This window comes from Heterodontus francisci, chromosome 19 (assembly GCF_036365525.1).
Source record: "Heterodontus francisci isolate sHetFra1 chromosome 19, sHetFra1.hap1, whole genome shotgun sequence".
Classification (NCBI taxonomy): domain Eukaryota; kingdom Metazoa; phylum Chordata; class Chondrichthyes; order Heterodontiformes; family Heterodontidae; genus Heterodontus; species Heterodontus francisci.
The window spans coordinates 65,148,759-65,364,207 of NC_090389.1; the positions used below are offsets into that span (position 1 = coordinate 65,148,759).

Sequence of the window (215,449 nt, forward strand, 5' to 3'; positions counted from 1 at the left end):
CTCCTATCGTTAATAAGACAGTTTTACTTATTGGTCCTACTTTTGGTAGCATTTGGATTCTGAGTGCATATAAATGCACAGGATGTTCTCCATAGTTGATGCATAATGATAGCTTCCCTACAGTAACAACTGTTGTAATCATTGCAATATATGTTGCATCATTAAAACAGAAATACTCTGCAGGTCAGGCAGCATCTGTGAAGAGAGAAACAGAGTTAACATTTCATGTCGATGACCCTTCATCAGAACTGGGAAAAGTTAGAAATGTAATAGGTTTTCAGCAAGTGAGAGGGAAGAGGGTGGAAAAAGAATAGAAGGCAAGGTATGTGGTAGGGTGGAAGGCAGGAGAGGTTAAATGACAAAAGAGTTGGTGGTACAAGGCCAAAGGGAATGGTAATAGGATATTTTGCTTTAATATTTGACAGCAGGTGACTACCAGTAATTAGCAGAGCATATATTACATATAAAGAAAGAACTTGCATTGAAAAAGCACCTTTAATGACTTCAGGATGTCCCAAAGTTTTTTACAACAATGTGGAAGTATTTTTGAAGCGTAGTCACTATTGTAATGTAGGAAATGCAGCAGTTAATTTGCACACAGCAAACTCCCACAAACAGCAAGGTGATAATAACTAGATACTGGGCTGAATTTAATTAGTGCACCACACTTTGCGGTGGCGCGCTTTGAAGTCGGTGACCTGCTCACACTGAGCGGCCGCTGCCGAGCCACCGCGAAATTTCTGAATTACACAACTTGCGTGGGGGCTCATTAGCATCAGTTCGGTGCACCGCCCCTCCCCCCCCCCCCCCCCCCCACCACAATATTACATGGGGAGAGGCGGGACATCTGGCACAGTGAGGGATCTTTTGTCAGCTGTACAGCAGGTGCTGAGGCCCTATTTAAAGCACCCCAGCACCTGCTTCCTGACAGCCGCCAAATAAATACTTACCTCACTGTTGAAGAGTGCGGCTGCTGTCAATCTGGCAGCAAAACAGAAAGTGCTGGAGAAACTCAGCAGGTCAGGCAGCATCTGTGGAGAGAGAAGCGGAGTTAACCTGACCAAGTTCACAGACCTGAAAGTTCACTCTGCTTCTCTCTCCACAGATGCTGCCAGACCTGCTGAATTACTCCAGCACTTTCTGCTTTGCTGCCACATACTTACCCTGATGTGTCCTAGTGTCCTGTGAAGTTGTGATCCTCTTCTTCCACTCAAGTGTAGGCATGCTGCATCTGGGTGAATAATCTTAATTTTGCACATACCAGGACGTGAGACTTAAATGTACCATAAAAGGCAAATACACAACAGAAATAAACCATAATTGAAGAACATAAGAACATAAGAAATAGGAGCAGGAGTAGGCCAATCAGCCCCTCAAGCCTGCCCCACCATTCAATAAGATCGTGGCTGATCTGTCCCAGGCCTCAACTTCTCTTTCAGGCCTGCTCCGCATAACCCTTGACGCCCCGAGATTTCAAAAATCTATCTACCTCCTCCTTAAATACATTCAGTGACCTAGCCTTCACAACTCTCTGAGGTAGAGAATTCCAGAGATTCACCACTCTCTGAGAGAAGAAATTGCTTCGCATCTCAGTTTTAAATGTGTGCCCCCTTATTCTGTAACTATGTCCCCTAGTTCGAGATTCCCCCACCAGTGGAAACATGCACCAAGGCTCCTTAGACTGCACCTTCCAAACCCGCAACCTCTACCAACTAGAAGGACAAGGGCAGCAAATACATGGGAACACCACCACCTGCAAGTTCCCCTCCAAGTCACACACCATCCTGACTTGGAACTATATCGCCGTTCCTTCACTGTCGCTGGGTCAAAATCATGGAACTCCCTTCCTAACAGCACTATGGGTATACCTACCCCAAATGGACTGCAGCAGTTCAAGAAGGCAGCTCACCACCACCTTCTCAAGGGCAATTAGGGATGGGCAATAAATGCTGGCCTGGGCAGTGAAGCTCACATCCCATGAATGAATAAAAAAATATATATTCTCAACATCTACCCTGTCAAGCCCCCTTAGGACATTATGTTTCAATAAGATCACCTCTCATTCTTCTAAACTCCAATGAATAAAGGCCTAACCTGTTTAGCCGTTCTTGATAAGACAACCCCTTCATCTCAGGAATCAGCCTAGTGAACCTTTTCTGAACTACCTCCAATGCTAGTATATCTTTCTTAAATACGGGGACCAAAACTGTACTCCAGGTGTGGCCTAACCAACACCCTGTACAGTTGTAACAAGACTTCCCTATTTTTAAACTCTAACCCCCTAGCAATAAAGGCCAAAATTCCATTTGCCTGCCTAATTACTTGCTGCATATCTACATACCAATCATCTTGACTGTGAAAAGCCACAGACCAATATGCATTTGGAATCTGTATTCATTTCTCTGCTAACTGTTATGTGAAAAGACAAGTAACTGCAATTAAATGATCTTTGTAAAGAAGCAGGAAAATATGTTAATATTCTAGCTGCATTGCCAACTAGAAATATTACATCAATAATTATGATCAGCTGCTGCAGAAGCAAAGTGTACGTGAACATGTGTCGATGTGTGATAGATGAAAAACCATGACAACAGCACAGATTTCCTCACGAGTCCTGCATTGGTTTTCAAACATGTGCAAGAAAAACCTTGCAGCCAGAATTAGAGCAGTTAAACTGTGGAATCACCTTTACATTTGAAGGACCACACCAAAAACCGAGGATGCCAGAGGGGTAGTCCAGGGTGGCCCCACAGTTCAGCAATGCCTCCCTGCTCACTCTCCTCCAGGCTGTGCAGGCAAATCAGGAGGTCTTTTCCCCAGCGAAGGTAAGAAGAGGCCCTCCCGCCTGACCAAGGCAGCCTGGCTGGAGGCGGCAGGGGAGGTGAGTAGCCGTGGGGCTATCTGGCGTCAGAGGGTCCAATGTTGGAAGAGGATGAACGATCATTCCCCCAGCCAGCCAGGGCCCTCCAGGCCTCATGCACGCAGAGGACGACCCCCAAAGTCATCCACAGCCAAAGGGCAATCAGATCAGCAGCCTTCCTCCAGTCAGGCTGCTAGCTCAGAGGTTGCACAAAGAAGGGGCACTCACAAGCGTTTAAAGAGAACACATTGACACAATGGAAATACACGGGTGTCACAGCAATGTAAATACGTCTTTCACTAAATGTTCTTCACCAACATGTGTGCCCTTTTCTCTGTGTGAATGATGTGTGCCAGCATGTAGCGCCAATGTCACACCCCTTTGCACTGTTGGCCTTTCAGGAAAGCCAACATATGCAAAAACATCATTGCCATGCCACCATTACTCATGAGTGTCTACACGGATGCAGTGACATGGACATTGGCTCAATCAGCTGCTGCCTCTAATGGTTTACACAGGGATGCTGCAGATGTGGACTGGTGCACAGCAGGTGAGCGAGGGTAATATGTGGCTTGCAGAGCTCATGTCGGTTTCTATGGAGCAGACAGCCTTTGTCTGATAAGCCACTGCCATATATCCCTAGCTCACTGCTCACCCTACATTCAGAGCCTGGGTGCCATCTGCCCTCCCATGCACCTTTCCTGTTGTAGGTCCTCAGCATCCTCATAGATCAAGGAGGAATCCTGTTGACGTCTCTCCTCATCATGCCAGGCCTGCCCCCTATTGGGTGCGTAGTTGTGCAGAGCATAGCGAGCAGAAAAGAAAACAGCTGGCCTTTTTGGCCTGTAGTACAGGGCATCACCCTATCTCTCCAGGCATAGGAAGTGTGTTTCCAGCATGCTGATCACCTGCTCAATGGTGGCTCTTGTAGATCAGTGGCTGGCATTGTATCTCTCCTCTGCAGCAGTGGTGGAGTCTCTCACTGGTGTCAGGAACCATGTCTGCAAGAGATAGCCCTTGTCTTCAAGAAGCCATCCCTCCATCTGAGCCAGTTCAGTGAACAGCAGTGACAGCTGGCATTGGCGTAGAACCCTGGTGTCATGGCAGCTGACTGAGAAGCGGGCACAGATTAGCAGAAAGCATCTGTGGTGATCATATACCAGCTGCACCTGGATTGAGAGGATTCCTTTAATGATGATGTCTGCAGGTGATAGCCTGGCAGGAGGCCTGATGGACACATGAATGCAGTATGTGAACCCTAAAACCTTTGGTTATCCGGTAATGGTGCCGAAACCAATGGCCCTCTGGGCCTGGCTGTGAGGGTCCATCCTGAAGTGGACATACTCACTAGCCCTCCGGTGCAAGACATCGGTGACCTCCCTGATGCAGCGGTGCTTTGCTGACTGTGTGATCAGGTGGGCCCCTGAAATGCTGTATAGGCATCAAGTTTAAGAACCCCTGCCACTATGAGGACCGCAGGCATAGGATGTCCAGCGCAGCCCATGGGCTGCAGGTCATTGTCGAGCAGGGCAGTGAGACATGTTACCACCCTCTCTAAATGCACAATCGCGTCTGACACTGGTGCTCTGACATCCAATGGCATGTCTGTGGGGCCTGCGGATGCGCGGCAACCTGTAATGGCGAACTGTCCTTGGGGGCTGCTGCTCACGACCGGGGGCCTCTAAGTGGATCGCACCTGCCTATTGATTTTGCCTCCGGCGCATACGGATCCTCAAGAGAAGCAGATCACACAATGTAGGATGAGTCATACCCCTTTCCATGTGATAACGTTGTATCCTTCATTTATTCAAAGGTTCCTAACAGAGCATGGTTTGGTGTTGACGGGTACATCAGCTTTCATGGATCAATTATGTGGCATGGCATGGCCCATCTTGGCTCACACTCAGAGTGGCACAGCATGACCACATAAAGATCCTATCAGCTGCATAGATTGCTCCTACAATCCTTAATGCTCCTACCCTTTTGGCACCCTCCCCACACACAGGGTGACTAGAGTGCCATTTCTCCTTCACACACACAAACAAACGCAGAGTGTACACTGTTTATGGAGGGAGGGTACACAGTACCTCCCTTCATGCCTGCAGAGCTTTTCCTCCAGTAATCCCAGATCCCCTCCCACCTCCCTTTAAGAATGCAGAGCTGAGACCCCGATCATCCCAGACACCCTCCCACCTCCCTTTCAGAGTGCAGAGATGAGTCCCCGATCATCCCAGACTTGCCTGCACTGTTGTCCCGTCTGGGTTTCATATTTGTGAACGGGGCAACACGTGACAGCCGCCCGTTCAGTGAAAAATGCAGAAGTGTGGAGTGGCAGGCGGCGGGATGCAGTATCGGGAAAGGTAAGTGACACTTTATATATGGTAATTGGGGTTCTGCAGCCGAGCGGAAAAATGTGGCGGGGCCTTCTCAATGTTGGGGGTCGAGGCGAGCCTCATCCAGCAGAATTTTACAGGCCCCCCCCCCCCACCCCGCCATGACCCCTGACATTGAGGGGCTGGTAAAATTCAGCCCATTCTGTTTTTAGTGATGTTGGTTGAGGGATAAATCTTGGCCCAGGACACTGGAGAAAATGCCACTGCTCTTCTTCGAATAATGCTGTGGAATATTTTACAACTGTCTGGGCAGACTGGGCCTCAGTTTAATGTCACATCCAAAAGGCAGCACCTAAGTGTTAGCCTAGTTTTGTGCTCAGTTCTCTGGATTGGCACTTTGACCCACAACCTTTTGACTCAGAGGTTACAGTGTTACCCACTGAGCCATGGTTGCCACTAGAGGGAGTTTTGCTGTGTGCCTTACTGATTCTATAAGGTATGAGGTGGTTGTGTGCAATCCTGAGGCTTTGACTTTTGAGGCTGATCCACATTTGATGATATAACTGTATTTTAATACCTGGGGTTCCAACAATGATGTGGACATATGTTTAAGACTTGTCCCACAATCCAAGGTGCTCTGTGTGGAGAGGTACTGAGTGTGGGGATGGGGAATGAGGGCAGGGAGTGGTGGGCCTTTTCTTTTAGCTACTTAACTGGTTAATACAACTGAATGCCCATTTCAGTGGGAAGTTAAGAGTCAACCACATTGGTGAGGAACTAGAGTCACATGTAGGCCCAGACTGGGTAAGGATGGTAGTTTTCCTTCCCTAAAAGACATTTGTGAACCAATTGGGTTTTTACGACAATTCAAAAGATTCCATGATCACTTTCACTGATAAGAGCTTTTCATTATGTTTAAGTTGAATTCAAATTCTCAAACTGCTGGGTTGCATTTGAACTTCTGTTCTCTGGATTATTAGTCCAAGAATCCAGAGATGAGTCCTGACTCTACCCTTTTGCAGTGCCGGCTTGTAGGGTCAAAGTGAAAAAAATCAGAGATTTGCAGCTCAAACAGCAGAGAGCAGTGGGATTCGGGGTCTCTGGGAGGGACAAAGCCAAATGGAAAAAAATCTGTTAAGTGCTGGAATCCTAGGAAAAATTGGATAATGTGTAGACTGCTGATTGACTCTTTTTCTCTCCGGTGTGTGATATTAGGTTCTTCTGCTGTCTCTCAAATGCTCACAAGACTCCATACAGAGCAGATGGGGATGGTGATTGGAGGCTGCCAATCTCTCCCAGTGAAAGCTACATCCAATTTACGGTGGCGCAGTGATTAGCACCGCAGCCTCACAGCTCCAGCAACCCGGGTTCAAATCTGGGTACTGCCTGTGCGGAGTTTGCAAGTTCTCCCTGTGTCTGTGTGGGTTTCTGCCGGGTGCTCCGGTTTCCTCCCACAGCCAAAGACTTGCAGGTTGATAGGTAAATTGGCCATTATAAATTGCCCCTAGTATAGGTAGGTGGTAGGGGAATTGAGGGAAGATGGGGATGTGTTAGGAATATGGGATTAATGAAGGATTAGTATAAATGGGTGGTTGATGGCCGGCACAGACTTGGTGGGCTGAAGGGCCTGTTTCAGTGCTGTATCTCTAAATAAATATATATTATACTCTTCATGCCTGTGTATTCCATGCTGTATGATGCCGTGCCGTGTTATGGGGATTTGGGTGTGGGTGGGGGTTTGTTATTGACTGATTAGGAGCAAATTATATTAGATAGGACATAGGTTGATGTAGAAGAACCTGAAAGAAAGGAGAAAATAACGATAGAAGATCATGGATATTGATCAGAGTGCTAATGTCAGGTTTGGGGTATGGGGGTTGGGGAAGGAGTACTGAATGAGGTGCCCTAGGACTCAGTGTTGGGACTATTATTGTTTATCATTATCATAATGGCTTGGATTCAAAAATCCAATGCATATTGGTTAAACTTGCCAAGTGAAAACTCTTAATGTGTGTGCCTAGGCAATGGGTATTAGCAGACTATTCAGTTTTTTTTAATTCATTCATGGGATATGGGCATCGCTGGCTAGGCCAGCATTTATTGTCCATCCCTAATTGCCCTTGAGAAGGTGGTGGTGAGCTGCCTTCTTGAACTGCTGCAGTCCATGTGAGGTAGGTACACCCACAGTGCTGTTAGGAAGGGAGTTCCAGGATTTTGACCCAGCAACGGTGAAGGAATGGCAATATAGTTCCAAGTCAGGATGGTGTGTGGCTTGAAGGGAAACTTGCAGGTGGTGGTCACTCCTACCAATACTGTCATGGACAGATGCATCTGCAGCAGGCAGATTGGTGAGGACAAGGTCAAGTATGTTTTTCCCTCTTGTTGGTTCCCTCAAGTGCACTTAGCCAATCTCTGTCTTAGCCTTACCCAACATCCATATATGTTTACCTTGTTTGAGGGATAACTGTTGGCCAGAACAGCAGGAAAATGTTTCTGCTCTTCTTCAAGTGCCATGGGATCTCTGACAGGCAGATGGGTCCTTGATTTGACATCTCATTAATAGATAGAACTTCTGCTGATGCAGCACTCCCTCAGTACTGCACTGAAGTGAATTTCCACAGTGATTTTTATGCAAATCTGCCACAGCTTCCATGAAAGAGCCATGGAAATTCCAGAAAAATCAGCATAAATACTCTTTACCAAAATTACAGCTGACAAGCGAGGCCACTTCCACAGACAGGTACCCGCCATGTGTTTAAATCCTGGAGCTGGGGTTGACCTAACAATCTTTAGACTCAATGTGCTACTATTGAGTTAAACTGATTTATTTTATTTTTATTTTATTTAGAGATACAGCACTGAAACAGGCCCTTCGGCCCACCGAGTCTGTGCTGACCACCAACCACCCATTTATACAAATCCTACATTAATCCCACATTCCTACCACATCCCCATCTTCCCTCAATTGCCCTACCACCTACCTATACTAGGGGCAATTTACAATGGCCAATTTACCTATCAACCTGCAAGCCTATGGCTGTGGGAGGAAACCGGAGCACCCGGAGGAAACCCACGCGGTCACAGGGAGAACACTTGATATCTAAAGCTTCTCTAGATAGCAATCAGGAGTTGGACCTTGATTGATTACTTCACATACACTTGGAATACTGATCTTAACTACCTCATCTTACTCTAACTCAGATCAGTCCATAGAAACTTACAGCACAGAAGGAGACCATTCAGCCATCCTGTCCATACTGGCTTTTTAAAGAACTATCCAATTAGTTCACTCACCTGTTCTTTCCCCATAACCCAGCAAATGTATCCATTTCAAGTACATATCCAATTCCATATTTGAAAGTTACTAATGAATCTGCTTCCACCAACCTTTCAGGCAGTGCATATAAGATCACAACAACTCGTTACATAACCCAACAAAAACAGAGATCAAACCCAGGACCTTCCTGGTTTGTAGTTCTCAGTGGAACATTATGGCGTATTTCCCTCTGTGCCATCAGGGAACATTAGCATGAATTTCTTTAACTCAAAGGAAAATCCTGACAAATTTAGGGGCATTTTCTCCTGTTAGTTTTAGCAAACAAAAAGTGGTTACAGTAGAAGTATAAAGTGGGAACATCACTCTAAACTCACATTTATTTTTCCACCAAAAACAGTAGCAGAAAATATATCTTAGTCAATTAATTAATTGTGTTAACGTGACATATGTAAACACTTATTTGAATTAAAATATTCCTGCAAACACTCATTTGAAATATAAATAATGTTAACCTCACTTTAAATAGACATGGTTCTCACATGTAAATGCAGTAGCTATTGATAAAAGTAATTCTGTAAATGCAATGAAACAACTATTTAGGACAATGCACACATGCAGGCTGTAGTCCCAGATTTACAGGGTTAGTATATTTTACAGGTGAATAAGAAAATTAATGATCAAAATTATAGATAGAGAGCTAAGAAGAAACAGAAAGAAACACTGGAAGAGCTGAAGGAATAAACAAAGAGAAAACAAAGCAAATGTAGAGAGAAACAAAACTACAAAAGAATTGGGGGGTTCGAGAAAGAAGAAAAACAAAGCGATGTAAAAAGTAATAACAAAGTGAAAAAAGGTCAGAGTACTGAAAAATACTATGGCCTGTACATTCTTCTCTTCAGCTTGCTCGTCTCTGCAATTAAACATTCGCTATTTGGGCAAATCAAATACAGAAACTAAGATTTTCCTTATAAGTCTAAATAAAATCAAGTGATCAATGATTTAGACATCACAATGATTAGTTGAGTAGAATGATATAAAACTTGACATACTTAAAATTTTGTTTTTAAATCAATATCAGTTTCTCTATCTCATGTTCAGATAATTATGACATAACTTTATCTTAAAATATCTCTTGCAGTTTATTATATTCATGATGTTCTTGGTGTATTTCTACCCATCTGTGTATGAGAATATATATAGGAAACTGATTAGAGGACTATGCACAAAATACAGGGAAAATGTGTAATTTGCAGGATAGGTCTGTAATAGGAATGGACCTTATTGTGGACAAATTTAAATAAGTGTTTCTATAGCTCTAAAGAATTCATGTTGGGCAGTCTAATGCAATTGCTAAAAGTTTTCAAATTATTTTATATGCCCTTGCCTTCTCCTTTGAGATGTTCAAAAATACAAAAGAAGCTTTTTGAAAAGTTTTGTTGCTGAGCTCTATCCAATAAATAGCAAATATTAGCTTACTTTCTTTTGTTGTTTAGTTTTAGTATAAAGTTAGTTTCCATTTGCATTTTGTATCACAATATAATCTACAAAGCATGTGTACCCATAGATGCTTCATTTGTTCTTCATCTCCCACAACACGGAAATGATACCAATCAAAGTCACTAATGACATTCTCTGTGACTATGACCATTGTTCAACATTGCTCCTAGTTCTTTCTGTAGCCTTTGACATGGTTGATCATGCTACCCTTCTCCAGCACTTCTTCTCTACTGTCCAGCTTTGTGGGACAGTCCTCATTTTGTTTGACTCTTGCCTATCCAGTCAAGGCCAGAGAATCTCTAGCAATGGCTTCGCTTCTCATCACAGTTCTGTCACCTTGGGATCTCCCAAGAATCCATCCTCGGTACCCACCCCCCCCCCCCCCCCCCCCATCCATATGCTGAAAATTAGTAACATCATGTGAAAATCTGGGGCAGTATTCATATGTACACTGATGATACTTAGCTCGACCTCTCCAGCACTTCTCATCAGACTACTGGTCCCATAATTTGTCTTGGGTAATTTTGCCTTCCATCTAAGCACTGGGAAGATTGAAACCATGTGACGAGAAAAAGATTAGTGAACACAAATGTAGGTCCATTACAGTCAGAAACAGGGGGAAATTATAATGGGGAACAAAGAAATGGCAGAACAATTAAACACATACTTTGGTTCTGTCTTCACAAAGGAGGATACAAATAACCTCCCAGAAATGTCTGGTAACCAAGGGTATAATGAGAGGGAGAAACTGAAGGAAATCAGTATAAGTAAAAAAAAAAGTGCTTGGGAAATTAATGGAGTTAAAGGCTGACAAATCCCCAGGGCCTGATAATCTACAACCCAGAGTACTAAAGGAAATGGCCCTGGAAATAGTGGATGCATTGGTGGTCATCTTCCAATATTCTATAGACTCTGGAGCAGTTCCTACAGATTGCAGGGTGGCAAATGTAACCCCACTACTTAAAAAAGGAGGGAGAGAAAAAGTAGGGAATTACAGACCAGTTAGCCTTACATCAGTAATGGGGAAAATGCTAGAGTCTACTTTAAAGGATGCAGATGACACAAAATGGGAGGGGATGTGAGCTGTGAGGAGGATGCAAAGAGGCTCCAATGTGATTTGGACAAGTTGGGTGAGTGGGTAAATGCATGGCAGATACAGTATAATGTGGATAAATGTGAGGTTATCCACTTTGGTTGTAAAAACAAAAAAGGCAGATTATTATCTGAATGGTGATAGATTGGGAAAGGGGGGAGGTGCAACTAGACCTGGGCGTCCTTGTACACCAGTCGCTGAAAGCAAGCATTCAGGTGCAGCAAACAATTAAGAAGGTGAATGGTATGTTGGCCTTCATTGCAAGAGGATTTGACTGCAGTTATACAGGGCCTTGGTGAGACCACATCTGGAGTATTGTGTGCAGGTTTGGTCTCCTTATCTGAGGAAGGATGTTCTTGCCATGGAGGGGGTGCAACCATTTACTAGGCTGATTCCTGGGATGGCAGGATTGACGTATGAGGAGAGATTGGGTCGACGAGGTCTATATTCACTAGAGCTTAGAAGAATGAGAGGGGATCTCATAGAAACCTATAAAATTCTAACAGGACTAGACAGGCTAGATGCAGGGAGGATGTTCCCGATGGCTGGGGAGTCCAGAACCAGGGGTCACAGTCTCAGGATACGGGTTATGCCATTTAGAACTGAGATGAGGAGAAATTTCTTCACTCAGAGGGTGGTGAACCTATGGAAGGCAGTGGAGGCCAAATCATTAAATATATTCAAGAGGAGATAGATATATTTCTTAATGCCAAAGGGATCGAGGGATATGGGGAGAAAGCGGGAGCAGGGTACTGAATTAGATGATCAGTCATGATCTTTTTTGAATGGTGGATTAGGCCTGAAGGGCCGAATGGCCTACTCCTGCTCTTATTTTCTATGTTTCTATGTTTCAGTCCCCAGCACAAACTCTGTATTCTGACTCAAACCTACTCCCTAACCACTGTTTTAGGCTGAACTAGTTGGTTCACAATCTTTGCATTATGGTTAACTCCAAACTGAGTTTCTGATCCCCTCTCCACCACCATAACATTTCCAACCTCTGCCCTACCTTAATCTTCCCAATACTTCAGTGGCAGGAATTACCAAAATTATCCAAGACAAATTATGGGACAAGTAACCTGATGAGAGGTAGAGCTGAGTATTATTAGTGTATATGTGGGTGCTGCCCCGGCTTTTCAGATGATGGCCCCAATGTTCAGCATATAGATGAGGGAGCTGAGGATGGAATCTTGGGAGATTCCCAAGGTGACAGAGCTGAAAGGCCCCTTCTTGCCTTTTTTCACCTCCAAACTTGATTACTTCAATATTCTCTTGGCTGGACTTCCATTCTCCAACTTTTAACTTCAGGTCATCCAAAACTCAACTGTCATGTCCTATCCTACACCAATTCTCAATTGCCTATTATTCCTATCATCACTGGCCTACCATGCCTCAACACCTCTAATTTAAAATTATCTTCCTTGTATTAAAATCATTCCAAAGCTTTGCCCTTCCCTATCTTTATAACTTCCCGTAGCGCTATATACTACGTGTAAAACTGACTCCGGTCTCATGTGCATTACCAATTCATTCTCCCTGCTATTGGCAGTCATGCCTTCAACTGCCTAGATCCCTGCTCTTGGTTCCCTCCTTAAACCATCTACCTCTCCATCTCCCTCCCTCGCCTCCTTTAAGATTCTTCTTAAAATCCACGTTTTGACTAAGCCTTGGTCATCTGCGAAAAATGTTCAACATGTTATATAAATGCAGGCTCTGTAGTAATGTGATTTCTTAATCCCAGTGAGTCAGATCATGTGGAATGCAGGGCAGATTACAGTTACCATTGCTAAGAACTTTTTAGGAAAAAAAATCAATCTAACCAAAATCTAACTTTTAAAGTGTTAAAAAGTAAGGCTGAAATAAAACCAGAAAATGCTGGAAATATACAGCAGAGCAGTCAGCATCTGTAAAGTGAAGCCAGGTGAAGGTCGATGTTCTGAGTGCATGCACAGCAACCCAGAATTTACTGCGCAGGCTGCTCGCAAGTCGTCCCTTTTACAAAACCACGTGTGCGAGACAGCGCGAGACACGCTGCTATCAACAGGCCACGCACAACAAAAAAATTCAGAGAGGACGGTGGTTATAATATTTTGAGTTCGTACCTTCTTCAGAACAAAAAGGAAAACATAAGAAATAGGAGCAAAACTGGGGTTAAAGATAATGAAATGCAGTGTAATTGTACTAGAAATTGCCTATACAGTTGCACTATATCTTACTATCATTATTCTTAGCATATTAGAAATGTATTAAATGTGACATCCTGGTAGGTCCATTGTTAGATGTACCGACTCAGTGTGGGGCCTACTATTTTAATCCCAATCTTTACTGATACCAAATTTTACTACGTGTGTGTGAGGGTAGTGGTGGGGGGGGGGGGGGGGCGGAGAATGTTCAGAGCTCTTAGCGTTCCTGTAGTAGCAGAATATACAATTTCTGAAGGAAAAGTTCATTTTTCTGTTTAACGTTGAATAGGGCAGCTCCCATAACTGTGAATGAAGCTCCCATGAAGGTGATAGTAAAACATCACATAAAGACTACCACAACCTTTTAAATTGTCTTGAACCTGCTTACCATCAATGCCTACCTCTCATTTCAGCATTGCTGCAGTGGACACAGCTGATTGCCCTACTCAGCACCTCAAGATCAGTGATACACTTAACATTACTGTTTGGAAACTTCTGTTATAAATAAACCCATATATACTGATGCAGTGTGTCTCAGTGATATGACAGCAAATTTGCTATGGAAGTCTTCAAAGGGCATCAATTGGTTCTACAATAAACGTACACTTATTAAATGCAAAACAACCAACAACAATTTGCATTATATAGTGCCCTTAAAGTAGTAAAACACCAGATGTGACTTCACTGGAGCGTTATCAAATAGAATTTGACACTGAGCCACATAAAGAGATATTAGGACAGATGATAGGTTTTAAGGAGTGTCTTAGAGGAGAGAGAGGCAGGGAGGGAATTCCAGAGCTTAGGGGCTGGGCAGTTGAAGACATGGATGCTAGTGGTGGAGTGATTAAAATCAGGGATGCACAGGCCAGAATTGGAGGAGCGCAGAGATCTCAGAGGGTTGAAGGGTGTAAGAAGTTAGAGGTAGGGAGGAATAAGGCATGGAGGGATTTGAAACCCAAATCTGAAATGTATATTTTTCTTATATTAGTGTTAAGGAGTGGCATTTTTGAAGGATTTACAGTTTATGCCTCAAAGCATGTTAGTTGCTACTTTATTGGAAATCAGCAGGAGTAACAGGAATATGGAGAAGGTAACACTGGCTGCTGGCAAGCAAGAACATGATTTGAACAACTAAGTATTGAGCATAGGTAAAGGGAGAGGAAGGCTGGACAAAAACTTTGAAACAGCTGTTCAGGGAGAACAGGCTGCTTATTTGGTGTGGGGGCAGGTGGACATGCTTCTCAGTGATGGAAAGGTCCTGGATAAACTGCTCCAGGTGGCCAGAGATTCTGGACATGCGGCTCAGTGGGGGCTTGCATAAATAACATTCGATCGGCGGGGGGCCTAGCTAGAACTATTTAATTCTGCAATCAGGAGCTTGGGATTCAAATGACTAATTTGTATCTTTTCTCCACTGGTGGGAATTGGACTGCTAATACCCAGGAGTTAAAAAGCTCCAAATATAACTTGAAAAGGGGCTGAGTGCCTGGCATTGGACACTGGAGGGGTCGACAATAAGAGGGCAACTAGCGATTGGGAATGGGATAAAATTCTCATTACAAAAAAATATCTTACCTGACTGTCATTTCCAATATAGATCTTAGCAGCTGATGCAAAGACCACCAAATCGAGTTTTGTTGGCTCAGCATTTGGGAGAAGAGACCATTCTATATGATAAAACTTGAGGGGGCTTGATGTTTCCATTATCCTCATTGATTTAGACATTCTGCGAACATTCCTTCTGTCACCCTCATTCACTAGGAAATACATGTTCCATAATTAATAAAATAAAGTCTTTAGTCTACCAAAAGCAAATACTACCACAAAACACTTTGCACCACAAATACCTCAAGTCAAATAACATAAACCTTAATATAGCTTAGCATTAAATACATGAACTATATAGTTGCTACCAGTTATCATATCTATATAGCTGTTAGTTAACGAAATTCTAGATGCACTGATCATGAACACAGGACAAATCCGTTAATAAGTGTTCACTGTTGCAGGATTTATTCTAGACATTTTCAATGGACACAAATGTCACTGTCTGAACAGAAAGGTAAATTTAAATATTACCAGTAATGGCTTTGGAGGATGTGTGGGGAAATATCTGCATTCCAAGCCTTATGTTGTTGCATTTCCCCCAATTCTATATGTTCAAAATATAAAATATTAGTTTCAAGTTAGTGTGGATTTTGGCCCTTTCATTTTTTAAGTCTTGGCATAACTGAAGGCTCTCCATTTGTTGCACATTAAATTGTGGCATATATCTGTATAATTGTGTGCCCTTTCATTTACTCTTTATTTTGCACTTGAGAAAAAAAATTGTTGACATCATTAGCAAATTCTCTCTGCTATTACAATGAGGCACGAAACCATGTGGGGTTCATGCCTCCATTAAAACAGCAGAAAGAGGATTTTTAAATGAATAAGTTAAATGTTTGTTTGCTAATATCAACAATGGTAATTTTTGTTTTTTTTAAAATCCTTTCAGTAATATTGCCCAGAGGGTTCCCTGTTAAGGATGAAAAGATTCAACTGGGTAAGGGGGTACTGGCATTTAGAAGAAGGATGTGTGAGAGGGCTATGAATCACAGTAACATCACATTCAAGGCATAATGTTTTTGCAGTGATATTTTCAGAAAACAATATATAAATGAATTAAGTGATCGCGTCATGTGTTTATTAATAGGACTAAAATCCTTCCAGGCAATTTAACAATAAAATATTAAAACAATTTGCTTTAAGACATACATCAGAAACTGTGATAACTAGGAAGGGAATAAAAAGTCATAGCGGTTATAACTTGAAGTACTTGTGCAATCAAAAAACTCAACCTTTTCAATTTCAGAAGTCCTGAACTGCTGAAACCATATGCATCAAAAATTTAATAAGTAACCCACGGTTTTTGACCTTTTACGCTGAGATGTGCGTGCGCATTTTAAAGCAGAGCCAGATATTCACATTTTGTAATATTTTGGGATTTCCACCCCCCCCCCCCCCCCCCTACAGCTGTGTGGACTGTGTTAAATCACGCACCGTTCGGAACCGCCAGTGTTACAGTCATGGTGAATTTGACAAGGCGAGAGGGGGATGCAGTGTAGTTCTTGTCTTGGGAACTGACTTGAATCTCTGGCAGGACCGCACTCAGCTCTGGGCTGCTTGGCTGGGGCTGATCGGGGACTGGTGTCCTTTCTCCTGTGTCACTGACGACTGTTCGCGAATCTACGTCGCCATCATCTGTAGGGGGGCCACTGTCAAGCTCGACTCTGACATTATTGTCCGCACCTTCGGCAGAAGCCGAATCATCCTGTGGAAGAATAACTGAAATAGTAATTATTACTAATATCAGAGGCAGAATAATTCTGCTGTAAAAGTTCAGTTCGTACAGGCTTTCTTTACCGTGCTTACACTCTGTGTTCCGTCCATACTCAGCCTATCCATTCTGAAAATTGGATTATAACCGTGACCTTTGATTTTTTTTTTAATAAATGAAGGTCGCACACAGAGTTGTTACAGTTTAAATAGGGGTCAAATAAGCAAAGACTGCAAGAGCATCAACACAAATCAATCTGACACAAATAGCAGTGGCGATGCGATGCATTTGCAGCCCATGTTTTGGCCCTTCCCGGGCGGCTGCCGGTGGAGGTGCTCCGTTCCCTGACCCCGGGCTCCGCTCAATTCCTCTCCCTTCGTCTTTCAGAAAGTTTCACTGTAACTTCCCGTCGCATAGCAACAGACCGCAACACCCTACGCCACGTACACCACCGAGCGCCGCGCCGGGTATCCCTCCGCAACCAGAAAAATTACTATTATCAAAGGTGCAATGTCTCTGAGAATAATTCTGTTCAAACAGACTTACGTTGCAGTGCTTACAATGGTTTACTGCAGGCCGAATACAAGCTGAAAGAATGTGACAGAACACACCAGGGTAAAACAATGTGCCACTTTGTGATGTATCTCACTGGCCCAACAAGTTTCGTGTTACTCAAATACCTTTTGGCCATTCTGATTTATAACTTTTAAGCAGCCGTGCAGGTGACTGGGGGGATTCTCTACATTTTCCTCTGCCTGATCACAGACCATTCTTTTTTTTTTCTCCCTGAACCCCGCCTACCCCTCTGCTTCTATTCTTCATTATAAAGTATTTATCTGTAACACATCCCAGCTCTGACCAAAGGTCATCGACCTGAAACCTTTGGCATGCAATTCGGATTGGTAGTACCAATGTTTGGGTGTTGCTGATGCCCTTAGAGCTCCAAATCTACTGGCCCAATTTTGGGGCAAGTCACAAACTTGCAACACTAATTTGTTGCCAATGGCGGCATTTTGGAGCTCAGCACTCCAGCTAATTCCCTCTCTTAACCTCACATAGCTGTAGACATTTTCAACAGTAGGACGGACCTCCCCCACCCCACAATAGATACTATTTAAAGGTAAGATCAACTGCCTATAATCAACATTCCCTCTTTTTGGAGTGCACAAATGATTCTTTTTTAAGTGCACAGCCCCTTTAATTTTTTTGTGCGGCTGCATGCATGTGGTAACAAAAGGGCTGACTTGTATGCAGCCAGCTTGGGGACTTTTGGGTTGCTGCATGGTCATGCAGCGGCGCAGTTTACAGGGAATATTGCTCATAGGTTACTTGCTGGTTGATTTCCTTTGGCTGTTGCTTCAATTCTGCAAGTGCATTCAATAGTTGTTTAAAGTTGTAAAAGCCTACAGGGATTGGCATGGTAGGTGATCAAAGAGTTTTTGCTGACTTCTGGGCGACTTCACACACCAGTTGCTCCCAGACATGGGTGCACTAGTAGCCAGTCCCCTTGGAATACAGCATGACCTGGAGAATGAACAGAGGCCACGCAGAGGAGGACAAGCTGTTGGAAGAGGGAGGAGGCAGGGAGAAGCCATATCTATCAAGGGTATTCAGGAAGCAATTCTCATCTGAACTTCAGCGTGGAACAATGTGGGAAATTCTGCTTCAGTAAGGATGTCTTTACTGAAATCTGCCACCTGCTGCAGCCACATCAGCAGCTGCAGAGAAGGGCAAGGACCGTATTGCCAGATGGCTGTGAAGATGACTGTGGCGATGAACTTTTATGCGTCTGGCTCCTTCCAGGTTGAAACTGGAGATATTGGCAACATCTCGCAGTTTGTTTCTTGCCAGGGCCACTCTGCTTCTGACCTCTTTACAGCCTTAGTCCAAACATGGACGAAAGAGCTGAACTTAAGAGATGAGGTGAGAATGATTGCCCTGGATATCAAGGCAGCATTTGACTGAGTGTGGCATCAAGGAGCTCTAGCCAAGCTGACGTCAGTGGGAATCAGGGGGAAAATGCTCCACTGGTTAGAGTCATACCCACCACCGAAGAAGATGATTGTGGTTATTGGAGGCCAATCATCTCAACCCCAGGACATTGCTGCAGGATTTCCTCAGGGTGGTGTCCTAGGCCCGACCATCTTCAGCTGCTTCCTCAATGACCTCCCCCCCCCCCACCCCCCCATCATAAGGTCAGAAGTGGGAATGATTCGACAATGTTCAGTACCATTCGCAACACCTCGGATACTGAAGTAGTCCATGTCCATATGCAGCAAGACCTGGACAACATTCAGGCTAGGACTGATAAGTGGCAATAACATTTGTGCCACGCAAGTGCCAGGCAATAATGAGATCCAACAAGAGAGAATCTAACCATCTCCCCTTGACATTCAAAAGCATAACGATTGCTGAATCCCCCACTATCAACATCTTGTGGGGTCATCATTGACCAGAAACAAACTGGACTGGCCACATAAATACTGTGGCTTCAAGAGCAGGTCAGAGACTGGGAATTCTGCGATGAGTAACCCACCTCCTGACTCCCTAAAGCCTGTCCTCCATCTACAAAACACAAGTCAGGAGTGTGATGGAATACTTTCCGCTTGCCTGGATGAGTGCATCTCCAATAACACTGAGGAAGCTCGACACCATCCAGGACAAAGCAGTCTGTTTGATCGGCACCCCATCCACCACCTTAACCATTCACTCCCTCCACCACCGATGCACAGTGGCAGCAGTGTTTATCATATACAAAATGCACTGCCGCAACTCACCACTCCTCTTTTGACATCACCTTTTAAACCTATGACCTCTTACACTAGAAGGACAAGGAAAGCAAATGCATGGGAACATCACCATCTGCAAGTTCCTCTCCAAGTCATACACCATCCTGACTTAGAAATATATTGCCATCCCTTCACTGTCACTAGATCAAAATCTTGGAACTCCCTAACAGCACTGGGGGTATACCCGCACCAGATAGTCTGCAGCAGTTCAAGAAGGCAGCTCACCACCACCCTCTCAAGGGCAACTGGGGATAGGTAACAAATGCTGGCCTTGCCAGTGCTGCTCACGAAGGAATTAAAAAAAACTGTTGAGTGAGGGAGCTAACTACATTTCATTCTATCTTGCTAGGGACAAGCAGGCAGAGCTAGCACACAGCTTTGCTCGGATTGCAGGCTTCCCCATGATGCAGGGTGCCATTGACTGCAGGTAGATCACTTTACGGGTGTCACGTGTCAACTCTGCCTATACAACAGGGGATTGCACGCTCCAAACATCCAATTGGCATGTGACCACAGGCAGTGAATTATGCAGGTTAATGCCTGGAATCCTGGCAGCAGTCATGATGATACAGTATACTGTGCCAGCTGCATTTGAGCCACCAAAGCATACCAAATGGTAGCTACTTGGTGACGATGGCTATCCACTGACCATATGGCTGATCACTCCGATGTGCAACCCACACACACATGCACAACATGATTTCAATGAAAGCCATGCTGCCACACAAAATATGATGGAGCAGACCATTAGCATGCTGACAAATACTTCCACTGCCTGGTGAATCCCTGCAGTACTCAGCAGAGCAGGTGTCAAGATTCATTGTGCTCTGCTGTATGCTGCATAGCCTCGCCATCAGTATGGGCAACCCTTGCCACCAGCTATATGACAAGCAGGTCAGAAGCAAGAGGAAATAGAGGAAAAGAGGAAGCAACCTAGACAGTCTTCTTCTGCCTGAGTTGCCCATGAAGTTCCCCAACCGCAAACTCAATTCCCTATTCCTCATTCACAGCACACTTATGGACCCAACCATGGTGCAGTGTCTGATGGGCAATGTCTTAGCTTCCACTGCAGCACAAGCAGGTTCCACCAGAAGTCTGGGTGCTGCAGTGGAAGCTCAACTGAAGTCCTGCAAGGCCAGCTTGCTGCCATGCAAGCTCAGACTGCTGCCAGCATGGCTGTGGAGTAGAGTGCATAAAGCAGCTTGCATGATGTCACAGCAGCTTCAACAGATTACTAGGATTGCTGAGGTGCTGCCCCAGGGGAATGGCAGTGGCTCCATAAAGCATAAATCTGCTGTCCTCCCTCAGGAAGACAGCATTCGTTCTTCCACCTCTGCCATTCTGCCAGTGTCCATGCTGTTGCCTGTCAGCCAGCCAGCCCAGACTTCTGCTGCCCATTATGAGATGGTGCAATCCACGGCTAAGCCTGCTCGAGATCATCCTGCAAGGCCGTCTGCAGTGTCTTCCACTGAAAGCGGACACTGTGGATGTTCAGTGACCGAGGGAAGTTAAGGTGTGGAACATGCCTTAACTTCCATCTGTCACTGACCATCACAGTGTCTGCTTCGCCAGAAAGAAAAATAGAAGCCACCACTAAATAAACGCTCCAAGCTAAATTTATAAATCAAATAATTCCATACGACATACAAAAGTCAACCAATCGCCCTTTTGCATTCCCTTAGTGCCTGTCTTGCGGGTGCCTTTGCCTGTCTTCGATCTGCTGCCCAACGCTGACCCAATGGCTGCAGTATAGCTGTGGAAGGCTGCTGACTTTCAGTGGAGGACACTGCATATGTCCAGCACCAGCTTTACCTGCCATTTCCAGCATTGAAAATCAATTTAGGTTGGATGCAGTCAAAGTGCACTTCCCTCTTAGAGATGCGGACTGCCTTTAAATGCATCAGGGATGCCCAATTTCCAGCTTTCCCATTCAGTGAACAGCTCAAGCAATGCTGGCAGCTCGCCTATTTGGCTTGTGCCCTTTGTCCACATGACTGGCACTGGCGAGCAAAGTGATCGCTCTGACCATTTCCTGACAAACCAAGGCCTGAATTTTAATCGGGTACCACGCTTCGTGATAGCGCCTTTTGAAAGCAACAGCATGCCCGCATTCAGCGGCCACCACCGAGCCCCTGTGATATTTCGCACAGGGGCTTATTTAAATAGAGAGGGCGGATCGGCCGCCTCCGATGGCTTAAGGGGGCGGCCTCCGTGTCCCCAGAAATGCCGTCTGGCGCCTCCGCGCAGGCACCAGCGTCATTTTTAAAGTGCTGCAAGACCTTAGGAGAAATTTACATTTTTAAAGGAACATTTTGAAGGATTATTTAATAAAAATTACATACAATATGGAGGCCCTTTCCCATCCTCCCCCCCCCGATGTTTTTTAACTGGACATTAGCAGAAAATGAAACTTTATTACGAACCCGCACTTCCACCACCCCCCCCCCCCCCAACCTCTTTATATTTGCCCTTCAACCCCTTACCACCATCCCCACATCCAACCAAAATTGTTTTCCCCGCTCTGCCACCCCTCCCGACCTGAAAATTTTTTTCCTCCCCCCTCCCCATCAGGTTCTCGCCGCATAACTCTGTGCGGAGTTCTGAAGGCGTGCAAAGGCCGAACGGAGGCTGTAAAATCGGCGTGGAACAGCAGGTAAGTTAATTTGAACATCATTAATGTCAATTTACATACAGAGATGAAGGGCCCGCCTCTAGGCAGCGGTGGAGGGGGGGGCCACACAGAAGTCCCCCCCGCCGCCAGTAATATGCAGCAGGCCCTTCTCGATGTCACAGGTCGAGGCAGGCCTCTTCCCGCAGAATTTTACTGGCACCTGCGCCGCGACCCGCAGCATCGAACGGCCGGTAAAATTCAGCCCCAAGTGTCAATTTTAGATTTTGGGCACTTGACCTGTAGAGTGAGCTGGCAAAAAAGGTCATTTTGAGACCCAGAATTAATTTAAATAGAATGGCACTAAACAGACAGCCCAATACAGTTCGCCTGCTTGTGGAAGTGCAGTATTAGGTGACCAAGAAGCCGCCTGGCTGGCAGCAAGGTAGGTCAGTAGAGGGTTTGTGATAGCCAAGTGGAGAAGACCAGACATCAGTAGCCCAGGTTATTTTTGTAGGCCCGAGCCTAGCCCCACAAAATAATTGAAAACTTCTGTTTTGGGAGCCTTGTCAGCTCAATTATTAGTAAAACTAGTCAGAAAATGCAGAGCACATGTGTGGCCCAGGTCTGTTTTAAAGTAGCAAAAGAGTCCAATGTACATTCCAGGACCCAATTTACATATTAAAAGGGGCCTTCATCCAGTGATGAGCTCCTGTTGAGGTGACAGCAGGCAGAGTGTTAACATTAACGGAGTGGCAAGTCTACTGAATCCATAAGGAGGCCGCTGCTCTATTAACACGGCTGTAAGCAAGTTAAAATCGATCCCTAGCGGCCTCAACCAACTTCTCTTCCCTATAAGTCTCCATTTAGTGCAGTTTATACACAAATTTGGTTTTGGGTCTTATAGTGCTCCCCGCTGATGGATGCATTGCACCATTTATTTAACTTAATGTTTAAAAACAAACAGATGGATAGTGAAGCAGCTCTACAAAGGGCCAAATGTTCTTTAAGATGCCTTGCTGCTTTTATTGCCATGCAACTTCAGTGGAAATTGCAGGTGCTACTGAGACATTTATGCTGACGTGTTTATTGTGGAGTGAGGGAGGGGCCTGAACCACTTGACTCTATCCTGCTCCATGTGGGGGAACCCCCCCCCCCCCCCCCCACAAGTATTGGAGCTCACTTTTCCTGCTGCTGTGCTGACTAATGATGTTTTTACAAATCTGCATTAAAATATTCTCTTCGATGAAGAGAATGAATTTCAGAAAGAAATCTATTCGAATCCTTATGAAATACTGTATTCTTACTAATTTCTAGTTATTGCAAGATTTTTTTCTTTCAAATTTCAAACTCAGCTGGGGCCTGCCGAACATTGTGGGTTTGCATGTTTCCTGGGAGTATTTTAAAACTAGCTGATGAATGAAAGTTGCAATGTTTACCATCTGTGAAAGGCTTTAGAGTGCAGGCTACACAACTTACAATTAATGCTAGAAAAATCATCGAGTACAGAATTTGAGAGCGATCAAATTGATCTTAAGTATTCGTGGTTGGTCTTTCCGTGTGGTGTTTAGATCTTATTATTCTCTATATTGTCTCTTTACAAAAAATGCATTTACAATTGAATTACAGAAATGAATCTATCAAGCTGTACGTTGTGCCCGATCTGTGGGAGACGAGTTTGCTATTCACAATGTGCTCATGGAGGGCCAGGTGCAGAACTTTCTCTCAAATGATTTTCATTTAAATCGAAGAATTGACAAAGCTGCAGTGACTGAGGCATGAACAGATGTTGGATTTACTTGTGTTATTGCTATTCACATGCTGTGCTTTAGATTAAACTGTCAGTTTTTTCATCTTAATTTATTTCTAGAAAAATACATTATTTCCATCCTTTGTTTCAACTAGAACAGGTCAGAGGTTGGGTATTCTGCAGCCATTGGCTCGCCTCATCACTTCCCAAAGTCTCCCGACCACCTACAAGGCACAAGTCAGGAGTGTGCTGGAAAACTCTCCACTTGGTTGGATGGATGTAGCTCCAGCAACACTCAGGAAGCTCAATACTATTCAGGACCATCCCATCCCAGCAGCTTAAACATCCATCCCCTCCATCGTGGCTGCAGCGTGTACTATCTACAGGATGCATGCACTGTAGCAACTCATCAAGGCTTCTTAGACAGCACCTCCCAAACCTGTGAAATCCACCACCTAGAAGGACAATGGCAAAGTGTATGGGAACATCATCACCTCTAAGTTCCCCTTCAAGTCACGCATCATCCTGACTAGCACATTTTTGTCATTCTCCCTGGGTAAAAATCCCCTAACAGTAGTCTGGGAGCACCCCATTCAAGAAGAAGGTCCACCATTTTCTTAGTGATGGGAAATACATGCTGGCCTTGCCAGCGATGCCCACAACCCCAGAATGAATAAAAAATAGGAATGCAACATTGAAAAAAGGACAAGACGACATTGCAACAAATCCTGGAGTTTGCAGAAAAGAACGAAATCTAACCACTAGAGTACACTAACATTATTATATAATTCTTAAATGTATAGCACATTAGATGTGGTGTGATTTTACAGTACTTTTTTCCACCCAAATTCTTCTTCATACTGGTGCTGGAATCCCTTCCCCCACCCCTGACAAGCATACAGTACAGACAGTCAAGGTTTTAACCTCGCTGATGGAATAATTAAATAGAGGAATAAAATTGAGCTGGGAAGGACCAAAACCCCAGTCTTACACTTTCCAGAGCTGCTCAGTTTCAGAATTGAGATTATTAAATAGGCTGCAACTAACCGCCCTCTCCTGACCCTGGAACTTCTCTCGTATGTTGAGTTAAAATCGGTATTTTTTCTGTAAGGGACAATTATAGCAGAATTTCACTCCCTTTTATAATTGGCATGAACATAAGCTTACAGATCCAACCCCAAAATGTGGCATAATTTGTACATTTAATAAAGTGTCATATTTTGGACATCTTAAATTAGATCCTGAGAACAGTCCTTGAATACCCAGACTTGTCAAAAATCGACTCGACTCGTCAAAAATCGATTCGAGGCATCATCTCTGTCAGAGTAGTTTTATTCGAAATGCACGTCACAATGTGGCTGGCTGTTTCTGTGTCAAAAGATAATTTCCGTCATCTGTATTCGCAGTACAGTATAATAAGCAGGTAGTTACACTGAAGGGATAGACTAAGTCAATGCTATATCTTGGAGCGGGTCTGTTTCTGATAGCTGTAAACTATCGTCTGCCTACCCCACAACCACCCCCACCCACTCAAAAAAAACTTTATTCAAATTGGTAACAATGCTCAAGCGGATCTTTTAAAGTCAATCAGAGACAGGTTTGGACGCAGTTCATCTGCAACTCGTGTCACTGCACTGACATTTAAAATGCAATTGGGATAAAACTATTGGAGGTTCATCAGACCCGGCACTGCAAAGAAATGCAAAGTCTTTTTGGTACCGAGAAACATCTTGAATCGTTTCGGGAAGTTCTGGGCCATCCCATCCCTCCCTCGCTCCCTCCCCCGGTGGCGTCACATACGTGTGTACTTTTATTTTGATAATCGCTTCCAAGTCTAGCAGAGCCTGCTGAAATTCCCAGCATCAGGCGAGGCGGACTTCATCCGAGCTAAGTGACAAACTGGGCAAGAGCCCCCGCACTCACTGCAAAGCATCATGCAAGATGGGAGAGCGGCTTTAAAGTACAACTCGGCCCAAATCTGGAGAAATGGTCAGAGCTTGTGATTTTTTGGGGAGGGGGGAGTGAAAGAGATGGATAGATCCGACACTTGCGATCCCTACAGGTGTCCCGCTCGGCGAACGCAATGGATCGTCAGTGCTTTGGCTTATCACTACGGGCTGGACCGGGGAGTTGAAAACGAGATCATCGTCCTGGCCACAGGTCTGGATCAGTACCTCCAGGAAATCTTCCACCACTTGGATTGCCAGGGAGAAGGCAGGATCCCGGGGGAGGATTTCCAGACCCTGTGCGAGATCCTGGGGCTGGATGGGAACTCAGAGGCAGAAGAGTGTGCGGGAATCCTGGAGAAGGTGCCAAAGGAGCTCAGCTTCAGGCAGTTTCACGCCAAACTGTGCGGTCATTTCAGTACCAGAGCCGGCTGCCAGTACGAGACAGGGCGGTTGCTGGTCGGCAAGGAGAGCCAGCACATTGAGACTCAGATCCGATTGAGGAGTCCGCTCAGGCGGAGAAAGAAAACCATTTGCATCGGCCAGTCCGTTTCATCGTTATCTCCTCCAGAGGAGAAGCGCAACAGAGCATCTTCAGTAGACAGGCAGCGGAGAGGGCTGGCGTGCAGACAGCACCATTCCTGCAGCAAGGAATGTTATGAGGACATCGTAGCCTTGGAAGAAGCGGAAGACAAGATCGCCAAGCTAGAACTGGAGAATGAAAGCCTTCGAGAACTGGTGGAGGACATGAGAGCCGCTTTACAGAGCAGCGATGCTCGTTCACTAGCCCTCCAGGTCGGGCTGTGGAAGAGTCACGCCAAGCATGAATCCCAGAACTGCTTCCTCGCCTGGACAAGGTTGGCCACTTCCCGAAATCGCCAAAGCACCGCCAACCAGAGCAAGGGCCTGCAGAGCGTACTGAAGGAGATGGAGCTGATCCGCAGCTCCAGGGATGGGCAGATCGAAGAGGCAATCAGGTTCAACCAGGAGCTGGAGAGGGAGTTGAGCAGATCGCAGGATGCTCTGCTGAAGCTGGAAGAGTGCAACAGGAAGCTGAAGAAGGAGCAATTGCAGATGAGGAAAAGAGTGGAAGAAGCGCGCCAAGCTTTGTTGGGAAGCCTAGAGAAAGTGAAAGAACTGGAAACGAGAGCGAAACAAGTTCCATTCTTACAGAGGAGTGTAGCACAACTGGAATCGGAACTGCAATATTACAGGTAGGACGCGCAGTAAAGAGTATCATACAATAGTCATTTTCATTTGTCAAGTAAGGATTGTTTGCACAAAGCAAGCACTCCAACACTCATTAGAGACCAATTTGATCCAATCTGTAATTGAAGGGCAAGTTTAAATGTTCTAGAACAATAATACATTACAATCGGTTCGGAAATGTTCTAATTTGTGTTTTAAGTTGAAACTCATTGAAACTTTTCGAGACATTGAAAATAAAATAAAAATCCTATTATGCAATCTCCCTCAGGCAAATACACTTCCTACTTTTTAAACATCCGCGATATTACAGGTTGTGTTGTTTTCAAGCTTTAATGTAAGTCCTATCATCTTTTTCCCACTACCAGCCATCTCCTTCCAACCATCCTGCCCCCTTCAACATCACCTCAATGACAAGCATGGAACTCATGGATTTCTTTGGCACTAAGATTGAAACCATCTATTCAGCTGCCTCTGCTACATCCCTTCCATCCTATTGCCCACCAAGCCAAACTTCACCCTACCTTAGCCCTGAACTCATATCTTTCTCTCGGTTCTCTCCTATCTTCATGCCCTCTCTATGCTCATCTCATCCATGATGAACCCACCTCCTGCTCACTCGACCCTATTCCTACTAAATCACTCACCAGTCAACCTACCTTCCTGGCTCTCATGCTAGATAATATAATAAATAGGTCCCTCTCCTCAGGTATGGTTTCCCTCCCTTTCAAATCTCCACCCTCCTCATAAACACGCTTCTGTCCTAGAAAACTACCACTCCATCCCAAGCCTCCCTTTCTTGTCCAACGTTCTTGAATGTGTTGTTGCATCCCAAATCCATGCCCATCTTTCCTGTAATTTCATGTTTGAACCCCTGTAATTAGATTTCTGCCCTGCTGCAGCACTGAAATGGCCCTAATCAAAGTCCTCTATGACTGTGTTTAGGTGCACGTTCCCTCCTGATCCTTTTCATGCTCTGCAGCCTTTGAACCACTCCATCCTCCTCCCACACCCCTCCTCCATTGTACATCTAAGTGGGACTGGCCTTGCCTGGTTCCAGACTTACCTATTCAGTCATAGTCAGAGAATTCCCTGCAATGGCTTCTCTTTCTACCCTGCACTGTTATCTCTGGCATCTCCAAAGATCTATCTTTGGCCCCCTCCTATTTTGCATGTAAATGCTATAAGTAGAACTTCTGTGGGGGTTCTCCTGATATTTTGCCTTAATTTTGACTGAAGGTCAGTGAAAACCCTAGAGAAATGATGATAATAGCTTTTATGCTATTTTGCTGGGATTTCCACCAACCTTTCACCAAAACTACACCGGGAGGTCTGGTCTACACCTGTACAATCAGATCAGCCATGATCTTATTGAATGGTGGAGTAGGCTCGAGGGGCCGAGTGGCCTACTCCTGCTCCTAAATCTCACTACACAGTGAGATTTTGTCAACAAGCATTGATGTTCAATAGGATTTTGTTCCTTCCAGTAGTTTCTGTTGCTGTGAGGGTACCATTTCTACATTTGACCATTTTGTCCCAGGATGTTAATTGTTGCTGCAATTGAAGTGGCTGCAAAAAAAAAATGCCAAGGGTTTGTGTTCTCCTAATGTTCCATGGTTTACAACAACAACACCAAATTGTATTTATATAGTGCCTCTAATGTAATAAAATGTTGCAAAGCATTTCACAGGGCATTATCAAACAAAATGGAATATAGAACCACATAATGAGATATTAGGTCAGATGACCAAAAGCTTGGTGAAAGAGGTAGGTTTCAAGGAATGTCTGAAAGGTGGAAAAAGAGGTAGAGAGGCAGAGAGGTGTAGGGAGGGAATTCCAGAGTTTAGGGCCTGGACACCTGAGAGCATGGCCATCACTAATTAAAATCAGGGATGCTCAAGGGCCCAGAGTTGGGGGAGCACAGCTATCTCGGACAGTTGTAAAGCTGGAGGGAGTTTCAGAGATAGGGAGAGACAAGGCCATGGAGGGATTTGAAAACAAGAATGAGAATTTTAAAATTGAGGCATTGCTTAACTGGGAGCCAGTGTAGGTCAGCAAGCACCAGGGTGGTGGCAATGGTTCCACTAAGTTACGTGGCCATGCAGCAACCCGAATGTTACTGTTCAGGTCGTGCTACCACATGTGCACAGCTGTGCAAAAACTTTAAAGGGCCCAAGCACTCAAACAAATTGCCCACGTGCATTGGTGATGGGTTATTGGGACTTGGTGCGAGTTAGCTCATGGGCAGCAGTTTTAAAAATGGAAGGCAAATTTGTGAGTTGAAATCAAATGCAGATGTGGCAACACCTGATGCATTATGTTGACATCTGTCAGTCATTTATAGGCCTTGGCATGTTAGAGGACACCTGTCTTCACTGCCTCTGCTTCAGTATGGAATCACTGTCATCCTTTACATCAGACATCTGGACTTCTACCACTGTAGGTATGAAGTTTACTAAAGCTCTAACCTTTGATACCAGTGGATCCTTGCAAGCCACTGCAGGGAAAATCTACCACATCAGCCATTCTGTAATCTATAGATGCATCAAATAACTGATAGATGTGATGTCTACAAGACACAGCACTTTAATCACTTTCTCTGTGGACTGGAGTTATCAGTTGAACTGGGATAGAACTTTCAATGGGTGGCAGCATTTCCAAGATTTCAACATGTACTAGAATATAGTTACCATCATCAGCGCTCCTCACATCGACCCCACTGCCTACATGAACAAAACAGTTTGCAACATTCTGCAGCCAATCTGCACCTGCATTATGGGCACCATCATAAATTGTTAAAGGTGTCTTTTTAGGTATCCAGGTGTCTGAATTAAACAGTCGTTAGGCCCCTTGAATATGCTAATAAGGGGCTAGGGTTCAAAGGAAAAGAAAGTCGCTCGAAATGTAAAACGGGATGTTGATTTGCTATTACCCACTGTTTGCCTGGTGACAAAAGTTAAAATTCTTCCCTCTGCATCCAGTTCATGCCAACCTAGTGGCACTAATGAATTTCTTCCCCTAACTGGTCTATAAAACCCACCATAGAAATGACTTGAGAATCCTTAAGACCAAAGACGTATCTGTTCATTTTTAAGTCAATGGCCTATTGTTTCTTGCTGCTTTTGCTTCCCATTTTGACTGCTACTGTTGCTGTGAAAATCCAGTGCTAATAGCCCCAAACAGATATGTCAAGCTATACTTTACAGCTGTTTTTATAAATTGTCCTAAATTGAGATTTGAAATCTGAAGTAACAATTTGGTTTCCCTTTCACCTGGTTCACTCATGTGAAGAAATACCAGTAGATGCAACAAACATATTTCCACTGTCAATGTCACAACAAAGTGTCATCACCACCAATTTCCTCTTCCATGTATGAAAAACTACAAAAAAATTTAAACATTTTCCCTGCACACTATGAGTGTTATAAATAATCTAGGTCTGCAGTACCAGTAAAATATGAGAAAAACCTCCCTACACAGACTTACAATGGTAATGGCTGATCTGTTAAAATTCTGCTGCTCCCTTCTTTCTTCTCCAAGTCATCTTTCCATAATGGTAGCCAGGAAAACGGTGAGGTCTTCAGTGACTCAGTTTGGCCACTGAGGGTTGGGAAAAAGGACAGCATCACTCAATGCCACAAGAAGTATTATGGTGTATTTTGGAAAGAAGGATAAAGTGATATCATTAACCTATGTGGTATGTATAGAAAATACCAGTAAGGAATGGAAAAAATCACCCAATATATTCTAGTTAAAAAAGTAACTTTGTGACTCATTCCTCATACATGTTATAAATTGGCAGTCCACCGTGTCTTAATCTACAATATTAAGAAAACTGATTATACGCAACAGGTGAAAAATAATTAATCAGACAAAGCTTATCCATTGCTTCTTTGTACAGTATATTTAGATTAAGACTATTTTTTTCTTCAAGGCCAGTGTTTGTGGTGTTCGGAAGGCCTAAGATAATATCTTATTAAATGACTGTCTTTCTCCTGCCTGGATGCATTCACTGCATTCAGGGTAAATCACAGGAACACAATAGCTGTGGCACATTGCAGGATCTTTCCATTCAGTGCAGAGGACCAGATTCTATACAGAATGAGAAATACCATCAATCACCAGACACTTCCTTTATCTGTAATTATATGTGTGTCCACTAGATAAGAACTTCTCTGCTGTCTCATGGCAACCTGCATTCAAAATAAGTCATTGTATATTTCCATTTACTTTACATGACTATAAACTATGCTAATTGAACAATTCTCAACCTAACATTAATAAAAGCCTTTTATATATTGCTTCTATATATTAGATTTCCCATGCTGATTTTAATTAGCTTCAAGGTCTGGTTGCTGAAAAGTTATCTTTGAATATTGCCTTTTAAACTGTTGGGATAGGGCATGAGGTGAATGTTAACTTGCAAGGGGGAGCACGTGTAAGTGCATGCGAGGGCTTAAAGAAGGAAAGAAATGCCAGTGTTTTAGGAACCTGCCATGATTTGGTCAAATTCCGCATTTAAGCTGTGCATGGTTCAAAGCACATAGGCAACCCCATGGGACAGGCGGGACGGTGATTTAAATATGCAGAAAGCCAATTGTCTGAAAAAGTAACCCTGCATTCTGGCTGTAACTGCCAGCGCTCACATTTCCTGGGCTATGTAAAGGTTGCCAGGGTCAACAAGGCATTGCCAGTGGTGGTCAACATTACCACAGCCCTGAATTTCTTCGCCTTTGGTTCCTTCCAGAGATCTGCTGGTGACATCTGCAGGATTTCACTTTCTGCTGCACACAAGTACATCTCACAAGTGGCTGATGCTATGTTTGTCAAGGCCGCCACTTATGTCTACTTGGCCACTGATGAGGCCAGTCAGAACAAGAAGGCCCTTGTATTTGCTGCAATGGCTGGATTCCCACAAGTGCAAGAAGTCATAGATTGCACCCATGTGGCAAACAAGACGCCTTCAGATCAGCCAGGAGTTTTTTTTTATTCATTCATGGGATGTGGGCGTCGCTGGCCAGGCCAGCATTTATTGCCCATCCCTAATTGCCCTTGAGAAGGTGGTGGTGAGCTGCCTTCTTGAACCGCTGCAGTCCATGTGGGGTAGGTATACCCACAGTGCTTTTAGGAAGGGAGTTCCAGGATTTTGACCCAGCGACAGTGAAGGAACGGCGATATAGTTCCAAGTCAGGATGGTGTGTGATTTGGAGGGGAACTTGCAGGTAGTGGTGTTCCCATGTATTTGCTGCCCTTGTCCTTCTAGTTGGTAGCGGTCGCAGGTTTGGAAGGTGCTGTCTAAGGAGCCTTGGTGCATTGGAGTATTCAACAATCGAAAGGGAATCCACTCCCTTAATGTTCAGCTGGTAAATAACCACTGGAAGATAATCATGCATGTCTGTGCAAGATCCCCAGGAAGCTGCCATGATGCCTTCATTCTGCAGTTGTCAAGTGTCCCACAGATCTTTTGAACTCCAAGCAGACTCAGCAGATGGCTGCTTGGAGACAAGGAATATCCTCTAAGGACATGGCTGATGCCACCTGTGATGAGTCACTGATGCACAGGAAAGGTACAACAGAAGCCACATCAGCACAAGAGTGGTCATTGAGCAAGTCATTCAGCTGCATGGACAGATCTGGGGGTGCCCCTGACTATGCACCAACAAGGGTGTTCTGAATGATAGTGGTGAGCTGTGCCTTGCATTGCACAGCAGGGTGGACTGCAGCTGCAGGAGGAGGAAGGTGATGACTCTTCAGAGGTGGAAGAGGAAGAGAAGGAGAAACAGGAGGATGTGGAGGATGAGGAGGAGTCTGTTGTGGCCGAGGTCCCTGCAGTTGCACATCTAGCTGCCAGAGATGCCCAGGATGGACTCATACAGGCACGATTCAGCTAACCTGAGGCTGCGCAGGCCATGTGGCTCACCAATGCTGAACCCACTGCCCCGCGTCCCCCCCAAACACAAAATGTTCCCACAGTCCATTTCACTCACACCACTACTTGTCTTTGACTCCTGTCATACCATTTACCGAAAGGTAAGAGCTGGAGAGCATTTGCTGCACTTCAGTGAGGTGCTGAGCGACCAAGGCAAGGCTTTCCTATATCCTATTTAAACTGATAGACTGAGTGTGCATGCCTTTGCTGAGGGCTCGCATGTTCTCAGTTGCCTGCTGCATCTGATGCTCTATGGCCAGTGTTTCTGTGGAGGTGGACATCAGCGCAAAGGTCGTGACATCATGCCACTCATGTTAGAGATGGATTCCTCCAATCTCTCTCCAATGATCTGCAGTGTCTCTGGAAAGGCTGATTGGCCTCACAGATTTTCTGTTGCTGCTCTGGAATAGTGCTGTTGGTTGATGATTCTTGAGGCTCAGCAATTGTGTCTAGTTGAGCAGAGCTTGAAGGATTCTGTGGCCTCTGATGGGGACTGTCAACTGTTGTCTGTGTCTCCAACACCTGCTTCTGCTCACTTGTGATGTATGGCTGACCGTGTGACAACCCAGCTACCTGCCTTGAAGCTCCCCCCCCCATCCCGCCCCCCCCGCAACTGAGGTGTGTGTATCTGAACTGGTGGAGGATGTGCATGAGTGGTGTGACTGTGTTTCCTCAGAGTCCATACCCTCCTCTAAGGACTTTTCAGCCCTCTGCTACACCACCTCGAGCATCACACTTGAATGACCTGTGGGAGATGAAAGACATGCATTGAAACTGACAAGGGGAAATAGTTCAAAGTCATCATTGTGTAGATGGTCATATTTTAGTTACAGGTGACACCACATCAACATGAGTGATTGTTGTGTGATATTTGACTGTGTGGTATCTAATTTTGGTGGTGATTTGGAGGGCCAAGCCCGGATCTCTGCCTCTCCCAGGAGGTCTGCACTCTCTTCTCCTGCAGCAAGAGAAAGCAGACAGTTCTGAGTGTGAAAAATGGATTGTGATAAGATGATGGAGGGGCAACATTTGTGGAGGGTGACTTTGAGGGATAGGTGTGAGATGGCAAGAGATGAGGCTGAGTGTCAGTGGTGGCTGCTCAGATGAGGATATGAGTAAGTGCCTCAAGAGAAAGGAGTGGATGGAGTTGCAAGGTGTTTTGGTCTGAGGAGTGCTGGTGAAGTCAGAGTGAGGGGGTTAGCACTTGAATATGATATGCCACTCACCTTTCCTGCCCTGACGAGGTTGTGGAACCTCTTCTGGCACTGTATTCACGAGTGAGGCCCCACACTCCTGCTGCCCACCATCTCAGCCACTTCCAGCCACACTTGCTTCATTTCTGAGATTGGCCTCTTCCTCCTGTCCGCTGGGAAGAGTATGGGTGGAATTTTACAAGCCCTCCAACGTCGGAGGTTGTGGCAGGGGGGGGGGGGGGGTCTGGAAAACTCTTCCGGGAGAGGCCCGCCAAGACCCCTGATGACGGGAAGGTCCCGCCGCATTTTACTGGCAGCTGTGAGGCCTCAGTGCGGCCTCCACCACCACTCACCCCAACCCCGCCGCTTGGCGGTGAGGCCTTCATTTTAATATTCAAATAAATTACAATACATGTAAATTAACTCACCTGGACCCAGCGGCCGTCCCATGCTGATATTCTGGCCAGTGGCCGGAACTCCCGTGCCTTCGGATCTCCATTTAGAAATCCGAGGCGAGACACTGGTGGGGAGCGGGGGGGAGTGAAATTCTCAGGGCTGGGGGGTGGAGTGGAGAGAACTTTTCTTATTGGTTGTGGGGATGGTGGGAAGGGGTTGAGGGTTAAAGGTGCTGAAGTTCGGGGGGGGAAAGTTTGTAATAGCAAAAGGTGTTTTTTGGGGGGAATAAGTCAATTTCTTTATTGAGTACTCAATGGGGGTGTGGAGAGGGGATTCAAAGTTAAATTAAAATTTCATTGACATTTTTATAGGAGTGGGACCTTTAAAAATTTTAATTTAACTGAAGTGCTTGAATCCCTTTAAAAATGGCACCAGCACCTGTGCGGTGGCACTGGACGCCGTTGTCGGGGACAATGCAGCCGCCCCCTCCATGTCATCAGGGGTGGCCATTCCACCCCCTCCATTTAAATGATCCCCAACACGTAATATAGCAGGGGCTCAGCGATGGCTAGCCTCAAAGCGCGCTGCTGTGATCAGCGGTGCGCGCGTAAAAATCGGGCCTATGTCTCTGCAGGCCCTTATAACCCATGGCATGACCTCCGGGGATGCCTTAGAGAACCGGGTAGGGGGCAATCTTCCAAAGTTGAGGCTCCATCATTGAAGTTGCTGTCTGTGTCCTGACAGTAGTAGCATGCATCCATTCTAATCCCTGCCAGGGTCCCTTCAAGTAGTGAGGCTTGAACAGTCAGGTGTTGGTCGTCATCACACCCGTGACTCCGATTGGCTAGGAAACCTGGAAGTGGGATACTAATGCTGCGGGTGATGTTAAAAAGCCACAGCAAAGCTGGCTCCACTAACTTTTCGGTTCCCAACTGCTGCAGGCCTCCTTCGTTGCATAGGTCCATCAGCTCTGTCCTTAGTGCCTGAATAACACGTCACAATTTTTCTAAAACATGTCTCTAGTTAGATTTGCTTTGTATCAACTTCATCACAGAAAGTCATCGAAGTGTTATTGTGTAGAGTCTAAAGAAAGTTAACAGTACAAAGGGATCTTGTTGGAATCTAGAATGCAGTTCCTGCAAACCTAAGTCTGTTATAAGATAAAGCAAACCAGCAAAGGGGTGAAGGATTGGACAATTAGAAACACTTCTACAAAGAGTTGCAGAGTAGAACAGAGTAGAAAGGTGGGGGATGTCCAAAATCCAGACAGGCTGACATTGATCTAGGATCCTGATAGGGAGATGCATTATGACCAGAAGCCAAAAATAAATATAAACATAAAATCATGTCATTATCAAGTGGCATGTTTGAGTACTAAAAATAATAAGTTGTAGTTGTCGCCGTAAACTGTGAAAATTATAATTATCATCTGACCCCAAGATTAGATTACAGTTTTAAGATTATTCCTCACTATCATTTTCATAGCATACTATTTAGTTTTATGTGGAGGCCTTAGTCACTTTTAGGCATGTTTTTGGCTGGCAGGAGGCATGAGTGCAGGTATGGGGTGGAAATTTTCTGATGTCAGGACCAAAAACAGGTTGCAAGCTCACTGGTGATGCCTGGCCACCAACCTTTTTTTCATTTGTTCGTGGGATGTGGGCATTGCTGGCTAGGCCAACATGTATTGCCGTTGAAGTGTTAGGCCATTTCAGTGGGCATTTAATAGTCAACCACATTGTTGTGGGTCTGGAGTCACATGTAGACCAGGAAAGGACAGCAGGTTTCCTCCCTAAGGGTGAATTAGTGAACCAGATGAGTTTTTACAACAATCGACATTGGTTTCATGGTCACAATTAAACCAGCTTTTTTAATTCCAGATTTATGAATTGAATTTAAATCTCACCATCTGCCATGATGGGATTCGAACCCATGTCCCCAGAACATTAGCCTGGGTTTCTGGATTACTAGTCCAGTGACATTATCACTATACCACCACCTCCCCTACAAAATGTTAACAGAGGTGGCCAATTACGAAGCTGCCTCCAGAAGCAACAAGCACCCAGTTTTCCCAATCGGAGGGCCTGCAGCCATGTCCTGCCGGCAACCCCACCAGGAAAGGTGGGTGCTGCTTTGGCAGGCAGCAGAATGCAAGGGCGCCTCAAGATGGAGATACCTCGGAAGATGTGTGAAATTTTAAAAATAATTTGTGGTAACACCCGCCAGGCGAACATTGTGGAGGGGGTTCCCCTCCAAAGGATGGCTTGTGGCCGCAGCTGTAGCCCTGTGGCAGAAGTGGCTCCGATGGGTGGGCAGGGGGAGGGAGAATAAATAAAGGAGGCCTTGCTGGCCCTCGGCCTACCACGGGGAGGCCACTATGGGGACCTGCCAGGCTTTTCCCGCAGCGTAGAGCTTGTCCACTGCCGGTAAATCCTGGTGACGTCCCCAATCTGGCCCCAGGGGGCCAGGTACCTGCCACTGATTGGCTACTTACCATTGCTGGGCGGGTAGCTGTTTCCATTTCTCACCCACATCCGGTAAGAACACCCCAAGGCTGGAACACTATTCTGCAGATTTTCCCTCTGCCCGCCTCCAAAGTCACCTCTACTTGGCTGGTAAGATCCCACCAAGTAAATCCAGCACCCACCGTGTTTATGAGACATGCGAGCTTTTACACTAAATATGGCAATAAATAACATTATTACTGTTAACTTGTTGAGAAATAGCTTATACTGAATACTAGGAAATTCTGTGGCTTGTCCATATTTTAATTGCACGAATGATTCCTTTTTAAATTTATTTTTCTCCATACTGCAGTCTTTTGGTAAATTTTCTCTCCCAGGTGGCTGATATCCAATGACACACAGTGGGAAACCTTTTAGACCCATGTTTTATTTTGCTCATTAATAATTTTGGTTGTTTGTTGATGTTTGGTTTCTTGTTGCCCTAAATGGGCTGTTTTGTCTGCTGTCATGAGGCTTCAATTGTTTACCGTCAGCAATGCTGTAAGTATTTTCTCAACATCTTTACACTTGAATGACTAATTTAAATAGACTATTTTTCAACCTGGGATGAAGGAACAGTGTTATGTTACTCAGCAGCATTAAAGGGCAATGATAGCTTTATATCACTTATTAGACTTATGCTTATTTTCATTAAAACTTGCTTGAAATCTCTTCCTGCTAAGACCACTTCCCAGAAAATAACAAAAAAAAAGTTGAATGAGCAGTTTATCTGCTTTGACATAAGCAGGGAACATGACACCTTCACAAGACAGTCTGCTAGGAACTCTCCCAACAGCTACCAATGCCCTTTAAGAGAATATTTTCACTTGACTGACCGGATGATGGAATTCAGCACTACTATAAACACTAACTATAAACTATCTTGGCTATAATCTGCTATCAGTAACTGCATAGTTAATGTTGTGTATGATAATTAATTCCAATAAGCCACAGTAGCACTATCACCCTCTTATCAGCATTGACTGCAAAAGTCTAATAGTTCATGTAAAATCAATGACTACAATGTCAATTCAGATGTTTTAAACAAGGTACCAAACTGTTGACTGTGTAACTTTGGTAGGAAAGATTTCATGAAAGCTAGAAAAACAAATAGATTGTCCATTAAAATCAATGGAATGAAAATTAGGCAGGTGCTGTAAAAGACAGATGATCTGTTCTCCTAAATTAATGATCAGTTGGTGAAGGCAAATATCTATCCCAATATTTAGTTAACTGCGATATTATTCAGGCTATGGCTGGGTTTGAGAAGTGGCAACTGATTTTGATCCCCTCCACTAGATGGGAATGGAGTGGTAGCATGATTAAAATAACAGTACAGTACTTGCTACCCCATTCCTGCAATATCTAGGTTGCCACCATTTTAGTTGGAGCCTTGAAATGGGCAGTCCATGCCCTGCCATTTTACCTGACATCAGTAGTTCTGAACTCAAACATTAACCAGTGCCTTCTTTGGACAATGGGATAATTTGTGTGCATCTTCTTATAGAGATACTGATTCCCTGTGGCATTGTTCGCAGGATCTTGGGAACATGTTGGTGTAATGGAAAGTATATTATTGTGGTATATTTTAGTTACCATTGGAAGTGGAAGGGTATATTGGTCAGAAAAGAAATTAGTGTAAAACAAAGTAAATGATACAGAGATGTTACATAGAAGTTGAAATTAATGTAATTCATTGAAAAAACTGATGAAGTTGTATATTGGAAGGTTTACACATAATTGTAGTTTAGGAATAAAGAAAATAAGTAGCAAAATAAATTTATGTGAACAATACTAAATTGTATGTTTAAATGCATTTAATTTATATCTAGTGTATGCAGTAGGCTCTCACACCCTACTCCAGTGGCTTTTCTTAAGGTTTAACCCTATACAATAGCTCCTGACAGTTTGTTCAACAATGAAGGGCATATCAACAATGCATGATTCCGTCTTCACTTGATGCCAACACACATACATGTTGTCCAGATCAGGATAATGTAATTCAGCACAGAACAGGAATTGAATCTGTGACATTCTGGTTTATGTGGGACTGTTAAATGGGCCTGTTAACAGTTGTGCCACGTGAGGAGATAATTATTTTATAGCATATAATAATGGTGGAAAGTTCAAATAGAATATCTACATAAAAGGCAAATACAAAATATGTTTTTGTTACCATGCTTCTATTTAATCGCAGTCTCAATGTAAAGAAGAATGGTTCTGAAAGTATTTAAGTTAAGAATGATTTTGTTAGTCCTTCTCACCTTAAAGGCAGATTGTGCAGTTTTAATGAGATTGTTAGTCTCACAGAATCACAGAATATCAAATATTTGTGCTTAATGAGCTTAGCAAGCACTATTAAGCACATTTTAGGGACATGAGGATTATCTAAAACTTGTACAGATTTTATTGTTTGAGGAAGACTCATTGATGCCCAATTCAGAATCACAAATTCAACACTTGTCATGTTATAAACATTATTTCTATTAATAATGCATTTCTTTATTATTGTTGTAGTGAATGTTCATCATTTAATTTTTTTCTTCCTTCTTGAGGAAAGGTTTGTATCGTGGGCAAGTATTTAAATATGGTGGGGTAGCATTTACACTTAGGGCACAATCAGGATTGTGCTTGATGTTGTGCTGGTTAGGTTACAGTTCAAGTGCAATCAGGCAGTGTAATAGAACGTAATTGTTGCTTTTTTCACTCTCAATTTTAAAGGTATCCTTGATGTATTTAAGATGTATTCTGGTTCAGTTTTATTAATTCAACTGAAAGTGGGTTTATCACTAAAAATAGGCATGTCCAGTCTTACCTGCGAGTAACCAGATGTAAAATCTCTGAAAATGACTTTAAATTGCTGAAAATGACTTTAAAAACTATACTGAACCATTTAACAGTTTCATTGGGTACACTGGTCAGTTTGTTAGTAAATTAGGTAATCTTTAATATGAGAAAACTTTTAAAATGTGTCTACTAGTGCCTGTGCGTCTAAGAAAAGGGGTGCAATCTGAAAAGCCTTTCCAAACCAGCGCAGTCTGTGGAAACTCATTATTTCGACTGGAGGCCATGATCAGTTTCATAGATGGGGCCCGATTCAGGTGAGTTCAATCTAGAGCCAACGTAAAAGATCGCAGAGAAATTGCTCAATTTTTTTCCCTGGTCTGGCTGATGTGGCCCAAATTGCACTGAGATAACTAGTGCAAACAAGTGGAAACTCAACTCTGACATTTATTTACAATTGCAGTTTTGTGAAATGTTTAAATAAGGCATTGATGCAATTTTGTTTGGCCTGTTGCTCCTCCTTTCTGTCATATTTAAATGTTTCATGATAATTTAAAATTAGGGGAATTATTTCAAAGTATACGTGATAAGTGATCATGTTCAGCTGAGTAAAACTACTGGAACAACGCACCGGTGGAACGTAACAGCATAAGAAATTGGAACAGGAGTAGGCCATTTGACCCTTAGAGCCTGCTCCGGCATTCAGTATGATCATGGCTGATCTTCTATCTTAACTGCACCTTCCCATACTATCCCCATATCCTTTAATTCCCTTAGTATCCAAAAAGCTATTAATCTCTGTCATGAATATATTCATTGACCGAGCATCCACAGCCCTCTGGGATAGAGAATTCCAAAGATCTGCACCATTTGTGTGAAGAAATTCCTCCTCATCTCAGTTCTAAATAGCTGACCCCTTATTCTAAGACTGTGAACTCAAGTTCTAGACTCCGCAGCCAGGGGAAACATCTTGCAAGCATTTACCCTATCAAGTCCCTTCATAATTCTGTATATTTCAATGAGATTATCTCTAATTCTTCCAAATTCTAGGGAATATACATCCAGTCTACGCAATCTCTCCTCATAGGATAATCCCCTAACCCCAGGAATCTGTCTAGCGAATCTTTGTTGCATTACCTCAAAGGCGAGTATATATCCTTCCTTAGGTAGGGAGACCAAAACTCTACACAGTACTCCAGATATGATCTCACCTAGGCCATATATAATTGCAGTAAGACTTCTTCACTCTTACACTACAATCACTTTGTAACAAAAGGCTAACATACCATTTGCTTTCCTAATTGCTTGTTGTACCTGCATGTTAATTTTTTGTGATTCATGTGCAAGGACACCCATGTCCCTCTAAATACCAACATTTCCCACTCTCAGCATTTAAAGAATATTCTGTTTTTCTATTTTTCCTTCCAAAGTGAGTAACTTCACACTTTCCCACATTATATTCCATGTGTCATGTTCTTGCCCTGTCTATATCCCTTTGTAAGAGTCTTTGTGGCCTTCTCACAGCCACCTTATTTCCCACCTAACTTTGTGTTATTAGCAAACTTGGATACATTACACTCAGTCCCCTCATCTACTTCATTGATATAGATCGTAAATAGCTGAGGCCCAAGCACTAATCCTTGCAGTACCCTGTTGGTTACAGACTGCCAACCCAAAAATGAAAAGTGATGTGATTTTTTTTTTCTTAAAATTGGAATTGGGCTCAATTATATTTCCATTGTGTTACCACTAAATGTTGTTAATGCCATGATATTTGTAATGCTGATACTTTTAAGCCACCTTAAATAGTAACAATAACCCCCTTCTCATTAGCAGTAACTGGGATTTTTGTCCAATATTGATGGGTAGGGACTGGGAATTATTTTCCAACAGCTTTCAGCCTGGGGTTTGACAGAACTAACATTGTCAGAATGGGAGTAGGGCAGTGATGGTGGGACTGTTCTGTTTCCATGTCTGGTTGTCTGAATAGAGAGTCTCATGATCTCTAGCACCAGCTGAGCACAGATCACAATTAGTATTTATGTCATTAATAGCAATTTTGATTTCCTATCAGATGATCCTAAACTGCTAAGAGCCAGAAATGATTTATTAAAATTATTTCCCAGCACTCCACCATAATAATGGCGGCATGAAAGCAGAGTGGAAGTATGCTTTAAGTTACCTAATGTTAACTAGTTCTATATCACATCACTACTAAATTAGATTTTTAGTGCCACAACACTGCATCTGTCAACTAGTGATGAGGTAGTGATGGTACAAATAGCACAAACAGAATCTTGCCCATTCATTCTGTCTTTAGTATATCCATTGGGCCACTTCCTATAGTAGGTAGAAAATTTGGTTACAAACCATTCCTTCTGTAGCTTATTCTGATAAATTTGGTGAATTTATGGCAGAATATTGTTCAACTATTTCAAAACCTCCATCACAAGTTCAGTAATTTTCTCAGATGGAATACTTTGCTGTAGGGCATGTTATATCTAGAAAGTTGATTAAGTCAGATGAAAAATCGGATTAAGGTTAACCGAAATTCCAGTTGAAGCTTCAATGTAGAAAGTACACTGCTCCATCATAAACTGGAGAGTGGGTTGTCCAATTGCAACCCTTTGAAACCTATTAAAGCTAATGCTGAAATAATTGACACTGTATTGTATCACCAAACCGTCCTTAAAGTTTAAGCAGAAATATAGGGCTGGACTTTAAGGAGCCTTCGATGTCGGCCTCCATGGCGGGGGGAGCCTGAAGATGGCCCTGGATAAGGCCCGCTACGGTCCTCGATACCAGCAGGGCCCGGCCCGTTATTACTGGCGGTGGCAAGGCCTCGTGGCAGCCCCACTCGCGACGCTCGGTGACGGAACCATAATTTGAATATTTAAATCAATTAAAATAATTAAATAAACTTACGTCACCTTCCGATGTCCCGCTGTGATCTACGGCCTGGCAGCAGTCTCTCCCATGCCTTTGGATCCCCGTCCGGGGAAACGAGGTGCAACACTGGTGGGGAGGGGGTGGAAGTAAGTTTATCAGTGCGGGAGGGAGGGGGACAGGGTCAAATTAATGTCATGGGTGTAGGGGATGGTGGGAAGGGTTGTAGTTTAAAGTTTGTGCAAGGTCAGATGTAAAGGTAAGTGTTTTTTAGGGGGGAAAGGGCAAATAATTAATCTAATTGTTATTGGGGTGGGTGGGAGAAGGGCAAAAGAGATGTATTTATTTAATTTTATTAAATGTTTCTTTAAATATTTAAATATGCCGGTAGAGCTAACAGCTCTTTAAAAATAGCATTAGCGCCTGCGCAAGGCAGCTGACGCCATTGCTGGGGCGGACAACCTGCCCCCTCCGCGTGATTGGGGGTGGGGCAACCCGTCTCGGCTATTTAAGTGAGCTGCTGCGCTTGGAATCGTGGCAGCTCTTTGGCGTGTGGCCCACAGGGCTGGGCCGCCTTTTTTCGCAAAATTCAGCCCATAGTTTTAATTACAGGTGACCTCTAGTCTCAACTGCAAAAGGGAATATTTTGTCCCTTCGAATGCATCTTTTGTCCAGTTAGTAAAGAACCTAGTTGTACCTTGGTTTATGTGTTTCTTGTGTCATCCAGTGGGATTTTTTAATTCAGTCACAGCATGTGGGCATCACTGGCAAGGCCAGTATTCATTGCCCACCCCTAATTGCCATTGAGAAGGTGGTGGTGAGCTACTTTCTTGAACTTCAGCAGTGCATGTGGTGTAGGTACTCCAACAGTACTGCAAAGGAGGGAGTTCCAGGATTTTGACCCAGCAACAATGATACAGTTCCGAGTTGAGATGATGTGTGATTTAGAGGGGAACTTGCAGGTACTGTTGTTCCCATGCATCTGCTGTCCTGGTTCTTCTAGGTGGTAGAGGTCACGGGTTTGGGAGGTGCTTCAGAAGAGTTCTTGGTGAGTTGCTGCAGTGCATCTTATAGATGGTACACACTGCAGCCATGGTATACCGATGGTGTAGGGAGAGAATATTTAAGGTGGATTGGGTGCCAATCAAGCAGGCTGTTTTATCCTGGATGGTGTCCAGTGTTGTTGGAGCTGCACTTAGTCAGGCAAGTGGAGAATATTCCATCACACTCCTGACTTGTGCCTTGAAGATGGTGGACAGGCTTTGAGGCATGAGGAGGTGAATTTCCAGCTTCTAACCTGCTCGTGTAGCCCAGTATTTATGTGGCTGGTCCAGTTAAGCTTCTGGTCAATGGTGATCCCCAGTATGTTGATGGTGGGGGATTTGACAATAGTAATGCCATTGAAAGTTATGAGTAGGTGGTTAGATTATCTCTTGTTAAAGATAGTCATTGCCTGGCACTTGTGGGTCATGAAAGTTACATCCCACCTATCAGTCCAAACCTGAATGTTGTCCAGATGTTGCTGCATGCAGGCACGGTCTGCTTCAATATCTAAGGAGTGCAAATGGAACTGAACACTATGCAATCATCAGCGAACATCCCCACTTCTGACCTCATGATAAAGTCATTAATAAACCATAGAAACCTTAGAAAAGAAACCATGGAAAAGTTACAGCACAGAAGGAGACCATTCAGCTGATTATCTCTGCACCGGCTGAAAAACTAGCCATCCAATCTAATCCCACCTTCCAGGACCTGGTCTGTAGCCTTACAGGTTACAGCACTTCAGGTGCATGTCCAGGTACCTTTTAATAAGTTGAGGGTATAGAAACCATAGAAAAGAGCAGCTGAAGATGTTTGGCCTCCAACAACCACAAATATCTTCCTCTGTGCTAGGTATGATTCTAGCCAGTGGAGAGTTTTCCCCCCAATTCCAACTACCTTAAGTTTTACTAGGATTCCTTGGTGCCATACTCAGTCAAATACCACCTTGATGCCAAGAGCAGTCACTTCACTTCTGGAATTCAGCTCTTTTGTCCATGTTTGGACCAATGCTGTAATGAGGTTGGGAGCCAAGTGGTCCTGATCGAACCCAAACTGAGCATTGCTGAGCAGGTTATTGGCGAGTAAGTGTTGCTTGATAACACCGTCAATCACCCCTTTCATTACTTTGCTGATAATTGAGAATAGATGGGGCAGTAATTGTCAGATTGAATTTGTCTGCTTTTTTGTGAACAGGACATACCTGGGCAATTTTCCACTTTGTCAGGTAGATGGCAGTATTTTAACTGTACTGGAATATTGATGAAAATAGAGACATGTTGTTGAAGCTTTTCGTCTTGCGCTCATTAGGACAATCTGCAAGAATACCAATGTAAGGGAAAACAACCACTTCATACTGTATGAGAAGAGAGTGCTGATTGGTTGGCAAGTGAACTCTGATTGGTAGAGGCTTTGCCATGGAGAATGCATTCTCCATAGCAGTATACAGTTGTTGTTTTCCCTTGCATTGGTATTAGTGTCACAGAGCTGTACAGCATAGAAACAGGCCCTTCGGCCCACCTTGTCCATGCTGACCATAATGCCTATCTAAACTAATCCCACCTGCCAGCATTAATTCCATATCCCTCTATGCCTTGCTCATTCAAGTACCTGTCCAGATGCCTCTTAAAAGTTGCTACTGTTCCTGCCTCCACCACCTCCTCTGGCAGCTCATTCCAGATACCCACTATTCTTTGTGTGAAAAATGTACCCCTTTGATCCCCTTTAAACCTCCTCCCTCTCACCTTAAATCTACGCGCTCTAGTTTTAGTCACCCCTACCATGGGAAACAGACTCTGGCTATCTACCCTATCTATGCCTCTCATAATTTTATATGCCTCTATCATGTCCCCTCTCAGCCTCCTTCGCTCCAGGGAAAACAGATCCAGCCTATCCAATCTCTCTTTATAACTCAAGCCCTCCAAACCTGCCAACATCCTTGTGAATCTTTTCTGCACCCTCTTTAGCTTAATCACATCTTTCCTGTAGTGCGGCGACCAGAACTGCACACACTACTCCAAATGCGGCCTAACCAACGTTATGTACAACTGTAACATGACATCCCAACTCTTGTGCTCAGTGCCTCGGCCAATGAAGGCAAGCATGCCATACGCCTTCTTTACCACCCTGTCTACCTGTGTTGCCACTTTCAGGGAACTATGTACTTGCACCGCAAGGTCTCTCTACTCAACAACACTCCCCAGGGCCCTATTCTTTCAGATTGTCCTGATGAGTGCAAGATGAAAAGCTTCGACAACATGTCTCTATTTTCAGCAATACTCAAGTTCTGTACTACCAAATGACGATTTGTACTGGAATAGCTTGGCTAGAGGCATAGCTAGTTCTGGAGCAGAGGTCTTCAACACTACAGCAAGGATGTTGTTGGTGCCCACAGCCTTTGTTGTATCCAGTGCATTCAGCTGGTTCTTGATATCATGTGGAATAAACCGGATTGGCTGAAGACTGGCTTCTGTGATGGTGGGGAACTTCAGGAGTAGGCAGAGATGGATCATCCACTCGTCACTTTTGGCAGAAATTGGTTGCAAACACTTCAGCCTTGTCCTTTGCACTGATGTGCTGGGCTCTGCTGTCATTGAAGATGGGGTTGATCATGGAGCTTCATCTCCCGTTAATTGTTTAATTGTCCGCCACTATTCATGACTGGACGTGGCAGGACTGCAGAGTTTTGATCTGATCTGTTGGTTATGGGATCTCTTAGCTCTGTCTATCACATGCTGCTTCTGCTGTTTAGCATGCATGTAATCCTGTGTTGTAGCTTCACCAAGGATCTTATTTTTAGGTATGTTGGCCCTGCACCTGGCATATGCTTCCACGCTCCTCATTGAAGCAGGGCTGATCCCCTGGTCTATGGTAATGGTAGAATGAGGGATATGACCTAATTTTTAGTAATTTTCAATTACTATTCCTGTACAACTTCTCTTGTACAAGTTTTTCAGTGCTCCTACAAACACCAAAGTCAAATATGAGAGACGACAGTCTCTTTTACAGTTTTATCCGAGCTACACTCTTAAACCACCTATCAAAACAAAAGAAAGTCGATGGTACAAAAATCTTAAATGTAGCTGTCGCGGAATTAAAAAAATGAACAACAGATTGACAGCTGGATTTTAATGAAAGCTTTGATACTAACCAGCTGCGAAGAAAAATGCCCCTTTAGCATTCGGAAGGATTAATAATCGCTGTGTGAAAAACATTGCTGAGCTGGGTTGCCAGGAACAAATGTGAAAGCATCAGAGTTCCAAACAAATTCCACTCATTTTCCTAATTTGGAATTCTCTCACGGACCAATGCTGTGTGTCTTTTTAAACCCATGGTACCTCACAAGAGTTTGCCAGAATACCATCTGTGAACGCTAACAAATGCTAATGTGCATTGTCTGTTAGAAAATGACCAAACCCAATAACTTCTGAGATTTATTGCACTTTGGAGAAAGAATTATCATGAGAATGTTCTAAGAGCAGCAAAGTAGCCTGAAATAATGTTGAGATAGTGCTACAGCAGATTTAGCCTAACAGAGATTATAACACAGCTGTTTGGTGATAAATATAGGGCCCCATGTATCCTTAAGGCACTGAGAAAGAAGTATCTGTTTAAGCATGAAGTAATTGTTTGAAGAAAATGTAAACTAAAGCTGGAACTTTAACCTATCAGTCTTTCAGTGCTTACATTTGAGAATTTGTTCAATTTATTACATCATGCTTTGGCTACACCAGATGGATTTGACAATTTCTAGTTCTTTTTCATTCTTGGTACGTTTTTTCTCACTACTGTTCCAGCATACGCTCAGGGTTATCTTATGTGTCATCCACCATTCCCAGTTGATGGTGTGGGCAGATTACTTATGCGAGAGTGCTTTGAGAGTCACTGAGCCGGCTGTAATGGATATGAGATAAGCAGTGACCAAGCTATGGGTCAGGACGAGTTTCACTCATGTCCCCGAGAGAGATTTTCAATGAGTGTTACCTTGTAAAGATATGTATAAAGCTAATTCCACAGCATAACTGATAGTAAGACTATCCAGGAATGAAATCAGTTAAAGTAACCTCTGTGCCCATGTCTGCGTGGTTGTTGAGAAAAACATTTGTTGCAAAACTTGCAACTATCTCCATAGTAACTGGAATCAAATCACAACAAAATGCTAGATTCATAAGAGGGAATATCAGCTGATATTTCTTACAGAAAAAGGGGTAGTCAGTAAGAATGAGAAAAAAAATGGAAAAGGTGTGTGGCAACTATGCTGAAAGAATGGAAAACAAACAAGAAGTCAGGATTCTGAAATTTTTTGAGTTAGCGACGGATGGATTTGATCATCGTTCTAAAAGGGCAGACAGAAGACTTAAATCTGGTGGAGTTAGTGGGGTTGGGGTAAGTGGCTGGAATTTAGGGAAAGTGTTATTTCCTCTGAGTCTCTGGCTTCATCTATTTAAATAAGGAAATTCCAATGTATACCACCCAAACCCCTTCCATCATGACTGGCCAAAAATCCCACCAGTTATGTTTTTAGTACAGCCAAGGGAAAGAGATGTACTTAGATTACCAATGTGGGGTAGTGGGGGCCTAATGCTAGTTTTGCCCAGTGATTGGTTGCCATCAGAAAACAGCCAGTGGAACATGGCAATGGAACATTTTCAGCAACATTTATTAAAAAAAACTTCATCTAAAAGTTCCCTCCCATAGTGTCCCTCTGATTTTCCTGAGCCCCCAATGGTGTGCACATGTTTGCAGTTCCACAAATGGTATAGACATTTGCTCTTTTATGCTAATAACCCTGTCCTGGGATTTGGGATGGTGTCACTGTTGGGTCAGCATGCTGACCAGAAATCCCACTCCATTGCTCTTCCAGTGCCACAGTGAAACTTCAGGAATTTCAGCTCATACAGAAATGGAAACAGAGAGTGGAACACAAGCGGACAATTACAGAAAAAGATACAACTTTTTATTTTTGTTTGTGAGCTCAACTACTTTACAAAAAATGGCATGTCTGGCATATGTTTTGTTGATCACATTTAGGTGTCACTCTCTGGATATTACATATGTGTATGTTTAAATTTCTTGCACTTGATTCAATCAAATTTTTTATTCATAAAACAGCAACAAATTACAGCTGAACAGGCAGAACTTTACCAATTAGCAAGTAGCAATCAGGAATGAAAACCACGAATCATCATGTTAAAACAAAATGGCTACTGAATTGAGGTGTTGCTGCATGAGATGCTTGTAGGAAGGTTGCCCTCTGTACCACACCACAGTACCATTCCATAGGGTAGCACCGCAGCATATCTACAAAATGTGGCAGCCAAGTTTCAGACCACAGCTCACAGTTACTGTCCCTGTACATGTACAAGATCCACACTGCATAGTCAGTGCAGGCATGCTTACAGTGGGTGCTGTAATGTTCTTGGGATTGGAGTGAGGTTTAGCCGAGTTTAGTCTAAAATATGAGGCAAAGACTAAGTCAGAGGTAGCATGCTGTTGAACATAATGGAGTCATCTTTATTCTGTTTTACTTTCACTTTCACATTCTAATGCTGTCCCATGTGTGCATGGGAGCCTCAAGTGAATAATATGTACAATGCAATTCTCAAAACACTACAGGTGGCACTGCTCAGCATTTGCTGACCCAAATCCCAAATAGGCAGCTTATCGCAGTCATTCCCTGGTAGATTTCCAGGGCCTGCAGAAATAGTTGGTGGCATTTTGGCATGTGCAGCAAAACAGACAAGACTAGCTTCTGATCACCCTGCAGTGTCTTCTTTCATGCAATACCACATAATGCATGAAATGCTGTGATTGGGGTCCTTCTGAAGCAGCTTCTAGCATAATGGTCAGGTATTCACATTGCATTGATATTAACGGGATGAAAATTAGGTGGACTATAACGGGTGGGCGATCCACACAGCCAGATTACAAACCAAGCAGTGAAGGTAAAATAATTCCCTATTACTTTCTATGTAGGAAAACAGTGAGTTAAACATTTTCTATCTTCTTTGGCCTCCTTGCCTCGAGAGACAATGGGTAAGCGCCTAGAGGTGGTCAGTGGTTTGTGAAGCAGCGCCTGGAGTGGCTATAAAGGCCAATTCTAGAGTGACAGACTCTTCCGCAGGCACTGCAGATAAAATTGTTTGTCGGGGCTGTTACACAGTTGGCTCTCTCCTTGCGCTTCTGTCTTTTTTCCTGCCAACTGCTAAGTTTCTTCGACTCGCCACTCTTTAGCCCCGCTTTTATGGCTGTCCGCCAGCTCAGGTGATCACTGGCAACTGACTCCCACGACTTGTGGTCAATGTCACAGGATTTCATGTTGCGTTTGCAGACATCTTTAAAGTGGAGACATGGATGGCTGGTGGGTCTGATACCAGTGACGAGCTTGCTGTACAGTGTTTTCTTGCGGATCCTGCCATCTTCCATGTGGCTCACGTGGCCAAGCCATCTCAAGCGCTGCTGGCTCAGTAGTGTGTATATACTGGGGATGTTGGTTGCCTCGAGGACTTCTGCGTTGGAGATACGGTCCTGCCAGCTGATGCCAAGGATTCTCCGGAGGCAGCGAAGATGGAATGAGTTGAGACATCGCTCTTGGCTGACATACTTTGTCCAGGCCTCGCTGCCGTAAAGCAAGGTAATGAGGACACAGGCTTGATACACACGGACTTTTGTGTTCCGTGTCAGTACGCCATTTTCCCACACCCTCTTGGCCAGTCTGGACATAGCAGCGGACATTTTATATAATGCAAGCAATTTAACCAATCCTGTGCAACCAAAGAATGACCATAGAATTGGTCAAGAAAATGATCTTTTCTTGCCTGATGCATTTTTATCTGATAATCCTGAGGAAACAAAATACATTAATGAGGAAGAACAAAACAAGGATAAACAAGCAAATAAACCTAGACTTTGCAATCCTCTTTACACATCTTCTTTCACATCTCAGTATCTGGCTCTCAGTCAAATTCTTTGTATCTGGGCTAATCATTTGGGTCTGCCAAAGCAAACAATCTCATTATAATACAGATTTCTTGGTGGTCGATTTTCAGGCCAGACTCTTGCAAAACTTCATGAAAAAGGCCGTTTTTTCCTGCACTAATCCAAATGTTTAAAGCTTCAGAAGTAATGATCTGCTGCTTAATAACATAGAGCTTCAATGTTATGTTAAGAAGAGGCTCAGAATTTTTCCAAGAGTGGGGAGGAACCAGGGAATTTGTGAACAAGGCAGTTGCTTATGCACCTGAGAACCAATGGTGTCAATAGTGTATGCATAGGGCTGGGACCAGGTAGCCTACTCAACATGTCTTCTGAAGCAGTGTTTCAAATAAGAATCTCTAAACAAAGTAGGTGAGGGAGAATCAAATAGCACAATAGGGCAAATGCATCAATCCTGTGCTTCCAGTAGGGAGCTGTGCTGGAAGGAATCATGGATTAGAGAATCTGCATTACCGTGTTGTAGCCCTATCTCCAACCTGCAATCTCTTCAAGCATAGCTCTTTACTAGGAATGAGGTTTGGTGAATGTACTGTTATGTGAAAGCAGTATCACCCTTCCAATACCTCCTATGTGTGCTTGAAGCTGCTTTTCTTACAATTTTTGTTCAATTATTCTGCCTCCATTTTTGGTTCCCTACTGCTGCATCCTGTCATTGCATCTACAGCTGGGTAGTGAGCCAATCTGGAACACAGATGTCTTCATGGCCAGCATTAATGTGATTTCAAGATGCAGTTCCCTCCTTAGAATAGAGCTCTAATACCACACAGGGCTTCATCAATAACACCACTGCGAATTGGAAAAACTAGCCTGATGAAAACAAGCGTTCAAGGCTGGGATCTGAACTCACAGCAATTTGGTTTGCGAAGCTTTATTGCAACAGCTGCCAGACCATCCCAATTTTGGTCAACAAATTTTAAATAGCTGCCCTCCATTTTAAAAGTTATTTTCTAGTTTCCACCCCTATGCTATAAACAGCTCCATTGCTGTAAGCAGATGATTTTTCTCATATCTATTCCTATTCTGCTGTGTAACTGTCAGGCAAATAACTGAGAAGCCCATGTTAACTTGTCTACCAAAAGCCCCTGGAAGAAAGGAAGAATACTTTTTTATTATTATTTATTCTTACAATACGGGGGAGAAAAATCAAGCCTCTAAATAGCACAATGTTTGTGAATGAAATCACTTTAAATACATTTGTATCAATTAAAGTGGTCTGTAACCACAATGATTAAGACTATTTACCTTGCCACTGCAGTAAGATTTGATGTTCACTGAGTCCCAGAAATGAGAGGCTTACCTGTGAGAAATGGCCTGGGAGTGAGCAGGAGAGACCAGAGTTGGGCAGCTGAATCTGGGATGGAAGGATCTAAAAATGTGCCTGCAATGGGAAAGGAAGAGATGAACTGGGATGATGGAGCCTCGAGCTGGAAGGGAGTGAGCCTGGAATTGGTTAGAGAGTAGAACACTTCTGTACAATGAAACTTGGATGCAGAATGTTGTATGATTGCCTTTAAGAATGATGTCCCTTTAAGATCTTAGTATGCTAATGAGCTGAGTACCAGGATGCAGACATGTGACTACAAGCCAGAGTTACTCTGCAACTGTACCAACAAGAGGAAGGTTCTGTAAATAGTTTGCTCTGTACTGTATATAATAGTTAGCTGTCATAAACTTGTTTGAGATCTTCAAACAACTGGACTCCACGCATCTCATTTATGTTGCATCAGACAACATGAAGAACTCATTACATGTGGTGAGAAGACAAAGTCTAACTTGAAGACCACACGCAAAACAGCTTTGAAAACGAGCCTTTCTACAGCCAAAAGGGAGAAAGTTCCACAGAAATACTGGCCCAATACACTCAGGGTTAAGATTGACACCGGAGCTAGTGCAAATATCCTACCAGCCCGATTGCTGAAGGATATTATGAGGGGCCAAGATAGAGTAGACAGGAAGGGCCTGTTTCTCCTAACGGAGAGGTCAATTACCAGGGAGCACAGGTTTAAAGTGATTGGTGGAAGGATTAGAGGGGACATGAGGTAGTGGGTGTCTGGAATTCACTGCCAGGATCAGTGGTGGAAGCAGAAACCCACAACATTTTTAAAAGGTACCTGGACATGCACCTGAAATGCGGCAACTTGCAAGGCTACGGACCAGGGGTTCTGGAAGGTGGGATTAGATTGGGCAGCTAGTTTTTTCAGCCAGTGCAGACATGATGGGCTGAATGGCCTCCTTCTGTACTGTAACTTTTCTATGGTTCTGTGCACCGGAGATGTTGAAAATCAGTGATACAACCGACAGGATATCTTGTCACAACTTCATTCACCAAGGCCATATGGGCATAGAGCGAACAAGACAACTGGCACGAGACACTGTTTATTGGCCAGGGATCAACACTGACATCAAAAGGTTAGTGAGGATGTGCGAGGCATGCCAGAGCCACCAGCCACAACAACGCAAAGAACCTTTACACCCTCACGAGATTCCATTAGTTCCTTGGCCCAAAATCACCTCTGATCTATTTTCCATTAATGGAGATGACTTTACCTTAGTCACTGATTATTTCTCCAAATTTCCAATTGCCAGACAGGTAAAAGACACTTCAAGTGCAGTCGTCGCAGACACACTGAGTGCCATATTTAGTCTATTCAGTACACCTGAAGAAATCATTTCTGACAATGGGCCACAGTATACGGGCAAACCTTTCAGGGATATGTGCGCCAAATCAGGTGTAAACAATGTGACATCCTCACCACATTACCCTGGATCTAATGGTCTTGCCGTGCGAATGGCTCGCACAGTCAAAGCACATATCCTGAAGTGTGGGACGACAATGAAGATGATGCATGACCGACACGCAGGGGCGGAACTACCTCAGCTACACGTAGGACAAAAGGTCAGGGTCATACACCTCACAATGAGAACATGGTTACCCACAGAGGTATCCAAAGTATGCAGTGAGCCTAGCTCCAACGAGATTACAACATCTAGCGGAGCGGTGTTGAGAAGGAACCGAAGCCAACTAAGAGATGTGTTCAATACTCCAATTGCGCACAGCAGACTTGAAAGAACACACTCCAATGATGAGGGTGTGACGGGACAACAGGACAACAACCAACACATTGACAACATGCCTACAAACTCAAAACAGCCAAGGGTGAAATCCACATCCCCAGAAGGTTAAACCACAACCAAATCTGGAAGAGCTGTCAAAAATGATATTTTAGAGAAAGTGGTTTTCGAGAAGTGGTTACACCCAAGGTGCAGGCAGATAGATGGGTGACCGCTAGAAGGGGCAGGCAGTCAGTGCAGGAATCCCCTGTGGCTATCCCGCTCTCAAACAAGTATACCGTTTTGGATACTGTTGGGGAGATGGCTGATCAGGGGAAAACAGCAGCAGCCAGAGCAGTGGCACCACGGCTGGCACTGTTGTTCAGCAGGGAAGGACAAAGCGCAGAAGAGCAATAGTTATAGGGGACTCTATAGTCAGGGGCACAGATAGGCGCTTCTGTGGACGTGAAAGAGACTCCAGGATGGTATGTTGCCTACCTAGTGCCAGGGTCAAGGATGTCTCTGAACGGACAGGGGGCATTCTGAAGGGGGAGGGTGAACAGCCACAGGTTGTGGTACACATCGGTACCAATGACATAGGCAGGAAAAGTGACGAGGTCCTGCAGGGGGAGTTTAGGGAGTTAGGTAGAAAGTTAAAGGGCAGGACCTCTAGGGTTGTAATCTCGGGATTACTCCCTGTGCCACGTGCCAGTGAGGCTAGAAATAGGAAGATAGTGCAGCTAAACAAGTGGCTGAACAGCTGATGTAGAAGAGAGGATTTCAGATATCTGGACCATTGGGATCTCTTCAGGGACAGATGGGACCTGTACAAGAAGGACGGGTTGCATCTAAACTGGAGGGGCACAAATATCCTGGCTGCAAGGTTTGCTAGTGTCACTCAGGAGGGTTTAAACTAGTGTGGCAGGGGGGTGGGAACCAGAGCAGTAGGACAGCAGTGAAATAAATGAGGGGGAACTAGTAAATAAGGCCAGTAAGACTAAGAGGAAGAGCATGCAGGGAGATGTTGCGGAGCACAGCGGGACTGGTGGTCTGAAGTGCATTTGTTTCAATGCAAGAAGTATAACAGGTAAGGCAGATGAACTTAGAGCTTGGATTAGTACTTGGAACTATGATGTTGTTGCTATTACAGAAACTTGGTTGAGGGAAGGACAGGATTGGCAGCTAAATGTTCCAGGCTTTAGAAGCTTCAGGCGGGATAGAGGGGGATGTAAAAGGGGTGGGGGAGTTGCATTACTGGTTAAGGAGAATATCACAGCTGTACTGCGGGAGGACACCTCAGAGGGGTCATGCAGCGAGGCAATATGGGTGGAGCTCAGGAATAGGAAAGGTGCAGTCACGATGTTGGGGGTTTACTACAGGCCTCCCAACAGCCAGCGAGAGGTAGAGGAGCAGATATGTAGACAGATTTTGGAAAGATGTAAAGGTAACAGGGTTGTAGTAGTGGGTGATTTTAACTTCCCCTATATTGACTGGGACTCACTTAGTGCTAGGGGCTTCGATGGGGCAGAATTTGTAAGGAGCATCCAGGAGGGCTTCTTGAAACAATACGTAGATAGTCCAACTAGGGATGGGGCCGTACTGGAGCTGGTATTGGGGAATGAGCCCGGCCAGGTGGTCGAAGTTTCAGTAGGGGAGCATTTCGGGAACAGTGACCATAATTCCATAAGTTTTAAGGTACTTGTGGATAAGGATAAGAGTAGTCCTCGGGTGAAGGTGCTAAATTGGGGGAAGGCTAATTATAACAATATTAGGCAGGAACTGAAGAATTTAGATTGGGGGCGGCTATTTGAGGGTAAATCAACATCTGACATGTGGGAGTCTTTCAAATGTCAGTTGATTGGAATCCAGGACCAGCATGTTCCTGTGAGGAAGAAGGAGAAGTTTGGCACGTTTCGGGAACCTTGGATAACGCGGGATATTGTGAGCCTCGTCAAAAAGAAAAAGGAAGCATTCGTAAGGGCTGGAAGGCTAGGAACAGACGAATCCCTTGAGGAAGGAACTGAAGCAAGGAGTCAGGAGGGCTAAAAGGGGTTATGAGAAGTCATTGGCAAACAGGATTAAGGAAAATCCCAAGGCTTTTTATACGTATATAAAGAGCAAGAGGGTAACCAGGGAAAGGGTTGGGCCACTCATAGACAGAGAAGGGAATCTATGTGTGGAGCCAGGGGAAATGGGCAAGGTACTAAATGAGTACTTTGCATCAGTATTCACCAAGGAGAAGGACTTGGTGGATGATGAGCCTAGGGAAGGGAGTGTAGATAGTCTCAGTCATCTCATTATCAAAAAGGAGGAGGTGTTGGGTGTCTTGCAAAGCATTAAGGTAGATAAGTCCCCAGGGCCTGATGGGACCTACCCCAGAATACTGAGGGAGGCAAGGGAAGAAATTGCTGGGGCCTTGACAGAAATCTTTGCATCCTCATTGGCTACAGATGAGGTCCCAGAGGACTGGAGAATAGCCAATGTTGTTCCTTTGTTTAAGAAGGGTAGCAAGGATAATCCAGGAAATTATAGGCCAGTGAGCCTTACGTCAGTGGTAGGGAAATTGTTAGAGAGGATTCTTCGGGACAGGATTTATTCCCATTTGGAAACAAGTGGACTTATTAGCAAGAGGCAGCATGGTTTTGTGAAGGGGAGGTCGTGTCTTACTAATTTGATTGAGTTTTTTGAGGAAGTGACGAAGATGATTGATGTGGGAAGGGCGGTGGATGTTATCTATATGGACTTCAGTAAAGCCTTTGACAAGGTCTGTCATGGCAAACTGGTGCAAAAGGTGAAGTCACACGGGATCAGAGGGGAGCTGGCAAGATGGATACAGAACTGGCTTGGTCATAGAAGACAGAGGATATCAGTGGATGGGAGTTTTTCTAAATGGAGGGATGTGACTAGTGGTGTTCCGCAGGGATCAGTGCTGGGACCTTTGCTGTTTGTAGTATATATAAATGATCTGGAGGAAAATGTAGCTGGTCTGATTAGTAAGTTTGCGGACGACACAAAGGTTGGTGGAGTTGCAGATAATGATGAGGATTGTCAGAGGATACAGCAGGATATAGATCGGTTGGAGACTTGGGCGGAGAAATGGCAGATGGAGTTTAATCCGGACAAATGTGAGGTAATGCATTTTGGAAGGTCTAATGCAGGTGGGAAGTATACAGTAAATGGCAGAACCCTTAGGAGTATTGACAGGCAGAGAGATCTGGGCGTATAGGTCCACAGGTCACTGAAAGTGGCAACGCAGGTGGATAAGGTAGTCAAGAAGGCATACGGTATGCTTGCCTTCATCGGTCGGGGCATAGAGTATAAAAATTGGCAAGTCATGCTGCAGCTGTACAGAACTTTAGTTAGGCCACACTTAGAATATTGTGTGCAATTCTGGTCGCCACACTACCAGAAGGACGTGGAGGCTTTGGAGAGGGTACAGAAGAGGTTTACCAGGATGTTGCCTGGTCTGGAGGGCATTAGCTATGAGGAGAGGTTGGATAGACTCGGATTGTTTTCACTGGAACGACGGAGGTGGAGGGGCGACATGATAGAGGTTTACAAAGTTATAAGCGGCATGGACAGAGTGGATAGTCAAAAGCTTTTTCCCAGGGTGGAAGAGTCAGTTACTAGGGGACATAGGTTTAAGGTGAGAGGGGCAAAGTTTAGAGGGGATGTGCGAGGCAAGTTCTTTACACAGAGGGTGGTGAGTGCCTGGAACTTGTTGCCGGGTGAGGTGGTGGAAGCAGGTGCCATAGAGACATTTAAGAGGCATCTTGACAAATACATGAATAGGATGGGAATAGAGGGATACGGACCCTGGAAGTGCAGAAGGTTTTAGTTTAGGCAGGCGTCAAGATCGGCGCAGGGTTGGAGGGCCGAAAGGCCTGTTCCTGTGCTGTACTGTTCTTTGTTCTTTATATATGGACTCTTAAGCTTCTATTCTTGTAAATTTTATGATCTATATCCTGTGTAACTAATTTTGATGTTATCTAATGTTATGTGTTTTTTAATTGTAGCATACGAGACTCATCTTTCGAAAGAAAGGGGATGTTGTATAATTGATTGCCTTTAAGAGTGATGTCCCTTTAAGATCTTAGTATGCTAATGAGCTGAGTACCAGGATGCAGTCATGTGACTACAAGCCAGCGTCACTCTGTAACTGTAACACTTAGAAGAAGGTTCTGTAAATAGTTTGCTCTGTACTGTATATTATTGTTCAGCTGTAATAAACCTGTTTGAGATCTTCAACCAACTGGACTCCACACATCTCCTTTATGTTGCATCAGACAACATGAAGAACTCGTTACACAGAGTGAGTCATTTAGCAGGCCTGAAGTTACTGGGAGGCTGAGTCTCAGTTTTGCTATTGGAGGTAGTTCCATTCTACATGGGAACCACTCACTTCCTCCTGGAGAGAGTGAATGAGGCGAGAAAGGGCTAGTATCACATGAAGAGACTGAAGATGTCTGGTTTCAGGCAAGAAGCCAGTGCATGGTTGGGCTGCTTGAGGCCTTTCGGGAGCATAGAAGCTGACTACGGCTGAAGAGAGTTCATGTGGCGATAACTATATAACTGACAAAACAAACAGTCATATGGTTTCCATGGCCCAATCAAATTGTTTATAGAATAATGGAGGAATGGATCGAGTGATTTCCACAAAACAATCAGATCATTAAAAGGCAACACAGATTGAATGGACCATTTAGATAGAGTCATAGAGTTATACAGCACAGAAACAGGCCCTTCAGCCCATCGTGTCTGTGCCGGCCATACAGCACTCAACTATTCTAATCCCATATTCCTGCACTTGGCCCGTAGCCCTGTATGCTATGGCATTTCAAATGCTCATCTAAATACTTCTTAAATGACCAGAAGACTTGAAATAAAATGTTTTTAGTAAGATAGATGGATAAATGGATGAAAGTTAATAATAAACCTTAACCCAACCTAAACGATGTAAAAATACAAGTAAAATAGCTTTGATTTTTTAAAATTATAAATGTTCAAGGTATGGGAAAAGGAAGAGATGTGAAAATAAACTAAAAGCAGCTAGAATCAGATTTTTAAAAGCGAATGATATATTTCAGACGCTATATCTGTCGTTGGATGGCTGCCATCAGGCTGAGTGAGGTTTGACATTCTTCCAAATCTTGGGTGTTGATTCTGGTGCTCAAAAACAAAACAAAGTTCAGTGATTGTGGCTGTAATTGGTTAATGTATAGCTTTGTCCATTACAATAGTATATTTGTAGATAAGAGTTTCCAATGTTATCAATGTTTTTCGATCATTTTCAGAGAGTGCTCTGTTGGGTTTTGTCTGTTAAAATCTGAAAATATGGACTTCTTCATAATTAGTTAAACTGTAACTTCATGCACTGCATTTAGCATGAACAAACGGGAGGGGGAGTGGGGAGGCGGTGGCATAGTGGTAATGTCACAGGACTAGTAACCCAGAGACCCAGGCTACTGCTCTGGGGACATGGGTTCGCATCCCACCATGGCAGATGGTGAAATTTGAATTCAATTAATCTGGGACTTAAAAATTTAGTCTACTGGTAACCATGAAACCATTGTTGTAAAAACCCATCTGATTCACTTATGCCCATACTCTCAGTAATGTGGTTGACTCTTAAAATGCCCTCTGAAATGGCCTAGCAAGCCACTCAGTTCACGGACAATTAGGCATGGGAAATAAATGCTGGCCTAGCCAGCGATGCCCACATCACACAAATGAATTTTTAAAAAAACTTCCACAAATGAATTTTTTAAAAACTTTCAATGGTGGTCAGGAGATTTCTGCATGGTTACTGCATCTGGGAAGGATTGTAAGTCCCTCTGTGACTTCTGCTGCCTGTAGGTAACAGAAACGAAGAAACCATAGGATGAACCCAACAACAGTGGACAGGAGAAAGGTTCAGTTATGGAGAGCTTGCTGAAGAGGGAGAATAGATACTTCAAATTCACATGTTATGTTTTTAGGAAGATTAAGAAGAGATTTGATAAAGGTGTTCAAAGTCATGAACAGTTTTGATAGAGTAATGAAAAAAAAAATTATTTTCATGGGATGTGAGTGTCGTTGCCAAGGCCAGTATTTGTTGGTCATCCCTAATTGCCCTTGAGAAGGTGGTGGTGAGCTACTTTCCTGAGCCACTGCAGTCCATCTGGTGTAGGTTTACCCACACTGCTGTTTGGGAGGGAGTTCCAGGACTTTGATTTAGCTACAGTGAGGGAATGGTGATATATTTCCAAGTCAGGATGGTGTGTGGCTTAGAGGGAAACTTACAGATAGTGGTGTTCCCACACATCTGCTGCCCTTGTCCTTCTAGGTGGAAGGGTTCGCTGGTTTGGAAGGTGCTGTCTTGAAGGAGGCGTGGTGCGTTGCTGCAGTGCATCTTGTATATGGTACACACTGCTGCCACTGTGCGCGATGGTGGAGGGAGTGAATATTTAATATGGTAGATGGGATGTCGATAAAGCGGGCTGCTTTGTCCCGAAGGTTTTGAGCCTCCTGAGTATTGTTGGAGCCATACTCTTCCAGACAAGTGGAGAGTATTCCATCACACCCCTAATTTGTGCCTTGTAGATGGTGGACAGGCTTTGGGAAGTTAGGAGGTGAGTTACTCACCACAGAATTCCCAGCCTCTGACCTGCTCTTGTAGCCATAGTATTCTTGTAGGTGTTCCAGTTCAGTTTCTAGTAAATGGTAACCCCCAAGATGTTGATAGTGGGGGATTCAATGATGGTAATGCTGATGGTTGATGGTTAGATTCTGTCTTGTTGGAGAGCATCATTGCCTAGCACTTGTGTGGCATGAATGTTACTTGTACTTATCAGCCCAAGCCTGAATGTTGTCCAGGTCTTGCTGCATAGACACGGACTGCTTCAGTATTTGAGGAGTTGCGAATGGTACTGAACATCGTACAATCATCAGCAAACATCCTCACTTCTGACCTTATGATGGAGGAAAGATCATTAATGAAGCAGGTTGGGCCTAGGACACTACCCTGAGGAATAAGGAGAAACTGTTTCCAGCGGTAAAAGGTCACAGATTTAAGGTGATTGGCAATAGAACCAAAGGGAACGTGAGGAATCATTTTTTTTACACAAAGAGTCATTATAATCTGGAATGCACTGTCTGAAAGGGTGGTGGAAGCAGATTCAGTAGCAACTTTTGAAAGAAAATTGAATAAATACGTGAAGAGAAAACATTTACAGGTTTGTGGGGAAAGAACAAGGAAATGGCAGTAGTTGGATAGCTCTGCCAAAGAGCTGACACGGGGCATGATGGGCTGAATGGCTTTCCTCTGTGCTGCATCATTCTATAATTCTATGAATGTTGAGTGGCTTTATAAGTAAACTGACATTTTAAAGGTGTGACAGCAGCTTGAAATTCACAAGTCTTACAACAAATGTGTGAAACTTGAGAGATATTGCGGGGGGGGGAGGATTTTATGTAGGTGACAGGAGTCTCGGCTGCCGGCTGAAGAACCGATGCGAGCCCCAGGCCACCTCCTCTGGGGAAGGCCGCCGCATTACGTGCCAATTAGGAAGCGGTGGCTGCTGCGGTAATGCACCCACCGGAGGCCTAGGATTGTCGAGGGACCCAGGCCACAGGTGAGTCATGGTGGGAGAGGTTTTACAAGGTGAGGGTCACGTGAGAAGGGGTAGGGAGATTTGTAGCAAGGGCAGGGGGTGGCACTCAGTGGGCCCCTCTTCCTGATTCCAAATCCCTCAATCAGGCACTTTTAACGAGGGACCCCCCCCCCCCCCCCTCCCACCCCCTCACCCCCACCCCTGAGCTGGCAAGCAACCTGCTCGGCGTGTTCCCCACATGGCGACAGAACTGCCCGCTGCTGAGATAATACTGGCGGAGACAGGATGAGACCCTTAATTGGGCATTAATTGCCCACATAAGGGCCTCAATTAGTGGCAAGGCGGGAAAGCCATCTACGGGCCTTCCCACCATGGACTTAATTGAGGTGGAGGTGGGAAGGTGGCGGGGTCCCCATCTGCCACCTTCACACCTAATTAAATGCTCTCCCCACCTCCAAGCCCGCCGCGGGGAGAGCATAAAATACCCCCTGTGCAGAGCAACAGAATGAGGATTAAGTTTTGTCTGCAGTGAATTTTTTCATGTTTGTTCTAGGAGATCCCATCCAGAGGATTGACTGAGAACTATCAAAACACAGGGTATAATGGATTTGACTGTTAGTCAGTATAGGACTCAAAATCATGACTACAAACACATGAAGTCAATTTATAAACCTCCCATACAACTGATCTGGATGTCTAAAGGCTCTGATTTAACAGTTTTGTGTATTTGATCTCAGTGATGTAAACTCTGCCTTCTGCTTGACAGCATATAATACTTGCCCTTTTCAATATGTGTCTGGAGTTCAAATGGAAATACAAATTTTTGCAGGAAATCCAGGACTGAATGCTTACCAAAAATTTATACGTGGCACTTCATTTAAAGATGAATCTTTAAAATAAACCTTTGCGGCCTTTGAAACTGCTTGAATGAGAGTGAGGTACTTTATGTGATTGGAATGCTGTTAATGTTCAGTGATTATCATATGTACTTTCAGTGGACTCTGCAGTAAGTCTCTACCTTAACTGAGATTCATGCTTGGCTTCTCAAAGAGGCTGGGATTTTTGCGCATTATGTATTAGGCGTTTAGATAGATTAACAGGAGAAAATTAGCAGAATGTAAATCTAAAAATAATAAACACTTCAATCTAGGTTCTAGATTTTTTAATTGCCTCCTGAGCAATTTACTTGGCCAGAAAAATACTATGAGCTAGACTTTCCTGAGCCCACCCCTACGGGGTTATGATTGGACTTCCAATCACTGCTCTGATCCCAGTCTAATTTCCTGGGTTGAGGGGTCAATTTATCACAGATTTATGGCCAGCTCCCAGTACGATTCCTGCCAGCTAGCAGGCAGACCAGCAATTGTCTCTCAGGAAAATGAATGTGATGCTGTACTGAGTGTTCTGCTGCAGTACCAGAGACAGGACAAGATATCTTAAAGGGACCAAGAGCAATATACCCTGTAATTTCTTTAAGTGCACGGCCCCTTTAAATTTTTTTACGCGGCTGCACACGCACGGTAACATAAAGCAGCTGACTTGTGTGCAGCCCGTGCAGGAACTTTCAGGTTGATTCATTGCTGTGCAGGGAACATTGACCAAGAGCTCCAAAAACTGTTCTGAATCATCCACTGAAGGCCTTGGTTCAGCCCGACACAAAGCCTTTAACACTTAAGGCATGGCGAAGTGTTAGAGAGGAAGGCACTACAAGATTCTTGACCTCCATTGGGTGCCTTTGGGGCCATTTACGCAGCTCCCTAAGGCTTACTGCCATAATTCCTGTAATGCTCCTAGAAGGGACAGGAACAGTGGTGGATAGAGGAAAATTGATTGAGAACTTAGGCCCCTCCCCCCACTGGCATTTGCATGCAGAGTAAGAAAAAACAGCCGTCACTCCCTGAAAGATTGGTGGGAGGGCAATTCAGGTCACCGTCTAATTTTATCCTCTTTTCAGGCAGGATAGTAGACAAAAATCCACTCTGATATATTAATTAAATATCATAAATTAAGATGTCATTTTAGCTAATGAAGAAGTCTCTGTTGATGGCGGGAAAGGTAATTTAAAAGGAAATTGTTACTCCAAGCCTCCCTTCTTTTCAGAAAAATTACTCACCTTCCAATAACCTGAAGTTCAGAATGATGAAACACAGCCTGAAAGTAACGAATATTCAAATTCAACAAAAAAGCAGATTTTAATTGTACCTAAATAACCCTACTTTTAGAGAAATCAACAACTTAATGATGCTGTATGTTTCACTGCTTAAACTGCATTCCCTTAATTTAAGTTTTCAGAGTAAAGGGCAAACTGGGGAGACTCTTATAAATTGACATTTGGCAGAGGCCTCACAGTCCTTACGTTACCCTCTCCTCATACTGGCAGTTAGCCAAACAAAACTATGTTAACTTCATTCCAATTCCAATTTACAATTCTGTACTCCTATTAAAAACATGTGTAAGCTCACATATGTCGGCACTAACAGTCCTGTTATCAAAATAATCTCTTTGATATAACACAGTAAGAAATTACACCAGGAATAAGTATAAAAACACAGCTTAGGATAACTAAAGCTAGTATTCAGAATGCCCTAGCACATTGGCAAAGAAAAAGGTAGCTTACAAATATAACAGTAATAACAAAACATTGTTTCAGTTATGCTGGAATTCAAAAAACAATTATAAGATTGCATTGATTCTTTGAAGGATTTAGCAGTGCGGTGAAAAATTAAAATAAAGATTTGAGCTAAATAGGTCATTTGCATTGGCTTTCACTTTTGAAGATAATGCTACAGCTCAGTGATACTAGAGCTCCTCCAATTGCAGCCTCTTGTACATCCCCTATTTTAATTAGTTCACCAGTGACGGCCATGCATTCAGCTGCCTAGGCTCTAAACTTTGGAATTCGCTCCCTAAACCTCTGTAGCTGTCTCTCCTTCTCTAAGATGCTTCTTGAAACCTATCTCTTTGACCAAGCTTTTGGTCATTTGTCCTAATGGGCTGCATTTTTGATCCCCAGAGGAAGCAGGACCGGAGGCAGACCAGGACACAGTCCTGCATCCCATCAATTTTTGAACAGGCGTCGGGATTTGGATGCTAGCTAGCTGCCTGAATGCGGTGGCTCAGCACTTGAGCTTGCGAAAATGGCAATTAATAGCCACTTAAAGGGCAATAAGTGATTTCTGTTCTCGAGCACCGGGACCACTAAGGGTCGTCACCGCATCCCCGAGTAAGAGGTGGCAGCAAGCAAGTAGCCAGTCACGGGTTCATTTAACATCAGCGAATTAAAATGCAGTGGCTCAGAGAGTTGCTCAGGCAGAGGCACACAGTGGCTAGTGAGTGTGCACAGGTAGCATCGAGGTAACTCTGTGGGCCCTGGAGCAATTTGTGGGGAGTGATCCTACAGCAGCATAGCAGGGGGTCCAGGCAGCTGTGACCTTGCTTCTGGAGGCAAGGGAGGACAAATGTGGCGATGGGGCTGAGCAACTCGGATAAGCCGATGAGGATCAGCCTCTCACACAACAAGTGCAGGCCAGTGGCGCTGAGGCATGCACAGGTGCCGGTTGAGGGGCTGGGAGGGAATGCTGTTGATACCCCCTGCATGGGGTATACTGACAATGAGTTAGTTTCCTGAATCTAACAGAGTATCAGTGTTGTCGACAGATGCGCACATCAAGGGACAGCAGCTGACCTCACTGGCATCTTGCAGTTGGCCCATCACAACATACGGGAGGTGATGGAAGCCCTGTTTGAGAGGGGATCAGATTACATTGAGTTCACCACTGATGGGACCACACAGGCACAGAGGGCAGTGGGATTTGCCTCCATGTCTGGACTCCCTCACGTGCAGGGGGTTGTCGACTGCACCCATGTGGCCATCAAGGCACTGGCAGAGCAGCTGGGGGCATTCATGAACAGGAAGGGATTCCACTCTCTCAACATTCAACTGGTGTGTAACCACCAAAAGCATTTCCTCCAGGTCTGTGCATCGTATCTGGGCAGCTGCCATGACTCCTTCATCCTTCTGTAATCACAGCTGTTCATGCCACTGGAGAGATTACATGGATGACTGCTAGGGGACAAGGGCTACCCATTGAAGAGATGGCTTCTGACACCTATACACCATTCCTCGATGGAGGTACAGAGGTGCTACAACCGCTGTCATCTCAGCACAGGGCCCATCATTGGACTGGTCAAGATGGGGTTCCGGTGCCTTGACTGGTCAGGGCGGGAGGCGCCCTCCTGTATGTTCCCTCAAGGGTGTCTCAGATTGTGGTTGTCTGCGATGCTTTTCACAACATGGCCCTCCAGAGAGGTGTTGACCTTGATGAAGGAGAAGCGGAGGAGTGGCATACTTCCTCAGAGGAGGAGGGTGGCCTCGACCTGCAAGGACCTGCAGCGTTCCTGTTGAGGCCTCAAGGTTGCAGTCAGGATGGCTGGGACGTTTGGGCCGCTCTGATTCTGGAAACTGTCTTCTGAGGGCTCCTCATCATGGAAAACAAGTGGCTCTTGACCTGACCTTTTTATGGGGGCGGGTGTACATCCACTAAGCAAGTGAATCCACTGATCCCCACATTGCCTGGAAGGCAAGTTCCCAACTGCCACACTATGTCAACTATCGCACTCACGTGCAACTCTCCACCACCTCATATTTGTCTATCTTTAGCCCTTCAATTATGGAACTCACACAAATCTGGATGCTATCATAATCATTTTCATTGCAATACATTGAATCAGTGTAACATCTCAAAAGTACAACATGTGTCATCCAAATGAGCCAAACTGTGAGATTACCGATGCGGAGGTCTCCAATCTTGGCCGCTCCTCAGGGGTTCTCCCTCTATGGCTGAGGTGAAGGCAGGCTGTTTGCGTGCGTGTGAATGAGGCTAAGATGCCTTTGGCAGTTATCCTCAGCACTGTGGTGCCTTTGGGGGCACCACAACAGGCTGTCCCACCTGCGATGATGCAGGAGCAGCTGCTGCCACAGGGCCTTCCTGCATTGTTGATGTCTCAGTTGGAGGCACCAAGGAGGTATCAGATAATGATGGCCTCACTCACAATCTGTCTCAGGCCTATGAACGCATGGCTTCCTCCATCAAGAAGTTGGCAACCCTCATGGAGAGCCAGATCCCACAGATCCGTGCTAACCTGCACACCATCGCCTTGGCCATGAGCTGAATGTAGCAGTGGCAAGGCGAGAGAAGGTACAGGAGCCTAGGTGATTCTTCAGCTCCTGGTCCTTCTCTGGTGAGCAGGGAAGTTCAAGACAACCTTCAAAGGGAGAAGGAGAGGCTGACAGCCACAACTGGGGACTCCTCTCAGGATGCTCCGTGTGGCACCCAGCTCCTCAGCCCCGCCGCCAGTGAGCCCAGCTCCAGCAGTGCGATGCCTGAGGACACTCCCAGAAAGCCAGGGCCTTCCAAACCTCAGGCAGCCAGAGGACACCCACCAAATTCATCACAGGCCAAGGAACAGCCTGAACAGCAGCCTGCCTCCAGCCTAGCTGTCCCGCTAGGATCACACCATGTAGGAGCACCCACAGACCAATTAAAAAGACCACATAGCAACACCTTGGGTTTCACAAGTGAAGAATATACGTTTTGTGTTAAACAATTAAAAGATCCTGGCCTGGATTTTATGTTGCCGCTGCTGTAATTGGCAGCGGCCATAAAAAATGGTGGCCTGCATGCGCGGGCTTTACTCTGTGGAGCCGATTTGATATTAAATGCAGCAGCTCATTTACATGGCTGGGGTGGACCGCAGCTCCCCTGATGATGTGGACGGGGGCGGTCGTTCCGTCCTTGCGCAGGCGCCAATGCCATTTTTAAAGGTGAGTTACTTACTGCAGAATTCCCAGTCTCTGACCTGCTCTTGTAGCCCCAGTATTTATATGGCTGGTCCAGTTAAGTTTCAAGTTAATGATTCCCCTCTGGATGTTGACAGTAGGGGATTCAGCAATGATAATACTTTTGAATGTCATGGAGAGATGATTAGACTCTCTCTTGTTTGAGATGGTCATTGCCTGGCCCTTGTGTCGCGTGAATGTTACTTGCCACTTAACAGCCGAAGCCTGAATGTTGTCCAGGTCTTGCTGCACGCAGGCACAGACTGCCTCATTATCTGAGGAATCATGAATGAGAGTGAACATTGTGCAATCCTGAGGCGAGTAACTCACCTCCTGACTCCCCAAAGCCTGTCCACCATCTACAAGGCACAAGTCAGGAGTGTGATGGAATACTCTCCACTTGTCTGGATGGGTGCAGCTGCAACAACACTCAAGAAGCTCGATACCATCCAGGACAAAGCAGCCCACTTGATTGGCACCCCAACTACAAACATTCACTCCCTCCACCACCGACGCACAGTGGCAGCAGCGTGTACCATCTACAAGATGCACTGCAGCAATGCACCGAGGCTCTTTACACAGCACCTTCCAAACCCGCGACCTCTACCAACTAGAAGGACAAGGGCAGCAAATACATGGGAACACCACCACCTGCAAGTTCCCCTCCAAGTCACACACCATCCTGACTTGGAACTATATCACCGTTCCTTCACTGTCGCTGGGTCAAAATCCTGGAACTCCCTTCCTAACAGCACTGTTGGTATACCTACCCCAAATAGACTGCAGCGGTTCAAGAAGGCAGCTGACCACCACCTTCTCAGGGGCAATTAGGGATGGGCAATAAATGCTGGCCTGGCCAGCGTCGCCCACATCCCATGAATGAATTTTTTAAAAAATCATGAGCGAATATCCTCACTTCTGACTTTATGATGGAGGGAAGGTCATTGATGAAGCAGCTGAAGCTGATTGGCCCTCGGGCACTGCACTGATGAACTGGAGCTGAGATGATTGGCCTCCAACAACCACAACCCTCTTCCTTTGTGCTAGGTATGACTCCAGTGAGTGGAGAGCTTTCCCCTTGATTCCCATCGACTTCAATTTTACTAGTGCTCCTTGATGCCGCACTTGGGCAAATGTTGGCTTGATGTCATGGGCAGTCACTCTCACCTCACTTCTGGAATTCAGCTCTTTCATCCATGTTTAGACCAAGTCTGTAATGAGATCTGGAGCCACTTGGTCCTGGTGGAACCCAAACTGAGCATCAGTGAGCAGGAAATTGCTGAGTAAGTGCCACTTGATAGCACTGTACACAATACCTTCTGTCACTTTGCTGATGTTTGAGAGTAGACTGATGGGCCTAATTAGGATTTGTCCTGCATTTTGTGGAAAGGACATGCTGGGCAATTTTCCACATTGTTGTAGGTACCAGTGCTGTAGCTATACTGGGACAGCTTGGCTAGGGATGTAGCTAGTTCTGGAGCACGTCTTCATCACTAGAGCCAGGATGTTATCAGGGCCCTAGCCCTTTCTGTGTCCATTGCACTCAGCCATTTCTTGATATCACAAGGATTAAATTGAATTGTCTGAAGACTGGCATCTGTGATGCTGGGGACTTCAAGAGGAGGCCGAGATGGATCATCCACTCAGCATTTCTGGCTGAAAGTGATTGCAAACGCATCAGCCTTGTCTTTTGCACTGATGTGCTGGGCAACCCAACGTTGAGGATGGGGATGGTTGTGGAGCCTCCTGCTCTGGTTAGTTGTTTCATTATCCACCACCATTCACGACAGGTGTGGCAGGACTTGTGATAAATAATGCCTTTGCGCAGGCGCGCAAAAAAAATGTAAAGAGACCGCCCACTGGAAAAAATCGGACCATGCAGACGAATTGGTTTGTGGTGGTTTCCATGGATTGCAGGAAGATTCATGTGGTCCCATTATTTGAGAAGGGAGATAAATCAGACCTCGTGAATTGTAGGCCCATTAATTTGTCAGGTAGTAGGGAAGTTGCTGGAAGGCATCCTACAGGATGTGATTCATTATCACTTATGGAGTTCAATGTTTATTTGGGATTTCCCAGCATGTCTTCAGAAGGTGGATGCCATATCTCACTAAACCGATTGAGCTTTTTGAAGCAGTGTGCCAAATAAGGGATGATGGTACCCCTACTGATTTTGCATATCTAAGGGGTCATTTTAACCTAACTGGGTGATTAGTGAGAAACGGGCAGGTTCAATGCAGACATCTGTTTTATATCCCAATTGATTTTACTCTGCATTGACTTCAATAGAGACTAAACTTGTGCAGTGTGTAAAATGGGAGGCCAATCTCCAAAGTATTTAAATTACAGCACTTTTCAGGTCTGTAATTTTATCAGTTTAGATGCTCACTTTAAATCACTTTGTGAGTTTGAGTACTAGGGTTGAGAGACATTCAAATGTAACAAGGCTGTGTTTGCTGACAACGCAACCACTAGGTGGCGCAGTACTTGCACATGCGCAAATGCAAGCTCTTCAACTGGAATATCAGTGTCTGCGATGTTCAGGCAGCTGCCAGGATTAAAGATGGCGCTGCTCAATTTATCACAGGAAATGCTTATGGCTAGATCATTCTAACAAACTAACCTTACATTCAGTTGGATGGAAGCCCAGTAATATGCTACTATGTAGTTGTAGGATATTAACTGTAATCCTCAGATCCATTTAACATTCCAGTAATCCTATTAAGTACAAAAGGAATTTTATGACTGAATTTCCATTGGAAGATAGTGAATTAGCACCCCGATCGATGGAAAGGAAAATCAGGCAGAGTATAAAATGTGCTGCCAGTTCGTTATTGTGATTTGTTTATATGACTGACCAGGACTGATTTCACCCTAATGCAGCTACCAGCTTCCACCCCACTGGCCACTGTCCCTCCTCGGCAACTCGCTTTCTCCCCCTCCTCCCCATTGGCCGTGTAACCACCGCCCCCCACCTCAGCCGCTCGCTCCAGACCTCGCTGCTCCCCCCCACTGCCCTGGCCGATTGTTCCCCGCTTACACCACCCCGCTTTCCAGTTGGTTGCTCGTTCCCCCACCTCCAGCCGCTAGCTCTAGGCCGTGCTGCTTCCCTCCTCTGGGCCACTTGCTCCCATGTTTGATCAGTCTCCACGCGCCGCTCGAAGTAGCAAGGCGGGCTGCAAGGGGCGGCGTAGGAGCAAGTGGCTGAGAGGAGGGAAGCGGCACGGCCTGGAGCTAGGGGCTGGAGGGGGGTGTTGAGAGCGAGTGGCAGGAACAATCCGACAGGGGAGTGGGGGGGAGCAGTGAGATTTGGAACGAGCGGCTGAGGGGAGAATGTGTCAGGGCCTGGAGTGAGTTGCCGAGGGGGGGAATAGCTCCAGCCTCAAAGTCTCCCATTCAGCCACTTGCTGCAGCTGTGTGGGGGGGTTGGGGGGGGCGGTTTGCTGGATACCCAATGACACTTTAGCGCACATGCGCGAAGATGGACCAGGCAAGGATACGACATGACGTTGGCGCTGTATGATGACATCATCCCGTGCATGCGCCACTTAGTCCTGACAAGATGTAGCTGCGCATGTGTGCAACTTGGCACACTCTGATGACATCAGCGGGCTGCTGTCTTGTCAAGAATCACTTTGATGTACCAATTGCACATGATTCATTTCTTCGTCTTGGTTGCTGGGTGGGGCACCTCTTGGTTAAAGACCCTCTGGAAATGCATGTTGTTATTGTTGGGAAATATCACTTGATTCATTTCAATCCATAGCAAGGTGAAACTCATGTTGGCGATAAAAGGAACAAAAAAAGGAATTGCTATGGGCAAATAGGGAGCACTTGTCCTTTGAGCTCAAAGAGAATGTGCACGTGTAAGAGTAAACAGCAATTATTAGAATGGTACAGATAAGTGGTTCTCTAAATAAGTTAATTTAGCATTTATTTTACAATATAGACTAGCAAAAGCATGCCTTCGATAACTTTTACTTTCAGACAGCTTCATAATTATTGGAACAACAGTGTATTTTAAGGTTCAACGAGAAAAGGAACTGCAGTAATAATTCATTAGCTTAATGATATGTGCTCACAAAAAACGCCGCTGGAATCTGGGAAATCCTCCCCTCGAGTGACAGCTGATTTTCTCCCAGAGTTTCTGAGTTCATACTGACAGAAATAAAGGGATTAAGGGACTAGTCCTGCTGAAGTTGAGACGGTTGGGGGAGGGACGCTAGCAAGAAAAAAACTGTTTGGTTCATTACCGTGAAAGAACAGAGGCCATCGAACTGTCACCTTCTTTCATCCTTTTATTTCTGCAGCCTTTCTTGACCCAGGGAAGCAGTGTTTAAATCAAACAGTCAAAGTGACTGATGAAAAACTTGGTCTCTTTCCAAAACAATAGAGGACGTTTGGAGAGGTAGAAAGGGAATGCCATCTGGAGGATGCTGAAAACACTTGGCCATTTGTTTCTAGTTTTTATTAGCCACAGCCTCGTGTTTGAAGGGCTGCAGAGAAGGGCAGAGCCTTTCAATTTCTGATAATGGGGGAGAGTTTATACAAAGCTCCTACTGCTCTCTAACAGGGATCATGAGCCTGTGGTAAAGAAGTAAATGTGAATAAAGGGCCTGGCAATCATGCCAGACTCTGAAAGACGCTATATAATCGATTGAATACTTCTTTTAAATGTTGTTCTCTTGGCTTATAATGAGTTTCTCATGCTAGAGTGAAAAGTGGTAGATAGCAGGAATTCTTTTAATTTTTTTGCACAATCTGGAGATTTGATGCCACCCAAAATTAAGTGTAGAATATCAAGCTGTTTATTGTCTGCTGTCTTTGACGTGAATTTTAAAGAATGTTTGTAGAGGATTCAGGAAGAGGATTTTAAACATTTTTCAAGTTTTTTTGCCAGTCACATAAACTGTTTCTTTTATCCAACTTACCCATCTGCTTGTGGAACTTAAATCAAAGTACACAGTAGCTAAATAAACCAACATCACATTTCAGCCCCGACACAGGTAAACCCAAACTGGGCCTGGTTGAATCTAAGGTTGCAGTAAATTAAATAATACACTGCATGGGCCAATTATTAAAGCTGACACTTTGCTCAGAATCCTGCTGAGCTTTGTCACGGTTGTGTTCCATATTATAATATGTTGTTTATTGTACTTTTTTTTCAAGTTTGACAGGGCCACAGTGAAAAAAGTCTGTGATTCAAAATGTTCCATAAAAATTTTCTCCATCTCAGATGCTTCAAAAGTTTAAGATCTCTCAAACATTTCATTCTCATTGGAAGGAGAATGGAAACACATATTTCGTATATAGATAAATATATCACTCGAAGTGTTGTGCAAGTTCCAAGGCTCCTAAAGCTTTTATTAAAAATATCTCCATAATAATACATTTTGCTTAAAGGATTGTGATAAATCTATTTTCTGAGCCCTGGGGTATTTTTGGAATCTTAGGAGGAAATGCAATTACAAATGTATTTTTCCCCCCTCAAATACATTCTACTATATCTGTAGCTACACAGAACAAATACATAGTATCACAGATGAGAGCAATGACATTCACCTATAACATACCACTTCAGTTAACCCTCTATTTATGTTTGTCATTGGATTTTCAAGGCAGGATTATAACCTAAATAGCTAGATCATCAGACTTCCATTCTTTCACCATATTATATGTTCCTATTTATATGCATTACACAAAGCTGACATTATAATGACCTATTTTCTTGGATCTACAACCCAGGCTACAAGACCAAGAAGATTGGAGGAAATTTGCATCCTTCTTCAATTGCAAGAAAAGAAAAATAACCTTCGATGTTTCGGTCATGGTGACATTCTGTTCAGAATGGCTAGGAGCAAACTGATTCAAAGAATAGTGATGAATTTTTAACTTACCAAAATTGACTTTAACAGTGGTAACAGCCTCAAAATGGGGTCGGTAGATTTACTGCTGCATTAACAGCGATAATGACCCGCTGCCACTTTCAGAGAGGCCAACAGTCAGGCAGTCCAAGTGCTTGCCTGTTTAAGGTGGTAGGCCCGTTTTAATCTTCAAATCAGGGTCCTGTGCCATACATAGGACCCATTTTAGGATAAAACTGGTTGGAGCACAGGCTGTGTACTTTTTGAGCAGTTTCACTGGTGATACGGCCAATGAAGCCCTAGAGGGATAAGTTTTAAATTATTTTTGTGGGTTCTGGAGGAACAGGAGTACTCCTTCAGGCCCCACAAAAATAATTTGGGCCGCTACTACCCCAGGTTCCCTCCCTCCCCTCTGTGATCATGACAGACATCCGTGGACTTACATCGGGTCTAATGTGATCCAGTGTGAGGGCATAAAATGGTGAAAGCGGCAAGTGATGGAGCAATTAGCACTCATGCCCCAATCCTCATTTAATAGCTCGTGAAGTGGAAATTGTGCTACATAACATGGTTGTGAGGTGTGTGGCTCTAATTGCCACTGCAAGAATGCTTTCCCTATTAGCTGGTCTAGCAGCCTAGGAAGTACAAGTTATGGCAGTAAAAGTGAGAGTGCAGCTAACAGTTGCTGCCATTGGTACTGCCAGCCTATTCTGCATTTTAACTGCAGGCACAGGATTTTATGCTGCCTTTGGGGATGGGCACGGAGCAAAGGGGGTGCAAACAAAATGGGAAGGGGTGCTGTTCCCGATGTTATCCGGGCTCCCTGCCACTGAATGGCCTCTTCCCGCCTCCACTCCAATTTTGTGGAGGACAAAGGAGGCCACCACCGTGTGGAGATGGTGCCGAGTGAGACCCGAGTTGATCACATTTCTGCCATCAGGTCAACCTCCCTTGAAAAGGAGAGCCACCACATTCACTAATCCTTTGACAAAGCAAAGTTGTGTTCCTCTGTCTGTAGATGTGGCTGTGCGGATACGACCTCTGGAGCAGCATCATCTGCCTGGAATCCATCTGCGGATCTTCTGCATTTTCCTTCAGAAAATTCAAATACAGGGATATTCCTATGTGGAATCATTGTTGTTATCAGACAGATCGTTTGTATCAGAGAGGATCTTGTATGCCCCTCTACCTTGGAAGTGATAATGGCCAGGAATTTACAAGGCTCCTGACATCAGGCTCCGTGGTGGTTGGAGCCGGAGGATCGTTCCAGCAGCGGCCCGCCACAGATCCTGATGCTGGGATGGCTGGGTCCGATCTTCCCGGCGGTGGCGAGACTCCATGGCGACCCCCATGCCGCTGGGCGATGGGACCCAAATTAAAATATTCAAATTAGCAGAATGCATATATTTAAATAAAATTGACTCCAGTATTACTGTCGGGCCGGCAATCATGTGCCTTCACTTTCCCGTCTAGGGAAAGCAGGCACCGCAGTAGTGGGGAAGGGGGGGATCTTAAAATTTTTAATGCGGGGGTGGGGGATGGGGTCAAATTTACATCATTGTGTAGGGGTTGGTGGGAAGGGGTGACCTGTGCACTTAGTTCAGCTTGCAGGGGGAAGGTCAAGTGTGAAGGTTAAGTGCTTTGTGCGGGGGGTGGGGGGGGGGGAGAGGGCAAATAATGAATTTTATTGTTATTTGGGGATGGGAAAGGGGCGACAGATTTTTAATCATTACAGTGGGGGGGGGGGGAGTATAACTTTAAAAGACAGGGCTTTAAAAATGGCACCAGCGCCTGTGCACAGGCAGTTGCTGGCATCGGAGAGCCTGCCTCGTCCATGTGATTGGTGGGGGCGGGGGGAGCAGCCTGACTGGCATATTATTGTGGGCCACCATGAGGAAGATCACGGCGGCATGGCAGCTCGTTCGCCCACCACTGGGGTGCATAAAATCCAGCCCAATGTGTGTAATGCGATAAATATGCTGCGATCCAGCATTGTGGATCTTTACTCTCTTTTCCAATTACATTTGCCCAAGGTTACACTTGTTTATCACATGAACCCAGTCAGAAGATATGGTCTAAATTACAATTATATTTCCATTGACTTTCCTACCAGAGGCTGTGCATGAAGATAGAAGTTAGTCTTAAAATAATACATTTGCATCGAAGCTATACTGATGCTTTGCATTTTCTCCACTGTTTGCATTTCCAAAGTACTTCACTATGGTTACCACATTCAGCAGTGGAACCATTTCAAGGAATAGCCAAGCAACTTGGTCGATTGTAATTAGGCTTTCACTTGAGAAAACAGAAAGATGCTGTTTCATTGTCTAACCTCATTCCCAAGTGGCCTTCCTTTGTGCTTAACTACACATATTGCAGATATTATATTTGCTTGTCTCAGAGATTAGTGATTAGACTTCACCCTACCTTTTGCAGATATATTGCAGGGTGCACAATTTGGAATCTACAGTTAGCAGGCTAAATCTATGTTTAGCAGCATAAGGGCTAAATTGAGCACTCCATGTACCTTAACAATTTTAAACATTAGACCTGTTACAGTTTAGTGTGCACAATCTTAGAGCACACAATCCCAATTCCAATTTCAATGAAATGTGGCATTCAAACACGTGGGGCTGAATTTTATGAGGCCTCTGGCATCAGGGGTCATGGTGCAGGGGCCCGGAAAATTCTTCCGGGAGAGGCCCACCATGAGCCCTGACGCCGAGAAGGCCCCGCCGCATTTTACCAGCGGCAACGAGGCCTCGGTGCGGCCGCCCCCCCCCTGCTGCCGAGCAGGGGTGCCTTCATTTAAATATTAAAACAAAGTAAAATAAATGCAAATTAACTTTCCATGTCCTGGTGGCTCTCCCACGCCGATATTCCAGCTGCCGGCTGCAACTTGCAAGCTTTTGGAATTCTATTAGGAGTTCGGAGGCGTGATACTGGAGGGGAGGGGGGAGGAGTGAAAATTTCAGGGCGGGGGGAGCGGGGAAATCTGCTCCGATTGGGTGTGGGCATGGTGGGAAGGGTTTGAGGGTCAAAGGTGCTGAAGTTGGGGGGTGAAAGTTCTTAATTTTACAAATTGGTTTTTCGGGGAGATGGGTTATTTTATTAATCGATACCTCAGTTGCAGGTGGGAGGAGGTGGTTGGAAAGGAGATGGAAAGTTTTTCTGACATTTTATTTGTAATTGCGGCACAGTGGCGCACTGGTTAGCACCTCAGCCTCACAGCTCCAGCGACCCGGGTTCAATTCTGGGTACTGCCTGTGTGGAGTTTGCAAGTTCTCCCTGTGTCTGCGTGGGTTTCCTCCGGGTGCTCCGGTTTCCTCCCACAGCCAAAAGACTTGCAGGTTGATAGGTAAATTGGCCATTATAAATTGCCCCTGGTATGGGTAGGTGGTAGGGGAATATAGGGACAGGTGAGGATGTGGTAGGAATATGGGATTAGTGTATGATTAGTATAAATGGGTGGTTAATGGTCGGCACAGACTCGGTGGGCCGAAGGGCCTGTTTCAGTGCTGTATCTCGAAATCAAATCAATTTCTGGCAGCAGGCACCTTTAAAAATGTGATAGTACCTGAAGGGCTTGTAGCCCTTTAAAAATGGCACCACGCCTGCACGGTGGCGCGGATGCCGTTGCCAGGGATGCAGCTGCCGTACCTCTATGTCATTGGGGGGCAGCCGATCCACCCCCTCCATTTAAATGAGACCCCGCGCAAAATATTGGGGGGGTGGGTTCAGCGACAGCGCATCCGCACAGGAACACCGGCGATGTCGGAGCACGCCACCGCGAATGGCGGCACGCTCACAGATTTCAGCCCGTCAGGTCGATTCTTGTTTCCACCAGCTGGTGGAACAGATCGCCCGCCCATTGTATAATCTGCATGATTTTTATTCCCTCCATTGATATCAATGGAGTGTAAATCGGCAAGTTCTATTAAGGATGGGCAATCCACTCAACCAGATCAAAGGCTTTCTGAAAGTTCATGCAAACCACCTCCACTGAATTTAACCCACCCACCATATCTGGCACCTCCGCAAAGAAATCTACCACATTTGCAAGCATTTTTTCTCAAATCTCATTTTGGGTTCTATCTAATTTCCAAGCTCTTAAAAGCCTAGTTCCTGAATCAGAATAGTTTATATCTAATTATTATAATAAATAGCACACTTAAACATGTGAAAATCTTTAAACTGTGCTTTTGCAGAATTTTAAAGTTAATATTAATTTGATAGCTAATTAACTAATTTCTGGCTTCATAAGTTTTGTATATAAATACATAGATTTATACAGTCAGTACCTAATGATACAATGTACCTTACCATAATTTCCTGATAAATATTCAATTGCTTTTCATTGTTGCTCATGTTATGGACTAAAAGTAATGAATCCTTCCCACTGAATGCAATCAATAGCTTCATTGTTGGAGATTGCTCTGGAAATTGGGGGTGCTTGTGACAGGAGGCCCATAGTTGGGTGCCAGTAGCATTTTTGACTACTGCTGGGTAGTGGATAAGAACAGTTTTACTAGGGGGCAGACAAAGCAATTATGCTGAAGTTAATTATGTGACAGACATTCTTAATTGCATAAGTACCCTGAAGGAAGAAGTGACTTTTCCTAGAAAAGTAATCAGACAGCCTTCTGGTTAATCTTCATTTACTGTCCCTACACTAGTTTACATTCAAACTGTTTACAAACATAATGCTGTACCTTACCTAAGGATTATACAACCATTAAACATGAAGCAAATGCTCAAAAAGGTATTGATTGGCCTAAAAGATCTTACAATGAAAAATGTTAATGTTAAATTACAAACACCACTGTCTCCAAACGTTGCAATGAATGATTTCTATTTGCAATATTCCTTTATATATATGCAGCATCACTTGGCAGTGAAAATAAATCTAAATAAAATCATGCCATTTGGCAGAGTGTGTCCTTTGTCAAGTCATTGCCTTTGCTGTACTGGCCCTAAGCTCTAGAATTACCTCCTGAAACCTCTCAGCCTCTCCAACTCTCTCTCATCCTTAAACACCATCTTTAACAGCACTGACACGGAACACAAAAGTCTGAGTGTTTCAAGCCTGGGTCCTCAATACCTTGCTCGACGGCAGCGAGGCCTGGACAACGTATGTCAGCCAAGAGTGACGTCTTTGCTGTCTCCGGAGAATCGTTGGCATCAAGTGGCAGGACCGTATCTCCAATGCAGAAATCCTCGAGGCAGCCAACATCCCCAGCATGTACGCCCTACTGACCCAGCGGCGCTTGAGATGGCTTGGCCATGTGAGCCGCATGGAAGATGGCAGGATCCCCAAGGTCGTATTATACAGCGAGCTCGTCACTGGTATCAGACCCACCAACCGTCCATGTCTCCGCTTTAAAGACGTTTGCAAATGTGACATGAAGTCTTGCAACATTGACCACAAGCTGTGGGAGCCCGTTGCCAGCGATCGCCAGAGCTGGCGGGCAGCTATAAAGGCAGCACTGAAGAGAGGCGAGTCAAAGAGACTCAGCAGTTGGCAGGAAAAGAGACAGAAGTGTAAGGAGAGAGCCAACTGTGTAACAGCCCCGACAACCAACTTTACCTGCAGTGCCTGTGGAAGTCTGTCACTCTAGAATTGGCCTTTATAGCCACTCCGGGCGCTGCTCCACAAACCACTGACCACCTCTCGGTGCTTACCCATTGTCTCTCGAGACAAGGAGGCCAAAAAGGAAAAAGGATCATTAAAACATAGCTCTTTAACCAAGCTTTTGGTTACCCATTATAATATCTCCTTCTTTAGCTGGTGTTAATTTTTGCCTGATTACACTCCTGTGAAGTGCCTTGGGACATTTTCCTACGTTCAAGGCGCTATATAAATACAAGTTATTATCGTTGTTGTTGCTGATTAAAGTTGCAGCATTGTTACCTCCATAGGCAAAATTAATTTTGTCCATCTATTAATCTAAAAATGAACTTCCAATTCATTTTACTGCAGTCTATCCTGTCTGCCAGTAGAACTGCTAAAAATTCAATTAATCTGAAGTCCACTTATCAGCCAAGGTGTGCAAGATTCAGTAACTAAACACAAGATGGTTATCATTCAAAAGGAGCGTTAACCATTTTATAAATTGCTGTGTCAAACAGTTAAACATCTGTAAGGAAAGGGATCACCGCATCAAGAACTTCAAAACCAGCTCAACCTTTATTTGAGTTAGTAACAGGAGTCTAAGAATAATGGTAGTGGCATCTGAAATTATACTAATCCCCTTTTCATGTTTTACTTCTCAACAGCAGATCAATCTTACTTACTTAGAACTAAACTGTGATAGGATACCAGCCTGTGAACTGATTCAGGTGAAATCGTTCATATAGGGGAGGTTTATTCTAGGTTTCCGTGTGGGATTATAAAAGCATCAGGAAGGGTAATTTTACTATTTAAATGGCATATTTTAAGAACCTGTCACAGATTCCAAACTTGTTATAGTTCAATAATTTAACAGTTTTGTTACCGAATTTTCTTTCCTGATTCCAAATGTACAGCTGTCAAAACAATAATGTTGCACGTGGTGTGGGGGGCCCGGAAAATACTTCCAGGACAGGCCCACCCACAGGCCTCAACACTGGAAAGGCCCCACCCCATTTTAAATATTTAAATGAATTTTAATCAATGCGTAAACACTTACCGTGTCCCGACGGCCGTCCCATGCCGATATTCCAGCCGGTGATGGGAACTCCCGCACCTTCGAATCTCTCAGCAAAAACTCGCGTGATTGGCTGAGGGGATGGTGGGAAGGGGTTGAAGGTTAAAGAAAAGAAAGTCTGAAGGGGGTAGGGGGTTGGGAGGTCATGATCGAAAATTTACTTTTTTTGAGGGGATAGGACAAATAATAAAATGATTATTCATTGGGGGAGGGGTGGGAGAGGGGATTGGTAGTGTGAATCCATTTTTATTTTAATTTCTTTCCAAACCCGTGTCTTTAAACATTTCAATGAAAGAGAAGGGCCTGAAGCCCTTTAAAAATGGTGTGGCACCAGTGGAATGGAGCCGGACGCTGTGACCGGAGATGGCTTGCCCGCCACCCCTACGTCATTGGGGGCGGTGGCTCAACAGCGCACATCTTGCGCGTGTGCTGCGCCGGTTTTGAAGTCTCAAAAGTTTTCAAAATTCAGCCCCAAATATTGTGTCAGGTTCATACTGAAATAAACTGAACCATTGTCATCTGATTTTTAATCTTGCTCTCTGCAGAAATGCCACTGCAAACCCCAAAGAGGTGTTATTGTTTCTGCATGTTACAGGTTCATCGAGGCTGCAGGGTTAATCAGTGCTCTGAATGGCCTGGATTCTGCGGTAGTAATGATGGTGAAACTGCTTGTGTTTGCCATCTTTACTCCTCTGAAACAGACAGCAACTTCTGGAGTCCGCACATGCACAGTTAAACGCAGAAATACAGAAATTGCAGTCAGTGATTCTACGCTTCTCCATACGATATACTGTCGAAGTGCCCCAGACTGCAATCAATTAAAAATAACTGAACTGACGCGAACTTGCCCTTTCACACTTAGTTTTGCTGTAAAAACCCTTGAAAAAGTTAGATCTTATTAAATGAAGTGTTACTGGGTTTTTAACAATGTAGTAAGTTCATAATTACTGCAGTGCAGTCTCAGTGAACCTGAAATACTAATTTTATATTTGTGGAATGCCAAATTTCTCCATGATGATTTAAAAAAAAAATTCTGCATATTTCTAGAAAAACAAAGTTAGTTTCAGCTTCTACCTGCATCCCAATCATTTATTTCACTCTCTTTAAAATTTGATCAAAAGTAAAGGATAATCAGTGCATTTTACTTTCTGGTTTGCTGTCTCTGAGAATACTTCAGTGTGATTGGCTGCTTATAATGCTCGATAATTCATTGTTGCTGGATGCTTGGAGATCCCCTTGGCTTGGTGCCAGATTCTTCAGGCAAGGGGAAATCCACACCAGAGAGATTGCTAGATCTTTGTGGGCAGTTTTCCTCAAAGTCAGCAGCGAGCACTGTCACTTCACCCCTGACCGCTAAATCCAGGCTTACATATTTTTCTCTTTGTAGCTAAAGGCATTTGACCTGTTTAGTTTTATATGCTAACTCAGTTCAATTTTCAGGAAACACAGAAAACAGCTCAAAAAGCTGACTACTGTCAGCTTGAGAATGAACTGCATGGGCTGGATCTTAAGAGCCCACCGCCGCTCCCGGTGGACACGCCGAAGAGCCGCCGCGATCCCCCACACAGCAACTCATTTAAATAGCCTGAGTAACCCACCCCCCTCCCCCCCCCAATCATGTGGAGGGGGCAGGCTGTCCAAAGCCAGCAATGGCGTCAGCTGCCTGTGTGCAGGCGCTGGCGCCATTTTAAAGGGCAGCCAGCCCTGCTGGCATTTTAAAATTTTTAAAGATACACCTCCCAAAATTTATTAAATAAAATTCTAATGCACTTTTCCCACCTCCAGTAACAATTACATTAACTATTTGCCCTTTCACCCTCAAAGTCCTTACCTTTTAAATCTGACCTTCCTCCCCCCAGAATGTACAAAGTTTAAAATTCACCCCTTCCACTACACTCAATACGTTTATTTGACTCCATCCCTTCCCGCACTGGAAACCTTAACTCCTCCCGCCTCCCCACCAGTATCGCGCAGCTTTCGCCAGTTGGGGAATTGAAGGCATGGGAGTGCCGGCCGCCACACTGAGTATTGCAGTGGGCCTCGAAGATAGCGGGTATGTTCATTTAAATTTATTCATCTCATTAATTTCAATATTGAAATTGAGGTCGTGTCAGTGTGGGGAGGGGGCGGGGGTTTGCTGGATGGGTGCTGGCTGCCATGGAGCTTCGCCACCGCCGGGAGGATCAGGCCCTCCCGATCTCAAGCTCGTGGCGGGTCTCGGCCATAACCATCCACCACCACCCACCCCTGCCGCCACAGAGCCCGATGTCGTGGGCTTGGTAAAATTCAGCCGCACATTTGCATCATCTATTTAGGCTCAGCGTAACATTTAAAGCTGAATTAAACACCAATAGTAAAATCATTTCTTTTGGTACAGAAATCATGATTTGAACAATCTAATTGTTATAAATTTTTCTCAGGTATTGAGCTACTCCTCAGTTCGAAACACTCAGTGCTCAGTGATTTAGGTCAATTTGGATTGCAAGAACTTCCTATTTTTCTCTTGGTTAAAAAATATAGAGGAAAGAGTAAGAATATTAACCTCTGTGGTATGATTTTCATTCAAGTAATGAAATTGTTATAGGATTGAGATTGACACAAAACTGGGATCAGTGACATTTATCATCCAAATTTGTAGCCTGAAAACGAGATGGTGGCCTAAGTGGGAAAAGCAACTAAGCTGAGATTTCGAACTGGGGATTTTAAAAAAAGCTTATAACTACAGAAATAAAATCTAGAAATTTATTTTGTTCCCAGGGATCAATGATGAGCGCCTACTATTTCTAATCTATATAACTGACTAGATTCAGATATGTAATACAGTTGGCCAAATTTGACAGATGATACTAAACTCAGGGTGGGATCAAGTGTGATGAAGTAGCCAAGGAGCTACAAAAGAACCTGTAGCTACAGCCATGGTTAGAGACGATGCCTGGTTTAAGGAGTGATGTATCCTGATATGATGCCGTGAAATAATTTTAGTGATGTGGTTAGTGGAGCCGATGAATAACTGTCACATCTATAGCCCAGGAGGAGAGACAGCAGGAACTATTAAAAAGTCCCTGTTGAGACTTTAACCAACTGATGTTTTCATCATTCTACAAGGCAGTCTCACAATCTATATTTATTAACAGACCAGCACAATCAGGATCCAAGATCAAAATATCCCATCACTTTTGATAAATAATAAATCAGTAATTAAAAAAAGTTTCTGGAAACTGCCTTTGCAACATTTTTCATAGATTACTGCCCTTGGCTTCAGCCAGTTATATCTGGTGCTGGCCTATGTAGGAAATTATATAATGAAAACAAATTAAGATAAATTGAAAACATACATGAAGTGATGAGAGAGGCATTTTTTATTCTAAAGTGCATTCACCTTCCCTTTAGATTCTTGAAATGTTTCCATTGAAATAACATTGGTATTGGTTTAAAAGCTGAGTTATAAAATGTGTGCAATGTTGAGTGGTGGTTGCTAGTGTTGATTTTTAAATCTCCTAATATTTAAAAATACTTGATTTATTTTTGCTGTCAATAAATAAATATCTACGATGCCTGCTCATTTCCTAAATCTCTCTCAGGCCACCTTTTAATTATTTTCAATCATAAAAATGTATATTTTTTTCTCTCTGATGTGGCTTTCACATTTGCTGTACGATATCTCCCCCAATCGTGCAAATTTACATTAAAAAATCCCGATTTTTGAGCATGGCGGAAAAAATTCTGTCTAAAAATTCAATCTCATGATTAAAATTTTTAATCTCAGTAGATTATATTTAATTGATGGGTCTTAATATTAAACTGTTGGAGCTGAAAAAGAAAATAAATGTCAAGAAGAAAATAACGAAGAGGGTGATTGTATCTTGGGATACTCAAAGCAAGCACGAAAGACCCTTGCCCATTTCTCACGATGATTTTACAGAGACCTCCTCACCTTCAGCTTTTGCTCTAAGCTGCAAAACTAAATAGCGTTTGGTTGTTGGCAGCAAGGAATGAGATTATTCTGTACCATGAGGCCAGGCCAGTGGAACTGTGTTTAATATAAATTAGCTCATTAACAATTAATTATATATTTAAACTAATTAGGGCTACCTATTAATCGCAGTTAACCTTTTTGATTAACATGTGGCAAAAATTAATCTTCAAAATAACTAACCTGTTAATCACAGAATTGTGATTAATTGACAGTCCCACTCCAAGTGCTTCCACTTTGCAATTGGTTTCTGAATCTAAATATTTAATGTTAGTTAGAAAGAGCAGTGGGCCTAATACCAATTCCTGGGGCACCCATTCAGTCTCTTCTTTGGCCTCCTTATCTCGAGAGACAATGGATAAGCGCCTGGAGGTTGTCAGTGGTTTGTGAAGCAGCGCCTGGAGTGGCTATAAAGGCCAATTCTAGAGTGACAGGCTCTTCCACAGGTGCTGCAGAGAAATTTGTTTGTCGGGGCTGTTACACAGTTGGCTCTCCCCTTGCTCCTCTGTCTTTTTTCCTGCCAACTACTAAGTCTCTTCGACTCGCCACACTTTAGCCCCGTCTTTATGGCTGCCCGCCAGCTCTGGCGAACGCTGGCAACTGACTGCCACGACTTGTGATCAATGTCACAGGATTTCATGTTGCGTTTGCAGACGTCTTTCAAGCGGAGACATGGACGGCCAGTGGGTCTGATACCAGTGGAGAGCTCGCTGTACAATGTGTCTTTGGGGATCCTGCCATCTTCCATGCGGCTCACATGGCCAAGCCATCTCAAGCGCCGCTGACTCAGTAGCGTGTATAAGCTGGGGATGTTGGCCACCTCGAGGACTTGTGTTGGAGATACGGTCCTGCCACCTGATGCCAAGTATTCTCTGGAGGCAGTGAAGATGGAATGAATTGAGACGTCGCTCTTGGCTGACATACGTTGTCCAGGCCTCGCTGCCATACAGCAAGGTACTGAGGACACAGGCCTGATACACTTGGACTTTTGTGTTCCGTGTCAGTGCGCCATTTTCCCACACTCTCTTGGCCAGTCTGGACATAGCAGTGGAAGCCTTTCCCATGCGCTTGTTGATTTCTGCATCTAGAGACAGGTTACTGGTGATAGTTGAGCCTAGGTAGGTGAACTCTTGAACCACTTCCAGAGCGTGGTTGCCAATATTGATGGATGGAGCATTTCTGACGTCCTGCCCCATGATGTTCGTTTTCTTGAGGCTGATGGTTAGGCCAAATTCATTGCAGGCAGCCGCAAACCTGTCGATGAGACTCTGCAGGCACTCTTCAGTGTGAGATGTTAAAGCAGCATCGTCAGCAAAGAGGAGTTCCCTGATGAGGACTTTCCGTACTTTGGACTTCACTCTTAGACTGGCAAGGTTGAACAACCTGCCCCCTGATCTTGTGTGGAGGAAAATTCCTTCTTCAGAGGACTTGAACGCATATGAAAGCAGCAGGGAGAAGAAAATCCCAAAAAGTGTGGGTGCGAGAACACAGCCGTTTCACGGCACTCAGGATAGGAAAGGGCTCTGGTGAGGAGCCACCATGTTGAATTGTGCCTTTCATATTGTCATGGAATGAGGTGATGATACTTAGTAGCTTTGGTGGGCATCCAATCTTTTCTAGTAGTCTGAAGAGACCACGTCTGTTGACGAGGTTAAAGGCTTTGGTGAGATCAATGAAAGCAATGTAGAGGGGCATCTGTTGTTCACGGCATTTCTCTTGTATCTGACGAAGGGAGAACAGCATGTCAACGGTCGATCTCTCTGCACGAAAGCCACACTGTGCCTCAGGGTAGACGCGCTCGGCCAGCTTCTGGAGCCTGTTTAGAGCGACTAGAGCTGAGCAAACGACTACTGGCAACACCTATGCAGTCATATTCAGCTGGCCTCAAACACCGGAAACATCAGAGGAATGTATGATGGCATTAAGAGAGCTCTTGGGCCAACCATCAAGAAGATCGCCCCCCTCAAATCTAAATCAGGGGACATAATCACTGACCAACACAAACAAATGGACCGCTGGGTTGAGCACTACCTAGAACTGTACTCCAGGGAGAATGCTGTCACTGAGACTGCCCTCAATGCAGCCCAGCCTCTACCAGTCACGGATGAGCTGGACATACAGCCAACCAAATCAGAACTCAGTGATGCCATTGATTCTCTAGCCAGTGGAAAAGCCCCTGGGAAGGACAGCATTACCCCTGAAATAATCAAGAGTGCCAAGCCTGCTATACTCTCAGCACTACATGAACTGCTATGCCTGTGCTGGGACGAGGGAGCAGTACCCCAGGACATGCGCGATGCCAATATCATCACCCTCTATAAAAACAAAGGTGACCGCGGTGACTGCAACAACTACCGTGGAATCTCCCTGCTCAGCATAGTGGGGAAAGTCTTTGCTCGAGTCGCTCTGAACAGGCTCCAGAAGCTGGCCGAGCGCGTCTACCCTGAGGCACAGTGTGGCTTTCGTGCAGAGAGATCGACCGTTGACATGCTGTTCTCCCTTCGTCAGATACAGGAGAAATGCCGTGAACAACAGATGCCCCTCTACATTGCTTTCATTGATCTCACCAAAGCCTTTAACCTCGTCAGCAGACGTGGTCTCTTCAGACTACTAGAAAAGATTGGATGCCCACCAAAGCTACTAAGTATCATCACCTCATTCCATGACAATATGAAAGGCACAATTCAACATGGTGGCTCCTCCCCAGAGCCCTTTCCTATCCTGAGTGCCGTGAAACAGGGCTGTGTTCTCGCACCCACACTTTTTGGGATTTTCTTCTCCCTGCTGCTTTCACATGCGTTCAAGTCCTCTGAAGAAGGAATTTTCCTCCACACAAGATCAGGGGGCAGGTTGTTCAACCTTGCACGTCTAAGAGTGAAGTCCAAAGTACGGAAAGTCCTCATCAGGGAACTCCTCTTTGCTGACGATGCTGCTTTAACATCTCACACTGAAGAGTGCCTGCAGAGTCTCATCGACAGGTTTGCTGCTGCCTGCAATGAATTTGGCTTAACCATCAGCCTCAAGCAAACAAACATCATGGGGCAGGATGTCAGAAATGCTCCATCCATCAATATTGGCGACCACGCTCTGGAAGTGGTTCAAGAGTTCACCTACCTAGGCTCAACTATCACCAGTAACCTGTCTCTAGATGCAGAAATCAACAAGCGCATGGGAAAGGCTTCCACTGCTATGTCCAGACTGGCCAAGAGAGTGTGGGAAAATGGCGCACTGACACGGAACACAAAAGTCCGAGTGTATCAGGCCTGTGTCCTCAGTACCTTGCCGTATGGCAGCGAGACCTGGACAACGTATGTCAGCCAAGAGCGACGTCTCAATTCATTCCATCTTCACAGCCTCCGGAGAATACTTGGCATCAGGTGGCAGGACCGTATCTCCAACACAGAAGTCCTCGAGGCGGCCAACATCCCCAGCTTGTACACACTACTGAGTCAGCGGCGCTTGAGATGGCTTGGCCATGTGAGCCGCATGGAAGATGGCAGGATCCCCAAAGACACATTGTACAGCGAGCTCTCCACTGGTATCAGACCCACCGGCCGTCCATGTCTCCGCTATAAAGACGTCTGCAAACGCAACATGAAATCCTGTGACATTGATCACAAGTCGTGGGAGTCAGTTGCCAGCGTTCGCCAGAGCTGGCGGGCAGCCATAAAGACGGGGCTAAAATGTGGCGAGTCGAAGAGACTTAGTAGTTGGCAGGAAAAAAGACAGAGGCGCAAGGGGAGAGCCAACTGTGCAACAGCCCCGACAAACAAATTTCTCTGCAGCACCTGTGGAAGAGCCTGTCACTCTAGAATTGGCCTTTATAGCCACTCCAGGCGCTGCTTCACAAACCACTGACCACCTCCAGGCGCGTAACCATTGTCACTCGAGATAAGGAGGCCCAAAAGAAAGGTAAAAAAAAGAAGATACAGAGGTAGCAGATACGTTAGTTTTGATCTTGCAGAATTCCTAGATTCTGGAATGGTCCCTGCAGATTGGACTGGTAAAGATGTAACCCCATTTTTCAAGAAAGGAGGGAGAGAGGAAACAGGGAATTATAAGCCAGTTAGCTGGACATCACTAGGAGGTAAAATGCTCAAATCTATTATTAAGGACCTGGTACAGAAATTATTAGGCAAAGCCAACATGGATTTGTGAAAGGGAAATCTTGTTTGACAAATCTGTTAGGGTTTTTTGAGGTTCTAACTAGCAGGGGAGAATATGGGGAAAGCAATGGATGTAGTGTATTTGGATTTTCAAAATGCATTTGAAAAAGTGCCAGACAAGAGGTTATTACACAAAATTAAGGCCCATGGGATGGGGTTAATATATTAGCATGGATTGAGGATTGGTTAAAGGACAGAAAACAGAGTAGGAATAAACAGGACATTTTAGGGGTTGGCAGGCTGTAACTAGCAGAGTACCATAAGGATCAGTGCTTGGGCCTCAGCTATTTATGATCTATATCAATCACTTAGATAGAGGAATGAGTGTAATGTATCAAAGTTTGCTGACAATGCAAAGTTAGGTGGGAAAATAAACTGTGAGGAGGACACAACGAGGCTGCAGAGGGATATAAACATGTTAAGTTAATGAGTTGGTGAGAACATGGCAGATGGGATATAATGTGGGAAAATGTGAAAGTATCCACTTTGGAAGAACAAATAGAAAAGCAGAGTATTTTTTAAATGATGACAGATGGGATATGTTGGTATTCAGAGGAATCTGGGTATCTTTCTACACAAATCACAGAAGATGAACATGCAGGTACAGCGAACAATTAAGAAAGCAATTGATATATTAGCCTTTATTACCAAGGGAATAGAGTATAAGAGTATAGAAGGCTTACTGAAATTATATGGGGCCTTGGTGAGACCACACCTGGAGTATTGTGAAGCCGGATTTTGTGGCCGGAATGTTTTATCACAAGTAGCTATTGAGGCAGAAAAATAAACTATCATTCAAAAGGTTCAATGAAGAGTGCAGGAGGACATGCCAGGAGCATCACCAGGCATATCTAAAAATGAGGTGTCAACCTGGTGAAGCTACAACACAGGACTACATGCACGCCAAACAGTGAAAGCAGCATGCGATGGAGCTAAGTGATCCTACAACCAATGGATCAGATCGAAGCTCTGCAGTCCTGCCACATCCAGTTGTGAATGGTGGTGGACAATTAAACAACTAACAGGAGGAGGAGGCTCCACAAGCATCCCCATCCTGAATGATAGCAGAGTCCAGTATGTCAGTGCAAAAGACAAGGTTGAAGCATATGCAACCATCTTCAGCCAGATGTGCTGAGGGGGTGATCCATCTCAGCCTCCACCTGAGGTCCCCACCATCATAGATACCAGTCTTCAGACAATTCAATTCACTCCACGTGATATCAAGAAACGGCTGAAGGCACTGGATACAGCAAAGGCTATGGGCCCTTACAACATACTTGTGCTCCAGACCTAGCTGCACCCTTAGCCAAGACTCAGCAATGTGGAAAATTGCCAAGGTACATCCTGTCAATTCCAATCTGGCCAATTACCAGCCATTAGTCTCAATCATCAGCAAAGTGATGGAAGGTGTCGTCGACCTTGCTATCAAGCAGCATTTACTCAGCCACAACCTACTCACCGATGCTCACTTTGGGTTCTGCCAGGGCCACTCGGCTCCAGACCTCATTGCAGCATTGGTCCAAACGTGGGCAAAAGAGCTGAATTCCAGAGGTGAGGTGAGAATGACTACCCTTGACATCAAGGCAGTTTTTGACCAGGTATGGCATCGAGGATCCCTAGCAAACTGGAGTCAATGGAAATCAGGGAGAAAATGCTCCACTGGTTGGAGTCGTACCTAGCACAAAGGAAGATGGTTGTGGTTGCTGGAGGTCAATGATCTCAGCCCCAGGACATCGCTGCTGGAGTTCCTCAGGGTAGTGCCCTAGGCCCAACCATCTTCAGCTGCTTCATCAATAACCTTTCCTGAAACATCTGGTCAGACGTAGGGATGTTCACTGATGATTGTACAATGCTCAGTACCATTTGCAACTCCTCAGATAATGAAGCAGCCTGTGTACAGATGCAGCAAGATCTGGGCGACATTCAGGCTTGGGCTGATAAGTGACAAAAAACATTCGTACCACAAGAGCTGTCAGGCAATGACCACCTCCAACAAGAGAGAATCTAAGCTTCTCCTCTTGACATTCAACAGCATTACCATCGCTGAAATCCCCTTCATCAAACATCCAGGGGGTTACCATTGACCAGAAATTGAAATGGATCAGCCATATAAATACTGTGGCTACAAGAGCAGGTCTGAGGCTGGGGATTCTGCAGCAAGTGAGTCACCTCCTGGGCTGAATTTTACTGGCCCCTCGACGCCGTGAGTCGTGGCGCAGGGGCTGGTAAAATTCTGTGGGGAGAGGCCTGCCTCGACACGCGACGTCGAGAAGGGCCCGCTGCATATTACTGGCGGCGGGGGGACCTCGATGCTGCTCCCCCACTGCCTGGTGGTGGGCCCTTCATCAGCATATGCAAATTAACAGAAAAGAGATACAAATAAACTTATGGCGGCAGCCGTCCCACACTAATTTTATGGCCACCATTCGTGCTTTGCATGCCTTCGGAACTCCATATGGAATTCCAAGGCAAGAATCTGGTGGGAAGGGGGGAAAATAAAATTTTCGGGGCAGGAGGGGTGGGAGAGCGGGGAAAACAATTTTAATTGTTTGTGTGAATGGTGGGAAGGGGTTAGAGGCCAAATGTTAGAAAGTTGGGGGATAAGTCCGGGAAGGGAGTAAAGTATTTTTTGACAATAAGTGCCAATTAAATGACCATGGAGGGGGCGGTGGGGGAAGGGCCTCCACATCTTTATTAATTGCTCGTAAAAAAATTTGATTTATGTTCCTGTAAAAGTTAAAACTAATTCTGAGGGTTTAAGCCCTTTAAAAATGGCACCGACGCCTGCGTGGTGACGTCGGACGCCATTGCCAGGGACGCGGCGGCCACCCCCTACATGTCATCAGGGGCAGCCGCTCTGCCTTCTCCATTTAAATGAGCCCCCGTGTGTAATATTGCGGGGGCTCCTCGGCGGCACTTCTGTGTCGGAAGGCCGCCGTGTTCAAAGCACTCCGCCGCGCAGCGCAGTGCGCTAATAAAATTCAGGCCCCTGATTCCCCAATGCAATAATTCAGAGTACCATCTCCTCCAGGGGCTGAGGACATGCAGCCTTACCTGTGCCCTGTCGATTCTTTGTTGCTCCCTCCTTTATGTGCCATCTTGTCCTGCAAGAGAGAGGGAAGAGTGGGCTGCATTGTGTCTGTGTGATGTGCCTGTCATAACTGATTGGTTGGAATTATGTGGAAGCTACGAGATGTGGGTGAGAGACTTGCAACAGTGGTAAGTGTGTGAGAGTGAGGTGGAGAATATTAGGCACGAGTTCTGATTGCTAAAGATGGTTGATGGGGGTGTAGCACGGTCTGGCCTGCACGCCCCAATCATGCAGATGAGCAGGTAGGACAAAGTCTGTGGGCTGAAGACATCACCTCAATGGGGCGAGGGGTAATCGTGCTTTGCGATCATCATGCCCGCAAAGCAGCCGTGTCGAGTTTGTAGTCCTACATGTTGTCATTCCCCTCTGATTACTACAGAAATTATGTAAACTGCAAATTCAAATCTTATTCACGCAAAAGATTGGAAAAAGCAGTCTATTATAACTTTTAATTACTTTTTCCAGTTAATAAAAAAGTGAAGACTTCACAGTTTCCCATGTTACAATGTTTAAGAAAAGGGAGAAAAAAGACAGTTCTTTTCTAATATTGCTGATTTATTTAAGGTGATCTGGAAAACTGATGTCTTTGTCACCTAGTGCTGAATTTTATCAGTGCGCTCCACTCTGCCGCGGCATGCTATGAAGCCAGCGACTTTCCGACACGGAAATGCTGCCGCAGAGCCCATGCAATATCACTCGCGGGGGCTCATTTAAATGGAGGGGGCAGAACTGCCGCCCCCGATGATGTAGAGGGGATGACCGCCGTGTCCCCAGCAACAGTGTCCAGCGCCACTGCACAGGTGCCGGCACCATTTTTAAAGGGCTTCAAGCCCTTCAGGATATATTAACATATTTAAAGATGCCGGTGTGAGTAACAAATTTAATAAACTTATAATTTAACATTGAATTCCCTCTCTCCCCCCCCCCCACACTGAATCCTAAACACATAAATTGACCTATCTCCCCAAAAAATACATTTTTTGAAATTCTGAACTTCCTCCCCCAAACGTCAGTATCTTTGACCCTCAACCCCTTCCCACCATCCCCACAACCAATAGGAATAGTTTTCCTCGCTCTCCCCCACCCACCCTGATAATTTTATTCCTCCCCCCCTCCCCACCAGTGTCTCACCTCAGAACTCCAACGGACTTCCGACGGCGTGCGAGTTGCAGCCATTTGGCTGTAAAATCGGTGTAGGACAGCAGGTGGCGGCAGTTAGGTTAATTTGCATTTTAACTTAACTCATTTCAATATTTTAATGAAGGCCCCGCTGCTTTGTGGCGGTGGGGGGGGGAGTGGCGCATCGAGGCCTCGAGACTGCTGCTAATATCCGGCGGGGCCTTCTCGGCATTGTGGGGCGAGGTGGGCCCCTCCCGCTAGCATTTTACAGGAATCCCCACAATGACCCATGGCTTTGAGGGGCTGATAAAATTCAGCCCATCTCTACATATTGCTGTGATTTATCTTCTTTTCTGTAGAGATACAACATAATACATTCTTTTTGCAATTTAGAAACTCATTTTTTGTTTAGTGTGTTGTATTTTGTTATATTATGGTTAAAAGCAAACCATTGATAAATAGTTTAGAATCATAGAATGGTTACAGCATAGAAGGAAGCATTTGGCCCTTCATATCTGTGCTGGCTCTCTGCAAGAGCAACTCAGCTAGTCCCATGTTACCTGCCCTTTCGCTGTAACCCTGCAGACTTTCTGTCTTCAGATAATTATCTAATTTCGAAAGCCACGACTGAATTTGTCTCCACCACACTCTTAAGCTGTGTATTCCAGATCCTAACCACTCGCTACATAAAAAGGTTCTTCCTCATGTCGCCTTTGTTTCTTTTGCCGTTTAACTTAAATTGGTGTCCTCTAGTTCTCAACCCTTCCCACCAATGGGAAGTTTCTCACTATCTACTCTGTCCAGACTCCTCATGATTTTAAACACCTCTATCAAATCTCCTCTCCACCTTCTCTTCTCTAAGGAGAACAACCCCAGCTGCTTCAATCTATCAACATAACTGAAGCCCCTCATCCCTGGAACCATTCTCGTAATTTTTTTCTGCACCGTCTCCAATGCCTTCACATCCTAATGTGTGGTGCCCAGAATTAGACACAATATGCCAGTTGAGGCCAAACTAGTGTTTTATAAAGGTTCACTATAACTCCCTTGCTTTTGTACTCAATGCCTCTATTTATAAAGCCCAAGATCCCTTATGTCTTATAAACCACTTTCTCAACCTGCCCAGCCACCTTCAACTATTTGGGCACATACACCCCTGGGTCCCTCTGCCCCTGCACCCACTTTGGAATTGTATCCTTTATTTTATATTGCCTCTCATCATTCTTCTTACCAAGTTTAATAGAAGTAATTAAATAGTAGATCATATAATAGAAGTTTAATGGAATTTTTTGAATAACCGTAGAGTTATTTTGAGTGTAGCTTTAAAAAAACCTACTTTGAAAGTAATCCTGATGAAACAATTTCTGCCATCTGTTTTCCTCATTGACTGCTCTTGTCCTTATGCTGCCAGAATCTGTTAACTTATGTATTGCTAAGCAATAGCTCTCATGCTTCAGCATTTACTGCCACGACATTAGAATTCTCTCAAACATTAAATCTTCTGAGAGAGAGGTGGCTGGCTCTACTGGAATGTCTGACTATTTCCATCTAGTTGAGTTTATCTTCATCCCCAGTGGTAAAAGCTATAAATTTTCAAACTGGAGGCTGCTTTCAGTTGGTAGATTAATCCTCAACAGTTATTACAGAGAATTTGTAAGCATGATTCCATTTTCTCTAACACGGGTAGATTGTTATGAAATGAATGGGACTTAAGTATTTGACAGTGTTGGATGAAGAAGGTGACTGGTGGAAAGTCACAAAAGTAAATTTTCCAAGTCTTCGCCCACGGGCAAGATATCTTGTCCATTTCCAGCGGATATTGGAAAATTACAAATTTCTGATCTTCACAAGTGTCAGATGAAGGACCTCTGCCAGGTGGAAGTTGCATTGCCAGAAGCAATCAGGAAGGAATGAGTTGGAATAGAAGACTGTGAGATGAATATTGATCGCAATATATTGGATATATAGCAAGGCAGAAGAGTGTGTAGTTTGCAACTTGTATAGCATTCTTGCAGCTTAAAAGGAACAAAAAGGAATTAAAGTGTGTATTACAAGGAACAAGAGGTTAGAGGGGAGAAAGTAATTTTGACAAAGGGCCAAGCTTTTTCTTTGCCCTTGTATGGTTGAGTGAATAAGAATTGCTTGTTTCTGGGTACCTCATAATCCCATAGAAAAAAGAACAAACTATCTAAAACATCGTCCCCTTGTAAATCCAATAAAATGAGGAAAATTACTTTATTCAGTGAGTGCTGCATCTCAAGAGAGGAGATCTAAATCCAAATGGTACTGATTTGATAAAGAAATTTAAAGATTTCTTTCCAATTCATCAGGTCGATTTTAACTCATGCAAAATCCATCCACTTGCACAGAGTTAAAATCAGGCCTTCCAAATCTAATGTGGAGTTGAGATAAGAATTGTTTACCGTTTCAGAGGCAAAGGTCAAAAATCCTGAAGCTCCAGAACAGAACGGTGTTTAAAAAAATCCAAGTTAGGCATTCAGATTGAGAAATTGCATGATCAGGTGCAAAGTAAGATCCCTCTATTCTGCTTTAGCAATGTAACTTAGCCCCAGATTGGGAGAATACTGATGAATTCCTACATTTTACACACAAGCTATTCTTGTGACCTACTTGAGATCTACATCAAGTAGAAATTGGATTGAGATTTCCAAACCTTGATAAGCAGTGCCAGCTTTGTGATGGTGGATGTGTATAGCTGTAATGCTCTATGGGAGCCCATGAAATTTAACGGATAAAGTAATTTTTATAAAAAGTCTTGCCAAACATGAATTTTTATATCCCTTCAAATAAACCTCAGCTAAATTTTGAAGCATTTGAAGCTGTAGTTTTTATTTGACCTTTAGACTGAAGGAAATAATTTTCCTAATTTAAGGAGCAACTTTGTTTTAGACCCATTTCATCCATGGATTCAAACTAAGCTATCAGAGGTGAAAGGACAGCAACCATTCAGTTGCTATAGATTTACTCCTTATTACCATGCCAAATTATACCTTCATGCTTCTTAAAACCAAGAACACATTTGTACATGAGACTTTTATATTTTCAGTAAAGAATTACTCAGACAAAGGTTCTTATTAAATACTGGAAGTAATTTTTAGTTTCAAAAACAAAAAAGAGAGCTATTTCTTATAGAAGGTATCACTATAACTACAGTAAAGGATATTGGTTAACTTAATATTAGCTGTTACTTGGCTGTTTCAAGCCCTCATACAGTTTGAAGAGCATTAATTAGTCATGGGTAATATTTCAGAACCTATCACTTTACACTCTTTCACTCTCTGTGACATTTTTTCAAAGCCTAAAGCAGCTTACTCCTACTGCACAAAAGAATGAGAGAGATGTTTGTCCCTCACTATGGTGACCTCACTCCACTCAGCTTTAAGTTCTGATACTTTACCAGCATCACCAAGGGTTCTGAATGTTATCAAAATGAGCTCTGGATATTGCCATATGGATTTTATCCATAGTGCTGCCGCTGGGTTTGCTAACAGTTGAACTGGATTGCTTGTGAAAGGCCTTTACAGAATATTACCTACCACTTTTGACAATTTAGGTTTGTTCTGTGGCTCATTCAAGCAAACAGTAGAAATCTGCAATTAACACTAGCTATGCTCTGCCAGGAACTCAACAATGGATTTGTGTCAAAAGGAAGAAAGCTTGGGCAATTTATGTGGTTGACAATTTTAAACTAATAAAAATAGAACATTAATCAACATTTTGAAGCATAAATGAATTTTGGATCTATGTGTAATTTCAGTGTTCCCAGGTCTTGATATTCAGTTTTTTCCACTTCTTTTTAACCCGTCGAAGTCCTTGGCCATTTCCCTATCCACAAATAATTGAAAGTACATCAAGGAAATATGGGCACCATAAAATTGCTCTGACGTTTTGCGAATCAGAAAGAAGCTGCATCTGTTGTGTGTGTTCCAATATACTAAATATTTGCAATATACTTTTAGTGACACAACTGATTTTAGAATCAATTCTTATTTGGCAGTTTTGATGTTCATATTATGTCTCACTTAGTAAAATACAGGCAGTAATGTTGATACTGGAGCATTCTGGCCATCACTTAGACAAAAAGCAAAGGGCACACTAAGAGAGGGCTCAATGTGACAAATACACTTTCTATGCATTAGTGATCAGTTTGTATGATTTTATTGCACGTCTTCTCATTTTACTTTTAACTACCCTGCAGTGATGCTTTTCCTCAATATTTATCATGTCTCTCTGTCACACCATTCTTTGCCTTTGCAATTGATGCTCCAATTTCTTGTTTTACTCTACTTTAAGAAACATTCAGCATTGAGCTTCAAAAGGCAACTATCACACAGCTGTAGAGTTCAATCTGAAGGAGCTGGAGCATTCTAAATTTATTTTACATCACTGTGCTGCAACTGTCATTAAAATGAGAGTTGCCAACCTACACCATTGCATCGTCCAATTAGTTCCAAATCAGTGTGAAGTCTTCATAATTTTCCACTGGATAGTTTCGAACACTAGTTTATTGATGCTATTGTTTTTTGAGCTCACTTGTTTGGCTCTACTGGTGAATGCCCTCTAAAAAATTTTAATGGACTGACAGCCGCAGTAATGGATGATCAGTGAAAGCCCTCCATGATACTTACTCTCATTTTTGTTTTGTTTTCACACCACACATTCCACTGTCTTTCCCTAGAGCGATTCTCACTATAGGAAGGATTTGGCGACTGCTTTTCCTGTTTTCTATACATTAGAACATTGGATGGAAAGTTTGACTTACTTGAACTAAATACTAAACGTTATATATTAATAATCCTTTTGGTGTAAAATCCAACAACAGAAAGACTGCACATAATTCTTTACTGATTTATACTGATATATTACAAGGTAAAGCAGTAACAAACTTTAGTGTGCTTAGTATTGGTTTCAGTTAACCCCACACCACATTTATACGTTACAGAGTGTTCTCATCGAAAAGGTATCCTTGCAGTTAAAAGTCCCAGAATCCTCCCAGTTGTAATGGATTGGATCTTGCAGTCCTTCTCAAAGCCAATGTCCTCTTCAGTCACTTCTTTTTTTTATTCATTCATGGGATGTGGGCATCGCAGGCCAGGCCAGCATTTATTGCCCATCCCTAATTGCCCTTGAACTGAGTGGCTTGCTAGGCCATTTCAAGGGCATGTAAGAGTCAACCACATTGCTGTGGATCTGGAGTCACATGTAGGCCAGACCAGGTAAGGACAGCAGATTTCCTTCCCTAAAGAACATTAGTGAACCAGATGGGTTTTTACAATAATCGACAATGGTTTCATGGGCATCATTAGACTAGTTTTAAATTCCAGATTTATTAATTGAATTCAAATTCCACCTTCTGCTGTCGTGAGATTCGAACCCATGTCCCCAGAGCAATACCTGGGTCTCTGGGTTACTAGTCCAGTGACAATACCAGTACACCACCGCCTCTCCGTGAGCACATTTGACTGGATGTCCATTAATCAGGCAATCTCTGGTGACCCTGTTGGTCTCTTCTCCTCCGCAAACCTCAACTTTTGATTCGGGTTCAAGTCATAGAAGCTTTTTGCTGTATTGGTGATCTGAGAGCAGTTGTTTTTTTCTCTTGCTGTCTCTCCAGGCTGCACAGGTCTGCTTGCTGGTCTTTCTCCCTTCCTTTCAGCCTGCCAACTTAGGAAAGCCTGTTGAATTTATCGAGATCAAAAAATCAATAGTTGTTTGCCTTTTACAATTCTCAGACACCATGGGCTGGATTCTAAAGAACATAAGAACTAGGAGCAGGAGTAGGCAATTCAGCCCCTCGAGCCTGCTCCGCCATTCAATACGATCATGGCTGATCTCATCTCGGCCTCAACTCTACTTTCCTGCCTGTTCTCCATAACCCTTAAACCCATTACTAATTAAAAATCTGTCTATCTCCTCCTGAAATTTACTCAATGTCCAGGCAGCCACCGTACTCTGGGGTAGTGAATTCCACAGACTCACAACCCTTTGAGAGAAGTAATTTCTCCTCATCTCTGTTTTAAATCTGCTACCCATTATCCTAAAACTATGACCTCTCATTCTAGATTGCTCCACAAATATGGGCGGCACAGTGGCGCAGTGGTTAGCACCGCAGCCTCACAGCTCCAGGGACCCGGGTTCGATTGCAGGTACTGCCTGTGTGGAGTTTGCAAGTTCTCCCTGTGTCTGCGTGGGTTTTCTCCGGGTGCTCCGGTTTCCTCCCACAAGCCAAAAGACTTGCAGGTTGATAGGTAAATTGGCCATTATAAATTGTCACCAGTGTAGGTAGGTGGTAGGGAAATATAGGGACAGGTGGGGATGTTTGGTCGGAATATGGGATTAGTGTAGGATTAGTATAAATGGGTGGTTGATGTTCGGCACGGACTCGGTGGGCCGAAGGGCCTGTTTCAGTGCTGTATCTCTAATCTAATCCTCTCTACATCTACTTTGTCAATCCCCTTAATCATCTTATATACCTCAATTAGATCTCCTCTCATTCTTCTAAAATTAGAGAGTAAAGGCCTAAACTGCTCAATCTCTCTACATAAGACAAGCCCCTCATATCTGGAATCAATCTAGTGAACCTCCTCTGAACTGCCTCCAGTGCAATTACATCCTACTTCAAGTAAGGAGACCAAAACTGTACGCAATACTCCAGGTGTGGTCTCACTAATGCCTTGTACAGTTGCAGCAACACTTCCCTACTTTTATACTCTATTCCTTTAGCAATAAATGCCAAAAATCCACTTGCCCATTTAAAGACCCCTCAACATTAGGAACTGTAGCAAGAGGGCATAAAGATGGCCCCGGATGAGGCCCGCCATGGACCTCGATGCTGGCAGGGCCCCCCGGCCCGATATTGCCGGCAGTGGTGAGGCCTCATGGCGGCCCCCACCCCCGCCACTTGGCGACAGGACCGCAATTGAAATGTTTAAATAAATGACAACACCTGAATTAATGACTCTCCCGTTGCCTCCTAATGTCCTGCCACAATCTTCACCCCAGCGGCTGGCACTGCCTCGCCTTCAGATTCCTGTCCAGGGAAACGAGGCGCAACACTGATGGGGAGGGGGGAGGAGGTAAGTTTATCGGTGCGGGGGGAGGGGGAACGGGTGCAAATTAACGTCATGGGTGTAGGGGACAGTGGGAAGGTTTATCGTGTAAAGTTTGTGCAGTTGCGGGGGGGGGTGGTCAGATGGTAAAGGTAAATGTTTTGGGGCGGAAAGGGAAAATAATTAATTTAATTGTTATTGGTGGGGTGGGAGAGGGGTAAAAGAGATGTATTTATTTTATTTCATTTAATCTATCTTTAAATGTTTAAATTTGCCTCTAGGGCTAACAGCCCTTTAAAAATGGTGTCAGTGTCTGTGCACAGGCAGCTGACGCCATTGTCAGGGATGGGCAGCACACCCCTCCACGTGATCGGGGGGGAGGGCAGCCCACCCTGGCTATTTAAATGAGCTGTGACATTTGGAATCGCTTCAGCTCCTTGGCGTGTGGCCCACACGGGCAGGACTTATAGAATCCAGGCCCATAAGTCTAACCATAGCAAAACCACTTGGGCATTCCTTTGTTTCCAGGTGTTAACAATTGCAACTCGAATTTGCAATTTAAAGCCCTGGCTCTCTGTTTACCATCTGTGAGTCTGGGAGAGTGAAACCCATTGTCCTTTAAGTGTTAGAACCTTGCACTCTGCTTTCAAAAGGGTCTTTGATCTGGGTTCCTTGTATCCATTGTAACCACTGGCTTGCCTCTGGGCAGAGGTGTGAGGTCACATGTCTCCTGCAAATATCCATTTTACACTGCATTAAAGATCACAGTTTTTAAAACATAACCATACTACAAAGTCCAGTGTTCATAACAGTACCATGTTGTGAAATGGTTGCCTTTTCATATAATGCAGTGTGAGTTTCAACAAACAATGAGCTGGATTTTAAGGAGCCCTCGACGTTGGGATCTGTGGCGAGGGGGGCATGAAGATGGTCCCGGTGAGGCTCGCCATGGATCTTGACACCAGCAGGGCCCGGCCTGATTCTCCCAGTGATGGCGAGGCACTGTGGCGGTCTCCCCATCGCTGGGTGACGGAACGACTATTTGAGTATTAAAATCATTTAAATTAATTAATTTAAATATATTATGCCTCCTCTTGATCACCTGCCGTGATCTTCGGCCAAGTGGCCGGCACTCCCGCGCCTTCGGATACTTGTCTGGGTAAATGAAGCACAACACTGGTGTGGAGTGGGGAGGAGATGCGTTTATCAGTGCAGGAGGGGGGATGGGGTCAAATTAACGTCATAGGTGTGGGGGATGATGGGAAGGGTTGTATTTTAATGTTTGTGCAATTTGGGAGGGGTAGGTCAGATGGTAAAGGTAAGTATTTTGGGGGGGAAGGGCAAATAATTAATTTTATTGTTATTAGGGGAGGTGGGAGAGGGACAGAAGAAATGTATTTTTTCAATTTAATTTAATCTATCTTTAAATATTTAAATAAGCCAGTAGGGCTAACAGCCCTTTAAAAATGGCAGCTGACGCCATTGCCGGGGACAGACAGCCCACCCCCTGCACGTATTCATGGGTCCAGCCCGGCTCCGGCTATTTAAATGAGCAGCCGCGCTTGAGATCATGGCGGCTCTTTGGCTTGAGGCCTGTGTGGGCTGGCCACAGCCTGTGTCGGCGGCGAGCTCATAAATTCAGCCCAATATCTCACCAGCAAATCTGGTAATTTTTTACTTCAAATCATGGAAGTAAAGTTTTTGGGCTGAATTTTACCAGCCCCTCGATGTTGGGGGTTGTGGCGGGGGTGCCCACAAAATACTTGCGGAGGTGGCCCGCCATGACCCCCCCCCCCCCCCCCGGCTCAGTGGCGGGGCCTTCAATTAAATTGTAAAATTAATACAAATAAATTTAAATATACCTACCCTGTCCCAGTGGCCATCCCACGCCAATATTACGAGTGTCAAGCGCAACTCGCATGCTTTGAGAACTCCGATTGGAGTTCCGCGGCGAGACACAGGTGTGCTGGGGGGAAGGACTGAAATTATCAGGATGGGCGGGGAGGGGAGGAAGCGGGAATAACACATTTTATTAGCTGTGGGGATGGTGGGAAGGTGTTGAAGGGCAAATGTTAAGAGGTTGGGGGGAAAGTGCGGGTTGGTAATAAAGTTCCTTTTTATGATACTGTCCTGTAAACAAACACTTGGGGGGGGTGGGTGGTGGGGGGGGTGGGGGGTGGGAAAGGGCCTCCATTATTTATTTAATTTTTACTAAATAATGCTTCACAATATGGATTGAATTTTACTGGCCCCTCGATACTGCGGGTCGTGGCATGGAGGCCGGTAAAATTCTGCGCGGAGAGGCCCACCTCAACCCTAATATCGAGAAGAGCCCGCCGCAAATTACCGGCGGCGGGGGGGACCTCGGTGCGGCCCCCCGCCACTCGGCAACGGCACCCAAATACCATATTCAAAATGGTACTTACTCTGCAGACTATACAGCCGACCACCTCCTGATGCACACTTCCAGATTTTATGTTGACGGGCAGCCGTCACGTGCCATCCCGTTCCCGAATGGAAAAGCCGGCGGTCATCAGAGGTTTCACTACGGAAGGTCAGTTCGAATATTCACAGGTCTCACTCTGCATACTGGAAGGGAGGAGGGAGGGGTCTGGGATTACTGCAGTGAAAGCTTGGCAGGCATGACGGGAGGTACTGTGTACCCTCCTTCTGTAAACAGTGTACCCTCTGCGTTTGTTTGTGTTTGTGCAGGAGAAATGACACGCTCGTCACCCAGTGTGTGGGGAGGGTGCCAGAAAGGGTAGGAGCGTTAAGGTTATATGGATGGTGGGGGCAATCGATACAGCTGGGGGGATCTTGATGTGGTCATGCTGTGCCACTCTGAGTGTTAGCCAAGATGGACATTGCCATGCCACGCCACATCATTGATCCATGTTAGCACCTGATGTACCCGTCAACACCAATCTGTGCCCTGTTAGGAATCTTCAATAAATGAAGGATACAACTTTATCTTTCATATAGAAATGGGTATGGCTCATCCTACGGTGTGCAATCCGCTTCTTGTGAGGATTCGTATATGCCAGAGGCAAAATCAACAGGCAGGTGCGGTGCACTTCTAGGCCCCTGGTCATGAGCAACTGTCCCCAAGCAGAGCTCACCATTACGGTCGCTGTGCATCTACAAGCCCCACATGACATGCCATCAGATGTAGGAGCACCAGTGTCAGAGGCAATTGCACATGTGGAGAGGGTGGCAACAAGTTTCTGTGCCCTGCTCAATGCTGGCCTGCAGCCCATGGGCTTCGGCGGACATCCTTTGCCTACGGTCCTCATAGTGGCAGCGGCTCTTAAGCTTGATGCCTAAACAGCATTTCAGAGGCCCACCTGAGACCTTTGTGGGGTCACACAGTCAGCAGTGCACCGCTACATCAGGGAGGTCACCGATGCACTGCACTGGAGGGCCAGTGAGTATGTCTGCTTCAGGATGGACTCTCACAGCCAGGCCCAGGGGGCCATCAGTCTCGGCACCATTTCCGGAGAACCATAGGTTTTAGGGGTCATAGACTGCACCCATGTGGCAATCAGGCCTCCCGCCAGGCTACCACCTGCAGAGGTTGCAATTAAAGGAATCCTCTCAATCGAGGTGCAGCTGGTATTTCATCACCAGAGATCCTTCATGCAAATCTGTGACCGCTGCTCAGGCAGCTGCCGTGACAGCTGGATCTTGCGCCAGTCCAAGTTGCCACTGCTGTTCACCGAATTGGCTCAGATGGAGGGGTGGCTTCTTGGAGACAAGGGCTATCCCTTGCAGACATGACTCCTGACTCCACCACTGCTGCAGAGGAGAGATACAATGCCAGCCACTGAGCTACATGAGCCACCACTGAGCAGGCGATTGGCGTGCTGAAAGAGCACATCCAATGCCTAGATGGATAGGGTGATGTCATGTACTACGCACCGAAAAGGCCAGCTCCTTTCTTTGCTGTTCTGCACAACTATGCACCCAATAGGGGCCTGGCCTAGCATGATGAGGAGAGACGTCAACAGGATTGCTCCTCGGACTATGAGAAGGCTGAGGACCTACAACAGGAAAGGTGCATGGGAGAGCAGATGGCACCCAGGCTCTGAATGCAGGACTAGCAGTGAGCTAGGGATGTACGGCTGTGGCTTATCAGACAAAGACTGTCTGCTCCATAGGAACCGACATGAGCTCTGCAAGCTACATATCAGCCTTGCTCACCTGCTGTGCACCAGTCCACATCTGCAGCATCTCTCTGTAAACCATTAGAGGTAGCAGCTGACTGAGCCAATGTCCATGCAAGTGCATCCGTGGAGACACTCATGCGTAATGGTGGCATGGCAATGATGTTATTGCATACATTGGCTCCCTTGAAGGGCCAACGGTGCAAAGGGATGTGATATTGGCACTACATGCTGACACACATCATTCACACAGAGGAAAGGACACATATGTTGGTGAGGAACATTTAGTGAAAGCCGTATTTACATTGCTGTGACACCCGTGCATTCCCATTTGTCTCAGTGTGTTCTCTGTAAATGCTTGCAAGTGCCCCTTCTCAGTGCAACCTCTGCACTAGCAGCCTGACTGGAGGAAGGTTGCTGATCTGATTGCCCTTTGGCTGTGGATGACTTTGGCGCTCATACCCTGTGCGCACCAGGCCTGGAAGGCTGGCTGGGGGAGTGCTCTTTCATCCCCTTCTGGCATTGGACCCTTTGATGCCGGATGGTCCCACGGCTACTCACCTCCTTTGCCATCTCCGACCAGACTGTTTTGTTCAGCTGGGAGGGCCTCTTCTCACCATCGCTGGGGAAAAGGGTCTCCCGCCTTGGCTGCACAGCCTGACGGAGCGTGAGCAGGGAGGCTTCACTGCACTGTGGGGCCTACGTGGAAAGCCCCTCTGTCATCCTTGGCTTTGGTGTGGTCCTTTAAATGCAAAGGTGACTCCACCATGTAAGTGCTCTAACTTCTGGCAGCAAGGTTTTTTTTTAATTCATTCATGGGATGTGGGCGTCACTGGCTATGCCAGCATTTATTGCCCATCCCTAATTGCCCTTGAGAAGGTGGTGGTGAGCTTCTTGAACCGCTGCAGTCCATTTGGGGTAGTTAGACCCACAGTGCTGTTAGGAAGGGAGTTCCAGGATGTTGACCAAGCGACAGTGAAGGAACGGCGATATAATTCCAAGTCAGGATGGTGTGTGACTTGGAGGGGAACTTGCAGGTGGTGGTGTTCCCATGTATTTGCTGCCCTTGTCCTTCTAGTTGATAGAGGTCGCAGGTTTGGAAGGTGCTGTCTAAGGAGCCTTGGTGCATTGCTGCAGTGCATCTTGTAGATGGTACACACTGCTGCCACTGTGCATCGGTGGTGGAGGGAGTGAATGTTTGTAGATGGTGTGCCAATCAAGTGGGCTGCTTTGTCCTGGATGGTGTCGAGCTTCTTGAGTGTTGTTGGAGCTGCACCCATCCAGGCAAGTGGAGAGTATTCCATCACACTCCTGACTTGTGCCTTGTAGATGGTGGACAGGCTTTGGGGAGTCAGGAGGTGAGTTACTCGCCTCAGGATTCCTAGCCTCTGACCTGCTCTTGTAGCCACGGTATTTATATGGCTACTCCAGTTCAGTTTCTGGTCAATGGTAGCCCCTAGGATGTTGATAGTGGGGGATTCAGCGATGGTAATGCCGTTGAATATCAAGGGGAGATGGTTAGATTCTCTCTTGTTGGAGATGGTCATTGCCTGGCACTTGTGTGGCGCGAATGTTACTTGTCACTTATCAGCCCAAGCCTCGATATTGTCCAGATCTTGCTGCATTTCTACACGGACTGCTTCAGTATCTGAGGAGTCACGAATGGTGCTGAACATTGTGCAATCATCAGCGAACATCCCCACTTCTGACCTTATGATTGAAGGAAGGTCATTGATGAAGCAGCTGAAGATGGTTGGGCCTAAGACACTACCCTGAGGAACTCCTGCAGTGATGTCCTGGAGCTCAGATGATTGACCTCCAACAACCACAGTCATCTCCCTTTGTGCTAGGTATGACTCCAGCCAGCGGAGGGTTTCCCCCCTGATTCCTATTGACCTCAGTTTTGCTAGGGCTCCTTGATGCCATACTCTGTTAAATGCTGCCTTGATGTCAAGGGCAGTCACTCTCACCTCACCTCTTGAGTTCAGCTCTTTTGTCCATTTTTGAACCAAGGCTGTAATCAGGTCAGGAGCTGAGTGGCCCTGGCGGAACCCAAACTGAGCGTCACTGAGCAGGTTATTGCTAAGCAAGTGCCGCTTGATGGCACTGTTGATGACACCTTCCATCACTTTACTGATGATTGAGAGTAGGCTGATGGGGCGGTAATTGGCCGGTTTGGACTTGTCCTGCTTTTTGTGTACAGGACATACCTGGGCAATTTTCCACATTGCATGGTAGATGCCAGTGTTGTAGCTATACTGGAACAGCTTGGCTAGGGGCGCGGCAAGTTCTGGAGCACAGGTCTTCAGTACTATTGCCGGAATATTGTCAGGGCCCATAGCTTATGCAATATCCAGTGCCTTCAGTCGTTTCTTGATATCACGCAGAGTAAATTGAATTGGCTGAAGTCTGGTATCTGTGATGCTGGGGACTTCAGGAGGAGGCCGAGATGGATCATCAACTTGGCACTTCTGGCTGAAGATTGTTGCAAATGCTTCAGCCTTATCTTTCGCACTGATGTGCTGGGCTCCCCCATCATTGAGGATGGGGATATTTGTGGAGCCACCTCCTCCAGTTAGTTGTTTAATTGTCCACCACCATTCATGGCTGGATGTGGCAGGACTGCAGAGCTTAGATCTGATCCATTGGTTATGGGATCACTTAGCTCTGTCTATCGCATGCTGCTTACGCAGTCCTGGGTTGTAGCTTCACCAGGTTGACACCTCATTTTGAGGTATGCCTGGTGCTGCTTCTGGCATACCCTCCTGCACTCTTCATTGAACCAGGGTTGGTCTCCTGGCTTGATGGTGATGGTAGAGTGGGGGATATGCCGGGCCATGAGGTTACAGATTGTGGATGAGTACAATTCTGCTGCTGCTGATGGCCCACAGCGCCCCAGTTTTACATTGCTAGATCTGTTCGAAATCTATCCCATTTAGCATGATGATAGTGCCACACAACACGATGGATGGTATCCTCAATGTGAAGGCGGGTCTTAGTCTCCACAAGTACTGTGCAGTGGTCACTCCTACCAATACTGTCATGGACAGATGTATCTGCGGCAGGCAGACTGGTGAGGACGAGGTCAAGTATGTTTTTCCCTTGTGTTGGTTCCCCCACCACCTGCCAGTCTAGCAGCTATGTCCTTTAGGACTTGGCCAGCTTGGTCAGTATTGGTGCTACCGAGCCACTCTTGGTGATGGACATTGAAGTCCCCCACCCAGAGTACATTTTGTGCCCTTGCCACCCTCAGTGCTTCCTCCAAGTGGTGTTCAACATAGAGGAGTACTGAGTCATCAGCTGAGGGAGGGCGGTAGGTGGTAATCAGTAGGAGGTTACCTTGCCCATGTTTGACCTGATGCCATGAGACTTCACGGGGTCTGGAGTCGATGTTGAGGACTCCCAGGGCAACTCCCTCCCTACTGTATACCACTGTGCCACCACCTCTGGTGGGTCTGCCCTGCCTGTGGGACAGGACATACCCGGGGATGGTGATGGCAGTGTTTGGGACATTGTCTGTAAGGTATGATTCTGTGAATATGACTTTGTCAAGCTGTTGCTTGACTAGTCTGTGGGACAGCTCTCCCAACTTTGGCACAGGCCCCCAGATGTTAGTAAGGAGGACTTTGCAAGGTCGACAGGGCTGGGTTTGCCGTTGTCGTTTCCGGTGCCTAGGTCGATGCCGGGTGGTCCGTCCGGTTTCATTCCTTTTTATAGACTTTGTACATATTGTCTTGCACATATTTGAAAACCAATGCAGGCACGCCACCAAGTTCAAAGGGTGCCACCGTGGAATGCGGCGCCTGGATAAAATTCAGCCCTATATCTTTAAATGTTAAAATTTTTCCTAAGGACCTGCAGCCCTTTAGAAATGGCACCGGTGCCTGCGTCGTGGTGCCGGACGCCATTGCCGGGGTCGGAACAGCCGCCCCCTCTACTTCATCAAGGGTGGACACTCTGCACCCCCCAATCATTTAAATGAGCCCCTGCACGAAATATCACGGGGGCTCAGCGGTGGCGCTTCTGTCTCGGAAGGCCGCCAAGTTCAAAGTACGCCGCCGCGATGTGCGGCGGGCTAATAAAATTCAGCCCCTTCATCTCACCAAGCAATGCTAGAGAGTAGCCTTTTGAACAAAAATTAAAGTCTACAAGACTATCAAAAAAGTTTGTTTAATCATTTATAAGGTTGCACCATATTGCACGATATTAAAAATGACAATATTGTGAATGAAGCAATGTTTTTGATTCAGTGTTGTTTGCCAATTCCTTTAACATATTTAGAATTTAAGTTACTGGTGTTAGATGTTTGGGTAAATACGTGTATTTTAAAAGCTATAAAAGGACAGATATGGTCAGAAAAACTCAAAAAATGATCAAAGTCATCTTAAAGGTGTTTGCTTCTTTTTCTTACAGGTCAGAGGTCATGAAGCTTCAATTCCTACAGCCAAACATTCCAGAGCAGAGGTCCCCTTTTACATCATATGAGTGGAAGGGTTGTTTACCAGTGCACCAGGAACGTAGATCCCCAATAGAAGATACAGAAACATCAGCTTACAATAGTAAGAACATTTGGAGAATGTGATATTCAGATCGGAAACTCTAACATCCATTCTATTATACAGCTTCACTTTTATTTCTTCCAATCTGTTTTTCATATTTATTTATCTGATTTATTTAATTTGATTTTAATATTTCAGTTTTATTTTAGTTCTTTTATTTGATATTTTTATGAACATTTAAAAAGATGTTCCTTATTCACACATATAAATGGAGAAGACTTTCATCCTACCAGGCTGAGCCAGAATCAAACCTGGCCTCAGAGAATAAATATTATCTAACCCATTGCACCACGTGAAAAGGATTGTAAAGCAAGTACAGGCAGGTTGGCCAATGAACTGTTGGGCAAGTTTCGGAGTCATGTGATACTTTGAGAAGGTACATTATTCAGGGTTTTTAAACAAATGTTGCTCGAAAGGCATAACTCCAAGAGGATGGTTTTTCTGCCTGTTTGTTCTATTGTTGGTGTTCTCAAATTAGGATGTTAGCCTGCATTTGTACTTAGAGCAGACGCCCTAAATGATAATCCAGTAGTAATGTTGCCTGGCCATTTGCCAAAGCATGATTGATAGGTCCACCAAGTTCTGTCATCCTCATTTCATTGCAAGAACGGGTCATCAGTCCAATATGTTAGGAGCAAAATATGTGCTCGGCTCAGTGGAGCAGTCTACATTATGGTCTGATTTGTGTTGTCTGTCCAAATCTAACCTGCAGAATCTGAAACCCCAGTTACCATAGCAACTGCGTTACACCACAGAGACCCATTCCAGCAGATTTAACAGGTATTGGCAGGCGGTTATTGGTGTTGCTGTTGTTGTGCTGCTGCTTTCAGCAATAAAACTTCTTTAACATAATACCATACCTGGCACATAATAGCTTGAGTACCACCTTGTGAAGTATTTCCTGTGTATGCCACTCCCAACTGACAGTATCTTGCAATTAGAATATAGACAGGAGCACCTGATGCAATCACAGAATCATTACAATGCAGAAGGAGACCATTTGGCCCATCGTGTCTGCACCGGCTCTCCGAAAGAGCAATTCCCTCAGTTCCATTCCCCGGCCTTCTCCCCATAACCCTGCACATTCTTCCTTTGCATATAACTGTGTAATTCCCTTTTGAATGCGTCAATTGAACTTGCCTCCACCACACTCTCAGGCAGCACATTTCAGACCTTAACCACTCGCAACATGAAAATGTTTTCCTCATGTCTCTTTTGCTTCTCTTACTCATTACTTTAAATCTGTGCCCTCTGGTTCTCGATCCTTTCACAAGTGGGAACAGTTTCTCTCTATCTACTCTATCCAGACCCCTCATGATTTTGAATACCTCTATCAAATCACCTCTCAGCCTTCTCTTCTCCAAGGAAAACACTCCTTACTTCTCCAATCTATCTTCATAACTGAAGTTCCTCATCCCTGGAACCATTCTCATGAATCTTTTCTGTACTCTCTCCAATGCCCTCACGTCTTCCCAAAGTGCAGTGCCCAGAACTGGACGCAATACTCCAGCTGAGGCCGAACTAGTGTCTTATACAAGTTCAACATAACTTCCTTGCTCTTGTACTCTATGCCCCTACTAATAAAGCCCTGGACACTGTATGCTTTATTAACCACTCTCTCAACCTGTCCTGCCAACTTCAATGACTTATGCACATATACACCTAGGTCCCACTGCTCCTGCACCCTCTTTAGACTTTTACCCTTTATTCTATATTGTCTTTCCATGTTCTTACTACCAAAATGAATCACTTCACATTTCCCTGCATTGAACTTCATCTGCCACCTGTCTGCCCATTCTACCAACTTGTCTATGTCCTTTTGAAGTTCTACACTACCCTCCTCACAGTTCACAATGCTTCCAAGTTTCGTATTGTCTGCAAACTTTGAAATTGTGCCCTGTACACCAAGGTCTAGGTCTTAATATATATCAAGAAATGCAAGGGTCCCAACACTGATTTCTGGGGAACACCACCACAGACTCCACTCCAGTCCGAAAAACATCCATTAACCACTACTCTTTGTTTCCTGTCACTCAGCCAATTTCGTATCCATGTTGCTACCGTTCCTTCTATTCCATGAGCTACAAGTTTGCTGATAATTCTGTTGTGTGGCACTGTATCAAATGCCTTTTGAAAGTCCATGTACACCACATCAACAGCATTGCCCTCATCAACCCTCTCTGTTACCTCCTCAAAAACTCCAGAAAGTTAGTTAAACATGATTTTCCCTTAAGAAATCCTTGCTGGTTTTCCTTAATTAACTCACATTTGTCCATATGCCTATTCATTTTGTCCCGAATTATTTTTTCTAGACGGTTTCCCACCACCGAAGTTAAACTGACTGGCCTGTAGTTGCTGAGCTTATCTTTACACCAATTTTTGAACAAGGGTGTAACATTTGCAATTCTCCCGTTCTCTGACATCACCCCCGAGTATAAGGAAGACTGAAAAATTCTGGCCAGTGCCTCTGCGATTTCTACCCTGACTTCCCTCAGTATCCTTGGATGCATCTCATCTGGTCCTGGTGCTTTATCCACTTTAAGTACAGACAGCCTATCTAATACTTCCTCTTTATCAATTTAAAAACCCTTCTTACCTCCTCTTTCAACATTGCCTGGGTTGCATCTTCTTCCTTGGTGAAGACAAATGCAAAGTATTCATTTAATACCTCAGCTACGCCCTCTGCTTCCATGTGTAAATCCCCTTTCTGGTCCATAATCGGCTCCACTCCTCCTTTTACCACCCTTTTACTATTTATATGCCAATAGAAAACTTCGGATTTCCTTTAATGCTAGCTGCCAGTCTCTTTTCATGCTCTCTCTTTGCTTCTCTTATTTGCTTTTTCACTTCTCTTCTGGACCTTCTATATTCAGCCTGGTTCTCAATAATATTTTCTACCTGGCACCTGTCATAAGCACACTTCTTCTTTATCTTAATCTCTACCTCTTTTGTCATCCAGGGAGCTCTGGATTTGTTTGCTCTACTTTTCCCCTTAGAGGGAACGTACCTTGACTGTGCCCGAACGATCTCTTCTTTGAAGGTAGCCCATTGTTCATCTACCAGTTTTCCTGCCAGCTTTTGACTCCAATTTATTCACCCTAGCTCTGTTCTTAGCCCATTGAAGTTGGCTTTCCCCCAGTTAATTATTTTTATGCTGGATTGCTCTTTGTCCTTTTCCATTGTCAACCTAAACTTTATGATCACTGTCCCCTAAATGCTCTTCTACTGATACTTGATCCACTTTGCCCACCTCATTCCCAAGAACCAGGTCTCGCAGTGCTCCTTTCTCATTGGACTAGCAACATAATATTGTAGAACATTTTCCTGAACACACGGAACTCTTGCCCCTCATTGCCCTTTACACTACTATTATCCCAGTCTATGTTTGGATAATTAAAGTCCCCCATTATAACCAGCCAATAACTTTTGCAGCTTTCTGTAATTTTCTTGCAAATTTGTTCCTCCACTTCCTTCCCACTAGCTGGTGGCTTATAGACAACACCGAGCAATGGAACAACACCTTTTTTGTTCCTTAGATCTAGCCAAACTGATTCTGTCCTCGACCCCTCTGGTACATCCTTTTTCTCCAGCGCTGCAATGCTTTCCTTAATCAATACCGCCACCCCTCCCCCTTTTTTCCCTTTCCTATCTTTCTTGAACACCTTATATCCAGGAATATTTAACACCCAGTCCTGCCCTTCTTTGAGCCAGCTCTCTGTTATAGCCACAACATCATATTTCCACATGGCAATCTGCACCTGTACCTCACCAGTCTTATTAACCACACTCCGTGCATTCACATACACGCACATTAACACTGAAGACTTTATTATTTTCTCCCTTACTCTGACCCCACCTAATAACTTACTATTCCCTACTCTAGTGCTGTCTGTTTCCCCCAGTATTCTTTGCACCTTGGTATTCCTCTCTGATACTTGCTCCCATTTCCCACACCCCTGACAAGTTACCAGTTTTGCCTCCCTCCAATCTGAGCTCCCTCTCAGGTTCCAATCCCCCTGACAATTTAGTTTAAACCCTCCCCAACAGCACGAGCATATCACCCTGCAACGACATTCATCCCAGTCCTGCTAAGATACAACCCATCCATCTTGTACAGGTCTCACCTGCCTCAGAACTGGTCCCAATGTCTCAGAAATCTAATGCCCTCCCTCCTACACCAGTTCTCCAGCCACATGTTCAATTGCTCAATTCTCCAATTCCTTTGCTTTCTTGCAGATGGGACTGGGAGTAATCCTGAAATTATTGCTGTTTAATCTCCTGCCATCTTCCTAAAATCTTCTTTCAGGACCTCATCCCCCTTCTTGCCAATGTCATTGGTACCAATGTGAACCCCACGCCGTCTGGCTGTTTACCCTGCCCCAGAAGAATGTCCTGCAGCCGCTCCATGACATCCTTGACCCTGGCACTAGGGAGCCAACACACCATCCTGGAGTCATGTTTACTGCTGCAGAAAAGCCTATCTAATGAATCCCCTATCACTACTGCTCTTCCACTCTTCTTCCTCCCTGCCTGTGCAGCTGAGCCACCTGTGATGACACAAACTTGGCTCTGACTGCACTCCTCTGAGGAACCCTCACCACTATCCAAAATGGAAAACCAATTAACGAGTGAGATCATATCAGTGGACTCCTGCAGTACCGGCCTGGTTCGTTTAGACTGCCTGGCGGTCACCCATTCCCTATCTGCCTGCATGCTCCTAACCTGTGGTGAGACCACCTCCCTAAATGTGCTTTCCACGTAGTCCTCTGCCTTGCTGATACACAACAGTGACTCCAGCCACCACTTGAGTTCCGAAACCCAGAGCTCAAGCTTCTGCAGCTGGTGACACTTCCTGCAGATGTGTTTGTCTGGGACACATGGTGTTCCACTCGGCAGAACTGCCCTGCCATATCTTAACTTTACAGACTATATATTATAAGTAGAATAGCTTACCAGGTACTCACCAAACAGCTCCTTCCACTGCACAGAGGCAAGAACCAAATACTAGAGGGTTAAAAAAGTAGAAAAATGGAGCACCTCCTCCCCGCTTCACCGAACTTGCCACTCACCAAACTCAAATCTCCACACTTTGCTTGCAATCTGCATGCCGTTTGTAGGCCGTACCCAGACCCCTGTATTTATACATTTTGAAGCTGAAACTGCAGCAACCAGATTAGACTGGTCAGCTACTTAACTAATCAGCTACTCTGCAGAAGGGCCTATTAATCTCTGCCTAACACTGTAAGAAACGTACTTTACTTTCTTAATCCTTCTTTACTTTCTTAACCCTTCTTTACTTTCTTAACCCTACTTTAACTAGAGAGTGAATCCCAGTTAAATGCTACCTGCAGACCAGACTTCTATAAAGATAACACTTAAACTCGCCACTCACCAAACTCAAATCTCCACACTCAGCTTGCAATCTGCACTCTGTTTTGATGGTCTCTTAACTCAGACTCCAGCCAAAGATCAGTAGGCCTAATTTAGGTGTTTTATCTCCACTGATTTGATTAGCACCAGAGAGATTGCAAACCTCAACACCTGAAGAGAGGAAGAGAAAAAATGAAACTTTTGGGCAAATTAAATCTTTGCTTGAACTTTAGATGTAAATCTCCTCTGTGACGGCAGAAGAATGGGCAATAGAAATAAGATCATCCAGATCTCGGTCTTGAAAAGAGACAATGTCAAAACCCAGTGAGCAGCAAATGGACCTGTGCACAAATCAGAATAGGAATCATGGTATAATGGAAAAAAATTTTTAGGGAAGGAGAAAATGTTTCAACTTGCTGGACATTGCACTTGCTTTTTAGGGATAGATGACATCTAATCAACTCAAACATATGGATAACTAATAGCCAGTGCACTCCTCACCATTGTAATCTAATTAATATTTTAGTTGATACCAAGGGGAAATAATGGACTTTGTAGTAAGTGCAAAGGGAATGAGTGTCTACATTCATTCTTGGGAAAATTGAATGGAGTAAGGACTTCAGGATTGTTTGAAGCTAACAACTGAAGAACAACTGTTCAAGACAAGGGCCAGCTAAGCTTCATTTATTACTGTAGTGAGTCTAAGGTTCACTGGCCATTAAGATCAATTGTTTTTATTGATTGGACAAACTTCACTATTACAGGATGCTACTGGTAGCCTGTCTTTTTAAAAAAAACTAGGCTGCTGTTTCTATATAACTCTATTCAGAGGCAATAATGCAACAAAGGTCAGAAGATTTCAGCTGCAAGCACTACCATAGTAAACTTAAAGGTTTCGAACAATTCAATCTTTTTATTTATATTAATCCCGCCAAAAACATATGCAAGTACACAGCAGAAGTGCATATGTACTTGATTAGTAATTAACAATCCTTATTTTTGCAGCAGTTCTAGAGTTTTATGGTGCAGGAAGTGCATGGCCACAGTCATAACTTAAGATGGTTATCCATTGAAATTTATCTCACAATATTTTTCTTTTTTTAAAAAAAAATGTAATCCCAAAGATCTGTGTAAATTATGATTAATGTACAGTTTTGCCAACAATTGAAATAGATGGTGTCCAGATCCTGATACAGTAAGTTATTAGACTGTGTGACGCACAGATTGTTTCATCATACAAAATATGTCACAGCAACAGTACGTAACACTATGTTGAATAATCATCGCGTACTTTTTCCCAGTAATTATTGTAGTCAGATTACGAGGAATATTTATTCATTTACATATCTTAAATAAATTTAGATATTTGACAAGTGAGATTATGAACAATCTTCACACTATTCTATGTGTAACACATGAACAAAACTTGTTTAGTTTGTGTTTATATTGGATCCATAGTAAAAGGGCTTGTAGCTCATAAATTACTAACCCGTAAGACCTACTGAAAATGCACAGGCTGCTTTGGGAAAATTCTGTTTGCCCCGGTTGGAAAACTGCTTATCAACAGTTTATATTCTTGCTTGTAATTAAGTGTGAAAAAAAATGCAGGAATAGGATTAGAAAATTAAAATTAAACTCATTCCCTGTCATTGTAGTTCTAAAAGAGTAAATGGCATAACCTTTTTGCTTCTCTGCTTCAATTAGTTGAAGAACAGCTGTTCCGTTCAGTAGAAGGACAGGCTGCCTCAGATGAGGAGGATGAGAAGTGGACTGAAGATCAAAAGAGTCAGGTGAAGGAAGTGAAGAAACTTCTGACCAGGCTTTGTTGCTGTGGGAATTGGTGAGCAGAACTTTCAAGCAGTTGAACTTTCAGTAACCTAGGTACAATAGGTATTACATTGCCAACCAGTTGTCAAAATCTAACTGAACAATCTAACCTCTCAGAATCTGAGTAATTAGCTATCTCTTATATCCTCTAATCCCATAGATTAGGCAATTCCAAATCTCCCTAATTATCTCAAATGGATTACAGATAAGGTACTGTTACAGACAGGGGTTAATAGGTGTGGGTGGTTCCCACATTCACCTCCCAACTGACCGCAGTCATGTTTTGTTTAAAATGATGAGTTAGTCCCTGAGTGTTTTTAGGGTCAAATAGACAGACAAAATGACAGATTTTCTTGTAGGTTAAACAAAAGATAATTATTTTTACACGATTCCCGAAATGTTCTCAACACCACTCATGCACACATACACAAGGATAGATAGAGAAGGAAAAGGGTAAGTGGTTTAAAGTGAGGTAGGTGTTCGTGGTTTATGGGTAAACCTGTTGAATCTTCTCGGAAGGACAGTGGGCTGGATTTTATAGGGGCCTCAATGTCGGGATCCATGATGAAGGGGGGGGCATGAAGACTGCCCCGGAGGAGTCCCGCCACCAACCTTGACACCGGCAGGGTCCATCCTGATCTTGATGGCGGTGGTAAGACCTCATGGCGGCCCCACGTCACCACTCAGCGATGGGACCGTCATTTAAATATTCAGATTAATTTACTTACCTGAATTAATGACTTTCCCATTGCCTCCTGAAGTGCCACCATGATCTTCATCCCAGTGGCCGACACTGCCGCACCTTCGAATCCCGTCCAGGGAAAGAAGGCACACCACCTGTGGGGAGGGGGAGGAGGAAAGTTTATCAATGCAGGAGGGGGGAGCGGGGTCAAATTTACTTGATTGGTCTAGGGGATGATGGGAAGGGGTAACGGTAAATATCTCTGAACTTTGTGGGGGGAGGAAGGTCATATATTCAAGGTAAGTGTTTCGGTGGCGGGGGGTGGGCAGCAATGACATGTAATGCTATTGGGGGCTAGGAATGGGGCTGGAAAGAATTTTTCAATTATTTTTAATAATCAGGGGGGCGGTCTGCCCCAGCTATGTTCATGAGGCACCACATATAAGACAGCGGCAGCTCCGCAGAGTGAAAGCTGTGCATGCAGGCCGCCATAGTTTACGGCCGCCACATAAAATTCAGCCCAGTCTCTTTTAAAGGTGCAGGTATGGGTGTCTGTACTTTATTTATTTTTTTATTTATTTAGAGATACAGCACTGAAACAGGCCCTTCGGCCCACCGAGTCTGTGCCGACCAACAACCACCCATTTATACTAATCTTACATTAATCCCATATTCCCTACCACATTCCTACCATTCTCCTACCACCTACCTACACTAGGGGCAATTTACAATGGCCAATTTACCTATCAACCTGAAAGTCTTTGGCTGTGGGAGGAAACCGGAGTGCCCAGCGGAAACCCACGCAGTCACAGGGAGAACTTGCAAACTCCGCACAGGCAGTACCCAGAACTGAACCCAGGTCGCTGGAGCTGTGAGGCTGCGGTGCTAACCACTGCACCACTGTGCCGCCCTCTTGAACTTGTTGAGGTGTTGTAGATTTCTGGTGGTTAAGACTTCAGACTGGAAGTGGCAGTGACCTTAAGTCCTCTGCTGCAGCAAGTTGAAGTGTAGAATCAGCAGCAGGGCTCCTTCCTTGCCTGGCTGGTCATCTTTCCATAGCCATTGACCAGACTGCTTTCTTTGATGTTGTTGATCTCTCCCTCTCTCTCTGCAGAGGGTTGCCGATTAAGCTAAAAATGCATCTCAGTCGCATTTGTTATTTGATACATGGCCTTCTCCCCAGGTGTAACCACACAATGGACCAGGATGTAGAATCCATGGTTATCTATTGATATCTGGATGAGTATCATTCTGTTATGATGTAGCTACTTCACACCTTCTTTGTCTCTGAAGAACCCATTCAATTCAGGAATCTCTCTTGATGGTTTCAGGATGGGTGTAGAAACACCTCTTAGTCTGGAATATATCCTTTTGTCCCTTCGGGACAGTGAGGCAGTTTTTGAATACACAGGCCAAGTCATCTGACCTTTGGTGGCCATCTTTGCAGCACATTGTTCACTTCTTTAAAAGTAAAAGTCAGTTTCAAGGAGTCCACATTGAATAAAGTTCAGATCTTAAAAGTTAGGAATATGATATATCTTTACTGGGCATGACCGTACACATACATACACAATATAGCTTGGGTTTCTGAAACAGCTATTTAAGATAAGGACGGTTTCATTGTTTGGTGTAATATACAAAAGCAGTGAACAAAACTGTCTTGTGTAGTGCAAAATCCACACAATGGGGTAGATTTTAGCAAGCCCACGACATCGGGCTCCGTGGTGGGGGGGTACCGGAATATGGGTCCGGCAGCGGCCCGCCATAGAGGCCGACGCCGGGAAGGCCCAGCCCGATCCTCCCAGCGGCAACAACGCTCTGTGGCGGCCCCCCGCCACCGCTGGGTGTCGGGACCTGAATTTCAATATTTAAATCAATAAACTGAATACATTTGAATAAATTTACCTTCCATCATCCGGGCCCACCGCGATCCTCAGTGCAGCGGCCGTCACTCCCGCACCTTCAATTCCCTGTCTGGGGAAAGCCGGCGTGACACTGGTCGGGAGGGGGAAGGAGGTAAGATTCTCAGTGCTGGGGGAATGGGGTCAAATAAACATAATGGTTGTAGGGGATGGTGGGAAGGGGTGAACTTTAAACTTTATGCAGTCTGGTGGGGGGAAGATCAGATTTAAAAGTTAAGTGTTTTTGTGGGGGAAATGGCAAATAGTTAATGTAATTGATATTGGGGGGGGGTGCAGTGGGTGGGAAAGGAACGTTAGAAATTTATTTGAGAACTTTGGTGGGGGGTGGTAGGATTAGCTTTAAAAATTTAAATCTGCCAGCAGGACTGGCTGCCCCTTAAAAATGGCACCAGCACCTGTGCACAGTCAGCTGACACCATTGCCGGGGATGGACAGCCACCCTCTCCATGTGATTGGGTGGGGCGGTGGGGGTGGGCAGGCTGCCCCGGCGATTTAAATGAGCCACCAGACAGGATATTGTGGCGGCTCTTTGGCGTGCAGCCTGCACGTGCGGGCCGCCATTTTTTGAACTCGCTGCCGAGATCAGCAGGCTCTTAAAATCCAGCTCTATATGATCCCAATATCACTAGGAAATTTAATAGGATATTTTTCACAAACTGTCAAGATGAATAAGAGATGTATCAGAAGAATATAAAGAGTTTAACATTTAACCTGAAGGTGGAGACTAATGTGATTAAAAACCATAGATGCTTTCTTTCAAAATAACTTAAATAAAAAAATGTTTGTTTTACAAATTTGGCTCTGCTGTTGATGTCTTCTTAGGTTCAGTCCCATCTGTCAGTCCCATAAGCAGTGTAAAACTCTTACTTTTATGAGGGACTATGTAGTTGTGGTATGTTCCCTGACCTGAGAACATTAATGAATCAATTAGGTTTTAGCAACAACAATTTTCATGGTTATTTTTCCCCTGATATTACCCAACAAACTACCAATTTCAGTGTTTTCCATTGTGGGATTTAAACCCACAATCTCTTGGCTGCTACTCCAGTACCATAACCACAGGACTACTGTGCCCCTCAGTTTGCAGCTGGGAAGAGAGGAAGCTTTAATCTGCTCTTTTTCAGACCTTGCTCTGAGAGAGTGCTCCAGTTATTTTTTTCCCCAAAATATACTTTATTCATAAAAATCTGTAAAAAAATACATTACAAAACAGTTCAAAACAGCTCCAAGTTGAGATTCCAGAAAGTGCAATGGAAATCAGTTTTCTTCAATACAGAAGTGAGTTGCCTCACAACCCTTCCATTCCATTTTACATGCAATGTACATTTTACAGCCAAACCATATTTTGTTGCATACAGCCCAAGGGGTTTTCCATGGGTTCCAACCCCTCGGTTCACTATGGCGGGAGGACTTTGCACAGTGGCCTTTCCCATTGAGCCTTTGCTGCGGCTGCCCCAAGCTTTAGTGCGGCCCTCAGCACGTAGTCCTGGACCTTGGAATGTGCCAGTCTGCAACACTCAGTCATGGACAACTCTTTGCACTGGAAGGCCAGCAAGTTTCGGGCAGACCAAAGAGCGTCATTCACCGAACTGATGGTCTTCCAGCAGCAGTTGATGTTTATCTCAGTGTGCGTCCCTGGGAACAGCCCGTAGAGCACAGAGTCCTGTGTTACAGAGCTGCTTGGGATGAACCTCGACAAAAACCACTGCATCTCTTTCCACACCTGCTTTGCAAAGGCACATTCCAGAAGGAGGTATTTAGATGAGCACTTGAAACGCCATAGCATACAAGGCTACGGGCCAAGTGCTGGAAAATGGGACTAGAATAGTTAGGTGCTTGATGGTCAGCACAGACACGATGGGCTGAAGGGCCTGTTTCTGTGCTGTATAACTCTATGACTCTATAACAGTCTCTTCCCCAACACAGCCACCTCGAGGGCAGTGTGCGGAGGCGGTGAGATTCTGGGCGTGCAGGAAGGATCTGACGGGGAGGGCCCTTCTCACCACCAGCCAAGCTACGTCTTGGTGCTTGTTTGAAAGTTCCTGGGGAACCATCCGACAGGATCCACCATCTCCTTTTCCCGTAGGGCTTTGAGGACATTACATGCAGACCACTGCCTGATGGATTGGTGGTCAAAGGTGTTTTTCTGCAAACTTTTCCACAAAGGAGAGGTGGTACAGCATGGTCCAACTGGATGGAGCGTTCCACGGCAATGTGGCCAGACCCATCCTTCGCAACACCGGGGACAGATAGAACCTCAGCACGCAGTGACTTGATGTTTGTGTACTGGGGTTTTACGCACAGCTTGATGCAGCCGCACACAAAGGTGGCCATCAGGATGAGGGCAACGTTGGGTATGTTTTTTCGTCCTTTATCTAGAGGTTGAACATCGTGTCCCTCGGGACCCGGTTCCCTTTGGATTTCCAGATAAAGCGGAAAATGGCTCGGGTGACCTCCACGGCACAGGAGTGGGGTATGGGCCAGCCCTGTGCTACATACAGCAACAACGCGAGCGCCTCACACCTGATGACTAGGTTCTTATCCACAATGGAGAGAGAACGCTGCTCCCACATCTTCAGTTTATAGTTTACCATGACCGCTTGCTCCTTCCAGGTTTTGGCGCACACCCTGGCCCTTCCAAACCATATCCCCAGCACCTTCAGGTAGTCTGACCTGACGGTGAAGGAGACAAAGGATTGGTCAGCCCAGTTCCCAAAGAACATGGCCTCGCTCTTGCCGCGATTTACTTTGGCTCCCGAGGTTAGTTCGAACTGGTCGCAGATGCTCATCAGTCTGCGAACAGACAGCAGATCCGAGCAGAAGACGGCGACGCGTCCATGTACAGGGAGGCTATGACCTGTGTGCCTCCGCTGCCTGGGATTGTCACTCCTCTTATGCCCGCATCCTTCCTAATGGACTCAGCAAAAGGTTCGATACAGCAAACAAATAAGACAGGGGAGAGAGGACAGCCCTGTCTGACTCCGGATTGGATCGGGAAACTTTCTGATTCCCACCCATTGATTGAGACTGTGCTACTGATGTTTGTGTAGAGCAGTTTGATCCAATTGCAGATTCCCTCCCCAAACCCCATTTTGGAAAGCACGTCCATCATGTATGTGTGCGATATCCTGTCAAAAGCCGTCTTCTGGTCCAAGCTGATGAGGCAGGCGTCCACCCCACTGTCCCGTATCTAGGCGATCGTATCCCTGAGTAGCGCAAGACTATCAGAGATCTTCCTGCCGGGTACAATGCAGGTCTGGTCAGGGTGAATCACCAACTCCAGAGCAGACTTGACCCGACTGGCGATGACTTTGGACAGAATCTTGTAGTCAACATTAAGCAGTGAGATGGGCTGTCACTTTCTGATTTCCGCCCTCTCCCCTTACGCTTGTAGATGCGGGTGATGATGCCTTGCTTCATGGACTCTGACATGCTGCCAGCTAGAAGCATCCTCTCTTACACTTCCAGTAGGTCTGGGCCAATTCAGTCCCACAGAGCCGAATACAACTCAACTAGTAAGCCGTCGCTTCTGGGAGTTTTACTCGTCGCGAAGGACCTGGTGGCCTTTATCAGCTCGTCCAGAGTTAGCTGTTTCTCCAGACTCTCCCGCATGCTGTCATCTAAGACCTCCATGATAGATGACAGGAAGGACTGCAAAAACAGCAGTCTTGCTGCCCATGGGCTTCACATCATACAGCCCAGCATAAAAGGCTTTACTAATCCTTAGTACGTCAGACTGCGAAGACGTTACAAAGAAACGCGAGCACATCTCGTCCTGTTCAACGCAGCGAACTCTGGACCGGAAGATGATCTTGGAGGCCTCCGTGGCAAAGAGCGAGGCCTGCTGGCTCTTCACCTCTTGGAGATCCTCCTTGACCTCGACCCCCATCGACTGCAGCCGGAGCAGATTTTGCATTTTTTTCTGGAGTCGGGACATTTCCCTCTATTTCTCTCTAGCCCTTTGAACACCTTTGAGAATAAACTTGATGTTCACCTTGATCGCTTCCCACCAGTGCACTGGAGGCTCAAAGAGGGGTTTCACGGTTGTCCATTGAGTTCCTCAATGTTCTCTGGGGTTAGCAGTGTAACATTCAGCTTTCAGGTCCTCCTGCCTGGTCGTCCTGTAAGTGACAGTTGGCCAGTAGGAGGTGGTGGTCAGAGAAGAACACCAGCTTGACATCGCTGGATTTGACTGTGAAAGCACGGGTCACAAACAGGAAGTCAATCCTGGAATGGGCACACCCATCCGGTCTTGACCAGGTGTATCAGGTTTGCTGAAGATGTCATGTAGCTTGGCATCTTTTACTGTTTCCATTAGGAATCTGGACGGAGTGTCCAGTTTGCTGTCGTCCCTGCTGGATCGTCCAGCTGCATTTATGATGCAGTTGAAGTCACCGCCTAGAATAACCGGCCTGGACGTCGCCAGCAGCAGTGGGAGCTGCTGGAAGACAGTCAGCCACTCGCTGCATTGAACCGGGGCATACAAGTTGATTAACTGGAGCGGAGCATTGTTGCACATTACATCTGCTACAAGGAGGTGACTTCCCACCACCTCCTTAACTTCGGAGATGGTGAAGGTGCCTCACCGCAGCAGAATACCCAGGCCGGAGGAATGGGAATCATTTCCCCCTGACCAGATCGATGGCCCGTGGCACCACCATTGTCTGTAGGTGCTGAGGTGTGGTAACCCACACTCCTGCAAAAACAGCAGGTTGGCTTTGACCTTGGCAAGGTAGTCCAAGGTCGAAACACATCGCCTAGTGGATTTAACACTACACACGTTAATCGAAGCAATCTTTATACCCATTTTAAAGTTGGGTGTTGCTTACCATACCAGGTGTCCTTGCTAGTCCTAGTCCTTGGGTATGTTCCTGCATACTTACAGTGTACACAAATTGTCTCACATTCATTGGGCTCAGAAACCCCTCTTGGTTACTCATGGGGGGTTTGTTCTGCTGGGGTGACATTGTAGTTGGGGAGGGGGGTAGGTCTTGTAGGCAGCAAGGCTTGAGCTGTCCTTTGCTGGTGGTGTCTTTCCCCTCTGTTCCTCCTTGAAGACATCACTGCTCCTGGCTTCCCGGAGCTGGAGTGCGCCAGATGCTTTGCTGCTGTCGGTCCCCCGGACCTGGGGTGTGCTGGGTTCGGTGCTTTGTCGTTGGGACGCGCTGGGCCCGTCACAGCTTCCAGTGCCCCGGACTTGGGGGGCTTTCTCTTCCAGCTCCTTTAAGTTCTTCTGCTTCTTTTGCAGGTGTTGTCTTTCCGGCCCAACCTCGTCCAATGAGGAGGAGCTGCCGTAGTCTGTCTCAGATGGTAGCCTCCTCTTGCCACTAATTTGGGTGGTGACCTGTTGCTTTTTTGGAAGCTCCTTCTTCGTGATTTTCCTTTTTGCCACTTGCCAATCATCCGATTGTTACACTGCTGCCTCCTCCTCCATGGATTCTCTGTTTGAGGAGGGGTTTCTGGGCACGGAGTATGTGTTGGATTACTGGTTGCAGCTGCCTCCCCTTTCCTCTCCTTCTCAGATGGATTTTCCTCGCTGGGGGGAGGATTGCTTGTCTCCTTCCCAGCACCAGATGCGTTCACCGTTCCTTCTCCCAGCCTTTCCTCGGACCTTGCCGCCTGTGCATAACTGAGGCAGCGTTTGGGGCAGGTTTTGTAGAGATGGCCTGCCTCACTGCACGGGTTGCAGCACTTACTCTGCTGACAGTCCTTGGTCTGACGGCCTTCCTTCTTGCAGACTGTGCTGCAGTTGGCCGACACATGAGCAGATTTGCCACAGGTACGACAAACTCTGGGTTGCCCTGCATAAATCAAGAAGCCTCGACTTCCCCCGATAGCAAAGCTGGAGGGAGGATGGATGATGGCTCCGTTGGCATCGACCTTCAAGGTCACCTTGACCTGCCGCTTGCTGGTCCAAATCCCAAATGGGTCCTTGGCATCAGTACTGCTCCCGGCCACCTCAACGTACCTGGCGAGGAAGGTGAGTACATCCATGACAGGAACATGGGGATTGTAGAGGTGGATTGTCACCACCCGGTTGCATTGCAACGGCAGCGTGAAGAGTGGCTGCACTGTGAGGATCAACAGCGGCACCTTGAACACCTTCAGGAACTTGATGCATCCCGCCAAATTCTTCAATGTCATGTTGAAATATCCACTGCTGGGATGTCCTGCAGGCAGAAGGTGTCTGTAACTTGGAATCCACAGCAATCAGGAAGGATTTTCTTAATGAAGAAGGTACGGTCAACAGGTGCACCTCCTTCATTATCCTTCACCACCACCCGAACAGTGTTAAGCACTCCCTGGTCTGAAGTTCTAGAATTGGTTACAGCCATTTTGCTCAAACCTTACCTGGAACAGGATCAAAGACCGCTGATCACGATCTCTCCCCTGCCAGGTAAGTGCTCCAGTTAGATTAGCTGATTATGCTACTTGCTCCCAATGTTCAATATTGGACCATAATTTGCTGTGACCGGACAAGCAACAGCATCCACCTCTATAATAAAAGCAAAATACTGTGGATGCTGGAAATCAGTGGTTAGCACCACAGCCTCACAGCTCCAGGGACCTGGGTTCAATTCTGGGTACTGCCTGTGCGGAGTTTGCAAGTTCTCCCTGTGACCGCGTGGGTTTTCACCGGGTGCTCCGGTTTCCTCCCACAGCCAAAGACTTGCAGGTGATAGGTAAATTGGCCATTGTAAATTGCCCCAAGTGTAGGTAGGTGGTAGGGAATATGGGATTACTGTAGGGTTAGTATAAATGGGTGATTGTTGGTCGGCACAGACTCGGTGGGCCGAAAGGGCCTGTTTCAGTGCTGTATCTCTAAATAAATAAAATTTAAAAAATAAATGCTGGAAATACTCAGCAGGTCTTGCAGCGTCTGTGGAGAGAGAAGCAGAGTTAATGTTTCAGGTCAGTGACTCTTCTTCAGAACTGGCAAATATTAGAAATGTAAAAGGTTATAAGCAAGTAAAGCGGGGGTGGGGCAAGAGATAACAAAGGAGAAGGTGTAGATAGGACAGGGTCAAAGAAAAGCTGACCAGAATGTCATGGAGCAAAGGAAAACAATATGTTCATAGTGTGTTGAAAGACAAAGCATTAGTACAGATAGGGTGTTAATGGACTGAAAATTGAACAGCCACAAGTACAAACATGAAAAAAAACAGTGGGTAAGCAAACTGAACAAACGAAGATGAAATAAAATAAACACAAAAAAACCCAAAAATAAATAAATAAATATATAAAAAAGAAACAAGAAAAAATAACTAAAAGTAAAATGGGGGGCCCGTCATGCTCTGAAATTATTGAACTCAATGTTCAGTCCTGCAGGCTGTTGTGTGCCTAATCGGTAAATGAGATGCTGTTCCTCGAGCTTGCGTTGATGTTCACTGGAACACTGCAGCAATCCCAGGACAGAGATGTGAGCATGAGAGCAGGGGGGAGTGTTGAAATGGCAAGCAACCGGAAGCTCGGGGTCATGCTTGCGGACTGAGTGGAGGTATTCCGCAAACAGTCACCCAGTCTGCGTTTGGTCTCCCCAGTGTTGAGGAGACCACGTTGTGAGCAGCGAATACATTACCCCCACCACCTCGTCCCCTTCCCATAGCACCTTCCCCTGCAATCGCAGGAGGTGTAATACCTGCCCATTTACCTCCTCTCTCCTCACTATCCCAGGCCCCAAACACTCCTGTCAGGTGTAGCAGCGATTTACTTGTACTTCTTTCAATGTAGTATACTGTATTCCAAGATGTTTACATCCACCACCATTATGTAAAGACCAGCCCACAAAATTTGGAGGAATGAGACTCCAAACTTGTAATAATTTATTTTCAATGCCAGAGAGTTTGTTTGGCAGCAGTTAATAATTATCACGTAATTAAAAGGGTATCTAGACTGAAATGGACAAGATTTAACTTTCTACGGTGACTTTAGTTTGTATCTTCATAAATACGGCAACTTTATGCCATTCAATGCTTTTCAATGGTTAGACAGATGCTGTTCTTGCAAAGCTAATGGTGGAGCAATGCATCTGAAACAGTAACCTTTAGATTTCCAATTTTAACTGTGCAGCTGCCTTCGCCTGAAGTATTTCCATATAAATAACGGCCAGCGCCAATAGCCTCAGCGTAATTTTGACAAATAATTTATTACCCATTGTATAACCTCACTTTTAAATCAACATTTTTTTTTAATGTGTGTACATGCACAGTACTTTTTGCCTGATAGTCTGTTGTCCCATGTTATATTTTCACAGTTGTGATGATAAGTCTATTAGAAAGTTAATGTCAGAATTTGGGAACGTAAGGAGTGATGAAAGTAACAGCGCGATTCTGGAACTGGTTGAGAAAGTGGCAAAATTAAAGGAGCAACTGGAGTTAAAGGAATATGAAACCCAGCAAATGGAAACTAGCATGGATCAGGTGAAAAGTCTGAGCAGCATAATGCATTTAATTGATGTTCACTAAAAGCACATTAATGACAAAAATTTAAAGGGATGCTGTCTTCATTAAAATGTCTTTGGCAAACCTTTCAGTGCTTGTACCAAAACATGATGCAATGATGTAATCATGGCAAATGCATCATTTTCATCTTATGAGGGGCATCCATACTTGTCTTTGTCACGGAATGAACTTGGAGCAGGGATTAAAGCTCCTGGATACCTATGTACAGGACCAATTTTAATGATTTACTACCCACTTTTGGGGAGCAAAAGGGATTCTATGCAGTGTCATGAAAGACATTGGAAATATGGATAACCCCTAAATTAATAAAAGTAACTGCAAAGTTTTAAATGAGATTTGCATCAAAATTATTGCATCAGTATTCTGCTTTCTAGGGAGCCCAGGACACGATTATCTGTATAACATTTCAGAAGATTGACATATACTGAGCTATGAAATCTCTGAACACCACCTCATGCTGTTCTAGTTAAAAATTAATAATACGGAAAACTCAAACTTCCCCCAGGCATGGAACAGTAACTGTTTCAAGTGGTTATTTTAATAGATTTGCATCCTAGTTAGCTTAGATTCTTTTAAAAATCAGATTTCATGCCAAAAGACATTCAACATTAGATAATGTTAGGATATTATCACCACCACAAAGCCAACTTTCAGAGATCAGACAGATCTATCATCAGTATGAGAAAATGTACCTCACTCCATCTTAGACTTCTTTCACTGTACACTTAAACAGTTTAAAAATAGGAATACCTCAGCTGCTGTGGCACCAACTAAAGACACAAACTGCTTGCCAACAACTGTTCTGGTTGTGGTGAAAGATAGAGCCACCTTTATTATTTTATTTATTTATTTTTAAAAGTCTCTATATCTGAATCTAAATGTCTTAAAGTAGTGACTGTAATGCACATATTAGCACAGTTGAATGAAATTCCTTTGGTCACAATGTTAAATGGATTAACTCATTTGTTAAAACCCCCACATATAAAATGCAAGCAAATATGTTAGTTTTTAATATTTCAAATGTGATTCCATGCTTGCTAATTATCAGTTTGGCAATGACAGTCCCACTTTGACACTGCTCTGCTCCAGGTATCACTGCCAAACTCATTACTGCAGTGATTGATAGTGCTAGAAATTGTGGATGGGGGTTCTAATGGGTGAATTTCTGTTGATAATATATAGCACTATCAATCATAGCAGCAATGCAAGAAGGGAGGAGCCCTGAAGCAATGTTTAAGGGTATAGAGAAGCAGCAGTACTTGGGTGGGGCAGGGGTGGGGGTGCAGAGAAAGGCAAAAGCAAATGCTTTTGGGAGGAGAAAGCAAAAGAAGTCAGAATTACTTGAGCAGAGGGGAAGAGAGTTATCAGCAGCCCTGGAGGGAGAGAGAAAAATCAACAGCACTGCAGAAGGGGAGAGATGGTAACAGAGAAACTAGCCGCACTTGAGGGGAGGAGAGAGAAGACAACAGGAATTGAGACTGAGGAGGTACCGGAAAGGCTGACTATGCTAAGGGTAGGTAAGTTACTTGGCCCGAATGGCTTGCATCCCTGGTTGCTAAAGGAAGTGGGAGTGGAGATAGCGGAAGGGATTGCTACACTCTTCTCTCGATGCAGGAGAGGTGCCAGAGGATTGGAAGTAGCAAACGTGACACCCTTATTCAAGATAGGGTGTAAGGATAGTCCTAGCAACTACGGGACAGTTAGTTTAACATCAATGGTGGGTAAGGTTTTAGAAACAATAATCAGGGAAAAAATCAACAGGCGCTTGAAGAGGTTTCAATTAATTAAGGAAATCCAGCATGGATTTGTAAAAGCCAGATTATGCTTGACTAATATAATTGAATTTTTTGATGAAGTAACAGAGAAGGTTGATGAAGAGAATGTGGTGGATGTTGTCGACATGGATTTTAAGTAAGTGTTTGATAAAGTACCACTTAAAAGGCAGGTTAACAAAGTTGAGGCTTATGGAATAGAAGGGTCAGTGTCTAATTGGATAACAAAAATTGAGGACAGAAAACAGCAAGTCATGGTAAATGGTTGTTTTTCAGACTAGAGGATGGTAGACAGTGGTGTTCCCCAAGGGTCAGTGCTAGGATGATATGAACTGCCTGCAATAGGACATAGATAGGCTAGCAGAATGGGCAGACAAATAGCAGATGGAATTTAATACAGACAAGTATGAGGTGCTGCATTTTGGCAGCAGGGATAGGGTGAGGCAATGTAGACTTAATGGTGCAGTTCTAAAGAGTGTGCAAGAGCAGAGGGACCTGGGGGTGCATGTGCATAGATCTTTGAAAGTGGCGGGACATATTGAAAGAGTGGTTAGCAAAGCATATGGGATCTTGGGCTTCATAAATAAAGGCATACGGCTGGATTTTAAAGCCCCTTCGCCATTGGGAACGGTGGCGTGGGGTGGGGGGGGGCAATGAAGATCGGTACGTCGGAGGCTTGCCACCAATCCCAATGGTGGCAGGCCCTGTACCGATCTCAGCGGCAGTGGCGAGGAATCATGGCGCCGTCCCACCGCTCAGCGACAGGAACGCCATTTCCATATGTAAATGTATTTACATACCTGATTTAATTAAGGTCCCGTCGCCTCCTTAATCATCACACTGATCTTTATTTGTGCGGCCGACAATGCCGCTCCTTCGAATGCCCGTTCGGGGAAACATGGCGCGACATCTGTGGAGAGGGGGTAGGAGGTTTTTTTCTCTATGCAGGGGGGTGGTGGGGGAGCAGGGTGACAATGCTGCAGATTGGTTGGTGGGGTGATGGGAAAGGGTAAAGGACAAAGGCGCCGAACTTTCAATTTAGGAATTCCAGGGGGGAAAGGTCATTTCATTCTTTTTCACGAAAATTTAACACCTGGTCCTTTAAATTTTTAATGCTCATTGAGGGCTGTAAGCCCTTTAAAAATGGTGCCGGCGCCTGCGCATTGGCGCTGGACGCCATTGCTGGTGACGGCTCGCCCACCCCCCCACGTCATCATGGGAGGGTGACAGGCTCCGCGGCCATGCAAATGAGCCGCCGCATTTGAAATCACCGTGGCTCCATGACGTGGTGCCCGTGTGAGCGGGCTGCATTGTTTACATCCACCTCCTGCCTTGGCGGCAGAATCTCAAAATGCAGCCCATAGAGTATAAAAGCAGGGAAATTATGCTAAACCATTATAAAGCTCTAGTTAGGCCTAAACTAGATTACTATGGCCAGTTCTGGTCACCAAACTTTAGGAAAGATGGGAGGGTCCTTGACAGGGTGCAGAGGAGATTTACCAGAATGGTTCCAGGGATGGGGTATTTTAGTTACAGGGTTAGGGTGGAAAAGCTGGGGTTATTCTCCTTAGAACAAAGGAGATTGAGGGGAGATTTGATAGAGGTGTACAAGATTATGAAAGGCTTATATGAGTTAGATAAGGAAAAGCCGTTCCCATTAACTGATTGTACAATGACTAGGGGACTCAGATTGAAGGTTTTGGGCAAGAGATGGAGAGGGAATGTGAGGAAGAACTTTTTTATGCAGCCAGTGGTCATGACCTGGAACTCGCTGCCCACAAGGGTGGTGGAAGTGGAAGCAATTAATGACTTCAAGAGGAAATTTGATGGGCACTTGAAGGAAATAAACTTGCAGGGCTACGGGGATCAAGCGGGGGAGTGGGACTGACTGCATTGCTCCGCAGAGAACCGTCATGGACTTGATGGGCTGAATGGCCTCCTTCTATGCCGTAAATGACTTTATGACTCTATTACTCTATGATTTAGCAGAGAAGAGAGTGAAAAAGAAGCAGGAGGGAGAAGACAGCAACATTTCCTGCTCCCATCCAAACAACTTACTGTGCCTCCAAACTTAATGTAAACTCTGAACTTTTTTTATTCTTTCATAGGTCGTGGGCATCCCTGGCAAAGCCAGCATTTGTTGCCCATCCCTAACTGCCCTTGAGAAGGTGGTGGTGAACTGCCTTCTTGGATACACAATTCTCTATATTTCTTCCAATCATTAACATATCTGGTGAAGAGCTGATTCTCCACTATATATACTTATCACATTCCGCCAAATATAGAATGTTCCTTTTATCTCTACTGCCTATCTCCTACCTCCCAACCAATTACTGACCCATGCCACAATCTCTTGTGTGGAACCATATCAAAATGTCTAGACAACCTCTATAAACATTTCCCTATTTACCATGCCAGTGACTTCCTTAAAAAATTCAATTAGTCAGACGTCACGTACCCTTTGCAGATCCATGCTCTCTTTGATCAGCTCATACTTGTCCAAGTGCTCGGTTACCCTGTCTCTGATGATTGATTTCAGTATCTTCCTTAAAACTGATGTTAAACTGACAGGACTGTAGTTAACTTGCTTCTTCCTCTCTCCCTACTTAAATAAGGGAGTCACATTTTCTATCTTCCAATCCAAAGATACAGGGCCAAATTTTTAAATGACTGCAGAGGTGGAAATTTCCTGCCATCTCCCTATTCTGCCAAGCCCTAGGATTCTACCCCATTGCTGCCAAACCCCAGTACCATTCCCCATTGCTGCCAAACCCCAGTACCATTCTCCATTGCTACCAAACCCCAGTACCATTCCCCATTGCTGCCAAACCTCAGTACCATTCCCCATTGCTGCCAAACCCCAGTACCATTCTCCATTGCTACCAAACCCCAGTACCATTCCCCATTGCTGCCAAACCTCAGTACCATTCCCCATTGCTACCAAACCCCAGTACCATTCCCCATTGCTGCCAAACCCCAGTACCATTCCCCATTGCTGCCAAACCCCAGTACCATTCCCCATTGCTACCAAAGCACAGGACTGTCCCCAAGTGCAGCTAAACCTCATTCCCCAGTATTGCTAAATAACTCTGATTGGCACATTTTGCACAACATTTTATCATGCAATCTCAGCTTTAAAAATGGTAAGGGATAAAAATAAAATATTCTCACTCATTTACACTTTCCATAGAATAGTATAAAAGTTGTAAAACTCAATCCCCAAAGCACAAAGTAAAAATCCCATAATACCAGTAATAAAAATTGAATTTCTGTGATTCCATCTTGTAACTGCTGTTGTCCCCTAAAAGCATTTGTAACCTTATGTTACAAAACAGTGAATCCTCTGACTCACCAAGAGGAATGCCTTGGGAAATCTACTGTGTAATTTTGTTTAAATTGAGAAATGCCTGCATTTTCCCATTTGCACTTTTCAGCTGAAGGGGTCCTTACTGTGTGAACTACAACGCAAAGTGGATGAGACAGAACTGCTTCAGATGGAGCTGCAGATGTTAGAGACAGAGAGAGTACGACTGTCACTGATTGAAGAAAAACTGATGGATGTATTACAGCTCCTGCAGCAACTACGTGACCTTGTAAGTGAATGATGCCCTGACAGCTTTCAGCAATTTAATGTAATGGGCTCCCATGATAAGGAAAAGCTCATTTCCAATTGTACATTAGCAGCAATTGATGTTTTTTAATATTGTTAAACTTCAGAAAAGAGATAGGAGTTTCAGCCTATGTCACAATAAATGAATTACAAGGTTATTAAGAGTGACTTGCAAGATATTTAAGTGCCAAAATGTTAAAGTAAATGCATTTTCATTTTACAAGGTAATCAATAAGAAGTTTATTTATTTTATCTAGAATGTCTCTAGGAGATCACTAGGAAAAATCTTGCTCAGCACTTTGGAGTCCTGCAATAACCCTCAGCATGGTGAGTAAGCAGATTTATTTCCAGTTCCAGCTCTGTACTCCTTTACCCTGAATGGTACAGGTTCATGTTCATGTTCATTCACTTGCAGGTTCATGGGCGGCACAGTGGCGCAGTGCTTAGCACCGCAGCCTCACAGCTCCAGCGACCCGGGTTCAATTCTGGGTGCTGCCTGTGTGGAGTTTGCAAGTTCTCCCTGTGTCTGCATGGGTTTCCTTCGGGTTCTCCGGTTTCCTCCCACATGCCAAAGACTTGCAGGTTGATAGGTAAATTGGCCATTATAAATTGCCCCTAGTATAGGTAGGTGGTAGGGAAATATATAGGGACAGGTGGGGATGTGGTAGGAATATGGAATTAGTGTAGGATTAGCATAAATGAGTGGTTGATGGTCGGCACAGACTCGGTGGGCCGAAGGGCCTGTTTCAGTGCTGTATCTCTAAATGAAAAAAATAAAAAATAATATTCAAATAAGAACAGAAAATGCTGGAAATACTCAGCAAGTCAGGCAGCATCAGTGAAGAGAGAAACAGAGTTAATGTTTCAGGTCGATAATATTTCATCAGAACTAGGAAAAGTTAAAAATGTAATAGGTTTTAAGCAAGTGAAAAGGGGGATGGTAGAAAAAGAACAAAGAGGAAGACCTGTGATAGGGGGAAAGACAGGGGAGATTAAACGATAAAAGAGTTGGTGGTGCAAGGCCAAAGGGACACAGAAAGAAACAAAAGATGTGTCTGGAGGTGGTGTGAATGGCAGGATGGTGAACAGCTGCTGTCCAAAAGCAAAAACAAAGAAAAAGTGAGACTAAAACCAAAACCTGCAAAGAAAAAGGAAAGCAAATGGGAGCAGAGATTATGGTCTGAAACTGCTAAACTCAGTGTTGAGTCTGGAAGGCTGTAAAGTGCTTAATCAAAAGATGAGGTGCTGTTCCTTGAGCTTGCAGGAGCTTCATTGGAACACTGCAGGAGGTCAAGGACAGAGAGGTCAGCATGAGAACAAGGTGTAGAACTAAAATGATAGGTGACCAGAAGCACAGGGTCACGCTTGCAGACTGAACTGAGATGTTCCACAAAGTGGTCATCCAATCTGCGTTCGGTCTCCCAACGTAGAGTAGACCGCATTGTCAGCAGTGAATGCAGTATAATAAATTGAAAGCAGTACAGGTAAATCGCTGGAAGGAATGTTTGGGGCCTTGGAACGTGAAGAGAGAGGAGGTAAAAGGGCAGATGTTGCATCTCCTGCACTTGCATGGAAAGGTGCCAGGGAAAGGGGAGGGGATGTTGGGGTGATTGAGGAGTGGACCAAGATGTCGCAGAGGGAACGGTCCCTTCAGAATGCTGAACGGGGAGGGGAGGGCAAGATGTGTTTGGTAGCGGCACCATGCTGGAGGTGGTGGAAATGGCAGAGGATGATCCATTGGATATGAAGGCTGTGGAGTGGAAGGGACAAGGGGAACTTTACCATGGTTCTGGGAGGGAGGGGAAGGGGTGGCAGCAGAAGTGCAGGAAATGGGACAGACACAGTTCAGGGCCCTTCCAACCATGGTGGGGGGTAATCCTCGTTTGAGGAGAAAGGAAGACATATCAGAAGCGCTTGTAAGGAAGATTGCATCATCAGAACGTATGTGATGGAGACGGAGAAACTAGGAGAATGGAATGGAGTCCTTACAGGAAGCTGTGTGTGAGGAATTGTAGTCGAGGTAGCTGTGAGAGATTGTGGGCTTATATTGAATATTTGTTGATAGCCTATCTCCAGAAATGGAGACAGAGAAGTCAAGGAAAGGACGGGAAGAGTCAGAGATGGACCATGTGAAGGTGCGAAGTCTGGAAATTGGAAGCAAAGTTGATGAAATTTTCCAGTTCAGGGCGAGAGCAGGAAATGGCACTGATACAGTCATCAATGTATTGGATAAAGAGGTGAGCGACGGGGCCTGAGTAGGACTGGAACAAGGAATATTTCACATATCCCACAAAAAGGCAGGCACAGCTAGGACTCATGAGGAAAAAAAGTGTAAAATAAATAACTGAGAGTATTTTGGGAAGGGAAGAACAAACAATGTTATTTGCATCTTCACATTTTTCAAAATGGTAGGTGAATAGTATAAAAATATCATATCTGTGATGTTCTGTATCTTTTAGAATTAGTAAACAATGTAACGATTTTACAGTATTTGTGTCTATTATGTAATTTATTGGTTCAGTAAATTTTTTGTATTACAGCGATGGGCAAACTGTCAGCATGCTTGGGCTTCAGCAGGACTATGGTAAATACTAGAAACTGCAGTCCAGGTCCTGTACAACTAAGCAATTATCATTAGGAATGGTAGCATAGTGGTGATGTTACTAGACTAGTAATCCAGAGATGAGGACTAATAAACAGCAGTCCAAACACCACAATGGCAGCTTGGGAATGTAATTTCAGTTAATTAAATAAATTGGGAATTAAAAGCTAGTCTCAGTAATTGTAATCATGTAACTACCAGATTGTTGCAAAAACCCATCTGGTTCACTAATGGCCTTTAGGAAAGGAAATTTGCTGTCCTTATGTGGTCTGGCCTATATGTGACTCCAGTCCCACAGTAATGTGGTTGACTCTTAACTATCCTCTTAAATGGTCTAGCAAGCTGCTCACTGCAGTGGTACAAGAAGGTGGCTCACCACCAAGGGCAATTAGGGATGGGCAACAAATGCTGATCTTGACAGTGATACCCACATCCCATGAATGAATTTTTTTAAAATTGGATATTTACTAGTATATAAATGCAGAAAATGTCCAACAGTGCCATTGTATAAACAATTTAGATAAATATATTTAGATTTTCATTCAAGTACTTACTGAGCAAATTGTAAATCCAAAGTCATGATTGGCATTTCAAGTTTGATTATAAATATACTAATTTTATCAGAGGCAAAACACAAGCTTTTGAACATGATCCCTTAAAAACAAGATGGTGATGTGAGGAATAAAATGTCACATGTACTGAGCCAGTTTGTGTATTCTGCTCAAGATTCCCAATTGACATGACAGTTAGTTGGCAAGTTAAGACTTTGTGATGTATATGTATTCATGGTCTTCAGCAGGAACTAGGAGGAACTTTATGTAGATTTCTACTCAGATGTTATCTTCTTTGGCCTCCTTGTCTCGACAGACAATGGGTAAGCGCCTGGAGGTGGTCAGTGGTTTGTGGAGCAGCGCCTGGAGTGGCTATAAAGGCCAATTCTAGCGTGACAGACTCTTCTTCAGGCGCTGCAGATAAAATTGGTTGTCGGGACTGTTACACAGTTGGCTCTCTCCTTGCACTTCTGTCTTTTTCGTGCCAACTGCTAAATCTCTTCGACTCGCCACTCTTTAGCCCCGCCTTTATGGCTGACCGCCAGCTCTGGCGATCACTGGCAACTGACTCCCACGACTTGTGGTCAATGTCACAGGACTTCATACTCAGATATTATATTAAGTTAATTTCAGCACATAAGGGGCTAAATCCATATGGCATACAAGCTACCTGGAAAAGTAAATTTGGCCCAACAATTGAGTCCAAAATGTCGGTCAGACGCGTCTTGCTTTGAGACAAGGAGGTTCAGTAAAACATTCTAGTGACATTCATATATATATTGAATGACTACATTCACCTCAGCCCAGCAGGAGGGAGCAGATAATGAAAGATGCAGACATGGGAACGCAGTAGATAATTTGATAGACAGCTCAAATGACCAATCTGAGACTCAAAGAGTTGGAAAGGGTCAGAGATCATGTATAGCTGGAATACAAGCTGAGTTTGCAGATATTTAGAGTGGAAACAATCACAGAAGGAAAGAATTCTTTTCTTAAAGTTAGGTCTGATTAGTTTCAGGGATTTGTTAGTTAGTAAAGTGAATTTAATTTGTTAATGGGTGGAGGTGGTGTGCTTTCATATTTTTTGAAGTTATGATGCAGCAAAAGGAATGAGGTTAAATTTTGCTGAAAACAGCATTCTGGTCACTCAAATATTAATTTAAAAATATAAGAACATTGAGGGGTCTCATTGTTACAACTGCTTAGCATATGGCTGAATATTAGGCGGTAAAAGTAAACTCCTGATTATAGGATATGTGGAGCCCGCTTAAGGTAAGACTGGCGATGCTGAGCTTAAGAGTATATATAGTGCTACGACTAGGTGAGAAAGGGATCTAGGGGTTCCCTCACAGCCTTTGCCTGGTTTGACCGTAACAGGGTTTAATTTTTAAAACACTGTGTTTTTAGCTCCCCCTCAGTGAAACTTTGTTCACTGCTCTCCAATTGTAAGGCAAAGAAATCAACCAGACAGGTTTTCTAAGATTTAAACAAGAAAGGTAGAAGTTTATTAACCTTAAATTCTAATTCGGTAACAACTACAAATACGTAACACAACATGACCACGCTAGCATGCATACGCGATGAACACACACGCAGATAGAGACAGAAAAGTAGAAAGAATAAAGAAGAAAAGTTTGAGGCAATAGCTGGGATTATTTACGGTCCTTTGAGTTCGATATAGAGTCTTTAATTGCCGGTACGTCTTGGCATTTTGTTGGGGCCCAGTGCACGCTTTAAAACTTGTTTCGATGTAGGAGTCTTTTCTTTCTTGAGGGTTAAGTGACTTCAATGGATTTGGAGATTCATGAGGGAGAGCGAGAGAGCTAGCCAGGAGAGAGGCTGTCTTCTTCCAAGTTCAGTTGCAATCTGATCCAAACTGTCCTGTGAGCTGTTCAAAACCAAAAACTAGTCATGTGACTAGTTGCTTTTTTTTAAACAAACTCCTGCGTTTGTGGATTCTCCATCTTAGCAGACACCCTGGAATGCTGGCTTTCTTACACATTCAATGTCTGGTGATCAAAATCCATTTGTGTTAACTGGATCAGGGAGCAGTTCTCTTGTCTCGGGGCACTGTCTCTTAGTATGCAAATGTTTTCCAGCCAATGCTGATCTCTTTAAGCAAGGCATCTCGTCACTCTAGCAACAGTTTAAAATCGATGTTCATATGATGAAATTAATATGCCTCATTCGTGAAAGATGGGAAATTCATCACAATAGTGTAGATCCAAATTTGGTAATGCCATTCCTTTACCTCCTGCCTTAAATACTTATCCTTATTATTTGATCCATGCCTTGAAAGAATATTATGTAACCAAGTGGTGTGATATGTTCCAGTGTGCATAAAAAACATTTTCATGAGATATTGCCTTGGAGAGGGTGCAGAAGAGATTTACTAGAATGATACAGGGATGAGGCTCTTCAGTTATGTGGAGAGACTGGAGAAGCTGGGGTTGTTCTCCTTCGAGCAGAGAAGGAAATTTGATAGAGATGTTAAAATCATGAAGGGTTTAGATAGAGTAAATAAAGAGAAACTTTTTCCAATGGCAGAAAGGTCAGTAACCAGAAGACACAAATTTAAGTTGATTGGCAAAAAACCCAGAGGTAACATGAAGAAACATTTTTTGACACAGTGAGTTTTTGTGCTTTGTAATACACCGCAAGAAAGGGTGATGGAAGCAGATTCAATTGTAACATTCAAAAGAGAATTGAATAAATACTTGAAAGGGAAAAAAATTACCGGGTTATGGATAAAGAGCATGGAAGTGGGATTAATTGGATAGCACTATCAAAGAGCCAGCACCGGCATGATAGGCTGAATGACCTGTGCTGTATCATTGTTTAGTTCTATGATTCTATGATGTAGTTAATGTGCAAGTACAACAGTAATAGGGGAGTACTTTTCTGCAGCATAGCCTCTATGGAAGATTAATGGATGTTATGTCTTGCATTCCAGGATTATTTCAAGCATATAAACAGCCATAGAACTATCCAGCCAGACAGGATGTTATGTAATAACATATTTTTCAAATATTCAGGTTAACATGAAACAGATTTTGCTGATATTGTCATCTTTGGTTTTGGCTAATATGTCAACAGCCTTTCAATTATTTGTCTTCCATTCCTGATTTACCCTCTTCATTTGAAAAGTAGTAAAGTATTAAAATAAACTGTAGTATGTTGTTATCGTCTTTAAGCTTTCTTTTAATTCCTTTCACTGTCATTTTTCATTTTTTTGGCACTGTGCTTCCCCCATCTGCACCTATTTAGGCTCCGCAATCCATGCACCATTCGCAATCCTTGAGACAGAGTCTGCTTCTCAGCTTCTGCCAATATTGCTCTTGAAACAGCCATAAGAAGTGTTTAAGATTGACAACACAGGACAGCTGAGTTTTGAAACGCAGTATGTGGGGAATTCCAGATATAAACTCAACACACTCATCTTTAGTTTCCTTCATACCATTTTTTCATTTTGTTTGGTCATTTTATTCTTTCATTACCTTCCTTACTGAATCTTGTGCTTTTATGTAATTTCTTGCCAATCAGTGCTAATTGTAAAGGATTATCATCAGATCCAGATGCTGTAGCCAGCTTTTAAAACACAATAGAGAATATCTCCTGTTCAATGAAAGGGGGAAAAGAGGTAACAGTTGCACCAAAGGAACAGAGTAGGGGGAAGAGAAAATGTTAGAAAGACCAAAACAACAAAGAGCCCTGAGCCTGTAACTGAATAAAAAGAAAACTGTTTATAAAGTAAATACTGTTTATGAACAAAATAAGAGCATCACTGATAGACAACATAGTCAACCTTCCCTAATAGCTCCAAGACATCAGACTATACTTGCAATGGTGTCAACTTGATTCAGTAGCACTTTTGCCTCTGAGTCAGAAGATTGTATTTTTAAATCCCACTGAAAAGATTGAGTTTATAATCTAGACTAGCAAATCTGTGTGGTGCAGAAAGATTACTACATTGTTGAAAGGAGCCACCTTTCAAATGAGATGTTAAACCAAGTTCCTGTCTGACCTGATGGTTCTGCTGGGCATTAAAGATCCCACAGCACTCTTTAATGATAAGCAAGAAATTTTCAGTGTTTTAGTCAAAAAACAGATTACATCAAGAACAACAACTTGTAATTATACAGCATCCTTAATGTAGAAAATGTCAATTAATTCACAGAATCAAAAGAGAGACATATTAAAAGAGATGATAAAACTTTCAGTCAAAGAAGTGAGCTTTGAAGAGGGTCTTGAAAGAGGGAGGTGGAGAAAGGGGATGAGTTTAGGGAAGAAATTCCAGAGCATGGGGATTAGGCAGTTGAAAGTATGGTCACCAACGATGGGGCAGAGATGGTGGGGGTGGGGCGGGTGGCTGCACAAGAGGTCAGAGAGTTAGGGAGTGGTGTAGAGCTGGAGGAACTTACAGTGATAGGGAGGCTGGCCATGGATATGGGTAGAGAGAGATTTAGGGAGGAGAGAGGGGGCAGTGAATTCTGAGCATAGAGTGCAATGGGAGCAGACATGAAGGTTGATTTATCAAGGATTAATTGGTCATTCATATCGATGTTATTTATAGGATCTTGCTGCACACAAAATGTCTGTTGCATTTACCTACATAATTACTCACTGCACCTTAAAGTAATTCATGTATTTGGATTCAGATACTTATTATGTATAGAAGAGTCAGTTTTAAAACAACTCTAGAACTTTGAGTTTGAATCCTAATTTTGCGTAAAATTGACTCTTGGGCTTCTTCCCCACTGTGAAATGTTTTTTGATTATGTCATCACATCTGACAACACCTTTCTCCACCATACAAACATTGTGGGTCAACTAGGAAGAACTTTTATTGTGTCTATGAAGATGTGTACAGGAATGATCTTTTCACCCTCCTCATGCGAAGAAAATAAAACTCGTGATGGGTAAACTCAAGGAGGGGTGACAAAAACGGAAAACTGTTTTAATAAAAAGCATTTTAATAACTGGTTCTTTCTTACAGGAAAGGCACACATCCTGGAGGTATTGAATGCCTTGTATCATGAACTTGCTGCCTGTGAGCTTCTAACTGGCAAGCCTTTGGAAAAGACTCAAAGTCACCAGTCCCTAGTGAATCCACTGCTTATCTCATGTTGAGGACCTGCTGACTGTCTTTTTCTATTTGTTCATCAAGCACTTCAAAAATTTTCTGTATATCTACAACTCCTGTACTCTGCGCGAGTTTGTGACAATGTCATATGGCACCTTACTTAACACAATGTTAAACCTGTCAGCTAAAATAATCTGCTTTAGTAGACAGAGACTTAACTATGTAGTTCTAGTTCCTAATTGTTAATCTTTGTTATTTGAGGAAGCAAGTACTAGAGATTTATCCAGTGAATCGTGGTTAACAGATGCAGTTGGTTCAACAGAAATAGTTGTCCTTCAATAGCATTAAGTGAACCATAGAAGTATCAATATTAGGAAGTCCTCAAAATGTTTGAAAGATTTAATAAGAAAATATACCACATAAGATCAAACTGTATATTGTTTGGGAAGAAATATGAAATGAAATGCATATTTTATTCACGAAGCAATACAACAAAGTTGCCCAAAATGACAAAATATTGGCAGATTTATCCCCTGCCCAGTACCACAAAGTGTACTAAATATTTACTGGGTCAGGCCATGTGACATAATTAAGTGCAGTAGTAGCATCTAAGGAACTACAGATAGCAAAGCAGTTCATACTTAATGAAATGAAAAGCTGCAGCCATAATCCAGGCACATTATGGCATGTATCAGTCAAAACTGAGGGGAGGATTTTTAAAAAATATTTGTGTAAATGCTGACAGTCCAATGGATATTATTTCGGCAATGTATATATGTATTTATTCCTATGCCAGATTATACAAGGAAACATATCTGACAAATTTAGAGGATGGCATAATTCTAATATAGTAGTATTGCAACTTATTCTGATGTTCATAAGTAGCTGAGAGTAACATTTGCAGTTTGTAAACTGAATTAAGTGAACTCAGAGCCATGAAGCAATTTTGATTCCAGTAGATGTTTCCATTGGTCCTGGGAGCCAAACAAAGGTTAAATTAATTGGCTTCACATCAGTAAGATGCAATCTCTGGGGTTGGAGTCATTTAGCAAGCCTGCACTGATGCGCCTGACACTTTTCCTGCTCGCTAAGAATTCATCAAAAAAATGAAGGGAGCTTTGTGACTGATGGTATGGATAACCCAGCATCAGGACACAGCCATGACTCCAAACAGTGCAGTTAATGGGCAGGTTGCCCGCACAGGATTATTTTGGCAACAAACAGTGACTGTGACTGGCTCCAGGTTGCTTAGTTCCATCTAAAGCTAAAGCTTTTGGATGCATGGCTCTAGTTGTGGTTTAAATCCCCAAACTAATCAGTGAATGATCTTTCAGATTGCTTAAGAAGATGTGCTCAGACATCCATAAATTGCACCATTTATAAAGAAAATTAACTAACAATTAGTTGGCTTTTTCCTGAACTTGGGCCATTGTGTTTCACTGTATTCTTTCAGAAGTTTTGTCGAAGGCTATATAGTAAAAGTTTGTACTAACAAAGAGGAAGTGCTCTGTCTGAAAAAGAAGGCCCCAGATTGAAAGCATAGACAAGGCTTGGGAATGTTGAAGTCGGTGGTTTGTATGTGCAAAGTGGCAGATATTTTGTGTGAATTACCAACCAAACCTCAAGATATATTTCTGAAATGAACTCTGTTACATATTTTTGCATTAGAGAGAGCAATGACTAATACATCACCAGCTGCCTAATCTGCCTTGTACTTTGAGAGTGAGGCAAACATATAATGTCCTTTATTTTATATACTTGTGACTTTTAAAAATAAAGGCAACACCTTTCCTCTCTGACATATTAGATTATTGTTAGTCATGCTTACTGGCAACTGTGGGAGGATGATGACCATATCTACCCTGCACAGAAAGCATAGAATTGATAACAGCACATATGGTAGCTGTGTTAGCTCTCACCAATGTCTGTCACAAGGGCAGAATAAATGGATTCAATTGTATGGATTCAATTCAGGCAATTTCATGAAAGACACTGCAGTCCTTCATTGTGACTGCACTCAATAATTTAACTGTCAAAATTCAGCATGCTGTCAATGGCATTACGTACAGCAAAATTAAAAAGTCATTAAATTAAATAGCAACTTTTCCAAACATGAGAGTCGACAGCATTCTTTCATCTCTCATTTTCTGGGTTGTTTTCTTGTTATGTTTTTTGTATTCTAAAGCCCGCCCCTATGCTTTCCTTCCTTTAAATGTTTTATTGACATCATCTCTGTATTTTTTCCTCTTTGCACTCTGCAGGAAGAAAGGTGCTAAAACTTATATAATGACGTAGAATATGAACTTTGTTGCGCCTACTTTGCAGACGGAAAACTGGTGCACTGAGGGCCAATTTCAGGGACCAATGTCCTGTGCCCAAAGGCGCTTGAGACATCTGACCCGATTTTGGTTTGGGCCATTTTTCAGGTGCATGAGTCAGGAAATAAGCTCCTTGCATATGCTTTTTTTATTTGTTCTTTGGATGTGAACATTGCTAGCAAAGCCAGCATTTACTGCCCATTCCTACTTTCCCTTGTGTGGGGGTGGTGAGCCACTTACAACTGAGGGGCTTGCTAGGGCATTTCAGAGTGCGGTTAAGATTCAACCAGTTTGGTGTTTTAGGACCTCTCTGGGAAGTTGGGCTGCCCTGAGCACAGCAATTTTTTTTAGGGCTTAATGTAAAACCAGGAGGAACAAGAGTGCACCTTCCAGCTCCACAGCACTCCTGCAGGCTGCTGCCAGACCGCTATTGGCCCCCTTCCCATTGTCCTTCCCCTCACCATCTCACTTCGGTGACTTGCCTGAGAGCCACTGCTGGGCAAGTGGCCCAAAATTGATCCATTGGTAATGGGTGAGCTGTGTCTAAAGTGCAACAAACGCCAGCAGCTCCCAATAATAATAATAATAATGAGGTCTGAGGCCCAGTTTCAAGCCAGCCTCGGGCCTCCTGGTTAGGATGCATGCTCTGTGAACATCATCGATTTCAGGTCTGCAAAGGAACCAAAGAAGACATTAAGTTTCTTCATGCTAGCATTTGACTCCTATAGCATACCCACTTATGTGAGTGTGGCCTGGATTTTGCTGTTGAATAAAAACAGAAAATGCTGAAAATACTCAAAGTCAGGCAGCATCTGTGGAGACAGAAATAGAGTTAACGTTGCAGGTCGATGACCTTTCATCAGAATCAGTTCCATGATTTTCTATGCACCCTTGTGAATGACTGCCACCTTTTGCGGTTTGCCAGGACAATCTCAGAAGTACTTGTTTAATGGATCACTGCTAAAGGGTGATCGCTCGTGGTAACTTTTAGTCAATCACTAATGTATGCAGTACGTCTTCACCTAGGTTACACATTATCCTTGGAGAGCATGGTATTGAAAGAGAGTTAGAGAACTGGCTGCAAAATGGCAATCCCAAATACATGGGAGAGTTAGGACTGCAGAGGATGCTCAACTATTGCAAGCAGCTCAAGATGTGCTGAGGGTTAGGTATAATTGGTAAATGATGTTTAACTTAGAAAAGTGTAGTGTCATGCATGTGGGTAGGTCAAATGCTAAGCATACATACACCCTACCAGGAAAAAAAAATTAAAGCCAGTAGTGAAAGAAAAAGATCTGAGTGTTTTAGTGCATCAATCACTTATGGTTCATGACCAAGCGATGGAGCTATAGCTAAAGTGAGACGGGTTCTAGGATATATTCACAGGGCAATTCACTACAAAATAAGGCATTTCATTTTATCCTTGTGCAAAACTTGGTTAGGACTCAGTTAGTGTACAGTGTCCAGTTTTGGGCTGCTCACATGGCGAGTAATATTGAGGCTTCAGAAGGGTACAGACGAGGGCCACATGATTAATTCCTTGTTACCGGGATAGGTTTAATGATCTGGGTCTTTATTCTCTAGAGAAGGGTATACTTAGCCGTGATATGATCGAGGTTTATGAAATAATGAAGGGGATAGATTGCGTTTATGTAGACCAATTATTTCAACTGTATATGTTAGGGAAGACCAGAGGTCATACAAGTTTGAAAAGGGCAGAACTAAGTTGAATCTTAGGGAGCAGAATTTTCACCCCCATCTGGGGGCAAGTATGGAGGTGGGCAGGTCAGCGATAGGCACCAAACTATTGCACCACAAACATTTGACAAAATTATTGACTCACCCTTGGACATGGAGGCAATTAATCTGTATATAAAGTGTATAGCCAACCTACTGCCATCAAACACAGACCGATTTAAAACCTATTTCTCCATATAAATAAAGTAGCTATGCATACAAACATCAATGGTGAGTAGCACAACTGTATTAACCAGCTAGCAACCAAAACAGTATGCAATGCCAATGTGAATTATTTATGTTGACAAAATAGAGCTTCAGTTCATCACAGTATTCCCTGAAATCTAAATAATCAAATTACAGCACTCAGCAATAGAGTCCTTGCTTTACTGTTTATATAATCATTTTTATAATAAATACTAATCTTTTAAGTTTTATAAAACTTTTATAAACCATGTTTTAAACTTGGTGTGATAATAACTTTAGGAACCTGCCAGAAACCTGTAATAATAGCTTCCGTAGTTCGGTTTTTAAAACTTTTACTATATCAGAAAGCTCAAATCAACTTCCATCCTAGTGTATAGGAATGTGCACCACCTATGTTAATCACATCACCAGTAGCTGAGGAAACCCTCAAATTTTGGGGAGGTGGAGGAAATAAGAAATAGGGAAAAAAGTCTTTGGATCAGCCTAATTAGCCTGCAGGTTGGCATTTAAGTTTCAATTTCATAACTTTAATTGCATTATTAGAAAATAAAACCATGGCCTGTTTTGCTGATTATTACACTAAAATAAAAGCAAAATACTGCAGATGCTGGAAATCTGAAATAAAAACAAGAAATGCTGGAAATACCCAGCAGGTCTGACAGCATCTGTGGAGAGAGAAGCACAGTCAACATTTCAGGTCAGTGACCTATTACATTTCTAGTCTCTGCCAGTTCTGATGACGGGTCACTGACCTGAAAAGTTGACTCTGCTTCTTTCTCCACAGATGCTGTCAGACCTGCTGAGTATTTCCAGCATTTCTTGTTTTTATTACTGATTATTACAGATTGGTATAAGGTTTTTTAAAAAATATTTTTCTCTGAAATTCTCTTCCTTTCTGATGGCACTGATTCTCTTTAGTGAAGTTCCATGGGAAACGGTTACCTTTCAGCATGTGATTCAAGAATACAACATTCATAAAATTACAACCTTCTGCATTGTTTAGCAGTCGTTGAAGGGAGTTCAATACATGTTGAGAGTGTAGTTGCAGGACTTTTGAACATGCACCAGTACTGAGAAGAATTATCTGAGCAATTATAGCAAGTGGTGCAGACAAGGGAGACCACTCACAAAACACTCTGTTAACCTGTTCTCTCCTCGACCACTCTCTTCCTCTCCCTTGCAGCAGCATTTCCACTCACTCTCTCACTCCCTGAACCTCCTGAAATCAGCAAGGGCAGCCAATCCCAGCGCGCCTGTATCGCAAATCGCCAATCAGCACTCACCCTGCCCGGGCAACCTGCTGTCAATCACGCAGGATTGGCAGCGGAAGGGCTGTATGTTGGACAACCCTGACCAAGCCCGATGCCCCAATGTTCACAATCCTTTCTTACTTTCGCTCCTGGTAATTTTAAATGTCTTGCTCCAAGCCTCTAAACTTGTGTTTTAACATAATCTAGCCTGTTAGTTTATTTTAAAAGGCAAGTTTAAAGGCTTCGAACAAGATATTTAAAATTACCATGGACCTCAAAAATGTTACCACGGACATTGGTGTCCGTGTACGGACATGTTGCTGACCCCTGGGGTGGCCGCAAAAATTCACATCACCGGCCAGTATGACGGTTTGCCAGCACCATCCTGCCCCACACCATTTTCCTAGAGGTGGGATAGACGGCAGAAGGGCTACCTGCCCGCAAGCACTGGATAGCCAATTAAGGTAAGTTAATTGGCCTTAATTGACTGTTTACAGAGGCTGACTGGAATTTTCCAGTTGGCCCTGAGCCCCCCACAGTATCAGAAACTAGGCCAGCTGTCTGGAGGCCGCCTCCTGGGGGCAGACCAGGAGGCCAGCACTCCAGCCAGGCTTTGAGGCTCTCCACACCTGCCTGGGCTCAGCTGTGGCTGCAAGCTACCTATGGATGGAATGCCCCCTCCACAATGGTGGCCCAGCTGCTGAGGCTATTCTTAATTTAAAAGTGTAAGAAGTTGAGGAGAGGGTGTCTCAAGATGGAGGTGCACTCTATCCTACCTGAAACATCAGGCTGCAGCTTCTTCTGCACTGTAGGGCCTCCTATTGGCCCTCCAGCTTTGAGACCCTGCCCACCATCCTTAATTGGATGACAAGCCTGCCCTCTAGCCAATAATTGGACAAGTCAGGGAAAATCACTGCCAACAGAGTGTAGGGTCAGGACCGACATTTGACCTCGACGTGGGGTCCTGACCCAAAACATAAAATTGTGCCCAGGGTTTTTCTTTGCCCACAGAATAGTAGACCTATGGAACAGGTAGCTGTTTCATGTGGTGAACACTGAAACACAGGGCTGGATTTTAAGGAGCCCACGATTTGGGATCTGTGGCAGTGGAGGCCGGAAGATAGCTTAGGATGAGCCTTGGTTCAAGCATGGACAAAAGAGCTGAATTCAAGAGGTGAGGTGAGGGTGACTCCCCTTGACATCAAGGCAGCGTTTGACTTAGTATGGCATCAAGGAACAAAACTGGACTCAATGGCAATCAGGGGGAAAAGTCTCCGTTGGTTGGAGTTGTACCTAGCGCAAAGGAAGATGGTTGTGGTTGTTGAAGGTCAATCATCTCAGTCCCAGGACATTACTGCAGGAATTCCTCAGGGTATTGTCCTATGCCCAACCATCTTCAGCTGTTTCATCAATAACCTTCCTTCAAAGATACCGGAGCAGTCCGTGTTGAAATGCAGCAAGACCTGGACAATATCCAGGCTTGGGCTGATAAATGGCAAGTAACGTTCGCGCCACCCAAGTATCAGGCAATGGCTATCCAAAACAAGAAAGAATCTAACCATCTCCCCTTGACATTCAATGGCATTACGATTGCTAAATCCCCCACTATCAACATCCATAAACTGGACTGGAATAGCCAAATAAATACCGTAGCTACAAGAGCAGGTCAGAGGCTAGGAACCTGCGCTGAGTAACTCACCTCCTGACTCCCCAAAGCCCGTCCACCATCTATAAGGCACAAGTCAGGGGTGTGATGGAATACTCTCCACTTGCCTGGATGGGTGCACCTCCAACAACATTCAAGAAGCTCGACACCATTCAGGACAAAGCAGCCTGCTTGATTGGCACCCCATTCACAAGTATTCACTCCCTCCACCACTGATGCACAGTGGCCTCAGTGTGTACTATCTACAAGGTGCACTGCAGCAACTCACCAAGGCTCCTTCGACAGCACCTTCCAAACCTGCGACTTCTACCACCTAGAAGGACAAGAACAGCAGACACATGGGAACACCATCACCAGCAAGTTCCCCTCCAAGCCACACACTATCCTGACTTGGAACTATATCACCGGTCCTTCACTGTCGCTGGGTCAAAATCCTTGAAATCCCTTCCTAATAGCACTGTGGCTGTACCTACACTACATGAACTGCAGCGGTTCAAGAAGGCGGCTCACCACCACCTTCTCAAGGGTAATTAGGGATGGACAATAAACACTGTCCTAGCCAGTGACGCCCACATCCCAGGAAGGAATAAAAGGAAAATGAGGCCTGCCATGGATCACAATGCCGGCAGGGCCCAGCACAGTCCTCCCAGTAGTGGCAAGGCATCGTGGCGGCCCCCCACCACTCGGCGATGGGACCACAATCATCATATTCAAATTAATAAAAATAATCCATTTACATATACATACGTTTAATCTTGGGGGCCCGCCGTGATCTTCTGACCAGCGACCAGCACTCCCGTGCCTTCAGATCCTTGTCCAGGGAAACGAGGCGTAACACTGATAGGAGAGGGTGAGGAGGTAAGTTTATCAGTGTGGTGGGTTGGGGGGGGTTGGTGAATGGGGTCAAATTAACGTCATGAGTGTAGGAGATGGTGGGAAGGATAGTACTTTAAACTTTGTGCAGTTTTGGGAGTCCGAACCCCCCTGCCCCTCTGATGTCACCCCGGCGAAACAACCCTCCCCTGGGTGACCAGGACAGTTTTCTCAACCCAACAACAATGCAACAGCTTGTGAACACTATGGTCATGCAGGAACATACACAAGGGGTGGGGCTAGCACAGTCAGCTGGACTGGTAAGCAACATACAGCTTTAATGGGTTTAAAGATTGACTCCATTTACGTGCATAGTGTTAAGGCCACTAAACAATGTGTTGCAACGTTGCGGAATATCACACATCAGCACCTACAGGCAATGGTTGTATTGGCGGTCCCACGACCCATCGATCTAGTAGGGGGAATATGATTCCTGTTCCTCTGGCCCGGGTATTCTGCTGCAGGGAGACAAACTTTACCCATTTCCAAAATTAAGGAGGGTGGGTAGTCGCCTCCTCGTAGCAGACGTAATGTACAAAAACACTCCCCTCCAGTTAATCAACATGTACACCCCAGTTCAAAACAGCGAGTGGCTGACCTCTTACTGCTGCTGGCCATGTCCAGACCAGTCATTTTAGATGGTAACTTCAACTGCATCATCGATGTAGCTGGACATTCCAGCAGGTCCGTCAGCCAAATGGACGCCACGTCCAGACTCCTGATGGAAACGGTAAAAGATGCTAAGCTGCTCGATGCCTTCAGCAACCCTGCAGACGAACCGCTATAAATACACCTGGTCGAAGCCAGATGGGTCCATCCGTTCCAGGATAGACTGCTTGTTTGTGTCCTGAACGTTCACAGTCAGATCCACTGAGGTTAAGCCACTGTTCTTCTCTGACCACTGCCTACTACTGCCCGACTGTCACTTAGAGGATGACCAGAGGGTTGGTAGAGGGACAAGAAAGCTGAACGTGAAATGGTTGAGGAACTCAAAAGAGATTACAAAGGTTGCAGAACCATGAAACCCCTCTTTGAATCCCTGACACACTGGTGGGAAGCGATCAAGGTGAACATCAAGAGGTTCTTCATCCTCAAAGCTGTTCGGAAGGTGAGACAGAGACAGAGGGAAATGTCCAGACTCCAGAAAAGAATGCATAATCTGCTCCTGTTGCAGTCAATGAAGGTTGAGGTCAAGAGGATCTCCAAGAGGTGAAGAGCCAGCAGGCCTTGCTGTTTGCTGTGGAGGCCTCCAAGATCATCTTCCGGTCCAGAGTCTGCTACATGGAGCAGGATGAGATGTGCTCACGTTTCTTCTTCCAAAAGGTACACAGAGAGAGCTCTGTGATCATCAGCCTGAAGGAAGAAGACAACTCAATAACGTCATTGCGGCCTGGCATACTAAGGAGCAGCAAATCCTTTTATGCCGGGCTGTATGACAAGCCCACAGACGGCATGGTCTCCCAGTCCTTCCTGTTCTCTATCACAGAAGTGTTAGATGATGGTATGCAGGAGAGTCTGGACAAACCACTAACTCTGGACAAGCTGACCAAGGCCTTAGGGACCTTCAAGACAAGTAAACTCCCAAAACCAGTTTACCGGTCAAGTTGTATTCGACTCTGTGGGACTGGATCGGCCCAGACCTGCTGGAAGTGTATGAGAGTATGCTTCTGGCTGGCAGCATGTCAGAATCCATGAGGAAAGGCATCATCACCCTCATGTACAAGTGGAAGGGGGAGAGGGAGGAAATCAGGAATTGGTGGCCCATTTCACTGCTTAACATGGACTACAAAATTCTGTCCAAGGTCATTACCAATCGGGTCAAGTCTGCTCTGGAACTGGTGATTCACCCAGATCAGACCTGCACCATACCAGTCAGGAAGATCTCCGATAGCCTCGCACTATTCAGGGATACGATAGACTATGTGCGGGACAGGGGATGGACATCTGCTTCACAGGGATATGGTGTACAAACCTGGAGGACCATCAACTTGGTGGATGGGGACTGTATGTATTGTGATGCACAACTGTGCTGAACCGGCCTGTATGTCTTTTCCTGTCTGTTATTTTCATATGCACACTATGGTACATGTAGGAGGAAGAGGAGCAGAGGGAAACTGTAAGGAAATCCAGATTATTAAAGCAACACGAGAAAAGAGCGAGACCATCCCAGCAATATTCACCAAGCCAGATGTATACTGATCGAGGTGAACTTTCTGAGACCTTTCACAAGCTATGTTTCAGTGAGCTGCATGTCAGTCATAAAGCTTTGGTAGAGTTCCATTGGCTGCTGCAGCCAGCCCTTCAATCAAGGTTCACAGCGTGGACAATTGCGACTGCGGTAGAGAAAATAACAACAGCTCTGAACTTTTATGGTATAGGCTTATTCCAGAGAGCCACAAGAAACTTTAGCCACATCTGTTAATTTACTGTACTTTCCAGAATAAGCAAATAACCAGAGCCCTCTTTGCCAAGCTGCTCAGTCTATACAAAAAAGTGCTGGCCCTTTTTGACTGAGAGGGCCATACTTTCTTACAGAATTGATTAATTGTCCAGAGTTCTGGAGGCTATTGATTTCAGCCATGTGGCACTGCATGCCCCAAATGTAAACCACTATTCTTAACTGAATTGCAAAGGCTTCCATTCCCTAAATATGCAGGTCATTTGCAACAACAGGCATAGCTTCTTGCTATAATTCATAATATGCTGGGAGCTGCCTTCTAGTTCAGCAGTCCAGTATCCCAGCTCTACTTCAGCAACAGGGACAAAGAACAGTGGATGACAAGGCCCATGGCAGCAGATCGTTGGACCACCAGTGCTGCAGAGGAGTACTACAATGAAGTATACATGCAGTTAAGAATAAGAATTGAGCAAGCCAGTGGGATGCTGAAATAAATTTCCAGCATTTGGTTAAGTACAAGATGCTTTGCAGAATGGGTCCAGCACTATTTACGCGAATTGTTCTGTGCATCAGGACTTTGCAATCAGGAAATGACTGATGGTAAATATCGTAGTGGATGTCAGAGAGACTGATATTGACATTATTGAGGCTGCAAGCCAGGACCATGAAGAACAGGAAGCAGGTGCAGTGGATAGCATTGCTAGACAGCCGACAAGCCTCATTCAGGACAGTTTTACAGATACATAGAATAATTTTTTTATTGAGTTCTCAGCTCATCAAACAACAGCCTCTTCTCACTACTCTATGGGCTAATTAAAATCCTTGTCCCTCAGAGCTGGCCATCACATCATAATATTGAGCCCCAAGATTAACACATTTCCTGTTCCCTGATTCTTACAAAAGAACCAAACAACAATCAGTCCAGTGATTTGTTGGAATTGTTTACAAAAACATAACTTGGCTTTCACACCATTCACACCCCTTGTAAACACACAAGCTTTTATCGGCCGTATTCTAACATTTCTGCATGCCATCTAAGGGCCTGGAGTCTGAGATGTAGATGGCTGCAGTATATTATGAATATTATAAATATTATGAATCACTTGGAATGGATGTGACTGTCACAAGGCTCCTCAAGACCTTGATGGGCATGGGGTAGGTTAACTCTTGTCATAGGCTCTTTGGCAGTCTAGAAGTTGAAGGCTTCTGTGGAAAACTGATGGGCTCCTCCTTCATGCTGCAACCAAGAAGGAAAGCATATGACTTGTTCCACTATTACCAGGAAAAGGATTCTGGTTACAACAGTCATCAGGAGAACAGACCTCACAGAATCAGAAAGATCCTTAAATCCCTGAGAGAGAAAGCCCACCAAATATCTTCTAGTCTTTGTGAGGTGCTGCCGTGTATACTTTGTAATCTGGTTGATATGGGCCTCTCCAAATGGTTCTCCGAGATCTATAGTCCTTCATTCAGTACATTTATAATGAATTGACTGAATTGCCTTGATCGCGAATGAAGTGGGCGAAGGTTTGAAGAACTTCCTGCAACTGACAGTCTCTCCAGGATTACTGCAATGAGGTAAAACCCTCTCAGATGTTTGCGGACAGCAGGGCAGTGGACTCCACTACTGACCATCTGCAACACATCTTTAGAGAGGACAAGCAGAATCTACATTTCTTTGATTCTCTACCACCATCCTTCAGTTCATGGCACAATCCCTCAGCTTATCATCTATAGCCAGGGGCTGATAGGTCTTAAGCCTCTGCTTAGCTATATCCATTTCTATATCTACATCCTGCATCTTCCTTGTGCTCTGTATCTCACTAAATGTCAATTCCTCATCTACGCTACTGTACCTCCTCAAGCTTCAGTGCAAGGAATGGGTAAATGATCCTGTGGGTGAGGGGGTGCCAATTATGCCTGGAGTCTTACTCAGCACCGTAAAGCTGGCACTGAAACTTTGGTTAACTTTTGAACATTTCTGTTTGAGAAGTGGTTTTAGTATCATTAGATAGGAAGATTTGTTCAATTTGCTTTTTGCACAAAATTGTAAACATCACAGAATCACAGGAATTTTACAGCGCAGAAGGAAGCCATTCAGCCGATCATGTCTGCACCAGCTCTCCGAATGAGCAATTCATCTAATGCCATTCCTCTGCCTTCTCCCTGTAACGCTGCACATTCTTCCTTTTCATATAACAGTCTAATTCCCTTTTGAATGCCTCGATTGAATCTGCCTCCACCACACACTCAGGCAGAGCATTCTAGATCCTAACCACTCGCTGCATGAAAAGGTTTTCCTCATGTCTCTTTTGTTTCTTTTGCCAATCACTTTGAATCTGTCCCTTCTCATGCTCGATCCTTTCATGAGTGGGAACAGTTTCTCCCTATCCACTCTGTCCAGACCCCTCATGATTTTGAATATCTCCATCAAATCTCCCCTCAGCCTTCTCTTCTGCAAGGCAAACAGTCCTAAATTTTCCAATCTATCTTCATACCTGAAGTTTCTCATCCCTGGAACCATTCTCATGAATCTTTTCTGTACTCTCTCCAATGCCTTCACATTCTTCCTAAAGTGTGACGCCCAGAACTGGACACAATACTCCAGCTAAGGCCATGCTAGTGTCTTATATAAGTTTAACATAACCTTCTTGCTCTTGTACTCTATGCCCCTATTAATAAAGTCCAAGATACTGTATGCTTTATTAACCGCTCTCTCAACCTGTCCTGTCACCTTCAATGACTTATGCACATATAGCCCCAGGTCCCTCTGCTCTTGCACCCCCTTTAGAGTTGTACCTTTTATGTTATATTGTCTCTCCGCGTTCTTCCTACCAAAATGAATCACTTCACATTTTTCCGCATTGAGCTTCATCTGCTACTTGTCCGCCTACTCCACCAACTTGTCTATGTCGTTTTGAAGTTCTACACTATCATCCTCACAGTTCACAATTGTTCTGAGTTTTGTATCATCTGCAAATGTTTTAATTGTGCCCTGTACACCAAGGACTAGGTCATTAATATATATCAGGAAGAGCAAGGATCCCAACACTGACCCCTGGGAAACTCCACTACAAACCTTCCTCCAGCCCGAAAAACATCAATTAACCACTATTCTCTGTTTCCTGTCACTCAGCCAATTTCTTATTCAAGTTGCTGCTGTCCCTTTTATTCCATGAGCTATAATTTTGCTCACAAGTCTGTTGTGTGGCATTGTATCAAACGCCTTTTAAAAGTCCATCTACACCACATCAATAGCATTGATCTCACCAACCCTCTCTGTTATCTCTTCGAAAAATTCCAGCAAGTTAGTTAAGCATGATTTTCCCTTAACAAATCCGTGCTGGTTTTCCTTACTTAACCTGCATTTGTCCATGTGACCATTAATTTGGTCCGCAATTATTGTTTCTAGAGGTTTCCCCACCACTGAAGTTAAACTGACTGGCCTATAATTGCTGAGGTTATCTTTACATCCTTTTTTGAACAAGGATGTAACATTTGCAATTCTCCAGTCCTTTGGCACCAACCCTGAGTCTAAGGAAGACTGTAAAATTATGGCCAGTGCCTCTGCAATATCCACTCTCACTTCCCTCAGTATCCTTAGATGCATCTCATCTGGCCCTGGTGCTTTAAGTATAGACATTCTATCTAATATCTCCTCCTTAACAATTTTAAATCTTTCTAGTCACACTAATGTATTAATTAGCTCCTCTTTCACTGTGGTTTGGGTCGCATCTTCTTCCTTGGTAAAGACAGGTGCAAATTATTCATTTAATACCTCATCTATTCCCCCTGCCTCCATGCGTAAAATCCCCCTTTTGGTTCCTAATCAGTCCTACTCCACCTTTTACCATCCTTTTACTATTTATATGCCTTTAGAAGACTTTGGGATTCCCTTTTGTTAGCTGCCAGTCTCTTTTCATACTTTCCCTTTGCTTCTCTTATTTGCCTTTTTGCTTTCCCTCTGACCCTTCTTTATTCAGTCTGGTTCTCCAATGCATTATCTACCTGACACCTATCATAAACACATTTTTTCTTCTTCATCTTCATCTCTATCTCTTTTGTCCTCCAGGGAGCTCTGGATTTATTTGCCCTACCTTTCCCCTTCAAGGGAATATACATTGACTGTGCCCAAACTACCTCTTCTTTGACTCTCTTCCCAGTATTCTCTGCACCTTGGTATTCCTCTTTGATATTTCTTCCTGGTTCCCACACCCCTGCCAGGTTAGTTTAAACCTTCCCCAATAGCACTAGCAAACTGTCCCACAAAGAAATTTGTCCCAGCTCTGTTCAGATGCAACCCATCCGGCCTGTACAGGTCCCACCTTCTCCTTCTACAGAAATGGTCCCAGTGTCGCAGGAATCTAAAGCCCTCCCTCCTACACCATCTTTCCAGCCATACATTTATCTGCACTATTCTCCTATTTCAGTACTCACTTGTAGATGGTACTAGGAGTAATCCAGAGATTACTACCTTTGAGGTCCTGCTTTCTAATTTCTTACCTAGCTCACTAAACTCTTTCTGCAGGACCACATCCCTCTTCCTACCTAAGTCATTGGTACCAATGTGGACCACGACTGCACCCTGCCCCCTCAGGGTGCTCTTCAGCTGTTCAGTGACATGCTTGACCCTGCCACCAAGGAGGCAACACACCATCCTGGATTCATATCTGTGGCCACAGATATGCCTGTCTGTTGCCCTGACTATTGAACCTCCTACCACTATCGTTCTTCCAGTATTCTTTGTGCACCCCTTTTCAGCTGAGCCAGCCATGGTGCCATGACCTTGGCTCTAGCTGCACTTTCATCATCACTTTCCTCAGTATTCAGAACTGAATACCGGTTGGAATGTGCGACCCACTCAGTGGTCTCCTGCACTACCTGCCTGTTGCTTCTTGACTGTCTGCCAGTCACCCATTCCCTCTCTTCCTGCATAATCTTAAGCTGCAGTGTGACCACATCTAAAAACGTGCTATCCACAAAGGTCTCAACCTCATGGATGCTCTGCAGTGAGGTCAGCTGTTGCTCAAGTTCTGAAATCCAAAGCTCAAGCTGCTGCAACTGATGCACTTCTCGCACATATGGTTATCCAGGACATGAGAAGTGTCCTGGAGTTCCCACATAGCACAGGATGTGCACTCTCGACATTTTTTTATATACGTGCTTCTCATGTTGATGCAAATAAGAAACACAATAAATCAGAATGCCTATTTTGCTTTTTAAAATTGTCTTTAAAGAGTTAAAATAATATTTTTGGCCACCTAAGGTACATCTGTAAAATTTGAATTTAAGCATTCAAAATGACATCAAAACATACCAAGATATATTAAATAAGGTTAACCTTTCAAGATTCTTGATCAGATTTTGTGAATTGCTTATCCTACATTCCTCAAAAATAAAATTTTAAAAAGGAAACAAAACAAATTCACCAACAATTTATTATTCCCCACAGCACATTTTTTATGCCAGCGTAGTCTCAATCACTACAGGGATTGAAATGGAACCTTTCACATTTGTATATCTCAGTACACACCATAAGTAACATCTATCCAGTGAATCATTGGGAAGTTCATAAAGAGCTCTTTACTACTATGTCAGTTATATGAGGTAATGTACCAAATAAAACAAAATGCAACTGTAGGAGCAAAGTCAATATGGACAGACTTCTTCAGAAAGTATTAGTCACTGTTGGCTGGGAGCTTTCCTCAAGTAATGGCTCAAAATTTTCTCTAAACGGTCCGCGAATGGTGCCACCTGTTAGTTGGATTTGCCGTTGCCCATTTAATCTCCATGATATTTTGCGCTGCAAGTTGCTGGAAGTGCGAGATGGAAATGGTACAGTACCCTCCACAGAGCATCTGGAAACTGAGTGAACAGGGCAAATAAATGTGTATTGCATTACCCATTAGATTGAAGGTTTGTGAAATGATCAGCTGAAGGACGGAGACAGAAGTGTAAATTAGTGGGTGAATTCAATGTCGAATCAGGAACAGAAAGGGAAATCAAGCGATGGAAAAAGAGATTAGATTAAGAGAGGGAAAAAACAAAAAAGAAAAAAAATTAATATGTTTTTTTAATTTTCCCATGTTCAGGAGCAGCATGGGCTTCAGGTTCCTCAGCTGGTGTGTCTGCCAGGAAGTGAATACCCAGAGGCCTGCCCTGAGGGTTGGGGAAGCATTCACCTTTCCAGAGCGTATCAGGTCATTAAACCTCTTCTGACACTAGATGCAACCTCTGCAGACCACACTTCTTCTGCTGAATGTGTCAGCTATGTCCATCCAGGCCTGCTTAGTCTGGGTGTGTGGCCTCATCCTGCCACCCTCTGGGAAAAGGACCACCTTCTTCTCCCTTACAGCCTCCAGGAGGACCTCCAGGTCCACATCAGAGAATCGAGGGGCTGCCCTGCCCCTGGCTTCAGGCATCAGGCTCTCCTGAGACATTCTTGAATTCAAATCTTCTATGCACTTCCAATCTTAAGTAACAGCAGTGAAATGGCAGCCACAGTAATGGCTTCCAGGGCCTTTTTAAATCGGGTCCAAACTTGAGTAGTCCAGCTTCCGTTCCAACCGCTGCAGCTGTTAATTGGCTGACTAACCCATCTCCATGCCAATTAAGGGAACACCCTCGTGAAACTTGGGACACATGAGTGTTTCTCCCCAGGGGTAGGTTTGGGACCCAGAAATGGTCCCAACTTCCACTCTCCACCCCACCTCTGAGTGAAAATCCTGCCGACGTTGTCTGGGTGAACATTGCTAAGAAATTCAATGCAATTTCCAGGGTCTATTGCATTGGGGAGCAAATAAGCACAAAGTTTTCTGCTATCAGGTAAAGTAAAACCCAAAGTAAAAACCTTTAGTAGATATGTACTGTGTTCTCCTGTAGAATGCACAGCATAGTACCAATGGCAGTGTTTCTGCCCTGCACCCATTGCTCCATTCTGTACTATTGCTTCTCCTTCTCCTGCACGATAATTGTATAGCAGGATATTCCCATACCATACTTGCACATAAGTAACCCTTACTTGGAATGGGGTTGGGAGGGGTGGTGAAAATTTTCCATTTGTCAGCAATACTGGGAAGCAAGTCCATGTCTGTGTAGGCAGATTGGCAACAAATTATTGCAGGAGCTGCTAGTGAAAGTCTCCAGTCTTCAGGTTCAAAACTCCTCACCTACCTCAAATGATTCTCACAACAGCTGCACGATGTGATTCCCAGTCTAAGTTTTCCGGAGTGCTTTGCGATGGAAAAGCAGGAAACACAGAGCTGCAATAGCACTGGCCCTTATGTCAAAATGAGTTCATTCAGGATTCAGTCAGCCAAAGTTGCAAGGAAATTCAGGGGCAAAGGTTTCTGCCCCATTTTGCCACCAAAAATAATTATTTGCACCGAATCTTCATTGGACTTACACTGAAAACAGTGAAGAAATTCTCCCCCATAAGATGGTCACATGACTTGAATTATTGTAGAACATATCAGAAATAAACCAGGATCCAAAGCTCAACTGCTTTACAATTAATCAATAATTAAACAATTAAATCGACAATGTTCTGCAGTGATCTTTTTCAAAAGCCCACAGAATCTGGAAGATGATGCAAACTTCCATTTTGCTTGCCTATGTTGTGTCGATTTCTGATATATTTATTGCAACTACCGCATGCAATCATTGATTGAAAACAACTGTTCAGGTTAACTCATATGTTTGATGTTGGTGCTTTCCAAGAGGTTTCCCATAAATTTGAGTGAGAATCTGGCCTTGATGATCAGCAATGCTATGGATTCAATAGGTTTCTGTGCACCACATATCACTCAACCCATAACAGAATAAGCTATGATTCCAAAAATAAATACAGGCACAGGCAAGCAATGTAAAATCCCAAAACATCTTCAATTTTATATTTCTGTCAAATGATTCTTTATGCCAGCTTACCCTCTTTGTCTTCAACTTCAAATCTGAGTTTCCTTCTCTGAAGGTCATTCATCCTTTCACATGTTATTTATTGTGCTGCACAACTTTCCTCCTTTTGTTCCAAACTCGCCTCTCTGCTTGATCACTTCCATGTTGCCTGCTTTGTTTTTTTTTTCTACAGTTGGAAATGAAAATGGCTGAGTTGAAATACGAGAGTAGATGGGTCAAATTTTGCTCGGCCTTGATCTTTGTTAAGTTCTTTCCCTGATCCTAAAGCCATATCGCAGGAGTTCAGCAATTTATTCACCTGCCACTGCAAATAGTGCTAATTAGAAAATAAATTGTAAAATATTTTTAACCTGAATCTCATGCAAAATAAGTTTTTGCATAAATAATGCACAACATAGCTCCATCGGTGGCTCAGCTGGTTCAGCTATGTGTTGTTGTGCTATGCATCAAGATTAACCCAGGCTTTTTTCTTCAGTCTGTTGATCTTAACCCAGCTGACAATAGAGGCACCATCTTTGACCTCAATGCCCCTCAGTTAAGGAGGGGAATTTTAGCGGTCATTCCTCCTCTAATTGCTATCCAATGATCCCTTCTGAAAGTCCACATGAATGCTAAAACATACAGTACAGTCACTTAGGCTAGTTGCTGGAGAGTGACTGGTGCCTGTAAAAATGAGAATTTAATGCTTTGAGGAGGAAATGAGTTGGGGAAAAAAGCTGGCAGAAATAGAATGAAAGAGAAAAATATTACAGTACAACAGAACAGTTATGATGTGACATTTGCTCAACCCATGAACTTTACTTGATTGCCTTCACTCTTCACTTTCTTTGTTCTCTTCACACCAGGTGTGGCATCTACCCTCTATTTATCTAACCTCTATCCACAGTAATAATTTGATCCTTTGGGGTGTAGCTTCAACTACTAAAATATATTTGTTTATAATCATAAAATTACAAATATTGCTTTCATTCCATATTCATTAAGTGTTCTATGGTCTGTACATTTTCATAATTGATTGGATGAAATTTAAATATATATATTTATAAAGAAAGTGTTGAAGAGCATTTGGTACCTGAAGGGTTAATCCATCAATGATAAACTCTGGTATACAGAAAGGAGCCAAGAGAATCCCTATAGGAACCTCATTCACATCCTACTTACTGCATCCATGGCAACACAGTAACTGATGCCTGCAGTCTCATGGGACTTTATTTCACCATATTCTGAACTGCAAGAAACAACCATTCAGTCTGCCTCAAATTAAATCTCATCCCAGAAAATAGTGAATTAGATTTGAAATCAAATATGTTAGTCTGTAAATATGAGTTAGATTAGTAGTCTAATGAGGGATTTCTTTGAATTTTCAGGACCTGCCTCATTTTTAAACTTCATCAATTATAATACCTGTTTTAATATTTTTGTAACTGAATAGTGAGGCTATCATTTACAATTAATACATATTCAAAAACTTTCAAAAAGCAGCAGCTCATTGGGGATTCGTTAAAAAGTATCTCTTTGTTGAAACTGGAATGTGCAAAGCTCAGCTTTAACAGGCTGAGGTCCAAACGATGCAGCAATTTCCATAGCTTCCTGGCAAAGGATAGCAAAATGTTAACCAATTCCATCATCTATCTGTCAGTTTGAAACTGCATTTGTTTCACTTTTGACCTTTTTAGAGGCTGCCAAAATATAAAAATTAAAAAGGTGTTATTGATATATCATTTAAAATCCTATATAAGGCACACTCTTCATTTCCACAAACCTGTAACACTTTTCAAATCAATATTTACCATGGGAAAACCATGGCCTGCAATTTGTGATAAGAATAACAGTGAAGCTTTCAGTGCTCCCCATTATAATTGAATAAATCTGACAACAACCATTGGAGTAAGCACAAGTGTAGTTCAATGCGAAAATTCAGAAGTTGCTGTCAGGGATATTCTGCTTCTCCACAGGGTGCACTGTTGCAGTCTTTGCTGATAGACTGAACATTGAAATGAATCCAACGGCATGAATTTGCTGCACTTGCCCATTAGTTCCACATTTAAAATATCTGAAAAAGTTAGGGCTGGTACATTCAGGAGTAATTGAGTTTTTAATGGCATAATAAATGATAATTACTGCTGACAAACTCTGTGGCCCTTAAAAAATAATTTTATAAGTATGCAGTGTCATTCCTGCAGAAGAAAATTACTGTTGGAGATTTTTTTTTTAATTAGTTTTTCTGCCTAACTCTTTTACCTCTCTCCCTTACTCCCATCTGTACTTACCAATTTTTATTTTGCTTTCCGTACATGATTCAAATCTAATTTATATTTCCTGCTTTATACTTCCTGGTTTGAATTCTGCATGTCTCAGTGAAGATTCTTCAATCTGATTGTTTTGAGAGCTGCATTGATGCTTGCCCTATTTAAACATGCTACATATCCTCTGTAGGAGGCACCGCGCTGAAACAGATGTTGGAATAGGGAAATCTCCACTGACAAGTCACCAAAATGTCAGTGGGCATCTGTCAGCTAGGTGAATGACAGAAAAAAGATAAGTAAAACATTTTTGCTTACTTTAATGTGGAGCCTGGAGGAGCAGTTTATTTAGAGAACTAGGGGCAAAGTTTCCACACAACCTCCCTCTCCAGTGTTCCCAGAGCCATAATAATCCCTGACCCTTAAAGTAATGTTAGACTCTAAGGCTACATCCCAGTAACATCAGATCCCTGGCCACCTTCCCAGTGCTCCAAGATCCCAGAAACGCCCCCAGTGTTCCTGGCAATAATTTGGAACAACCTAAGCATAGATCTTCTGACTCATCAAGCTCAATATAATTGGAGTTCTGTTAATCTTCATGAAAGAGTATTTTGCAAACATTTTGTTCACAAGCACATGATATATTGACCTAAATCATGTCAAATGGATCACTGTGTCACCTGTGCTTGCAATTACACAAATAATGCAGCTCTCCCGTTACTGAAATGGGTTTACCAAACTCTCATTTTCATTAAAAGAATCCTTTTAAAGTGCTTTTGTGCCTTATATCAAAACGTATTTGATCTTGGTCAATAGCTTTTTTTATGTTTCTGCCTGTGAATCAGATTATTGGTTAGCAAAAGGTGCTATTTTCATGTTCGCTTCAGAGAACAAACACTTTCATTTTGCAGCTATAAATTGAACACCTTTTAATTTGCAGAGAATATTAATGCGCAATGATGAATCTACAGTGACCCCTAATGGTAACACTTCAACATGACACTTTCCTGTCTCATATGATGCAGTGCCTGCTTTTATCCAGGTTTGAAGTCAATGGAAATTGTTCCTCCTGGCTCCACATTCAGAAAACTAAATTTCAAAAATTCAACTTGTAGGCAGCAGGGGGTTTCAAGGTTTGGTTTACTGAGTGCAGCCAGAACTGGTGTTTGCTGCCTCAGGGTAAACCAATATTGGCATGGCGGCCTCAAACAGGCATTAGGCCCCTTATTTGCACATGCAAAGGACCCAACGCCTGTTTCGGATGTGGGCCCTAGACATCTATTTTTTCCTGTAACGCACTTCTGATCGGAAATCTGCATGCGTTAGCTGCCCGTCATATTGGGGACTTAGTAGGCTGGTTAGCGCCCAAAAAATGGGTGCTGCATGGCCGAATTTACAGACCATGGATTTTGCAGTCATTTCTATTTCATTCTTCCAAACAAAATTTATATATTTCTAATATTTTAATTCAAGGCAATGCTGAGACTATGCAGTCGTATTCAGTTGGCCTCCAACACCAGAAACATCAGAGGAATGTATGATGGCATTAAGAGAGCTTTTGGGCCAACCATCAGGAAGATCGCCCCCTTCAAGTCTAAATCAGGGGACACGATCACTGACCAACGCAAGCAAATGGACTGCTGAGTGGAGCACTACCTAGAACTATGCTCCTAAACTAATTTAACTGTAAGCTCTATTTTATATTTTAAGACTCAGTATGTATGATTTTACATCAATAAAGAATAGAATTTAATTCATCTGCACAATTATTAAGTCTACCTAAACTCTCTATTCTATAATTTGCCTTCCCTTTCAATAATTTATAATCTTTAGCTTTAGATAAATTATTTCCTCATTAATGCCATTTAGGAAGATTGAGAGATGCACTGATTCTATTTCCTTACTCTGCAACACAATACCCATAAATAACTGATTGTTTTCTATATCTCAATTTGTATCTAATCGGTAACTTTCCTTCCCAAATTCCAGAAGCTGCCATATCTCAATAGTTGTCGGAGCTGATAATGTGGTCCTGGCATAATGGGGTCAGAACTGCACCCCTCCAGGCACTGTGTACGCCTGTACTTCACAGAACTAACCAAGCTTGTGCCATTATGCGAGACCAGCTCATTTATATTTTAATGAGAGACCCTTGGCTCATAGTGTATGACACATTAGGAGTACACAAGGGGTCAAGTGGGTGTGATATCATGAGCAGCAACGCTTCGACGCCTTTAAAGCTTTCCTTCCACTGAAAAGATGGAGAAATGCCTGCAAGTAGATAAGCAAAACAAAACGCTCCCTTTAAAGAAGCAGTTGTAGGCGCTGTGAAGAGGCTGGTCTTTTGTAGCCTCTTGCCGTGATGGAGCTCGGAGTAGAAAGCTTGCTTTGGGATTCTTGTGTCAGACATGCCAGGAAGGCAGAGGAAATGCTACAAGGATATCCTTAAAGCCTCCCTGAAAAATTGTGACATCTCGACCGATTTGTGGGAATCACTTACCCGAGACCGCCCAAAATGGAGAAGAAGCATCCACGAAGGTGCCAGCCAGTTCGAACAACTGGGTTCGACAAGCCCAGACCGAGACCAAGTGCAAACAGCGGAAGAAGCATTCGGAAATTCGAGCATTCCATTCACTTACCTCACCAAACACCACCTGCCCCACCTGTGGCAGAGTGTACGGATCCAGAATTGGACAATTCAGTCACCTAAGGACTCACGACCCTGGAGTGGAAGAAAGTCATCCTCGTTCCCAAGGGACTGCCTAAGAAGGAAGAAGAAGGTCTTTTGTGGAACAATTTCTAATGAAAGTAAGTGACAGAGCTTCAAGGATGGTAATGGAGGAATGAATCAATATAGGATACAGTGATTATGCCTTCCTGGCTACATAACACCAAGAGCACTGACTGCACTCCAATCCATTTCCCTGCTGTAGTGGAGCCGGTCTCACCCTATAATGTAAAGTCAGTTCATTTATATAAATTTATGGTGCTCCCAGCACATGACACATGACACATTTGAGAGCACCTCAGAGCACGTCCTTAATTTCAGACACCAGCATCAGTATGGGGTAGGGGGAAATGGGGGGGTACTTATTTAGTGAGTTACACAAGGAAGCATTTGGGGAAGAAGTGGGCATGAATGAGGAGAAGTGCAGATACAATTGCAGAGTTCACAAAAATGTAAATGCTCTTTCATATTTCTGTGCTTTTTTCATGGGAAAATAGACAAATTGAGTGACCTGGCCAAACAAGGCATCTTTGACATAAAAACAGAAAATGCTGGAAACACTCAGCAGGTTTGGCAGCATCTGTGGAGAGAGAAACAGAGTTAATGATTCTGGTTAATAACAGTGTTTTCTATTTTTATTTCAGAGTTCCAGCATCTGCAGTATTTTGCTTTTGTAAGGCATCTTTGACCTCCAGGTACAATTGAGCACTGCAGTTTGGAAGATTTGTCTGATATCTCCTGCTGTTGATCCAGTGGTATAAAAGATCAAAGGTAGTTAATACCTTAAAGGTCACTAACAGACCTATTCTTTCTGGGAATTGCTTTTTTAGGTCTGAGTACATGGGTATGTACATTTCTGTGATGCCCATTGGGATCGCAGCTTGCACATAGACTGGACATGTAATACATAGAAAATACAAAAGGAATCAGGTCGTTCAGTCCCATTAGTCCATTTCAGCATTTACCTTCCACGTGAGGAAACCGTGTTCCTACATTCCTTCAACCCCTTTATCCTCAAACCCTTATGCATTATAATTTTGAATATTGACTCACCCTGGGAGTGAATTCCACTAACTCACAACTCCAGCCATGTCTGGGTACGATTGTCTGGTACAAGTGGCACAAGTGGTCTACGTGAGCAAATGCATCTGCCTGATATGCCTCAAGTGATCCTTCTGCTCCTCCTCCAGAAGCAGCAAATACAGGGGCTACCCAGGGGGATACTTGTATAGGCAACAGAGTGTCTGGAAAAATAAGCAGAACTAACAAATGAAGTACAGTTTTAAGGAAGTTGACTGTAATTTCTCCTTGTAATAAACCAGATAAACAGCAAAGCAGCAAAACAACAGCTCAACAGAAAAAGAGAAGCCTGCTCCACCATTCAATTTGATCATGGCTGATCTTCCACCTCAACTCCATTTTCCTAGCTGCTCTCCACTGAGAGCTCAAATCAATTGATCTCAGTCTTGATTATGTTCAATGATGGAGCATTCACAACCCTCTGCGGTAGAGAATTCCAAAGATTCAAAACCCTTTCAGTGAAGAAATTTCTCCTCATCTCCTCGACCCCTTAGCCTGAGGCTGTGGCCTCTGTGTTCTAGATTCCTCAGCCAGGAGAAACAACCTCACAGTGTCTACCCTGTCAAGCCCCTTCAGAACTTGGTGTATTACAATGACATCACCTCTCATTCTTCTAAACTCCAGAGAGTATAGCCCCAATTTACTCAGCCTCTTATTATAGGTCAATCTTCTCATCCCAGGAACCAATCTACTGAACCTTTGCTGTACTGCCTCCAAGGCAGTATATCCTTTCTTAGATAGTGAGACCAAACAGTACTCAAGGTGTGGCCTCACCGAAGCTCTGTACAATTGTAACAAGACTTCCTTGTACTCCGAATCCCTTGCAATAAAGGCCAACATGCCATTTGCCTTCCTAATTGCTTTCTGTACCTGCATTCTAACTTTGTGTTCCTTGTACGAGTACACCCAAGTCTGTCTGAACGTCAACATTGAAAAGTTTCATGCCTTTTAAAAAATATTCTGCTTTTCTATTCTTATTACCAAAGGGAATAATCTCATACTTCCCCACATTATACTCCATCTTGTCACCCACTCATTTATTTTTGTTTTAATTTAGAGATACAGCACTGAAACAGGTCCTTTGGCCCACCAAGTCTGTGCTGACCAACAACCACCCATTTATATTAATCCTACATTAATCCCTACCACATCCCCACCATTCTCCTACCTACACTAGGGGCAATTTACAATGGCTAATTTACCTATCAACCTGCAAGTCTTAGGCAGTGGGAGGAAACTGGAGCACCTGGCGGAAACCCATGCAGTCACAGGGAGAACTTGCAAACTCTGCACAGACCGTACCCAGAACTGAACCCTGGTCGCTAGAGCTGTGAGGCTGTGGTGCTAACCACTGCGCCACTCTGGCTATATCTTTTTGCCGTCTCTTTGTGTCCTCCTCACTGCAAAGTCAGAAAACCTAGATACATTACTCTCAGTCTCTTCATCTATGTCAATAATATGGATTATAAATAGATGAGGTCCCAGCACTGATCCTTATGACACTCCACTAGTTAAAGCCTGCCAACTTGAAACTTGCATCTAGAGACACCATTATTCTTTGCCAGAATGGAGATGTTTAGATATTTCCTCCATCAATCACAGTGCTGTAAGTGCCTGGGGTTGATTTTACCCACATCATTTGTATGTAATTATCCTCCATTCATTGAATTTTGCTGGAGAAATCACCCTGTTTTCTTATTGGGAGACTTTGCTCTAGTTTTGGTCATGAATTCTGTTTGCTGTAGTTTGTGGCGACTCTTTTTAAATAAACATGGTTCAAGAAGGTCCAACATCTTACGAGCAACTAGGGATGGGCAATAAATGCTGGCCCAACCGGCAACACGCACATCCCAACAATGAATAATTTAAAAAATACAAATTAAAAGTTCAACACAAACAAAAATTATCACTGTCCCATATACCATCTGAGGCTGGGAGATAATGCCTAGTAGGAGACCATCTCCAATTCAGAACCATTAGTGTTTGTCAAGCATTTCCTTTATCTTAGCTCATCTAATATGTTCCCTTTATCATAGTGAATATCAATTGCATCCTTTATCAGACAGCATGGGAAGCCATTCATAGTAAGCATATATGTTAAGTATGAACTGCTTTAGATTCCTTTGTTCAAATACAATTGCTCAGAACAATCTTTGAAAAGAGATAGTAGAACTTTGAAAAAATATATATATATTGGAATGAAACAGGAAATATGATGTTAGATGATATGTGAAAGTTTACAAACTCATTCCATTCTAGTTTCTGGAAGGGTGATAAATGTCCTGCTTAGTCACTCTGACTTCCAGTCCTTTTGTGTTTTAGTTTACTTGTTGCTTAGTCTTAGACTTTATTTGACCAGCAAGCCAAATAAGAAAGACCCTGCAAAGCAAGGTAAGAGATTACATTTAATACAGATAGTGTCTGTGAACTTATTTAAATTTCTTAAATACTTTATGCATTGGGTGCTGGTGAAATAAAATTAGGGTAATTCAAAAAAAAATTGAGAGGTAGATTTGTAATCAGAAAGTTAGCTTTATTTATTGAATCTTAAGAGCGAATTGAGAATCAAAATTTCTTATGTATTCAGGAAGATATCTTTCCTCTTGGATTTTCTTAACTGTTCTCCTATCCTCTCCTACTGATCCCTTACGCTGGGTGTTTACCATAGGAAGCAGGAGCCCGCCAATACCATGCCCTAGTAGCTATTCTTAATGTTTAAGCATGGAGTGTGGCTTTGGGCTAACCACTAAGCCATCTATATTTCTGAATTTTTTTCCATTAAAAACTTGAAGAAAAATCCTTTAAAATTCAGGCAAACACTAGTTTGAGTCCTGCAAGTAGAATTTCCCTTTCACCAACTTACTATGTAAAATGGGACGTCTGGAAGTTAAATGGTGCCAGTATTGTGCTCGTCCTTTAAAGGTACATAGAATCCACAAGAGCTTCGTCTGTGCAATTTCAAGTTGTTCCCTTTACCTTACAATGGCATTTACCTCTCAACAACCTTCTAGCAGGCAATTCAAATAATCTGAGACTAGAAATTATTGTCAGTGTAAAGATTGGTTTGACAGCTGCCAATAATATCACAAGTGTAGTATGACCATTTCTTTTTACCCAATTCCTAACACTAATAAAATAGTATAATTTTAATTTGAAGTTTAAGTGCTATGCACTCAAATCATGCATTAAGACAATTAAGCTAGCAGGCTGGGCATTGAAAGAAAGAAGTGCCCCATATTGCAGTACTAAGATAACATTAGTGAGAGGCACAAATAAAACAGATGATAGTAGAGAGTCTGCAATGAGAAAGCTGAAGACTTCATTTAAAGGTAAATTCCTTCAAATGTGCTTTCACCATTCTAGGCTTTTTTTGGAAATGTGTGCAATGCTCCTCTCGCATCAGCCTTGGCAGAGGAGAAGTATCAAGATCAGGAAAGGGCTGCCCTAATGTGGCATATATGGTGTACCATTCAATATTGTGATTCACCAGACAGCAGGAATTCTACATCAGGCACAGCTACTTGTCAATGTTAAAAGCAGCACGTGTAAGGAAGATGCAGTTTAGAAATTGGCAGGTTTGTACCATCTCCTTCACAAAGAACTCCACACAATATGGCAACATCTGCACGGTACCAGCAGTATCTGTGTCTACAGATGTATCAAGGAAATCATAGATGCAATATTCAGCCACTGATCAAAAATAGCAATGTGAGAGGGTAATAAAAACTGAAAGTGCTGGAAATACTCAGCAGGTCAGGCAGCATCTGTGGAGAGAGAAGCAGAACTAATGTTTCAGGTCTGTGATGAAAGATCACAGATTTCCAGCATTTCAAGCACGACTGGTTGGGTACAGTCTGGACCAGTCCGTGCTTGCAAAACTCAAAACCCAGTGTCCAACATTAGATGTGATTCCGCGATTGGACAACATTTGCTAAATAATTCGCAGTGTGCTAAGAATTACGCTGACAACCAATTTAAGATTCTCAGTCGGGCTCGCAGTGTGGTGCATTTGCACGTAGTAGAAGCTACATATATTAATACACAGGGCCCTGTCCTTTGCAAACAGAAAGAACATGTACACACATTGTGCCTGTTTCAGCTAAACAAAATAAGTGACAGCCATTCGCTGGTTCATTCTTCAGAGCAATGCCTTGACCAATCAGAATCAAGTTGCCTGGTTTAAATTTCAAACAAAGCTTGGCAGTTAACTGTAAGTCACCACAAACTGGTGTATTCTCCATGGCAATGCCTCTACCAATCAGAGTCCACTCGCCAACCATTCATCACTCTCTTCTCATATAGTATAAATTGTTGCTTCTCTTACATTGGTATTCTCGCATATTATCCTAATGAGTGCAAGATGAAAAGCTTTGACAAAATTTCTCTGTTTTCAGCAATACTCAAGTTCTGTACTACCCAACAACTATTTTGCTTTTATTTGAATATTTTGGTTTTAGTGCTGCAATGTATGGTATAAAGATGTAATTCTGTAGAAAATGTTCTTATTGAAACATAGAGGGAAAGCTGCCCTTGTAACTTAGTGGTAATATCATTATCTCTGACTTATGCAGACTGAGGTGATGTTGAATTAGCTAATCCCATCTGCAGGAGCAATAATGATGGTACAATTGGCTTCAACAATCTGAATTATAAAAGGGAAAAATCAGGAAGGTTTCCTGCCCTGGGTTGCTATAGAGCTGAATAAATTTTTGTGCATGTGGAGACTAATTTGCTTCCTGCAGTCCCACAATCTACGAATATTCGTGGCGGAATCTTACCAGCTTTGACATTTTTCTGCTGTGGAACTAAAAGCGGGTTGCGACCCCAGTGGTGTCGCCAGCTGCATGGCATCGCAAACTTACGGATGCAGCCAATTAAGAGGCTGCCTCCGTGTTCACTGTCCAATTAAGGGAGGGAGGCGGATTCCCGAGGTGGAAGGCCCAATCAGTGGGCCTGAAGCTCTGAACAGCCAGCAGCCCCACTGTGAGAAGTGAGCGCTGCTGAGGCTGGTTGGGGACTGGGAGGGTGTCTTAAAATGGTGACACTCTCTGAAAGCATCCAAAAATTTTAAAATAGAGAATGGCCCCTCCACAGGATTGCTTGTGGCTGCGGCTGTGACCGTGGCCTTCTCATCCCAGTGGCTTCATGATAGGGGGGGAATAAAGAGGAGGTGTTGATGGCCCTGGGAGGCCTCCTCCAGGCGCCTGCCAGACCCCAGCCTCAGTTGGGGGTGGGAGGGGGGGGGGGCTCATCCAACATTGGGCAAATCCAAATGGCATCAGGGACTTTCCCGCAATTAGTCCCTTAATTGGCCTAACTGTCTACCCGCTGCCAGGCAGGTAGACGCTGCCACGTTGACCCCACATCCAGCAAGATCACTCAGAGGCAGGAACACATCAAGGAGCTGACCCAATGCGCTATTTTCAAATTTTGCTCCTGGTCCCGCCTCCAACCACACCTCCGTGCGGCTGATAAGACTCTGCCCTCAGTATCAGGGTTCACACCAGAGTAATAGCTACTGCTCCTCAGGAAACTATATCCCAGTAAGGGAGTCAACATCTTCGGGATAAGAGGGGAAGAGAGAAATTTGGAGAAAAAAATGAATGCCATTTAGCTATTTCTGATGTCTTCTAATATATTATTTTATAACCATTAATTTTACCACAGCACAAGATGTTGACCTTTGGTGGGTTAGTATTACTTTTCTTGCTCAATTTGCCAATTATCAAGTTGTGCCCACCATCCTGCCAATGCACAAACCTGGATGACCAGGGCTCCAAAGTTGACTGCAGCTCAAAGCTCCTGAAGGAAGTTCCTGTTCTCCCTGAAAACACAGTTGAACTTTACCTACAGAACAACCATTTAACCACAGTTGCTCCAGGCACGTTTGATAAGCTTCAGAACCTCAGGAAGGTCGACCTCTCCAGGAACCCATGGAACTGTGATTGCCATATTATATATGTCAAACACTGGCTAGAAGACCAACAACTCAATTCTAATCCATCAGTTCTTTGTTCAACTCCTGACTTAATTAATGGCAAACAAATATTGAACCTAACAGGGAATGAGTATCTTGCCTGTAACAGCCATGAATCAATCCAGTGTAAAACATTTCTTCACAAAGATATTTGGCTGGTTGCTGCATCTTTGCTTGTTTGTATTTTGTGGCTGTGCACAGTCTACATTGCAAAGCACTTGAACTACTGGGTTTTTGTGACAGATTCTTACTTGCTGGCAGAAAGCCCCAGAAGCAGATTAAAAAGCCAATAGAAAAATCTTGGAGAAAACACATTTGACTAACAGTGCATTCCCAGTATTCTCCCTAATATTCTTTGTAAAAGAACACTACTTCAGAAAGGCTGCCCTATATCCAAAAGCCTCAGCACTAGTCTTTTGACAATTAAACTGATTGGGGTAATTTTGTAATAATGGGTGAGGTAATTCCAAAGTCAATGGAAATTAAAAATCCAAAGAGTTGTAAGGGTTGCCGAATTGCTATCACCTGTATTACACTATTGCACAGTTAGCATTACCCCGAATATATTTTTAGATTTTCTTCCCCTCTTTTTAGGCTTTTGCCTGACAGCATGAGTAACAAATAATTAATTGACACAGTATTAATTGTTTTTGCTGAGAGTCTAATCCAGATCTGCATTAGTCTGCAATCACATGCTCAAGCTCTCTAGTTCTGTGATCACAATCGATGTTAAATAATCTGCTTTCAGTTACAAAATCAGGCCACTTACCATTTCAACAACCCAAATCATTCTCTTTCTCAATCATCATTTTTCCTCTGCATTAAAACACATCATGGTAATTAAAAATACGCTCTCAAATTGCAGTGTTACAACACATATTCACACTCGAGAGTTGATCGCCTATGTCCCCTCCTGTTCATGGAATGCTATGTGGCAGAGCAGGGCTGAAAAGAAGGAAAATAATGAGGGTCAAACAAATATTCAGTGGTTTGTTTTCTATATATCTACAAAAATTATTGTAAATTTCTACTGTTAAATATCAGAATTTAAAAAACAGTAAACATGTTTCATCTGCAGTTTTTTTTAGATAACAGACTATAACATTGCTGTGCTTTACATGCTGATAGAAAAATTCAAATACTATTACAGCTGTGAAGAAATAAATGCTTTCTAATACCAGTATTTCCTGAATGCCTGTTATTTATAAACAAAAGGATGCATAAGGATTGTTCCTTGCTCTGTTAACTTTTAATTCTCATTTTTATTTGAGCAATAAGATAGCATTGTCATTTGGGAAAGGATTGCTTTGTAATGATACTGTAAATCTGTTCATTAAATTTACTGCAGTCAGTGAGGTAGAAGTTTGTTATGGTCCATTTTCAGATGCAAACCTAATGAGATTCCAGCACAGCACACACCTAAACCTAGAGTCATAGAATCATTACGGTACAGAAGGAGGCTATTCAGCCTATCGAGCCCATGCCGGCTCTTTGTAGAGTATTCCACTCAGACCCATTCCCCTGCTGTATACCTGTAGCTCTGCGAGTTTATTTCCGTCAAGTGCCCATCCAATTTCCTTTTGAAGTCATTGATCGTCTCCGCTTTCACCACCCTTGTAGGCAGCAAGTTCCAGGTCATTATCACTCGCTGCATTAAAAAAGTTCTTCCTCACATAACCCTGCAACTCTCGTCCAAAACCTTACATCTGTGTCCCCTAGTCCTTGTACCATTAGCTAATGGGAGCAGGTTTTCTTTGTCTACCTTATCTAAACCTGTCATAATCTTGTCAAATTTCCCCTTAATCTTCTTTGCTCCAAGGAGAACAGCCCCAGCTTCTCCAACCTAACATTGTAGCTCAAATCCCTCATCCCTGGAACCATTTCAATAAATCTTTTCTGCACCCTCTCAAGGACCCTCACATTCTTCCTAAAGTGTGGTGACCAGAACTGGATGCAATATTCTAATTGTGGCCTAACCAGAGCTTTATAAAGATTCAGCATAAATTTCCTGTGTTTGTACTGAATACCTATACTTATGAAGCCCAACATCCCATATGTTTTGCTAATTACTCACTTAATATGCCCTGCCACCTTCAAAGATCTATGCACATGTACCCTCAGGTCCCTCTGTCCCTGCACACTCTTTAAAACAGTGCCAATTAAGTCTATAATTGCTTCTCCCTATCCCTTCTGCCAAAATGCATTACCTCACACTTCTCTGTGTCTGTCACTTGTCTGACCATTCTGTTAGCCTGTCTATGTCCTGTTGCAGTCGATTGGTATTATCCTCACTGTTTGCCACACCTCCAACTTTGGTATCATTGGCAAATTTTGAAATTTTACACTGTATTCCAATATGCAAGTCATTTACGCAGTGGCCCTAGCACTGGCCCTTGGGGAACACCATTGTCTACCATCCTCCAGTCTGAAAAACAACCATTTACAACAACTTGCTGTTTTCTGATCTTAAGCCAATTTTTTTATCCAAGCTGACACTGACCCTCCTATTCCATGAGCCTCAATTTTGGTTACCAGTCTTTTTTTGTGGTACTTTGTCAAAGGCTTTCTTAAAATCCATAGAGACAACATCCATTGTTTTCCCTTCATCAACCTTCTCTGTTACTTCATCAAAAATTCAATTAAATTAGTCAAGCATGATCTGCCTTTTACAAATCTGTGCTGGGTCTCCTTAATTATCTCAAATCTCTCCAAGCGCCTGTTGATTTTTTTTCCCTTAATTATTGTTTCTAAAACGTTACCCACTACTTCTGTTAAACTAGCCAGCATGTAGTTACACTCTTTCTTGAATAAGGGTGTCACATTTGCCACTCTCTAATCCTCTAGGGAAGATTGAAAGATTATGGCAAACCCTTTTGCTATCTCCATCCCAGTTCCTTTAGCAAAATGGGAGGCAAGCCATCCAGACAAGATGACTTACCAACTCTAAATAAGCATAGCCAGCCTTTTCAGTATACCCTGTCTATCAATTTTCACCCCATCCATTACCTCTACTATCTCCACTTCTACTTATATTTTGTCAGCATCCTCTTCATTAGTAAACACCAATACAAAGTATTGTTACAACCGGGTGAGGAAGGGGGTCTCAGGCTCCCCTCTTGCCCCTTTGGTTTGGCCGTAACAGGGTTTATCTTTTAAGAAACAGTGTTTTTAGCTTAACACCTCAGTGAGTCCTTGTTCACTGCTCTCTAATTGTATTGTAAGTGAACCAACCAGACAGGTTTGCTCAGGTTTAAACAAGAAAGAGGTAAGTTTATTAACCTTATCACTCTAATTCAGTTAAAATTACTAAACTACGTGACGCAACTATGTTAACATACATATGAGATAAACACACACAAATAAATAGAGAGGGGGAGAAAGAATTAATGGGGGGGGGGGGTGGTTTGGAGTAGTAACTGGAACTCAGTTACTGTCTTTAGTTTTGCTGTAAAGTCCTTGCTTGGAATTGTAGTCTTGTAGTTCTTGCTGGGGCCCAATGCATACTTTCAAACTTGCTTCTCTGGTACCAGAAGGCTGAAGAGGTGCTCTGTCTTGAGGCTCAAGCTGCTTCTGTGGGTCCCTGGTACTTTTCTGGAGAGAGAGAGACAGGGAGAGACCTTCCTTCTCTTTTGTCTTCAAATTGCAGTCTGCCCCAAACCTTTCTGTGGATTCAAACAGTTCCCAGTCTGGCCAGCAGGTAAGTCATGTGTCCAGCTCTTTGCTTGAAATAGCAAGGGTTGTTGATTCTCAAAGTTCTCCAGTCACACTTCATGAGTTTTGGAGCTCTGGCTCTTAATCAAGACCAATTTTGTTAATTGAATCAGTGAGCACTCCCAGTGACTCTCTATTCAACGGTCTCTCAGAATGCAAATGTGCAGCCACGTTTCAGCTGTCCAACTCTGTGGTCTTTTTTTAAACAAATTCTGTGCGATGTCCAGAAAAAGGGTTCAAGTAGTGTTCCATCTGACAAAATTAATATATTTCCATTTGGTAGGTGTGGTTTCCGTCACAAACTATTCTAAGCTTGCCCTGCGCCTCTAAGCATATGTCAACTTCTTTGTCCTTAACAGGCCACACCCTGCCTCTTACTACCTGCTTACTATTTACATGCCGTTAGAAGATGTGTGGATTCCCTTTTATGTTAACTGCTATTCTATTCTCATATTCTCTCTTTGCCAGTCTTATTTTCCTCTTCACCTCCCCTCTCAACTTATTGATTTTGGCCTGGTTCTCGCTTAAAGATTCATCTGACATGCATCATACATCCTCTATTTCTTTGTTTCATCATATTCTCTATCTCCCTCATCATCCAAGGCTTACTTTTCGCCTTTACTGAAATGTACCTAGCACGTACCTGAAGCATCTCCTTAAAGATCACCCATTGTGTCATTACAGTTTTTCCTGTCAGTCTTTGGTTCCATTTTACCCTGGCTAGATCCCCTCTCAGCCCATTGAAGTTAGCCTTCTTCTAATTTAGCAGTTCGAGTTTAGATTTTTCCTTGCTCTTCTCCATTACTAATCTAAATCTTATGACATGATGATCACTCTTACCCAAGTATTTCCCTCCCCCAACCCCAGACACTTGGTCCACTTGGCCCACCAGCAATGCCTCCTTCCTAGTTCGGCCAAGAACATAACTGGGGTTCAGGAGAACTTCCTTGACATTTCAGAAATTCCTCCCCCTCCTTTCTCTTTCCTCTAAAATTATCCCAATCGATATTTGGCTAATTAAAATCCCCCAATATCACTACTCTATTGTTTTTGAACATCTTTGATTTCGCTGCATATTTGCTCTTCTCTCTATCTTTCTGCCTATTTGAAGGCCTATAGAATACCCCCAGTAGTGTGATCATACCATTTTTGCTTTTCAACTCTAACCAAATGGATTCTGGCCTTGTCACTTCAAGGACATCCTCTCTTTCCAACACTATAACATCTTCCCTAATCCCTAATCAGTACTGCCACACCATCTCCGTTTTTCCTTCCCTAACTCTTCTGACCACTTTGTATCCTTGAATATTAAACACCCTGTCCTCACCATTTCCCCACCTCGGTGGTGGGAAAGCTTTTAGAAATGATAATTCGGGACAAAACTAATAGTCACTTGGACAAATGTGGATAAATTAAGGAAAGCCAGCAGAGATCTGTACAGGGCAAATTGTTTTTAACTAATTTGCTTGAGTTTTTTAATGAGGCAACAGAGAGGGTAGATGAGGGTAATGTGGTTGATGTGGTGTGCATCGACCTCCAAAAGGCATTTGATAAGGTGTCACATAACAGGCTTGTCAGCAAAGTTGGAGCCCATGAAATAAAAGGGACAGTAACAGCATGGATACGACATTGGCTGAATAACAGGAAACCGAGTAGTGGCGATTGGTTGTTTTTCAGACTGAAGGAAGGTACACTACGGGGTACCCCAGGGGTCAGTGTTTGGAGCTCTGCTTTTCCTGATATATAACTTGCCTAGACTTGGGTGTACAGGGCAGAATTTCAACATTTGCTGATGACACAAAATTTGGAAGTATTGTGAACTGTGAGGAGGATAGTGATAGAGTTCAAGAGGACATAGACAGGCTGGTGGAATGGGCAGGCAAGTGGCAGATGAAATTTAATGCTGAGAAGTGAGGTGATTCATTTTGGAAGGAAGGACAAGGAGAGGCAATATAAAATAAAGGGTACAATTCTAAAGGAAGTGCAGGAGCAAAGGAACCTGGGGCATATGTGCAGAAATCATTGAAGATGGCAGGGCAGGCTGAGAAAGAAGTTAATAAAGCCTACGGATCCAAAGACATTAGAAATAGGGGCACAGAGTACAAAAGCAAGGAAGTTATGATAAACCTGGGTAAAACATTGGTTCGGCCTCTCGAATATTGTGTCCAGTTCTGGGCATCATGCTTCAGGAAGGTTGTGAAGACATTACAGAGGGTGCCGAAAAGGTTCATGAGACAGTTCCAGGGATGGTGAAGTTCAGTTACATGGATAGATTGCAGAGGCTGGGCCTGTTCTTCTTGCAGAAGAGAAGATTAAGAGGAAATTTGATCGAAGGTTCAAAATCATGAGGGGTCTGGACAGAAGAGTTAGAGAAAAACTATTCCTGTTGGCAGAAGGATCGAGAATTGCAGGACGACGATTGAAGGTGATTGGAAAAAAAGCAACAGCAACATGAGGAAAACATTTTGTACGCAGCGAGTGATTAGGATCTGGAATGTACTGCCTGAGAGCGTGGTAGAGGCAAATTCAATTGAGGCCTTCAAGGAGAATTGGATAATTATATGAAGAGAAAAGAAGGGAAAAGGTGAGCTGCTCTTGCAAAGAGCCAGCACAGGACACGGTGGGCCAAATGGCCTCCTTCTGTGCTGTAACCATTTCATAATTCTATTCTACGATTTTAAATCCGTTTCTGTTATTGCCACTACATTATATTCCCACACAACTATTTGTGCTTGACAAATTTATTGACCACACTTTATGCATTTACTTATGTACCTTCTAAACCTGCCTTTATAATCCTCATAGTCCTTCTTAGTCTGCTTCTATCTAATATGGTACTATATCCTTCTCTAGTTCTATCCAACACTCACTTTACGCACCTTATTCCTCTTTTTTACTTCTATATGCTGGTTCCCATCCCTCTGCCAGTTTAGTTTAAACCCTCCCCAACCAAACTAGTGAACCTCCTTGTGAGGATATTGGTTGCAGTCCTGTTGAGGTGTAACCCATCCCTTTTGAATAGGTAACTTCTGCCCCAGAACTGGTCCCAATGCCCCAAGAATCTGAAGTCCTTCCTCCTGCACCATGTCTCAAGCCATACATTGATAATCCCATCTTTCTATTTCTACTCTCACTGGTGCACAGCACTGGGACTAATCCAGAGACTACTACCTTTGAGTTCCTACTCTTTAATTCCTCCATAGCTCCTGAAAATCTGAAAGTAGGACCTCAATACCTGCCCTTGTTATGTCATTGGTACCAAAGTGTACCACTGGTTCACTCCCTTCCCCCTGCAGAATATCTTGCACCTATTTCGTGATGTTCTTTACCCTAACACCAGGGAGACCACACACCATGCGGGACTCACGATGACAAGTATAGAATTGCCTGTCTATCTCCCTAATTGTGGAATCTCCTATAACAACGGCATTGCTTTTCTTTGTTGTTCCCTCCTGTGCAGTCCCTTGCCCATTGGTGCCATGGTCTGGACTGCTTTTCTTTAAGGTGTCATTACTCCCAGTAATCTCCAATGCTGAATACTGGCTTGAGAATGGCACACATCCTGAAGATTCCTGCACTTCCTGGCTCTTCATACTCTTCCAGATGGCCAACCATCTACCATCCTGAACTCTTATTGCCTGCGGGATGACCACCTCCTGGAACATATAATCCACATAATCTCATCCTCCCTGATGCTTTGCAGTGATTCATCTTCCCCACAAGCTCGAAAATTCTGAGCTTGAGCTCAAGCAGCTGGAGACATTTCCTACACACATGGTCCCCCAAGACACATGAAGTGTCCTGAAGTTCCCACATGGTACAGAAATTGCAAGAAACTCCTTGCAAGCAAACTCAGCTGCCCATCCATGTCTAGAAAATCTCTTTTCCTTCTATTAGAATTTAGTTAGTACCTTTTTGAACTATTAATTTTATTTAATGCCTCTAGTACTGCTCTTAATTTAGTTTAGAGATACAGCACTGAAACAGGCCCTTTGGCCCACCGAGTCTGTGCCGACCATCAACCACCCATTTATACTAATCCTACACTAATTCCACATTCCTACCACATCCCCACCTGTCCCTATATTTCCCTACCACCTACCTATACGAGGGGCAATTTATAATGGCCAATTTACCTATCAACCTGCAAGTCTTTGGCATGTGGGAGGAAACCGGAGCACCCGGAGGAAACCCACGCAGACACAGGGAGAACTTGCAAACTCCACACAGGCAGTACCCAGAATTGAACCCGGGTCGCTGGAGCTGTGAGGCTGCGGTGCTAACCACTGCACCACTGTGCCGCCCTCTGTGCTAATATTCTTTATTCTTGTAATGAATTCACTTATTGCTACACTTACCCCAATTTAAATTTTTAATTTCCTGGCTCCTGGTTTGATGAAATGCACTAGTTTAGAGATAGAAAAAGAGAAATACTCAACAATCAATCACTGACCTGCTTCCCTGTGAATTTTTTTTCTCTTTTTTTTGAACTCATTCAGTCCCCTCCAAACACCCAAGCTCTTTAGCCCCCTTGCTGGTCTCGCTCTCGCTGCCGCTGCTGCTCTCGGGCTTACTTTGCTGCCACTCTTTATCGAGTGATTCAAGGCTCATCAGAAATTGGGCCTCAGCCATTATTGTCATCATGGGGGCGAGCTGCTGGCTCCTGTCACATGTCCAGAGGCAACTCACCCAATTGCAGCTTCAATTGGGCCGTCTGCCTTGGGGGAAGTGGGCCTGGGGAGGGGAAATCAAACAGGAAGTGCGGGGGGTGGGGTGGTGTGATGATTGAGAGCTGGTAGTGGCCCTTAGGAAAGCTGTGGAGCCCAGAGGAGCATTCCTGTTTTTCTCATCTCCACAGGGAGGTTTAAAAGAACCAGCTTACATTTTTGGTGGCAGCTGCTGCTTTGGCTGCAGTAATTGCAATGGAAATTTATGTGGAGCAGGCCCAGCGCCTTTGCTGTTCAGTGCTGCCCAATTTCCTGCAGGATTCATGTAACAGGCATAAGACCTCTCATTCCCACATACAAGGGGCATGCCACCTGTTTCAAGTGGGCACCACAGCTGCCTATGTCTATGACAGGACCATACGCCAGCGTAGAATGGGCACAGGATGTTGTACCCAACATTGATCCTTTATGCAGTCATATTATGCCCATAAAACAAACACAATGAGGACCAGTTTCTATCCCAGTTTATATAACAAAGTCTGAACAAGTTCTAAAAGAATGCTTCCTAAATTCTTAGTATGTACTCCATCACTCAAAGGAGTGTACTGAGAGTGCTAAATCAAAAGCAGAAATTTCAATGTCTCTCTTTGATTTGAACTGGGAATGCATATCACAAAATTCCGCACTCCAAACTCACAATTTTCACTCCACTAACCTTAATAGATGTATAGTCACGGTCTGGGAATGTGCAGCACACGGAGTGATGCAAGTAACATTCGCACCACACAAGTGCCAGGCAATGACCATCTCCAACAAGAGAGAATCTAACCTTCTCTCCTTGACATTCAATGGCATTACCATTGATGAATCACCCACTATCAACATCCTAGGGGTCACCATTGATCAGAAACTGAACAGGAGCAGTCACATAAATACTGTGGCTACAAGAGCAGATCAGAGACTGGGAATTCTGTGGTGAGTAACCCACCTCCTGACTCCCTAAAGCCTGTCCACCATCTACAAATCACAAATCAGGAATGTTATGGAATACTCTACTTACCTGAATGAGTGCAGCTCCAACAACACTCAGGGAAGCTCAACAGCATCCAGGGCAAAGCAGCCCACTTGATCGGCACACCTTCCATCACCTTAAACATTAATTCCCTCCACCACTGACGCACAGTGGCAGCAGTGTGTACCATCTACAAGATGCATTGCAGCAACTCACCACACCTCCTTCAATAGCACCTTCCAAGCTCGCGACCTCTTCCACCTCGAAGGACAAGGGCAGCAGAGGCATGGGAACACCACCATCTACAAGTTCCCCTCCAAGCCATGCACCATCCTGACTTGGAAATATATTGCCGTTCCTTCACTGTCCCTGGCTCGAAATCCTGGAACTCGCTCCCTAACAGCAGTGTGGGTGTATCTGTGCTAGATGGACTACAGTGGTCCAAAAGGCAGCTCACCACCACCTTCTCAAGGGCAATTAGGGATGGACAACAAATGCTGGCCTTACCAGCGATACCCACATCCCATGAAAGAATTTTTAAAAATGGATTCTTTACTCCAATTTCTAGCCACTTGTGTAAACTACACACTTTTTCAAAGCAATCAAAGGGGGATTTTAACAATTGTGTGGTTGCCCAGAGGGCCAGGCCTCATTAGCATACACCAGATAGCTCCTCGCCTTGAATGAGTGTTCCCCTGTAGCTTGCTGGCCTTGGACCAGTGCAATATTAGGCAGCCTAGAGGCCGGCTCAGCTGGCAGACAGTTAAGTCTGGGGACAGCTGTGCAATTGCAGAAATGGGGGACTGGGGCAGCAGCAGCTCATGTTATTCTTCCAGAGCTGAAGAATCCAGCAAAATAATTTCAACCAAAACAAGAAATGCTGGATTCACTCAGCAGGTCTGGCAGCATCTGTGGAAAGAGAAGCAGAGTTAACGTTTCGGGTCAGTGACCCTTCTTCGGAACTGACAAATATTAGAAAAGTCACAGATTAGAAACAAGTGAGGTGGGGGTTGGGCAAGAGATAACAAAGGAGAAGGTGCAGATTGGACCAGGCCACATAGCTGACCAAAAGTTCACGGAGCAAAGGCAAAAAATATGTTAATGGTGTGTTGAAAGACAAAGCATTAGTACAGATTAGGTGTGAATATACTGAATATTGAACAGCAGCAAGTGCAAACCTGAAGAAAAACAACCTGAAAAAAACAGTGGGTAAGCAAACTGAACAAACTAAGATGAAATGAAATAAATGCAAAAAAAGATTGTAAAAAATGTAAAAAGGAATGTAAAAAAAAAGGAAGAAAAAATAACTAAAAATGACTAAAAATGAAAGTAAAGTGGGGGGCTGTCATGCTCTGAAATTATTGAACTCAATGTTCAGTCCGGCAGGCTGTAGTGTGCCTAATCGGTAGATGAGATGCTGTTCCTCGAGCTTGCGTTGATGTTCACTGGAACACTGCAGCAATCCCAGGACAGAGATGTGAGCATGAGAGCAGGGGGGAGTGTTGAAATGGCAAGCAACCGGAAGTTCAGGGTCCTGCTTGCGGACTGAGCGGAGATGTTCTGCAAAGCGGTCACTCCTGTACAGGAGGCCACAAAGGTTGCATTGGAGTCCTACATGCATCATAGGACCCCAATTTACATAGATTCATGAGACAATCAGCTGATTCAGGTAGGTGTCTGAGCTAGTCAAAGGCCGCCAGGAAAACCATTGGAGGAAGAAAGGGGCCATAATCTACCAACTTAATTTTAACTCTGCCGGGCCATAGGAGTTAAAATCTCTCCTTGTTGCACCTGTTTTTTTTTCTGCAGACAGTATATTACTGTGTTCCAGCCATTATAGTTTTGTCTAAATCTTCCTTAAAAATCAGGCATGCTAGATATAAAACAATTGGAGCAGGATGACAATCTCAAAAATGTAAACAATCTTAGTGCAATTTTAATTTTGACTCAAATTGTACTTATGTATCCTGCAGAGGGCGATTTTTGCCAGAAGTGGTCTGAAACAAGGAGAGGAAACTGCTGTAAGAGGAAGCTTGGCCACAAACTTTTAAGTACTCTCACTGACAAATCAACCAACGAGTCTTAGGGGTAGCATCTTCAAAACTAAATATGATTAACAGCGTGTGCAGCCATTCCAACTACACAGGATAATGTGTGGACAGGGATTAACTTGAAAGGGAGAAAATAGATTAATAAAGAGAAAGGTTTGTAAACCATATTTGGAATAAGTAACAAACTGTTGATTTCAAAAGCTGGTTTCTGTGTGAAGTGGTTCAGTGCATCACTTTTTTAACCTATGTATCCTGCATCAAAGGCATCATAGCTTTTTGCTTCCTGCTCTAATTTTGTTTAAACTTCCGTACAACAAATTCATGTGCATACTTAATATTTCATAATCAGTATACTTGGCGGCCTCATACTGTATACACACTTTTTTTTAAAAAAATTTAAATAATAATGACACAAATACAAAAAGATCTTAGCTTTAATATTTTAATGCTGATAATACAATGTTATAGGGATTCAAGCTAATTCTTAAAGCTAGGAGGCAGTTAATCTTATTAGTCAAGGAACTCTTATCTTCTAAAAACATTTGGTTTCCCTTCCATCACATGATGTTGCTTTACCCTAACTGTATGTCAGATTACTGCAGCTACCTGATCATATTGGTGATTAAAATATGTTTGTCACACTTCTGCCAATTTCAAACAAGCCCTAGCTATTTGGAACTGGTCACGTAGACATATAACTGAGGGCAACTATTGAATCTACTACTTTGTACTGAACTGAACATACTGCTGAGAACCAGGTTCCAACTGCAGCAGAGATGAACCTATCTTATTTCTGAAGTATGCAGAAAAATCATTTGACAACTTTGCAAGTTTATATAAGACATAAAGGTAGGTGATATGAAAATAATCTCACTTATAAATGGCATCTTTGGGGTGTCATTTATGGACTAGCATTGTTCTAATATAGGCAAGTAAGAATCTTTAATATGATGTTGGACTGACATTAGGTGGCTATTTTGGTCCATCTACACTATGAGATGTCATATTTTTCTTCAGTAAATAAACATAAGAATAAGTGTGTTGAATTGATAAAACTTATGACCTAGAAATTCAGGGGTGCCTATTTCTGGATGAGCATGGGGTGAGTGGGGTAAGAATCAATCCCTGTGCCTGTGGAGCCCTCAATATTTGGGCTTGGGCCTCATTTCCATGACAAAGGACAGCTACGAAGTGCAGTAGGAAGCTCACTCACTTTTTCACTGGCACAATCTCACTCCCACTCACTAACTCAGCTATTTTCACCAAGGGGTAACATAGTGTTAATCAGCACATGACAGCCAAAAGAGTCCATGTGAATATGTCACTTTCCCAACAGAGGCAGAGGAGAAGGTTAACCATGACTCTGGAATTGTGGGTTATTTATGTACTTACAGTGCTTTTACTTACTCAAAAAATCAGAAATTAATAATCATGTTGGCAGCAAGTTTAACTTTGTGGGCATGTTATGAATAACAATCCTGAATTTAGATGCATTTATTTAGCAGGGGCTTGTAGAGAACTGCTACAGAGAAGGAAGGATGCAAATTAGTTTAATCTTTCTAAAATTTCAGACTCATTATAAAAACTTTTACTCTAAACAAATAAAAACGTGTATCCATTTTATACACTCGGTAAAGAGCTGCTCTCCACCCTGTGATGCATCCTATTTTATTTGTTTAAGTAGTTGTGGTATATGAGGAGTACAAAATGTATTTATTAATCTAACTAGAGTGGGAAGCAAAATTTTAGGTTACTGTGCTGGATCTCTGAGCAGAGCACTTGCAAACCTCGACCCAAATCCTTTTAGTAGGGATGTGCACCCTCTGCTAATCTCTGACCTTGGCATGCCCTTGCAACAATAGAACCTCCAACTCACTGTCAGCAATGCCATAGGAAATTCAGAAAGAAATTTAAAACATTGCTCTGAATTAGGACCAAATTCCGATGGTTTACACCAAATAGTTTTGAGACAGAGGAAGGCAAAGGACACAGTAGCCTTCTGTCAAGTATTGACTTTTTCAGAGTATTGTCTATCAGTTATCAGTTTACTACTTTCCCTGAATTGAACATGTGCCTGTCTTCACGTTCACGCATTCAGAAAGTGCTGACTGTTCTCTGAATGAATCAGCAAATTTATCAAGCAGGCTAGCTCCTATGGAACTGGGAAGTCCCACATCTAATCCAGTTTGTACTGAGTTTGTTGATCTCTGTAGCTGTGGTGGGAGAGAACAACAATTAGTCTCCCTTGAGATAAGAAGGGAAATTAGGGCAGGACACCAAGCAACAAAGGTTATTGTTAAAGACTGACTTATGATTTGAGATGAGCAGTTGCAACCTTACAGGTGTTAAATTTTTTGGCAGCTTACCATTTGGAAAAAACAATGGCACATATAATGATATCATTGCTTGGTATGGATTTCCTGTTTTCAACACATGTTTAGAACAGGAATTAATGGTTAGACCAGTCCAATTTGGAAAATAGTTACAGGTGAGGAAGCCCATTCATATCATTTTAGTTCATCCAGCCAGAAGGATCCACAAGATTAGAAAATAGTTAGGGTTCAAATAGGGACATATCGGACGATGTTCTGTATATCCTACACAGACAGAAAGATTAATGAGAAAGTGCCGGAAATGGCTGGAGAAAAGAGGAAATTAATGCTTAACATCAAAGAGAGAAAGGTACAATGTTTCAGTCACATCATTAGAGCAGAAGGTAGACAGAGACAATACTGGAAGGAAAGATCAACAGAAAACATAGGAAAGGGAAGCAGAGGAGAAAACAGATGAGGGATAAAATGGACTGGATACAGCTGACCTATGCGGAATGTGGAGGTTCTTAAGGGAGGAAGGAGAGGTGTAGGGAGGGAATGCCACAGCTTACGGCTTTGGCAGCTGAAGGCACTGCCACCAATGATGGAATGTTTAAAATCATGGATGCTCAAGAGGCCAAAATAAGAGGAGTGCAGGTATCTCAAAGGATTGTGCGGCTAGAGGAGATTACAGAGGGAGGGAGAGGCAAGGCCATGGAGGGACTTGAAAACAACAATGAGAATATTAAATCAAGGCATTGCTCAACCAGGAGCATATAGATGAGAAATAGGCAAAGGCCAAGGATAAATCCTTGGGGACATCAGAGGTAACTATGCAGGAATGGGAAGCAAAGCCATTGCAGGTGATTCTCTGCATATGATCAGATAGATGAGAATATAACCAGGTGAGAGCAGTCCCACCAAGGTGGACAATGGTGAAGAGGCATTGGAGGAGGATGGTGTGGTGAACTGTATCAGAGACTGCAGACAGGGCAAGAAGGACATCACATAGGATGTCATTTATGACTTTGATAAGGGCCATATCATTACTGTGGCAGGGGAAATAGACAGTAGATTACAAAGGACAGAAACTGACTTTTAGGACTGAATTTTACCAGTCCGCTGGGGACAGGCTGGATGTGGGACAGCTGGCAAAATGCTGTGGGAAGACGTCATGAGGGGGAGGGGGGTGCCTGGCACCATGTCATTTTGCCAGTGGCGGGAAATCTGGCAGAATGGCTACCTGCCAGTAGGCCATTTGAACCACTTGAGTAACTGCTGTTAGGGATTTTCAGTAAATAGCTGGGTTAGTACACTACTATTAGGGTGCGTGTGTAAATAGCTGGGTTATAGCATCTCAACAACTAGCAGACTGAAAAAAGAGTATAAATTAAGTATTAATAATAAGGAACAAGTGAGTAGCTGGTGAGTATTTTTTTTTGGAGTAAGGTTTATTTTAACTAGTGAACTGTATTGATTTTTAGTAGGATTTATCAGTACTATTAAGGTTTTATTAATAATTCTAAGGTGTTGTAGTATTGGTAAGGTTTTTTTTAGCAGTAGCAATGAATCAACTAATAAATAACGGAATGGCAGTGGTGCTTCGACCTCGTGAGTGCACCTCTTGTGCTATGTGGGAGCTCCAGGATGCTTCCCGTATCCTGGAGAACCATTTGTGCAGGAAGTGTTGATAATTGCGGCAGCTTGAGCTTCAGGTTTGGAACTTGAGCGGCAGTTGACGACACTGCGGTGCATTCGTGAGGATGAGAGCTATGTGGATGCGTTTATAGATGTGGTCACCCCACAGCTTAAGAGTATGTAGAAAGAGAGAGAATAGGTGACCAGCAGGCAGTCAAAAAGAATCAGGCAGGTAGTGTAGGAGACCCCTGAGTGGATCTACTCTCCAACAGGTATTCAGTTCTGAATACTGAAGACAGTGATGCTTCACCTGGAGAGTGCAGCCAGAGCCAAGTCCATGGCACCACGGGTGGCTCAGCTGCACAGAAGGGTACAGGGATGACTGGAAGAGCCATAGTGATAGGTGATTCAATAGTCAGGGGAACAGACAGGCATTTCTGTGGCCACAGACGTTAATCCAGGATGGTGTGTTGCCTCCCTGGTGCCAGGGTCAAGGACGTCACTGAGCAGCTGCACAGCATCCTAAAGGGGGAAGGTGAACAGCCAGCTGTTGTGGTCCACATCAGAACCAACGACATAGGTAGAAGGAGCGATGTAGTCCTGCAGTCAGAATTTAGGGAGCTAGGTAAGAAATTAGCAAGCAGGACCTCAAAAGTATTAATTTCCGGATTACTCCCAGTGCCACGCGCAAGTGAGTATAGAGGTAGAAGGATATAACAGATGAATGCATGGCTGGAAAGAGGATGCAGGAGGGAGGGCTTTAGATTCCTGGGACATTAGGACCAGCTCTGGGGGAGATGGGACCTGTACAGGCCAGACGGCTTGCACCTGAACAGAGCCAGGACTGAGTTCATTGCGGGATGTTTTGCTAGTGCTGTTGGTGAGGGTTTAAACTATTTTGGCAGGGGGATTGGGACCTGAGAATAGACTCAGTTGGGACAAAATCAGAAATGAAAATGAAAGGCAGAAAATTAATGGATGAGTCTGGAAGACAGAGGAAGCAAAGGTTAGAAAATAAAAAAAGAATTTGGCAGTGCTCAAGGGTATCTATTTCAATGCAAGGAGTATAGCAAATAAAGCAGATGAGCTGAGGGCACATATAGACATGTGGCAGTATAATATCGTAGCTATTACAGAAACATTGCTTAAGGAGGGACAGGAATGGCAGCTCAATGTTCCTGGTTACAGGGTTTTCAGATTTGATAGGGAGGAGGATAAGAAAGGAGGGGGAGTGGCAATTTTGGTCAAGGAAACTATTACATCTGTGAGGATGGATGATATCTTGGAAGGTTCATCAAATGAGGCAAATGGATTGAGCTAAGGAACAAAAAAGGGGCAATCACACTGCTGGGAGTGTACTATAGACCTCCAAACAGACAGAGGGAGATAGAAGAGCAGATATGTAGACAAATCTCTGAGAAGTGCAAGAACAGTAAGGCAGTAATAGTAGGGGATTTTAACTACCCCAATATTAACTGGGATAGTTTTAATGTGAAAGGAACTGAGGCAGCAGAATTCTTGAGGTCCATTCAGGAGAACCTTTTTGCCCAGTATGTAGCAAGTCCAATAAGAGAGGGTGCAGTTTTAGACTTAGTTTTAGGAAATGAAGATGGGCAGGTGGAAGGAGTGGCAGTGGGAGAGCATTTTGGTGGTAGTGATCATAATTCAGTCAATTTTAACATAATTATGGAAAAGGACACAGGTAGAACAGGAGTTAGAGTTCTCAATTGGGGCAAGGCCAATTTTACTAAACTGAGGAGTGAAAGAGGACTGGAAACAGCTACTTGAAGGTAAATCAGTGTCAGAGCAGTGGGAGGCATTCAAAGGGGAGATTCAAGGGGTTCAGAGTAAACATGTTCCCACAACGAAAAAGGGTGAAATGGCCAAATCTAGAGCCCCATGGATGTCAAGGAGCCTACAGGGTAAGATAAGGCAGAAAAGGAAAGGAAAGCTTATGCCCAACATCAAGAATTCAATACCACAGAAAGCCGAGAGGAGTTTAGAAAGTGGAGGGATGAAATCAAAAAGGAGATTAGGAAAGCAAAGAGAGGGCATGAAAGAATATTGGCAAGCAAAATCAAGGTGAACCCAAAGATGTTTTATCAATACATTAAGAGTAAGAGGATAATGAAGGAGAGAGTAGGGCCCGTAAAAGCCCATAAAAGTCCAAAAAGGTAACCTATGTGTAGAGACGTAAGATGTTGGTATGGTTCTTAATGAATACTTTGTGTCTGTCTTCACAAAAGAGGGGGATGATGCAGATATTGTAGTTAAGGAGGAGAAGTGTGAAGTATTAGATGTGATAAACATAAGGAGAGAGGAAGTATTAATGGGATTAGCATCCTTGAAAGTTGATAAATCACCAGGGCCAGATGAAATGTACCCTAGGCTGTTAAAAGAAGCAAGAGAGGAAATAGCAGAAGGTCTGACTATCATTTTCCAGTCCTGACTGGATACAGGTGTGGTGCTAGAGGATTGGAGAACTGCTAACGTTGTACCTCTGTTTAAAAAGGGAGCAAGGGATAGACCGAATAATTACAGGCCAGTCAGTCTAATCTTAGTAGTGGGCAAATTATTGGAATCTATTCTAAAAGACAGGATAAACTGTCACTTAGAAAGGCATAGGTTAATCAAGGATAGTCAGCATGGATTTTTTAAGGGAAGATTTTGTTTGACCAATTTTTTGAAGAAGTAACAAGGAAGATAGATGAGGGTAGTGCAGTTGATGTGGTCTACAAAGATTTTAGCAGGGCTTTTGACGAGGTCCCATATGGCAGACTGGTTAAAAGAATAAAATCCCATGGGATCCAGGGAAATGCTGCAAGGTAGATACAAAATTGGCTCAGTGGCAGGATACAAAATGTAATTGTTGATGAGTGTTTTAGCGACTGGAGGGCTGTTTCCATGGTGTTCTGCAGGGCTCAGTACTGGGTCCCCTGCTTTTTGTGGTATATATTAATAACTTGGACATAATTATAGGGGGCACGATCAAGAAGTTTGCAGACGACACAAAGATTGGCCGTGTGGTAGATAGCAAGAAGGATTGCTGTAGGCTGCAGGAAGATACTGATGGTTTGGTCAGATGGGCAGAGAAGTGGCAAATGAAATTCAACCTGGACAAGTGTGAGGTAATGCATTTGGGGAGGTCAAACAAGGCAAAAGAATACATGATTAATGGGAAAATACTGACAAGTGTAGAGGAAGTGAGGGACCTTGGATTGAATGTTCACAGATCCCTAAAGCAGGACAGGCCGATAAGGTGGTTAAGAAGGCATGTGGAATCCTTTCCTTTATTAGCCGAGGTATAGAATATAAAAGCTGGGAGGTTATGCTGGAAGTGTATAACTCATTGGTTAGGTCACAACTTGAGTACTGTGTGCAGTTCTGGTCACCTCATTACAGAAAGTACGTAATTGCACTAGAGAGTGTACAGAGAAGATTTACGAGGATGTTGCCAGAACTGAAAAATGCAATTATGAGGAAAGATTGGACAGGCTGGGGTTGTTCTCCTTGGAACAGAGAAGGGGAGATCTGATTGAAATGTATAAAATGCCTGAATAGAGTGGAGGTAAAGGGTCTATTGACCTTAGCAGAGAGGTCAGTGACAAGAGGGCATAAATTTGAAGTGATTGGTAGAAAAACTAGAGGGGAGATAAGGAAAAACTTTTTCACCCAGAGGGTGGTGGGGGTCTGGAACTCACTGCCTGAAAGGGTAGTTGAGGCAGAGACCCTCAACCCATTCAAAAGGAGTCTGGATATGCACCTCAAGTGCTGTAATCTGCAGGGCGATGGACCAAATGCTGGAAGGTGGGATTAGAATAGCTGGATCGTTTTTCAGCCAGCACAGAAACGATGGGCCAAGTGGCCTCTTTCTGTGCCTTAAACTTTCTATGATTTTATGATTCTAAGTTGCCAATTAAGGGCCACTTCCCACCACCACCTGCATTTTGCCTGCGTTGGGAGGGCCTGCAGCTGTGTGGGGGACTGCCCAGTGAAACATGGCGGCCATCCAGTGGGCTCTGCGGGGTGGCCTCCTTTAACTCAATGGTCCATGGAGGGACGCCCCCCCACCCCCAGCAGCAACGGCACCACCTGCCCTCAGCGACCTCCCATCCCCGCTCTGATATCCAGGGCCCGCCTGTTGGGTCCCTGCTACCCCCAATCCCATTTTTCCACTTCCAGGGTGCCAGGCCATTGAGGTGCCCTCATCCTGCATCTGCAGACTCAGCAATGGCACTGCTAGCGGTGGCACTGCTAGAAGTGGAACTGCTGAGGCCGCTGAGCTCCGGCCCTCTGATTGGGCCAGAAACTCTTGTGGGTGGGCCACTGTTCTTAATAGGACGGCAGCCCCGGTGGCAGCCACTTAATTGGCTGCCGCCAGCAAAATGTGGCCCCAGGTCCCACTGCTTGCCAAAGCAGGGTCGCCTCCCGCTTTCAGCCACGGCGGTGGGACTTCTGCCACCTCAGAAAAATTCCAGCTTAGACTGTGTTGCAGGATTTCAGAAGAAAGTGAGTCCGAAGAGTTCACATATTTTTGATAATTTCTCATCTAACAAATTTGTTCTATACACACATACAAAAAACATAGAATGTTTTACATATTTAATATATATAATACAATAAATATATATTATTTACTGAACTTATTCTTTCTTTTATTTACTTATTTTCAGGATGCTGGTTTCCCCAGGTTTAGCCATGCTCTTTCTTCTGAGGTCTTCCAATGCAGACCTGTGTCCAGAATCTTGCAAATGTCAACCTGCTTCTCAGGGTATGGCAATTAACTGCAGCTTCAGAGGCCTACAGGAAATACCATTTATTCCAGAAACTACAACAGAGCTTTATCTGCACAATAATTTACTAACTACAGTTGCTCCAGGTACTTTTGACAAATTGCAGAACCTGCAGACTATTAGTCTCCACAACAACGTCTGGAACTGTGATTGTCATATTGCATACCTCAAGCAGTGGCTGCAGAATGTACCGACAATGGTTCATTCTAATGTCACCTGTTCCACTCCTACTTCTATTAGAATGAAGCCTGTGACAGAACTAAGAGGAAATGAATATTCAAGCTGTCGGTTCCGTAGCCAATACCAATGTCATGACTTATACTTTGGAAGCATTGCTCTTTGTCTTCTCTTGCTGCTTCTCCTCATTCTGATAATTTATTCCATCACCAGTATCAAATCAAAAACTTATATATTTACTCCGAATATTGGTTTTAAAGAATTTGAACTCAACCCTTTAATAAAACAAAGAACAGCCATCAGGCGCATATATAATAAGGCGATTTGGGAGCTGTCAGAACTTGAGTCAAGTATTGAATGGTCAAGTGACGACTTGATAGAGGAACCCTTTCTCTGTGAAAGTATGGAGATTTTGCCACAGGTATTAAGTACGCTGCGTACAAAGTATAACATTAAAATCAAATTACACTGAGACAACTGTGTATTTTTATATGAGAAGTGGATTAACTTTTTAAGGACAATCTAATGTCTGCATATATTACTTTTTTTTATTTGTTCAGGGGATGTGAACATCGCTGGCAAGGCCAGCATTTATAGCTAGTCACTAATTGTCCTTGAGAAGGTGGTGGTGAGCTGCCTTCTGGAACGGCTGTCGTGCTGTTAGGAAGGGAGTTCCAGGACTTTGACCCAACAACAGTGAATGAATGGTGATATGGTTCCAAGTCAGGATGGTATGTGACCTGGAGAAGAACTTGGTGGTGTTCCCATGCCTCTGCTTCCCTTGTTTTTCTAGGTTGTAGAGGGCATGGGTTTGGAAAGTGCTGTGAAGGAGCCTTGGCAAGTTGCTGCAGTACATCTTGTAGATGGTACACACTGCTGCCACTGTCCATCGGTGGTGAAGGGAGTGAATGTTTAAGATGGTGGATGGGTGCTGATCAAGTGGGCTGCTTTCTCCTGGATGACGTCAAGCTTCTTGAGTGATGTTGGAGCTGCACCCATCCAGGCAAGTGAAGAGTATTCCATCACACTTCTGACTTGTGCCTTGTAGATGGTGGACGGGCCTTGGGGAGTCAGGAGGTGAGTTACTAACCACAGAATTCCCAGCCTCTGACCTACTCTTGTAGCCACTGTATTTATATAGTGATCCAGTTAAATTTCTGGTCAATGGTAATCCCCAGGACATTAATGGTGGGGGATTCAGCAATGGCAATGCTGTTGAACGTCAAGGGAAGATGGTTAGATTCTCTCTTATTGGAGATAATCATTGCCCGGCACTTGTGTGGTGTGAATGTTACTTGCCACTTATCAGCTCAAGCCTGAAACACATCCCTTACAGGCATTTTGTTACATAATTCATTAAGTAATTTCAGCACAATGTCATATTTTTCAGATCTGGTGTTACATTAGTAATAATCGGGTCTGTGCAATTGTAGAAGGTGAATTCAATGTTGGAACAAGAAAATTAGGTAATGCATACTAGTTTAGCAATGGTACTATATTAATTGCTCCAGTGAAAAATGTGCATTTTGTAAGAAGTTAATGTGATGAGTATTTGTGGCAGTTAAAACTCACATAAAACAAGCTGTACCACAATGACAGGTGATGAATAACAGGTGCAATAAACAAGTCAATATGATAAAAATTTGGCTTCCATCTGCTTTTCTGGTAGAGAATTTATTGATTTGTTTGTGTCATTCCTCTGTAAAGAGTTCCTCATGAGCCAATTTCCCAACAGTCTTGTTCATTGTAATACAACTAAAGAAAATAAAGAAATCAGCACAAGTATGTATTAAGTAAAAATGACTCTCACCCTATAAGTGATACGTTTATTTGTTCTTTACAGACATGGGAGTCAGGTTTCCTCTCCTCCCACCTTCGCCTGGCCTCTACTCCTGCCAATATGACCTGAACCCACCTTTATTTGCAGGTTAAGGTCATTTTAATAGGACAGATGTACCCCGGGGATCTGTACTGGGGCCTCAGCTTTTCATCACCTATATTAATGATTTGGATGGAGGAATAGAGAGTTGTATATCAAGGTTTTCAGATGGCTCCAAATTGAGAGACACTGTAAATTGTGCAGATGGGAGCAGGAGAGTAAAAGGGCATGGACAGATTAAGTGAGCAGGTAAAACTATGACAGATGGATTTCAATGTGAGGCAGTGTGAAGGTTTGGGAGGGAACTTTAGATCTGAGTAAAACAAACTGAATATTTTCTCAATGGTGAGCGACTCGGAACTGTAGAAGAGCAAAGAGATTTAAGTGGCTATGCATGCAATTCGCTAAAAGCTAGTAAACAGATACAAAAAGTAATCAAAAAAGATAATGAAATATTGGCCTTTATCTCACCAACCAGTGCCAGCACCTTATGGTGAGTATGTTGATGAGATCCAAGACTCAGTTTCTATTGCTCCTCAGGTCTCTTGTTTCAGGCGTCTGTTGGTCACAATGCAGCAAAAAACATTTTTTTTAGAGCACTTTCGTTGAGTTTCTAAATGTTATTTGTTATTTCAGACTAATTTCTACACCCCAGTGTCTCACAGGTCATTCCCAGTGCTGGATACTCAACACTTGGACTGTAAGAAAACAAAGTGGAAATAAAGGGCTGAATTTTACCGGCCCCTCCAGGCCACAGATTGCGGCACGGGGGATGGTAAAATTCTGCGGGGAGAGGCCCGCCTCAACCTGTGATGTCGAGAAGGGCCCGCCGCAAATTACCTGCAGCGGGTGGACCTCGGTGTGGCCCCCCCCACCCCCCCACCACTGCACGTCGGTGGCACCCCAATTACAATATGTTAAACGCTACTTACCTCTGCAGATTATGCAGCCCGCCGCTTCTCCATGGACACCTCCGGATTTTTCGCTGAATGGACGGCCGCCACATGCCATCCCGTTCATGATTTGAGAAGCCGGCGGGTCCTCAGAAGCAGACGGTTTTGCGACGGAAGGTAAGTTCCTTTTCAGGGATCTCACTCTGCATTCTTAAAGGGAAGAGGGAGGGGGTCTGGGATTACTGGAGGGAAAGCTCTGCAGGCATGAAGGGAGGTACTGTGTACCTTCTCTCCGTAAACAGTGTACGCTCTGTGTTTATTCGTGCTTGTGAAGGAGCAATGGCACTCTAATCACCCTATTTGTGGGGACGGTGCCAGAAAGGGTAGGAGCATTAAGGTTATCTAGATAGTGGGGGCAATCGAATCAGCTGGTGGGATCTTGATGTGGTCATGCTGTACCACTCAGTGTTGGCCAAGATGGGCAATGCCATGGCACATCACATTGTTGATCCATGAAAGTAGCTGACGTACCCGTCAACACCAATCCCTGCCCTGTTAGGAATCTTCGAATACATGAAGGGTTCAACTTTATTTATTACATGGAAATAGGTATGGCTCATCCCACCTTGTGTGATCCTCTGCTCCTGAGGATCCATATGTGCCAGAGGCAAAATCAACAGGCAGGTGCGATCCAGATAGAGGCTCCCGGTCGTGAGCAGCAGCCCCCAAGGGGAGCTCACCATTACATTTGCCGTGCATGTACAGGCCCTATATGACATGCCATCGGATGTCAGAGCACCAATGTCAGAGGCGACTGCACATGTAGAGAGAGTGATGACATGTCTCTGTGCCCTGCTCAAAGATGACCTGCTGCCCATGGGCTTCGGATGGACACCCTATGCCTTTGGTCCTCATAGTGGCAGCGGTTCTCAAACTTGACAATTATGCAGTTTTTCAGGGGCCCACCAGAGACTTTTGTGGGGTCACACAGTCAGCAGTGCACCACTGCATCAGGGAGGTCACCGATGCCCTGCACTGGAGGGCCAGTTAGTATGTCCGCTTCAGGATGGACTCTCACAGCCAGGCCCAGAGGCCCATCGGTTTCAGCACCATTGCCAGAGAACCATAGGTTGTAATGTTCAGAGACTGCACTCATGTGCCATCAGGCCTCCCACCAGGCTACCAACTGCAGACATCACCATTAAAGGAATCCTCTCAATTTAGGTGAAGCTGGTATGTGATCACCGCAGATGCTTCATGCAAATCTGTGACCGCTTCTCAGGCAGCTATCATGACACCTGGGACATGCGCCAGTCCCAGCTGCCACCATTACTCACTAAACTGGCTCAGATGGAGGGGTGTCTTCTTGGAGATAAGGGCTATCCCTTGCAGACATGGCTCCCAACACCAAGGAGAGACCCCACCACTGCTGAAGAGGAGAGATACAACGCCAGCCACTGAGCTACAAGAGCAACCATTGAGCATGAGATCGGTACTGAAAGAGCGCTTCCAAAGCCTGAATGGATAGGGTGATGCCATGTACTATGGGCCGAAAAGGCCAGCTTCTTTCTTTGCTGCTCTGCACAACTATGCACCCAACAGGGGCTAGGCCTGACATGATGAGGAGAGACGTCAACAGGATCCCTCCTCGGATTATGAGGACGCTGAGGGCCTACAACATGAAAGATGCATGGGAGGGCAGATGGCACCCAGGCTTTGCACGCAGGGCTAGCAGTGAGCTAGGGATGTATGGCAGTGGCTTATCAGACAAAGGCTGTCTGCTCCATAGGAACCGACATGAGCTCTGCAAGCTACACATCACCCTCGCTCACCTGTTGTGCACCAGTCCACATCTGCAACATCCCTGTGTAAACCATTAGAGGCAGCAACTGACTGAGCCAATGTCCATGTCACTGCATCCGTGGAGACGCTCATGAGTAATGGTGGCATGGCAATGATATTGCATACGTTGGCTCTCCTGAAGGGCCAATGGTGCAAAGGGATTTTACATTGGCATTACATGCTAGCACACATCATTCACATAGAGAAAAGGACACACATGTTGGTAAGGAACATTTAGTGAAAGACGTATTTACATTGCTATGACAACCGTGCATTCCTATTTATGTCAGTGTGTTCTCTGTAAACCTCTGTAATACCTTTTACGGTATATTTAAGTCTCATGTCCTCGTACGTGCAAAATTAAGATTATTCACCCAGGTGCAGCACGCCTACAAGAAGGAATGTTACACTTGAGTGGAGGAAGAGGATTGCAACTTCACAGGACACTGGGACACATCAGGGTAAGTATGTGGCAGCAAAGCAGAAAGTGCTGGGGTAACTCAGCAGGTCAGGCAGCATCTGTGGAGAGAGAAGCAGAGTTAACTTTCAGGTCTGTGAACTTGGTCAAGTTAACTCTGCTTCTCTCTCCACAGATGCTGCCTGACCTGTTGGGTTTCTGCAGGACTTTCTGCTTTGCTGCCAGATTGACAACAGCCGCACTCTTCAGCAGTCAGGTAAGTATTCTTTGACAGCTGTCAGGAAGCAGGTGCCCTAAAATAGGGCCCCAGCATCTGCTTCACATCTGTCAAAGGGTTCCTCACAGTGTTGAATGTCAGGGGGGAGACGCAGCACAGTGATGCTAATGAGCCCCCACGCGTAATATCGCGACGGCTCTGCGGTGGCCACTAAATGCGGGCACCCCGCCGAGTTTAAAGGGCGCTGCCGCGGTGTGCAGCGCCAGGATAAAATTCAGCCCATAGTATCATGTGTCATAATTGGCAAATGATTGTCGGGTCATGGAATATACAGTCAAATTCTTTAGTGGGGTGTCAGATTCCAACTAACTAACTGGTCTCTAAACTATGATCTGTCATCATTAAAATAGCTGGAGCTGATCATTTTGAAAACACTGTGATTTAAATCATCAAAACTAATTATAGTTCTTAGGTCGTTGAGGATGGGAAAATTGGATGGCACAGTCATTAATTGTAAATATAAATCAGCCCTGAGGTTGTTATAGTGCTAAATATGTGTCATTTCTGGAATTAGTCAAGAAGCTTTTACAAATTTATATGTTATTACTGAGGAGTATTCCTCAGCTTAATTTCAGCAAATGGGCTTGTTATTGAGAGTTTTATTTAAAAGGTTATGGAAGAGTTAGGTTTCTTTGTCATATTAGTCTTTTCATTGATGACAGAGCTGCCTCAAACTTAACCGTGCTGGGAACCCAAATGCATAGGAAAAAATGTCATGGCATTTCAGAAATGAAGAAAGCTGGTTATTCAAGTGTTTATTCAGCTGCTAAAAAAGAGCAACATTCCCAGCCTGATCACAGTATGCAATGTAATTTACACTCTCAGTACACTTCAGCTATGGATGCTCACATTCATGCTCGGTCAAGATGACCTAATCTAAATGAGGCCTAAATCAGTTCAAGCACTGTAGGGTATAGACAGCTTGCCCAGTGCAAATACCTGGACTTCGCTTTTATTGAATATGGTTAGAGATTTGCATCAGACTGTTCTATGCCAGCCTAACTTAACAATGGAAATCTACACTAAGATCTGGAGTTGGGGTTATTAACTGGAATATGCCAGCAGAATAAATAATACTATATATAATACATACTATAGGTCTCCTGAAACTAAGAGGTGGCATTTTACTGCCCCAAATCTAACGTAATGTTTCATGCAAAGGACTATGTGCCTAAGCCCTTAAACAGCATTTTCAGAGAAAGCAGAAACATCATATTGTTACGACTGAGGTGGGAGGAGTGAACTGTCTTTTCTAGTCCCAGTTCTCCACAGATCACAACATATAGGGCTGAATTTGTAAAGCTCACCAGCAATCTCGACGGCAAGCTTCAAAAATGGCGCGGCGCACACGTGAGATGTGCGCCACTGAGCCGCTGTGATATTTTGCGCAGCAGCTCATTTACATGGAGGGGGCGGAGCTCCTGCCCCCGATGATGTAGAGGGGGCGGGTGCTCCATCTCTGGCAACAGCGTCCGGCGCCATTTTTAAAGGGCTGCAAGCCCTTACAGGTAATGGTAATTTTTAAAGAGGAATGGATGGTACATTTACATTTAAAAGTTTAATAAAAGATCAAAGCCCCTCTCCCATCCCGCCAATGACCTAACAATTGTGTGGAGTTTGCAAGTTCTCCCTGTGACCGTGTGGGTTTCCGTCGGGTGCTCTGGTTTCCTCCCACAGCCAAAGACTTGCAGGTTGATCGGTAAATTGATCATTGTAAATTGCCTGTAGTGTAGGTAGGTGGTAGGAGAATGGTGGGGATGTGGTAGGGAATATGGGATTAATGTAGGATTAGTATAAATGGGTAGTTGTTGGTTGGCACAGACTCGGTGGGCTGAAGGGCCTGTTTCAGTGCTGTATCTCTAAATAAATAAAAAATAAATAAATTCATTCATTTCCCTCTCCCCCCGAAAAAACTTTTCTTCCCATCCCTAACTTTCCTCCTGAACTTTATTACCTTTCCCCTTCAACCCCTTCCCACCATCGCCGCAGCCAATAGAAAGACTTTACCCTGAATGGAGTTCTGAAGGTGCGGGACTTCCGACAACCGGACAGAATATTGGTGTGGACTGCTGTTGTGCAAAGGTGAGTAATTATTCAGTGATTAGCATTTATTTAAATATTTAGAATATGGTTCCATAGCCGAGCGGAGGGGATGCCACCATGAGGCCTTGCTGCTGCCGTTAAAATGGGGCGAGGCCTTCCTGACGTCAAGGTCCGCGGCGGGCCTCTCTGGGAAGTATTTTCCGGTCCCCACGCCACAACCCCCAACATTGGGGGGCTGGTAAATTTCAGCCCATATTTTTAAAATGTTTACTCAGTCACTGATATGGTCAATCATATACTCTACTCTTTATCCCAGAATAAAATACACCAACCAGGTTTCTTTAATAAACAACGAAATTATCAGTTTATTACAAAAACAAGACTTATCCAGTAATGAAGCAAAGCATTAACACACAGATTGAAATCTGGAAGTTTCTCTTTTAAATCCCCCACACACAAGTTCACATACACACACTGAAAAAATAATGAAATTCTCTCTGAAGAGCTCTTTTACAAAAAAAAAAGACAAAAAAAATACTTTGGCCAAATACTTGCTAATTCTTGAAGAGAAAAAAAGTTGCAGAAAGATGTCAGTTGCCCCTTTTGGTTTGGCATCCGAGTACACGTAGAAGGGTCACTGGGATCTTTTCTGGAGCAGTTCTTTTCAGGCAGCATCGGGTATTTCTCAGGAGAAATGTGGCATCAACGGTTTCGCTTATCACATTGAATACAGGGTTTTTTCAGCAACAGGAGGGAAGAGATGTCTTGGGTGTTTTTCCTTGACAGGCTTCAACCTTCTTCAAAACAGTTCACACCCCAACTGAACTGAAAACAATATCCAAACCCCAAACAAAAAGACAACCTCCTGACCTCCATAAACCTTGAAATGTGGCTTCTCTGTAAACATTTCCCCTTAGTCCAAGGTTCCCGTTGTTTATATTAAGGCAGCTGATCTCCAGTAAAGGTTGTTTTTAGCATTCCTTGATTCTTCTAGTAATTGTTATCACAATTAAGTGTCCTTTCAATGACACCAGTGAAAAAACAAAGTCCAGCATTTCTTTAGACTTTCAAATGAATCCATTTCCACAATTTAAATATGAGCCCTTAAAAACATTTTTTTAAATAGAAGCACTCTCATAACACCTCCCTCCTTGGAGGAATGAAATGCCATTTTTAATGCATTTCATTACAAAGTGTGGAAAAGAAATAGAAGATGAAAAATATTAAAACACATTTACACACTCATTGGGCTGGATTTTACGTTGGGCAGATGGGAACTGGCCACTGACGTAAAAGTCGGTAGCGAACCCGCTTCCAAAGAACAAAGAACAAAGAACAAAGAAAATTACAGCACAGGAACAGGCCCTTCGGCCCTCCAAGCCTACGCCGATCCAAATCCTCTATCTAAACCTGTCGCCTATTTTCTAAGGGTCTGTATCTCTTTACTTCCTGCCCATTCATGTATCTGTCTAGATACATCTTAAAAGACGCTATCGTGCCTGCGTCTACCACCTCCGCTGGTAATGCGTTCCATGCACCCACCACCCTCTGCGTAAAGAAATTTCCACGCATATCCCCCCTCAACTTTTCCCCTTTCACTTTGAACTCGTGTCCCCTTGTAATTGAATCCCCCACTCTGGGAAAAAGCTTCTTGCTATCCACCCTGTCTATACCTCTCATGATTTTGTACACCTCAATCAGGTCCCCCCTCAACCTCCGTCTTTCTAAAGAAAATAATCCTAATCTACTCAACCTCTCTTCATTGCTAGCGCCCTCCATACCAGGCAACATCCTGGTGAACCTCCTCTGCACCCTCTCCAAAGCATCCACATCCTTTTGGTAATGTGGCGACCAGAACTGCACGCAGTATTCCAAATGTGGCCGAACCAAAGTCCTATACAACTGTAACGTGACCTGCCAACTCTTGTACTCAATACCCCATCCGATGAAGGAAAGCATGCCGTATGCCTTCTTGACCACTCTATTGACCTGCGTTGCCACCTTCAGGGAACAATGGACCTGAACACCCAAATCTCTCTGTACATCAATTTTCCCCAGGACTTTTCCATTTACTGTATAGTTCACTCTTGAATTGGATCTTCCAAAATGCATCACCTCGCATTTGCCCTGATTGAACTCCATCTGCCATTTCTCTGCCCAACTCTCCAGTCTATCTATATTCTGCTGTATTCTCTGACAGTCCCCTTCAGTATCTGCTACTCCACCAATCTTAGTGTCGTCTGCAAACTTGCTAATCAGACCACCTATACTTTCCTCCAAATCATTTATGTATATCACAAACAACAGTGGTCCCAGCACGGATCCCTGTGGAACACCACTGGTCACACGTCTCCATTTTGAGAAACTCCCTTCCACTGCTACTCTCTGTCTCCTGTTGCCCAGCCAGTTCTTTATCCATCTAGCTAGTACACCCTGGACCCCATGCGACTTCACTTTCTCCGTCAGCCTATCATGGGGAACCTTATCAAACGCCTTACTGAAGTCCATGTATATGACATCTACAGTCCTTCCCTCATCAATCAACTTTGTCACTTCCTCAAAGAATTCTATTAAGTTGGTAAGATATGACCTTCCCTGCACAAAACCATGTTGCCTATCACTGATAAGCCCATTTTCTTCCAGATGGGAATAGATCCTATCCCTCAGTATCTTCTCCAGCAGCTTCCCTACCACTGACGTCAGGCTCACTGGTCTATAATTACCTGGATTTTCCCTGCTACCCTTCTTAAGCAAGGGGACAACATTAGCAATTCTCCAGTCCTCCGGGACCTCACCCGTGTTTAAGGATGTTGCAAAGATATCTGTTAAGGCCCCAACTATTTCCTCTCTCGCTTCCGACAGTAACCTGGGATAGATCCCATCCGGACCTGGGGACTTGTCCACCTTAATGCCTTTTAGAATACCCAACACTTCCTCCCTCCTTATGCCGACTTGACCTTGAGTAATCAAACATCTGTCCCTAACCTCAACATCCGTCATGTCCCTCTCCTCGGTGAATACCGAAGCAAAGTACTCGTTTAGAATCTCACCCATTTTCTCTGACTCCACGCATAACTTTCCTCCTTTGTCCTTGAGTGGGCCAATCCTTTCTCTAGTTACCCTCTTGCTCCTTATATATGAATAAAAGGCTTTGGGATTTTCCTTAACCCACCTCGCCTGGGGATCCGTCCCACATTTTACGAATCCCCAGGCTTTAAATGTTCCGAGGCTGGACTTCCACCCACTTGAGGGAGAAGTCCCATCTCATTGAGCTGCCGGCCAATCAGCGGGCCAGCAGCTCTTAGTCCCAGCAGCGCCACCAGGAGCAGTGGCCACTGCTGGGACTGCAGCCCAGCCGACCGCAGAGGAAGACATGGAGCCTGGATTTAAGATGAGTTGTGGTTGCCTCGCCGGGGGTAATCGGTCGGGCCCCGGTGAGACAAGGGTGGTCATTTGGGGGGAAGAGGGGGGTGTCCTGGGGTTGGTTGGGGAAGCAGGGGCGGCCCTCCATCGGGCACCCTGTGCCCGATTATCAGGGCCCACCCCCAGGGTGCTGAGAAGCCGCCTGCATTTCTCTGGCAGCTTTTCCCGGCTCCAGGATGCCCATTTGCCATGTGTAAAATCCGCGTGAAGGCCAGCGAAGGCTCTTTAAGTGCCAACTTAAGGGCCTTGTTTGGCCTGAGGCGGGCGGCCCGTTTTTCGCCCCCACCGCCCTACGTAAAGGGGGGTGGAAGCGGGAGCAGTTCGGGAAAGCCTTCCGGAGCCTCCCACTCCATTTTACACTACCCACCCCGCCATCATCTGGCTCATTAGGGTGGCGTAAAATTCCAGCCATTCTCATTCACTCTTTACCTGTAGCTAATACTGTTCGGCTTTGTACCATCTTTGCACTCAGATAACTCAAAGCAAAGTTAGATCCTAGACAAAGCATCTGCAATTACATTGTTGCCCAACAATGTGGATAATCTTTAAGTGATAAGCAATAGTAAACCCCATCGGAATAGTCTGGCATTCTGGTTTTTGAATTGTGCCACAAAGGCTAGGGGGTTATGATCAGTATATACTAGTGTCTCTCTGTAGTTGTGGCAGACATAGACCTCAAGATGCTTAAGAGCTAGTAATAAGCCTACGGTTTCTTTTTCCACTGTTGAATATTTTTTTTGGTGTCAATTTAGCTTTTTGGAAAAGTATCCCACCGGCCTTTCAAAGTCTGATTCATCATCTTATAACAGGATTTCACCGACCCCCAGGTCACTAGCATCAATTGCAACCTTAAAGGGCTTAGTGAAATTTGGAGCAGACAACACTGGGTCATTAATCAAAATGACTTTCACCCTCTCAAAGGATGTTTGGCACTCTCCTGACCACACTACTTTGGCTTTCTTTTTTTGTAGCAAATCCGTCAGTGGAGCAGCTAAAGTACTAAAATTTGGTAGAAACTTGTGGTAGAAACCACACATCCCCAAAAACCTCATGATTTGTCGCTTAGTCTTAGGAATAGGGAACTCTATCAATGCTTGTACTTTCTCTATTCTTGGCAACACTTGTCCTTGCCCTACTATATGCCCATGTAGCTTACTCTCACTTTTCTAAATTCACATTTGGCAAGGTTTATCTCTAAATCAGCCAATTGTAGTTGTCTAAACAGAGCTTCTAGTTGTTCCAAATGGTCCTTCCAAGTGTCACTGTAGACCAGCACATATCAAGGTAAACCACACAGTTAGGAAAACTGGCTACTACTTGGTTCATTCATCTCTGAACAGTAGCTGGGGCAATTTTTAGTCCAAAAGGCATCACTCGGCATTGGAAAACACCATCTGGTGTGACAAAGACCGATATTTCTTCAGCTCAGAGTGTTAAAGAAACCTGCCAATATCCCTTTAACAAATCCTTTTTTGTAAGAAATGTGTCACTGCCCATTCTGTCAATTCAGTCTTCCAAGCGAGGAATTGGGTAAGAATCTGCATTAACCATTCTGTAGTCTATGCAGAATCTAGTTGAACCACTAGGGATCTCCAGCTGCTTTGACTGGGTTCAGTTAGGGTTTTCCAACATGTATTGGATTTCTGCTTCCACCTGGGCCTGTTTCTCTGGACTTAAGTGATAAGGATGCTGTCTTATAGGAAAGGATTCCCTTATATCCACATCATGTATTGCTAAAGTTAACCTTGTTAGGTCTTCTCCTTGTTTGCATCTAAATATAAAAGCATAGGCCGGAATTTTACACCACCCCAAACAGCCACTTAATGGCGACTTAAGGGCCTTTGCCCGCCTCCATGTGGCTTTTACACTTGGCAAGCAGGTGTCCTGGAGCCGGGCGGGCCTGCTCATTGGGCACAGGGTGGGCTGCCCCCACTTCCCCAAACACCCCCGAGACCCAACATGTCCCCCTCTTTCCCCCAAACGACCACCCTTGCCTCGCCAGGGCCCGACCGATTACCACCGGCGAGGCAACCGAAACTTACCTGCCTTCCCGGCTCCCAGGCATCTTCTGTGCACTGCTGGGACTAAGAGCTGCCAGCCCCCTGGTTGGCTGGCAGCTCAATGAGGCGGGTCTTCCTCATAACAATAACAACGACAAATTTAATAAAGGCGAGTGCTACAAATCTCTACTCTCCTTCTTCTCCTGGTAGGCTGAATATAATATAGTGAAATATTATAAACAGGTCCTGGCTCCAATAACCTGGATTGTGCTTTTACCCGCCACTATCCAAGTGACTTGTAGCAAGTCTAGGATTTAAACAGAAAATTCTCATTACTGTATTTTGGCAACTGGTCTTATCACATGTCGTGCATGATCTTTCTCAACCTCAGAAAATGGTCGAATAAACATTTCATTAGATCTTGGCTAGGATATAAGCTGCCAATGGAGATTAACAGGGTTGAGGAAATGACAGGCTGGAAAGTTAAATAAAGAGATATGGCAGCTGCTTCTTTGCTTATGTGAAAGGCTTTTGCCCTCAGACGTTTTTGTGAGAGTGTGCTTTCAATGCTTTGGAGGTGATTGCCAAGACTTTCATAGAATGTTTCCAGCACAGAAGTAGGCCATTCAGCCTATCATGTCTGTGCCAGCTCTCGGCAAGTTCAACTCACTTAGTCCCGCTCCCCCACCTTTTCCCCATAGCCCTGCAAAATTTTTTCCCTTCAGGTAATTATCAAATTCTCTTCTGAAAGCCACAATTAAATTGCCCCCACCACACTCACAGGCCACTTTAGCTACCTTATTTTTTGTTTGTCTTTGTTCGGCACTTCCCAGCTGTCAGCCTTCTCAGCAGCATGGGAGCAGTTTATGCAGCTCGACCTTGGACTTCTAATGATGAACAAAAGGAACAGCAACACCAACAGCAGCAGGAGCAGTAACAGCCTTCTCCTCAGCCAGCTGCTGCTCGACAGGACAGAAGGGATGGTCACACAGCTTCAACTCTCAGGAGTCGATACCACCAGCGCAGGGTATAAAGTCAGAGAAAGAGCTTTCTGGACATAACTGAGCACCAATGCCTCAGGAGGCTCAGATTCTCACGTCAGGTAATTGCTGGCATTTTCAGCCTCCTGAAAGAAGACCTTTTGCCCAGTGGACAAAGTGGTCATACATTTCCAGTGGTGGTCAAGGTCACCACAACCATGAATTTCCTTTCCTCCACCTCCGTCCAGGGATCTGCTGGTGATATCTGTAGAATTTCACAAGCTGCTGTGCACAAGTACATCTCCCAGGTGACAAATGCCATGTTTGCCAGGGCTGCCACTTATGTCCACCTCATTACTGATGAGCTCAGTCAGAATGATAGGACCCTTGGACTTGCTGCTCTGGCTGAATTCTCACAGGTCCAGTGAGTCATAGATTGCACCCATGTGACATCAAAGGCACCCTCAGATCAACCAGGAGTATTCATCAATCGAAAGGGATTCCACTCCATTAATGTTCAGCTGGTGCGTTACCACTGAAAGATTATCATGCATGTCTGCTCAAGATACCCAGGAAGCTGCCATAATCCCTTCATTCAGCACCAGCCAAGTCTCCCACAGATATTCATACCTCAAAGCAGAGACAGTGGTTGACTCCTCAGAGACAAGGGCCGGAGGTGGGAGAGCTGGTAAAATATCGGCGGAAGGCATCAGGAGGGGAGCCTGATGTCTTCCCGCTGCCACGGCATATTCTGAATGGCAGGAACCTCAGTGGAGCAGCAGTTTGCTGACCGGAGGCAGGTGGCAAATTAAACCAATTAATTGGCCAATTAGCTGCCACTTCCCGCCACTGCCGGCAACTTAACAGCATTGGGAGGGGCCACCGCTGCATGGGGAGACTGCCAAACTGTGACAGCCTCTCAGTGGGTTCCTGGGAAGGGGGGGGGGGCTTCCTCCATGGCCGCTCCATGGCCCACAGAGGGGCCCCTCGGTGACAATGGCCGCTCCCGCGGCTTGGACACTGCCGCTGGAGGGATGCATCATTCTGATCACCAGGGCCTTCCTGGCTCATGAAATAAATAAACTTACCTAGCTTTCAATGGTGTCTCAACATGGAGGTGCCCACTTTTCCCGGCAGCCTCAGCAGTGGCCACCTTTATTGGTGGCGTTGCCAAGGCTGTCGGCTCTCTGATTGGGCCAACAGCTCTGAGAGGTGGGCTGCCGTCTTCAATTGGACAATGATCTTGGCAAAGGCCTCCTAATTGGTTGCCGCCATTAAAATGCTGCCCACAATCCATCTGCGTGGACCCAGGACCCACTTTGTTTTATTTATTTTATTTTATTTAGAGATACAGCACTGAAACAGGCCCTTCGGCCCACCGAGTCTGTGCCGACCATCAAATACCCATTTATACTAACCCTACAGTAATCCCATATTCCCTACCACCTACCTACACTAGGGGCAATTTACAATGGCCAATTTACCTATCACCTGCAAGTCTGAGGCTGTGGGAGGAAACTGGAGCACCCGGTGAAAACCCACGCGGTCACAGGGAGAACTTGCAAACTCCGCACAGGCAGTACCCAGAATCGAACCCGGTTCGATTTGGTTCTTGGTGGTGGGATAAAATTCAGCCCAAGGGCTACCCACTAAGGACATGGCTAATGACACCTGTGAGGACCTACCACTAACACACAGGAGAGGTACAACATAAGTCACATGAACACATGCTCATGAAGATGCAATTCTAGTGCCTGAGCAGATCTGTGGGCACCATTCAATATGCACCAGCATGATAGTGGTGTGCTGCACTTGCACAAGGTAGCATAGCAGAGAGAACTAGAGCTGCAGGACGGTGATGCATCTTCAGAGGAAGGGCAGGAAGGGGAGAAGTCACAGGAGGAGGAGCTTGAAATAAAAACAGAAAATGCTGGAGTTGCTCAGCAGGTGTGGTAACATCTGTGAAGAGAGAAACAAGAGTTAACATTTCAGGTCTGTGCCCTTTCATCAGAGCAGGAGGAACTTGATGTGGCCAAGGCACCTGCAGCCACAAATTTAGCTGCCGGGGATGCACAGGACAGCCTCATTCAGGCATATTTCAGCTTATCTGAGGCAGTGCATCCATCTGGCACACGGTGAGTCCACTGTGCCCAACCCCAGCCCTCAGCACAAAGCAATCCCACAGACAACAATCCATCCCTCTCACTGACACCCATTGTTCATCTTCTATTCTTGTCATACCATTTCCTCAACGTTGAAGGCCACTTGGCAGCTGACAGACAACAATGCGGATGACTGGACAATATAACTTTAAAATAAAGTTTATAGTGCATAAACATTGACAATAAAAGTGACAATTTAACAAACATTTAAACACCCAAGAGATTGTCCCTATGAAATTACAATGTTTTTCTCTTCCTTTTCCTACTATTCCTATGTGGTGCTACCCCTGTGGCTTCAGCAAAGCTAGAGGCAGGCTACTTGTTCCCCTGCTCTGATTGTTCAGCTGCTCATGGCGGACATCCTCTGGGTTTTGGAGCCCATGAGGGACTCATGAATCATGAGACTACCCCACCTGCACCTGTACAGCCGCAGACTCGACCATTGGAACAGGAGGCAGCATGTAGGGCTCTGACTGAGGGTGGGGTGAGCAAAGAGGATGAGGGAGATGCAGGAGCACCTTGAACAGTGTCCTCAATTCCACGTCCCCATGCTCCAACTTCCCTCTCATGATCCACCTGCACTTCCTTGTTAGCCAAGTGCTGGAGAGCACTTTGCTGTACTTTACTGAGGTGCTGAAAAGCCAAGGTGAGGCTTTCTGCCATTCTATTTAAGCTGGCTGACTGAGGGCTGAAATTTGTCAGCCGGTCGCGGGTCCCGGCGGTGGCCCCAGAAACAGGTGCTTTTGCCACATGTCACGTCTGCTGTCGGCCTACCGCAATGATGCGGCAGCCAGCCACTTAACATATTGGAGGTGAGGGGCCTATTATATTGCAGGATGGGGTGGGCTCTGAAGCACTGATTGCAGCATCAGATGACTCCAACACAGGTGCTGGCGCCATTTTTTAAGTGCTGCCAGCCCTGCTTGCCTTTCAGTGAGGCAGTGATCCTGGAGTGCTGCTGAAACCCTCTGCACCACTCTGGCTGTTGTTGCTGCATTATCAACTGCTGGACCCCCATGCACCACAATTGCTGCTGACCATCTGGATGGCGGGGGAGCGAACTGGGACCATGTCTGAAGTGAAGCTTCCCTGGAGATTCTCCCCCAGGCTGCAACGGAAAGGCATGAGGTCCTCTTTCCAAGAAGAGATCCTCCCACCTGACCAAACAAGCCAAGGTAGAGATCGCAGAGGAGGTCAGCAACTGTGGGGTCACCCCCTCGGAACTGAGTCCAGTGTCACAAGAGAGTCAATGATCTCTTTCACTCCACCAAGGTGAGTCCTCTATACCTCTCTCTTCTTTGGGGCTTGCATGTGGCTACGTGGGTGGAGTGCTACATGGGGAGGGAGTGACCACAAAGGGGATGATAAGGGAGTTAGGCCTCACCACACTCTGGCAGATGATTGGCTGCATCTTGGCAACAGGTTGCCTTCTTTCACATCTCATAGCCATTATGTCTCCTGATATTGGACACAGGGTGGAGCCATATTGGAAACCCTATCAGGGGATGAGGGGCTGCTAAAAGCATAACTGTACTGTTGCTTCTTCTGCAAAGTCTAATTCTGTTCCTCTATCCACTTGCAGGCAAAAGGGGCACATAACACTAGGAAGACCTCGAGGAGTGGTGAAGGAATCCCTGATGTGCATCCTCTAATGTCAGCTGAGGAGGCCGTTCTGGAGCTAGTGTGGGCCCAGGGCGGCCGTTCAATCGCAGACTGTGAGACAGGAGTGTCTGCACAAAAGAGTGAGGAGACATTGTGTTCATGTGACCTCGACCACACTTCTGGAGATTCACATCATGCATGGTTGTCATGACAAGATCTGAACAACCTATCCACAAATGTTCATGTTCTCTCATGCAGGTTGTCCTCCGCTGCTGCTGCAAAAGGGGGCCTGCCGCGACCTCTGAGGAGGAGGAGGAGGAGGAGCAGTCAGACGATGCACTGTTACACCATTCTAGTCACCTTCCACCAGCACAGATACTTTCACATCGGTGGATATTCACTCAGGCTTAGATTCAGGGTCAGAAGCTGGTGAGAGAACCACACACACACCCTTGAGCAGCTGATGGAGGCTGTTACAGTCGATGTCTCCGACAGTCAGAGGACTTTGGGTGGCCAGACCCATGCTGAGCCCCCAGCTGATGATAAGCCTGTGGCGTCAGCAGCATAGAACATGCTGGATTTGAAGAGGGAGGTAAGGCCACATCTGGCAGAGCTGCCAGAGGACATGCACAGCCATGAGTGGATAATGGAGGCACCCATCCAATGCCATGAGTGCTGCCATGTCTCAGGCATGTGAGTGCATGGCTTCCTCCATCAAGAGGTTCGTGACACTCATGGAGAGCCAGATCCCACAAATACACACAGACCTGCACACCATCGCCTTGGCCATGAGCTCAACTCAACAGTGGCAAGGCGAGAGAAGGACGAGGTGCCTGGAGTCTTCTACAGATCCCCGTCTTTCTATGGTCAGCAAGGAGGTTCAAGTGAGCCTTGAAAGGGAGGAGGAGAGGCTGACATACACATCTGGGGGCTCGCCTTAGGGCGCTCTGAGTGTGGACACCGGCTCCTCAGCCCCTCCGCCAGTGAGTTCAGTTCCAGTAGCCACAATGATTGAGGAAGCCCCTGCACCTGTGCAGGAATCCTTTAGCCAGCCAGGGCCCTCCAGGCCTCAGGCAACCAGAGGACGCCGGCAGAATTCATCCCAAGCCAAGGGACAGCTTGATAGCAGCCTGCCTTCATCTCAGCTGCCAGTGCAGGGGTCAAAGTGTGTAGAAGCAAATGAAAATGTATAAAGAAGAGCACCTAGAAGTCGAAGTCCCGTCTTCACATTGAGGATACACTCCATCATGTTGTGTGGCACTACCACCGTGCTAAATGGGATGGATTGCAAACAGATATAGCAATGCAAAACTGGGCATCCATGAGGTGTTGTGGGCCATCAGCAGCAGCAGAATTGTATTCAACCACAATCTGTAACCTCATGGCCTGGCATATCCCCCACTCTACCATTACCATCAAGCCAGGAGATTAACCCTGGTTCAATGAAGAGTGCAGGAGAGCATGCCAGGAGCAGCACCAGGCATATCTCAAAATGAGGTGTCAACCTGGTGAAGCTACAAACTAGGACTACTTGCATGCCAAACAATGTAAGTAGCATGCGATAGACAAAGCTAAGCGATCCCACAACCAACGGATCAGATCTAAGCTCGTGAATGGTGGTGGACAATTAAACAACTAACTGGAGGAGGTGGCTCCACAAATATCCTCATCCTCAATGATGGGGGAGCTCAGCACATCAGAGCGAAAGATAAGGCATTTGCAACAAGCTTCAGCCAGAAGTGCCGAGTGGATGATTTATCTCGGCCTCCTCCTGAGGTCCCCAGCATCACAGATGCCAGTCTTCAGTTAATTCGATTCAAACCACGTGATATCAAGAAATGATTGAAGGCACTGGATACTGCAAAGGCTATGGGCCCTGGCAACATTCCAGCAATAGTACTGAAGACCTGTGGTTCAGAACTAGCTGCACCCCTTAACCAAGCTGTTCCAGTACAGCTACGGCATTGGCATCTACCCGGCAATGTGGAAAATTGCCCAGGTATGTCCTGTACACAAAAAGCTGGACAAATCCAACCCGGCCAATTGCCGCCCCATCAATCTAATATCGATCATCAGTAAAGTGATAGAAGGTGTTGTCGACAGTGCTATCAAGCGACACTTGCTCAGCAATAACCTGCTCAGTTTGGGTTCTGCCAGGGCCACTCACCTTATTACAGCCTTGGTTCAAACATGGACAAAAAAGCTGAACTCCAGAGGTGAGGTGAGAGTGACTGCCATTGACATCGAGGCAGCATTTGACCGAGAGTGCATCAAGGAGCCCCAGTAAAACTGGAGTCAATGGGAATCAGGGGGAAAACTCTCCGCTGGTTGGAGTCATACATGGCGCAAAGGAGGATGGTTGTGGTTGTTGAAGGTTAATCATCTCAGCTCCAAGACAGCACTGCAGGAGTTCCTCAGGGTAGTGTATTAGGCCCAATTATCATCAGCTGCTTCATGAATGGCCTTCCTTCAATCATAAGGTCAGAAGTGGGGATGCTCGCTGATGATTGCACAATGTTCAGCACCATTCACAACTCCTGATACTGAGTAGAAATGCAGCAAGACTTGGACAATATTCAGTCTTGGGCTAATAAGTGGCAAGTAACATTCGCGCCACAGAAGTGCCAGGCAATGACCATCTCCAACAAGAGAGAATCTAACCATCTCCCCTTGACATTCAATGACATTACGATTGCTGAATCCCCCACTATCAACATCCTGGGGGTTACCATTGACCAGAAACTGAACTGGAGTAGCCATATAAATACCATGGTTACAAGAGCAGGTCAGAGGCTAGGAATTCTGCTGCAAGTAACTCACCTCCTGACTCCCCAAAGTTTGTTCACCATCTACAATCCACTTTTCTGGATGGGTGCAGCTCCAATAACACTCAAGAAGCTTAACACCATCCAGGACAAAGCAGCCTGCTTGATTGACACCCCATGCACCACATTAAACATTCACTCCCTTCACCACTGACGCACAGTGGCAGCAGTGTGTATTATCTTCAAAATGCACTGCAGCAATGCACTAAGGCTCCTTCGACAGCACCATCCAAACCCGCGACCTCTACCAACTAGAAGGACGAGGGCAGCAGATGCATGGGAACACCACCACCTGCAAGTTCCCCTCCAAGACGCACACCATCCTGACTTGGAACTATATCACTGTTCCTTCACTGTTCCTGGGTCAAAATCCTGGAAATCCCTTCCTAACAGTACTGTGGGTGTATCTACCCCAAACGGATAGCAGTGGTTCAAGAAGGCGGCTCACCACCACCTTCTCAAGGCAATTAGGGATGGGCAATAAATGCTGTCCTAGCCAGTGACCGCCCACATCCCATGAATGAATAAAAAAAACCTAGACACACTTGGGACTTCACAGGTACATTAATTTTGGCTTTTGTGTTGTTTTCTGCAACTGGTGTCATAAATAGAGTTCACATTCATTGTTGTAAAATGCTCATTCTTTCGTGCCTGAATTGGGAGATGCTGCCTTCACCCTCGTTCCTTCAATGGGCTGTCAGTGTAGGCACAGTCCATTTTTGGTAAGCATCCCAGAGCACGTGGTGAAGCTGGGCGCTAGGCACAGAATCGAGATAGAAAGGAGGTGACAGGCGGAATACAGTGAGGTGAGTCTTTATTGAGTTTATCTTGAGAGGCCATCATGGTGGCAGGAATTGGATATGTATGAGATTGTCTCTTGCCTATCGTGCATGTCACTCAATGGCCTGGTCTCCAGTGCAAACGAATCAATATCCAGTGCTGCCTGCTCAGTAACCTCCTCCACATCCTCCTTGTTGGATGAGGACTAGCGATCTATCATATCCTCTTGATGCAAGGTCTCCCCATTCTGCTGTGCTAGATTGTGCAGAGCACAACAGACCATCACGATATGTGAGACCCTCAATGGGGCATATTGCAGGGCTCCACTAGTTCGATCCAGGCACCAGAAACTCATCTTCAGCAGCCCAATGGCCTGCTCGACGGTCACTCGAGTGGAGCTGTGGCTAGTGTTGAACCTCTCCTCTGCTGCAGTGCGAGGGTTCCTCACAGGCGTCAGTAGCTATGTCTTCAATGGGTAGCCCTTGGCCCCGAAAATCCATCCCTGAAGGTGAGCAGCAGGCCTTAAAGGCTGTGGCATTGGGGACTATCAAATTAGGCATCGTGGCAGCTTCCAGGGAAGCAGGCGCACATCTGCAGGAAATGCTTTCAGTTGTCACAGACCAGTTGCACGTTGATGGAATGGAAGCCCTTCCTGTTGATGAAGGCGGCTGGCTGCTCAGTGGGACCATAGATGGCTACACGCGTGCAGTCGCTGACACCTTGCACCTGGGGGAATCCAACGATGGCTCCAAAGCCGATGCCCCTCTCCGTGTGACTGTCAGATTCCGTCCGGTAGTGCACAAGGAACAGGGCATTGTTCACCTCTTTGATGCAGCAGTGGGCTGCTACCTGAGAGATCCCACACATATCTCCGGTGTATCCTTGGAAAGAGCCAGACGTGTAGAAGTTGAGTGTCATGTTGATCTTCAGGGCCACGGGCATTGGGTGTTCACCTCTGGTGAGGCCGCACCTGGAGTATTGCGTGCAGTTCTGGTCACCGCATTATAGGAAGGATGTCGAAGCTTTGGAAAGGGTGCAGAGGAGATTTACTAGGATGTTGCCTGGTATGGAAGGAAGGTCTTACGAGGAAAGGCTGAGGGACTTGGGGTTGTTTTCGTTAGAGAGAAGGAGGAGGAGAGGTGACTTAATAGAGACATACAAGATAATCAGAGGGTTAGATAGGGTGGATAGTGAGAGTCTTTTTCCTCGGATGAGGATGGCAAACACGAGGGGACATAGCTTTAAGTTGAGGGGTGAAAGATATAGGACAGATGTCAGAGGTAGTTTCTTTACGCAGAGAGTAGTAGGGGCGTGGAACGCCCTGCCTGCAACAGTAGTAGACTCGCCAACTTTAAGGGCATTTAAGTGGTCATTGGATAGACATATGGATGTAAATGGAATAGTGTAGGTCAGATGATCGGCGCAACATCGAGGGCCGAAGGGCCTGTACTGCGCTGTAATATTCTAATTCTAATTCTAATTCTAAAAAAAGCCCGTGGGTCGCAACTCATCCTGCAGCGTGGCGTGTAAGTCAGTGACGGCCTCCCTGGAGAACCACAGTCCTCACTGATGCTGCTGCTTGGACATTTGGAGGTAGCTGAGTTGAGTCTGGTACATATTCTGGCATGGATAGGCCCTTCTTGGCATAGCCAGCTGCTGCCACTCTCCTCTTGGAGTTTCACGGGCTGGTGCAGCTACATCCAGGCCCTGCCCCAGTCTGAGCCGTTGCTCAGGGTGACAACAAAGATGGGTATATGAGACCCATGCCATCTGATCAGTGCACCTCCAAAGTGCTGTCCTTGCAGAGATGAACTTGCCAAGGCACCTTCCCCTTTACTACTCCCCTCAGAATACACATTAATGCCCCACAGTGTCCACCCCTGCAAACAGCCCAGCACCCGATACTGTGCCCACCAGGCCCTTGCACCCAACAATGAGGCTCATGGACCCTTGCACCCAAGATACTGCCCAATCGTTTAACACCTCAGCTGGACCTCTGGAAGACCTGGCAGTGCAGGATCACCGTGCTCTACAGTCTCATCCTCCTCCTCTGAAGATGGGTGTCACTCCTCCTCATCTTCCTCAAAGTCCACACCTCTCTGGAGGACCATGTTGTGAATAGCACAGTATATTACCACAATGCAAGAAACCTATGATGCAGGTAATGGAGGGCACCACCCCCCCACTACCAACAGGTCAAGGCAACAGAACTGTATCTCCAGGAGTTCGATAGCCTGCTGTGTGCTCCCCCTTGTGCTGAGATGGCAGCAGCTGTAGTGATTCTGTCCCTCTGTTGTAGGGTTGTGCACAGATGTCAGCAGTCATTTCTTTGATGGATAACCCTTGTTGCCTAGAAGCCATCCGCATAGTTTTGCTGGTGGCATGAAGAGCCACAGCACCTGAAATTACCTGTATCGTGGCAACTGTCAGGAAACCTTGCACACAACTGCAGAAAATGCTTGTGGTGGTCGCACACTGGCTGAGTGGAATCCCTTCCTTTGATAAATGCCCTGGCTGCTCCCTCGGCACCTTGATGGCCACATTGGTGCAATTGATCACACTCTGCACCTGAGAGAATCCTGCCATAGAGCCAAAGCCCATGGCCCTCTGTACCTGAGTGACCCCATCAGTCAGGAGGTCAATGTGCTCTGATGCCCTCTCATACAGGGCATTCGTCACCTGCCTGATTCTATGATGAGTGGCTGCTTGTGAAATGCCACATAGGTCCACTGCCAGCCCTTGAAACAGAGGCAAAGAAGATGAAGGCCATTGTCACTTTCACAGCTACTGGCAGGGTGTGCCCATGTAACCAGTGAGGCCTGAGGTTCTCCTCCACGAGGGCACACAATTCACCGGCACTGCTTCTCCAATATGTCCAGGAAGCCAAGTCTTTGGGGGTACCTTCCCCTTTACTGCCCCTCAGGCATCACCTCTGCTTCCCTCTGCACCAACGGGCTGCAAGTGTTGTGGGCGCAGCTGCTCCTTATTAATACTCATCGCCACCTCAGAGTAGCCGAGACCCATGTCCAGGGATGGCCTCACATGCCACCAGTTGCACAGAAACAACTGTCTGGACCCCCATGCTGTGTCCTGCTGAGCCCTGCAGGTGCACTCCCCCACAATTTTCCCAGTGCTTTCACCTGAAACACTCAGCGAGCTCTGCTCATGCAATAGCCACAGTACTCCTCTGCTTATTTCACCATTCACTGAGTGTCACGAATGGCTCTGCTTCTCCAACTTGCTCCCTGCTGTACAGCCACCTCACCTCCTTGGACAGGCTGCTGACCCAGTGTGTTTCCCATGCATCACTTTGAAAAACTAAATGAGCCCTGCAAAAAGCTCTCAAGTAGCTACTTAACTGCCTCAATTGATTACCTGCCACTTTCGGGTGGATCTCCGCGACCTTATAGTGGATGCCTCCACCAAAATCAATTGGAGGTGGGAACATGTCAGGAAACCAGTGTGCAGCTCAGAGCCACAATCTTCCCGGCAAGCCTCAGGATGAAAATTCAGCCCAACTTTTCAGGTTGATTTACATCGGACAATCTAACAATGTGTTTTATGAAATAAACAGAAAATACTAGAAATAGTTGGTCTGGCAGCATCTGCGGAGAGAGAACAACAGAGTTAAAGTTTGAGTCTGTGACCTTTCATCAGTTTGTTTCATGACCAGGGGTCGGCAACATGTCCGTACACAGCCACCAGTGTTCATGGCAAAAATTTTGAGGTCTGTGATAATTTTAAATGTCTTGCTCCAAGCCTTTAAACGTGTATTTTAAAACACAAGTCTAAAGGCTTGGATCAAGGCATTTATAATTATCAGGAGCGAGAGTATTTACAAAGGATCGGGGCATTGGGCTAGTTCCTACAGCTCACCAAAGTTTTGTATCTGGCCCTTCAATCAAAAGTGTGAATGGTTTGCCTGCATG

General features: G+C 44.4%; 3 protein-coding genes across 3 annotated transcripts in view; 2 read left to right on the forward strand and 1 right to left on the reverse strand.

Annotated features, from left to right (window-relative positions):
- cfap92 (cilia and flagella associated protein 92 (putative)) overlaps positions 1-16,936 on the reverse strand; it is a 160,801-nt gene extending 143,865 nt beyond the window's left edge. The window contains exons 1-3 of the mRNA XM_068052273.1: positions 16,649-16,936; positions 16,286-16,556; positions 14,819-15,000 (exon numbers count right to left, since the gene is read on the reverse strand). Coding sequence (XP_067908374.1) covers positions 14,819-15,000; positions 16,286-16,556; positions 16,649-16,690 — 495 coding nt within the window. The 5' untranslated portion in view covers positions 16,691-16,936. The remainder of the gene's footprint in view (positions 1-14,818; positions 15,001-16,285; positions 16,557-16,648) is intronic.
- An 8,566-nt stretch (positions 16,937-25,502) lies between these two features.
- Positions 25,503-141,730, forward strand: efcc1 (EF-hand and coiled-coil domain containing 1). The gene is made up of 7 exons (XM_068051808.1): positions 25,503-26,869; positions 107,618-107,763; positions 114,838-114,973; positions 125,819-125,984; positions 131,233-131,391; positions 131,666-131,735; positions 139,558-141,730. Exons 1-7 carry the CDS (start codon positions 25,740-25,742, stop codon positions 139,689-139,691), a joined length of 1,941 nt encoding a protein of 646 aa, XP_067907909.1. The 5' UTR covers positions 25,503-25,739; the 3' UTR covers positions 139,692-141,730.
- Positions 141,731-166,347: 24,617 nt separating this feature from the next.
- On the forward strand, positions 166,348-171,348 carry gp9 (glycoprotein IX platelet). The gene is made up of 2 exons (XM_068052323.1): positions 166,348-166,449; positions 169,726-171,348. The coding sequence occupies exon 2, from the start codon at positions 169,732-169,734 to the stop codon at positions 170,326-170,328; it is 597 nt and encodes a 198-aa protein (XP_067908424.1). The 5' UTR covers positions 166,348-166,449; positions 169,726-169,731; the 3' UTR covers positions 170,329-171,348.
- The last annotated feature ends 44,101 nt before the right edge of the window (positions 171,349-215,449 follow it).

Coding starts and splice junctions, on each gene's coding strand:
- efcc1 (XM_068051808.1), top strand. CDS start 25,740: ATGGATAGATCCGACACTTGCGATCCCTACAGGTGTCCCGCTCGGCGA. Junction 107,764..114,837: donor AGAAACATCAGCTTACAATA/GTAAGAACATTT, acceptor TGCTTCAATTAG/TTGAAGAACAGCTGTTCCGT. Junction 131,736..139,557: donor CTGCAATAACCCTCAGCATG/GTGAGTAAGCAG, acceptor TCTTTCTTACAG/GAAAGGCACACATCCTGGAG.
- gp9 (XM_068052323.1), top strand. CDS start 169,732: ATGTTGACCTTTGGTGGGTTAGTATTACTTTTCTTGCTCAATTTGCCA.